At 43.7% G+C, this 288,358-nt stretch overlaps 1 protein-coding gene across 1 annotated transcript; it reads right to left on the reverse strand.

The window, feature by feature from the left end:
- Positions 1 to 8,019: 8,019 nt before the first annotated feature.
- CNGB3 (cyclic nucleotide gated channel subunit beta 3) lies at positions 8,020 to 189,757 on the reverse strand. The gene is made up of 20 exons (XM_044295380.1): positions 189,681 to 189,757; positions 188,484 to 188,606; positions 180,211 to 180,235; positions 163,735 to 163,867; positions 162,738 to 162,965; positions 152,074 to 152,282; positions 146,361 to 146,411; positions 144,216 to 144,305; positions 130,316 to 130,380; positions 127,974 to 128,096; positions 112,102 to 112,243; positions 98,245 to 98,404; positions 95,264 to 95,361; positions 81,496 to 81,579; positions 43,100 to 43,218; positions 40,672 to 40,818; positions 28,428 to 28,608; positions 18,660 to 18,698; positions 18,236 to 18,245; positions 8,020 to 8,219 (listed from the first exon to the last, which is right to left on the reverse strand). The coding sequence occupies exons 1-20, from the start codon at positions 189,755 to 189,757 to the stop codon at positions 8,020 to 8,022; spliced, it is 2,304 nt and encodes a 767-aa protein (XP_044151315.1).
- Between the last annotated feature and the right edge of the window lie 98,601 nt (positions 189,758 to 288,358).

Consider the following 288,358-nt stretch of genomic DNA (forward strand, 5'->3'; position numbering starts at 1 on the left):
TCCCTCTAGGGTTGACCTGCCTTGGTAGAATTGATAATTGTTTTCTCTCTGGTAGAAAGGTTTGTTACAATTTAAATCATTCTGTCCTGGTACTTTTTTGATGAGCTTGCCTGCTTAGACAGCAGGGAATGTGAACAAGCAGAGCTGCAGTTTAAAGTATGAGGGACTGACAGGGCACATGAACGTTTGATGATGCAGGAAATGGATTTCAGTTTACTTCTAATGCTTTACATCATGGATGCCCAACCTGCGACTCTCCTGCTGTTGCAAAACTACAATTCTCAGCAAGCCTGATCAGCTTACAGCTATAAGGACATGCTGGGAGTTATAGTTTTGCAACAGCTGGAGGGCCGCAGGTTGAGCATCCCTGCTTTATATAATGTGACTGAGCTGGAGTGAAGCAGAAATACAAAGCGGACAGCAGTGAAGGCCATAACTAGTAGACCAGCATCATGCATTGGTAGAACTTGTAATATAACGTGTAGGACCATGTCCGGACGTCTGCTTTTATTTTCTCTATTAACAGCCAGATGCCATCATTTATTCTATATTTCCCTCCATGATTGTTTCCTCAGACCTTTAGTCTCGGTCACCGCCGTCTATCATTCTTTATTGACCTGATTCATATTGCCGGCTGTCGCCAGCCAGTTCGCGGTTACAGCTTCACTTTTCTACATGTTGCATTTTGATTAAAATATGAATGTAGCTCATAATGTGTCCTATGGAATATAATGAAGACTAATGTCAGATAGAAATCCATGGACAGGTCATTAGTAAGCTGCGTCACACATAAGTTTTATCTGGTCTTGCCGTCAGAAATGACCTTGTGGAAGTCACCGCATTACATGGATCCCACTGATATCTCATTTCTGCAAAAATAACACCTAGGAGACAAAAAAACTAAAATGTACATTCACTAATACAAGCGTTTACCTCTGGCATATTTAATCTAATTGTTCACAAGTTTAGACCTATTGGGGGTCGTTTACCAAACTGGTGTAAAGTAGAACAGGCTTAGTTGCCCATAGCAACCAATCAGATTCCACCTTTCATTTTTCACAGCTCCAAAAGAAAATGAAAGGTGGAATCTGATTGGTTGCTATGGGCAACTAAGCCAGTTCTACTTTACACCAGAAATCAGGACCAGGCACGGTGTTCTGTCACTTTTTTAAGACTTTCCTCCCCCTTTTTTTTTTTTCCTTTGGCGTTTTTTTTTTTTTTTTTGGGGTCACACCTACATCATTCAGCATTTTGGGGAAAAAAGCCACTGACCCAAAAAGTATACCAAAAGTGAAGAAAAACACTATGGAGGGACACTGGCTTAGTTTCCCAGAGCAACCAATCAGATTCCTCCTTTCATTTTCCAAAGGAACTCTGAAAAATGAAAGATGGAATCTGATTGGTTGCTATGGGAAACTAAGCCAGTTCTACTTTACACTGGTTTTGATAACGCTCCCCTTATATTTTATACATTTCAATGTACGTATGCTATAAAACTAAATATACAAATTAAAGGAATTGTCTACAGTAACAAAAACATGACTGCATTTTCCCCCAAAACAGCACGTCAAACAGGTTGTGCGTGGGGTTGTAACTCAGCTCTTCTCTTTCTTCAAATGTAATTCCGCACGCAACCTATAGACAGGTGTGGTGCTCTTTTACTAAGAAAGCAGCTGTGTTTTTCTTATCCTCGACATCCACTTTAATCTCTGCCTGCAACCACCACCAGGGGGAGCTCAGTACATATGGATTTATACAGCTTCTATAGGACTCAGTTGGAGCTGTATAAATCTCTATGCAATGGGCTCCCTCTAGTGACAGCTACTGGAAATTCACTTGACTAAGTTGAGAAGCTGTGAAAGTAGTTCAGGGCTGGGCCCCCCTTTGGCCACAGGCCATGACAGTTGTGTGGCCTGCCTGCGTGCATGGTAGGCCACTGAAGGAGGAGGATGCAGCTGCAGTTTTCTATGAAGGTAGATCTAGCAACAGGTAGGTGACACAGCACATCTCTTACATCATACCAGCACCTACATATTAAGCATGCAGAAAGAAAATGTACATTTAGAAATATTACACACAGAATTTCTGGTTGCTCTGCATTTATTTTTATTTTACAGAATAAAACAGTGGGTTCAAACGTGGTCAGGCTCAAACAGCTATCTGTAGAAATCAGGTGGAAAGCCTGGATGCAGAAGGATTAGTGTAATAGCCTGCAGCTTCCGGCCACCATACAGGTCCAGGATTGGTGGTGGTCCTTCCATCAAAGCAGTACGACCAGGTCACAGAGAGTCTGCAATAGGACTCATACTACAATGTATGACCATTCCTTTTGCCAGAGTGTTTTATATAGGCCCCAAGGGCGCAGAGACAGTCTCCTCTTCACAGCGACATAATGTGTATGAGGAGGAGGCAGAATCTTCTTCCAAGCAAGTCACAGGAGAAGCCAGGAGAAGAAGCTAGCACTAACCCCTAATCTAATCCAAATTTCACTAAATAAATTTAAAGCACTAAAGAAATTGATAGTTTGAAATAAAGTAATAATTTGTGCCAAAAATACTATTTTGTCACAAAAAACTGTCCTTAAAGGGATTCTGTCATCTCTTTTTACCCTATAGAGATGGGGACATGCACGGCTAGATCGCCGCTAGCATGTCCGCAATATACCTGTCCTATATCTCTGAGTGGTTTATTGAGTGTAAAACATGATTTTATATATATATGTAAATCAGCCTGGTAAGGAGCCCAAGGGGCTGCACTAACCGTTCTGGAGCCCAGCCATGCTCCCCTGTGAAGGAGCCCAGCACCGCCTGTATCCACAAATCTCCTTCTTGCTCACGAAGTCAGATCGCCGTGATCTCGCGCATGGACAGTGCTGGCATAGTGTTCCTTCCCTGTGCTAGTATCAGCCTCAGGGAAGGAACTGCGCATGTGCGAGCTCACGCATCACAGGATTACGGTGATCTGACTTCGTGAGCAAGGAGGAGATTCGTGGATACAGGCGGTGCTGGGCTCCTTCACAGGAGGGCATGGCTGGGCTCCAGAACGGTTAGTGCAGCCCCTTGGGCTCCTTACCAGGCTGATTTACATATCTATAAAATCATGTTTTACACTCAATAAAACCACTCAGATATAGGACAGGTATATTGCGGACATGCTAGCGGCGATCTAACCAGTGCATGTCCGCATCTCTATAGGGTAAAAAGAGGCGACAGAATCCCTTTAACCACAGAATACAGTTCAGAGGCATCGAATATTCATTTATGACACAGTAAAGGCGTGTGAGATGACCTAAGAGACCTAACGTATTGCTCCTCATAGACCATATGATCAAAGGTGAGCATAGGTAACTGAACCATCATATGATGAACATCATAGGTAACCTAACCTAATGATCATCACAGGCCTAGATGTATAGCTTTTAAAACAAAGTTTCCTTAATTAAAGGATATGTACACCTTTGGGGACATTTTTTCAAATTATTGCATTACATCTGTAATGGGTTAAAAATAGCTTTCCTAATAGGCTTTTATTACAATTTTTGCTCCCTTTGTCTTCTATAACTGCTCGTTTTCACACCCACACTGCAGGCTGGTCTGTCCCCTGCGCAGAGAAATCCTTCAGAGACGGTATCTGACGGCCCATCCTGTAGCTCTTATCTCTGTTCTTCAAAGTAGTTAGAAACACTCATTTAAGCTGCTCAAACTGACCATAATGCGGCTTAAATGAGTGTTCATAACCACTTAGAGAACATAGATCAAATCTATTGAGCAATCGTTGTCTGAACAGGGGACAGGCAAGCCTGCAGTGTGTGTGTAAACTAGCAGCTATAGAAGACAAACCGGACACAATATTTAATGAACACCTATTAGGAAAATGATTTCCAACCCTTTGTAGGTGCAATACCAAAATACTAAGAAAATACCCCCAAAGGCATACATACCCTTTAAGTGCTCCCTATACCATAATATAACTCCGTGGCACTTTTCCTCCTTTGCTGCTTCCAGGAAGGTGCCGCTGTCACATCTTTTACTTCTTGACTTGTTCGGCACGCTGAACGCTCATTATAATGTATCCTATGGTATATATTGAAAAATCATGACACAGTTTAAAATCCATGAACAAAGCATAACAAAGATCAATCACGCGTAATCTTTTATCTACGTCTGCGAGGAGAAATGACCTTGTATAAGCAAATGCATTGCTGTGGGACAGAAACCTAATTGTATTTTATACAAAGACACTTAAGCTTCTGAAAATGTCTCAGGGACAGTAGAAAATATAAGTCTATAGTCTATTAAACTTCCATCCATCTTGCTGCAATATTTACATGAATTCACATTATATGGCTATTTATAAGGGTAATACGTTTAATATGGATGTTAGAAGTCTCATCTCACTAATTAAGATAAATGACATATAGGACTGAAATATACACAGAATGGTAATATAAACTTGAGATGTGAACCTGTATATAACTTGTTTATCTTTTTTGGTAGGACATCTTCATATATTGTAGGTGGCACTGTGGGTCCCCTCCACACAAGTAAGGCTACTTTCACACTAGCGTTCGATCGGATCCGTTCTGAACGGATCCGATCATAATAATGCAGACGGAGGCTCCGTTCAGAACGGATCCGTCTGCATTATTTTAGCATATAACAGCTAAGTGTGAAAATAGCCTCGTACGGATCCGTCCAGACTTTCAATGTAAAGTCAATGGGGGACGGATCCGCCTGAAGATTGAGCCATATTGTGGCATCTTCAAACGGATCCGTCCCCATTGACTTACATTGTAAGTCTGGACGGATCCGCACGCCTCCGCACGGCCAGGCGGACACCCGAACGCTGCAAGCAGCGTTCAGCTGTCCGCCTGTCCGTGCGGAGGCGAGCGGAGCGGAGGCTGAACGCCGCCAGACTGATGCAGTCTGAGCGGATACTCTCCATTCAGACTGCATCAGGGCTGGACGGCTGCGTTCGGGTCCGCTCGTGAGCCCCTTCAAACGGAGCTCACGAGCGGACCGACGAACGCTAGTGTGAAAGTAGCCTAAGCATATACCCCAATAATTTTTTTATATCTTTGGTAGACCGGTTCTTCTACAACATGCAGCATGCAGAAAAACTATATAAATAAACAAGCCGCTAGTAGACAAAGGAGGAATCGGCAAACCAGGACTACCACCCGCCGTGCCCGTGACTACCAGATAAGCCATCCAGATAATCCAAAATATATGAACGGATTACAACATTGCAGGTTTCAAAACCATTTAATACAACAGGTACACCAGGTACCGTGGCTTGCAATGTAGCAGAAGATGACACAGAAGTTTGCTAGCGGACAATGTCTCTCTCCTGATTCCCTTCCCTATGGCTGTACTCTGACACCTGTGGCTATAGTTGTCCACTGTATGATGCAGGCTTCTAGCTATGCCTATCCTGAACTGAGGTGGGGGTGGTGTCTCAATGTGTTTCCACTCACGTTGATACGGAGTCTGTATGCTTAATTGCTAGATCACTCTGCTGACACAAATACTCCATAGTTTACAGATCTTTTGTAGCCTGGGACCCTGCAGGCTGTCTGGAGTAGTGGTCATCACAAATGAGCTGACTCTATGGTCCTCATGGCCCAAAGGAGCGGGAGCTGGATCACAGGCTCCCTCACTCCTCACTTTCTACTTTCTAACTCCCTTACTAGCTTTCCCCCTCCCTTGGCAGGAAGACAGACAAGTCCACTCCTAGCAAAAGGGAAGGACAGAGATGGTAAGTTCCATTCCTGTTGCCAACAACTGCCAGGCGTAACCCATTTGCTGGTGTACAAGGTGTACAGCAGGACATTACATTACAATACTCTGCAAACCATTTACCATAGTAGTACCCCCAGATCTACCTGCTGTAATAAAGGGAGCAAGATTTGTAGCCTGCTATGCAGTGATCTGCTCATAATTTTATATTACAAAAATAATAGAAACCAAAGAGCGTAGATACAGCTAGGGGCCTAACTGGAAATTGCTGTGCCACATTTTTGAATCCACCTTCCCCCGGAGTATCAACTACCTCCATATAAAAGTAATTGTGTAGGCACACCTTCTGACCAAGTAGTAGTGGTAAAAAAGTACAAATCCCAGCATAGTCTGCACAATTGATCAACATTAGACAACTCCTTCCCATAGAAATCCTGTGGTGGACACTTACCCCTAGAAATACTCCACCATTTATCCTTTCCGTTGCAGATGTCAAAAGTTAAAGGGGTTGTGCCATAAACTCATTTTCACTCTAAAGTTAATTTTCATCAAGTACTCTAGCTCCCATTTCTCCTTGGATTGTTCTTTTCAAATTGACCTTATTTGCAGTCTTATCTTATTCCGTGTGCTTTAAAGGGGTTGTCTCATCATAGACAATGGGGGCATATCGCTAGGATATGCCCCCATTGTCTTATAGGTGCGGGTCCCATCGATGGAACCCGCACCTTTATCAAGAACGGAGCCCCGCAAGGTGGTGGCTGGAGGACTCTGGTCCGGCCACCACCAAGCCGGCTCCCCATAGAAGCGAATGGGAGCGTACCACGCATGCACGGCCCCCGCTCCCATTCATTTCTATGGGGCTGACGGAAATAGCCGAGCCAGAGCTTTCCACCCTTGGCTTGGGATGTGACATCCAATTTCACTTGCAATAAAGAATGGATCACTGCGTGCCATTCTTCTAATCATATGATCCATCCATACAGAGATTTGCCACTGTGCACTTCTTGATGTCATTCCAGTTCATCATTGTTCTCCCAATCACTAGAACACACAACGTTGACCAGTGCTGACATCTTGGCCTAGGCGCATTGTCATCTGCGGGAATGATAAACTAAGGTTTTCAGTTCAAGGATTCTGTCCTTCTCCGTTTGCGACAAGTGGTGAGAACTGACATATTGATGAACATGAGCCATCACACAATCATCCCACACAACTTTATTTTGGAGGTTTCATGTGGTTATAAACTGTGCTTTTACTCTGGATTTTATGCCCCTCCCACATGCCACAAATTGGAGCTAGGTGCTAAAAAATGGATCACTTGCAGATCATAGTAACACCAGCCATCTTCCCGATTTGCATAACCTTATGGCTTGTCCTTCTTGGTGTTGCAATTTCAAGTTAAGGAGTGTAAACAACACAGGATCCACCATTCACAATAGAAAATATCACAGCGTATCTACTCCCTCCTGACCTCTACACAGATCATGCCTAGAAAACTTTCCCATGGAAGTCAATGAGGTTCCCTACTGTAAAAACAGCAAGTTAGGACCCTGAAGCTGCTTACAGTGTCCAGTCTGTGCTGTGTCTCCCCCTCCTCTGCCGGATTTCTGCAGCTAGTTCTCAGCTACATTCTCACTTGTACTCTTGACCCCCTCCATGACTGCCCCGATATCCAAGAGGGATGTCTAACACGATCTGCCAAATGAGGGGACTACCTGCAAGACAGCTCCTGAACATAGAAGGTTTGTGTTGCATTAGTGGCAGCAGGGGTGATTAGTAATGGCTCATTTTTTAATCACATTTCTTATAGTCATGCTACGTATTTAAAACTCCTTTTACAGATGAAGGCCTCATACACACATCAGTGTGTAATATTTATGCACATTCATGGGGGGTCCATTTAAAAATATGCCATGGGGCCCAGTCTTTCCTAGTTATGTCCCTGTCTCTAAATGCTGTTAAAAGGGTTTTATGAGACTTTATAGCTGCTGCCCTATCCCCTGGATAGGTCATCAGTACCCCCGCCTTTTAGCTGTTGGAGGAGGCAGCGGCGCTCGCACTAGTACTGCAGCCTTCTAGCAGCATTTCCTAGAGCAGTGACGACACGTTCCCTTTAAGAGGTGCGTAATGGCTATTTTAAACATTTCAGCTTATTCCCTGCTGTCATTTTTTTTATAATCCTGGAGAACCCCCTTCAATGTAAAGAATATCCTCAGATAAAGGATAAAACTACCGTAAATGATGATAAGAAGAGTCCTTCACGCAGAAACTAAGCTTTCCTTTACGATTCTCTCACTTCCACAGTGAGAACTTCTCCTTCTCCCACCTTAGCTGAAGGAGACATACTTATAATGTAGGATCTGTTCTTTGCTTCCGCCGGTACATCTGTTTTGGATGAGATGACTTTATCCGTCTTCTCCTCACGTTGCGCTTGCTCGCCAGGTTCTCGTTCTTTCAAATTCTCACTTTTCTCCGGTTTCCCTTGATTTAAGGGCACAGCACTCTTGTCAGTAGCCACGTTTGCCATATTATCTGCTAATTTTTCCTTTTAAAGAGAGAAGAAACATTGTTAGTATTGAAATCTGCAGTAAATAATAAAGTAGTGCCACACTAGAAGCTATGTATGCTGCGGCTGCCACCCATTATCCTGAATGGTCACGTGTATGGTCAGTACATCAGGGCAGAGGGCAAACTGTAGTAGTCACTGTGAGAGTGATACCCTTCTCCTCCTTCTGCCGCATCAACGTCAGATTCTGACTCCTACCTCAGATATAGCCCAGCCATCATGGTGAAATATGTCCTGAGAATGGAAAGTAAGCCGACGTTGTACTACAAAGAAATATGGGAACGGTTTTCTCAGTGAGATTGTGGGATTCTCAATGCTAACATTTAGTTTTACAACATTTGTTTGGTTCGGAGCTTTAGTGCTAAAGGAAAAAACTTAAATACTGATGATGCAGAAAACATGATGAGGACTCAGGATGGGGGGCAGGGTCAGGGGTATACTAAATAGGGTCCTACTGCAAAAACTCACCCTACTGGCACTATGTCCCACGAGAGTTGTAAACAAGTGCACTAATTTATATCTTCACAGGGTTGAAACTCCCCAGCTTTTCTGCTTCCCTTTAGAGCTTCATATACTTAAAGGGCTTGTTCACATTCTGGCTATTGTTGACCAATGTGTATGTAAGATGATTATATGGTATTTACTAATATAGTCTTTGTTGACATTCTGCTTCATTTTCTATATTTTATTAGGTAAGCGGCTTAACATAGAAACATAGAATGTGTCGGCAGATAAGAACCATTTGGCCCATCTAGTCTGCCCAATATATCTGAATCCTATGAATAGTCCCTGGCCCTATCTTATATGAAGGATAGCCTTATGCCTATCCCATGCATGCTTAAACTCCTTCTCTGTATTTGCAGCTACCACTTCTGCAGGAAGGCTATTCCATGCATCCACTACTCTCTCAGTAAAGTAATACTTCCTGATATTACTTTTAAACCTTTGCCCCTCTAATTTAAAACTGTGTCCTCTTGTGGTAGTTTTTCTTCTTTTAAATATTCTCTCCTCCTTTACCGAGTTGATTCCCTTTATGTATTTAAAAGTTTCTATCATATCCCCTCTGTCTCTTCTTTTTTCCAAGCTATACATATTAAGGTCCTTTAACCTTTCCTGGTAAGTTTTATCCTGCAATCCATGGACCAGTTTAGTAGCTCTTCTCTGAACTCTCTCTAGAGTATCTATATCCTTCTGGAGATATGGTCTCCAGTACTGCGCACAATACTCCAAGTGAGGTCTCACCAGTGTTCTGTACAGCGGCATAAGCACTTCACTCTTTCTACTGCTTATACCTCTCCCTATACATCCAAGCATTCTGCTGGCATTTCGTGCTGCTTTATTACATTGTCTTCCCACCTTTAAGTCTTCTGAAATAATTACTCCAAATCCCTTTCCTCAGATACTGAGGTCAGGACTGTGTCAAATATTCTATATTCTGCCCTTGGGTTTTTACGCCCCAGGTGCATTATCTTGCACTTATCCACATTAAATTTCAGTTGCCAGAGTTCTGACCATTCTTCTAGTTTTCCTAAATCCTTTTCCATTTGGCGTTTCCCTCCAGGAACATCAACCCTGTTACATATCTTTGTGTCATCAGCAAAAAGACAAACCTTACCATCGAGGCCTTTTGCAATATCACTTATGAAGATATTAAACAAAATTGGTCCCAGTATAGATCCCTGTGGAACCCCACTGGTAACATGACCTTGTTTTGAATGTTCTCCATTGACTACAACCCTCTGTTGTCTGTCACTCAGCCACTGCCTAATCCACTCAACAATATGGGAGTCCATGCTCAATGACTGCAGTTTATTGATAAGTCTTCTGTGTGAGACAGTGTCAAAAGCCTTACTAAAATCTAGATATGCGATGTCTACTGCACCTCCACCAACTATTATTTTAGTCACCCAGTCAAAAAAATCTATAAGATTTGTTTGACATGATCTCCCTGAAGTAAACCCATGTTGTTTTTCATCTTGCAATCCATGGGATTTTAGATGTTCCACAATCCTATCCTTTAATAGGGTTTCCATTAATTTGCCTACTATTGATGTCAGACTCACTGGTCTATAGTTGCTCGATTCCTCCCTACTACCTTTCTTGTGAATGGGCACGACATTTGCCAATTTCCAATCTTCCGGGACGACTCCTGTTACTAATGATTGGTTGGACAAATCCTTGTGCTGTCCACACGGAGGTGCTACATACTTACCAATGTTTAAGTAGGTAAATTTGAGGCATCTAAAACCCATCCCCAAGAATACCCTGACTCCACACAGCAATGCACACTTATGCATTAGGTTAATGTTAGTCATGCCCATTTAGCCTGGGACAGCCCAAATTTGTCAGGACTGTAATTAGAAACCAGGACAGTCCCAGAAAATTCAGGACAGTTGGCAACTATGGGTTGTGCCCATAAAATGCCCACTGATGGAAGGTGATGTGACCTGGAAAATTACTCAGTCTCTTCCATTCAAAAATACAACATCTTCCATCTTAACTGTTGGGAGCTTAGCGCAGTGTGTTAGAATGGAGGAGGCTGAGTATTGTGTCTGGTCACATCACCCTCCATCAGTGATCATCTTCTGGACAGGACCTCTATGCAAATAGCACAGAATATCTGCCCAGTGAGAGGGCATGACTTAGGAAATGCAGCAAACAGCACATAAGCAAAAGCCATATAGTCCTCTTACATACACAACAGTAGCCAGAAAGTGGACAAGCCCTTTAGATGATAAACCTCAGGCTGCCGGCAGTCACCAGGGGGTCTCACTACATATGGATTTATATAGTCGGTAGGTGAGCGCGATAGGGACTGTCTGGGCAGTGAGCACCACCTAGTGGTAGCTGAAGAAAAACACTATAGAGACAGGTTTACTAAGGCCAATGCGCCCAAATTCTGGATCATAATGTGGCAAAAAACGCATGGCGCAAATGCCATATTTTTTTGAGCACTGCCCGCCTCCTTTGTACATATCTCCAGCCTTTTTGTGGAGCTTTACTAGATAATCAGATATTCTAAAATTAGATTATCCTTTAGATTCCACACTGCTAGTCTAGCCCTAAACACACACTAGTGCTGCCTTCTAAACATTGATACCACGCAGTGTCTTGCAGCGTCCATTGGATTAGTGAAAGTTTCTGACATAAGTCTGGTGGAGTTTAGCATCATGGCCAGTTGCGTACCTTCAATGAAAACAGACACAACTACTAAAGAGTCCTGAGGAGGTGGGAAATCCTTCTGTTCCCTACACTAGGGGGAGTTCAGTGCGAAAGAGATATTTACAACTTCCATTGCTGTCATTGTTAACTGTATAAATTCCTATGCACCGAGCTCCCCCTAGTGGTGGCTGCAGGCAACCAGTTTAGTAATATGTTATATAAAGGGAAACATGATTTAGAACTGTATGGAGTAAGGGGAGGTTATCATTGTTTTTTATGCCAGTTGTCTGTTCTGCATTGTGAAATATGGTGTTCGGAATGAGCACCATATCTTTGAAACACTTGTTCCACTTTTTCTGAGTTAGAAGTCAGAAAAAGTAGGTAAGGCAGAGGACGACTTTTTATTAAATTTTTTTTGGAATTAAAACTTCTTGGCCCAGATTTATCATTAGCTCAAGTCAGAATAATGGAGTGAAAAAGTAGCAAATTTTAGCGCAATCACTAAAACTGCGCAAAAATTAGCGACTTTTTTCTGCTCTTGACTATGCTCGCCAGTTTTCTGAAAGTGGGCGTGTTTTCTAATGTAAATGAATCTCTAGACAGATTTACTATTGGGACTATTTAAAAAGTCGCAAAAAAATGCGCAATTTCACTCCAGTGAGGACCATGCTTATCTTATGAGACTTTTTAATAGAACATGCGACTTTTTCGTAAAGACGTGCGACTTTTTCGTAAAGATGTGCGACTTTTGTAAAGCCGCTTACTGACGTATAAACTGCTACCGTCAAACCACATTTATTACAGTCTTAAAGGGCCAATCATAAATCTGACTTGGCTAAAACTGACTTTAGCCGTATGTGAAAGTGGAGTCAGCTGTCAGAGCCATGATAAATCTGGCCCCTTCTGTTTAATTTTAAAAAAAATCTTAAATTTGTCAGGAATCTGGGGCGTCACACATTCTGTTCTGTGTTGCCTGGGAGTGACCATAATAAGTCTTGTAATGGGGCCCTATGAGATCTGTGTACGCCCCTAATTATAACTCCACATCCACAAACTATACTTGTATAAAACATTATGAAATACTTTCAGACAAAAACAAATTCGGATCCAGCTTAAAAGGAAAAAAATAAAAAAATGATTATGGTGTCAAAGTGACTTGAATTAGCAATGCTGTCATATTGCAGATGCTTCAGTCTCTGGCCATAATCTAATTTATGTGCCAGGTTCCATTGAACACTCCGGCTCTTGGTTCCATATTATAATGTCTCTGCTTATGCAATCAGTCTTTTCTCCTGCTGTATTTGTGAATGGCTATCCATCATCTTTACAGTGTGATGCATCTATCGACCTTTGTGTAGAAATGTATCACCAACAGCAGAATTATAATTTTCTCTCTGTGGAAACTCTGCCTATACGACCTTGTGCGCAGGTTCTCTGACCTTGGAAACTTATGCTCTAAAATGGAAAAATTAAGATATATTTTACTTAAAAGTGGTCTTCCAGAATTTGGCATTGATGAGCTATTCATAGGATTCATATAGGTGGAGGTCAGACGCCCGGAAACCCTGCCGATTGGCTGTTGGAAGGTACATAGCTGTGCGGAGGAACCAGCCACCGGAACAACACAGCTCTGTGCACTGTGCACCGGCCTTACCTGGTTACAGCAGCATTGTTCCCATTTCAGTTGAATGGAGGAAAGGGTCCCCAGGCAATATCCTCAGTAGGGGACATTCTAATAAGTAAGGATTTCCAAAGTGTGCAAATTCTTACACCCTTTAATAGCGGATGTGTTTGGGCATCAAATGGAACCTGTCAGGCTTTTTCAGCCTCCTAATCTGCCATCATGTTGTAATACATGATGTTCCTATGTCTATAAAGATTCCCTTGTATATATTCGCAGCACAACCTAGAAAATTATCTATTTAAGAAGTTGCGTGCAGTAAGCAAATTACCAGTCATCTGGGTGTGGTCACTATCCAGAAAGAGTCAGGCAGTCCAACCCAGAATAATCCCCTGGAGGAAGCTATTGGCAAAATGCGTGTTGGGGTTGGAGTGGCCTGTGGTCTGAATTGATATATCTACATTTTGGCAGATTGGTACTGTTTTTCAAACTTGCGTACTTTTAGATAGTTTATCTATCTGTGTTTCATATCTCTTGATGTGTATTGCTTGAACAGTTCAAGCTATGTATGTATTATTTTTATGTCATTTTCAGGTTGTTGGGCTTCTCCTTTCCTATAAGTAACTGCCACCATTTAATATCTAGTTATTGTCTTTATTTTATATAGACTCTAATAAAATATTATATTTATTTATTTATTTGTGATGTGTATTTTTGATAAGTAGTTAGGTTCCTCTAAATAACAAGTGCTTTTGTTTTTAATTTTTGCCTCTTTTTTTTTTTTCAGTAGCTGTGACAGGGATGGCCCACCTGCGGCCCTCCAGCTGTTGTAAAACTACGATTCCCACCACGCCCTGCTGTAAGCTGATAGCTGTAGGCAGTCTGGGCATGCTGGGAATTGTAGTTGGCCATCCCTGAGCTATGAGCTTTATATATACACTCATTGACCAAAAAAATTGTGCACCTACGTAGAAATGTCGGATTGCGGCAAAATTCGGCATGCAGTTTATGTCTCAGGCAGATATGTAAATGATAACATGTGTAGTCTGATTACACAATAGGTCTTGCCACAAGATGGCATAAAACTGCTTCCCCCGCTGTCCTATAAAAAGGCTCACAGGCTACTTTTGGGTAGTGTACGTCTTGGTGAAAGATCATCAACTGCTAGACATGCCTCTACGATGCACAAAAAGACACTCTGCCCAGTTGACAGATGTTGAGAGGGGGTGCATCATTGGACTAAAAGAAGCAGGATGCTTGTTTCGTTGAATTGCCTGCTATATAGGCCATTCTGATCTAGATGTAAGAATGTGCCAGGAGCAGTGGTTACATGAGGGCATGCACACATGATGAATAAGCTTCGGATGGCTGAGACACACTACCAGTAGAGTGGTAAGTTTGGTCTACCAACAAGCACGAGCAGCACCCACAATTTCGTTGTCCACCACCTAGACACAGGTAGCACTTTCATTACACACTTTTATAAGAAGATAAAAATGGAGTAAGTGAGAGGAAGTGGGGGAGAACAGGAAAGCGAAATGAGTGCCAAGGGAGAACTAGATGATCCTAGGAAAGAACAAAGTGTTGGGAAACCAGTGACAGCAGTAGACCCCTACCCACTAAAAAGACAAGGAACATAGACACTTAAAAAGTGTACTGCACATGTGAGAAAAATAGAGTAGGTAGGGCGCCAAAGCTGATAATAGATGGATAAGGAAGAAAGGATGAGTGATGGTATAAATCTATAGTGGGAAGTGGCTGAAATGGCAAATATGCCAGGGTCTTAGTGGAAAAAGTAACACCGTGAATGATTAACGAGGCGTATGGGACAAACCATAAAACTAAGCAATAATCACTGATAGTGGTGGAAGTGAATATATAGAAAATTAAAATATATTACAGGGTGCGCCAATGCAAGGCCAAATTGCCCGAACACCGCTGGTTAAACTTGCCCCTTCCATGCCTGCCCCAGTAGGATACATCCCCATGCGTCATCTGCCAAAATTTGACTGTAAAAACATGACGTTGCAGGACTGGACTGAAAGGGTGGGGGGGGGGCATATTAAAGTAGTGCAGTTGCGGAGCCACTTCTTCAACCGACCACAGTGAGAGGGCGAGACCCTGATGCAATACTCCAATGCCCTACAGGAGACATTAAATGAAATACAGGGGCGAGACCCAGGGGTCATGGGAGCCTTCCGGGAGGTGGACCGGCTACTACAAGACCAGTTCATAGTGGGGCTCTCAAACAAGTTCTTACAGGACAAACTGCAAGAGATGACCCGGACGCCGCCCGACATGACATTCTATAGCGTCTACCTAGCCTAGAGAGAGGAAGAGCAAATGCCTGTGGCGGCAAGAGTAGTGAGTAGCACCCATGCTACAGGAGGTCAGTAAGGAGTTCTTCGAAAGACACTTTGGACATATGATGGAGCTGGAAGATGGGAGCGTCCTCAGGCTGACAGCTGCCAATAACAGTAGAAGAAATACTCCAGTAATATGATTGCAAGATTGTTAGCGTTTATTAAAGGATGCAACTGTACCAATCATAAGACGTTTCGGTCTCACTTGGCCTTTATCAAACTGGTGCCGCTAGAGATAAAGATTTCTGGAAGCGTGTGCTCTGGAGATGTGCCTCAGCACTATAGGACATGCGCTGACAATAACCGAGAGATGGATGTCCGAGGGATAATCTGGATGCGGGTCCGACTGTTTTGGCAAGACATCGGCAAGAAGGGGGTCGTGCTGGTGGACCATTCGTCCCGGAGAGGGATGGAAATGACGCTAGGTATGAACGTGCTGAGAGACCTAGACCATCAACTCTATGCCAAAGAAGGGCCGAAGTATTGGCAAAGCCATCGCTATTGTGAAGGATGGATGTGTGTCTGTACGCTGCCTCAATGTTGAAGACTGCCTCAATGTTAAAGAGTTAACCGTTCCTGGGAATGCCTTGCTGGCCAAAGTTTGTGTCCAAAGGGGATATCCCTCAATGAAGGAGCTTCAATCTACAGACAGATAGGAGATCAGCCTGGACCTATGCTGTAGAGGTCTATTAAAGGGAGACCCCGGCAGCGGAATAGAACATTCGAGTGATCATGGCCCGGATGGGGGTGGACTGCAAGACCCTGACTCCAGAAGTTGCTGGAAGACACCCTTTGGAAATTTCAGGAGGCATTCTCGAGACAAGACGAGGACTTCGGGTGTGCTTCCGCCATTGAACACGAAATCCACACTGGCGATGCTGCACTAATCAGAGAACGTTATCAGCAAATCCCACCTAAAATTTACCAGAAAGTGAAGGATATGGTTGCCAGCATGTTGGAAAACCGGGTGATCCAGGAGAGTCAAAGTCCTTGGGCTGCTCCAGTAGTCTTGGTGCGGTAGAAAGATGGGAGTCTCCGGTTCTGCGTGGATTATCAGAAGCTGAATGCCTAGACGATCGAGGATGCCTACCCCTTCCGCAGATTGAGGAGTCGTTGTCCTCCCTGAGTCATGCAAAGTTCTTCTCGACTCTTGACCTGGCCAGTGGCTATTGGCAGGTACCGATGGCCAAGAAGGACAAAGCAAAGACGGCCTTCATCCTACCTATGGGACTACGAGTTCAACTGGATGCTGTTTGGCCTGTCCAATGCCCCGGGAACATTCCAACGGTTGATGGAGCACTGTGTGGGGGATGTCAACTTTGAGTCGGTATTAATATACCAGCACAAAATAGTAGTGTTTGGGGCCACCTTTGAGGATCATCTCCAGAAGCTGCGACAGGTCCTAGGATGGCTGCGAGACCATGAGCCAACTGCAGATAGAGTATTTGGGACATTTGGTCACCCAGGAGGGGGTAAAGCTGGCCCCCAGCAAGTTGGAGACCGTCCAGAAGTGGTCCCAGCCGTGTACACTACGAGAGGTGCGGGCATTTGTGGGACTGGCCGGCTACTACTGGAGGTTTATACCCAAATTTGCTCATTTGGTGGGCCCGTTAAACAAGTTAACAAGGGGCACTGCGGGGGGCCCAAAGAATAGTCCCATCGAGTAGGGACTCCGGCAACAAGAGGCCTTTGAAGCAGTGAAGGAGGCGCTGACCAGTGCCCCGATTCTAGCTTATGTGCGGTTCGACACCCCATTCCTGCTGTACACTGACGGAAATCTACATGGTCTGGGGGCCGTGTTATTCCAAGTCTAGGATGGACGTGAGAGTATCATTGCCTATTGTAGCCGGTCTCTAGGGGAGTCAGAGCGCAACACTGACAACTATAGCTCCTTTAAATTGATTCTGATTTTGATTAAATTGTAACTACTAGCACTGGTGTGGGCCATGACCGAAAGGTTCGTGGAGTACCTGACAGGTACAGAGGTGACCGTGATGACGGACAACAACCCGTTAGCACAGCTGGAGAATGCCAAGCTCGGTGCGCTTGAGCAGATGTGGTTGTCTCGCCTTTCTAAGTACAAACCGGATTCCAAAAAAGTTGGGACACTATACAAATCGTGAATAAAAACTGAATGCAATGATGTGGAGGTGCCAACTTCTAATATTTTATTCAGAATAGAACATAAATCACGGAACAAAAGTTTAAATTGAGAAAATGTACAATTTTAAGGAAAAAATATGTTGAATCAGAATTTCATGGTGTCAACAAATCCCCAAAAAGTTGAGACAAGGCCATTTTCACCACTGTGTGGCATCTCCCCTTCTTCTTACAACACTCAACAGACGTCTGGGGACCGAGGAGACCAGTTTCTCAAGTTTATAAATAGGAATGCTCTCCCATTCTTGTCTAATACAGGCCTCTAACTGTTCAATCGTCTTGGGCCTTCTTTGTTGCACCTTCCTCTTTATGATGCGCCAAATGTTCTCTATAGGTGAAAGATCTGGACTGCAGACTGGCCATTTCAGTACCCGGATCCTTCTCCTACGCAGCCATGATGTTGTGATTGATGCAGAATGTGGTCTGGCATTATCTTGTTGAAAAATGCAGGGTCTTCCCTGAAAGAGATGACGTCTGGATGGGAGCATATGTTGTTCTAGAACCTGAATATTTTTTTCTGCATTGATGGTGCCTTTCCAGACATGCAGGCTGCCCATGCCACACGCACTCATGCAACCCCATACCATCAGAGATGCAGGATTCTGAACTGAGCGTTGATAACAACTTGGGTTGTCCTTGTCCTCTTTGGTCCGGATGACATGGTGTCCCATATTTCCAAAAAGAACTTCGAATCGTGACTCGTCTGACCACAGAACAGTCTTCCATTTTGCCACACTCCATTTTAAATGATCCCTGGCCCAGTGAAAACGCCTGAGCTTGTGGATCTTGCTTAGAAATGGCTTCTTCTTTGCACTGTAGAGTTTCAGCTGGCAACGGCGGATGGCACGGTGGATTGTGTTCACTGACAATGGTTTCTGGAAGTATTCCTGAGCCCATTCTGTGATTTCCTTTACAGTAGCATTCCTGTTTGTGGTGCAGTGTCGTTTAAGGGCCCGGAGATCACAGGCATCCAGTATGGTTTTACGGCCTTGACCCTTACACACAGAGATTGTTCCAGATTCTCTGAATCTTCGGATGATGTTATGCACAGTTGATGATGATAGATGCAAAGTCTTTGCAATTTTTCGCTGGGTAACACTGTGGGAATTGGTGATCCTCTACCCATCTTAGCTTCTGAGAGACACTGCCACTCTGAGAAGCTATTTTTATACCCAATCATGTTGCCAATTGACCTAATTAGTGCTAATTGGTCTTCCAGCTCTTCGTTATGCTCAAATTTACTTTTTACAGCCTCTTATTGCTACTTGTCCCAAATTATTTGGGATTTGTTGACACAGTGAAAATTTGAATCAACGTATTTTTCCTTTAAAATGATACATTTACTCGGATTAAACTTTTGATCTGTCATCTACGTTCTATTACAAATAAAATATTGACATTTGCCATCTCCACATCATTGCATTCAGTTTTTATTCACAATTTGTTTAGTGTCCCAACTTTTTTGGAATCCGGTTTGTACCAATACTGCCTCAAGTTCTGGTCAGGTAGGGAGAACGGTGTCATGGAACCATGAACCAGACGTACAACAGAGATGAGTGGAAATAAGAAGGCATTATTGGAAATCAAGCCGTAGCAAAAGTCCAAACGGATGGCTAAACCGAAGCAGGGTCTTGCGTAGACAGAGGTCAGGAACCAGGAGGGTGGTCAGACGAAGCCAGGATCAGGAACCAACGGGGTAGTCAGACGAAGCCAGGATCAGGAACCAACGGGGTAGTCAGACGAAGCCAGGATCAGGAACCAACGGGGTAGTCAGACGAGGCCAGGATCAGGAACCAGAAGCAGCAGCAGTCTTAGAAGCATGTGAACACAGGAGGACCAAGCAAGGAACTGAAGCCACAGACCTTCTATATATATGAGCTAGGCATCCAGCTCCTCCCAGTGGGAAGGAGGAGCCGCAGGGTGGGAGGCTACAAGAAACCCAGAAACCAAGATGGCCGCCAGCACATGTCAAACGAAGGTAAGACCATGACAAACGGCAACGCCGATGCACTCTCCCTAGTCCTTGTAGGGTTGTCGACTCAGAGTGCCGATGAGGAGCTAGAGGATACTGAAACTTTGTCGATTACTCATGTTCCAGGACGTGGCACATTCAAGTGGGGCGGCGTCCGGGAAGCCCATGGTGCTGGGAAAGATGTTGGTGGATTGGAAGAGAGTCCAGAACGGCTGCCTGGACCTGTGGAAAGTGAAAGATTGGGTCCGGACCAAGATCTGGCCTCAGCCAGAAGAGTGGGCCCGTCTGACTCCAGAGGGCCAAAAGTTGTTGAGGCAGTGGGATAAGCTGACTGTTACCCAGGGCCTCCTGTGTCGGATCATATACTTACAGTCAGAGCTGCAGTATCGGCAACAGGTTGTCATCCCCATGTCATTGCTACCGGAGGCCTCCCGGAAAGCCCATGAGAGGGGTGCCCATTTCGGGAGCGACAAAACATTCAAGTGGCTCCAACGGATGGTATACAGGAAGTGCAGAATTATTAGGCAAGTTGTATTTTTGAGGATTAATTTTATTATTGAACAACAACCATGTTCTCAATTAACCCAAAAAACTCATTAATATCAAAGCTGAATATTTTTGGAAGTAGCTTTTAGTTTGTTTTTAGTTTTAGCTATTTTAGGGGGATATCTGTGTGTGCAGGTGACTATTACTGTGCATAATTATTAGGCAACTTAACAAAAAACAAATATATACCCATTTCAATTATTTATTTTTACCAGTGAAACCAATATAACATCTCAACATTCACAAATATACATTTCTGACATTCAAAAACAAAACAGAAACAAATCAGTGACCAATATAGCCACCTTTCTTTGCAAGGACACTCAAAAGCCTGCCATCCATGGATTCTGTCAGTGTTTTGATCTGTTCACCATCAACATTGCGTGCAGCAGCAACCACAGCCTCCCAGACACTGTTCAGAGAGGTGTACTGTTTTCCCTCCTTGTAAATCTCACAAGGAGGGACCACAGGTTCTCAATGGGGTTCAGATCAGGTGAACAAGGAGGCCATGTCATTAGTTTTTCTTCTTTTATACCCTTTCTTGCCAGCCACGCTGTGGAGTACTTGGACGTGTGTGATGGAGCATTGTCCTGCATGAAAATCATGTTTTTCTTGAAGGATGCAGACTTCTTCCTATACCACTGCTTGAAGAAGGTGTCTTCCAGAAACTGGCAGTAGGACTGGGAGTTGAGCTTGACTCCATCCTCAACCCGAAAAGGCCCCACAAGCTCATCTTTGATGATACCAGCCCAAACCAGTACTCCACCTCCACCTTGCTGGCGTCTGAGTCGGACTGGAGCTCTCTGCCCTTTACCAATCCAGCCACGGGCCCATCCATCTGGCCCATCAAGACTCACTCTCATTTCATCAGTCCATAAAACCTTAGAAAAATCAGTCTTGAGATATTTCTTGGCCCAGTCTTGACGTTTCAGCTTGTGTGTCTTGTTCAGTGGTGGTCGTCTTTCAGCCTTTCTTACCTTGGCCATGTCTCTGAGTATTGCACACCTTGTGCTTTTGGGCACTCCAGTGATGTTGCAGCTCTGAAATATGGCCAAACTGGTGGCAAGTGGCATCTTGGCAGCTGCACGCTTGACTTTTCTCAGTTCATGGGCAGTTATTTTGCGCCTTGGTTTTTCCACACGCTTCTTGCGACCCTGTTGACTATTTTGAATGTAACGCTTGATTGTTCAATGATTACACTTCAGAAGCTTTGCAATTTTAAGAGTGCTGCATCCCTCTGCAAGATATCTCACTATTTTTGACTTTTCTGAGCCTGTCAAGTCCTTCTTTTGACCCATTTTGCCAAAGGAAAGGAAGTTGCCTAATAATTATGCACACCTGATATAGGGTGTTGATGTCATTAGACCACACCCCTTCTCATTACAGAGATGCACATCACCTAATATGCTTAATTGGTAGTAGGCTTTCGAGCCTATACAGCTTGGAGTAAGACAACATGCATAAAGAGGATGATGTGGTCAAAATACTCATTTGCCTAATAATTCTGCACTCCCTGTACTGTCCAGATCTGGCAGATATGGTGGCCAAGACATGTCTTAAAGGGCAACTGACATTTTTCTTTTCTTTGCTAGTTTATTAGAGCTAGGCATCTATATCTGAGTTAGTCTGTCAATGATTGTCAAAAGATCTGTAATTGCCTTATAATAACAGCTTTCATTAATGTCCTCTGTCTCTTTCCACTGCTCCCTTAAATTAGAGTTGCTATGATATGTCTGTCTCTGGCTAAGAAGACAGGAAGATGGAGGGGCGGTCCTTCGCACTGCATGCCTGCATTAGGCTTCAGAGTGAGGAGGCATGTCTCTCAGTAATCCAATCTGGCTGGCAGGGAGCTGCTGGCTACAGCAAGTGTATATGGGAAGTGAGGGAAAGCAGTTTTGGCCTCAGACAACTGGCAGAGGAGCCATTTTAAGAGAGTCCTCATATTGTAAATCTTTAAACAGCCGTAACTAAGAGAAAAACGCAAGTAAAACAGTGGTATGTGAAGAAACTAAAGATTCTTTATGCATAATGCTGCTGCAGCAGTAACATATTCTAAAATAGATTTTTTTATATAAACATGACAGTTACCCTTTAAGTGTCGACCCTGCGGGCTGAGTAAGAGTACTGAACAGCAGGCTCCTGTCCAGGCCATCCAGACCTTAACGCCCCTAGGGCTTCTTATGATCGATTATGTACAGATTGGGTACGCTACCTCAGGAAACTTATACTGTCAAGTCATGACGGATCATTTCACAAAATATGCGGTGGCTGTACCCACCAGAGACCAGACGGCAGAGTCAGTCTCTGAAGTGGTCTGCAAATACTTTAAACAGGTGTTCGGGTGTCCATGGAGGATACATTCAGACCAGGGGGCATGTTTTCAGGGTACTCTAATGAATGAGCTATAATAACTATATGGGATCGAACGTTCACGCACCACCCCGTCTCACCCCCAGGGAAACGGGGCATGCGAGCGGTTCAACCGCACCTTGCTCCAGATGCTGCGGACTCTGGAGGACATCCAAAAGGCTCGGTGGCCCAAGTACCTACCTGAACTGATGTGGGCCTATAACAGGGTACACAGTACTACCAATTACTCCCAACATATGCTCATGTTTGGGAGAGCCGGATGGGAGATTGAAGACCTCCACATGCCTGATCAGATGGAGCCACCACAGAGAAGTACCACTGCATGGGTGCAAGAGCACCACTACTGGCAGAGAGCGATCCACAAGGTTGTGGGGGAGCGCCTGGGACAAATGGTATACCCTAACCCAAGAGCAGTGTCCTCTAGGTATGCCCTGGGTGATCAAGTCATGGTCAAAGCCAGACGGCCATTTGGGAATTTGGATGGGCGGTGGGAGGTGGTCTCATACACAGTGAAGAGGAGGGTAGACCCTGACATTCTGGTCTATGAGGTAGAGCCAATAGGGACTGCGGGGCACTCACAAAACTTGCACCGTAACATGTTGAGGTGGTGTAATTTTGATTAGTCCATGTGCGTGGAGGAGATGCCTCCTCCTGCTCAGAGTACAGAGGAAATCCCCTTAGAGGAGGAGGAGGAATGTTGTGTTGTCCCTGCCCTGGTACCAACAGAGACTTCGGCCGTGGCAAGTTTGCCACCCAGGGAAAGAGCATTCAGCAGCTCCTCTTCTATTAGATGTGCCTGATGTCCCCAGTGTTTCTGAGGCTATCACTCTGCGAAGGTCAACCAGGCCCAATGATGGTTTGCCCCCACAGCACTATGCCCAGGATTAAGAAACTTCTAGTGGGGTGGCATGTGAGATGGGGAAAGAGCTCTCTTTGTCTGAACACTGTTTGTGTAGATTAAATTAAAAGATCTGGACTGATATTTTGCTGTTTGGCCACAAGATGCTGCTGTTTCCTAAACATAGCTACAGATTGCATATATTTCCATATTCATGAGAGGTGGAGTTGCACAGAGCCTGGAGAGGAAGAGAAAGGAAGCAGCCATCTTAGAGGGAGCTGAGACTGAGGAACTGTGTCAGCAGAGGATCCGACGGAATCCAGGTGTGAGTATTCCTCAGTGACCAGAGCTGCAGCTAAGTGAAGCTGATCGTGTCCAAGACCCTGATCCTGACCAGAGGAATGAGGATTGCTTCCAGGAACGCTGATGAGAGCGTAAGAGCAAAGCTACATACACTGCAGAACCGCATGCTTGTTGGAGAGGCATTTGTTCTGTTCAGAGTCACCAGCGGAGGCAGAGCAGACCCGAGTAAGTAATATTGTGCACGCATCTCATTACAGTGTTGGCGCTTAGAGACCAGGCCTGTAGTTAGTTAGATAGGGTCTCTGTCTGTGTCAGGCCACAAGTGTTGCTATTGTTCATTGCAAGGACTCCATAATTTAAACGGACATTTCACACTGGAGAGCTGATAAACTTCCCACAAACTCAAGCCAGGCTGATGTTTTGCTCAGGAGGAATACTCAGGCACGTGCTACTAGACCAGTTATGGGAGGGAGAATCCTGTAGAGCTGTTGTGCTGCACCGCAGGCCAGCCCCTACCACACACCCATACAGTTATTCTTGTTTTTTTAGGGTAATAACAGGTAAGGTGTGACAGTTTAGTTGTGCCCGCCAGTAGGTAAATTACCACGCTTTCCTCCTGCATCCATTGGAAGGTGCCACGCTGTGCAGAACAAGGGTCTCAGCCTTCGGGCTGGGTGTATGTAAATTTATTGTATGTTTCCAGCATTTGTGATTGTGTTCATTACCACGATTAAGTAAAATTCTGTTTTGGCAAAAGCTGGTGGTGGAGTTGTTTTCCTTGTTCGTGACTTCGCTGTATCCTGGGGAGCCCACCCCAGTAAACGTCTTACAACAGCACCAATTAAGTGTCCTTCCATTACCAGCCACTGTGACTTTTATTTGCAGTGATGCCATGCCACTGTGACTTTCATATGCAGTGATGCCATGATCGAGAAGCCTGGACTGGAATCCTATCACCTTTAGTGACAAATTCAGATTCTGCTTGGAATCCCACGACTGTCAGATTTCAGTATGGAGTCCTAATGGCAAGTACCTCAATCCAGTCTTTTGCTGAGGAACAACACATTGTCCCAACTGCTGATATGATGATCTGAGGAGCCATTGTAGACAACAGTTGTCCCCCTAGTAGTGATACAAGGGACAGTAACAGCTCAGCAATAAGTGCAGAACATCCTGCAGTCACGTGCCACCTCTCATGGTATCACGTCTGATATGGCAAGTAACAGACATGCGGTACAGAGAGGAGGTAAGGAAGGTACCCTTTCACTAGGGAGAGGGAGGAGTGGTGACCTCTAACTCACCTAGCACTGGCACCTCGCTGCCCTGACGTCCCTAGACGGGCTGCTCACCCATACGCCGATTACGTGCCTCATCCCTGGCTTACCCTGAAAGAATCCCTAGGTAGTGAGTAGGGCTATGGGAGCACTAGTCCTCACCACTGACACCTAGGGTAACAACACGGAAAGGACAAACAACACTAACACCACATACAATCACCGTAGGGAGACAACAAACAGGAGAGAACCAGAAATCCGACAGCACCAGTTCCAACTGTTCCAACAGCTCCACAGCAACTCCAACTCCACCAGAGGTCAGAATACAAAATCTGTCTGGAAGGTTTATATCTGGGAACAATGGAAGTAGAAAGGGAGAATATATAATAGCTGGGAGTGGCTGACAACGAAAAGTTGAAAGGAATAGCTACCGATTCCTAAATGGGACAAAAAGAATCGCAAATCAAAGCAGGAAAACCTGGACCGGAATCCATTCCCACAACCAGGTCATAGAGAAATCCCTTGAAACTAAGCGAGTGGCCACCCTCTGTGACCTTCTGACCCCAGGCACAACAGGGTCAGCAATAGGTCATGACACCCTCGTGACACATGGCAGGGCTTCCAGGTGGCATTTTTCAGCAGGATAATGCTTGCCCACACACACCAAGGGCTTCTTAAGAATGTCTTCTACAGATTGCAACACTTCATTGGCCTGCCCAGTCTCCAGAATTATTACTATTGTATTTATTGGACCAGCTGGGTAAGCAGTTTAAGCAACCTACAGGTGTATAGGATCTACAGGCTCAGCTACACCATATGTGGACAAATGTGCTGGAGGATACTATAAGGAACCTGTATGCCTCCATGCCCAACCGTATCTCGTTTTGCATCCAGACTAGAGGTGGCCCAACAGGGTCTTAGAGCCTCCTTTCAATTATCAGTTTCGCCCAATAAACTTATCCTTTCGCTCTAATAAGTAATCACAGACATACATCATCATTACATTCACACATTTTAACAATAAGGACCTAGACCTGAGTGAATGTTCATTAACTGCATAATTTATTAAAGCTAAAGGGAGGCTATCAACCTAACTTGACCCAGGTTTAGAGTGAAATTAAAATATCTCTTTTATTAATACAGTTTAAAATGGCTGTGAGACCTTTTTAAATCTATGTCCAGGCTCACAGCCGTTTTAACCTGTATTAATAAAAGTGATATTTTAATTTCCCTCCAGACCTGGGTCAAGTTAGGTTGATAACCTCCCTTTGGCTTTAATAAATTATACATTCACACATAGAACTTTTTGTTTGATTCCAACAACTCCTTGACGGTGAGGGATTCTTTTGTTGATGAGTATACATTATGTCTATGTCTCTATGACCCAGGCTGCTGCTAGGGTTGTACTTGTACTTTGTGTACAGACAGGCCTGGAGTCCAGGGCCAACCTGAAAGCAATGCTTGGTTCCCCGACAGGGTTATCAGGAACCTGATAACCCTGTTGTAGCGAGAGAGCCTTCTTTGATCATGCTGTGGTCTGTTTTGAACACAAAAATCGAGGACTTAAACAGCCTGAATGGGAAGTTCCTTTTTCTGCCCTTTGGTTGGGAGGATAGCTGCCGTTAGATAGAAGAACATGTGCTCCAGCATGGAATGAAAGACCTGTGTATTTCAAATTGTACAGAGTTGAAAAATACAGTGTTGTAAAATAAGGCGCTAAAATGGTATACACGTCTTGAGGTTTATGGCGTGCCGCGCATGATCATCTCTTTCCATTCACTTTTATCTGAAGAGTTCTGAAGCAAGCATTACGAAAATAACCTGGTGGGGATCATGTCGTGAAATGGAAAAGGGGACTTGGGATACTTTGCTATAGATCGTGGGGGTCCCTGTGATCATACACCTACAAGTATTTTGTGTATAATGGTAGATGTCTTTCGTGGGATGACTCCTTTAAGTATATGACTCTAAATGCCACAAATTGTAGGTTAACTATTTTGCCCTGTTTTGCATGTTGAAATTGTATTCAGCAGTTTTTTTTTGTTTGTTTCTTATATCTCTTTTAGGGGAAACGGGTTAGTAACCTAAGAAAACTAGTATAACTAGCCATAATTAACATTATTTTCAATTCAAAATCTGCAACAAGGCCCCCAATTACCATGTGTCATTTATAATACTGAATAGTTTTCTTATATGGCAGAGGTAGGTAAGCCCCCCCGTCTCCAGGGTATGGGTAAACCTGCTACCTGTACACCCCATATAGCTAATCCTGCTTCCATCCGAGTGCCAACTGCTGCTGCAGCTGAAATTTGGCCAGGTTGGTGGTTAGAGAAGTTTCTGAAATATAGGTAATGCTGAGAAATGGCTGCAGAGACTTTTAAAAAAATTTACAGAAGAGAATAATGTAAAGAAGTTATCCCATGATTAATGTAAAAAATCAGACATCATATAGTACATGACAATCTCTTTCTAGCAAAGCTAGAACCATGGATGGCTCCAGAGATCTCACAATTCATTGCTCCAATTACTCTGCTAGATTGTCTTCAAGCTGGCATTTCAGGGAGCGTGTCCATTCTCAGGGTGGTGTGTCCTTTCTCAGGTACATGTCCTTTCTATAGCACCTCTCTCCTTGTCACAGCTCTTAGGTTGTATCCTTTCTGCTGCAGTCTTTTCCCTATCACAGTTCAGGGGGATGTCATTTTTGCTGAAGCTCTTTCCCTATTATGGCTCAGGGGCTGGGTCCTTTCTGCTGCAGCTCTCCCCCCCCCCCCATCACAGCTAAGGTGTTTCTATTATGCTGCAGCTCTCTCCCTATCAAAGCTCAGGGGCTGCGTTCTTTCTGCAGCAGCTCTCTCCCTATCAAAGCTCAGGGGCTAAGTTCTTTTCTGCTGCAGCTCTCTCTCTAACAAAGCTCAGGGGCTGCGTTCTTTTCTGCTGCAGCTCTCTCTCTATCAAAGCTCAGGGGCTGCGTTCTTTCTGCAGCAGCTCTCTCCCTATCAAAGCTCAGAGGCTGCATTCTTTTCTGCTGCATCTCTCTCCCTATCAAAGCTGAGAGGCTGCGTTCTTTTCTGCTGCATCTCTCTCCCTAACAAAGCTCAGAGGCTGGGTTCTTTTTGCTGCAGTTCTTTCTCTATCACAGGTCAGTGGGTGCGTAATTTCTGTTACAGATCTCTCTCTATCACAGCTCAGGGTGTGTTACTTTCTCTCTGTACCTGTCACAGATAGGGCTTGTGGCAGCTGAAGGATGGAACTGAGCATGTGCAACCATGTTAGCAAGGTGGAAAGAGAATTAAGGAAAAGAACAAACAGCAGGTGGCGCTATACAGATACATTTTATTGAATAGCTCAGTGGCTTTTGTGGGACAACCCTTTAACTGTATATTCAGTGGTTGCTCTCTAGCTGATCATTAATAAATGTAGACTTAGTTATATATGAGCATATGCATTTGGTACATCTTGATTCTGGCGCATCCCACCTCGTCATTTTAACCCTCATATGCCTGATTGTTCTTACCTGTTCGTTCTGCTGCTGCTGCTTCACCTTGTGTAATAAGCGGAATCCGGGCTTGTTAGCGGCAGCTGCCATTAAAGTTTTGAGAAGACGAGGAGTTTCCTGTTTATTGGGTATCAGGTGGGCAAAGCCTTTCCTAACAGCAGTGGGTGCTGTGGGCTTTCCTTTATCCTTCAGCAATTTCCTGTAATGTTAAAAGGAAGTGTTCACATATTCACATATTTATACATGTAAGCAGGGCATTCATTGTCTGTCCTTTGGCCATTGATGGGGGTCTTATCCCTGGTACCTCCACAATCAACACAAAACAAGGACCACATTGTTTGCAGGACTGACACAGCACCTTCTCTATACAGGGTGTGCCATTTATATGGATACACCTTAATAAAATGGGATTGGTTGGTGATATTAACTTCCTGTTTGTGGCACATTAGTATATGTGAGGTGGGAAAATTTTCAAGATGGGTGGTGACCATGGCGGCCATTTTGAAGTTGGCCATTTTGAATCCAACTTTTGTTTTTAAATAGGAAGAGGGTCATGTAACTTTATTCTTTCATTAGTTATTTACAAGTTTCTGACCACTTATAAAATGTGTTCAATGTGCTGCCCATTGTGTTGGATTGTCAATGCAACCCTCTTCTCCCACTCTTTGTCATGGTCTTACCTCCTTGCTGTCTCCTTCGTTTGACATGTGCTGGCGGCCATCTTGGTTTCTGGGTTTCTTGTAGCCTCCCACCCTGCGGCTCCTCCTTCCCACTGGGAGGAGCTGGATGCCTAGCTCATATATATAGGAGGTCTGTGGCTTCAGTTCCTTGCTTGGTCCTCCTGTGCTCACATGCTTCTAAGACTGCTGCTGCTTCTGGTTCCTGATCCTGGCTTCGTCTGACTACCCTGCTGATTCCTGATCCTGGCTTCGTCTGACTACCCTGCTGGTTCCTGATCCTGGCTTCGTCTGACTACCCTTCTGGTTCCTGATCCCTGGTTTCGCAAGACCCTGCTTCGGTTTTGCCATCCGTTTGGACTTTTGCCTTACAGCTTTATTTTCAATAAAGCCTTCTTATTTCCACTCATCTCTTGTTGTACGTCTGGTTCATGGTTCCATGACATTAGGACCAAGCCATGAATTCTGACGGTACAGGGCCATCCTCGCTACCTACGCTGGTTGCCAGACTTGATCAGCAGGATCACCTGTTGGGTCGGTTCGCTGTGGCGTTGCAAACCCTGCTTGAACGCACGGCTCATTTAGCTTCCGTTGCCGATGGGTCGGTTGTCGCTCCTGGGCCCGCTCCTACTGCCGCTCCGGTTGTTGCGCCAGAGTCTACCCCGACACCTGTTGCTGCGCCTGCGGTGTTTCGGGGTATGACCGGTTCTGCCCCCCTTCCACAGCGCTTTGGGGGAGAGCCAACTCAGTGCCGAGGTTTCCTTAACCAGGTGGGCTTTTACTTCGAGTTGCTGCCACATGCCTTTCCTACTGAGAGATCAAAGGTGGGCTTCTTGATCTCGCTGCTCTCGGACAAGGCCTTGGCCTGGGCCAGCCCTTTATGGGAGAACAACAATCCGGTGGTTGCCGAGTTTTCTGGTTTTGTTGCTTCTCTTCGGAAGGTATTCGATGTGCCGGCTCGTGCTGCCTCTGCTGCGAAGCTCCTTATGTCCATCAGACAGGGTTCACGATCCGTAGCTGAATACGCCATTGAGTTTCGTACCCTGGCAGCAGAGGTGGGCTGGAATAATGAGGCTCTGGTCGCTGCTTTCTCTCATGGTCTCTCGGATGCCTTGAAGGATGAGGTTGCAGCTAAGGACCTACCTGTGGAGCTCGAGTCTCTTATTTCTTTCCTGATTTTGATTGACACCAGACTCAGGGAGAGACCTTCCTTTAAGGAGAGCCTGCGGAGGCCTTCTAACAGATTGGCGCCTACGTTTGCTGTCCCACCCGTGCCTCCCTCTCCTCCCACGCCTCCTGGGGATGACTTGTCTGGGGGTGAACCCATGCAGCTGGGGTTTGCTCGCCTGTCCGAGGGGGAGAGGGTACTCCGGAGACGCGAGGGCCGATGCATGTACTGTGGTCTCGGTGGGCATTTTCGGTTGGCATGCCCGAACCGTCCGGGAAACGCTCGCACCTGAGATTCTGTCGGGGGCAGATCTTGGGTGGAGTCTCCTCGTCCCCGGTTTCCCGTGTTGACAAACCACTGATTACTGTTGTCCTCTCCTGGGTCGGGGGCTCGGTGACGACCCAGGCGTTGGTGGACTCTGGTGCTGGTGGTTTGTTCATTGATAGTGTGTTCGCTGCCGCCAATTCCATTCCTCTGCAGCCTCGAGGTTCCCCACTGGCTCTTGAGGCGATAGACGGCAGACCCCTTCTGCCGCCACACGTGACTCATGAGACCCTTCCAGTGGGGATGGCCATTGGTGCCGTTCACAGAGAGTCGGTCTGTCTCCAGGTTATTTCGTCTCCACACTACTCGGTGGTCTTGGGGTACCCCTGGCTCCAGAAGCATAATCCGACTTTCGATTGGAAATCGGCCGAGATCCTCTCGTGGTCACCGCAGTGTGGGGCTAGTTGCATCCATGGGCCTGTCAAGTTGCTGTGTACTTCCTCGGACTCTCTGTTGCCTCCTGAATACGAGGAGTACCGGGATGTATTCGATAAGGTGCGTGCGGTTGCCCTACCTCCGCACCGCCCATACGATTGTGCCATAGAGTTACAATCTGGTGCCGTTCCTCCTCGTGGCAAAGTCTATCCACTGTCGGTAGCGGAGAATGAGGCCATGGAGGAGTACGTGAGGGAGGCGCTTTCACGCGGACACATTCGCAAATCCTTGTCCCCGGCAGGGGCTGGATTTTTCTTTGTGAAAAAGAAGGGCGGTGAGTGGAGGCCTTGCATCGATTACAGGGGTCTCAATCGCATCACGATCAAGAACGCTTACCCGATACCCTTGATTTCCGAGCTGTTCGATCGCCTCAAAGGGGCCACGGTCTTTACCAAACTCGACCTGAGGGCGGCATATAACCTGGTAAGGATCAAGGCGGGCGATGAGTGGAAGACCGCGTTTAACACCAGGACCGGTCATTATGAATCCTTGGTTATGCCCTTTGGGTTGTGCAATGCGCCCGCAGTCTTCCAGGAATTCATCAACGATGTTTTCCGTGACCTGTTGCAGCAGTGTGTGGTGGTCTATTTGGATGACATCTTGGTATATTCTGAATCCATGGAGGCCCACATTCTGGATGTCAGACGAGTGTTGCAACGGTTACGAGAGAACAAGCTGTTCGGTAAGCTTGAGAAATGCGAATTTCACCGATCCCAGGTAACCTTCTTAGGTTACATCATTTCCGCTGAGGGGTTCTCCATGGATCCTGAGAAGGTTTCGGCTGTCTTACAGTGGCCCCAGCCCAGTGGTCTTCGTGCCCTGCAGCGCTTTTTGGGCTTCGCCAATTATTATCGGAAGTTCATCAGGGACTTTTCCATGCTAGCCAAGCCTCTCACGGATCTGACCAGGAAGGGCAGTAATCCCCAGGTCTGGCCGCCCGAGGCCATCCGAGCTTTTGAGGCTCTAAAGTCCGCCTTTGTGTCGGCTCCGATTCTGTCGCATCCCAACCCTGGGTTGCCGTTTGTCCTCGAGGTGGACGCGTCTGAGACGGGAGTAGGCGCCCTCCTGTCTCAGCGTAGAACACCAGAGGGTCCTCTGCTTCCTTGTGGGTTTTACTCCCGGAAACTGTCTTCCGCGGAGTGCAACTACCAGATTGGTGACAGGGAGTTATTGGCCATCGTGCAGGCCCTTAAAGAATGGAGGCACTTGCTCGAGGGCTCGGTGGTTCCGGTTCTCATCCTGACGGACCACAAGAATCTGACCTACCTCTCTGAGGCCAAGAGATTGACACCACGTCAGGCCAGATGGGCTCTGTTCTTGTCACGTTTTAATTACGTGGTCTCCTACCTACCCGGTTCCAAGAACATCAGAGCGGATGCCTTATCACGGCAGTACTCCGAGCTGTCCGGGGAGGAGTCGATTCCGACTTCGGTCATACCTCCGAATCAGATCCTGGCCGCCATTCGCACCAGCCTGACCTCTCCCCTGGGTGAGCAGATTTTGGCGGCTCAATCTGGTGCTCCCTCTGGGAGACCCAACGGCAGGTGTTTTGTGCCTGAGGAGTTGCGCACTCGGTTGTTGCGAACCTACCATAACTCCAAGGCCGCGGGGCATCCTGGAAAGAATCAGCTGTCCTGGGCTGTTTCACGTCTGTTCTGGTGGCCTTCTCTACGTTCCGACATCGCCGCATATGTAGCGGCATGCTCCGTTTGTGCCCAGAGTAAGTCCCCTCGGCACCTTCCGTTGGGCCTTTTGCAACCCATAGCCACCGGGGAGCGTCCATGGTCACACCTGGGGATGGATTTCATTGTGGACCTCCCTGCATCCCGAGGCCATACGGTCATTCTCATGATAGTGGATCGGTTTTCCAAAATGTGCCACTGTGTTCCTCTCAAGAAGTTACCCTCTGCACAAGAGTTGGCCTCGATTTTTGCCAGGGAGGTCTTCCGGTTGCACGGTTTGCCCAAGGAGATTGTGTCGGATCGGGGGAGTCAGTTTGTGTCCAGGTTCTGGCGCGCCTTTTGCTCCCAGTTGGGGATTCATCTCTCTTTCTCCTCGGCCTACCACCCTCAGTCCAATGGGGCCGCAGAACGATCCAATCAGGCCTTGGAGCAATTCCTTCGTTGCTATGTCTCCGATCACCAAGACAATTGGGTTGACCTCCTGCCTTGGGCTGAGTTTGCCAGGAACACGGCGGTGAACTCTTCCTCTGGGACGTCTCCCTTCATGGCCAATTATGGGTTCCAACCTGCCGTGTTACCGGAGGTATTCTCTCCCCAGGATATTCCGGCTGTGGAGGATCACCTTTCCGTCCTACGTGCTTCTTGGGTACAGATCCAGAGGTCCCTTGAGGTCTCTGCGCAGTGCCAGAGACTCCAGGCTGATCGCAGACGAGCGCCCGCTCCTTCCTACCAGGTCGGAGACCGCGTATGGTTGTCCACCCGCAACCTCAACCTTCGAGTGCCCACTCCCAAGCTGGCGCCTCGCTTTGTTGGTCCCTTCCGAGTGCTTCGCAGGGTAAACCCGGTAGCCTATGCCCTTGCGCTTCCTCCTGGCATGCGGATCTCCAACGTGTTTAATGTCTCCCTGTTGAAGCCACTGGTGTGTAATCGTTTCACTTCCTCGATTCCTCGGCCTCGTCCGGTCCAAGTGGGCAATCGTGAGGAGTATGAGGTGAGCAATATCCTGGACTCACGCCTGGTCCGCGGCCGGGTGCAGTTTTTGGTCCATTGGCGTGGTTATGGTCCAGAGGAGCGTTCCTGGGTTCCCTCCGCAGATGTCCATGCTCCTGCCTTGCTCCGAGCCTTCCACGCACGCTTCCCTCAGAAACCGTTCCTTACTCCGCGGAGGAGGGGCCCTTGAGGGGGAGGTACTGTCATGGTCTTACCTCCTTGCTGTCTCCTTCGTTTGACATGTGCTGGCGGCCATCTTGGTTTCTGGGTTTCTTGTAGCCTCCCACCCTGCGGCTCCTCCTTCCCACTGGGAGGAGCTGGATGCCTAGCTCATATATATAGGAGGTCTGTGGCTTCAGTTCCTTGCTTGGTCCTCCTGTGCTCACATGCTTCTAAGACTGCTGCTGCTTCTGGTTCCTGATCCTGGCTTCGTCTGACTACCCTGCTGATTCCTGATCCTGGCTTCGTCTGACTACCCTGCTGGTTCCTGATCCTGGCTTCGTCTGACTACCCTTCTGGTTCCTGATCCCTGGTTTCGCAAGACCCTGCTTCGGTTTTGCCATCCGTTTGGACTTTTGCCTTACAGCTTTATTTTCAATAAAGCCTTCTTATTTCCACTCATCTCTTGTTGTACGTCTGGTTCATGGTTCCATGACACTCTTCAGACACTGATAGCAACACCGCAGGAGAAATGCTACCACAGGCTTCCAGTACGGATACTGGAAGCCTGTGCTAACATTTCTCCTGCGCTATCTACTGATGGCTCATGATCTATGAGGAACCAAAACAAAAAGCAATACAGTTCCACTGGAATTGTAAAAAAAATCTCCTTCTTTATTTAGAAGAGTTAAAAAGTCACAGGTAACGGTAGTGAGTATAAATGATCACTTAGTCAACTGAAAAGCGTCATTTGTACTCACGGCCATTACCTGTGGCTTTTTAATGTTCTAAATTGAGGAGATTTTAATTTTCATTCTTTTGGAGCTGGATTGCTTTCTGTTTTGGTTATTTTACCTGCACTTCCTGGAGTGGAGTTTGTGCAACTGGAACATTCCTTGGCTGGATAGCTGGTGAACTACTCCATCTATGAGGAACTAAGAGATTTTGCTTCCACCTCTAGGTTCCCATGGAATTTATAGACTGGTGGATGCCATACATGTCTCAGGCCTAACGTGTGGCAAACCACTCTTTGTCCTGTCAGTACCTCACCAATCCATGTGCAGATTTTCTCTCTGCTTTCAATTTAAAAGAACTACTTTGATTGTAAGAACTGAATCTGATATTGTGATTCAGAGAACTCCTTCACAAATTGGGCCACCTCAAGGATTATGAGTGAATTCTGCTGCCAAAGACCCTTGCAAGCAACACTTATCGCCTGAAGGCCATATTGTTCTGTGCATGCTGTAGGGTAAATGAAGTATTACATGGATCTAGTAGGCATTTGCTTATTTTAATGGACCTCTACAGCCAGATCAATGCAGGATTTGGCTTTTACCTCTAGGTCATTACCAAGTTCAGAAGAGTTTAAGTGTCCCAATAAAAGTGCTTTGTTGAAGACACTTTTGAAGGGAACAGTCCAAGAGGACAACCATTGTTTGTATGTCAAATTAGGGTAATAGACATCATAAAGATGTCTTCTTCATTAGGCGTCCAGTGCAGCTTTCACTATGGAGGACTCCAAGTGATATAGTGAATGGTAATGGGTACCATGTAATTAGGGCGTAACTACTATAGTGGCAGACCATGTGACTGCTATGGAGCCTAGGGCAAGAGGGGGCCCAGTCTTAGTTGGGATTATCTCCTCTTCTACTGGAGGTAAAAACTTGGTCAGGACTCTACCCTCTAAAGAAACGACATTGAGCATATGAGGCAGTGGAAAAAAGGCCCAAGGGTCATTAAAAGGGGTTTAGGTGGAAACCCTTCTGTCCTGCGTGGGGGGCCTAGTTTGACCCTTGCTATGGGGCCCTTGTCTATGTATGCCATTGCATGTAATACCGCATTTTTACCCTGTAGTGTGCTCCTTTGACTACAGATGATTTCCAGGGGAACTATCTGGTCATTGTCGAGAGGGCAAGAAAACAAAGGATAAAAGGTTGTCCAAATAGGACAATCCCTTTAATTATTTTTATAGTAGATACATTTTGCATTTATAGACTGAATACATTAGGACTTGTTTTTAAAACTTTTGCTGTATGTTATATTTTTGTGCTATGATTCCTAACAGAATTGGCATCCAAGGTGCAGCGAGATTGAAGGTGAGATTACAAGTATTGATCTGAGCTTACTAGAAGAGCTGCTTTGTGAAAGACTCAATCCATTCCCTTTCTTCCAGAGTGAGCAATTTGTGCGAGATGATTGCACGTGTTTTCTTCCAAACATAACACCTATATCTTCTTACAGTCACAATACATATAAATAGCATTCTGTGAATTGCACAAACATTATATAGAATGTGTACGTTAATGGAGGACTGAGACGTGAAAAGTGCTTGGTGCTCTGTGCATCATGATACGCTGACCATCAAAATACAGAAGTCAGGCCTCATTTCTAGGGTGAGGAGGTCAGAGGAAGGGGATATTAAGGGGCTGCTCTATTGTTGGGCCAAGTTTAATATGAGTTTTAAGGTAAGAATTTTCATTTTGTGGGTTTAGGTATACTTTAGTACATTTGTTGCACTGTATGAGATCAATACTTAAGTCAGTTCTTTATATCATCAAAGAAAATATGAGAACTATTGATCTAGGCTCTGGAGATAAGATGGGGAAAGAAAACTGAGCTTTAGAGCTCAAATGAACTTTTACTTTACAGTTTAATTCTTGTGCTCCAAAACTATAGAAATGATATACAAAAAAATACATAGAAAACTATTATTCGAATATGTCCTGGATGGGACAACCCCTTTAACTGTATACAGGTTGGTAGCAGCAGAAAACAAAGCAATCAGGGCAGTAGAAAACTGGTGACAGGTTCCCTTTAAGGGGCCGTACATAGAAGAGCAGCTCTGAAGCAAAAACTGCTGCTTTATTTATTATATAGGTAAAAGAAGAAGTTCTGTTATTACACAGAAGATTTTTTATTATACAAACCCAAAGGCCTTATATGGATTATTGTACTGAGGGGCCCCGGGGGTTCTTATAAGGACTCATGCATACGACCGTATGTATTTTGCAGTCCGCAAAAAAAAACGGATAACATCTGTGTGTCGTCCTTGTTACATAAGTTATTTTGCGGATCCATTTTTAGAGTGCCTGTCCTTGTCCACAAAACGGACAAGAATAGGACATGTTCTATTTTTTTGTGGAACAGACTTGTGGACATATGGATACGAAACACACATAGAGTCATTTCCATTTTTTTGCTACCCCATTAAACTCACACGGCCAAAAAATACGTTTGTGTGCATGAGCCCTAAGACAGACAACAACTTTAAGACTATGACAGTATCATTTCATGAGAAGAATGAGAAGCGCTATGAAAGTGACCTTTTAATAGTTTTATCTGAAGCATCTCTCTTAGGCATCGATCGCATCTATGTTTTGGAGATCCATCTGCCAGACCCGGCGCAAATGCCAGCTGTTGGCTGTACATAAATCCATTGCAGGCAATGGTTTTTGTCCAGCCGAAACCTGGTATTTATGCTGGAAATCGCCCGAATCACCGTCGGATCCCCATTGCAGCAAATGAGGATCCGGCGATGAAGAGGATCCGGCAAATCTGGATCCTGTGAGATCAGTCAGGCTGCTCTGTGCCGGAACAGCCTGCTGGATCTGAAAACGGAGATGTGAACGAGGCCTTACTTTTCATGACTATACGCAGTGTTTGTGCAGGATGTTGTGCTCATTTTACAATGCTTCATAATTAACTGCTTGAAGACCCCCAATAGGCCACGGCTGAGAATTTCCTTAGTCATGAACTGGTAAATTGAAATAATTGAATGGCTGAGTAATTAATGATGTGACATGTTCTAATGAAACCATTACATGGCCTGTTGTGAAATTATACGCTAGCACAGTACAGGATTAATCAATTCATCATTCACAATACGGCATTACTCTGCTCTGTACAATAGCTGGAAATGCCTTCTAATATGCTTTAATACTGTAAAGGTCATGGCCCCTGTTCATATCCCGGTTGCTTGAGAGGAAACCAATCCTAGTGTTTTTATCACGAATATCGGCACTTTGAGAATTCGCAAAGATGCAGAAAATAGTGCTGTGGCGAAACCAACCTTGCCACTGGGTGGTGGAGAGGCCTGGTTGCCAGCCTCTTGCCCCAGGATTATGGGCCCTCTCATCAGCCATGCTTCCTTTGTTCACAAAGGACTTTTACTAACGTTTGAACCCCTGGTCTAATTCGTGACATTTTTGGATCTGTTAAATGTCTATGTGCACTGTAAAGGGTGGGACATTGTATATTTGAGTAGTGATGTCCTATTGTCCCCACGTGTGTATTGGCGATTCCCCTTTGTTCTGAGAGATAATTGACTTACTCCTCGGTTGTCTCCAGGACAGAAGACACTGTGTAGTCTCCTGCCTGTGTTACAATTGCATCAACCCATTGTGTGGGGTAATTGTATCACAGGCAGAGGGGAGGATTTTGTGTGGGAGTGTCTGAGTAGTATTGTACGTGTTTATTGTTTGTTTTTACAAAACCCTGTGGGTGGTAACCCTGTTGGAAAATGTGTATAAGTCAATGCTTGTGAGTTCAATAAAGAGTTCCTGTTGTACCCTTCATCATGTTGAGGCTGGTGTTTGGGTAACTGATCGACACTGGGGATTGCTATACGCTGAAGATTTGCTATACTCCCCTGGCTATACTATTAGCTCTTGTAAGAGCTGTTCCTGCTCTCTGGATTTAGGAGAGGTTCACCCACTGGAGCATCCATCGACAAAGGTACCCGGTCGGGGTGCCAGGAGATCCGTTACAAGTGCTATATCTTCATAATCGCAAATATTCTAGACTTTAGAATTACCCTCCTGCTTCTTGCTTGTGGGCTAATGAGAAGGCTGCAATATATTTTTCAAAGCTTAGCAACACCCCTAGCAACCAATAGGAAAGTTGCCTACCCCTTACTATATAGGAAACTCCCCAGCAGCCATTTCCTGCAGTTTTTTTGCAGTTCTGAGAGAGAGAGCAGTGTCATTGCTGTGCTCTGTGCTTTCATCTGGATCCTATTCCTTATCCAATTACATTAGATAGTTAGTTAGCTCATATATATAATACAGATAGTTAGTGGGAAATAGTGTAGGTTAGATAGTGATATAGTGTAGCTGATAGGTTCCAGTGCAGGGTGTTAGGTAGTGTGATAGGAATTACTGTGCTGTGATAGGGATTAGATTCCTTCAGTCTCAGGAAACTTCTAGCAGCTTGAAAAATGTAGCAAAAGTGAGCCACGCCTGTATTGCGCGCGCAATACGCGCATATTACATTGCCGATTTTCACAATCAAGAAAATAATGACTGGAGATCTCGAATTCTAGAATTTGCAAATTTATGTTGAATATTAGGCCAAAAGTTTGCGAAATATCGCGAAAACGAATATTGCCTATGCTGCTCATCACTAGAAACCACTGAAGGGACTGCAGACCATTTACTGGATTTATGAAGCACCCCTTTGCTGGGCATTGCTATATTTTAAAGGGTGTCACTGCAGGGAGCCTCAGGAATCATCCCATTTGCCACTGCCATACATGTAACCATAAAAAGGTAAAGGAGGTTAGACTATGGTAATGCAAAGAAAAAAAATTCCCCAAACTATATAAATGTGGTAACTACATAAATGCTGTAATTGTACTGACCGGGAGATACAGGACAGTTTTACAGCATAGGAAACGCTGCAAAAACAAAACCCATAAAACTGTGGTGGATTTATGGAGAGTAAGACCTACTTCACACTTCAGTGTTTGGTCAGTGATTTCCATTAGAGGTTGTGAGCCAAAACAAAGTGTCGGTCAAAAACACAGAACAGGTGCAAATCTTTCCATTATAGTTTATCTCTATGTAGGCTCCACAATCACTGATGACCAGATCCCTGACGTGTGAATAAGGCCTCATGCACATGAATGTATTTTGTTTCTGTGTCTGTTCTGTTTGTTTTTGCGGATAGGATGCAGACCCATAAATTTCAATGGGTCCGCAAAAAATGTGGAGAGCACATCGTGTGCTATCCGTATCCGTATGTCCGTTCAGTAGCCCCGCAAAAAAAATATAACATGTCACAATGGATCCGCCCAAAAAAAAATGGATGCCATACGGACGTCAATTTACGGACTGCAAAACACATGCGGTCGTGTGCATGTAGCCTTAGGTCTAACTCTAGGTCACCTACACTGTGTGAGTCAGAATTGTATTTCCTGGCTCATTCTTAGGCCCCTTGCGTGTCCAGATTAGGTCCGGATGCGTTCAGTGAAAACTGCACGATTTCGCAGGCAAAGTTATCCAGTTTTGTCTGCGATTGCGTTCAGTTGTTTAGTTTTTATCGTGCGGGTGAAATGTGTTTTGATGCATTTTGCATCTCTTAGCAACCATCCGTGAAAAACACATCGCATCCGCACTTGCTTGCGGATGCGATTTTCATGCAGCTCCATTCACTTCTATGGGGCCAGCATTGCGTGAAAATCGCAGAATAAAGAACATGCTGCGATTTTCACGCAACGCATAAGTGATGCGTGAAAACCAACGCACATGTACACAGCCCCATTGAAATGAATTGGTCCGGATTCCATGCGAGCACAATGCGTTCGCATCACACATTGCACCCGCGCGGAATACTTGCTCATGTGAAAGGGGACTTAATGAAGTCAGAGCTAAAGACTGATGATCTTCCCCCATACTTTACTCTGCAGCTGTGTTTAATCACATCAGTGAGAAATGATACAAGCTCACTAGAAAGCTTCAACACAAGCAACTGACTTCAAACTTACTATTACAATTTTGATGAATATGCACTATATAGCATTATTATTATTATATTATACTATAACATACTTGGCTTTCTTTGTAAGCAGCTTCTTGGAATCTGGATAGTAAACCAAAATTTCACTAAGACTCTTCTTATCCAGAATGAAAAGGTTTGCAAATCCATGGGCCACCACATTAGCAGTTCTGCGGTTTCCTCCTCGAGCAGCTAGGAGACTGAAAGAGATTTCAGAACTTGATGTAAAGAAAAATAACAGTAGGAGTTAAAGCACTTGCACTTGTAGGCCCCTTCTCAACTCCGATTCATGAGCTTTGTCAGAAAGAGATATCCGAATGTGTACTATGACATTTCTTTACAATGAATGTGACTTTCGATATGCAGTGGTTGCATACATTACAGTTAAATGTTTTAATTAAAAAAACTAAATCCTACAGATATGCCCACCCTTCAAGTCTACAAGTGTGTCCACCCTTCAAGTCTACAAGTGTGTCCACCCTTCAAGTCTACAAGTGTGTCCACCCTTCAAGTCTACAAGTGTGTCCACCCTTCAAGTCTACAAGTGTGTCCACACTCATACTCTAATTTGGTAAAGAATTCCAATTTGTCATGAAACCAATTCACAATCACAGAGTGTCATATAGTAGTGTGAAAAGCTACCATCAAAATGTATCACAGAAATATTAGCTATTCAATTAAAATTTAACTTTTACTAGATAATAATTAAGAGAGATATTAATTCCAAATATTTCTTGATGTATTATCAAATGCCAGACTGAAGGTAGAATCAAGACCCACCGTGGACATCAAGGCAGTAGGTCATTCAATATTGAAGGTAAGAGATATAGCACTTACAGTTGGATGATTCATATATAGCTGGATCAGATCTGGTGAGGTCAGGAGGAATTATTATTCCTAATGATGCCCTGAGGTGTCTACCCCTGCCTACAGGCAGAGCACCTGCCCCGAAAGGGGCAACCCCACCTCCCGGTGGCTAAACCCTTTCCTTACCCTCACGTGACCCTAAGGTGTTACCTCACGGTGGGTTTCATTGGTTCTCCCTCTGTTTTGAAGGACAAAGATATCAGTCCTAGATGGTATAAGTTTTTGTTGTCCCGACGCGTTTCCCCAAGTAATAAATCCTTGGTTCCTCAGGGGACTTTACTGGTTACATTCCCATAGCCAAAGGATGGTGGCTATATGCTGGCGATGATAGTGGCTGATGATACGCAATATTTCTGTGATACATGAAACTAATTCAACACAATATTACAACATTCAAAAGGCTGCAGTCCACAACGCAACCACAGGGTGTCCACACAGACACATATAGAATAGGCATCTCATGACACAATATCAGGAAATCATGTTGTTTAGAAAAGCTGGACATTTACGAGAATATGTTCAGCCAAGAGGAGAGGTAATGAAGGACACACCTGTATACCTCAACTTTATGCCCCAAATGTCATGTGAATGGGCCCCTATCTTCGACTGTGGCCCTTACTATTTTGTTACAGGTACAATCAATATAATTCAAATGTTTATAATATTTTTGGGAAAAGAGTTACTAGATATCTGACACACCCTATCAAGTATTTAGGGCATATCCTGTTTACATTCCGTATATGCCCAAGATGGTGCAACCCTTTGGAGAAGTGTCCACTATGCCTCAAACAATTGTTGGGAAAGGGACACAGTTAAAGAGATATTCTCCATGATGTGATCATATGTCTCATGGGAAATATAATTCATTACACTTTATTTTTCTCTGCAGATAGTGAATAAGGTGTATTATTTTCTAAGGGAATGCATTAACAGCCTGGTTCACACATGGCCGCATTTTCTGGCAAGTTTGGCAACAACATTTGGAGCCCTGCAGTTGAGCTGAACATATGTCCTTATCGTAATAATAATTCCCACACTTAAGTGGCAAATCGCATGCTGTACTTTGTCATGTACTCAAGACAATACCCTATTTTTCACCTTTGTAAAGCTGGATAATATTTTTTGAGGAAAAAGTTTTTAACCCTACCCTTCTCCTCCTTATGGTGCCCATAGAACTGGCGCAAAAGTCCAAAACATGACTACTTCAGTGTAGTGCTGCCTTCAGGCTGGTGAGCCACCAAGTTACCTAGTATTTTGACTGGAAAGATAGTGGCACTATTTTTGCAAGATCGCAGTAAAAAACACTGCAAAATTGCAACAAGTAAATCACAATCAAAGGGGTTGTCCTATCTTAACCTTCTTACAAAAAGCAATGGAAATAGTGTTTGTGCAGCTCCCGTTCACTGCTACGAGAGTTACAGTTATTGTTTTCTTTGCCATGAAAGACTGAGATGGGACAACCCCTTTAAGGCTGGAGGAAATCCTCCTCCAGCCCAAGATTAAAGGATTTCGCTGCCCAGTCAGACATGATCCCACACTGGTGTGTTGCAGAGCAATGCTGTCACTAACATTTTTTATGTATTTTTTTTTCTTGAAAAATAACATTAAATTAACCTGATTTCTCCAAATACAGCTCCAGCCTTCAGTGTAACAAGGACCTTCGTATCATCTGGTCCACCGAGAACCTGTACAGCACCTTGCTTGATGATGTACATCTCTCTTCCAATCTCCCCCTGTATTATGTTGGAGATAGGCAAGTGTTATTGTTATACTTACTTGCAAATTGTGATACAGAATATATATATATATATATATATACGCTTATGGTTTCATTCAATAAATGTTGTTCTTTGATAATAAAAAGTTATACCATTCTCCAATATACCCTCTGGTTGGTTTTCAAGATCTCTGCTGAGCCCCTGTATGTCCATCAGGAATAGTGTTGATCACGAATATTCGAACTTCGAATTTTTATCGTGAATATAGGTACTTCGAAAATTCGCGAATATTTAGAATATAGTTATATATATTCGTATTCAATGTTTTTTTTTCCTTTTTTTTTTTTTTTTTTTAATCAGTACACATGATCCCTTCCTGCTTCTAGCTTGTGGGCCAATAAGAAGGCTGCAATATACTTGACTTTAGGAGTAGTAGTGTTTGCGAATTTTGCTCTATATTCATTTTTTCGAATATTCGCTATATTGCTATATATTCTTGTTTTAGAATATTACGAATATTCGAAAAAACAAAGTTATAGCAATATAGCGAATATTCAAAAAAAATGAATATAGACAATTTAGCTAATATAGTGCTATAATCTGTTTTTTTTATAGTTCTAATTTTTTTCCAATCTGAACTTCAGATGAGAAAAAAATTACAACTATTAGAGAAAGAAGATTATAGCACTATATTAGCTAAATTACTCTATATTCGTTTTTTTTCGAATATTCACTATATTGCTATATATTCTTGTCTTAGAATATTACAAATATTCGAAAAAACATAGCAATATAGCGAATATTCGAAAAAACGAATATAGAGCAATTTAGCTAATATAGTGCTATAATCTTCTTTGTCTAATAGTTGTAATTTTTTTAACAACTATAAAAAAAAAGATTATAGCACTATATTAGCTAAATTGCTCTATATTCGTTTTTTTTTCGAATATTCGCCATATTGCTATATATTCTTGTTTTAGAATATTACGAATATTTGAAAATAAGTTATAGCAATATAGCAAATATTAAAAAAAAATCGAATATAGAGCAATTTAGCTAATATAGTGCTATAATCTTCTTTGTCTAATAGTTGTAAGTTGAAAAATTTGCAATAAAAATTAGAATCCGAAAATTCGAATTACGAAAATTCGCATATTACACAATCATTACCTTGCCGATTTTTTTTAGAAAAAAATCGTGAAATTTCGAATATTCGACGAATATTCTAAAAAATATTCGCGAAATATTGCGAATTCGAATATGACCCTTGCCGCTCATCACTAATGAGGAATAGTTGATTCATGTTTTTGAAATAAAGCTTTTGTATTGTATGTGGCTGCAGCCACAGGGTAGGACTGGCCCACCAGAAGATCCTTCTGTGATCCCATGCTCTGAAACAATAATGGACCCCCTAATAGAAAAGCATCTCAAATCTCCAGGAAAAGACAACCCTGTATGGAACTGACTTTAAAGCCGATCACATGAGTCTATTTTTAATGAGTTGATTTTAAAATAGAAAAGTAATGGATGAGGTGGCTCTACCTATAAGTAAGATGGAGTGGTGCTCAAACACTCCAAATACCATAGAACAATAAATACAGTGGGATGCGAAAGTTTGGGCAACCTTGTTAATGGTCATGATTTTCCTGTATAAATCGTTGGTTGTTACGATAAAAAATGTCAGTTAAATATATCATATAGGAGACACACACAGTGATATTTGAGAAGTGAAATGAAGTTTATTGGATTTACAGAAAATGTGCTATATTTGTTTAAACAAAATTAGGCAGGTGCATAAATTTGGGCACTGTTGTCATTTTATCGATTCAAAAACCTTTAGAACTAATTATTGGAACTCAGATTGGCTTGGTAAGCTCAGTGACCCCTGACCTACATACACAGGTGAATCCAATTATGAGAAAGAGTTTTTAAGGGGGTTGTGGCGAAACCAACCTCGCCACAGTGTTTTGGAGGGGGCTGTTTGAAGGCCTCTTGCCTCAGGATTATGGCCCATGCTAACTTTTAAACCCCTGAACCCATTCAAGTGAATTTTGGATAGGTTTGTCCCCCAAGTTATACTGTTTAAATTGATGTAAGTTATATGTACGGACAATGTAACCTCACAAAGTTGTAACAATTTATAATAAGTGTATCTTGTCAGCTTGGGAGGAATATGCTGGGTGTGGTTCTATTGTCCCATTGTCCCATTGTGTGTTTAAATGGTGATGTCTGTCCTGTTGTCTCCACATGTGTATTGGCGATCTCCCCTTTGTCCTGAGAGATAATTGGATTGCCCTTGGTTGTCTCTGGGACAGAGAGGAGTAAACCATGATGCATTGTGGGAATGTGTTGCATCTGTTCTGTGTCGCAGTCTCCCTTCTGGTCCTCTAGGAGGGCGGGAACGATTGGTTGCTGTACTTGCATTGTGTGTGTTGTAAGATACTGATTGGTTGGATTTCAAAACCCTGTGGGCAGTACTATGTTTGTTTTTTATGAATAAAAGAGGCTGTATCTGAAGTACAGTCAGACCACTGCTGACCCTCAACACGGAGCCTTGTCTCGTTATTGGGGGGATTCCCTGTATGCTGTTAGAGACTGATTGCCAGGAGTGTAAGCCGATTGTATGCTTTTCCTGTTCGTCTGCCGGCAGCTATTCGTGAGGTTCCAGTTTGGAGTGCTATTTTGTATCCAGTTCGGGAGTTTGGTGTTCTGCAGTAGCTGTGCCTGTCTCTCAGAAAGGGGCATATCGCCTAAACAGATTTTAACCCCCTTGTCTGCTGAAACAGTCCGTTACATTGGTGGCAAGCAGCGGGATCTTTCCTACAGCCAGAAGGACAGCTACAGGAGACACCATTTCTGTGGATTCTACAATTTAAGGGCAACGCATGTCCCAGTACAGCAACCCTAAAAGCAACAGGATGGAACCAGCAGTGTTATACGAGGAGGAGGACCTGGATGGCCGGGATGCATTAAGGAAAGGCATCTGGTACCAGGCCCTGGTGTCATGGAACCATGAACCAGACGTACAACAAGAGATGAGTGGAAATAAGAAGGCTTTATTGAAAATAAAGCTGTAAGGCAAAAGTCCAAACGGATGGCTAAACCGAAGCAGGGTCTTGCGAAACCAGAGATCAGGAACCAGAAGGGTAGTCAGATGAAGCCAGGATCAGGAACCAACAGGGTAGTCAGACGAAGCCAGGATCAGGAATCAGCAGGGTAGTCAGACGAAGCCAGGATCAGGAACCAGAAGCAGCAGCAGTCTTAGAAGCATGTGAGCACAGGAGGACCAAGCAGGGAACTGAAGCCACAGACCTCCTATATATATGAGCTAGGCATCCAGCTCCTCCCAGTGGGAAGGAGGAGCCGCAGGGTGGGAGGCTACAAGAAACCCAGAAACCAAGATGGCCGCCAGCACATGTCAAACGAAGGAGAACAGCAAGGAGGTAAGACCATGACAGTACCTCCCCCTCAAGGGCCCCTCCTCCGCGGAGTAAGGAACGGTTTCTGAGGGAAGCGTGCGTGGAAGGCTCGGAGCAAGGCAGGAGCATGGACATCTGCGGAGGGAACCCAGGAACGCTCCTCTGGACCATAACCACGCCAATGGACCAAAAACTGCACCCGGCCGCGGACCAGGCGTGAGTCCAGGATATTGCTCACCTCATACTCCTCACGATTGCCCACTTGGACCGGACGAGGCCGAGGAATCGAGGAAGTGAAACGATTACACACCAGTGGCTTCAAGAGGGAGACATGAAACACGTTGGAGATCCGCATGCCAGGAGGAAGCGCAAGGGCATAGGCTACCGGGTTTACCCTGCGAAGCACTCGGAAGGGACCAACAAAGCGAGGCGCCAGCTTGGGAGTGGGCACTCGAAGGTTGAGGTTGCGGGTGGACAACCATACGCGGTCTCCGACCTGGTAGGAAGGAGCGGGCGCTCGTCTGCGATCAGCCTGGAGTCTCTGGCGCTGCGCAGAGACCTCAAGGGACCTCTGGATCTGTACCCAAGAAGCACGTAGGACGGAAAGGTGATCCTCCACAGCCGGAATATCCTGGGGAGAGAATACCTCCGGTAACACGGCAGGTTGGAACCCATAATTGGCCATGAAGGGAGACGTCCCAGAGGAAGAGTTCACCGCCGTGTTCCTGGCAAACTCAGCCCAAGGCAGGAGGTCAACCCAATTGTCTTGGTGATCGGAGACATAGCAACGAAGGAATTGCTCCAAGGCCTGATTGGATCGTTCTGCGGCCCCATTGGACTGAGGGTGGTAGGCCGATGAGAAAGAGAGATGAATCCCCAACTGGGAGCAAAAGGCGCGCCAGAACCTGGACACAAACTGACTCCCCCGATCCGACACAATCTCCTTGGGCAAACCGTGCAACCGGAAGACCTCCCTGGCAAAAATCGAGGCCAACTCTTGTGCAGAGGGTAACTTCTTGAGAGGTACACAGTGGCACATTTTGGAAAACCGATCCACTATCATGAGAATGACCGTATGGCCTCGGGATGCAGGGAGGTCCACAATGAAATCCATCCCCAGGTGTGACCATGGACGCTCCCCGGTGGCTATGGGTTGCAAAAGGCCCAACGGAAGGTGCCGAGGGGACTTACTCTGGGCACAAACGGAGCATGCCGCTACATATGCGGCGATGTCGGAACGTAGAGAAGGCCACCAGAACAGACGTGAAACAGCCCAGGACAGCTGATTCATTCCAGGATGCCCCGCGGCCTTGGAGTTATGGTAGGTTCGCAACAACCGAGTGCGCAACTCCTCAGGCACAAAACACCTGCCGTTGGGTCTCCCAGAGGGAGCACCAGATTGAGCCACCAAAATCTGCTCACCCAGGGGAGAGGTCAGGCTGGTGCGAATGGCGGCCAGGATCTGATTCGGAGGTATGACCGAAGTCGGAATCGACTCCTCCCCGGACAGCTCGGAGTACTGCCGTGATAAGGCATCCGCTCTGATGTTCTTGGAACCGGGTAGGTAGGAGACCACGTAATTAAAACGTGACAAGAACAGAGCCCATCTGGCCTGACGTGGTGTCAATCTCTTGGCCTCAGAGAGGTAGGTCAGATTCTTGTGGTCCGTCAGGATGAGAACCGGAACCACCGAGCCCTCGAGCAAGTGCCTCCATTCTTTAAGGGCCTGCACGATGGCCAATAACTCCCTGTCACCAATCTGATAGTTGCACTCCGCGGAAGACAGTTTCCGGGAGTAAAACCCACAAGGAAGCAGAGGACCCTCTGGTGTTCTACACTGAGGCAGGAGGGCGCCTACTCCCGTCTCAGACGCGTCCACCTCGAGGACAAACGGCAACCCAGGGTTAGGATGCGACAGAATCGGAGCCGACACAAAGGCGGACTTTAGAGCCTCAAAAGCTCGGATGGCCTCGGGCGCCCAGACCTGGGGATTACTGCCCTTCCTGGTCAGATCCGTGAGAGGCTTGGCTAGCATGGAAAAGTCCCTGATGAACTTCCGATAATAATTGGCGAAGCCCAAAAAGCGCTGCAGGGCACGAAGACCACTGGGCTGGGGCCACTGTAAGACAGCCGAAACCTTCTCAGGATCCATGGAGAACCCCTCAGCGGAAATGATGTAACCTAAGAAGGTTACCTGGGATCGGTGAAATTCGCATTTCTCAAGCTTACCGAACAGCTTGTTCTCTCGTAACCGTTGCAACACTCGTCTGACATCCAGAATGTGGGCCTCCATCGATTCAGAATATACCAAGATGTCATCCAAATAGACCACCACACACTGCTGCAACAGGTCACGGAAAACATCGTTGATGAATTCCTGGAAGACTGCGGGCGCATTGCACAACCCAAAGGGCATAACCAAGGATTCATAATGACCGGTCCTGGTGTTAAACGCGGTCTTCCACTCATCGCCCGCCTTGATCCTTACCAGGTTATATGCCGCCCTCAGGTCGAGTTTGGTAAAGACCGTGGCCCTTTTGAGGCGATCGAACAGCTCGGAAATCAAGGGTATCGGGTAAGCGTTCTTGATCGTGATGCGATTGAGACCTCTGTAATCGATGCAAGGCCTCAACTCACCGCCCTTCTTTTTCACAAAGAAAAATCCAGCCCCTGCCGGGGACGAGGATTTGCGAATGTGTCCGCGTGAAAGCGCCTCCCTCACGCACTCCTCCATGGCCTCATTCTCCGCTACCGACAGTGGATAGACTTTGCCACGAGGAGGAACGGCACCAGATTGTAACTCTATGGCACAATCGTATGGGCGGTGCGGAGGTAGGGCAACCGCACGCACCTTATCGAATACATCCCGGTACTCCTCGTATTCAGGAGGCAACAGAGAGTCCGAGGAAGTACACAGCAACTTGACAGGCCCATGGATGCAACTAGCCCCACACTGCGGTGACCACGAGAGGATCTCGGCCAATTTCCAATCGAAAGTCGGATTATGCTTCTGGAGCCAGGGGTACCCCAAGACCACCGAGTAGTGTGGAGACGAAATAACCTGGAGACAGACCGACTCTCTGTGAACGGCACCAATGGCCATCCCCACTGGAAGGGTCTCATGAGTCACGTGTGGCGGCAGAAGGGGTCTGCCGTCTATCGCCTCAAGAGCCAGTGGGGAACCTCGAGGCTGCAGAGGAATGGAATTGGCGGCAGCGAACACACTATCAATGAACAAACCACCAGCACCAGAGTCCACCAACGCCTGGGTCGTCACCGAGCCCCCGACCCAGGAGAGGACAACAGTAATCAGTGGTTTGTCAACACGGGAAACCAGGGACGAGGAGACTCCACCCAAGATCTGCCCCCGACAGGATCTCAGGTGCGAGCGTTTCCCGGACGGTTCGGGCATGCCAACCGAAAATGCCCACCGAGACCACAGTACATGCATCGGCCCTCGGGTCTCCGGAGTACCCTCTCCCCCTCGGACAGGCGAGCAAACCCCAGCTGCATGGGTTCACCCCCAGACAAGTCATCCCCAGGAGGCATGGGAGGAGAGGGAGGCACGGGTGGGACAGCAAACGTAGGCGCCAATCTGTTAGAAGGCCTCCGCAGGCTCTCCTGAAAGGAAGGTCTCTCCCTGAGTCTGGTGTCAATCAAAATCAGGAAAGAAATAAGAGACTCGAGCTCCACAGGTAGGTCCTTAGCTGCAACCTCATCCTTCAAGGCATCCGAGAGACCATGAGAGAAAGCAGCGACCAGAGCCTCATTATTCCAGCCCACCTCTGCTGCCAGGGTACGAAACTCAATGGCGTATTCAGCTACGGATCGTGAACCCTGTCTGATGGACATAAGGAGCTTCGCAGCAGAGGCAGCACGAGCCGGCACATCGAATACCTTCCGAAGAGAAGCAACAAAACCGGAAAACTCGGCAACCACCGGATTGTTGTTCTCCCATAAAGGGCTGGCCCAGGCCAAGGCCTTGTCCGAGAGCAGCGAGATCAAGAAGCCCACCTTTGATCTCTCAGTAGGAAAGGCATGTGGCAGCAACTCGAAGTAAAAGCCCACCTGGTTAAGGAAACCTCGGCACTGAGTTGGCTCTCCCCCAAAGCGCTGTGGAAGGGGGGCAGAACCGGTCATACCCCGAAACACCGCAGGCGCAGCAACAGGTGTCGGGGTAGACTCTGGCGCAACAACCGGAGCGGCAGTAGGAGCGGGCCCAGGAGCGACAACCGACCCATCGGCAACGGAAGCTAAATGAGCCGTGCGTTCAAGCAGGGTTTGCAACGCCACAGCGAACCGACCCAACAGGTGATCCTGCTGATCAAGTCTGGCAACCAGCGTAGGTAGCGAGGATGGCCCTGTACCGTCAGAATTCATGGCTTGGTCCTAATGTCATGGAACCATGAACCAGACGTACAACAAGAGATGAGTGGAAATAAGAAGGCTTTATTGAAAATAAAGCTGTAAGGCAAAAGTCCAAACGGATGGCTAAACCGAAGCAGGGTCTTGCGAAACCAGAGATCAGGAACCAGAAGGGTAGTCAGATGAAGCCAGGATCAGGAACCAACAGGGTAGTCAGACGAAGCCAGGATCAGGAATCAGCAGGGTAGTCAGACGAAGCCAGGATCAGGAACCAGAAGCAGCAGCAGTCTTAGAAGCATGTGAGCACAGGAGGACCAAGCAGGGAACTGAAGCCACAGACCTCCTATATATATGAGCTAGGCATCCAGCTCCTCCCAGTGGGAAGGAGGAGCCGCAGGGTGGGAGGCTACAAGAAACCCAGAAACCAAGATGGCTGCCAGCACATGTCAAACGAAGGAGAACAGCAAGGAGGTAAGACCATGACACCTGGATAATGTACAATACCAGCGAGGTGAGAGTCTCCCCAGTGAAGAGCAGCGGTTGCAGAAGCAAGTGGCCCTGCGGATGCCCTTCCTGGGAGAGCAGCCCTTGGAGGAATGGGTGAAGGAACTAGAGCACCGGGTATGGCAGGAGCTATGGCTGGAGGATGCCTACCAGGCGCTTTGGTGGTATGTGGCACAGTTTATACCCTGGACAGCTGAGCATGACAAGCCAGAGGGAGAGGAGTTTGATGGTCCTGGCTTGTTTTGGGAGTCCTTTGCAGAACCTGACTTCGGGAGCCCTGCACAGTCCAGACTTCAGGACATTTTCTACGAGAGGGAGGCTAGGCAGAATTGGGATGACCCCCATGAGGTAGAGAAAGACCTGGCTCACCTAGCAACCCTGGAGTGGAAACTGGAGCAGGACTACCAAGATCTCTTCCACTCCATTGGGAAGGCTCAGCAGGACAGCAAGAAGTCAGACCCAGGTCCAGAGCCCTTCAGCTGGGAGGATATTGTGGATGTTTACTGGGAAGAACCCCAGGTGGCCGGTGGAGATGGGACCGAGGTCTCTCCACCGGTCCTGCAGGGAATTGGGAGCCTAGTCTCCATTCCCCAGCGGCAGGCTGAGTTACAGGGGGCAGAGGTAGTTGTTCCTGCCCCCCAGCAGCAGCATGATTTTTTGGGAATTGGGAGCCCAGTCTCCATTCCCCAGCGGCCGTGTGATGTACAGGGAATAGGGAGCCCAGTCTCCATTCCCCTGCGGCAGGTGGAGTTACAGGGGGCAGAGACAGTCGGTCCTGTCCCCGAGCGGCAGAGTGTCCTACAGGGAATAGAGAGCCCAGTCTCCTTTCCCCAGCAGCAGGACACTGTATTGGGAGCGGAGGCGGTCGGTCGCCCTCCCCAGCGGCTGGAAGTATGTATGGGAGAGGAGCTTGTTACTCCCTCTCCCCAGCGGCAGCTTAACGCACCAGGGGGAGACAGTAAGCCCCACAACAGTGCAGATGGGACCGTGGTCTCTGCACTTACAGCACAGGGGGTAGGGACAGTTGTTCCTGTCCCCCAGCAACAGGGCTGTCTAGCCAAAGGGGACACAGTCGGTTTCCCCCTCCAACAACCAGACTCCAACCAGGATTCTTCCATGGTAGCGCTGGTACCAGGGCAGAGGCCCGCTGATCCCTGCCCACAAAGCAACCTCCACTCCAAGCCAGGGAGCAACTCAGAGACTGGGAGTACCAGCTACCAATATAACCTTGGTGGATGCACTGGACAGAGACAGGCTACTAAATTCAACAGGTCCAGTATTTGGTTGTGGGTGGGCTGCCAAACTAACTCAGGTACCGACCGGCGTGAGGTCAGGTATCTGGTTAGTCTTCCCTGGGGGGGGGGGGGGGGAGAGATGTGTGGCGAAACCAACCTCGCCACAGTGTTTTGGAGGGGGCTGTTTGAAGGCCTCTTGCCTCAGGATTATGGCCCATGCTAACTTTTGAACCCCTGAACCCATTCAAGTGAATTTTGGATAGGTTTGTCCCCCAAGTTATACTGTTTAAATTGATGTAAGTTATATGTACGGACAATGTAACCTCACAAAGTTGTAACAATTTATAATAAGTGTAACTTGTCAGCTTGGGAGGAATATGCTGGGTGTGGTTCTATTGTCCCATTGTCCCATTGTGTGTTTAAATGGTGATGTCTGTCCTGTTGTCTCCACATGTGTATTGGCGATCTCGCCTTTGTCCTGAGAGATAATTGGATTGCCCTTGGTTGTCTCTGGGACAGAGAGGAGGAAACCATGATGCATTGTGGGGATGTGTTGTATCTGTTCTGTCACATCTATGGTCTATTCAGACCCTAAATTCCCTGTAGGGGTCCCTAACTGAAAATAAAAATATTTTTTTATTAGTTATTATTTTAAAATAAATGAACCAAACAACTATAGAAAACTATTAAAATTATCAGTGTCTGATGGAGGGTACAATTGGAGTGTATGAATGTATTTGCCTTTGTCACATGTAGCCACTGTGGAGTGCAGTGCCTCCCATTCATTTGTATGGGGTATAGCTGCACTTGCAAGCCTCTGCTAATACTTTGTTTGTGCATTCATACAATGTGATGGCAGATTGGGCGCTCCTATTAAGATCCTTTTATCGTTCGGCCTTTGTATTCAGGCTGGACAACAGTGAAACAATGTTGCTAGGTTTATGTGTACTTTTGAAGCTGCCACTAGTCTGCTCAATTCACTTGTCTCTATGCTACACTCTACACTTTTGTGCTACTGACTGCTCTATTTCATCCATAGAAGTCACTGTTCACGCTAAACCGCTCATGTGGCATGTTCAATTCCACTCCTCAATGTCTGGTGCTGTCTCTGCAGCGTACTCTTTTTATACTAGTCCCTAACATTTCAGGCACTGTTTAAAATACAGGACGTCATACCACCCCTCCCGACATGTTTCGCCACGCTCGGTGGCTTCGTCAGGGGATGTGGGGTATGTGTCCACATTCCTGGGGGGCAGGAATCTGGACTTTGCAACACCATTGTCTTTGCGTATACTGGAGAATACTTACCTCTTTACCGTCTGCCAATTGGGAAACCGATCCGTCCCCCTACAAACAACTGCTCCATAGAATCGCTTGGAGTTTGGTCGATCTACTCCCACTTGACTGGAACGAACCAGGATTGGAGCACAAGGGACGCTGATGCAGTGGAGACCAGAAGAGTAAGCCACACATTGATTTGGATCAATATAGCTCTAAATAGGTGGGACGCCACCTAGAGCTGAATTCCCCCACAGCTAAACATCGCAATGAATCTGTGAACTATACTCTACACAGAGATGATAATGATACAATGACAATATGAATTACTAAAACGTATGGTGCGACTACATCCAATACTTACCATTCATACTGACTATTCGAACTTAGCCATATGTGAAGTTGACCTTTGGATGGAGATATAATGGTATGCAACAATAATAGTATGCAACGATTATAATTGAAAAATCCGGTCCATTTGATTGTGGTGGATATTATCTGGTGCTGCTAATCCTATGTGATCATATACTGTTCTCTTAATTACGTTATTTTAGTGGTGTTATAATACATTATATTGTTTTAGTGGTGGTATAATACATTATTTTATTTACTGTATGTTTTATATGAAATGTATGACTTATTAATTCTCTGATATATGAAATATTAATAAATTACAAGTGTTGACGCAAACTCTCCAGATATATCAGTGCCATATCACAAACTGCTATCTATTGATTTTAAAATAACCTACTAGACTTCTTTGATTGTTCTATACCAGGTATGCTCAACCTGCGGCCCTCCAGCTGTTGTAAAACTACAACTCCGACAATGCCCTGCTGTAGGCTGTTCAGGCATGCTGGGAGTTGTAGTTTTGCAACAGCTGGAGGAACGCAGGTTGAGCATGCCTGTTCTATACTGTATGTCTGATAACAGCAACAAAGTTTATGATATAATTAAAAAATGAATGCTAGTGTGGCCATCCGAATCACTGTCTCTGGTCCGAAGTGTCCGACAATGTTTAGGATACTTGTTTCCTATATACTGGACGATGTCCGTCTTATCAATTTGCGCCTGCTAGATTACTGAGAGTATTGGGAATTGCATGACAAATCAAGCTTACTTGAAAAAGACAACCGTACAAATACTGTAGAAAAAGCAGGAAAGAATGATGATTTAACAAGGGAGCTATGTGAAAGGCAAGTAATCAGTTAGGGCAAGAACGTCATAGCCCCTTCTGTGCGAGCCCTCTAGATGTCAGATAATCATTTCATACTCTTTCATTGCTCAAATAATGATCGAATTGCTGCCTTGGCCTTCAGTTGGTAAATTGTGTTTACTCATTGTTAGATAATTTATACTGTTAGAATTCCAGAGTGGTTTTGCTCTGTACGACTAAATCATAGCTGCTCTGCCTCCCTAATGATTATATCTCGTGTCTTAAATGAAGACATTTGCAGTTGGTATTCACAACGTTTTGAAGGTTACATCTTTCATTTATTATATACACTTTGCAAAGCTGTCAAAGCAAAAAAACATGTCCGCATAAAAGCTTTCATTATACTGAGTTTCCTGGATTTGTGGAGTCATGTTTAATAACTCTTATAAAGTGTACCTGTCGATTTCAAGCAGTGGAAGCAGCAATTCAGAGAACGGAACTAATATTTGTAACAATGCCGCTGATTGTCTGCCATCATGGTAGAATGAGCACTGGTGCTTCTGCTGCCCATAGCCAATGTGACATAAAACATACCTAACCTTTCAAAAAACCTGATAGTACAGTGTGTGTACATTAGAAATTACACTATTTCTGGGCACTATTTGACTTGTATCTAGCTTTTCTTTTTTAGCCCTTTTCCCTGTGCATGCTGAATGTCTAGCTTTCAATTCTCTCAGAGATGGTAGGTGAAGGTTAGCTCCCATTCACTGCACACAGAAAGTAGAGGAGAATCTGCATCCTAACCTTCTCTTACTCAGAAGGATCCCCAGGATCATGGAGGACATTACAGAGAAGTACTGAGCTATATGGTTGTGAATAAAGCAGTTGGGCTGAAATGCATAGCTTTGCATTCTCTTTGTCTGTGTGGTTGTCTCCTCAGCTCCTGCTCATTCCTCCCACCTCTGCTGTCCATAGACATGTGTTAAAGAGGACCTTTCACCGATTATTACATTGTGAACTAAGAATACAGACATGTAGAGCGGCGCCCGGGGACCTCACTGCACTTACTATTATCCCTGGGCACCGCTCCGTTCTCCTGCTATGCCCTCCGGTATCTCCGGTCACAAAGTTATGGTAGGCGGAGTCTGCCCTTGTTCTTCTGTAGCGCTGTCCAATCGCATTGCAGAGCTCACAGCCTGGGAGAAAATAACCTCCCAGGCTGTGAGCTCTGCGCTGCGATTGGCCAGCGCTAGAGCAGAACAAGGGCAGACTCCGCCTACCATAACTTTGTGACTGAAATCTCCACCTACTATAACTTAGTGGCCAGAGATACCGGAGGGCATAGCAGGAGAACAGAGCGGCGCCCAGGGATAATAGTAAGTGCAGTGAGATCCCCGGGCGCCGCTCTACATGTCTGTATACTTAGTTCACAGTGTAATAATCGGTGAACGGTCCTCTTTAACATGTGTAATATGATCCTTCTGTGAGCTGCCCACATTCAAAGCATATTTCAAACAGAAAAAGCATGGGCAGCTAAACATGAGAACTGGACATTTCCCTCTGATACGACATATTACAGTTTCTTATGGTCACTTGTATAATTCATTTGTGCAAAGTTGTGTGAAAAGTTAGTGACCATTTAAAGGATCCCCAGGATAGGTCATCAATTTCAGAAAGATGGGGGTCTGACACCGTGCATCCTGACCAGCTGTTTTTGGAAGCCACCAGCACTGGAAACAGCATAGTGGACAGAGCCAGAAACCAAACTTTCTGTTCACTGTGTAGTGGCCATGCCGGCATAGTGCAGCTCAGCTCCCATCCAAGTGAACAGGGGGCTCAGTTACAATACACTGGCATGACCCCTTCACAGTGGACGGAGCTTTCTGCTCCGTCCACTGCTCTATGTTGAGTTATTTAAAAACAAGGGGCACATATAGAGATCTTGCACAAGGGTCTTCTACTCTCTGTGGCTGCCCTTGTCCACAGGCTCAGTATAGTAGGGGAATGCAGGGCTAAAATCATTACACTAATTAAACTTAGACAGACCCGACATATATGGTGGATCTCTATGCATCAGGTTATCAGAAATCATGCCATCATGTGATTTCTAGGACTCTAGCATATTGATAGTAGAACTACTGGGCTTATATCAACTTAGCAGAGCAGTTTTACCTGCAAATGGAGTCATCCCCAGCTACAACTGTAGCATTAATATAGTAAAACATACTTGTAAAGTTTATTGTAACCTTAATGGAAAAATTGAGTTAAACAGCGTATGTGAAAACTTAAAATAATGCACTAAGACTGTCCATAGCCTTACCCCTTGAGTTCACCCCAAAACAATAACCTACTCATAATATAGAACAGAATCAGGTGATCAGATTCCAATAGTGGAGCTGTGCTCTGAACCAATCAGATGTCCTACAGCATGGATGTCAAACTCATGGCCCTCCAGATGTTGCAAAACTACAACTCCCATCATTCCCTGATAGCTGTAGTATGCCCAGGCATGATGGGAGTTGTAGTTTTGCAACAGCTGGAGGGCCACGAGTTTGACATCCCTGTCCTACAGTCTCATAGACAGAGGGAGAGATCCTGCAGCTACACCTCCCTCCTCCCTGTCTTACTGTATATTTATTGTTTTACACTAGATAGATTTTCTGCACATTGATATGGTATCTGAACATTTACAGAAACCCTGCAGGCATCCAACTATAATGTATATGCCTTATAAAGAAAAAGGCTACACACATCAGGTTTTCCGTCTTTTGGATTTTTCTTTCCAGTTTGACTTGGTACAATTGGATGTTGGGGAAAAATCTAAATAGAATAACAGAATAAAGTGGTCTTAAAAGGCAGAAAATGCTCAAAACTCCATATGCTCTTGCGCATTTCTAACCGGGGGAGCAACTCCTGCACATGTGGTCCATTGCTAACAGCAATCCCCAGGGAAAATACATACAATGGAGGATGCCCGCAGCGGGCCACATGTACCACAAAGACATCCTACACAGGATAGTCAAATGTGCGGATGTGATATATAAAACAGAAATTTGCATAAAAGGGTGCACTTCACTGGTAAATGCAATTGACAATATATGGCTAAACACCCTCACACCGATATTAAAATGAGACTTTCGCCAATATATTCTTATATCAAGAACATAACGGAGCCCGCGCACCCTGTCAAGGTCTCTCAAAGTGGCACGGGACCTAACGCTAATCTACCTTTGCCGTATGGGCAATTACAGATAGGTGCATAAAGTCTGACACACAGCCAGCAGCTCCCAGTTACCTCCAGCGTGAAATCACACATACAATGGAGGAGGGAGGAGGCTGTGAGTCGCACCTATCACTGACTCATGTGACGCAGGCTACCCAGGTGCACCTGAATGTTACCCATAGATCAGAATCAAGGCACATTCAAACCTGGAGTTGCCCCACCTCTAGGCGTGTATGTACAAACAGAATAACAGAATAAAGTGGTCTTAAAAGGCAGAAAATGTAGATTTTGGAAAAATTCAAATCTAGCCTTAAAGGGGTTATCTGAGATTTTGATGACATGTCCTAAGGATAAGTTAATATCAGATTGATGGGGGTCTGACTCCCTGGCATCCCCGCCAATCAACTGTTTGAAGAGGCCGTGGTTCTCTGGTGGTGCAACTGTTTGAAGAGGCCGTGGTTCTCTGGTGGTGCAACTGTTTGAAGAGGCCGTGGTGCTCCTACTAAAGTCAATGAGGATGAGCTGCAATACCAAGCACAGCTGCTATCCAATGGACGGCACTTTTCTTTGTAAGCTGCAAGGAGGCCGCCGTGCAACACAGCCTCCTCAAATGGCAGATTGGTGTGGGTCCCAGGTATCTGACTCCCTGCCAATCTGATATGGATAACCTTTTCTGAGGATATCTCAGAATCTAAGAAAACGGCTTTAACCCCTTAATGACCGGGCCATTTTGCACCTTCATGACCAGACAGATTTTTTTCAAATCACTTTAAGTGTCACTTTATGTGGTAATAACTTTGGAATGCTTTTACTTATTAAAGCTATTCTGAGATTGTTTTCTTGTGACAAATTGTACTTCATGTTAGTGGTAAATTTGAGTCAATATGTTTCACCTTTATTTATAAAAAAAAAAATATCCAAAATTTAAGGAAAATTTAGAAAAACTTGAAATTTTTTAAAATTTGAATTTATCTGCTTTTAAGGCAGATAGTGATACCTCACAAAATAGTTATTACTTTACATTTCCCATACGCCTACTTTATGCTGGCATCATTTTGAAAATGTCATTTTAATTTTTTAGGACATCAGAAGGCTTAGAATTTAAGAAGCAATTCTTAAATTTTTTCAGAAAATTTCCAAAACCCACTTTTTAAAGGACCAGTTCAGTTATGAAGTCACTTTTTGGGCCTTACATAGTAGAAACCACCCAAAAATTACCCCATTTTAGAAACTACACCCCTCAAGCTATTCAAAACTGATTTTGCTAACTTTGTTAACCCTTTAGGTGTTCCACAAGAATAAAAAGGAAAATGGAGATGAAATTTTTGGCAGATTTTACATTTTAATACATTTTTCCTGTAACACAGCAAGGGTTAATAGCCAAACTAAACTCAATATCTATCACCATGATTCTACAGTGTACAGAACCACCACATATGTGGTTGTCGACTGCTATATGGGCATAAGGCACAACTTAGAGCACAGTATGAATTTTAGAGGGTAAATTTCACTGTAATAATTTTCAGGTGCCATGTAGCAATTGAGAACACCCTGACATACCCCTACAGTGGAAACCCCCAAGAAGTGACCCGATTTTGGAAACTATACCCCCAAAGGAATTTTTCAAGGAGTGTAGTGAGCACTTTGACTCAATAAGCAATTCATAGAATTTAGAAATATTTGGCTGTGAAAATGAAAAATTTAATTTTTTACAAGAACATGTCGCTTTAAAACCCACATTATTCATTTTAACAAGGGGTAACAGTAAATTACATCCACAATTTGTTACCCATTTTCTCCTGAATATAACAACACTTCATATGTGTTTGTGAACTGCTGTATGGGCACACTGTAAAGTTCATTGTACTGATAAGCAACAGCTTGTGTATTCGGTATCCTACAAATTATATATATATATATATATACTAGACATTATGCCCAGCGTAATCATCACACCGCACTCCGGCCTATCAATGCCGCCCCCCACTGCACACCGTCCGCACAGACCACACCCCGTGCGGCGAAGGCGGCGGGGGAGCGGTGGCAGGAGCGGACGGTGGCGGGGGAGCTGTGGCAGGAGCGGACGGCAGCGGGGGAACTGTGGCAGTAGCGGACGGCAGTGGGGGAGCTGTGGCAGTAGCGGACGGCAGCGGGGGAGCTGTGGCCTACCTATAGGGTGACACCTTGCAGGGAAACTTGTGTGTAGCGCTGTGTCCTTGTGGAGCGCTGTGTCCTAATTGGATACCGCACCACGCATGCCCAGTGCAAAACTGGTGACATGGACACAGCATACTCACACAGGGATTTTATTATTTTTATATATATATATATATATATATATATATTGATGTAAAAGCTTTATATGGTAGGACATAGTCGCTAAATACAGCAGCTAAAAGAAGCAAGGGTCTCAAATTATATCAAAGAAATATGCTGCATAATACAGTATGTGTCATCACATTGCAGAGACTCTGAGCTACCAGAACATACAAAGATCTAGTCCCCTTTAATAAAACAACTCCCGTCAAGGTATTCATTTAGGGGTGTAATGAGAGTTTTATTAGAATGCCAATTGAAATGTGGAGAAAAGGGGAATTAGAATTTTTTTTTTTACCAGCATACAGTTTCAAGGGGGTACTTGATAAAATGATCAAAGGGGGTTTAGGTAAAAGTCAACAGAGGTGTGGTAGATTCTGAAACAATCTTTTATGCAAAGACCCCGCTTTGAGGGGCACGTCTCACAATGGTGAATTGTGTCTTTCCTGATTCCATTTCTGGAGCATACCCGACACCTTTTTTGTGGCCTTCTCCGTGTCTCTGTGGGGGGAACTACCCCAGGGAAATGCTGTCCTCGTATTATTCTGCTCTCACTTCCTGTGGCCCTGCTCCCTTCTCCTTCCTGTTCCCCAAATAAAAATGTCTTTATTACTTTTTCTTGAAAGTGCAGGAATTTTCCTCTGTTTTCTGCACTTCTGTATATTACAGAAGCATTATAGAGGGCTATTTGCATCAGGTGCAATGCCAATTTTTTATACCATGCCCGAGTTTTGCGGAGGGCACTGTATGGTTGCAGTACCTGGTCTGACAGATCCACCCCTCCCATAAACTTATCATAGTCCTGGATGCACACAGGTTTGGGCACTGATTCTGTGGATCAACGAACTGGGACAGGTGTGGATCTGTCAGCATGTATGGCAGTAAATACAAAGACGTCACGCTTGTCTTTGTACTTAACAAGCATCATGTTATCATTGCAAACTGCCCTGCTTTCCCTCGTTTTTATTCTTTGGTCTATAACATTTTTAGGCAGTTGTTTTTGGTTTCGTCTAATAGTTCCGCATGCAACAGTGTCTCTGGAAAACAGGCAGTTCAGTAGTGGGACACTTGTGAGAAGTTGTCAAGGTACAAGTTGTACCCTTGACCTAGCAGAGGGTGAATCAAGCCCCATACTATTTTGCCTGCTCTTCCAAGAACAGGGGGGAACTCTGGGGGTTTCATTTTTGAATCTTTTCCCTTGTAAACTCAGAATTTATGTATATAGCTACTTTGGCTTTCACATAGTTTGTAGAGTTTGATGCCATATCTGGCCCGTTTGTTGGGCAGGTATTGGTCAAAATGCAGTCTGCCCTTGAAGTGCACTAGGGATTTATCAATGGACAGATGCTTTTGGGGGGTGTATACCTGGCCAAACTTGAGATTATAATAATCTATAATGGGCAGAATTTTGTATAATCGATCATATCCAGGATCATTAAAGGGATTCTGTCACCTCCCCTAACCCAAAATCGGATTTTAAAGCAGTCATGCAGCACAGCTTACCTTGAATAGGCTGTGCTCTTCTATCTTGTAATCCGTCCAGTAGTTTATGAGAAAAACGACTTTCATGATTATGCAAATTAGCCCTGAAGGTGCCCAGAGGGGCGTTTTGTTCCCCTTAGTGTGCCCAGTAACGCCCCTCTTACAGTGCCCAAAACGCCTTCCTTCCGACTGCCTAACCGCCCACAGCCTCTCATCCCTCTCCTCCACCTCCCTCACTGCCGAACGAACTCTCGCGCAGGCGCAGTACCCACTGAGGGCTGCGCCAGTGCGATCTGCAGGAGACTGAGGGCAGGAGCTTCATCGTCGTCACTGGGCTCGGCGCATGCCCATGGCAAACTTGACTTAGATTTTTTTTTACTTTCCTTCATGTCTGGTGATCCTCCAAAAATAAAGGAAGACACACGGAAACAAAAACGGATCACGGAACAACGGAACCCCATTTTGCGGAACGGAACACAACAACAGTCGTGTGCATGAGGCCTAACCCTAATGAATTCCTAATGCTAAGACAAAAAGCTTTCTGACCAGAACAAGTCATTGATATGGATGACAGGGACTGGGGGGTTTATTGAAGGGTAATTGGGGCTGATGTACTGTCACTATTGGTAAATCACTGACAGAACACAGTGACAGGTCATATACTGTAGTAGGGACAAATGAGGAGTGATGATGGGGCACTTTTAGTTTTTTGTTTGACAGGTCTCTGGCCCTGCTCCGATCAATCCCCTCACAGAAATGAGAGGATGGAAGCTGAGAGATAGCTTTCTGTTACATAATTCATTGTGACTGGTCCGTTCCTGACAGTGGACCAATCACAATGATAGCTGGATAGGACTACAGGAGGAGATGTGTGCACATGCGCATGATCGCTGACAGGGAGGAAGAGACCAATCACGGTGATCTGCAGCAGGTACCACAGCTGATTGGTCCCCAGCCGGCAAGCGGGAGATGTTCGGTCATGGACACAGCGGGTAAGTGGAGTTTCGGGTACACAATCGCTTAAATACAACTTAAATGGGGGTAAGTTGAGCTTCAGGCGCATGATCTCGCACTATCTCGGCCGGGAGCATTCAAATGAATGCCGTGCATGTACGGCGGAATGCGGTCTGACACAGCATTCCCTGCTGTACATGCACGGCATCAAGGGGTTAAGCATGCATAAGCGTATATAGCACCATCTACCACTCACAATGATATATATACAGGTCCTTCTCAAAAAATTTGCATATTGTGATAAAGTTCATTATTTTCTGTAATGTACTGATAAACATTAGACTTTCATATATTTTAGATTCATTACACACCAACTGAAGTAGTTCAAGCCTTTTATTGTTTTAATATTGATGATTTTGGCATACAGCTCATGAAAACCCAAATTTCCTATCTAAAAAAATTAGCATATTTCATCCGACCAATAAAAGAAAAGTGTTTTTTAATACAAAAAAAGTCAACCTTCAAATAATTATGTTCAGTTATGCACTCAATACTTGGTCGGGAATCCTTTTGCAGAAATGACTGCATCAATGCGGCGTGGCATGGAGGCAATCAGCCTGTGGCACTGCTGAGGTGTTATGGAGGTCCAGGATGCTTCGATAGCGGCCTTAAGCTCATCCAGAGTGTTGGGTCTTGCGTCTCTCCACTTTCTCTTCCCAATATCCCACAGATTCTCTATGGGGTTCAGGTCAGGAGAGTTGGCAGGCCAATTGAGCACAGTAATACCATGGTCAGTAAACCATTTACCAGTGGTTTTGGCACTGTGAGCAGGTGCCAGGTCGTGCTGAAAAATGAAATCTTCATCTCCATAAAGCTTTTCAGCAGATGGAAGCATGAAGTGCTCCAAAATCTCCTGATAGCTAGCTGCATTGACCCTGCCCTTGATAAAACACAGTGGACCAACACCAGCAGCTGACATGGCACCCCAGACCATCACTGACTGTGGATACTTGACACTGGACTTCAGGCATTTTGGCATTTCCCTCTCCCCAGTCTTCCTCCAGACTCTGGCACCTTGATTTCCGAATGACATGCAAAATTTGCTTTCATCCGAAAAAAGTACTTTGGACCACTGAGCAACAGTCCAGTGCTGCTTCTCTGTAGCCCAGGTCAGGCGCTTCTGCCGCTGTTTCTGGTTCAAAAGTGGCTTGACCTGGGGAATGCGGCACCTGTAGCCCATTTCCTGCACACGCCTGTACACGGTGGCTCTGGATGTTTCTACTCCAGACTCAGTCCACTGCTTCTGCAGGTCCCCCAAGGTCTGGAATCGGTCCTTCTCCACAATCTTCCTCAGGGTCTGGTCACCTCTTCTCGTTGTGCAGCGTTTTCTGCCACACTTTTTCCTTCCCACAGACTTCCTACTGAGGTGCCTTGATACAGCACTCTGGGAACAGCCTAATCCTTCAGAAATTTCTTTCTGTGTCTTACCCTCTTGCTTGAGGGTGTCAATGATGGCCTTCTGGACAGCAGTCAGGTCGGCAGTCTTACCCATGATTGCGGTTTTGAGTAATGAACCAGGCTGGGAGTTTTTAAAAGCCTCAGGAATCTTTTGCAGGTGTTTAGAGTTAATTAGTTGATTCTGATGATTAGGTTAATAGCTCATTTAGAGAACCTTTTCATGATATGCTAATTTTTTGAGATAGGAATTTTGGGTTTTCATGAGCTGTATGCCAAAATCATCAATATTAAAACAATAAAAGGCTTGAACTACTTCAGTTGGTGTGTAATGAATCTAAAATATATGAAAGTCTAATGTTTATCAGTACATTACAGAAAATAATGAACTTTATCACAATATGCTAATTTTTTGATAAGGACCTGTATATATAGTCATTTACTAATCTGAAATACGCCTAAATTAGTTGCGCCTCTAGCTGTGACTTCTCCCCGCTCACGCCAGGTCTAAAATTGTGGGCGTAGTGTGGGCAGGCCCCTCTCGTTCATCATTTTCTACACCTGTTTTAGGCATAGAAAATTGTCTAAATGTAAGACAGCTCGGAAGGTGTCCTACAGTTAGACTGGTTCTTCATAACTTTGGCGGATCCACCGCCAGCTATAGGGCTTTATTAAGACCAGCTTCTAAAACGCCAGTCTCAATAAATGTGCCCCATAGTTTATTATAATGGAGGATCAGGACTAAAGGAGCTGGCACATCCTCATGACAAATGATATATGAGATACAAAGTCCACAGCGCACAGGAATTCCCAATTCAAGAATGAAGATGATGGCTGCGGGTAAACGGCAAAAAGTGTCCCTCATTTTGCAATGTTTTAGAAGTTTATCAGCTTACCGCTGCAGAAAAATGACCACAGGAAATTCCTAGCGCCCAAGTGATTTTTCAGAAGTACAGGTTCTGGCTCACAGCAGACAAACGGCTTAACAGATGAAATGAATCTTTAATGAAGTAGCATAAAACATCAGCTCTGCTGCAGCCTGCGAGCGTCCTGAATATTTTACTAAAATCAACATTTTTAAATCATTTAGATGTACAAAAGAGAGCTGCAATGGGCAAGATCACCCATTACGACAGCACTGATACCAGTGTGATGTGTAATGAGTGCACTGCGAGCGTCATAAGCTGCTCTGCAAAACACATTGTACTTCCTAGTCCAAGTTATTGAGTTTTACAAAGTTTTAGCAGTAGCTTTTACTGAGCAAAATCCTTCCAATGGAGCTGTTTAGTGGTATTAAAGGGGTTATCCGAGCCAGGAAATGCCCCCCATATGCCTGGGCCCCTCACACTGATTCTACTTACCTGGCTCCCTGCTCCCCGTGCCGCTCCTAGTCCCTGCACGCCACTGCTTCTCCCCATGCGCATTGTTCCCATCAATGCCTGCCATTGGCTGCCCCAGGGGCCATGCAGCGGGGGCCATGCAGAAACCAGGAGCAGCGTGGGGAGCCAGGTAATTAGAATCAGTGTGAGGGGCCCGGGCATATTGATTACTCAAAGTTGCATAAAACCTCATAGAGGTCAGACATCCATGCCCACTCGTTGCATGTGAAGCTACAGCCACTTGTTTGTGAATGGTTCGGTTGGTAAATGTCCTTGTAGGCTCCTACTGTAGGGTCCCACTCATGGTTGGTGTCAGCTCCACTGAGGGCAGAGTCCTTTTATTGTTGACATCTTCATCAATCAGAACTTGGAGAGAGCCGACAGTGGAGGAAACCTCTAGGGAACCTTGGCTGAAGAACTACCAAGGAGGCAACATAGAAGCGCTACAGGTCTCACCATGGCATGAAATGTCTCATCATGGCATTGGTAGGATCTTTAATGACTTCATCTGCTTCAGAGGGACCAATACTTGGCACAGTACAAAAAGATAAAGGCATTATATCTTTTCTGCTCTGGTGCTCAAGTAGAACACTTTGGGAGGCTCGGGTTCTCTACAGAGCACCAGAGAACAATGGAAGTCATCGGAAGAACCCAAGCATTAAACCAGGCACCCCCTGTTCTGAAGAGGGGTGTCACGAGGGTATCGAGAACCACGCCTGACTCCGTTATACCCAGGGTCAGGAAGTCGCAGCGGTTGGCTGCACGCTCTATTTAAGATAGGGCTGTTTTCCTTATGGTAGCTTTCTGGGTTTGCTTTGCAAACCCTTTTGGCTCACTCAGGGATCCGTAGCTCCTTCTCCTCAGCTGTTCCTTGTCCAGCACTCCCAAACCTCCTTATATTCCTCTCTCACACTTCTCTGGTTGCCAGAGATAGAGCTTCCTGCCTGGACATCTATCCTGACCCACTGGAGCTGTGTTGCTGCGTTCTCTGACTGTTGATTCAGAACGCCACCCTCCGGATCCCTGTTGGACCTTTGTGGACAGTTGTTGTCGTCCACCTGGGTGTTTGTGTTTGTCTGTGTTTGTCTGTCCTCTCCCTGGTGTTTCCCTCTTAGTGCAGTGGTGAGGACTAGCGATCCCACCGGCCCGTTCACTATCTAGGGCTCATTTCAGGGAAAGCCAGGGTTTAGGCACGTGATCGCCGCACGGGTGAGGAACCCGTCTAGGGACGTCAGGGCAGTCAGGTGCCAGCCGCAAGGTGAGTTAGGGGTCACCACCTTTCCCTCTCCCTTAGGCAGGGCTTTCCCTGTTTTCCTCCCTGTGCGTGACGCCGGTCATTACATTATCTCTGGCCCTTATTTTGTGTAGGTAAAAAAAAATAAAAAATTTTTTTTTTTACCTACTTAGAATCCAGTATGGATCAAATTGCTGCTCTGTCCAAACAATTTCATGGCCTGTCTTTGGAGGTGGTAGGATTGAAGGCGTCGGTCCTCCAGCAACAGCAGCAATTACAACTGACCGCAAGCCCAGCGGTTGCTACTGGTAACCAGGTTGTTGCGGAACCCAAGGTCCCTCTCCCTGACAGATTTTCTGGGGGAAGGGACAAGTTTTTGACTTTCCGTGAGGCCTGTAAGTTATATTTTAAACTGCGCCCTCACTCCTCTGGTAATGAAGATCAGCGGGTGGGGGTTGTTATTTCCCTGCTGCAGGGGGACCCGCAGTCCTGGGCGTTCTCTTTACCTACTAATTCCCAGGCTCTTCGGTCAGTGGATGAGTTTTTCGGGGCCTTGGGTCTCATATATGACGACCCTGACCGAGTAGCACTGGCTGAATCAAGATTACGGAGACTCTTACAAGGAGAACGGCCGGTAGAGGAGTATTGCTCTGAATTCCGTAGGTGGGCTACGGATACCCAATGGAACGACCCGGCTCTCAGGAGTCAGTTCTGCTCTGGGTTATCCGAAAGGGTTAAGGATGCGCTTGCATTATATGAGACCCCCTTTTCCCTTGATGCGGTTATGTCCCTTTCTATCCGTATAGAGAGACGCCTTAGGGACAGGTTGAAAGAACCGGAGAAATTGGTAACTCCTCTCAAGCAGCAGTTAGTCTGTACGGACTTAGACGAGCCTATGCAGCTAGGAAGAACTACTCGTCACGTCCGTCCTCCTGAGGCTCGCCTGTGGGGAGAGGGGTCATTTCATTAATGTCTGTCCTTCTTTCCTCAGAAACAAAAGACCGTCGGAAAAACTACTAACCCCAGGCTGTGTGGAGGATGTCAGCCGGGGGGTATACGTCTCCTCCATACGTACATCGCAATTTGTGTTGCCAGCGGTTATTGTTTTTGGTGATAAGACGGAGACTATTTCTTTCTTTTTAGACAGTGGAGCAGGGGTAAATTTGATAGATGCCCATTTTGCCCGCACTTTGGGTTTGTCTCTCTGTACGTTACAGAGACCCATTCCCATATTCGCTATTGATTCTGCTCCCCTGTCTCAGAGAAACCTCACCCACATTGTTCATAATATACACCTTTGGGTAGGGGACCACCATAACGAGATGCTTTCAGGTTATGTTCTGGAGGGGCTTCCCACTCCGGTGGTGCTGGGTCTTCCCTGGTTGGTAGCGCACAATCCAGTAGTGGATTGGCAGGCCAGGGAGATATTGGAGTGGAGTGAGCAGTGCAGAGAAAATTGCTTAAATAGCAATTGCTTAGTCGCCTCCATAACTACCCTACCTACATTTAGTTCAGATTTTGAGGATGTTTTTTCTGAAAAGGGTTGTCAGAAGTTACCACCTCATCGTCCTTATGATTGCCCGGTTAACCTTATTCCCGGCGCAAAATTACCCAAGACCAGGTTATACAATCTTTCGGGTCCAGAGAGACAAGCCATGAAAGATTATATCTCCGAGAGCTTGGCTAAGGGACACATCAGGCCCTCTTCTTCACCCGTGGCTGCAGGGTTTTTCTTCGTTAAAAAGAAAGATGGGGGCCTGCGTCCTTGCTTAGATTTTCGCGAATTAAATCCGAGACCCATACCCTCTTCCTCTCATTCCTGACCTGTTTAATCAGATTGCGGGTGCTAGGTGGTTCTCCAAACTTGATCTTAGGGGGGCCTACAATCTGATTCGTATTAAGGAGGGGGATGAGTGGAAGACAGCGTTTAACACCCCTGAGGGGCATTATGAAAATCTAGTTATGCCTTTCGGTCTGACCAATGCTCCTGCCGTCTTTCAACATTTCGTTAATGACATTTTTAGTCATCTAATCGGCAGGTTTGTGGTAATATACCTAGATGATATTTTAATTTATTTGTTTGATCTGAGAACACATGAGGAGCATGTCAGACAAGTACTGCAGGTCCTACGGACGAATGAATTATATGCTAAGATTGAAAAATGTGTCTTTGCCGTTCAGGAAATACAATTCCTGGGTTATTGTTTATCTGCTTCAGGTTTCCATATGGATCCTAGGAAGGTCCAGGCAATTTTAGATTGGGATCTTCCTGAGAACCTCAAAGCACTACAACGGTTCTTGGGCTTCGCGAATTTCTATAGGAAATTCATTAAAAATTATTCACTTATTGTAAAACCGCTTACTGACATGACTAGGAAGGGGACTGATTTTTCAAAATGGTCTGACGCCGCTAAAGTTGCTTTTTCCTCTATAAAAGAGAGGTTTACCTCAGCACCTGTACTAGTCCAACCTGATGTCTCTCAGCCTTTTATTGTTGAAGTCGATGCGTCAGAGGTGGGAGTGGGGGCGGTGCTGTCTCAGGGTCCGTCTCCTGGCAAATGGCGTCCTTGTGCTTTCTTTTCGAAAAAACTATCTGCAGCAGAAAAGAACTACGATATTGGCAATAGGGAACTGTTAGCTATTAAACTTGCGTTTGAGGAGTGGCGCCACTTCTTAGAGGGGGCAGTCCACCCCGTCACTGTGATTACGGACCACAAAAATCTCCTGTACCTCGAATCAGCTAAGCGTCTCACCCCTAGACAGGCTAGGTGGTCGCTATTTTTTACCAGGTTTAACTTTGTTATTATCTATCGTCCTGGGGCAAAGAACACCAAGGCTGATGCACTATCTCGTTGTTTCCCTGGAGGGGGTAATGTGAGTGATCCGGTGCCCATTCTACAAAGAGGAGTGGTTGTCTCTGCGGTACACTCTGTTTTGGAGGGGAAGGTGTTAGAGGCCCAGGGGGACGCCCCGGTCTCTTGCCCCTCAGAGAAATTGTTTGTACCGTTGAACCTACGTTTCGAATTATTAAAGGAACATCATAATTCGGCACTTGCTGGGCACCCGGGTAGTAAAGCAACCTTGGAGCTATTGTCTCGTCGTTTTTGGTGGCCAAGGTTGCATCAGGATGTATTGGATTTTGTGTCTTCTTGTTCTACCTGTGCGCGCGCAAAAGTTTCACATACACGTCCTGCAGGGTCTCTATTACCACTTGTCATTCCCAATAGACCGTGGACACATCTGTCAATGGATTTTATCACTGACTTACCTTTGTCTGCGGGTAAGACAGTGATTCTGGTAGTAGTGGACAGGTTTAGCAAAATGGTACACTTCATTGCGTTACCCGCACTACCTAATGCTAAGACTCTTGCTCAGGTATTCGTCAGTGAAATCGTGAAGCTTCACGGGTCCCCTCCGATGTTGTTTCGGATCGGGGTACCCAGTTTATTTCTAAATTTTGGAAAGCTTTTTGTTCCCGTTTGGGGGTACACTTGTCCTTTTCCTCAGCTATTCATCCTCAGTCGAATGGACAGACTGAGCGAACCAACCAAAACCTTGAGACATATCTAAGATGTTTTGTGTCTGAAAACCAAGAGTTGTGGTCATCATATTTACCGTTAGCTGAGTTTGCCATAAATAATCGTCGTCAGGAATCCACTGGCAAGTCACCATTTCTTGGTGCATATGGTTTTCATCCCCAATTCTGTACTTTCAAAGAGGGGGGGGGTCTTCTGGGGTTCCCGAAGAGGAACGTTTTTCGTCATCTCTTTCATCGGTATGGCAGAAGGTGCAAGCTAACTTGAAAAATATGGGAGGTAAATACAAATGCATGGCTGATAAGAGACGGTCGCCAGGTCCGGACCTAGGAGTGAATGACTATGTGTGGTTGTCTACTAGGAATATTAAATTGAAGGTTCCCTCTTGGAAACTGGGTCCTAGGTTTATTGGCCCTTACAAAATTGTAGCCATCATCAACCCCGTGGCTTTTCGCCTGGAGTTACCTCAGACTTTTAAAATTCATAATGTTTTTCATAAGTCGTTACTCAAAAAATATGTTCCACCTCTAGAACCATCACCGCTGCCACCCCCTCCTGTTGTCGTGGATGGTAATCTAGAATTTCAGATATCCAAAATTGTTAATTCTCGTCGGGTCCGCCGCTCTCTTCAATATCTGGTGCATTGGAGAGGTTACGGTCCCGAGGAAAGAATGTGGGTTCCTGCGTCTGAGGTAAACGCCGACAGGTTAGTTCGGGTTTTTCATGCCTCTCATCCTGAGAGACCTGGTCCTGAGTGTCCGGAGGCCCCTCGTAGAGAGGGGGGTACTGTCACGAGGGTATCGAGAACCACGCCTGACTCCGTTATACCCAGGGTCAGGAAGTCGCAGCGGTTGGCTGCACGCTCTATTTAAGATAGGGCTGTTTTCCTTATGGTAGCTTTCTGGGTTTGCTTTGCAAACCCTTTTGGCTCACTCAGGGATCCGTAGCTCCTTCTCCTCAGCTGTTCCTTGTCCAGCACTCCCAAACCTCCTTATATTCCTCTCTCACACTTCTCTGGTTGCCAGAGATAGAGCTTCCTGCCTGGACATCTATCCTGACCCACTGGAGCTGTGTTGCTGCGTTCTCTGACTGTTGATTCAGAACGCTACCCTCCGGATCCCTGTTGGACCTTTGTGGACAGTTGTTGTCGTCCACCTGGGTGTTTGTGTTTGTCTGTGTTTGTCTGTCCTCTCCCTGGTGTTTCCCTCTTAGTGCAGTGGTGAGGACTAGCGATCCCACCGGCCCGTTCACTATCTAGGGCTCATTTCAGGGAAAGCCAGGGTTTAGGCACGTGATCACCGCACGGGTGAGGAACCCGTCTAGGGACGTCAGGGCAGTCAGGTGCCAGCCGCAAGGTGAGTTAGGGGTCACCACCTTTCCCTCTCCCTGAGGCAGGGCTTTCCCTGTTTTCCTCCCTGTGCGTGACGCCGGTCATTACAAGGGGAGGGTGTCTGGTTCATAGGAAAAGGTCAGAAATTGATGGAAACACCACTGAAATGGTTTGGGAACAGCATGAGGAGGATGATGCACTCAGAGGTTATAAGAGACTGCAGTCTGCACATGTCCAAAATGGCTCCACATTAGGACAAGGTAAGACTTTGACGCTGCTGCTGATCTGACCATATAAAACATTAGGGGCGAGGGCCTGCTGCTGATCTGACCATCTAAAACATTATGGGCGAGGGCCTGCTGGTGACCCTCTAAAACATTAGAGATGAGGGTCTTCTGCTGAGCTGACCCTTTAATACATTAGGAGCGATGGCAGCCTAATAAGCATGTTCATATGATGGAGGAGGACGAGAAAAGGAAGATTGAACCATATACCCTTTTGTGTGGTGGAAGGGGTGCATGGGAATACAGTGTATTCAATACACCATAAAAGCCACATTTAAAGTGTCTTTATGTTCAGCCGCTTTCCTCTAGTGGAGTAGAGAAGTTAGGGGCCATCTAGGCCTTGTTCATTTTTATAAGAGTCAACCTGTCAGTATTTTCAGTTGACAGGCGGATGCGCTTATCAGTTATTATGCCCCCAGCAGCACATACCTGCTCTGACAAAACGCTTGCGGCAGGGAAGGCCAGCACCTCCAAGGCATAGAGCGCCAGTTAGTGCCATGTGTCCAGCTTGGACACCCAATAGTTTTAAGGCACAGAGGGAACACTGAGGACGCTGACACGGTCTGCTACGTACTCCTTCACCATCTTCCAAAACGTTTCCCTTCTTGTGACACTAGGCCGCGCATCAGGGTGAGGGTGCTGGTGGGGTGTCATGAAACTGTCCCAGACCTTGGAGAGTGTTGCCCTGCCTCTGTTGGAACTGTTGTGTGTTTCCCTCGTCTCCCCTCCTCGGTTGCCCAAGGAACTACGTACTCTGCCGCCAGAGTTTTTTCAGCTGGAAATTTTTGGAGCAATTTTTCCACAAGGACCTTCTGGTATTGCACCATTTTGCTCGTCCTCTTCACCACAGGAATGAGAGATGAGAAGTTCTCTTTGTAGCGAGGGTCGAGAAGGGTGAACAACCAGTAATCAGTGTTTGCCAAAATGCGTATAACGCGAGGGTCACGGGAAAGGCAGCATAACATAAAGTCAGCCATGTGTGCCAGAGTCCCAACAGACAAGACTTCACTGTCCTCATCAGGAGGATGACTCTCAATCTCCTCATCCTCTTCCTCCTCTTCAGCCCATCCACGCTGAACAGATGGAATAAACCTGCTATGGGTACTACCCTCTGTAGCGGGTAGTACTCAACCTCTTCCACATGCAAAGCGTCCGCCTTCATTGTGAGCAGTAAGCGTTTCATTAGACACAGAAGTGGGATAGTTACGCTGATAATAGAGGCATCGCCGCTCACCATCTGTGATAATTCCTCAAAGCTGTGTAAAACCTCATAGAGGTCAGACATCCATGCCCACTCGTTGCTTGTGAAGAGCGGAAGCTGACTGGAAAGGCGATGACCATGTTGCAGCTGGTATTCCACTACTGCCCTCTGCTGCTCACAAAGTCTGGCCAACATGTGGAATGTGGAGTTCCAGCACGTGCTCAAGTCGCGCAACAGTCGGTGAGCTGGCAATTACAAGCTCTGCTGCAGCGTTGCCAGACCTGCGGCAGCTGTAGATGACTTTCAGAAATGGGCACACACGCAACGCACCTTCACCAGTAGCTCAGGCAAATTGGGGTAGGTTTTGAGAAACCGCTGATCCACTAAGTTGAACACGTTGGCTAGGTATGGTATGTGTGTGTTGCCAAGCTCCAAAGCCGCCACCAAGTTACAACCATTATCAGAGACAATCATGCCTGGTTGTAGGTTGAGTAGCAAGAGCCACAGCTCAGTCTGGTCCCTTATCCCCTGCCACATCTCTGCAGCGGTGTGCTATTTTTCACCTAAGCAAACTAGATTCAGCTTGGCCTGTTGCCGCTTCCCCACTGTAGTGGTACACCACTTCCAGCTACTGACTGATGGCTGACTGGTGCTGCAAGATGAGAATTCAGAGGTGGAAGTGGAGGAGGAGGTGGAGGAGGAGAAGGGGGGTTGCAGCCACTAATGTAGGTGGTGGCAGAAATCCTGATAGAAGTAGGGCCCGTAATCCTTGGCATCAGTAGCAGCTGTGCCATCCCAGGGCATGACTCGCTCCCGGCCTCCACAACGTTCACCTAGTGTGCCAAAAGCACTTGTCCATGTGTCATTTGTTAAGTGGATCTTTACAATAACTGAGTTGGTCATGGCATGGGTGATGTTACGGGACACATGCTGGTGTAAGGCGGGGACGGCACACTGGGAAAAAAAAGTGACGGCTGAGGATTAAGTAATAAAGGACGGTCACTGCCATCAGGCTGCGGAAAGCCTCAGTGTCCAAAAGCCAAAATGGCAACATTTCCAGGGCCAGCAATTTGGAAAGGTGCGCATTCAGTGCTATAGCCTGTGACTGGGTGGCTGGGTATTTGTGCTTTCGTTCAAAGGCCTGGGATATGGACATCTGTACACCACGCTGGGACACAGAAGTGGATGTGCTAGCCAATGGTGCTTGCGATGGTCCAGGTGCAGGGCGGGAGGCATCCGGGCCTGAGTCTTGGACAGGGGATTGGCCAGCACATACAGAGGGGAAGCGGAGGCAGTGGTGTGACCTGCAGACACTGATTGTGGACCCAGGCGTTCGGCCCACCTATTAGGGTGCTTTGATGCCATGTGGCGGATCATGCTGCTGGTGGTGAGGTTGCAAATGACAATTCTTTTATCGTCCGCACTTTCCTCAAAAAAGTGCCAGACTGTGGAACACCTACCCCTTGGCAAGAAAGATTGCCACAAGAGGGTGCTCCGGGGAACAGTTGCGGGCCTGTTTGGTGTGGCCCGCCTTCTCCCTTTTGCCACCCCACTGCCTCTTCCAGCCAGTTGCGGTGCTGCGGATTCCTCCCCCTCTGTACTGCTGTCCTCACTCGGCTTGCCACCTTCCCAGATTGGGTCAGTGATTTCATTGTCCACCACCTCCTCTTCCACTTCCTCACTCTGGTCATCCTCCTGACTTGTTCACCGAACAACAACCTCACTTATTGCCAACTGTGTCTCATCTTCATCATCAATATCTTGAGACACTAATTGCCGTTGACTTATTGGCAACTGCGTCTCATCATCATCATCCACCTTGTAAAACACTAATTGCCATTCCCCCATCTTCTTCTGACTGTGGATGCTCAAGAGTTTGGGAATCAGTGCACAAGATCATGTCCCTGATGGCTTAGTGAGAGGCCCAAATCAATAAATGGCACTGAAAAGAGCTCCTCGGAATATCCGAGTGTGGGATCACTTGTTTGCCAAGACTCTCCATGGTGGGAGGAAGGAGGATTCTGTTGACCAGACTCTTGGCTGCTGAGACTGGACTTTGTGGAAGACAGGGTGGTGCTTAACCAACTGGAAGCATTATTTACTGCAATCCAACCGACCACCTGGTCGCACTGGTGTGACTACGAGAGTGGTGTCCTGTGGCGTCACCCTGCAAACTAAGACATGAAGCTGGGTTTGGTGGATGAGTGTGTTTCTTGTGCTCTTGTAAGATGGAGAAACAGCCACTGTTTCTTGAATGCTGTTTCTGAAACTGTCATTTGGCATTTTGGGCACTAGAGGCCACTGTTTTGCAGCTACAGCCAGCACACTCTGGGATTTAAATATGCAAAACAGATGATGACTCATGTTGATAACTCATGCTGTTGTGTGAGCTAGAGAGAGAGAGCAGGAAAGGGTGACCTGAGCAGAAATGTTTGTACAGAGGCTGGAAGACAGGATCCAGTGCCATCCTCGGGTCTGTGAGACTTGGAGCTGTAAAAGTCACTGTCAGAAGTGACTGATGCCTGTCAGCAATGCAGATGTTGTCAAGGAAGAAAGGATCGGTTCCCAGGAGGTCAATTGGACCATGGAATGTGGTTACAGACCCTGTGAGGCCTCATGGTGGATGGAAGGACTTGCGAGTTGGTGTAAGTCGCCATTGGATAAAGGGCCAGGGTCAGCGATCCAGAAGGCTTCCCAGAGAGAGAGGATCGGGTCCCGGAAGACTGAAAGAGCCATGGAACGGTTTGGAGCTACCATAAGAGGTGGTGTTGCTCAGCTTGGAGAAGAAGCAGTCTGCCATTTTGTGAGCTGCATGAGAGAACCGTGTGGATCCGGATTCTGTTCGCAGGAATGAGTATCGGCGTCAGGAAGCTGATCGGAACAGAGGGTCAGAGTTACAGGTTCTGCAGGGTCACATGTTGTGGCAGGGACTTGCTGTCGGTTTGGAGCAACCAGTGAATACAGGACATACCCAGATCAGTGACTCAGCGGCACGGGTTTTGACTTGTAAGCTCTGCCGTGTGCGCCATCGGTCAGGTCCTTTACCCTGCGGCACAGTATCGACTTGTGGGCTCTGCTGTGTACGCCACCTTGGGAACGGTTGTTCAGTTGGGCTGGTACCGTGACTCTGAGCCTGGAGTATCGGGTATTCTGGACATTACAAGGCTACTCCAGCATCTAGGCTGAGAGTATTGAGGGCACGTGAAACAGTGTCATTTGGGGGTTAAGGGATGGGAGTGTAACCTTGTGGTATTCATTGTATTTTGAATTGTAAGTGATATACTCTCTATAACTACTGTTATTATTACTGTTAATACTACTGTTCAGTAAAGTTACTGTTTTTGCATCAAGACTTGGTGTTCGTGTCGCTTTCCTTATTCCATGACTTCGCTGTATCCTGGGGGTCCCTCCCCGGTTCACGGTCTTACACTCTGGCAGCAGGCACAGTTTCACCGCGCCCAGGGCCACCTTCAGCAGCACGGCCACTTCCCCATCCCTTACTGCTCGTCTTCAGCATATTAAATGGTATATATGCTTGCAAGTATGTCACACGTACAGTAGCGCAGGTTTTGTAAGTGTATGAGCAAATACATTACACTGAACGTCACAGATATTTAGGATGCGCAAACGTTATACAGCAGATAAAGCGTAGGAAATGTCGCTGTCAGCAGCGGCCAAACAATTGCGCTGAATGTCACAGATTTTTAGGATGCACAAATGTAACACAACAGATGTAGCAGAGGTTGTGTCACTGTCAGCAGCGGCCAAACAATTGCACGCAATTTAGCGTAGGTTGTGCTAATAATATACATGGCAGCCAGATAAAACAATAGTCCTTAAATGGACTTTTGGGTCTTTAAAAGCTTTCAACAGTAAACCCTGCCTGAAAAAAAAAAACACTTCCTGTCCCTACACTATCTGTCCCTTCTGCTGCAGCTCGCCCTGACTAAGACTGAGCCGAACCATGTGTCATCGGGTGCTATGCATTCCGGCCAGCCAATCACTGTAATGCCAGTAACCAACATGGCTACGGCATTGCAGTGAGTGCCAGTATTTCCGCGCACATTTATTGGCTGTGTAGCTTGCTCGCCCAACACTACTACTTAGGCTACTTTCACACTTGCGGCAGTGTGATCCGCTGATCTGGATGTGACTGAAAGCATTTGTGAGACTCATACGGATGCGGATCCGTCTCACAAATGCATTGCAAGAAGGGATCCGTCTCTCCGCTTGTCATGTGGACAGACGGATCCGTCTTGTATTTTTTTTTTAATTTTTACCGGTCTGCGCATATGCAGACCGGAAGGACGGATCCGACATTCCGGTACCTTGAAAATCCTATGGGGAAAAATGCCGGCATTCAGGCAAGTTTTCAGTTTTTTTCGCCGGAGATAAAACCGTAGCATGCTACGGTTTTCTCTTTTGCCTGATCAGTCAAAATGACTGAACGGAAGAGATCCTGATGCATCCTGAACAGATTACTCTCCATTTAGAATACATGGGGATATACCTGATCCGTTCTTTTCCGGTATTGAGCCCTTTTTGACGGAACTCAGTGCCGGAAAAGAAAAGCGCTAGTGTGAAAGTACCCTTACTTCTGCAGTCCCCTGCCAATCTAGTTTAAATACTCTGAAGGTCTCTGCCTGTTCTTGTCTACAAGCTGCCATCCTATGATGCTGCACGTGATTGCTGATACCAGTGATTGGCTGCAGCAGACACGTGCTCGTAGAGGATGTCTCTGCTGACAGGAAGTAACAAGGATAGTCATAGAAACATAGAAACATAGAATGTGTCGGCAGATAAGAACCATTTGGCCCATCTAGTCTGCCCAATATATCTGAATCCTATGAATAGTCCCTGGCCCTATCTTATATGAAGGATAGCCTTATGCTTATCCCATGCATGCTTAAACTCCTTCACTGTATTTGCAGCTACCACTTCTGCAGGAAAGCTATTCCATGCATCCACTACTCTCTCAGTAAAGTAATACTTCCTTATATTACTTTTAAACCTTTGCCCCTCTAATTTAAAACTGTGTCCTCTTGTGGTAGTTTTTCTTCTTTTAAATATGCTCTCCTCCTTTACCGAGTTGATTCCCTTTATGTATTTAAAAGTTTCTATCATATCCCCTCTGTCTCTTCTTTCTTCCAAGCTATACATATTAAGGTCCTTTAACCTTTCCTGGTAAGTTTTATCCTGCAATCCATGTACTGGTTTAGTAGCTCTTCTCTGAACTCTCTCTAGAGTATCTATATCCTTCTGGAGATATGGCCTCCAGTACTGCGCACAATACTCCAAGTGAGGTCTCACTAGTGCTCTGTACAGCGGCATGAGCACCTCCCTCTTTCTACTGCTTATACCTCTCCCTATACATCCAAGCATTCTGCTGGCATTTCGTGCTGCTCTATTACATTGTCTTCCCACCTTTAAGTCTTCTGAAATAATTACTCCTAAATCCCTTTCCTCAGATACTGAGGTCAGGACTGTGTCAAATATTCTATATTCTGCCCTTGGGTTTTTACGCCCCAGGTGCATTATCTTGCACTTATCCACATTAAATTTCAGTTGCCAGAGTTCTGACCATTCTTCTAGTTTTCCTAAATCCTTTTCCATTTGGCGTTTCCCTCCAGGAACATCAACCCTGTTATATATCTTTGTGTCATCAGCAAAAAGACACACCTTACCATCGAGGCCTTTTGCAATATCACTTATGAAGATATTAAACAAAATTGGTCCCAGTACAGATCCCTGTGGAATCCCACTGGTAACATGACCTTGTTTTGAATGTTCTCCATTGACTACAACCCTCTGTTGTCTGTCACTCAGCCACTGCCTAATCCACTCAACAATATGGGAGTCCATGCTCAATGACTGCAGTTTATTGATAAGTCTTCTATGTGGGACAGTGTCAAAAGCCTTACTAAAATCTAGATATGCGATGTCTACTGCACCTCCACCGTCTATTATTTTAGTCACCCAGTCAAAAAAATCTATAAGATTTGTTTGACATGATCTCCCTGAAGTAAACCCATGCTGTTTTTCATCTTGCAATCCATGGAATTTTAGATGTTCCACAATCCTATCCTTTAATAGGGTTTCCATTAATTTGCCTACTATTGATGTCAGACTCACTGGTCTATAGTTGCTCGATTCCTCCCTACTACCTTTCTTGTGAATGGGCACGACATTTGCCAATTTCCAATCTTCCGGGACGACTCCTGTTACTAATGATTGGTTAAATAAATCTGTTAACGGTTTTGCCAGCTCACCACTAAGCTCTTTTAATAATTTTGGGTGTATCTCATCAGGCCCCTGTGACTTATTTGTCTTCACTTTAGACAGCAAACTTAGAACATCTTCCTCTGTAAAGACACATGCATCAAACGATTTATTAGTCATCCTTTCTAGTGGAGGTCCTTCTCCTTTTTCTTTTGTAAAAACTGAACTGAAGTATTCATTAAGGCAGTCGGCTAGCCCTTTATTCTCTTCTACATACCTTCCGTCCTTTGTTTTTAATTTAGTTATTCCTTGTTTTAATTTCCTTTTTTCATTTATATATCTGAAGAATGTCTTTTCCCCTTTTTTCATAGACTGAGCTAGTTTTTCTTCTGCCTGAGCTTTTGAAGTTCTTATAACTTGCTTGGCCTCTTTCTGCCTAATCTTGTAGATTTCCTTATCTTCATTGCTCTGGCTTTTTTATAATTACAAAATGCTAGCTTTTTATTTTTAATGATTTGGGCCACTTCTGCTGAGTACCACAGTGGTCTCTTCCTTTTTTTGCTTTTACTGACAAGTCTAATGCAATTTTCTGTTGCCTTCAATAATGCACCTTTTAAGTAGTCCCATTTCTCCTGGACTCCATGTAATCCGTTCCAGTCTGATAAGGACTCATTTATGACTAATTTCATTTTTGAAAAGTCTGTTTTTCTAAAATCTAAAACTTTTGTTTTTGTGTGGTGGGACTCTTTCACAGTTCTTATATTAAACCACACTGACTGGTGATCACTAGATCCCAAGGTTTCGCCTACAATGACATCATATACCGAATCCCCATTTGTGAATATCAAATCCAAAATGGCCTCCCTCCGGGTTGGCTCCTCAACCAATTGTTGTAGGGATAACCCCAGTAGGGAATTTAGAATATCTGTACTCCTGGTAGAACTTGCTATTTTGGTTTTCAAGTTTATATCTGGAAGATTGAAATCTCCCATAATGATAACTTCTCCTTTCATTGTCATTTTAGCTATTTCTTCAACTAGTAGATCATCTAGTTCTTTAACTTGATCAGGTGGTCTATATATCACACCTACACGAGTTACTGCATGATTAGCAAACTGCAACGTAACCCAAACTGACTCTATGTTGGCCTCACCAACTTGTATTAGGTTAGATTTAATGCTATCTTTCACATACAGAGCCACTCCTCCTCCTTTCTTGCCTTCTCTGTCTCTTCTGTATAAAGAGTACCCTGGTATGGTTATGTCCCAGTCATTTCTTTCATTAAACCATGTCTCCGTAACAGCCACTAAATCTACATTCTCAGATGCCATTATTGACCCAAGTTCATTGATTTTTTTTACCTAAACTGCGAGCATTTGTAGACAGGACTCTGAGCTTATCATTTCTTAACCTCTGTGCTTCTGACCTGTTCTGGCATTGTTTCGGGGGGCAATTGGACTCTTTTATTTTCACTCTTTTGCCCCCCTTCCTAGTTTAAATACTCTTTCGCAAATTCTTGGAGTTGTTCACTAAGTACATTTGTTCCTTTGAGAGTCATGGCAGCACCTGAGCCTGTGCTCGGGATTGGCAGTGGTGGGGAGAGTTGAGCTGTATCTGTTTTTTGTTTATGTTTTTTAAACCAAATAATCCTTTTAATGCATTTGTAACTTTCAATCATTTTGAATAATACAGCTTAAGATAATAAGTGGCAAATTAATTTACCTTTTTGCAAACAAAATCTCCCGGTAAATAGACAATGGATTTCAGTTTTAACAGCAAGTCTTGAATCATCTGGTTATCACAGCCCTGAGTAAAAAGAATAATATTAATATAAACTTCATGCCGTAATAAGTCTTCTTTTTCATCCTGGTGTAACTACTCTCTTCTGCTGGGGTGTCCTGCTTCTTTTACTATATTACAGAGCTTTTTGTCTTTAAAACAAGTACAACAAATGAACATAATAGTGGAAAAGGAAGTGCAGTCTTTCACAGTAAAATTGTATCAGTTCAGAATAAACAGGTTCCATTAGATGCCAGATATATGTGGTGGGCATATCTGTGACACCACCCTGTTTTCCACCATTTCCAGGAGATACTGATGTTGTTACAGTTTGCTGGTTTGTCCAAACATACAGGTGAAATTCGAGAAATTAGAATATCGTGCAAAGTTCATTTATTTCAGTAATGCAACTTAAAAGGTGAAACTAACATATGAAACTCATTACATGCAAAGCGAGATATTTCAAGCCTTTATTTGTTATAATTTGGATGATTATGGCTTACAGTTTATGAAAACCCCAAGGTCAAATCTCAGGTCCCCTTTGCTCAGGGGGTATTTGAGCCTAGAATATTGAACCTTTTCACAATATTCTAATTTTAAGTTGCATTACTGAAATAAATGAACTTTTGCACGATATCCTAATTTTTAGAGTTACACCTGTATATCAATTGGATCTGGTAATTTCTAATAATGCAGAGCTTGTTGGTAATGTTACTGTTCGAGAAACACTAGGGAATAGTGACCACAATATAATTATATTCCCTCTAAACTATAAGAAGCAAACTCTGCCAGGCAGAGCAAAGACACTGAATTTCAAAAAGGCTAATTTCCCTGGGTTGAGGGCAGCATTTCAGGGCATAGACTGGGAGCAGCTACTGTCACATAGTAATACTGAGGATAAATGGGAGAGCTTCAAATCCACATTGAGTAATTGCGCTAAAAAAATTATTACTTTAGGTAACAAGCATAAACGGCTAAAATTAAACCCCCATGACTTACAGCTACTGTAAAAAGGGCAATAAAAGACAAAAAATCTGAGGGGTCAGTTGGAGCGTTTGAAGATTACAAAGGGGTTGATAAAATCTGTAAAAAGGAGATAAAATTAGCAAAAATACAAAACGAACAGCAGGTGGCAAAAGAGAGCAAAACAAATCCCCAAATATTCTTTAAATATATAAATGCTAAAAAACCTAGGTCTGAGCAGGTAGGTGTCCTAAATAATGAAAATTGGGTAGTCACTGAAGATAAGGAAAAGGCAGAGTTACTAAAAAATTTTTAGCTCTGTATATACAAAAGAAGAGAAAGGAGCTGATATCTGTGGTGCTGGGGCTGATATAGTGATATACTCACTTGGCTAACTATAGATATGGTCCAAGATAAGTTAAATAGGATAAATGGGAACAAGGCTCTGGGTCCAGATGGATCACACCCAAGAGCAGTGATGGTCAGTTTGCAGTGTTCGCCAGAGAACACATGCGGGCTGCAATCTTTAGTAAGGTAGACTCACCCAGTCCGGCGATGCACAGGTAAGCCCTTATCTATGCCTGTGCCGCGAGCCAGTCTGAAATCAAATGCAGTCACCGGGAGCAGGCAGTTCCGAGAACAGCCCAATGAAGGCCCCGGCGGCTGTTCTCGGAACTGCCTGCTCCCGGTGACTGCATTTGATTTCAGACTGGCTCCTGGCACAGGCACAGGTAAGGGCTTACCTGTGCATCGCCGGACGGGTGAGTCTACCTTACTAAAGATGGCAGCCCGCATGTGTTCGCTGGCGAACACTGCGAACTGTCCATCACTGCCCAAGAGTGCTTAAAGAGCTCAGTTCAGTCATTGCTGTGCCCCTGTTTATATTTTTTAAAGATTCTCTAGGTACTGGTACAGTGCCAAGTGATTGGTGCACGGCAAACGTGGTGCCCATATTCAAAAAAGGATCAAGGTCCTTCATAGGTAATTATTGACCAGTTAGTTTAACTTCTGTTGTGGTAAAAATGTTTGAAGGACTCTTAAGGGACTATATACAGGAGTATGTGACTGTAAATAATATTATAAGTGATAACCAGCATGGGTTTACCAGGACAGAAGTTGTCAGACTAACCTGATTTGTTTTTATGAGGAGGTGAGTAGAAGCCTGGACAGAGGGGCGGCTGTGGATGCAGTGTTTCTGGATTTTGCAAAGGCTTTCGATACTGTCCCTCATAGACGTTTAATAGGTAAAGTAAGGTCTATAGGGTTCATGTACGAAACAAAACTAACTGGCTAATATGCAACTAAAACACTAGGAGTCAGGGCTCTGCTCGCAAGAGCTTACAATCTATGAGGAACGTTTGGCCCGGCGCATGCGCGGTGCAGAGAGGGGGACGCCAACACTGGCTGGCTCGGCGGTTCCATGGATGGTAGGCTCTACTATTTTAACTTTGATATGATGCAGCTGTATATTTAGTAAGAAATTTTAACCCTTGATGCACTGAGTACTTTTGCACTTCAAATAAGACCCCTGACGTCGTACTGTTTGGAGTCAAGGGTTACTAATTTTTGTACATTAATCTGATTTTGTACTGTATAATACTGATAGGATGAACACTGATAGTATGGGTTTTACAGTTTTCATATTTGACATGTAATGATGTAAATGTTGTTGAGGATCATGTGACTTTATTGATAACATGTGTATTCTCTAATTGCACTGAGTGTATATTGATTTGTGGGTATATATACCCAGTAGTAAGCACTGTTGTATAGCTTGACAAAGGCCTCATTGAGTAGGCCGAAACGTTGCTGGGAATAAAGTTTTGGGGTCTTTACCCTGTCACCGAAGTCTGGAAGTGCTGCCTCGTTATTTGGAAAGTACGTATCGTGGAGGAGAAACCGACCTCTGTGAGGAATTGCACCCAGTGCACGCGGTCTGAATGTGCTGCTGTGGTATTTGTGATTTTATATATATATATATATATATATATATATACATACAGTTGCAAGAAAAAGTATGTGAACCCTTTGGAATGATATGGATTTCTTCACAACTTGGTCATAAAATGTGATCTGATCTTCATCTAAGTCACAACAATAGACAATCACAGTCTGCTTAAACTAATAACACACAAAGAATTACACTCACCTAAAGAATTATTAGGAACACCTGTTCTATTTCTCATTAATGCAATTATCTAGTCAACCAATCACATGGCAGTTGCTTCAATGCATGTAGGGTTGTGGTCCTGGTCAAGACAATCTCCTGAACTCCAAACTGAATGTCAGAATGGGAAAGAAAGGTGATTTAAGCAATTTTGAGCGTGGCATGGTTGTTGGTGCCAGACGGGCCGGTCTGAGTATTTCACAATCTGCTCAGTTACTGGGATTTTCACGCACAACCATTTCTAGGGTTTACAAAGAATGGTATGAAAAGGGAAAAACATCCAGTATGCGGCAGTCCTGTGGGCAAAAATGCCTTGTGGATGCTAGAGGTCAGAGGAGAATGGGCCGACTGATTGAAGCTGATAGAAGAGCAACGTTGACTGAAATATCCACTCGTTACAACCGAGGTATGCAGCAAAGCATTTGTGAAGCCACAACACGCACAACCTTGAGGCGGATGGGCTACAACAGCAGAAGACCCCACCGGGTACCACTCATCTCCACTACAAATAGGAAAAAGAGGCTACAATTTGCACGAGCTCACCAAAATTGGACTGTAGAAGACTGAAAAAATGTTGCCTGGTCTGATGAGTCTCGATTTCTGTTGAGACATTCAAATGGTAGAGTCCGAATTTGGCGTAAACAGAATGAGAACATGTATCCATCCTCTGATGGCTACTTCCAGCAGGATAATGCACCATGTCACAAAGCTCGAATCATTTCAAATTGGTTTCTTGAACATGACAATGAGTTCACTGTACTAAAATGGCCCCCACAGTCACCAGATTCCAACCCAATAGAGCATCTTTGGGATGTGGTGGAACGGGAGCTTCGTGCCCTGGATGTGCATCCCTCAAATCTCCATCAACTGCAAGATGCTATCCTATCAATATGGGCCAACATTTCTAAAGAATGCTATCAGCACCTTGTTGAATCAATGCCACGTAGAATTAAGGCAGTTCTGAAGGCAAAAGGGGGTCCAACACCGTATTAGTATGGTGTTCCTAATAATTCTTTAGGTGAGTGTAAATGTTACCATGTTTTATTGAACACACCATGTAAACATTCACAGTGCAGGTGGAAAAAGTATGTGAACCCCTAGACTAATGACATCTCCAAGAGCTAATTGGAGTAAGGTGGCAGCCAACTAGAGTCCAATCAATGAGATGAGATTGGAGGTGTTTGTTACAGCTGCCCTGCCCTATAAAAACACACACACACCAGTTCTGGGTTTGCTTTTCACAAGAAGCATTGCCTGATGTGAATGATGCCTCGCACAAAAGAGCTCTCAGAAGACCTATGATTAAGAATTGTTGACTTGCATAAAGCTGGAAATAGACAAATTGTCTATAAATGGAGAAAGTTCAGCACTGCTGCTACTCTCCCTAGGAGTGGCCGTCCTGTAAATATGACTGCAAGAGCAAAGCGCAGACTGCTAGAGTGTCAGCTAAAGACTTACAAAAGTCTCTGGCATATGCTAACATCCCTGTTAGCGAATCTACGATACTTTAAACACTAAACAAGAATGGATTTCATGGGAGGATATCACAGAAGAAGTCACTGCTGTCCAAAAAAAACATTGCTGCACGTTTACAGTTTGCACAAGAGCACCTGGATGTTCCACAGCAGTACTGGCAAAATATTCTGTGGACAGATGAAACCAAAGTTGAGTTGTTTGGAAGAAACACACAACACTATGTGTGGAGAAAAAGAGGCACAGCACACCAACATCAAAACCTCATCCCAACTGTGAAGTATGGTGGTGGGGGCATCATGGTTTGGGGCTGGTTGCTTTGCTGCGTCAGGGCCTGGACGGATTGCTATCATCGAAGGAAAAATGAATTCCCAAGTTTATCAAGACATTTTGCAAGGGAACTTAAGGCCATCTGTCCACTAGCTGAAGCTCTACAGAAGATGAGTGTTGCAACAGGACAACGACCCAAAGCATAGAAGTAAATCAACAACAGAATGGCTTAAACAGAAGAAAATACGTCTTCTGGAGTGGCCCAGTCAGAGTCCTGACCTCAACCCGATTGAGATGCTGTGACATGACCTCAAGAAAGCGATTCACACCAGACATCCTAAGAATATTGCTGGACTGAAAGCTCCAGGGGCGTAGCTAAAGGCTCATGGGCCCTGGTGCCAGAGTTCAGCTTGGGCCCCAATCCCTTAGTGCTTATTGGTAAGGAGCAGGGGAGCACATAGCCTTCCTGCTGCCAGAGGCAAACATTGAAAGGGCACCCCCTCAATCTTAATTCTTGACCTAACCCCTTCCCTCCAGCCAGAGGTGTAAATTGACCAGCATGCACTTTCTATAATACCGGTGTCTTGTGTGGCACAAGGGCTTTTGGGCCCCCTCAGGCTCCTGTGCCCGGTAGTGACTGCTACCTCTGCACCCCCTATAGCTACGCCCCTGACTGAAACAGTTCTTCAAAGAGGAATGATCAAGAATTACTCCTGACCGTTGTACACGTCTGATCTGCAACTACAGGAAACATTTGGTTGAAGTTATTGCTGCCAAAGGAGGTTCAACCAGTTATTAAATCCAAGGGTTCATATACTTTTTCCACCTGCACTGTGAATGTTTACAAAACCCAGAACTGATGTGTGTTTTTTATAGGGCAGGGCAGCTGTAACAAACACCATCAATCTCATCTTCTCATCTCATTGATTGGACTCCAGTTGGCTGACACCTCACTCCAATTAGCTCTTGGAGATGTCATTAGTCTAGGGGTTCACATACTTTTTCCACCTGCACTGTGAATGTTTACATGTTGTGTTTAGGGATGAGCGAACTCGAACTGTATAGTTCGGGTTCGTACCGAATTTTGGGGTGTCCGTGACACGGACCCGAACCCGGACATTTTCGTAAAAGTCCGGGTTCGGGTTCGGTGTTCGTCGCTTTCTTCGCGCTTTTGTGACGCTTTCTTGGCGCTTTTTGAAAGGCTGCAAAGCAGCCAATCAACAAGCGTCATACTACTTGCCCCAAGAGGCCATCACAGCCATGCCTACTATTGGCATGGCTGTGATTGGCCAGAGCACCATGTGACCCAGCCTCTATTTAAGCTGGAGTCACATAGCGCCGCCCGTCACTCTGCTCTGATTAGCGTAGGGAGAGGTTGCGGCTGCGACAGTAGGGCGAGATTAGGCAGATTAACTCCTCCAAAGGACTTGATTAACTGATCGATCTGCAGCTGTGGATCATTGAGCTGCTGATCCTCAATTGCTCACTGTTTTTAGGCTGCACAGACCGTTTGTCAGTCTCATTTTTCTGGGGTGATCGGCGGCCATTTTGTGTCTTGTGGTGCGCCAGCACAAGCTGCGACCAAGTGCATTTAACCCTCAATGGTGTGGTTGTTTTTTGGCTAAAGCCTACATCAGGGTGAAGCTGTCACACCAAGTGCATTTAACCAGCAATAGTCTGTTCATTTTTTGGCCATATCCCAGTCTAATTCTGTCACTAAATCCATACCGGTCACCCAGCGCCTAAATACTAGGCCTCAAATTTATATCCCGCTGAATTTGAATACAATACATTGGGCCAAATAATATATTTGTTGTTGTGGTGAACCATAACAATGAGAAAAACATCTAGTAAGGGACGCGGACGTGGACATGGTCGTGGTGGTGTTAGTGGACCCTCTGGTGCTGGGAGAGGACGTGGCCGTTCTGCCACATCCACACGTCCTAGTGTACCAACTACCTCAGGTCCCAGTAGCCGCCAGAATTTACAGCGATATATGGTGGGGCCCAATGCCGTTCTAAGGATGGTAAGGCCTGAGCAGGTACAGGCATTAGTCAATTGGGTGGCCGACAGTGGATCCAGCACGTTCACATTATCTCCCACCCAGTCTTCTGCAGAAAGCGCACAGATGGCGCCTGAAAACCAACCCCATCAGTCTGTCACATCACCCCCATGCATACCAGGGAAACTGTCTCAGCCTCAAGTTATGCAGCAGTCTCTTATGCTGTTTGAAGACTCCGCTGGCAGGGTTTCCCAAGGGCATCCACCTAGCCCTTCCCCAGCGGTGAAAGACATAGAATGCACTGACGCACAACCACTTATGTTTCCTGATGATGAGGACATGGGAATACCACCTCAGCATGTCTCTGATGATGACGAAACACAGGTGCCAACTGCTGCGTCTTTCTGCAGTGTGCAGACTGAACAGGAGGTCAGGGATCAAGACTGGGTGGAAGACGATGCAGGGGACGATGAGGTCCTAGACCCCACATGGAATGAAGGTCGTGCCACTGACTTTCACAGTTCGGAGGAAGAGGCAGTGGTGAGACCGAGCCAACAGCGTAGCAAAAGAGGGAGCAGTGGGCAAAAGCAGAACACCCGCCGCCAAGAGACTCCGCCTGCTACTGACCGCCGCCATCTGGGACCGAGCACCCCAAAGGCAGCTTCAAGGAGTTCCCTGGCATGGCACTTCTTCAAACAATGTGCTGACGACAAGACCCGAGTGGTTTGCACGCTGTGCCATCAGAGCCTGAAGCGAGGCATTAACGTTCTGAACCTGAGCACAACCTGCATGACCAGGCACCTGCATGCAAAGCATGAACTGCAGTGGAGTAAACACCTTAAAACCAAGGAAGTCACTCAGGCTCCCCCTGCTACCTCTTCTGCTGCTGCCGCCTCGGCCTATTCTGCTGCTGCCGCCTCGGCCTCTTCCTCCGCCTCTGGAGGAACGTTGGCACCTGCCGCCCAGCAAACAGGGGATGTACCACCAACACCACCACCACCACCTCCGTCACCAAGCGTCTCAACCATGTCACACGCCAGCGTTCAGCTCTCCATCTCACAAACATTTGATAGAAAGCGTAAATTCCCACCTAGCCACCCTCGATCCCTGGCCCTGAATGCCAGCATTTCTAAACTACTGGCCTATGAAATGCTGTCATTTAGGCTGGTGGACACAGACAGCTTCAAACAGCTCATGTCGCTTGCTGTCCCACAGTATGTTGTTCCCAGCCGGCACTACTTCTCCAAGAGAGCCGTGCCTTCCCTGCACAACCAAGTATCCGATAAAATCAAGTGTGCACTGCGCAACGCCATCTGTAGCAAGGTCCACCTAACCACAGATACGTGGACCAGTAAGCACGGCCAGGGACGCTATATCTCCCTAACTGCACACTGGGTAAATGTAGTGGCAGCTGGGCCCCAGGCGGAGAGCTGTTTGGCGCACGTCCTGCCGCCGCCAAGGATCGCAGGGCAACATTCTTTGCCTCCTGTTGCCACCTCCTCCTTCTCGGCTTCCTCCTCCTCTTCTTCCACCTGCTCATCCAGTCAGCCACACACCTTCACCACCAACTTCAGCACAGCCCGGGGTAAACGTCAGCAGGCCATTCTGAAACTCATATGTTTGGGGGACAGGCCCCACACCGCACAGGAGTTGTGGCGGGGTATTGAACAACAGACCGACGAGTGGTTGCTGCCGGTGAGCCTCAAGCCCGGCCTGGTGGTGTGTGATAATGGGCGAAATCTCGTTGCAGCTCTGGGACTAGCCAATTTGACGCACATCCCTTGCTTGGCGCATGTGCTGAATTTGGTGGTGCAGAAGTTCATTCACAACTACCCCGACATGTCAGAGCTGCTGCATAAAGTGCGGGCCGTCTGTTCGCGCTTCCGGCGTTCACATCCTGCCGCTGCTCGCCTGTCTGCGCTACAGCGTAACTTCGGCCTTCCCGCTCACCGCCTCATATGCGACGTGCCCACCAGGTGGAACTCCACCTTGCACATGCTGGACAGACTGTGCGAGCAGCAGCAGGCCATAGTGGAGTTTCAGCTGCAGCACGCACGGGTCAGTCGCACTACAGAACAGCACCACTTCACCACCAATGACTGGGCCTCCATGCGAGACCTGTGTGCCCTGTTGCGCTGTTTCGAGTACTCCACCAACATGGCCAGTGGCGATGACACCGTTATCAGCGTTACAATACCACTTCTATGTCTCCTTGAGAAAACACTTAGGGCGATGATGGAAGAGGAGGTGGCCCAGGAGGAGGAGGAGGAGGAGGAAGAGGGGTCATTTTTAGCACTTTCAGGCCAGTCTCTTCGAAGTGACTCAGAGGGAGGTTTTTGGCAACAGCAGAGGCCAGGTACAAATGTGGCCAGCCAGGGCCCACTACTGGAGGACGAGGAGGACGAGGATGAGGAGGAGGTGGAGGAGGATGAGGATGAAGCATGGTCACAGCGGGGTGGCACCCAACGCAGCTCGGGTCCATCACTGGTGCGTGGCTGGGGGGAAAGGCAGGACGATGACGATACGCCTCCCACAGAGGACAGCTTGTCCTTACCCCTGGGCAGCCTGGCACACATGAGCGACTACATGCTGCAGTGCCTGCGCAACGACAGCAGAGTTGCCCACATTTTAACCTGTGCGGACTACTGGGTTGCCACCCTGCTGGATCCACGCTACAAAGACAATGTGCCCACCTTACTTCCTGCACTGGAGCGTGATAGGAAGATGCGCGAGTACAAGCGCACGTTGGTAGACGCGCTACTGAGAGCATTCCCAAATGTCACAGGGGAACAAGTGGAAGCCCAAGGCCAAGGCAGAGGAGGAGCAAGAGGTCGCCAAGGCAGCTGTGTCACGGCCAGCTCCTCTGAGGGCAGGGTTAGCATGGCAGAGATGTGGAAAACTTTTGTCAACACGCCACAGCTAACTGCACCACCACCTGATACGCAACGTGTTAGCAGGAGGCAACATTTCACTAACATGGTGGAACAGTACGTGTGCACACCCCTCCACGTACTGACTGATGGTTCGGCCCCATTCAACTTCTGGGTCTCTAAATTGTCCACGTGGCCAGAGCTAGCCTTTTATGCCTTGGAGGTGCTGGCCTGCCCGGCAGCCAGCGTTTTGTCTGAACGTGTATTCAGCACGGCAGGGGGCGTCATTACAGACAAACGCAGCCGCCTGTCTACAGCCAATGTGGACAAGCTGACGTTCATAAAAATGAACCAGGCATGGATCCCACAGGACCTGTCCGTCCCTTGTCCAGATTAGACATTAACTACCTCCCCATAACCATATATTATTGGACTCCAGGGCACTTCCTCATTCAATCCTATTTTTATTTTCATTTTACCATTATATTGCAAGGCTACCCAAAGTTGAATGAACCTCTCCTCTGCCTGTGTGCTAGGCCTAAATATATGCCAATGGATTGTTGCAGTGGTGGCTGACGTGAAGCCTCATTCTCTGCTATGACATGCAGACTGATTCTCTGGTGACATGAAGCCAGATTGTCTGTTACGGGACCTCTCTCCTCTGCCTGGGTGCTGGGCCTGAATTTATGACAATGGACTGTTGCAGTGGTGGCTGACGTGAAGCCTGATTCTCTGCTATGACATGCAGACTGATTCTCTGCTGACATGAAGCCAGATCCTCTGTTACGGGACCTCTCTCCTCTGCCTGGGTGCTGGGCCTAAATTTATGAAAATGGACTGTTGCAGTGGTGGGTGACGTGAAGCCTCATTCTCTGCTATGACATGCAGACTGATTCTCTGCTGACATGAAGCCAGATTGTCTGTTACGGGACCTCTCTCCTCTGCCTGGGTGCTGGGCCTAAATATCTGACAATGGACTGTTGCATTGGTGGCTGACGTGAAGCCTGATTCTCTGCTATGATATGAAGACTGATTCTCTGCTGACATGAAGCCAGATTGTCTGTTACGGGACCTCTCTCCTCTGCCTGTGTGCTAGGCCTAAATATATGCCAATGGATTGTTGCAGTGGTGGCTGACGTGAAGCCTGATTCTCTGCTATGACATGCAGACTGATTCTCTGGTGACATGAAGCCAGATCCTCTGTTACGGGACCTCTCTCCTCTGCCTGGGTGCTGGGCCTAAATTTATGAAAATGGACTGTTGCAGTGGTGGGTGACGTGAAGCCTGATTCTCTGCTATGACATGCAGACTGATTCTCTGGTGACATGAAGCCAGATCCTCTGTTACGGGACCTCTCTCCTCTGCCTGGGTGCTGGGCCTAAATTTATGAAAATGGACTGTTGCAGTGGTGGGTGACGTGAAGCCTCATTCTCTGCTATGACATGCAGACTGATTCTCTGCTGACATGAAGCCAGATCGTCTGTTACGGGACCTCTCTCCTCTGCCTGGGTGCTGGGCCTAAATTTATGAAAATGGACTCTTACAGTGGTGGGTGACGTGAAGCCTGATTCTCTGCTATGACATGAAGACTGATTCTCTGCTGACATGAAGCCAGATCCTCTGTTACGGGACCTCTCTCCTCTGCCTGGGTGCTGGGCCTAAATATCTGACAATGGACTGTTGCATTGGTGGCTGACGTGAAGCCTGATTCTCTGCTATGATATGAAGACTGATTCTCTGCTGACATGAAGCCAGATTGTCTGTTACGGGACCTCTCTCCTCTGCCTGTGTGCTAGGCCTAAATATATGCCAATGGATTGTTGCAGTGGTGGCTGACGTGAAGCCTGATTCTCTGCTATGACATGCAGACTGATTCTCTGGTGACATGAAGCCAGATCCTCTGTTACGGGACCTCTCTCCTCTGCCTGGGTGCTGGGCCTAAATTTATGAAAATGGACTGTTGCAGTGGTGGGTGACGTGAAGCCTGATTCTCTGCTATGACATGCAGACTGATTCTCTGGTGACATGAAGCCAGATCCTCTGTTACGGGACCTCTCTCCTCTGCCTGGGTGCTGGGCCTAAATTTATGAAAATGGACTGTTGCAGTGGTGGGTGACGTGAAGCCTCATTCTCTGCTATGACATGCAGACTGATTCTCTGCTGACATGAAGCCAGATTGTCTGTTACGGGACCTCTCTCCTCTGCCTGGGTGCTGGGCCTGAATTTATGACAATGGACTGTTGCAGTGGTGGCTGACGTGAAGCCTGATTCTCTGCTATGATATGAAGACTGATTCTCTGCTGACATGAAGCCAGATTGTCTGTTACGGGACCTCTCTCCTCTGCCTGGGTGCCGGGGCCTAAATATCTGAGAATGGACTGTTCCAGTGGTGGGTAACGGGAAGCCAGATTCTCTGCTATGATATGAAGACTGATTCTCTGCTGACATGAAGCCAGATTGTCTGTTACGGGACCTCTCTCCTCTGCCTGGGTGCTGGGCCTAAATTTATGAAAATGGACTCTTACAGTGGTGGGTGACGTGAAGCCTGATTCTCTGCTATGACATGAAGACTGATTCTCTGCTGACATGAAGCCAGATTGTCTGTTACGGGACCTCTCTCCTCTGCCTGGGTGCCGGGGCCTAAATATCTGAGAATGGACTGTTCCAGTGGTGGGTGACGGGAAGCCAGATTCTCTGCTATGGAACCTCTCTCCAATTGATTTTGGTTAATTTTTATTTATTTAATTTTTATTTTAATTAATTTCCCTATCCACATTTGTTTGCAGGGGATTTACCTACATGTTGCTGCCTTTTGCAGCCCTCTAGCCCTTTCCTGGGCTGTTTTACAGCCGTTTTAGTGCCGAAAAGTTCGGGTCCCCATTGACTTCAATGGGGTTCGGGTTCGGGACGAAGTTCGGATCGGGTTCGGATCCCGAACCCGAACATTTCCGGGATGTTCGGCCGAACTTCTCGAACCCGAACATCCAGGTGTTCGCTCAACTCTAGTTGTGTTCAATAAATACATGGTAACATTTAATTCTTTGTGTGTTATTAGTTTAAGCAGACTGTGATTGTCTATTGTTGTGACTTAGATGAAGATCAGATCACATTTTATTACCAATTTGTGCAGAAATCCATATCATTCCATAGGGTTCACATACTTTTTCTCGCAACTGTATATATATATATATAAACAAACACTGCATATATTACACATTATTATAGATGCAATATGTACGATATATAGTATATACAGCATTGTACTGATATGTTAGGTGCAAGGTATAATAGATAAAGTAATTTATACCTCATACCTCATGTCAATACACTGCTGTATTTACTATATACCTGCACATACTGCATCTATTATACCTTGTACCTCACATGTCAGTACCTGCTGTATATACAATATATCTGTACACACTGCATATATATTATACCCTGTACCTCACATATCAGTACGCTACGGTATATACTATATACCTGTACACACTGCACATATAATACCTCGTACCTCACATAACAGTACACTGCTGTATATACTATACATCGGTACACACTGCATATATTATACCTCTTTTGTGTGCCAGGGCTGTTTTGTAATCCCAATCCGGGCCCTGTGGAATGGGGGCCAGATTTAGATTCTTGCTATGGGGCCCAGTGATTTCTATGTACGGCCCTGACTCCAGCTGTAGTGAAACTACGACTCCCAGCATGCACACTTGCTCAACTGTTCTCAGAACTTCCATAGAACTGAATGGAACCTGCTGGGGGTTGTAGTTTCACAACAGCTGGAGTTCCAGAAGTTGCTGACCCCTAATATAGTCACTTGCAAACAACTATAATGCATTCGGAAACCCTTTAACTTTTTGCACATTTTGTTATGTTGCGGCCTTGTGCTAAAATAATCCAAGTTTTTCCCCTCCATTCAGCACTTAATATCCCATATAAAGCCACACCACTTACTTTGAACAATTCCACATTGTTGACAATCGCCAAATTTACATCCACTGCTATAGCCAGTTGCATTTTTGTTGGCATTTCCTCGAGGAGCTCAGATTCATCTATAAAGATATAAATATATATATAGTCACATACAATCACGAAAAGTATGTGAGGTTATGAGGTTATGTAGAATAGAAACCCATAAGCTCTTTAACTGTACAACTACAAAAGTAACCGTGGTCTTCGTAAACATAAGTCATTTTCATTTTATACACACACACACTCATTGACAAAAAAAACATAACAAGACGGATTACTGAAAAACCCGGCATGCAGACATGTAAATGATTACAGGTGTGGTCTGATTAGACACTGGGTCTTGCCACAAGAGGTCGTAAAAGTGCTTTTCTTGCTACCATATAAAAAGGCTTTCATAGGCTACTTTTGGGTATTGTATCTCTTGGTGAGAAATCGGATGGTCCAGATAGACCATCAGTAGAGAGGATTGTTTGATCTGCCGAGAAGCACAAGTCGTTCCCACAGTTTAGTTGTCCACTATCCAGACTCATGTGGTTCCTTCATTACACACCTCTGTCTCAGTGGCAGTGTCCTGCCACTGATAGCTAGCCACCACCACCTTCATTTGCAGTGGGGTCATGAACAAGAAACCTGGACTACTGTGGACTGGAACCATAGGACTCCAGGTTCTGTTTGGGATCCATTGCATATGACAGTTGCCCCCCTGATAGTTATCCCCTATCATGTCTGTCGTTATTTAGAAAGATTGCGTAGTGTACCTATAGAGAGACTTAGGAAGGGTTAGTACCATCATTGCTACTGCCTATACGCAACTATTGGGACAAGCCTACTTTGTAATATACCTCTGAACTGTGTCTATTGCTGCTATGTGTACTACAACTCCCATCATCTATTCAGTAAAAAAATACTTTATTTATTGCAATCAAGTGGGCCTGGTCATTGACTCCGCCATCTGCCAGGCCCTAATTGTGCCCTACTTCCTTGCGCCTACCTAATATCTAGCTAACATCGAAGACACCCCAATCATGACCAGGCAGGTGCCCCCAGAAAGACCAGGATGTGCCTTGAGGGAAGAAAGGGTACGCCCTCCTGTCACTGCACGACCCAGGGAGTGCCAGGTTGAGGATGCCCCCGTGAGCACCACTTCACCACAGTCACCACTGCCATAGTCTCTGCCCTGTACCTTCCCTGTAGCTTGCTGCACAGTGGTGGCCTTTAAGTACAAGGGTATGTTCCCACAAGACAGAGTTGATACGGCTAATCTGTAGATTTCACAGCAGAATACAGTAGCAGTAAAGTGGATGAGATTTGAACAAATCCCATAATACAAATACTGGGCAGGTTTAACCCGATGACTTCGATCAGAATCTGCCTTGTTACAGGCAGTGGCTATGGACCCACTGTGCCAACCAACTAGTTTGGCTTAGCGCTAACTCTATGGGGGCATTATACTAGCAGGTCTTCCATATTCACCCTTTAGACCCCTATACAGGGATCTGGACTTTGCTGCGGAGGAGTCACTGTGCCACTCCCTTTTGAGATAGCCCCGTTGTGGTTGTCTGTTGACCAAAAAAGGTCAGAGTCAGAGACACTGGTGAAAAGCACAGTAGGATCAGGCAATATGCGTAGTCTGAAGATTGTCTAAGGTCAGTTCAGACAGTGTACTAGCATATCTGAGAGACAAGTGCAAGGTCGGGGCAGGCGGCAATGGACCAATATGAGGAACAGGCAAAGTTCAGGGCAGCTAGCAGAGAGTCAGAGTTGTTAATCAGACAGATAATCTCACCTTCACTAGTAACTAGAGACTAGGAACCTAAAGCTCAGACACCCTCCCCTTGGGGAAGGTGCCTTATATACCATAGGGCAGCCAGCTGTAGGGTGGAGAAGAATTTGGACGGGAGTACTGGCTCTTAAAAAGGCTGAGAGTGAGCGCACGTGCTCCCTATAGTAGGCCAGGACACCTTTGCATAAGGCAAGGCACGCAAGCGGCAGTTTGCAGAAGACACTACACATGCTGGTGGCCGAAGACACTGCTGGCTAGCAGGGGAGTGGGACAATGTGGTGCCTATGCACAAAAAGAGTGGGGAGTGTGGGCACAGGACAACAGCGCAAGATACCCAGTGTTTGTTGTTTTTCATCAGACTTTTTCCATTTAGTTCATTAATTGATTGGTACAAACACAGCATTTTGTGAGGACATTCAGCCTTCCTCTATGTGATGACATGCACCCTCTAAGGCATTTTAGAGCTCACAAACCATTTTTATGATAATAGACATGTCATAAATGAATTGTGGTGGCAGATGCTATAGACACAAAAAGGAGTTTACAGCAATGGAAATTTAGTTTTAGAAACCTTGCAACCGAAAGGCTTAAATGAAACATGCAGCTTCAGCGTATTCTCTGTGATCTCTGAATCTTTGTAAATAGAATGTTGAAACTTATGCATTAAAGGGGTTGTCTGGTTTCATGATATTGATGACCGGTCCTCAGGATAGGTTGGTGAGGGTTTGACTCCGGCACCCTTGTTGATCAGCTGTTTGGAAGGGTTGCAGCACCATATAGTGGTTGTGCTTAGTTTTGCAGCTCAAGCCCATGCCTATAGGCCATGTGACCACTGATTGTAACATCACTGGCCTAGGAAGAGGCAGCAACACCTATTGGAGTGCTGCAGCCTCTTCAAACAGCTGATCAGTAGGGCTGCTGGGAGTTCGAAAGTCACAGATTTTATATTGTTGACCTATCCTTATGAAGGCTTACCATTCCCATGCACGGCTTGATTTTTTTTTGTGTGGTACTTGCTTTGAAAGTTCTTTGAATCCAGCCTAACCTTGCCAATTGACCACTAGTATCAGCTTTCGAATTGGAGGTTATTTGTCATTTTCCGGATAAACCTCAAAAATCTATCAGATTTTAGTGCCAACTGAAATTTTTCTCTTAAAAGTAGTTAAAGATGAACTCATACCCAACATTCCTTGTGAATCCCATGTGTACTCATACCAGGTTCGTACACGCTTCTGAACATGTCTGGGGATTTTGTTTGTGTTCATATAGCCTACAGTTTTATCCAGACTGGCACGGTAATGGCTTTGTCCTGCAGTTGCGGCTCCAATCACATCACGCATCTATAAAACACATGGATAAATAACATTTTATGACTATTTTTTATATAGTACATATAACATAAACCTAGCTGCTGAATATTTATTTTAATTTTTTTAAACTCGTTTTATTGAAGAGTAATATGACAAGTATGGCACATAGAATATCACAGTGACCCTCGCAATTTTAGAGTAAAATTTATATAATATCACAGGAGGTGGTAGCTCTAAACTGTTCAATCTGTGCATGTTTATGATAAGATTTTTACCTATTGCTGTGCTTGCATCTCCACATAATATTTCTGTGGAAAAGAGACATGCAAGCTACTCCACATTCCAAAGGGAAAGAAAAGCTGCCTCATACTATGAGTCCAGCTCTTTCTGGGTAAGTACTCCTTAACACAGCTAAGCAAACAAACTTTGCTTGGCTGCCTGAGAGGCCTTGGTTGGGGTACTATTTCTTCTTATCGAGGACACCAAGTAAGCATGAGGTGTATAGTAAGCCAGTCAATGTTCCCCTGGGTTTCTGGAAAAAATATATGAAAATTAGCACATCTTACTTCTGCTGGCATAAGATTGGCTTAAGGAAGGTAATTTAAATATCTTTCCCAAAAACCCAGATGGGCATTGCCTGACCTAAAATACTCCACACACATACTACACATACTAGGTGCTCTGGATAATGAGAAAGATTACCAACCAAACAACCCATATTATTTCCAAAAAACCCAGAGTAGCATATTGGTCTCTCTCTCTTCCTCTCTCTCTCTTTCAAAATTTGTTAGATTGAATACTTTTAGTTGATTTCTGAACCAGTAGAATTGATTCCCTCATCCTTGCCCTTTAGTCACCACCCTGTTTCGGGCTTTAATGACCACATATTTTTTTTATAGTCGCATTCCAAGAGCTATAACTATTTCCATCATAGTTTTTTGCGTGCCATTTTGGGGTACAAATAACTTACTGATTAGCTTTTATTAACTCTTTTTCGGGAATAGTAAAAACAGCAATACTGCCACTGAGTTTTTACAAGCACTACCTCTGATGGATGAAATGTCTGTGATCGGCGTTATCGCCCATAGAGGCATTATCCCTGGGTGCCTGCTGTCTACATTTTAAAGACTTGACCAGCACAGTACATGTGCACTGCTAGTTATGAATGGTTTGGAAGATATAATTTACAGTGGACACATGGATCGTAGGAACCTGTAGACTGTAGAAGACTCTTTGACTTATATGGGAGAGTGTTGTGGTCAGGCTCTGAGATCTGTGCGGAAATCATTATGTAGGGAGAAGGAGGAGGTGAGCTGTGACCATCATCTATTATGAATGGTGGATGTTATTCATTGCAATCCTGTATGTAATAATAATGTGATGTACTGCTTAAAAAATTGATCTCTACAAAACAGGAAGTATGAACCTATTATGTGGATCAGAGGCAAGAGTTAAAACTGCAAGAATTCAGGATTTTTATAAATATTGATACAGACAAGAAAAAGAAACGAAAAGTTTGCCAAAATTCTTTAATTTCCTTTAATTATTGTGTCTTAAAGGCTATGTACACCTTTGGAGGCAATTTTTTTTTATGATGGCATTTTACTCATGTTGGGCTAAAACTATTTTTTTCAATTGGTCTTTATTAAAAATATTGAGCTGTTCTGTCACAAATGGTTAACTGTTTGTCTAGCTGTGTGAATGGTACTTTTTACTTTCACTTTGTGCCAGTCATCTAATAAAATTTATTTCTAATTTATTAATAGGTCATAAACACTTATTTAAGCCACATTCTTATGAGTAAGTGTATAATGTCAGCTCCCCAACTGACGGAAAAGAGAACAAATCCAGAGGCTGCTTTTAGAGCATCTAAGCTCTGTACAGAAAAAGGGTTCCATATGTGTACTAAAGACCAATATAAAAAATGATTTTTAGCTGAAAATTAGTACAATTCAATAATAAAAAAAATTGCCCCCAAAGGTGTACATAGACTTTAATTCTTATAAGTGTAAATACATAAACTGTTCTTTAATAAAGAAAAATCTGATACATCATACTAATCCTCATATTACATTCCATTTTCAACTCTCTTGTATAATTCGTTTTTATGTAAAATATCAGGCTCATTGCAGGGTCCCTGGTAAACTTTTTTGGCACAATACATAATTTTGTGCTGATGTTTTAATCTGAACCTTTAATAAATGCAATGTACTTTGTTATCTATTACAGAACTCAATCTTCATGTCTGAAATGGATGTCTCATATTGATTTATTTAAATGGGAACTCAAGTGTCTACATACATCCAGCTAATTTAACAAACTGGCAAAGGCTCAATTGTTTATGGGTAAGATTATTATTTTTTTTATTAAGCAATTTCTCCAAGGATGGACATGGACATAAATAATTATATCAACATTAATATGTTCAGCCTTTCAGGAAATGTCCTGGAGCTCTGTTATAAACAGCATTATTTTTGAAGCTATGGAGGCTTTGTCACAAGTCTTTTATACTATACTGTAGCTAGCCAAATCTCCCTTTTTGTGTGTGTGTGTGTGTCCACTTATATACAGGTGATGAGAAAAGGACAGACATTTTTCATATACGCTTTTAAAATTACTAGATACAATGAAAATGCATGTTTTCATATCTTACTTCTAAAATGACCAGGCACCATATCAAGACTATGGTTTCCTTTATTATTTTATTTGTGTAAACGGTATACGTAGTCTGTTTTCCAATAAACTTTATGTGAAGAAGGAAGAAAGGAAAACCATTAAATTGCTTGTTTTCTATTCTGTTGGGTGAAAAGCCGCACCTACAGTCAGGTCCATAAATATTGGGACTTCAACACAATTCTAACATTTTTGGCTCTATACACCACCACAATGGATTTGAAATGAAACGAACAAGATGTCCTTTAACTGCAGACTGTCAGCTTTAATTTGAGGGTATTTACATCCAAATCAGGTGAACGGTGCAGGAATTACAACAGGTTGCATATGTGCCTCCCACTTGTTAAGGGACCAAAAGTAATGGGACAGAATAATAATCATAAATCAAACTTTCACTTTTTAATACTTGGTTGCAAATCCTTTGCGGTCAATTACAGCATGAAGTCTGGAACGCATAGACATCACCAGACGCTGGGTTTCATCCCTGGTGATGCTCTGCCAGGCCTCTACTGCAACTGTCTTCAGTTCCAGCTTGTTCTTAGGGCATTTTCCCTTCAGTTTTGTCTTCAGCAAGTGAAATGCATGCTCAATCGGATTCAGGTCAGGTGATTGACTTGTCTATTGCATAACATTCCACTTCTTTCCTTAAAAAACTCTTTGGTTGATTTTGCAGTATGCTTTGGGTCATTGTCCATCTGCACTGTGAAGCGCCATCCAATGAGTTCTGAAGTATTTGGCTGAATATAAGCAGATATTTTCCGAAACACTTCAGAATTCATCCTGCTGCTTTTGTCAGCAGTCACATCATCAATAAATACAAGAGAACCAGTTCCATTGGCAGCCATACATGCCCACGCCATGACACTACCACCACCATGCTTCACTGATGAGGTGGTATGATTAGGATCAGGAGTAGTTCCTTCTCCATACTCTTCTCTTCCCATCACTCTGGTACAAGTTGATCTTGGTCTCATCTGTCCATAGGATGTTTTTCCAGAACTGTGAAGGCTTTTTTAGATGTCGTTTGGCAAACTCCAATCTGGCCTTCCTGTTTTTGAGGCTCACCAATGGTTTACATCTTGTGGTGAACCCTCTGTATTAACTCTGGTGAAGTCTTCTCTTGATTATTAACTTTGACACACATACACCTACCTCCTGGAGAGTGTTCTTGATCTGGCCAACTGTTGTGAAGGGTGTTTTCTTCACCAGGGAAAGAATTCTTCGGTCATCCACCACGGTTGTTTTCTGTGGTCTTCAGGGTCTTTTGGTGTTGCTGAGCTCACTGGTGCGTTCCTTCTTTTTAAGAATGTTCCAAACTGTTGTTTTGGCCACGCCTAATGTTTGTGCTATCTCTCTGATGGGTTTGTTATGTTTTTTCAGCCTAATGATAGCTTGCTTCACCGATAGTAACTTTGTTCTTTGGATCTCATCTTGAGAGTTGACAGCAACAGATTCCAAATGCAAAAAGCACACTGGAAATTAACTCTGGACCTTTTTTCTGCTCATTGTAATTGGGATAATGAGGGAATAACACACACCTGGCCATGGAACAGCTGAGAAGCCAATTGTCCCATTACTTTTGGTCCCTTAACAAGTGGGAGGCACATATACAAACTGTTAAAATTCCTACACCGTTCACCTGATTTGGATGTAAATACCCTCAAATTAAAGCTGACAGTCTGCAGTTAAAGCACATCTTGTTAGTTTCATTTAAAATCTATTGTGGTGGTGTATAGAGCCAAAAAATTTGAATTGTTTCGATGTCCCAGTATTTATGGACCTGACTGTATATTGGGAATGGAGCCCCCCAAAGTGGAATGAATAGGTTTTTGATACCCATTAACTGAATTAAATGGGAACAGACACCTGATCTCTCAGTCCTTAATCCAATACTATTAGTCTTAGACCCTTTTCACACAAATATGTACTGTACACATTCTAGAGATGAGCGACTCTATTCTATCAATTCAGAATTTGACCTGTATTCGTCTGAATCTGATTTATTTGTTATTCAGTAATGGAGAATCACAGAGAGAGAATAAATAGGTGAGCCACCGTACAACACAACTCTGGAGAAAGAAATGTGCAAATCGGTTTTCTTTTCAAAAGGAAAAGAAAACTTAGCATCTCATACCACCAGATGTAATGTAGCTAACACAAGCTCAATGTTCAGCCTTTTATAATGGGCTTAAAGCATAACTTTGATAATAGCTAAACCATCATCTCATCTGCAAACAGCTCTTTTAGGGTGATTGCCCTATATCAGAACAGAGAGAAAAAAAAATAATGGCGCAACATAGGGTGTTACCCCATATAGTTTGTGGGACAATGCACAATGATATGTGCTCTCCTTGTGGGGTTGTGCTAGGAGCAAAGCATCCCTGTAGGTATGACTACAGTCAGACATAAAACCAGGGATCGTGCGGTTCCGGTATATAAGAATCAGTAATGTCAAACAAGAAGGTCAAAGGCGGCTTCTTCTTGAGTGATTTATTACAGTATAATAATAATAATCAGGACTGGACTGATCTATTCCTCCTCATTGTTATACAGTAAAACAATGTAGCTAGCACTAAGTATTTATGCACACAAAACAGGAAGGAAGCACCTCAAAGGTCACAGGTGAAAAGCAAAAAAATACACATAGCCGTCATACTGTTCTTAAAGGTACATATATCTCATGATTCTATACAGACAACTAAAAATAAAAAATTAATTGCCAGCTAAAAAATCACCAGTTATGATAACTGAAAAATATTAAAAATATATTAAAACTAAAAAGATACTATAACTTAGTATCTATGGTCCGGGTTTCGAACCAGTTGCCAATTTATGTTGTTTTTAACTGGTATTTTATAGTAACACTGTTCTTTATCTATTTTTTAACAGGTTATACACATATGGTATTCAGTACCCTCTGACCACGTATACGTTTTAGGTTGTCTGGAAGGTGCACGTATACCCGTATTTTGGAAGGGTCACAGGAGTATGGACAAGCGCTTATTGTTGGAGATACCCGTAGTTATTTAGGGAGTTTTCTCTTTGGATATTTACTTAGGGGACTTTCTATTTTTCAGTTATCATAACTTGTGATTTTTTAGCTGGCAATTAATTTGTTTATTTTATTTGTCTGTATAGAATCATGAGATATATGTACCTTTAAGAACAGTATGACGATTATGTGTTTTTATATTGTAATATATTAACTTTAGTCACTGCATGACACTTTATTTTGCACTTGCACTTTATCACTCTTTTTTTTCTTTTTCTTGGTTTTTCACCATCAATTTTTTGTTCATTTACTATAGGAAGTGTTTAAACGATTTTTTTAGGTTATTATCATCTAAATATCTCTTATTTTATATATTTATTGAGTTTGATCACATTCAATATGGAGGGCAAATATTCTGTACTTATCATGTATTCAGCACTTTTATTGCGCTTTCTATGCGTTATATGTATATTTATGGGTACAATATCACAGCCATACGGTTATGTGGCTATGCTGCTTAGTATGTTCGATCATATTTAGGATAATTAGTATGTATTTATCATGCACTCAGCACTTTTTATTGCGCTTATTTAGCGCCATATTTATTATTTTATATTATTAATATAATCATATCGTCATGTGATTTTGCTGTTTGTCTTATGGATCCGTTGTAATATCGCCTAAACTCTGTTATGGAGTATTCTGCCTCCCCTTTCTACTGATAAATAGTTGGGGATAGTATTAGGTGCGGATGGTATGGCTTTTGGGTTGCCGTGGTGAGATGGTAGGCTTGTGGCATTGCCGGTCATCATGGTGAGATAGTAATCCTCACATTAGGAAATGGCGTGTGATCATGTGATCGCAATGTGATCTGCAATCTCGTTTTCTTTGCCTCGCGCGATTTGTGTCGACTCGCGCAACTTTCTCTGTAACCCGGCTCTAATGGGTCATGTGACGGCTGATGTCATCTTCGCGTTATCTCGCGGGATGACGCGACCATCGCTGATTCTCCCAGGCTCTGCCATGTTCTGCCCAGTGTACAACTATTGGTCCGCGCACAGGTGAAGTGCATTTTATCTCCATTACCTAGGGTATATGCAAGATGGTCTGTGGGTACAGCTATATACGCCCCTTGAAAAAGGAAAAGAAAGATAAGCCTCTCTGATGCCTCCAGCTGTAAGATATGCTTATTTGCATATATTTTTCCCAGAAACCCAGAGTAGAGTTGCCTAGTGTACAATACTCTTCACACATACTAGGTACTCTTCATAAGGAGAAAGAGTGCCCCTCCCCAGACTCCAAGAAAGGTCTTTCAGCTAACTAAGCCAATTTGTTTCTGCTCAACTAAAGGGCATACACTCTGAAAGAGCTGTTTATATCTAGTAGAGTGATGTGCTCAACTTTCTTTTATTTTGGAAGGAAAACTGATTTGCACATGATTTGCTCCCTCTCAGAGGAGTGTTATGCTTTGGCTGTCTTGCTCTTACAGAGAATTAATTTGCTGATCTGTATCTAATGTTATCACGTGAGCTACAATCTAATGTTAACTAATAAAATCTTTCTGGATATTGTCTGGTGAGACGAGTATTTAAGCCTACCTTGTGCGATACAGTATACTGTACTACAGATGGCATTTTTTACTGTGTGTATATATATATATATATATATATATATATACACACACTGTATACAAACTAAGGATAAGAAAAGTTCTTGGTCAGCCAACATATAATACTAATCTGGAAAATATCCAAACCTGTTTGCCTTCCAAAAGGAAAAGAAAACAGAGCTTCTCACTCCACCGGATGTAAAGTGTGTAGTGTAATGCAGTGTGTACAGATATATATATTATACAATAGTGTACTGATATGTAAGGTATAAGGTATTATACATGCAGTGTGTACCAGGGCCGGACTGGCCATAGGGCAGACCGGGCATTTGCCCGGTGGGCCGGGCCGCCTCAGGGCTCGAGTGGGTGTGCCGTGACTGCCGGCCGGGTATGGCCTAATCACACCCCTGTCACTGTGACTGCTCCGCCTCCTGCCAGCCCCGGCCGCCCACTGTGACACAAAGAAGACAGACACATAGAGATACTGACTGTGTGAGACTGAGTCCGCCTCCTGTGCTCCGCCTCCTGTGCTCCGCCTCTGTGCTCTGCCTCCCATCTTCCGGCGGCCGGCAGCGTAACGTCGCTCACTCCGACGTCACGCGACTGCTCCGCCTTCATTAATAAAGTGGGAGGAGCATGCGCGTGCGGCGTTACGTAGTGAGTGACGTCACGTCACGTTACGCTGCCGCCGGCCGCCTAGTTTGAACTTGAAGAGCGGGACTGGAGCCACCCACCAGCTGCCGCCTGCCCACTGACTGTCCAAGGCAGTAAGTTAGTGATGATAGTGATAGATTATTAGATAGTAACTTATGTAAGTGAGCTACTGATGCCCATAACACTTGAGTGTTGAGTGCGTCATCCACTGATGCCCCCATAATAGTGTCATTCACAGATCCCCCATAACAGTACGTCATCCACAGATGCCCCCATAACAGTGTGTCATCCACAGGTCCCCATAACAGTGTGTCATCCACAGGTCCCCCATAACAGTGTGTCATCCACAGGTCCCCCATAACAGTGTGTTATCCACAGGTCCCCCATAACAGTGTGTCATCCACAGGTCCCCCATAACAGTGCCATCCACAGGTCCCCCATAACAGTGTGCCATCCACAGGTCCCCCATTACAGTGTGTCATCCACAGGTCCCCCATAACAGTGCCATCCACAGGTCCCCCATAACAGTGTGCCATCCACAGGTCCCCCATTACAGTGTGTCATCCACAGATCCCCCATAACAGTGTGTCATCCACAGATCCCCCATAACAGTGTGTCATCCACAGATCCCCCCCATAACAGTGTGTCATCCACAGATCCCCCATAACAGTGTGTCATCCACAGGTCCCCCATAACAGTGTGTCATACTGTCATCCACAGATCCCCCATAACAGTGTGTCATCCACAGATCCCCCATAACAGTGCGCCTGCGCACTGAGGAGAGACAGAAAGGAGGGCACATAATCAGTGGAAGCAAGCAGAGGACAGCACAGCAGACGACTGAATAGCTTCTTTTGTAAGTAAATTGTTTTATTATAAATGTAGTTTAATGTTTTTGTCTTTTATTATATTCTGGCTTTTGCTTGGTTATGTATGATGCTTTTTGATAATAAGTAAATGTAGTGGTGCTATAATGTGGACCCCAGGCCTCTCTGATGTCCTGCAGGCTGACGCTGTGGCAGCATACGGTTGGTCAGGCAGCAGAAAGGCTCTGGGGCTGTCATTGTGCTCTGGAACTTTTCCCTTCACAGCCACTGCTCTCTCTCTCTCGTACAGTGCAGACTCTGCAAGAGGCATTCCGTTTGCTCTCCGTCCTCTTAAAAGTCTATGGGAATCAAAACGGATACATCTGGTTCCTGTTATGCAAGACGGAAAACAAAGACAGGACTTTGTTTTCCGTCTTGCATAAGGGGACCCAGACTGATCCGTTATGCTTTCTCATAAACTTCTATTAGGACAGAGCAAAACGGAATGTCTCTTAGGGTCCATTCACACGTCCGTTGTTTCTTTCCTGATCTGTTAAGTTTTTTGCGGAACAGATCTGGACCCATTCATTTTCAATGGGTCCTGAAAAAAATCGGACAGCTCAATGTCTGATTTTTTTTTTCAGGACCCATTGAAAATGAATGGGTACAGAACTGGTCCAGATCTGTTCCGCAAAAAACGGAACAGATCAGGAAAGAAGCAACGGACGTTTTGCATTCCATCTGGCCATTCCGTTATATTCAGTTTGAAACGGAACCTATAACGGAATGGCATAACGCAGATGTAAACCCACCCTGTACGGAATAGGTGGTATTTGCCAGAGTTGCTGGAGAACTGTGAGTGCAATTTCGGGGGCACTGACCTGTACAGGGTGTGGAGGATGGGGAGGTTGAGATCCACTGAGGATATTATAAGACTTTTCTGTAGCTTCCTATATTGTTGCAAAGCTTGTGTGTTGGCTGAAGCCTTCCTATCTTACTGGTGGCTGGCCCTGCCCCTCAATTGTGCTTCCGGGTTTGGGTCTGCCCCTAGACCGCAAGGGGGTGGCGCCTGTTGGGGGTCATGTGATTGGGCTGCTCAGTCAAAAATGCCCGGGCCTATTTTTTGTCCCAGTCCGGCCCTGGTGTGTACAGGTATATAGAATATACAGCAGTGTACTGATATGTGAGGTACAAGCCATAATTTATACCTCATACCTCACATATCAGTACACTGCTATATATACTGGCCAGGAATAGGTAGTGGTAGGGGCTATGAATGGGGCATAGGGGCCCAATTAAGATTTTGCTATGTGGCCCAGTGATTTCTATGTATGCCCCTAGTGAGGAGTATTATAGGCTAGGCAATGCTCCTCTGGGTTTCTGGTAAAAATATATGGAAATCAGCATATCAGCATCTGGTTGCATCAGGGAGGCTTAGCTTTCTTTTCAGTTTGGAAAGAAAGCTAATTTTCATATCTCTCAGAGAAACCCACAGATATGCATGCTAATTAGCTTTCCTTCTAAAAAGAAAAGAAATCAGGTTAATCAGAATTTGATATTTCCCTTGTACCAATAAGAAAATTTCAACAATTACAGCCCCTGCTGTATCTGCCAGCATCTGTGAAAACACTAATGCTGGCGGATTAACCCCCTGTACGCCACGGTTACGCTGACCGCGGCATACAGAGGGTTTGCAGCAGCTTGTACATCCCTATCGGGTCCCCGTGCTGCGGTGACGGGGACCTGATGGTTTCTATGACAGCCCCGTTGCCTTGAACAGGCATCGGGATTGCCAGCTACGGAAGCCCAGCAGATCCAGCCCCAGGGCTGGGTCTCCTAGGCAACTGTTAGCGTCTTACAATGTAAGATACTGACAGTTCTATACAGCACAATACAAACTGTGATGAGCAGCAGGGGCAACATTCGAATTTGCAATGTGTCACGAATATTTGGGAGAATATTTGTCATATATTTGCGAATTCGAGAATTTGTGATCTCCAGTCATTATTTTCTTGATAGCAAAAATTGGTAATCGGAAAATTCGTGATCAACACTACTCCTAAAGTCAAAGATATTGCAGCGTTCTCATTGGCCCACTACCAAGAAGCAGTGAGGAATCATGAGTACTGATGGGAAAAAAAATCTAGAATATTCACGATTACGAAGATATAGCACTATATTCTAGATAATTGCGAATTCTCAAAGTGTCAATATTCACAATAAAAATTTGCGATTAGAATGTTCGCGATCAACACTAAATACAAATGTATTGTGCTGTATTGAAACAGGGATCAGACCCTTAAATGTTGAAGTCCCATAGTGGGACAAAAAATAAAGTGAAAAAAGAAGTTAAGATAAAGGTTCAAGTAAAAAAAAGCGCCCTTTCCCAAAATAAAGTAAAAAAATACAAATTTGGAAAAAATAGGGAAAAAAAGAAAAGTACTCATATTATGTATCGCCACGTCCGTATCTACCGGCTCTATAAAAACATCACATGACCTAGCCTCTCAGTGAACACTGTAAAAAAAAAAAAAGAACTGTGCTAAACAAAATCACTAAAAGTGCAACACCAAGTGATCAAAAAGTCATATACACCCCAAAATAGTACCAATCTAACGGGCACCTCATCCCCCAAATAATGAGCTGCGACCTAAGACAATCGCCCCAAAAAATTATAAACTCTCAGAATATGGAGACACTAAAACATGTGTTTTTTGTTTTACAAATATTTTTATTGTGTTAAATGCAAAAAAAAATATTAGGTATTGCGGCGTCCATAACAACCTGCTCTTTTAAAATACCACATGACCTAAGCCCTCAGGACAACACTGTAAAAAATATAAAATGAAAACGAGGTCAAAAAAGCAATTTTTTGTCACCTTACATCATAAAAGTGTAATAGCCAGCGATAAAAAAGTCATACACACCCCAAAGTATTTTCCAATCAAACCGTCATCTTATCCCGCAAAAATGATACCCTACCTAAGACAATCACCCAAAAAATAAAAAAACTATGGCTCTCAGACTATGGGGCACTAAAACATGATTTTTTTGTTTCAAAAATGATATTATTGAATAAAACTGAAATAAATAAATAAAAAGTATATATATTAGGTATTGCCACGTCCGTAAAGACCTGCTCTTTAAAAATATTACATGACCTAACGCCTCAGATGAACACTGTAAAAAAAAATAAGACAAAAACTGTGTCGAAAAAGCTATTTTTTTGTCACCTTACAACACAAAAAGTGCAATAGCAAGCGATAAAAAAGTCATAAGCACCCCAAAATTGTACCAATTAAACAGTCATCTCATTACGCAAAAAATTTGACCCTAAGGCCTCTTTCAGACGAGCATCCTGGATTTTCTCCGGATGTGTCCTGGTGCATTGTGGGAAACCCGCGTCAGTGCGCACATAATTTCAGTCAGTTTTTACTGCAATTGCGTTGCAGTAAAAGTTTTTATCGTGCGGGTGCAATGCGTTTTGCACGCGCGTGATAAAAAACTGAATGTGGTACCCAGACCCGAACTTCTTCACAGAAGTTTGGGTTTGGGTTCGGTGTTGTGCAGATGGTATTATTTTCCCTTTTAACATAAATGTTGCTTTTAACTCACCTTATCCACTTGATCTCAGGATTATAGAACTGAATTTTTACAAAAAAAGGGTTAGGGGTTAGGGACACCTACCCTATATGGTAGTATGTTTACTTTAAAATACATTTTTGAGGTGACAGACTACCTTTAAGCCTCCTCATTTATTAGACATGTCAGAGAGCAGATAGAAAGGACGTGTTGCAAGTAAGTTTACCCACAGATACAGTTGATCACCCCACAGATACAGTTGATCACCGACAATCCCAAAAGAAAACGGCCTTTGACCTTCTTAAATACTCACAAAAAATACAAAAAAATACTATAAAATAACAGACAGCCTCTTTTAGTCAGTGTGTAACCAAGTCTGCCCTAAAAAAAAAAAAAAGACCATTCCCATAAAGGGGTTTTCCGGGAATGATTTAAAATGGCAAAGTCCTGCTCACATTCTAGGGCAGGTTGTTTGCACCCATTTTAAATAATTCCTTGAGAACCCCTGTAAGTTTATATATGTGGTTTAATAAGTGCCATTATGTCAATAACTAGCACATGTTTTTCTGTAGGAAATCCTGAAGACAAAGTAACATGATTTATAAGGCTTCGTAATGCACTGTTTATTCTCCCTTACTTTGAAAACAATAAACAGATTTTAAAAAGAAAAAACAGACATGGTCTATCCAGTCCAGCCTGTTATCCTGCAGCGTTGATCCAGAGAAAGGCAAAAAACCCTATGAGGTGGAAGCCAAATTTCCTCATCTTAGGGTACTTTCACACTAGCGTTATTCTTTTCCAGCATTGAGTTCCATCCTAGGGGCTTAATACCGGAAAAGAACGGATCAGTTTTATCCCCATGCCTTCTGAATGGAGAGCAATCTGTTCAGGATGCATCATGATGTCTTCAGGTCAGTCTTTTTGGCTTTCCAGGCATGCTGCAGTTTTATCTCCGTCCAAAAAGACTGAACACTTGCCGGAATGCCGGATCCAGCATTAATTTACATTGAAGTTTTTAGTTCCGGATCCAGCATTAAGTGTTCCAGCAAAACGTATTCGGCTTTGCAATTTTTTTTTTTATACCAGATCCGTTTTTCCGGATGACACTGGAGAGACGGATCCGGCATTTTAATGCATTTGTCAGACGGATCCGCATCTGGAACTCCCTGCTGGGATCCTCTGCCGCAAGTGTGAAAGTACCACCGGGGAAAACAAATTCCTTTCAAGCAAATCCAAATAACTCTCTTGATCAATGACTGATCTCCAGAGGTTCCAGAGCTTCTTCGAGGCCAGGATTGGGCTGCACTGCTTCAAGCTAATTATTTTTACATGAATTAATTTCCATAGATTATATATTCATCGGGACTTACATGTTGGCTACAATGCTAGTAGTATTTATCAATTTTTTTACCTGTCCAATTAAACTTGAAAAGACGAAGACCCCAGAAAAATAATTTAAGAGCTGGAAAAGTATTTCAAATAATGTTTGAGGTTCTGCAAGGCCACCTATTGTGATCAAAGTCCGTACTGCAAAGTAGTAACATCTCAGATACCTGTGGATAAACAAGCACACAGACATTTATTCAATTTTTTTGGTGTTTCCTCTAAAAGGATGCTAATAATAGAAGTATAAAGTAAATTCTGTAGTCTTTCAGAAAGTATATGTACTCTGTGTGTTGTGATTCAAAAATCTTAAGACATCAGAATAATAAAGGTTAAATTAAATCAACTCCATGAGCTTGGGCGTAGCTAAAGGCTCCTGGGCCCTCGTGCAAGAGTTCAGCTTGGACTCCCCTTTCCTCAGTACCTAAACTTTGTGCTGCCTGAGGCAACAATTGAAACGGCAAATTCTTGACCTAATCCCTTCCCTTCAGCCAGAGGTGTAACTTGACTAGCATGCACTTTCTATAATACCAGTGTCTTCTTATGTGGCACAAGGGTCTTTGGACCCTTCAGCAACTGCTACCTCTGCCCCCCCCTTATAGATATGCCCCTGTCCATAAGAATTGAAAACACTGCTTCAAATTGGTTTGTCTTCTGGGTCAGTGCTGATCACTGCAGCCTACACCCCTCTGTCAGATGAGTGTTTGTTAATTAACCTGGGATTTGCTTGTTAACTAACCTGGGAGTAGTATTCATGTGCACATTTGCCCCACCGATCTAATAGGCGACCTTGATTAGGAGGTACACATAGCTGTGCGTGCTCCTCCTCTCTTTGGTTGCTGGATGCACACAGAGGTAACTAGGAGCAGCACACTATATGTGCAGGGTCTGCTCTCCTGAATGTAGATGCACAACTGCATAGGTAGGTATAGAGTAGGACCTACCTGACCTAAGACCACCGTGGCGCTGGGTAGGTGGGCCAAGATGTGTTTTGATCAAAATATACAGTCAGGTCCATAAATACCCTCAAATTAAAGCTGACAGTCTGCAGTTAAAGCAGATCTTGTTTGTTTCATTTCAAATCCATTGTGGTGGTGTATAGAGCCAAAAATGTTAGAATTGTGTCGCTGTCCCAATATTTATGGACCTGACTGTATTGGCTGAGAGTCTCAGATTTTATCATTACAGTGAGGGCTTAGTACATATATTCATTTGCATCTACTGTTTTAGTGCATTATTTTCTGTGATTTTAACCTGGGACTTTCCAGGCATACAGAGGAGAATGGGGCTGCAGCGCTCAGTGCTGACAGTAAGTGTACTGTGTTCGTGTGTACTTACTGCCAGTGCTGATCGCTACAGCCACAATCTCCTCTATCTTCTTGGCAAGTCCCTGTTAGTTATAAAGCGCTGGGCAGACAGAGCAGAATGGAGCGACAGCGATCAGCGCTGACACAGATGCACAAGGTACACTTACTGTCAGCACTGATCGCTGCAGACCTGTTCTCATTTATCTGCCTAGAGCTTACTAACTAAGCAGGGATGTGATAGACAGGTGGAGACAGATGAGGCTGTCATCAATCAGCACTAGCATAAAGTTATATAGGCAGGAAGCTTGTTAAAATCATAGGTGTAAAGTTTGTTTATAATTTTACCAGGTTTTCACATTCATGCTGTTTTTTAGTGAGTGTGGTCTTTTGCGTGTGATGCGTATTGACTGCTAGTCTGCCACAGCTTGGACAGTAACCCAGTGGGGGGAGACTATTGATTCAGCTTGGCTAGCTTGTCTACACTCTAGCGATCTAGGACCTCTTAATGACCTCCCGTGGAAACTGGACAATGGAGACACTGTACACCTTCTGGGCTGCACATCTATTCTCTGGATGCTGGAGAGGCTCCCTGTGGTGCCCTGAATAATGAATGTAGTCTTCTCTGCTTGTAACTGCCTAAAATGCACCCACTCAGGTATTTAAGGAAATTGGTTGTCTGGAGAGTGAGACACTTACACATGGATCCCAGTGAAGAGAGGCGTTAACACTGAGGCCAACACCCCCGAGGGAGAATCATAAGGAGAAACATCTGGAACTTTACTGCTTCTTGTGACCAGTATAGTTCTGCAGACTATATCCTCTTTGCTGTATATCTACTGGATTATACCCATGACCTCTTTTATTTCCTGTGGGGCAAAGGGTTGTTTGATCATTTTGTTTTAAGAACGATAAAAGTTGTTGAGGTTTTTCCCCTTTTGACAATAGGTCTTTAGTAAATTATATTATAGACATTTATAGAGGTAAGGAGAGCAGAGGCAGGCTGAGAAGCTGTCTTCAGTTTTAAATAAAGTGTATTACAAAAACACTTAAAATCACTGCGCCAGTAAATTCTGAAATTTATACAAGTAATATCATTTTGAAAACTGCTTATAAATATATCCATCAGCCAAAAAGAGAAGCCAAATAATGACGCTATCATACATGTGCGTGCAGTTACCGTGTATGTTTACAGCAGCTGGGGCAAACCTAAATGTGTGATTTGCTTTGGGACTGAATTCTTTGCGCAAGGTGATAAACACTCTGAGCTAAGATAATATACCATAATATATTTACTTGCAGTTCTATATAAAAGCAGACACTTCTTTATTGGGCTAGTAAGTGTTATTAGAAATATTTCCCTTTAAATTTCTTTTTTTTTTTTTGTAATTTGAGGTTTTTAATTTCAAGCCTTAGTGGCTTGCTCATCTTATGCGGAAATGGAAATTTGCCCCCTTTAGCATTCAAGACTGTTGATTTGCCTTTATAGAGTTTGTATATAAAGCTGCAGTTAGAAATATGGAAATAACAAGAGAGAAAGCTATGCGAAACGGAGCAGCATATGTGAAAAGTGTGCAAAATGATTGACAAAGCATAACAGTCCTGTAATAACAGACAAGAACTGTTCAGCATTGACAGCACAGAACGCTTGCATTTTATTCACAAAATGGAGCTAAGCTAACAACGCTTTGGGCAATAGTATGGCAGGTTGCTCTGCAACACATCGATACTCATTCCAGGGCCTCTGGCACTGAATTAAACAAATACTATTATAGACTGGCATGCTAATGTGTAAACAGCTAGAGCAGAATGTAACAGACTGAGCATAAATGATGAGCGAGACAGAGGCTAGATCTCGGTCTAAGGTGGGTGCGACCTCTTAAATTTGACCAGATTAGCTGAGAAGAATGTTAAGAAGGTCGCTAGGGCCATTTATCATGTTTTATGTTACTATTGTGGAGTGAAAAAGTCGCAAATTATAATGCATGTCACATTTGTGGCATGAGTTGTAACTTTTTACTTCTCTTGCCACTTTTCAGAAGTGGTAAGAAAAGGGCTCGGGGCTTAGCAGGAGGACTCTTAATAAATGCGCCCCATTCTGTGCCAATGGACTTTATACTAAGAATGGTCTTTGTAATCAGTGTTGGGCGCGAATATTCAAATAGAAAATATTAATCGTGAATATCGGCACTTTGAGAATTCGCAAATATTTAGAATATAGTGATATACAGTCAGGTCCATAAATATTGGGACATCGACACAATTCTAACATTTTTGGCTCTATACACCACCACAATGGATTTAAAATGAAACTAACAAAATGTGCTTTAACTGCAGACTGTCAGATTTAATTTGAGGGTATTTACATCCAAATCAGGTGAACGGTGCAGGAATTACAACAGATTACATATGTGCCTCCCACTTGTTAAGGGATCAAAAGTAATGGGACATAATAATAATAATCATAGATCAAACTTTCAATTTTTAATACTTGGTTGCAAATCCTTTGCAGTCAATTACAGCCTGAAGTCTGGAGCGCATAGACATCACCAGACGCTGGGTTTCATCCCTGGTGATGTTCTGCCAGGCCTCTACTGCAACTGTCTTCAGTTCCTGCTTGTTCTTGGGGCATTTTCCCTTCAGTTTTGTCTTCAGCAAGTGAAATGCATGCTCAATCGGATTCAGGTCAGGTGATTGACTTGGCCATTGCATAACATTCCACTTCTTTCCCTTAAAAAAACTCTTTGGTTGCTTTTGCAGTATGCTTTGGGTCATTGTCCATCTGCACTGTGAAGCGCCTTCCAGTGAGTTCTGAAGCATTTGGCTGAATATGAGCAGATAATATTGCCCGAAGCTTTTATCAGCAGTCACATCATCAATAAATACAAAAGAACCAGTTCCATTGGCAGCCATACATGGCCACGCCATGACACCACCACCACCATGCTTCACTGATGAGGTGGTATACTTAGGATCATGAGCAGTTCTTTTACTTCTCCATACTCTTCTCTTCTCATCACTCTGGTACAAGTTGATCTTGGTCTCACCTGTCCATAGGATGCTGTTCCAGAACTGTGAAGGCTTTTTTAGATGTCATTTGGCAAACTCTAATCTGGCCTTCCTGTTTTTGAGGCTCACCAATGGTTTACATATTGTGGTGAACCCTCTGTATTCACTCTGGTGAAGTCTTCTCTTGATTGTTGACTTTGACACACATACACCTACCTCCTGGAGAGTGTTCTTGATCTGGCCAACTGTAGTGAAGGGTATTTTCTTCACCAGGGAAAAAATTCTTCGGTCATCCACCACAGTTGTTTTCCCTAGTCTTCTGGGTCTTTTGGTGTTGCTGAGCTCACCGGTGCGTTTTGCTATCTCTCTGATGGGTTTGTTTTGTTTTTTCAGCCTAATGATGGCTTGCTTTACTGATAGTGACAGCTCTTTGGATCTCATCTTGAGAGTTGACAGCAACAGATTCCAAATGCAAATAGCACACTTGAAATTAACTCTGGACCTTTTATCTGCTCATTGTAATTGGGATAATGTGGGAATAACACACACCTGGCCATGGAACAGCTTGAAGCCAATTGTCCCATTACTTTTGGTCCCTTAACAAGTGGGAGGCACATATGCAAACTGTTGTACTTCCTGCACCGTTCACCTGATTTGGATGTAAATACCCTCAAATTAAAGCTGACAGTCTGCAGTTAAAGCACATCTTGTTCATTTCATTTCAAATCCATTGTGGTGGTGTACAGAGCCAAAAATGTTAGAATTGTGTTGATATCCCAATATTTATGGACCTGACTGTATATTCGTAATTTTGCATTTTCTAGATTTTTTTCATCAGTAACCTCCCATCTTGCTTGTGGGCCAATGAGAAGGCTGCAATGTCTCTGTCATAGCTTAGCAACATCCCTAGCAACCAATAGGAAAGTTGCCTACCCCTTACTATATAAGAACCTCCCCAGCAGCCCTTGTGTGCAGTATTTTGCAGATCTGAGAGAGACAGCAGTGTCATTGCTGTGCTCTCTGCTTTCCTGTGTCATTACATTAGATAGTTAGTTACTTAGTTTATATATATAATACAGATAGTTAGAGGGAGATAGTCAGTGTAAGTTAGATAGTGATATAGTGTAGCTGATAGGTTTCGCTGTCCATACATACATACAAACATACATAGTGCTGTGATGTCACAAGCAGTGATGGTCAGTTCGCAGTGTTCGCCAGTGAACACATGCGGGATGCCATCTTTAGTAAGGTAGACTCACCCCGTCCGGTGATGCACAGGTAAGCCCTTGCAACTAAGCGAGTCCTACTTTACACCAAGTTTGATAAATCTCCCCCAATGTCCTTTCTGAAGATAGCATGTTACAGAGCAGGATAAGCTGAACAAACTTATATACCATATACACTAATCTGACATAACATTAACCCCTAAAACATAAGAAAACAATACAAATTGGGTAGGTATTGGCCCAGGGCCTGCGTCAGCACCCGGCATACCCGGGAGGAGCACTGCTCTGCTCCCAGACCATTCCCTGCAGTCCTTTCACTTAGGCAGCTTCAGACTGGAGCAAGGGGGCATCCTCTGGTGGGCCCTCTGATAGTCACATGAGGCCGGCTGCTGCTGACCTCTTCACAAGCTCCTGTGGTGCAGGGCTTCAGACATGCCCCCTCTTCACTCCAGTAGAGAAGACATGTTGCTTCACCAGCTTCAGACATGCCCCCTCTACACAGGACGTGCTGCCTGAGGGGGAGAGAGACCCTAGCGCTGGAGCAGAAGTGTGAGTGAGTTTGTACTGTGACTGTCTCTTCTCTGTGGGACAGTAGGGTGTGGGGGTCAGGGAACTCTTTAAGCTGCTGCTGGATGCTGTAGTAGACCAGCAGCTTCAATGCTACTTAGTTGTTTTACTGCCTCATTAAGCAGTTTGCCTCTGTGACACCTGCTCCTGACACCCATTTCCTGCCCTATCTCATCCTCTTGGAGGCCCTGCTGTCTCCTTTCCATCCTCATGTATCCAGAGATCCTGTTCCACCCTTCTATCTCCTGTTGCTGCCCTGCACAGACCTCCTGCCACTTCTTATATAAATCACCCTCAGAACCCTTTCCACCCACTTGCTGTATTTACCCCTCTTGTCCATACAGGGCCCCAGTCCCCTGTCTCACTCCTCTGCCCCTCATTATGGTGGTGTCTAAACCGTATTTACCATAAGGACCTTCTAACATCACAGGGTCACGTGACTGTGCCCCCACCCCGTACTGTGCCACCTTATACCCTGCGTTGTGCCCTCTTACCATACCCTGTACAGTGCCGCTAGGTATTCCCTGTCCTGTGCCCTCTTATAGCCTTTTATCCGGTCACTATATAATGGTGCTATCCAGTTACTGCATAGCAGTGTTATCCAGTTACTGTATGGCAGTTTTATCCGGTCATTGTATGATGGTGGTATCCGGTCACTGTACGGCGATGGTATCCAGTTACTGTATGGTGATGTTATCCTCTTCCCTGCCCACACCACCTTTTTTAGACCTGGCATGAGTGGGGAAAAGTTGAAGATTGCGGTGTTAAGGACCTTTGCGTCACAATCTGTGTCAGAAATATGCCTAATATAAGTGTATTTCTGTTTAATAAATGACCCCCTAATTGTATTATTATTCCAGGGCAGGGCTAATATCTTTATAGTATATAGATTCTTGTATATTATACTGTGCCCTGTATTTCCCAATAGATAAATGATCCTTGGGAAACTCAGTCCTCACCCCTGACCACCAGGCACAGGTTGTGCGCTCTGTCAGTTTTGACACAGTGAGGGGAATGGTCTGAGAAAACAGGTATTTTCCTCCCAGCGTGTGCTGCTGGGCTGATTTTCAGCCAGGTGGGGTCAAATACCGGACTGGATTTGAATTGCCGGTCCTGGTTTTTGGCAGCACCTGTCTGTCCTTAAATATGCAGCTGGGCTCAGCAGCAGGATCTCTGTGTTGGGATCTGATGCTTGGTGCCAGGTTGGAAGGCTGAGACCCATGGGCCGAGGAAACAGGGCCCCTAAAGCCTGCCATGGACTACTGGAGGCAGAACGGACATCAAGATGACTTGTCTTATATGAACTTTCCAATTTGTGCAAAGTAACACCAAGATGTACTTTCCATTGTGTGTGAAGTAAACACCAAGACTGCAAAGTAACGGATTGTTTTGTGCATTTGCCTCAAGTGTGAATAAACACTGAAGTTTTGCGTTAAGAACTTGTCTTTTGCCTCTGTACTGTGTCCACTTACCCTATCTACCAGAGCGAAACCGTACAATTGGTGGAGGATGCGGGAAAGCGCAGTGAGGCAGGAGTGATCACCGAAGCATTGTTGTTTTTCATATTTGCTCCGGGCACTGTTGTATGTCTTGCATTAAACCAGCTAAATTTCAACCCGAGACCCTCGACAAAATGGAGGCCATAATGAAGGCTCTTGTGGAGGCTAACCAGCAGCAGTGAGAAACCAACCTGCAACAACAGGAGGCCAACAGGCAGCTATTACAACACGTGATGGCTATAAACACGGCAGGAACATCCCAAAGCGTCCATGATGTCCAGAAAGCGGTCCGTGCAGCGATTCCCAAGATGACACCCTCAGATGACGGCGAAACCTACCTGGCGATGTACGAGAAGGTGGCCACAAGGGAGAAACTACCCTGAGACCAGTGGGCTGAGGTCGTCGCTCCGTTCCTAGCATCCGATTGTCAGTGGGTGTATTTCGACTTGCTGGACGATCAAGCGGCCGACTACCAGAAAGTAAAGGGTGAGATTCTGGCAAGACTGGGGGTGAATGTGTTAGTCCGGGCCCAGCGGGTACACCAGTGGGGGTTTATCCTGGCTGAGCCCTCGAGACCCCAGTATTATGACTTATTTCACCTCTTGCAAAAGTGGCTACAGCCTGATGTGCTAAGTCCCACGGCTATGCTTGATCGACTATTAGCTGATATGTTCTGGAGGGCTTTGCCACCCCCTCTCCAGCTCGGCCAGGTGTCTCCTGGCAATAGCCTGGAGATGGTACACCTGGTGGAACTCTATAAGGCTACTAAGACTCTACAGGGTTTCTTTTTTGGGAGGGGGCAGTCAAACACCGGAAATCTCCACCCCAGGCCCGGAGATTTGAGCCAATTAAACTTATCCGGGATGTACCCACTATGGGCCCGGCTCCGTTAGTCTGCTGCCAGTGTCAGGAGCTTGGCCATATAAGGGCTGACTGTCCTCATTGGGTTGAGCCCATGGACACTAAGGCCCCTTTCACACGGGCGAGATTTCCGCGCGGGTGCAATGCGTGAGGTGAACGCATTGCACCCGCACTGAATCCGGACTTATTAATTTCTATGGGGCTGTGCACATGAGCGGTGATTTTCACGCATCACTTGTGCGTGAAAATCGCCATAGAAATAAATGGGGTTGTGTGAAAATCACAAGCATCCGTAAGCAAGTGTGGATGCGGAATACAGAATGCATAGTACAATAGAGCTGGAGGGGTTAAAAAAAAAAAATATTAATTAAACTCACTTTAATCCACTTGTTCGCGCAGCAGGCATCTCTTCTGTCTTGTTGTGTGAGGAATAGGACCTTTGATGACGTCCCTACGTTCATCACATGGTCCGTCACATGATCCATCACCATGGTAAAAGATCATGTGACAGACCATCTGATGAGCATAGTGACGTCATCAAAGGTCCTATTCCTCACACAACAAGACATATGAGATGCCAGCTGCGCGAACAAGTGGATTAAGGTGAGTTCAAAAATTTTTTTTTAACCCCTCCAGCCCTATTGTACTATGCATTCTGTATTCAGAATGCTATTATTTTCCCTTATAACCATGTTATAAGGGAAAATAATACAATCTACACAACCTTGAACCCAAACCTGAACTTCTGTGAAGAAGTTCAGGTCTGGGTACCACATTCAGTTTTTTATCACGCGCGTGCAAAACGCAATGCACCGGGATGCATCCGGACCTAATCCGGACACGTTCGTCTGCAAGGGGCCTAATTGTGGTTACCGTCAGTCGCTATATGCCAGGGAAATGTGTGCAACAGGTACCCCGGAATCTCTAGACCACTTGTGCCAGATGGAAGTGGGAGACACTCAAGCCGAGGTGCTGCTGGATTCAGGGAGCCGGGTGACCCTAGTAAGGGCTACCCTAGTGCGGTCCACTGAGTATACTGGCTGGAAAGTTGGGGTCATGTGCATCCATGGAGACTTAAAAGACTACCCCACCGCGCTGGTGTTTTTAACCACGGTAGCCTGCAGGTGGACCCACGAGGTGGCAGTCGCCACAAATCTACACTACGAACTCATAATAGGGAGAGACTTTCTTGGCTTCCCAGCCCTACGGCCAGTTGTGAGAGTTACTGATATCAGTGAGTCAGGGGTAAACTCCGGAGATTGGCCTTGTTCAGGAGGAAGGCCAGAACCCTGTAAACCTGAGGCTGAAGCGCCAGCAGTAGGGGGTGACCACCACTTCGGTGGAAGAGGGGGAGACAACCCCGCTCAGTGTAATGGTGGGAGACGTGGAGGACTTGCCACAGGGTCCTGAGTTGGCAGACCTTAACGTCTCCGGGGAAAATTTCGGTACAGCACAACACCAGGACCCAACCCTATCCCGAGCCTGGGAGAATGTGGTAATAATTGATGGTGAACCACAACAACCTGGGGTTTAGTCGATGTTTACCCGTTTTGTGGTTCATCAGAATATGCTATATCCGGTAAACCAGCTGTGGAGTGAACATATTGAACAGTTGGTGGTGCCCCAGGCTTATCGCAAACTCGTGTTAGAGTTAGCCCACCAACATGTTCTCGGGGGTCATTTGGGAATGCAGAAATACAGGACCGGATATTACAATGGTTTTACTGGCCCAGTGTGTTTAGAGAGATGGACAAATTTTCCACAATACCTCTCCCGATCATCGAGATACCGTTTGAGCAAATCGCTATGGACCTCATAGGCCCAGTACCGAAGTCCGCTAGAGGATACCAACACATCTTGGTCGTCCTAGATTACGCCACTCGGTATCTGGAGGCGATGCCACTGCGACATATATCAACCAAACTTATAGCTAAAGAGTAAATAGAGATGTTTTCCCGAGTGGGGCTACCTAAAGAGGTTCTGACTGACCAGGGGACCCCTTTTATGTCCAAGATCATGAGGGAACTCTGTAAGTTGCTGCACATCAAACAGCTACGGACGTCCGTTTATCATCCGCAAACTGACGGCCTGGTAGAAAGGTTTAACCAAACATTAAAAAATATGTTAAAAAGAGTGGTGTCTAAGGATGGGAAGGACTGGGACCTAATTCTGCCCTTTCTTATGTTCATAGTGCGAGAGGTGCCCCAGGCCTCTACTGGGTTCTTGCCCTTCGAACTGCTATATGACAGACATCCGTGTGGTCTGCTGGACATAGCCAAAGAGGTGTGGGAGCAACAACCCACCCCGTATAAAAGTATTATAGAATACGTCACCCAGATGCAGGAACGTATAGAAACAGTGTTGCCTCTTGTAAGAGAGCATATGAAGGCAGCTCAGCAAGCTCATAGTCGGGTCGATAATCGTCAGACTTAGGTCCAGATCTGTAACCCGGGAGATTGGGTTTTAGTTCTGGTACAGACTGTGGACAGTAAGTTCCTGGCTAGGTGGCCAGGACCCTACGAAGTAATCGAAAAAGTTGGAGAGGTAAACTACAAGGTACACCAGCCAGGGTGGTGAAAGCCAGAGCAGGTGTACCATGTGAATTTACTCAAACTATAGAAAGATAGGGAAACCTGTAAAGAAGAAAGCCTGCGGTCGGGTTTTCAAGTAGAATAGGTACCGGCCCCTCTGTATGATGCAAGAGAGGCAGCTGCCACAGTAAAAATTGCTGACTGCCTCTCCTCTAAACAGACTCAGGAGGCCAGGAAGTTCGTTAGTTGGAACACGGATGTGTTCTTGGACCTCCCTGGACGCACTTCCATAATCCAGCTTGACATTGCCACTGAGCCTCAGACAAAAGTCTGATTAAAACCATACCGGGTATCCGAGGTTCGGCGACAAGCCATATCGGAGGAGATGCAGCTAATGTTGCAGCTAGACGTCATTGAGGAGTCAAAAAGTGAGTGGGCCAGTCCTATAGTATTGATACCTAAGACGGACGGGATGTTGCTCTTGAAGGGACGCAAGTCGGTTATGGTTCGCTGAGATGATCAGGCGGAAGAGGCTTTTTCCACTTTTAAGTCGGCCATGTGCAGGTCCCCGGTTTTGGTGACTCCCGACTTCAAAAAGGAATTTATAGTACAGACCGATGCCTCCGAAGTAGGCCTCAGTGCAGTACTCTCTTAGGAAGTCAACGGGGAGGAGCATCCCATTGTCTTCCTCAGCCGTAAGCTCACCCCAGCCGAGACCAGGTACAGTATAATGGAGAGAAAGTGCCTGGCTATCAAGTGGGCAATCGAGTCTCTCCATTATTATTTGTTGGGGAGAAAATTCCGCCTGGTGACTGACCACTCCCCTCTCAAGTGGATGAGCCAGGCCAAACACAGAAATACTAGGGTCACCAGATGGTTCCTTTCCCTACAGAACTTTAAATTTACAATGGAACACAGGGCAGGCCGGTTGCAGGGAAACGCGGATGCCCTGTCCCGAGTACATTGTCTGGTGAGTGTTCACCCCCTCAGGGTTGAACAAGGGGGGGGGGGGGTATGTGACGCAGTGAGGGGAATGATCTGAAAAAACAGGTATTTTCCTCCCAGTGTGTGCTGTTGGGCTGATTTGCAGCCAGATGGGGTCAAATACCGGACTGGATTTGAATTGCCGGTCCTGGTTTTTGGCAGCACCTGGCTGTCCTTAAATAGCCAGCTAGGCTCAGCAGCAGGATTTCTGTGTTGGGATCTGAAGCTTGGTGCCAGGTTGGAGGGCTAGAACCCATGGGCGGAGAAAACAGGCCCCCTAAAGCCTGCCATGGACTGCTGGAGGCAGAACTGACATCAAGGTGACTTGTCTTATATGAACTTTCCAATTTGTGTAAAGTAACACCAGGCATTTGCCTCAAGTGTGAATAAAAACACTACAGTTCCATTGTAAAAAAAACATATATGTTAACGTATGCATTTTTTATTGTTCTCTACAGTATACAAAAACCTCCCTCCATTCAGTATAATGACCCCCAGAGCCCACATTCAATATAATGACCCCCAGTGCAATCTCCATACAGTATACAGTGGGGGTCACTGGGGGGGGGGTCATTATTCTGAATGGGGGGCGACTGGGGGTAATTATTCTGAACGGAGGGCCACTGTGGGGTCATTATACTGAAGGGCCACTGGGGGTCATTATACAGTGTGGGAGCCACAGGGGGACATATAAATGTAAAAAAATGCCTCAAGGGGACCCACTGGGATTTATTGCCCAACCTGGAGCCGTCCGCTATAATTGCCCTAAAAACAAAACCCCCCGAAAAACGAAGCCCAATTTTTTTTTTAAAGTATTATACAGTATAAGATCAGATGACATTATATGACCAATTTGTGCAGAAATCCATATCATTCCAAAGGGTTCACATTCTTTTTCTTGCAACTGTATGTACCCTGAAATAATGGCATTATTAAAAAAATCTACTTGTCCTGGCTTATTCTGAGCTTAGGTGGTCATTGGGTAGCCCCTCCTATTTTACTCCTATGCCCAAAGTGAACATAGATTTAAATCAATAAATTACAGATAATATTAAATCTATTCCTGCTAAACTATATATTAAAGGGGTTATGAAGGTTTCAAAAATGTATGGCTGTGAATTAGTAGGACTCTTGGGACTCCCACCAGTCAGCTGATAGAAGGAGCCATAGGGCTACCAATCTAATATTGATGGCCTAAGGATAATTCATCAACATAGATCAGCTGTCACCGAGTTGGCTTCATTACAAAAAGTGGTTTTCATCACAAACGTTATTCTTCCTTATTTCTGTTGCCAATGGGCTTGCAATGTAATGTATTCCCAACCAATAGAGAAAAACATTCTCCAAGTTTTGAATACTGCCATAGCTGATAGGTTCAACCATGACTTGTTAACAAAAAAAGTTAGGGTAAAAACAATGGGGCACATTTATTAAGACCGGCGTTTTAGCCGCCAGTCTTAATAAAGCCCTGCACTGGCAGTGGATCCACCGAAGCCACCGGCCTCTTCATAACTTCGGCAGATCCTCCGCCACTTGCAAATGTAAGACAGCTTCTGAGTGGTCTTACATTTAGACCATTCTCTACGCCTAAAACAAATGGTAACGGTCATGGGCCAGCTGGCCAGTCTACTTGCCCGCGGTAATTTTCACGCACCGCTTGTGCGATGCGTGAAAATCACAGCAAGCTCTATATTGTGCGTTTTTCACGCAATTGAAGTGAATAGGGCTGCGTGAAAATCGCAAGTATCCGCAAGCAAGTGCGGATGCGGTGCGATTTTCACGCATGGTTGCTAGAAGACGATCGGGATGGGGCCCCGATCTTCATTATTTTCCCTTATAACATGGTTCTAAGGGAAAATAGTAGCATTCTTAATACAGAACGCTTAGTAAATTAGGGATGGAGGGGTTAAAAAATAAAATAAAAATTAAACTCATCTCATCCACTTGTTCGTGCTGCCCAGCTCGTCTTCTTTCTTCTTCTTTGAGGACCTGGGAGGGAAAGGACCTTTGGTGACATCACTGCCCTCATCACATGGTCCATCACCATTCTTCAGTGAAGAAGTTCGGGTTCGGGACTGGGTACCACATTCAGTTTTTTTTCACGCGCCTGCAAAATGCATTGCACTCGCGTGGAAAAAACTGAAGACCACAACGCAATCGCATACAAAACTCACCCCACTCGCAGGCAAACTCTCACGATTTCCTGCGACGCACCGCATCCTATCCGGCCCTCACACGTGACTCCTATATGAAAGAGGCCTTACAGGGAGAAACTCTGGGTGGGTACCATTTCTATTATGGAGACCAGTTTATATCAGTCAGAAGGTATAGGTATTGTATTTTTACTCCACAATATTTCTGGACTATATTGGAGGTCATTTACAAAGATTGGCTGGAGTAGTTTTTCACCAACATTTACGCCTGTTTCCAGCCTTAAATGTTGGTAAATTTGTTGGGTCCGAAGTTCCTGACCCAGCCCGGCTCCTGGCACCTACCCACCACACCCTCAACATTCCTCAGTGTCAAAAGTGGTGTAAAAATTACCATGCAACAAAATATTGTTGCACAGGGGTTTAAAAAATTGCATAAAGGCAGTCGGGCAAAACTTTACCTCAAAAACTGACGTAAAAATGTTTGTAAATTACCCCATTGATCGTTTGTTGGGGAGGCAGGTTTGTTGACAGCCTGGTACATTGTAACCCATCTTAGATTCTCTGGTTATTACCTCATATGATGACTGTAGTGCACCTTTTATACCTTATTTATCTCCTGCTGGCTACCTGGACATATTTTTTGGTATGTCTAGGTGTGGATTCTTTTATTTATATATTTTTTAATATGAGTATTAATAAAATTAGGTTTCATATTTCTTTCTAACTGGTTTCTAACTCTTTTTGGAGTAATTTTTTATATTTGCATTTAAGGAAGTGATATTGCTGGCCTTCTTTTGTGTGTTTTTATGTATCAATCTGCTCAGCTCCTCCTGCTCTATAACATACTATCTGCAGATTACACAGCCCTTTTCATGCTGATAGATCCCTTTTTCATGGTGATCCCCTTTCTCATGGTGACAGATCCCCTGTATAGATGCACCACTGCATATGGGGTTGAGCACTTCCTGCTTTTTAATACACCGCCAATATGTAGTTTGTATATTTAATTTTTGTATAGTCTGAATGTGCCTTTATTTCCATCCACGGGCAGCATTCTGGTGCACATGTGAGGCCCGGGCTATATCAGCCAGTCTTGGGTGGGGCTCAGAGCTCTCTACCTCCTACCATTGTATGCATTGTCACATGCTGGAGGTTACTGGGAGATTGCTGTGAGTCCGACCTTGCGCTCCTGTAATTCGCCCACTGGCTCCTGGTATTGCCCATACGGCCCAAGTAGGTTTAGCGTTAGGTCCCGAGCTACTTAAGAAACCTTGGCTCGGGGCTCGGGCTCATGTCCTCCAAGTAGGATATGTTGGCTAATTCTGAATTTTAAACCAGTATGAGGGTTAGTAAGACCGCAGTGTACACCTGTCTTTGTTTTTGTTATATTATGGTGACCAATTCCCTTTAAAACTATTTTAAATTCCATTGTAAGCCTCATGGTGCATGTCACATGGATCTACTTTCTAAAATTCCCATGATACCTTGTGTTTATAAATAATACACCTCATCGTGGATCATTCCATCATTTCTATTGTCTTTGTGTCATTTGTAGAGCTAATGAAATAACAAACTGTCAGCTCTGGTAAATGACAAGCAGTTATATGGGTGGCTGCTGAATATGACCTTTTGTGATAACATATTAGCATCGACTGTTCCTTGTGCCAAGCACATCACCCTACTAAAGATAGCCTCTAAAAGGTTATTTGAACCATTCCATACATCAATCTGAACATTGGCCAAGTATAAGGATAAACAGAACGTACATGTTGCCGTTTCCATCGTATACCCATTTGGTGCTGCCAATGCCTTCGTAAGTGGAAGCCCAGTAGTAAATGCAGGCATTAATATGAAGGATGAACAGTAGGTAACCGGTTGTTCTGATAACTCTGTGAAGGAAATAACATGATACTTGATTGGGGTAATAATATGTTTAATAAGTAATAATAATAAAATTTGCAAAAGGTTAAGGCATTAGTATTAAAAAGAAAACATGTGATATAATATTTTATTTTGTAATTTTTATTTTGTCAGGATCGGCTGACTATGTATTAAGGGTACTTTCACACTCGCGGTTTTCTTTTCTGGTATTGAGTTCCATCCTAGGGGCCCAATACCGGAAAAAAACTGATCAGTTTTATCCTAATGCATTCTGAATGGAGAGCATTCCATTCAGTATGCATTAGGATGTCTTCAGTTCAGTCCGTCTTACGTTTTTTTGGGCGGAGAAAATACCGCAGCATGCTGCATTTTTCTCTCCGGCCAAAAATCCTGAACACTTGCTGGAATGCTGTATCATTAATTTCAATTGAAATGTATTAGTGCCGCATTGACGAATCCGTTCTTCCGGTCCGCGCATGCGCAGACCTTTAAATCTGTGAAAATAAATAAATACCGGATCCGCTTTTCTGGATGACAGCTGAGAGACGGATCCGTCTGACAAATGCATCCATTTGCGTCCAGCTTGCCTGCCGGAATCCTCTGACGCGATTGTAGCCCTAAGGGTTGACCAGGCTGTGCTTCATTACAACGCATCTCCAGAGGTTTGAACAGAGTATGTGGGAGCAGGAACTGGAGCTGAAGGCGTGTAACAAATCGGTGCTCCAAGGGTTCTGGCCGGCCCCTCGGTGCTCCAGTTAAGTAACTTGCATATAAATAAACATTAATTTTTCTCAGCAGCAGCACCACAGAAAAGGTATTGTTTTTATTAGCAGGCTATATTCATGGTTTAATAGGGTTGATCATGCTGATAGATGCTCTTTAATAGGCTATACATCACGGTAACTAGGGTTTAGTTTGGCTGGCACGTCCAACATTTCTTCAATAATATTTGAACAACCATGTATAGGTAGAGATTTAGCTATGCCATCGAGCCCCTGAGAAGTCCTTGCAGATGATGGGAGTAGTAGTGGTCCTGGTGAGATGATGCGTCATTGTGTACTCCCCCCAAGCCATTGCTCCATGGGGATTGGTGCAGTGGAAAGGTGGTATAAGGAATAAGGCCAGAAGAAGAATAATAAAATTATCTCTTTAGAAGTCGTAGTACATCCAGCAGTAGTTTGTACACAGTGTAATTTCTCTTCCTGGGTGATCAGGTATGGTGGCTGGCAAAGTGGCAGATAATAGCACCTCTGATGTGCTATCTTGCTGATGCCTCTCTCCTAAACTTCTGGCTAACAGCTGAAAGCTTACACTTGTAGCTGTAGGTGTCCACTGTGTAATGCATGTTTTTTTGAGTTAGCCTGGCCTGGACGTGATCTAAGCTGATAGGTGTCTGAGCTGTAGTCCCTCACCTGCAGCAAAGTCTGGATAGCTACGGTTGCTGATCACTCTGATGACTGTAATGCTGTAGCCATTGCAGAATATCTGTAGTTTTGTCTTTGAAGTTTCTCTGGAGTAATGGTCTCACAGATTGGTTCTCTGGTCCCTAAGACCATTGGAGCAGGAGCAATAGGGCTTGCTTCCTCACTGCTCACAGTCCTAGCTAAAACTCCCCCTGGTGTCCACCATTTAGCCAAAATAAATTATCTCTATTTTTCCCTTAAAATCTGACAAGGGTACTGACGGAGTTTACTGACTGTGAATTTATCATTGTAGGTGTACGTATTTCAGGTTAGTTTTTAGACTGGAGTTGTCATGAGCACTTGGGCTATTCTACAACTTTTTAAAAAGTTGCACTTCATAAAAGTGACACAAAAGTGTTCTGTAGGTGGCATTGGAAGGTTCAATGTCTAAAAGGTCGCAACATTTATGTGCAAGTGAACCCAAAAAGTTGCAAAGCCCTTATTTGCAACTTTTGGAAGCCAGAATTCTGGCATTCAGTGCTTGATAAATTCCCCCCCAGAGTTTTTAGTTTTGAATGGAGATAACATATATAATGCATCATACATATAATACATTTATCAATATTATAAATTCATGCATTTATAAACTGGTGTCTGTGTTGCTTTTGTTCTTTTTTGCTTTTATATATTTCTTTTCATTTCTTTGAGATGAAAATTAAAAAGACTAAAGTTGATTATCGGAAAAGGTAATGCAGCTGCTGATTTTTATTTCATTGTGTAATAAATTATCCTTTTCTGGCAAGTTTTCACAGTTTGTGTCTCACCTGTAAATATATGCTCTCTTGAGGACAGCTTCTAGACGATCATTAAATTCAAAGAATGTGCTGTACTGAAAACAATGAGATATGAAACAATTAGACCCACACAAATAATAACACACCGCAAACAAAACCCTAGTCATGTATAGCAGGAAACTGGGACAAATCCATGCAACCTTCAGTAACACATTGAAGCCATAAATGTGATCTATTGTTGCTGAGCATTAAATAAAAAGCATACATTTTTTCACATTTGAAGAAAACATTTATACTGCCTTTTCTTTAGAGATAATTACAATGTAAGACATTTAACCTCTTCCCATTGTAAAGTTTTAATTTTTTGCTCCCTGCCTTTCAAAAACCATAACTTATAAAAAAAAAATCTGTTCAAATAGCCTTATGACGGAATGTTTTATCAGGACAACTAATAACTTATAATAGCGCTGTTTAATATTCCATACATTGTATTAGGAAGCTGGAAATAAATTATCAATGGGAATAACACAATTGCAACAATATTTAGCAGGTTTTGTTTTTAAGAAGTTCACTGTGTGGTAAAAAATGACGCAAAGAAAAAAAGTTGGGAGTCAGTCAGCATATCCCAGTGCGCGGGTGCATGTCGCCATGGCTGGAAGCACAAAACCAAAAACAAACACAATGCAACAGCGCTCTGCAAACACAAATAATTAAGTAAATACAATAGTGCCATACTCACTATAGAAAATGTACTAATGCTAAAGCTGTGTTATAAGTGTAAGATTCTTGGCATATTACATTTTGTACAGTATTATTTGTGCTTGTCTGCCATCGGCAAGGTGATCTGTTTAGGACAGGGGCCTCACACTAAATACTACCTCCACTGGTGCTATGCTGGCCTCCATAAAATTCTGGGAATCCATGCATGCTGGGTCCACATTATATTATACCTCTTATGGTACCACAATGGCCTCCATTAAATTCAGGGAATGCAGGTTCCACATGCATGCTGAGCTCATTAGCACATTTCCTATAGTGAGTATGGCACTATTGTATTTACTTTATTATATGTGTTTGCAGAATGCTGTTGCATTGTTTGTTTTTTGCTTTTGTGGTAAAAAATAAATAAATAATCTTTATAATGTGGGTCCATTCAATTACAAAGATGCCAAATTTATATAGCTTTTGTTGTTTTAATACTTTTATAAAAAAAAAAAAAGATACTATGCATGGATTTTGGAAAGACCAGCCGACCCACTAATGTGTATGGGGGCCCCCTGACTTGATTGCAGATGTTGAAGGAGGAAAGGATCAGATGATTGGATTTCAGCCGCCCAATCCTTTTGGTCTCAGGGAAGATAAGTCACAACCATAGGTGTTTGGCAAAGGCCAAGCCGAACTTGCATGGTCAAGGAGGATTGAGGAGAAATAGCTGTTGCCTGAATGAGTTTGTATGGCCGGTCTTAGTCTTTCCTGTGTTGGAATGTATTTTCATTTGTCTGCAGCACCGCATTGTACTTTGAGCTAGAGAGTATGAGTCCAGTGTATTCATGTGATGGATTGATTAATCCAAGCGGTAGTGTGTGGGAGGCGTAACCAATGCAGATTAATGAAACTGTGTTCTGAATTGGGAAACGCTAAAATGATTAAATAACTAAATCCCTACACTTAGCATCTCAAGAGTAGAGTTGAGCGAACCCGAACTGTAAAGTTCGGGTTCATACCGAACTTTAGGTTTTTCGGCACCCGGACCCGAACATTTACGTAAAAGTTCGGGTTCAGGGTTTGGCGATTTCTATGGCGCTTTTTGAAAGGCTGCAAAGAAGCGTCATACTACTTGCCCCAAGAGGCCAGCACAGCCATGCCTACTATTGGCATGGCTGTGATTGGCCAACTACAGCATGTGACCCAGCCTCTATTTAAGCTGGAGTCACGTAGCGCCTCCCGTCACTCTGCTCGGATTAGTGTAGGGATAGGCTGCAGCTGCTGTGAGGGAGAGATCAGGGGGGAATCTTATGAAGAACTGCTTCTTTACTCAGCGATCTACAGCAAATGTGTTTTGTGGGTGCAGTGCACAATTGTTTTAAGCCTGCCCTGAGCCAACTACTGCTGAAAACGAACTTTTTTTACTTCAGTTAGTCAACACATAATCGGCAGCCATTTTATGCAACGATAGTGCACCAGCACAGGATATCTGCATGTCTGCAAGTCCAGAAATACTGCTTTGAGACACTGGGGTTAAAAAAATCCTCTGTTTCATATAGTGCACATCTATGATTATCGCTGCTTAAGTGACTGTTCAATTTAGGCCAGAAATATGGCTTTCTCATACTGGGGCATACTGGGGTGAAAAAAAACCCCTCTGTTTCATATAGTGCACATCTGTTATTATAGGTGCATAAGTGAGTGTCACTTTTAGGCCAGAAATACTGCTTTGGCATACTGGGGCATACTGGGTGAAAAACAAACAAAAAACTCTGTTTCATATAGTGCACATCTGTGATTATAGGTGCATAAGTGAGTGTCACATTTAGGCCAGAAATACGGCTTTGGCATACTGAGTGAAAAAAACAACTCTGTTTCATATAGTGCACATCTGTGATTATAGGTGCATAAGTGAGTGTTACATTTAGGCCAGAAATACTGCTTTGGCATACTGGGGCATACTGGGTGAAAAAAATAAATAAATCTGATTCATATAGTGCGCAGCTGTGATTTTAGGTGCATAAGTGAGTGTCACATTTAGGCCAGAAATACGGCTTTGGCATACTGGGTGAGAAGAAAACCTCTTTTTCATATAGTGCACATCTGTGATTATAGGTGCATAAGTGAGTGTCACATTTAGGCCAGAAATACAGCTTTGGCATACTGGGGCATACTGGGTGAAAAAAAATTATCTGTTTCATATAGTGCATGTAACAGATCTCCTGGCACCCCGACCGGGTACCTCCGTCGAATGATCCTCCTAGTGCTTCCCGAGGACTCCAAGCACTCCACTTGACAACGTAAGCGCTGCAGACCCCACGAATCGCCGAAGCTTGGTTGAGGTCTCACCGTCTCCTACCCACCCTGGACCTACGACAAGGCTCCAGTGGGTGAACCTCTCCTAAATCCAGAGAGCAGGAACAGCTCTTACAAGAGCAAGGAGTTATAGCCAGGGGAGTATACAGCATATAGCAATCCTCACATGAGACAAGGCTCTATGTTGAATGTAAAACAGGAACTCTTTATTGAACACACAAGCATTGACTTATACACATTTTCCAACAAGGTTACCACCCACAGGGTTTTGTAAAAACAACCAATAAACACGTACAATACAGTAAAACACTCCCACACAAAATCCTCCCCTCTGCCTGTGATACAATTACCTTACACAATGGGTTAATGTAATCATCACAGGCAGGAAAATACACAATGTCTTTTGTCCTGGAGACAACCGAGGAGTAATTCAATTATCTCTCAGGACAAAGGGAAATCGCCAATACACACGTGGGGACAATAGGACAGAAATCACTACTCAAATATACAATGTCCCTACCATTACAGTAAACATAGACATTTAACATATCCCCAGATGGTTTGGATCTGAGCGCTCAATATATTCAAACAGCGCTCAGATGCCACAAACACAGTCAAATCGCCATGGGGTTTAAGTTTAGCATGGGCTGATCAGAGGGCCCATAATCCTGGGGCAAGAGGCTGGCAACCAGGCTTCTCCACCACCCAGTGGCGAGGTTGGTTTCACCACAGTGCACATCTAGGATTATAGGTGCATTAGGGACTGTTCATTTTAGGCCAGAAATATGGCTTTCGCATACCGGGGTGGAAAAAACACTGTTTTATATACTGCACATCTGGGATTAGAGGTGCATAAGTTACTGTGAAATTTAGGCCACAAATACCGCTGTCATATAGAGTTTAAAAAATAATAATTTGTGCAATACCCTACATCAGGGTTTTTATTGGCAGATAATTATTTTTAACAGACTCAACCACTTTTTACTTTGCTTGGTGAACGCTAACTATGAGGCAAACATCTAATAAGGGACGCAGTCATGGTCGTGGTGGTGGTGTTGGTGGAGCCTCTGGTGCAGGGAGAGGACGTGGCCGTTCTGCCACAGCTACACGTCCTACTGAACCTACTACCTCAGGTCCCAGTAGCCGCCAGAATCTACAGCGATATTTGGTCAGGCCTAATACCGTTGTAAGGATGGTAAGGCCTGAGCATGTACAGGCGCTAGTCGATTGGGTGGCCGACAGTGAATCCAGCATGTTCACATAATCTCCCACCCAGTCTTCTGCAGAAAGCACACAGGTGGCACCTGCAACCCATGCCCATCAGTCTGTCACATCACCCCCGTGCATATAACCTGTCTGAGCCTCAAGTCATGCAGCAGTCTCTTATGCTGTTTGAAGACTCTGCTGGCAGGGTTTCCCAAGGGCATCCACCTAGCCCTTCCCCAGGGGTGGAAGACATAGAATGCAATGACGCACAACCACTTATGTTTCCTGATGAGGGCATGGAAATACCACCTCAGGACATCTTTGATGATGACGAAACACGTGCCAACTGCTGGGTTTTTCTGCAATGTGTGGACCGAAAAGGAGGTCAGGGAGGAAGACTGGGTGGAAGATGATGCAGGGGACGATGAGGTCCTAGACCCCACATGGAATGAAGGTCGTGCCACTGACTTTCAGAGTTCAGAGGAAGAGGCAGTGGTGAGACCGAGCCAACAGAGTAGCAAAAGAGGGAGCAGGGTGCAAAAGCAGAGCAGCCATCACCAAAACAGTTTGCCTGCTACTGGCCACCGCCACCAGGGACCAAGCACACGAAAGGTTGCTAAAGGAGTTCCCTGGCTTGGTGCTTCTTCACACAATGTGTTGACGACAAGACCCGAGTGGTTTGCACGCTGTGCCATCAGAGCCTGAAGCGAGGCATTAACGTTCTGAACCTTAGCACAACCTGCATGACCAGGCATCTACATGCGAGGCATAGGCTGCAGTGGAGAAAGCACATTCAAAACCAAGAAAGGGCTCAGGCCCCTCCTGCTCCCTCTTCTGCTGCTGCCTCGGCCTCTTCCTCCACCTCTGGAGGAACGTTGGCACCTGCCGCCCAGCAAACAGAGGATGTGCCACCAATACCACCACCTCTGTCACCAAGCATCTCCACCATGTCACACAGAAGCGTTCAGCTCTCCATCTCACAAACCTTGGAGAGAAAGCGTAAATTCCCACCTAGCCACCCTCGATCCCTGGCCCTGAATGCCAGCATTTCTAAACTACTGGCCTTTGAAATGCTGTCATTCAGGCTGGTGGAGACAGACAGCTTCAAACAGCTCATGTCGTTTGCTGTCCCACAGTACGTCGTTCCCAACCGCCACTACTTCTCCAGGAGAGCCGTGCCCTCTCTACACAACCAAGTATCGGATAAAATCAAGTGTGCACTGCGCAACGCCATCTGTGGCAATGTCCACCTAACCACAGATACATGGACCAGTAAGCATGGCCAGGGACGCTATATCTCCCTAACTGCACACTGGGTAAATGTAGCGGCGGCTGGGCCCCAGGCGGAGAGCTGTTTGGCGCACATCCTTCCGCCGCCAAGGATCGCAGGGCATCATTCTTTGCCTCCTGTTGCCTCCTCTTCCTACTCGGCTTCCTCTTCCTCTTCTACCACCTCCTCATCCGGTCAGCGACAGACCTTCACCACCAACTTCAGCACAGCCAGGGGTAAACATCAGCAGGCCATTCTGAAACTGATGTGTCTGGGGGACAGGCCCCACACCGCGCAGGAGTTGTGGCGGCGTATAGAACAACAGACCGACGAGTGGTTGCTGCCAGTGAGCCTCAAGCCCGGCCAGGTGGTGTGCGATTATGGGCAAAATCTCGTTGCAGCTCTGGGACTAGATGGTTTGATGCGCATCCCTTGCCTGGAGCAAGTGCTGAATTTGGTGGTACAGAAATTCATTCACAACTACCCCGACATGTCAGAGCTGCTGCATAAAGTGCGGGCCGTTTGTGCGTGCTTCCAGCGTTCTCATCCGGCCGCCGCTCAGCTGCTCTACAGCGTAACTTCGGCCTTCCCGCTCACCGCCTCATATGCGGTGTGCCCACCAGGTGGAACTCCACCTTGCACATGCTGAAGAGACTGTGCAAACAGCAGCAGGCCATAGTGGAGTTTCAGCTGCAGCACGCATGGGTCAGTCGCACTGCGGAACAGCACCACTTCACCACCAATGACTGGGCCTCCATGCGAGACCTGTGTGCCCTGTTGCACTGTTTCGAATACTCCACCAACATGGTGTCACGACTGTGACTGATTCAGACAGGTCTGGGAGGAGAAGGTCGCAGCGACTTGCTACTCGCGATAGCTTGTGAGTTTGCTCCGTGGTTCAGGGTATGTCATCCGGGTTTTGCCTTGTGAACCTTTTTGCCCTGACTGGGAGTTTGTAGGCATCCTTCTCAGGTGAGTCCTGTCTGCCACTGCCAGCTACTATATTAGTTTCAGTTTCATTTGCAGTCATTGCCAGATAGTCCTTATTTCCAGTGCTATTCTGACCTTTGAAGGAGATCGTTTGACGGTAGTGCTGCGGAGCTCTTGTCTGGCGTGGACTGTCGTTATTGGGATCACCTTCTCTGCTCGTGACTAGATAAGTCTATCTCTGCTGGAGATTGTTTGTTTGTTGCTGTCTTCCCCTGTTGTTCTCCTAGACATGAGTGATGGTGACTAGTGCTCCCATCTGCCTTTCCCCAGTCTAGTCTTCTTAGGGTGACTGAGGGTTTAGGCATCCTGCTCGCCGCACGGGTTCACACTCCGTCTAGGGTATCAGGGCAGACAGGTGCCAGCTTAGGGTTAGTCAGGGGTGGCCGTTCTATTTCTCATCCGTAGATAAGGGTCCCCCTTCCCCTCTGTCTGGTGTGACACGACTGCTGCTGGGATAGCGGTCGTGACACATGGCCAGTGGCAATGACTCCGTTATCAGCGTTACAATACAACTTCTATGTCTCCTTGAGAAAACACTTAGGGCGATGATGGAAGAGGATGTGGCCCAGGACGAGGAGGAAGAGGGGTCATCTCTAACACTTTCAGGCTAGTCTTTTAGAAGTGGCTCAGAGGGAGGTTTTTTGCAACAGCAGAGGCCAGGTACAAATTTGGCCAGCCAGGGCCCACTACTGGAGGACGAGGAGGAGAAGGATGAGGAGGAGGATAAGGATGAAGAATGTTCACAGCGGGGTGGCACCCAACGCAGTTCGGGCCCATCACTGGTACTAATGGTTCTGCCCCATTCAACTTCTGGGTCTCCAAATTGTCCACATGGCCAGAGCTTGCTCTGTATGCCTTGGAGCTGCTGGCCTGCCCTGCAGCCAGTGTACTCTCTGAAAGTGTATTTAGCACGGCAGAAGGCGTCATTACAGACAGGCGCAGCCGTCTGGCCACAGCCAACGTGGACAAGCTCACGTTCATTAAAATGAACCAGGCCTGGATCCCACAATACTTGTCTGTGCCTTGTGCAGAATAGACAGTTCTAACAGCCTCAAACATCCATCCTTCTCCTACTCAAGTGCACTTATTCCTTTCTTTTTTTTTTTTATATGTCCCAATATTTTGGGGGATACCACTGTGTAAAAATGCAAAATAACACACTTGTGTTGGATACCTATTTCTCCTTCGCCGTCGCTTCCACCTAGACCGCCACGTGAGCCTACACTGCCACATCCACCCATTCACCGCCTCCTCCACTTACTCTTACATCATTCCCAATTTTTATTTTTAAGGTCTTTTATGTTTTTTTTTTATTCATTTCCCAATCCACATTTGTTTTAGAGCATTTGCCATGCTCTTAAGCACATTTTGCTGCCTTTTTCAGCCCTCTAGCTCTTTCCAGGGCTATTTTAGAGCCAGTTTAGTGGCCAAAAGTTCGGGTCCCCATTGACTTCAATGGGGTTCGGGTTCAAGTTCGGGTCAAGTTCGGGTCCCGAACCCAAACTTTTTTTTCAGGTTCGGCCGAACCTGCCGAACCCTAACATCCAGGTGTCCGCTCAACTCTACTCAATAGCTATTAGATAGTGTCTTCAGATCAGGCACCATTTTCCTGCTGACTAGTTGTAGGGATTTTCTGGTATGCACTGGACACATACTTACTCAAATCCACTACTAGAGAATTACAAGTCAATAGATAGGGGTTCCTGTTTAAAGCTCTGGTGAATAAGCCGTTGGAGACATGAAAAACAAAGAGTATCTCATGCTCTGGAGGACCAAGGACATCCATGTGTTATACAAACTGCTCATTGTTTCCAAAAGGAAATATGTGATGCTATAATGCAAACAGGGTGTGCCCAAGGGGAAACAACTACTACTCCTAACATTCTGTAACCATCTTGCCTGGGAGTAGGGAGCACTTTCCACTGGGTTGCTGCATTATGTCCTCCTTTGAGTCCTATTCATAAGTTTGACATGATTCAGTTAGGGGGAGAACTTTATTGTTTCATTGGGTGTAAAGAAAACACCCAGGGTTTGGTGCATTAAGCTGGCCATACACATTAGATCTATGTTGGCCAAACCCACCGAAACCTGACCATCTAATGTGTATTGGGCTTCCTGACTCTCTAAGGATCTGGCACAGTGAACTTCAACTGTCCAATCCTTTTGTTCTCAGGAGATAAGCTGATGTCAGAGGTGTCTGGCAGTGGCTTTCTCCCCACTCCCCATTCACTACATACGTGTGCACACTTAGCCAAGCTAAACATGCATGTGCATCGGGGAAGTGGGAGAACGATCATTTGGTTGATCATCTTGTCCATATAAACTACTGTCTACTCCTGTCCAGATGAGATAGATCTTGTTTAATTAGTTAGAAGAAGTTAGAAAGTAGCACTTAAACATCAAATTACTAGCTTCACAAATCAGTGGTAAAATTTACTAGCTATCTGTATTTATTTGTATACATTTTAGTCTAATTGAATTGCACACAATGGGGCAGATTTACTAATAGTGTCTAAGGCCAGATTTACCACATTGACTGATTTTGCATGATAAATCTGGTGCTCCTTTGGACTGTCACATTTATTATGTATTTTAGACATTTGGACCTCACTCAACAAGGGTTGAATCTTAGAGGGAAAGTGTGTGGTTTCATTTGAAGGGTGTTGCTTAACATGCATTTATGTGCACCAAAATTATGTAAAAAATTATGGTGCAAAATCTGGGGCAAATTAAGGTTGGTCTACACACGAGATTTATCTTGACCAAAATGAGTGATTGCAGATGACTATCGTTTAAACAAAATTATGCTTTGCAATGGCAGAATTCTGTGTGCTAAAAATGTGATTGGCCAAGTTGGAAAATTTGGCTGTCAGCCAAAATTAAATGTACAGTATTTTACAAAAGTGAGTACACCCCTCACACTTTTATAACTATTTTATTATATCTTTTCATGGGACAATACTGAAGATATGACACTTTGATACAATGTAAAGTGGTCAGTGTACAGCTTGTATAACGTCAAAATTTGGTGTGTTCTCAAAATAACTCAACACACTGCCATTAATGTCTAAACCGCTGGCAACAAAAGTGAGTACACCCCTAAGTGAAAATGGCTAAATTGTGCCCAAAATGTCAATATTTTGTGTGGTCACCATTATTTTCCAGCACTGCCTTAATTCTCTTGGGCATGGAGTTTACTAGAGCTTCACAGGTTGTCACTGGAATCGTCTTCCACTCCTCCTGACGAAATCACGGAGCTGGTGGATGTTAGAGACCTTGTGCTTCTCCACCTTCATTTTGAGGATGTCCCACAGATGCTCAATAGGGTTTAGGTCTGGAGACATGCCAGTCCAGCATCTTTACCCTCAGTTTCTTTAGCAAGGCAGTGGTAGTTTTGGAGGTGTGTTTGGTGTCGTTATCACGTTGGAATACTGCCCTGCGGCCTAGTTTCCAAAGGGAGGCGATTGTGCTATGCTTCAGTATGTCACAGTACATGTTGGCATTCATGGTTCCCCTTAATGAACTGTAGCTCCCCACAGCCAGCAGCACTAATGCAGCCCTAAACCATGACACTCCCACCACCATGCTTGACAGTTGGCAAGACACACTTATCTTTGCACTGCTCACCCGGTTGCCTGCGCTACATGCTTGACACCATCTGAACCCAATAAGTTTATCTTGGTCTCATCAGAACACAGGACATGGTTCCCATAATCCATGTTCTTAGTATGCTTGTCTTCAGCAAACTGGCAGCACTCATACGTCTATTTTTAAAAGACAACCTCTGGATATGACGCTGAGCTTGTGAACACAACTTCATTGGTTGACCATGGGGAGGCCTGTTCTTAGTTGAAACTGTCTTGTTAAACCGCTGTATGGTCTTGGCCACCGTGCTGCAGCTGAGTTTGAGGGTGTTGGCAATCTTCCTATAGCCTAGGCCATCTTTATGTAGAGCAAAAATTCTTTTTTTCAGATCCTCAGAGAGTTCTTTGCCATCCGGTGCTATGTTGAACTTCCAGTGACCAATATGAGAGAGAGTGAGAGCAATAACACCAAATTTGACACACCTGCTCCCCATTCACATCTGAGACCTTGTAACAAGAGTCACGTGACACCAGGGAGGGAAAATGGCTAATTTGGCACACTTGTACTCACTTTTGTTGAGACATTGTTTAGACATTAATGGCTGTATGGTGAGTTATTGTGAGGGCACACCAAATTTACACCAAATAATACAAGCTGTACACTGACTACTTTACATCGTAACAGAGTGTCAGATCCTCTGTGTTGTCCCATGAAAAGATGTAATAAAATATTTATAAAAATGTGAGGGGTGTACTCACTTTTGTGAGATACTGTACATGGCTTGACTGGTCAAATTCGAATGATCATTGCCATTGCACTAAAGAAGCAGGAAATCATTAAAAAAAAAAAAAAAAACGGCCTCCCTGTTTGGCTCTTTTATTCTGGTGTGTTGCTAGGGGGATTATTTGCACAAATGGTCCCACCGACTACTAATCAATGTTTTATGTGTTTGGCAGGCTTAAAGGGGTTGTCAGGGAATACATAAATTTGAAGTTGAACAATTCCTCCATGCTGCCTTCCTTGTGTACTGAAGGGATCATACTTCCCGGCTCGTCACCACTCCAGTCCTCCATGCTGGCTGCCACATCTCCATATTCTGGTATTTGTTTTCTTTCTACCTGGTATGGGCATAATCATCTAATGCCACTACACTTTGAACTTACTTCCTATTCCATTCAAAGTGCTAGTTCCAGCACCAGAGGCTGCAGGGAACAGCTGATCGGTGGGGGTGAAAGGGGTCAGAGCCTCACCGATCAGACCTATCCTGAGGTCATCAACATCAGAAGCCTGGAAATTTCCTCTAACATTGCAAAGCCAAATTCAGACATCAACTGGATGTCCATATAGCCTCTGGGTGTACTGTTCTTATCTGTTTTCTGTTCAAGACTCATTCATGCAAATGAATGAGTCTTGGACAGAAAACAGATAAGAACGGTGCATGCTGCAAGTTTCTTATCACAGAAAGGGTTTTTTACAGTAAGAGTAGTCAAACTATGGAATGTTCTACCCCAAGAGGTAGCAATGGCAGATGCTCTTGCAGTGTTCTGAAATACACTGCATGTACTAAAAATCCCATCAGGTTGTATAGGGAGTGGAGGTCCCATGTGGCTAGTGAGGGCTGGCTCCACCCTTCCTCTCTAGTAGGAAGCTTCTGGAGTCTATGGCTGCCTGCTGAGAAGAAAACATTTTAGGCCTCTTTCACACGAGCGTGTCCGGATAAGGTCCGGATGCGTTGCGGCAAACACGCGTTGCAATGCGGTTTGCACGCGCGTGATAAAAAACTGAATGTGGCACCCAGACCGGGACTTCTTCACAGAAGTTCAGGTTTGAGTTCAAGGTTGTGTAGATTGTATTATTTTCCCTGATAACATGGTTATCAGGGAAAATAATAGCATTCTGAATACAGAATGCTAAGTAAAATAGAGCTGGAGGGGTTAAAAATAAAACATTTAACTCACCTTAATCCACTTGTTCGCGCAGCCGCCATCTCTTCTGTCTTCATCTGGGAGGAATAGGAGCTTTGATGACGTCACTGCGTGAAAATCGCACTTGCTTGCGGATGCTTGCGATTTTCATGCAACCCTATTCATTTCTATGGGGCCCGCGGTGCTGTGAAAAACGCACAAAATAGAGCTTGCTGCAATTTTCACGCAACGCACAAGTGATGCGTGAAAATCACCGCTCATGTGCACAGCCCCATAGAAATGAATGGGTCTGGATTCAGTGCGGGTGCAATGCATTCAACTCACGCATTGCACCTGTGTGGAAAACTCGCCCGTGTGAAAGAGGCCTTAGAGTAGCAAGGAGCAGATCCTGTAGGGAGATTCAGTTCCCATACAGATTACAGCAGTTGATGTGCCAACCCTTACAAGGGAAAAATCGACAGAAGGTTTAACCTTCACAAAGGGATTGCGGACTACTTTGGCAAAGAAGGTAACTGCCGCCAATCTGGCTATAGCCTCCTCTGCATGTGGTGGGAACACTATAAGCTACACGGTGCCCACCATAACCAAAGGACCGGAAGGCACCCCTGTTCAGAAACTGTATTCCTTTGAGGATACTGCGGATATCATATGCTTCTATATATCTGATGATAGAGAAAGTACATCCCTTTAGGTCGGGAAAAGTAGAGATTGATCAGTCTGATTGTAAGAGAGAAGCTAACCTCCTGACCCAACATTTGGGAATTACTTGAGTTTCATATGTATAGTGCTTGTGTGGATTACCTGTGGACTAGCCTCGGTAAAGTACTGTGAATCTGTGATACCAGAACTGGTCTTGTCATTATACCTCACCACATTACAGTTTACTCCATCATTTTTGTGGCACAGACTCATGAAGCGCTGGGAGGACAACCAGTGACTACTACTCCCATCTGTACTACCACTCCTATTCTCTTCACTTCCATACCAGGCTTGCTGCACTATGTCAGCATGTAAAAAACAAGAGCTACATGCTTATCTAATAGCAGATGGCCTAATGCCCACGGCCGTTTTTCACAGCCGTGAGCGGTCCGTGGAACCGCGGCCTGTATTCCTGCTGAGAGCAGGAGTGCACGGCGTCATTGGTTGCTATGACGCTGTGCGCTCCCTGCTGCCACCGCAATACAGTAATACACTGGTATAGATCATACCAGTGTATTACTGTACTGTGCCGGCAGCAGGGAACGCACGGCGTCATAGCAACCAATGACGCCGTGCGCTCCTGCTCTCAGCAGGAATCCAGGCCGCGGTTCCACGGACCGCTCACGGCCATGAAAAACGTCCGTGGGCATTCGGCCTTAGGGTGGGTTCACATCACATTTTTAAGCCTCTGTTTGACATATACGGTAGAAAGAAAAAGGATACAAAAATGCCACACACCACATTTTTGTATCCTGAAGAGTCCGGTAAAAAAAAAAAAAAAAGTTATAGGTTTTTTTACAATGGTAAAATAGTATGCGTTTTTTTTTTTTTTTTTTTACAATGGAACTGTATGGTGAACGGATGCTACTGTATGGCGCCAGTCTGAGGCATCCGTTAACATATACTTTTTTTTGTATACGTTAAATGGATTGGAAAAACATGATGTGAACCCAGCCTTATAAGTGAAAGGTTGAACTTGATGGACCTGTGTCTTTTCAACCCAGGTAACTATGACCAACAGACGGTGCCAAAGAATCAAGAGCAAAATGCACCATTTACTTTAATAGGTCCGTGTGCCGTGTGGAAATTACTGTCATCTGAATCAGGCCTTAATTACGTAGAATTTTGCCCTTGGTAACTGAATTCTACGGCTACAAAATGTTTCTGTTCCTTCCAAAAATACATTTAAGGACAAAAGGGAATAGGCAGAATCTAAGCGTTCACAATGGATTACCTTTAACATTCTGTTTAATCTGAACAATGGTTTATATCCAAAGACGACGTACAGAAGAAGATCAAATGGTATCACAGATGCTGCATCAAGCTGCGAAACAACACAACAAGGTTTAGTGCGCCAATTACACCGAGCAGATGACATGATGTGGATGCATTTCTGATCTTCACACCAGGAGCTCAGTTCAATTAACCTATGATCATCTGGAAAGGCTGGGATGATTTACTGTAACTCCCATATCATTTTCATTAGTATTATCCCTTTAAGGCTACATGCACACGACCGTTGTGTGTTTTGCGGTCCGCAAATTGCGGCTAGACAAAACACGGATGGCGTCCGTGTGCGTTCCGCAATTTGCGGAAAGGCACAGACAGCCATTAATATAACTGCCACATTTTTTTTTTGCGGACCACGGAACGGAGCAACGGATGCGGACAGCACAGCATCTTTTGCGGCCCCAATGAAGTGAATGGGTCCGCATCCAAGCCGCAAAAACTGCGGCTCGGATATGCGGACCACAACAACGGTCGTGTGTATGAGGCCTAATTATGACCATTAGGTCACTTGTAGACGACGATAATCTGGACACATTTTAGCATCTGTCCAGCAGTTCTACAGAACATGGATGGATCTTATAGTGATCTAAGCCTGATTCAGTAGAACCACCGGGGGTCTCGGGATTGCCGCCATAATACAGGGGCTAAAATCGGTCCATTAGTTGGGAATCATTTAAGACCAATTTTCCACATGTAAGTTTAGGTATTGAGACAGTAGAGATATATAGTTATAATCACTACAGTCATTTCTTAGAAGGATTTTCTGGGACTACAGTATTGATGACCTGTCCTCAGGATGGGTCATCAATATCTGATCAATGGGGGTCCAACTCGCCGCTCCTTGCCAATCAGCTGTCTGAAGAAGCTGTGGCACTGCGGCCACCTCACAGCATGACAAGCACAGCGCCATACATTGTATAGTGGCTGTGCTTGGTATTGCACTTGAATGGTACCAAACTGCAAATGGACTATATGTGATGGATGAACATGACGTCACTGGCCTCTTCAAACACCTGTTCAGCTGGGGTGGTGATTGTTGGACCCTCACCAATCATATACTGATGACCAGTCCTGAGGGTAGGCCATCAATATCAAACTAACTTTTACTGCGTCAGTGCATCACTGAGATTTTAGAACCAGGCAATGGACCAGTGATGAAGCCTGGCCCTTTCAGTCTCACTGGGATGGGGAGTAGCAACAGCGGGAGGTGGAGGTAAAGAGGTGCCCTGAGCAGCTAGGCCAGCCCTTCGGTTCTCCGAGCACCTCACTTACATAGAACTAAAAATAATTTCCCTACATGCCAAGTGCAGAGAGAAAGGGCTCATTTTAGTCACCATAATCATCGCTTCCAGGCAGTATGCTTGGTTTAAAGGGGTTGTGTCCACTCAGACAATGGGGGGCATATTGCAAGGATATGCCCCCATTGTCTGATAGGTGCGCTGGCTTGGCTTTTTCCATCGGCACCAAAGAAAACAATGGGAGTAGTGGACCTGCACCTATCAGACAATGGCAGCATATGCTAATGATGAGATGGGAATATCCCTTTAAGGCTGGTTTCACACGGGCGTTGCAGATTGGGGCTGGATGCGTTCAGGGTGCGTTCAGTGAAACTCGCACTATTTTGCAAGCAAGTTCAGTCAGTTTTGTCTGCGAATGCGTTTAGTTGTTCAGTTTTTTCTGCGAGGGTGCAATGCGTTTTGATGCGTTTTTCACACGCGTGATAAAAAACTGAAGGTTTACAAACAACATCTCCTAGCAACCATCAGTGAAAGACGCATCGCACCCGCACTTGCTGGCGGATGCAATGCGTTTTTCACGCAGCCCCATTCACTTCTATGGGGCCAGGGCTGCGTGAAAAACGCAGAATATAGAACATGCTGCGATTTTCACGCAACGAACTGATGAAAAACAACACTCAGGATTCAGTGCGGGTGCTATGCGTTCACGTCATGCATTGCACCCTCGCGGGAAACTCGCTCGTGTGAAAGGGGCCTAATAGGGTTGATCAGGGTGACAGAGGCCCTTTAACTATAACCTTGACTGTAAATTATGAACAGGAAATTTACCGGTATTGTATTCACTCACTCACCCGGAACTTTGTAGATTCCCAGTAGTTTTTCCTTGTTTGTTTTCTTTCTGTCTAATTAGAAAAAACATGTTTTCAATACATCAGACCCATAGCATGAAATAATATTTTAGTAATTAATGGTGCTGCTATTTATTCATGTTTTCTTTTTTGGTCTGCGTTTGAAGTCAAAATTAGGAGTAAATCATAAAAAGAGAGAAGGTATGAAGGATTGAGGCACTTCTTTTTTTAATCCATTCTTACTTTCGGCTTCAAAAACTGCATCAGAAAACCTGATGAAAACCTAAACATGTACAGGCAGTCTAAGGCCTCATGCACACGGATGTTTTTTTTTGCGTGATCCGTGACCGTTTTTTCGTCCGTGGGTCTTCCTTGATTTTTGGAAGATCCACGGACATGAAAAAAAAGTCGTTTAGGTGTCTGCCTGGCCGTGCGGAGCCAAACGGATTCGTCCTGAATTACAATGCAAGTCAATAGGGACGGATCCGTTTGACGTTGACACAATATGGTGCAATTGCAAACGGATCCGTCCCCCATTGACTTTTAATGTAAAGTCAGGAGTCCCTTTTATACCATGGGATCAGAGTTTTCTCCAATCCAATGGTATAGTTTAACTTGAAGCGTCCCCATCACCATAGGAATGCCTCTATGTTAGAATATACTGTCGGATATGAGTTACATCATGAAACTCAGATCCGACAGTATATTCTAACACAGAGGCGTTCCATGGTGATGGGGACGCTTCAGGTTAGAATATACTAAAAAACTGTGTACATGACTGCCCCCTGCTGCCTGGCAGGTGCTGCCAGGCAGCAGGGGGCAGACCCCCCCCCTGTTTTTAACTCCTTGGTGGCCAGTGCGGCCGCCCCCCCCCTCCCCTGTAGTTAACTAGTTGGTAGCTAGTGGGCCCCCCCTCCCTCCCCTGTAGTTAACTCATTGGTGGCCAGTGGGCACCCCTCCCTCCCCTGTAGTTAACTCGTTGGTGGCCAGTGGGCCCCCCCTCCCTCCCCTGTAGTTAACTCGTTGGTGGCCAGTGGGCCCTCTCCCCTCCCTCCCCCTCCTAATTAAAATCTCCCCCCTATCATTGGTGGCAGTGGAGAATACCGATCGAAGTCCCAGTTTAATCGCTGGGGCTCCGATCGGTAACCATGGCAACCGGGACGCTACTGCAGTCCCGGTTGCCATGGTTACTTAGCAATTTGTAGAAGCATCATACTTACCTGCGAGCTGCGATGTCTGTGACCGGCCGGGAGCTCCTCCTACTGGTAAGTTACAGGTCTGTGCGGTGCATTGCCTAATGATCTGTCACTTACCAGTAGGAGGAGCTCCCGGCCGGACACAGACATCGCAGCTCGCAGGTAAGTATGATGCTTCTACAAATTGCTAAGTAACCATGGCAACCGGGACTGCAGTAGCATCCCGGTTGCCATGGTTACCGATCGGAGCCCCAGCGATTAAACTGGGACTCCGATCGGTACTCTCCACTGCCACCAATGATAGGGGGGGAGATTTTAATTAGGAGGGGTAGGGAGGGGGGAGGGCCCACTGACCACTATCGAGTTAACTACAGGGGAGGGAGGGGGGGCACTGGCTACCAACGAGTTAACTACAGGGGAGGGAGGGGGGGGCCCACTGGCTACCAACGAGTTAACTACAGGGGAGGGAGGGGGGGGGGGCCCACTGGCCACCAACGAGTTAACTACAGGGGAGGGAGGGGGGGGCCCACTGGCTACCAACGAGTTAACTACAGGGGAGGGAGGGGGGGCTGGCTACCAATGAGTTAACTACAGGGGAGGGGGGGGGCACTGGCTACCAACGAGTTAACTACAGGGGAGGGAGGGGGGGCTGGCTACCAATGAGTTAACTACAGGGGAGGGAGGGGGGGGCCCACTGGCTACCAATGAGTTAACTACAGGGGAGGGAGGGGGGGGGGCGGCCGCACTGGCCACCAATGTGTTTACTACAGGGGGGGAGGGGGGTCTGCCCCCTGCTGCCTGGCAGCAACTGCCAGGCAGCAGGGGGCAGTCATGTACACAGTTGTTTTAGTATATTCTAACTAGAAGCGTCCCCATCACCATGGGAATGCCTCTGTGTTAGAATATACTGTCGGATCTGAGTTTTCACGAAGTGAAAACTCAGCTCTGAAAAAGCTTTTATGCAGACGGTTTTCGGATCCGTCTGTATGAAAGTAACCTACGGCCACGGATCACGGACACAGATGCCAATCTTGTGTGCATCCGTGTTCTTTCACGGACCCATTGACTTGAATGGGTCCGTGAACCGTTGTCCGTCAAAAAAATAGGACAGGTTTTTGACGGACAGGATACACGGATCACGGTCTCGGCTGCAAAACGGTGCATTTTCCGATTTTTCCACTGACCCATTGAAAGTCACAACGGTCGTGTGCATGAGGCCTAAGGATACTACCACACTACGCAGTTGTTCACTTACACATCAGTGATTTTCCACTGACTGTGGGTCAGTAGAAAAACCATGGAGACTTGCACTACTTTGGTCCATGATGTGGACCAAACATGCCCATTTAACTCTATGACACAAAACAGATGACATCCATATTCTGTCACTGATATTCACAGACGGTTGGTAGAAGGTGCTCTGGAAACTACACTTAAAGGGATTGTCCGAGTTGTATTTTTTGTTCTTTGTATGTTTCAAACTAATCAAATGTAACAGCTTACCATGCACTTATTGCATCTCCAGTTGCTGCTTTCTCAGATTTCACTGAGGGTCACATGACCTGTGATGTCAGCTTCTCTCCCTGCTCTGATGATGTTTGGTGCACAAGCCTAAGAGAGCAGATATGTGTCTGTACAAGAGAAGTCATTGTGCTGGCCACGCCCACTGCACTGGGAGCTGCTGCTGTCTGCCCTGTGTCTCCCTCCCACTGGATTATTCAGGAAAGATTAACCCCTTCAGCAACACAGACTCAGGGCTAAAGGCTTTACTGATTAGCTGCAGGCAGTGAGGAGACAAATGCTGGGCACAGGAGCTGACAGATTAGAGGAGTTCTGCAGAGCATTGCCCAAGAACAGGTAGGGGAAGATACTGTGTGTATCAGCAGTGTCATTGTACAGCTGGGACTTGTAGTCCTACACATACAACATGCTGCTGACTTGCTGAGTATCCCAGCAGGCAGACATGTCACTCAGGGCAAGTATTCACTCCCTTTGCAGAGCAGGGGGAGGGGCAGAGATTGTTGTTATTGCAGGTAAACGAAGGGCCAGAAGAGAACCAGGGAGATGAGAAAATATAATTTTTTTTGCCTAAAACTTGCTTAGCTTAGTTGTATATTGCTGCCCATCAGATTTACAGTGCTATATTTTTTTTTTTTTCAAAGCTCGGACAACCCCTTTAAGCCCAGCAGTGTATGTGGAATACAGATGACACAGATACAGATGACACATGGAGGGCAAAAACATGGATCCTCCACCGACACCTTCACAGATGAACTACTGACCATCTTCTCACAGATGTCATCATGGACATCATGGTAAAAGAGGCCTAAGGCTACTAAACTGGATAAACTCTTTAATTTGTGAATTCATGTTTGTTGATGTAGTAAACGCACGCAGTTTTCAAACACATCACAACTGTGCTGTGTGGCAGCACCCGGCCGCACGGTCAGGTTTCCCTATGCAGTTTTGAAAGCCAAGAATAAAAAAAAAAAGAGGAGAAGATGTATCTGTCCTGTATACCTTCTCTTCTTTTATGGTCCACACCTGATTTTGGCTTCCAAAAGTTTCCTCAGGATGGTTTTGAATGAAGGTAATATAAGTGTGCCTGCACACAGAAGTATGGTTTAGGTGGATTTTACATGCAGATTTTCGTACATTTCCACAACAAAATCTGAATGTCTTACTTGGTGGGGATTTGGCATTGCACTGAAAATGTGCACAATTGACAAGCTGCAGATTTCAAAATTCACACTGCAGGTCAATTTCCTGGGAAAATTCCTAAGTTGTGTACCTAAGATCTTGAATATCTTATCTCCTTAGCTGGTATTGTATTACACTGTAGATTCATTACATTGCCGATTTTTCGAGTAAAAAATAAATCGTAGAATATAACGAATATTCGAATTTGCGAATATTCGACGAATATTCTACAAAATATTCGTGAAATATCGCAAATTCGAATATTACCCCTGCCGCTCATCACTAATATTGACATGCGGTGGATTTGGAAATCTGCACAGCAGGTCAATCTCTGTACAGAAAAAAAAATCCACACAGCGTACTCAGCTGTTTTTGGAAGACGCATATTGGAGAATGGAGAGTGCACCAAGCAGTCCATAGTACATAGTACATAAGGCCGAAAAAAGACATTTGTCCATCCAGTTCGGCCTGTCATCCTGCAAGTTGATCCAGAGGAAGGCAAAAAACCCCTGTGAGGTAGAAGCCAATTTTCCTCACTTTAGGGGAATAAAAATTCCTTCCCGACTCACCGTTCAATTCACCGCTATAGGACTGCCAGAAATAGCCGAGCTGGCACTTGGCTATTTTCAGAACTCCCATCTTCCCATAGTGGTGAACGGGGTTGGTCGTGCATGTGCGGCTGCTCTCCATTCACTTTGGGGGCCCTTTTCCGGATGTTACCAGACATCTATGGGAAATAATAAATGCGCACATAAGCATTTATTTGTGTTTTTTTGACCTGAGGTGCATTTTGGGTCAATGCAATTCATTGAAATCTCAGCTTGTTTTGGGCTGGCATTTTGTTTCCTAGTTTTTTGGTGTTTTTGTCCCTTTTTTTTTTTCTCTGCTTGAAAAAACATGCCATTTTTTGGGAACCATTAATTACTCTCAATACAGTTCTACGGAGGAAGTGACATTACAGAGGGTACATACATTTCTATACAACAAAAAAACACAATGAAAAAATGCCATGGGCTAGAACATAGCCCCTGAGGAGCCAGTGCAGAGGATGGGAGTAGAAGTTGCCCTGATAAAGTTTTTTGTCATGGTGTACTCCCGTAAGCTGTTGCTCCCTGGGGATTGGTGCAGTGGAAATACAGATTGAAGAATGAGGCCAGAAACTAACGTTTTTCTGGGATTCGCGTCCCCACCTATCCCTTGGTTGAACTTGATGGATTTGTGTATTTTCTCAACCGTATTAACTATGTAACTATGTAACAGTCTCTTTTCATTACGTAAAAAATGTTACTTCTGGTACATTCAATAGCAGCTTTTTTGGATGAAATAGTCTAACTGGTGAAAATCTTAAGATGGCCATACACAATGTAGGCCAAACCCGGCTGACCATTTAATGTGATGTTCCAAGTCTACCCTGACTGAAAATGTAGGGGAAAGAACTATTAAGCTTTTGGATTTCAACATGCCTGATCCTTTTGTTCTTAAGGTAGATAAGCTCCCGCCAGAGGCACCTTCTTCTTCTCTCCCTGCTTATAATTCATGCTGAGTACAGTTGAGCGAATTTCCCAATTTTTTTTGGTTGAATCAGTAGTCAAATTCTATTCTGTCCAAATAAATTCTACCCTAATGGAATCTTTCCCAATTCTCCTGTAAAGTCATCTATGACATTCTGAGGTCTCCTAGGATGGTATCCAACCCATTTCAAGGTCCTCAACTTCAAGACATCATTATTAGTAATGTCAAAGTCATAGTGACATATATGGCTATGGGTAAAAGGATGGTCTGTAGGCCATAGCTGTAGACTGACGGTATGCTGTACTTACCACTATGTCACCTCCTTTTACAAACTGGAGACGTGGCTGGAACACAAACATATCCAAAAGATAGCAAGTATCACAGGTATAATCAATGATCATCCAGTACAAGAGGTTGTCGGCGTTCTGAAATGGAAATACGATTCGCAGTGGAATAAACCAGCAGTTCCAGTTGAATGTCAATGCGACAATAAGCAGCCAGAACAGATATAATGGATCTAGGAAAGAATACAAAGCACAAGTGTCTGGATTACCGGGTAACAGTTATGTCACTTTCTGACCTTGCTAGTCATCACAGAGAACAATACATTTCACAGGCGGCTATTTTAGAAGAAGATATTTATCGCTGAGAACTGTTAAAAGCATATTTTATTTATTTTTTGCAATTTCACACATTCCTGTGAATGGCCATTGTTCTCAGCCATTAACTTGTGAGCTTTGTCTATTCTATATTAAAAATTCAGACATTTGTGTCCATCCTCAGTGTACAGAACACTATGTGCTGAGGCCCCTCTCATAGAGACCTGATGTCAGTCAGTCAAGGACTGGTCATAGAACTTACAGGGAAATTTACCAGTGGGCAGATGCCCCGGTTGGCGCCTGAGCCCTCCTCATGGCCGTAGGCAGGGTACAGAATGATCTGATGCTCTCAGGAGCATCGGGTACTTACATACTTGGTCGGCGGCCACAGGTACCCTCCTCAATTCAATTGTATAGTCCTCAGGATACTGATACAGTTGAATACTGTGGCGAGGGCGGCAATATTTTGTGCTGGGGTATTGCTCTCCCCACCCACTTCTGTTGATCTCTACCTACTTGTGTTGCCCCACCTCTGTCAGTCTGAATTTGCCTGCAACATGGGGCCACTTTTTTATTTATTTTTTCAGGGCTACTTAAGTTTTCCAGGCCGCCCCTGGTGTCAGAAGTGCTGCCGAAATTTCTGCAACTGTTTCACTCCTCTGAATGGGGCTTGCAGAAATCCATGGTGGGCATGCTGCAGAAACAACCCCATTCAAAGGTACTCAAGAGAATTTCAGTTGCAGAAACTTCTGCCACCGGTGATCGGGTACGACCACACATGGTGGACATGCTGTGGAATCTTCACAGTGCAGCAGATACAGCAGCAGCAAAGTTAATGAGATTTTAAAAATATCTCACCCAAGCACTGTGGAATGGAGTCTGCGCCTACTGTAACTTTACCTGCAGGGCAGACTTTACAGCTGCATCATGGAAATTTATGTTGTGGATTTCCATGGCAGATTTCATCCATTGTGATGCAGAGGGTCGGACAATCTGTGGCGAACCCCGCAGCATTGACCCTATGTAAACTGCAACAAAATATGCAGCTTTACTGAGGCCTTGTGGACTGAACCTTAAAGGGGTTTTCTGGAAGTTTAGTATTGATGACTTATCCTCAGGATAGGTTATCCATATCTTATTGGTGGGGTTCCGACTCCCTTCCACCCTGCCGATCAGCCGTCCGTTGTATAGTGGCTGTGCTTGGTCTAGCAGCTCAGGCCCATTCACTGAATGGCAAATAGGCTATGTGACCAATAAATGTGATGGCACCGGCCTAGGAAGAGGCTGCAGCGATCACCGGAGCACCATGGCCTCATCAAACAGCTGATTGGCAGGGGTTCCTGGAGGTGGACCACCACCGATCAGATATTGATGACTTATCCTGAGGACAGGCCATTTTTATTAAAAACCAGGAAATCCCCTTTAAGAATACGTCCACATGTTGTGGAATTGGTGCAGATATTTTCCTTAGGCAAATCCACAACACATCAATCACATCCCCCGGATCTGTCTGTGGATTTCAACTATGGACAAAAGGTAAGCTGAGGGGGGGGGGGGGGGGGAACTCCCTTGCTCCCATGCCATTCTAATTCTGTCCTTCTGTGACTGGAATTATGGAGGTCGGCATGAGAGCAGACAAGAGAGGCAGAGGATTCAAGGGCTTGTCCAGGTTCAGAGCTGAACCCGGACATATCTCCTTCTCCCCCACCCCCCCCCTCTGATATGAGCATCAGAGCATTTCATGCTTTGATGCTCTCCCTTGCCCTGCGCTGTATCCTGCAGGGTAAGGACTTTTTTACTTCCACCTAGCAGAGTCCCCGGTGACGTCACCGGCTATATCCGTTTTACAGGCTAGGGCAGCCCTAAAGCCGGCCCATTAGTGCCGGTGATATCAGTGGCCTCACTGCTAGGCGGAAGACTCCAAGTTTACCCATGTAGAGCCTGGTACATCACCGGATCTACAGAAAAAGCCCTTGCCCTAGGTCAGTGATGGCTAACCTTGGCACTCCAGCTGTGGTAAAACTACAACTCCCAAGATGCCCCGCTTGCTTGGCTGCTCTCAGAACTCTATAGAAATAAATGGAGCATGCTGGGAGTCGTAGTTTCACCACAGCTGGAGTGCCAAGGTTAGCCATCACTGCCCTAGGTGATTCAGGGCAGGGCAAGTGTCACAACCAGAAAGCTGAGAAGCTCTGACAGAGGCCTTTCAGAACCTCCTCCTTGAGTTTCTGTGTTGTGGTATTCAGCTCCTCCTCTCGTTAGCCTCTCTCAGCTGTCATGTGTTGGACTAATTGCTTCCCTTTAAATTCTTCCCCAGAAGGCTTTTCTGGGCGGCTTATACTACTTCCTGGAGTGTGTGTGCACGCTGACTCTGTCCTCCTGTTTGCTTCAAAGATAAGTGTTGTACTTTTATCTGTTATTTTCTGTTTGCTGGATCCCAGGTGACCCTGACTCCCTCCGTATCTTGTGTAGGGAGCCGGTGGTCGTGTCCCCTCACTACTGTAGGGTGCTCAGGGCTTTATAGTCAAGGTTCGTGGATATGCAAACCTCCACTATTCGGATCTTTGCATAGGCTGAGCAGCCAGGGAAAGTGCCAGGTCTTCTGCAGGGGTCTCCCTTGGTTCCTTAGTTTTTGGATCCAGCGAGTCGTTTATACATGTTGCTTTGCCTTGTTTCCTGTACACCGTCCGTGACATTATAAGCCGCCATAACCGTCTCAAGCATGGATACGGTTTCACTTTTGGCTGAACGCCTTCAGGGACTTTCATTGGAGGTAGCTGATCTCCGTAAGACTTTTTCTCAGCTTCAAGTGACCGTTTCAGCTTGCGTTCATGGAGTTTGTTCTGAGCCTAAGATCTCGCTCCGGGATACGTTCTCCGGGGGTAGTGAGAATTTTGTGCGTTTTAGAGAGGCTTGCAAACTCCATTTTCGCCTTCTTCCCCACTCCTCTGGTGATGAGGAACGGAGGGTGGGGATCATTATATCGCTGCTCAGAGGTAACGCTCAGTCCTGGGCCTTTTCGCTGCCGGAGGGGGCACGGCCTCTCCGTTCAGTGGATGAATTATTTTTAGCCCTGGGTCAGATATATGATGATCCAGATCGTATTGCTCTGGCTGAGTCTAAACTACGTCTATTATGCCAGGGTAAACAATCCGCAGAAATATACTGCTCAGAATTTCGGAGATGGGCAGTTGATACTGGTTGGAATGATGCTGCGCTCCGAAGTCAATTTTGCCATGGTCTTTCAGAGGGATTGAAAGATGCATTTGCCTTTCATGAGAGGCCTAGTTCTTTGGACTCTGCTATGTCTCAGGCCGTTCGTATTGACAGGCGTCTTAGAGAGAAAGGAGAGATGTCCCCTTCCTGTCATACTCAGTCCCAGGACAGTGCAGCGGTCCCGTTCTGTGCGCAGGGGTCTCAGTCGCCGTCAGCCCCTTCTGAGCAGGAGCCCATGCAGCTGGGGTTGATTGCTTCTGACAATAGAAGATTCAGCCCGCATGGGAGGGTTTGTTTTTGTTGTGGAGGTATAAATCATTTGGCAAATATTTGTCCCTCTAGGAGATTCAGGCAGTTTTCTGGGAGTAATAAAGAAACAAACAGGAAAAAATCTTTTAAAAATGTTCCGTCTGTTACTATTGGCAGGGTTGAGGCGGAAATTGAAGGTTTTCCATTTGCTTGTAGTTCCCGTTTTGTCCTGCCGACTAGGGTGGCGCTAGAGAGCAAGAACATTTTTTGTGAGATTTTTGTGGATAGTGGAGCAGCGGTTAATCTCATTGATAATCAATTTGCGATAACTCATGGTTTCCAGGTGCGCACTTTGGGAAAGGATATTCCTGTTTTTGCTATCGATTCCGCTCCACTTTCTCAAAAATCATTAAAGGGCATAGTTCACAATATCCGTTTAATTGTGAGTGATGCTCATGTTGAGGATGTGTCATGTTTCGTCCATAGCGGTTTACCCACCCCTCTGGTGTTGGGGCTGCCCTGGCTCACTAAGCATAACCCCACCATTGATTGGCAAGCGAGGCAAATAAATGGTTGGAGTGACTTTTGCAGAGAGAATTGCCTCATGACATCTGTTTCTGAGGTTGCTACTAAGACTGTACCATCTTTTCTCTCTGAATTTTCGGATGTCTTCTCTGAGAGTGGAGTTCAGGATTTGCCCCCGCACAGGGAGTACGATTGCCCTATTAATCTCATCCCAGACGCCAAGCTGCCTAAATCTCGTTTATACAATCTTTCCCAACCTGAGAGGATCGCTATGCGTGCTTATATCTCTGAGAGTCTGAGAAAGGGACACATACGACCCTCGAAGTCACCTGTTGCCGCTGGTTTTTTCTTTGTTAAGAAAAAAGATGGTTCTTTAAGACCTTGTCTGGATTTCAGGGAGCTGAACAATATCACAATTCGTGACCCTTATCCGCTTCCTCTGATCCCGGACCTATTTAACCAGGTTGTTGGGGCTAAAGTCTTTTCCAAATTAGATTTAAGAGGGGCATACAACCTGGTCAGGGTCAGAGAAGGGGACGAATGGAAGACGGCCTTCAATACCCCTGAGGGCCATTTTGAAAATTTGGTTATGCCTTTTGGTTTGATGAATGCCCCAGCCGTTTTTCAGCATTTCGTGAACAGCATTTTTTATCATTTGATGGGAAAATTTGTATTGGTGTATTTGGATGACATTTTGATTTTTTCTCCCGATTTCAAAACTCATAAGGAACATTTACGTCAGGTCTTGCTCATCCTGCGGGAGAATAAATTATATGCGAAACTGGAAAAATGTGTGTTTGCGGTTCCAGAAATTCAATTTCTGGGGTTTCTTCTCTCCGCTTCTGGTTTTCGCATGGACCCCGAGAAGGTCCGCGCTGTGCTTGAGTGGGAGCTTCCTGAGAATCAAAAGGCGCTGATGCGTTTTTTGGGCTTTGCCAATTATTACAGGAAGTTCATTTTGAATTATTCTTCTATTGTTAAACCACTCACTGATATGACCAGAAAGGGGGTAGATTTTTCTTCTTGGTCAGTAGAGGCGCGTAAGGCTTTTTCTGATATCAAGGAGAGTTTTGCTTCCGCTCCCATCTTGGTGCAACCTGATGTTTCTTTACCCTTCATAGTTGAGGTTGATGCTTCTGAGGTGGGTGTGGGGGCGGTCTTGTCTCAGGGTTCCTCTCCTGCCAATTGGCGACCGTGTGCCTTTTTCTCAAGAAAACTCTCCTCCGCAGAGAGAAATTACGATGTGGGAGATAGGGAATTGTTGGCCATCAAGTTGGCTTTTGAGGAATGGCGCCATTGGCTAGAGGGAGCCAGACACCCTATTACCGTATTTACTGACCATAAAAATCTGGCCTACTTGGAGTCAGCCAAGCGTCTGAACCTGAGACAGGCCAGATGGTCGTTGTTCTTTTCTAGGTTTAATTTTGTTGTCACGTTCCGCCCTGGAGTTAAGAATGTGAAGGCAGATGCCCTGTCACGTTGTTTTCCGGGAGGCGGGAATTTTGAAGACCCGGGTCCCATTTTGGCTGAAGGTGTGGTGGTCTCTGCTCTTTTTCCTGAATTGGAGGCAGAGGTGCAGGCAGCCCAGTCAGAGGCTCCTGATCTTTGTCCTCCTGGGAGGTTGTTTGTGCCTCTCGCTTTAAGACACAAGATTTTTAAAGAACACCACGATACGGTCCTTGCTGGGCACCCGGGGGTAAGAGCCACACTGGATCTCATCGCTCGGAGATTCTGGTGGCCTGCGCTTCGTAAGTCGGTTGAGGGTTTTGTGGCAGCCTGCGAGACTTGCGCTCGTGCCAAAGTCCCTCATTCACGGCCATCAGGTCCTCTCCTTCCCTTACCCATTCCTTCCCGTCCTTGGACACATCTGTCCATGGACTTCATAACGGACCTGCCTCGTTCCTCGGGGAAGACTGTGATTCTGGTGGTGGTGGACCGTTTTAGCAAAATGGTGCATTTCATCCCTTTTCCTGGTTTGCCCAATGCTAAGACGCTGGCGCAGGCATTTGTTGATCACATTGTCAAATTGCACGGTATTCCTTCAGACATAGTCTCTGATAGGGGCACGCAGTTTGTTTCCAGATTCTGGAAGGCTTTCTGTTCTCGCTTGGGGGTTCGGTTGTCATTCTCTTCTGCTTTCCACCCGCAGTCGAATGGCCAGACAGAGCGCGTCAATCAGAATCTGGAGACATATCTGCGTTGTTTTGTGGCGGAGAATCAAGAGGATTGGTGTTCTTTTTTGTCCCTTGCTGAGTTTGCTTTAAATAACCGTCGTCAGGAGTCCTCTGATAAGTCACCATTTTTTGGTGCATATGGGTTTCATCCACAGTTTGGGACTTTCTCGGGAGAGGGGTCTTCTGGTTTACCTGATGAGGACAGATTCTCCTCGTCTTTGTCATCTATTTGGCAAAAGATTCAAGATAATCTAAAGAGCATGAGTGAGAGATATAAGCGTGTGGCTGATAAGAGACGTGTGCTTGGTCCGGACCTGAATGTTGGTGATCTGGTGTGGTTGTCTACCAAGAATATCAAATTGAAGGTTCCCTCCTGGAAGTTGGGTCCTAGGTTTATTGGGCCTTACAAAATCCTGTCTGTCATCAATCCTGTTGCATACCGTCTTGATCTTCCTCAGACTTGGAAGATCCATAATGTTTTTCATAAGTCCTTATTGAAACCTTATGTTCAACCCATTGTACCCTCGCCTTTGCCTCCTCCTCCGATTATGGTTGATGGGAATCTTGAATTTCAGGTCTCTAGGATTGTGGATTCTCGTCTTGTCCGCGGTTCTCTTCAGTACCTTGTTCAGTGGGAGGGGTATGGTCCTGAGGAGAGGATGTGGGTCCCAGTGACGGACATTAAGGCCTCTCGTCTCATCAGGGCTTTCCATAGGTCCCATCCTGAGAAGGTGGGTTCTGAGTGTCCGGAGTCCACTCGTAGAGGGAGGGGTACTGTCACAACCAGACAGCTGAGAAGCTCTGACAGAGGCCTTTCAGAACCTCCTCCTTGAGTTTCTGTGTTGTGGTATTCAGCTCCTCCTCTCGTTAGCCTCTCTCAGCTGTCATGTGTTGGACTAATTGCTTCCCTTTAAATTCTTCCCCAGAAGGCTTTTCTGGGCGGCTTATACTACTTCCTGGAGTGTGTGTGCACGCTGACTCTGTCCTCCTGTTTGCTTCAAAGCTAAGTGTTGTACCTTTATCTGTTATTTTCTGTTTGCTGGATCCCAGGTGACCCTGACTCCCTCCGTATCTTGTGTAGGGAGCCGGTGGTCGTGTCCCCTCACTATTGTAGGGTGCTCAGGGCTTTATAGTCAAGGTTCGTGGATATGCAAACCTCCACCATTCAGATCTTTGCATAGGCTGAGCAGCCAGGGAAAGTGCCAGGTCTTCTGCAGGGGTCTCCCTTGGTTCCTTAGTTTTTGGATCCAGCGAGTCGTTTATACATGTTGCTTTGCCTTGTTTCCTGTACACCGTCCGTGACAGCAAGGGAGAGAGCGTCGGAGCATGAAATACTCCGATGCTCATGTCAGAGGGGCTGTGTGGAGGAAGAAGGGGATATGTCCGGGTTCAGCTCTGAAACCTGACAACCCCTTTAACTTGGAATTCTTTAAAAAGTGTTTGTTTTTGTGTGGATTTTAGTGCAGATCCACAGCAAATCCACATCAAAATCTGCATTAGCATTTATTCCTGGTGATAAATTCCCCATAGATTTTCTGTATGATATCGGTTTCCTATCTGCAGTATAAATTGACATGCTAGGGATGTAATAATCCTCTCGGCAGATCAATTTACAAAAGAAAATTTCCATGCCGTGATAAGATTTTAAAAAATTGCATCGATGCAGCTGGCACTTTATTATTATGCTGCAGATTTACTGCACAAAAATCAGCGTAATAATTAACACACTGTGCGCAGGTGGCCTTATGAGGTTGTTCGGTTAGGAAGCAATTTATTATATTCAGAGTTCCCCCAGTACTAGCCTAGTTAAAGTAAGGGTACTTTCACACTAGTGGCAAGGAACTCCTTGAACAGCCTGTCGGATCCATGCTGCCGCAAGTGCACGTGTGCCCCAGACTACTGCTCCGGCCCCATTGACTATAATGGGGGCGGCCTGGAGTTCCGGCGGCAGCACGGCAAACATGCCGAGAGACGGCCGGGATAAAAGTATGACAGCCTGCCGGAGTTCCTTGCCGCTAGTGTGAAACTAGCCTAAAGAGCTGTGCCCAGTTCATGCCTCATTCACGTCAGTGTTCGGTCAGTGATTTCCATCAGTGTTTTTGAGCCAAAACCAGGTGCGGCTCTAAACACAGAAAAGGTGCAGATCTTTCCCTTATACCTTATGTCTGTGGAGGCTCCAATCCTGGTTTTGGCTCGATATCACTGACCAAACACTGATGTGTGAATGAGGCTTTAGCCGGTTTTTACTTCTTGAAAAAGTAGCCATTAATAAAAACAGTGGACAAAATACCTGATGAATGATGATGTAGCAGCCTAGGAGGAGCGAGCGAAGGATGGGAGTAGTGGGTATGGCTCCCTAGGGCCATGCAGCAAAGGGAGGGCACACCCTTTCTTCCCTCAGGGCACACGGTATAACCAGGCTAGTTGATATGAATAAATGAGTCTCTCTTTACTAAAGTACAGAGTAGGAGTAGTAGTACATCTGACATTACCAAGGCACAGTTCATAGGCATGTAACAGTGCAATTCTTCACCAATAGTAGTGTATGGACAACAGCAATAATGGGGGTTGTAGTACTCCTTCTCTCCGTCTCTCTAAAGTCTCTTAAAAGAATGTAGGCAGGCAATGAGGTGCTTGTTAACTGTTTCTGCAGAATACCCCTTGAATTTTTCCCCATTTTTTCACGTTACACCCACAAACTTAAATGGGTTGTCTCACCTCAGATATTGGGGGCATATTGCTAGGATATGCCCCCAATGTATGATAGGTGCGAGTCCCATCTCTGGGACCTTCACTTGTCTTTAGAACGGAGGCTTCAAAGTGAAGGAGGGAGCACCATACATGCGCAGCCTTCCTCCATTTATCCCTATGGGAATGCAAACAATAGCCGAGTGCTGACTCGGCTATTTCCATAGGCACCATAGAATTGAACGGAGTGGTGGTCTTGTTTGCGTGGTGCGCTTTCCATTCATTTCATTGACTGCCGAAAATAGCCGAGTCCGCAGCTCAGTTATTTTCAGCGCTGCCATAGGAATTAATGGAAGGGAGCTGCGGATGCGCAGTGCACTCTCCTTCACTTTGTGAGCTCCATTCTAAATATAGAACTCTGATAGAGGTATTTCAATGACCAAAATATGGTGTTGGCCATCTAAGAAGCACCTGGACCTTCAAATTGTTAGGCGTGTTCTACCAGGTTTGCACCACCAATGAGGCAAGGTGAGGCGATTGCCTCAGGCACCACCAGGTAGGGGCAAGAAGAGGGCAGCAGAAGGGGTTGTATCTGTTTCTGCAGAATAGTATTGTGAAGCACAGTGGGCACAGTATGTGGCGCTGTATTATCCTGTATGTTTTGTAGCTCTGTATGTAATAATGTTTTCCAAGTATGTCTTTAACAATAGCCTTGAAGGGAAGTGGTTAGGTTACAAAATTGGCATTGGGGGTTGAGACGCCATTTGCGTTTTCTGATCAGGCAGCAGAAAGGCTAGGTGCACACCTGGGTTCTACTGGGTGTTCTACTGGGTACTGAAATGCCATATATGATGACGTAAACAGCTTTTTGGGTATACTGCAGGATTCAGAAGGTAAAGAAAAGTAGCCTATTTTTATGGACTGTTCAGAAATTTCTGAAAATTGTGAGCGCTGCTTCCTCTTCCTAGGCCATATGATGTCTTCGTACTTTGGTCACATAGCCTGGTTGCAGCTGAGCCCCATAAAAGTGAATGGGGCTGAGCTGCAATATCAAGCACGGCCACTGTACTATGTACAGCACTGTGCTTGGAGAGATGCAGGGAGCCGGCTGCACTCACTAGAGCTCCGGTGAGAGCGGCAGCTCCCTGGAACCGCTGATTGGTGGGGGTGCCAGGACTGTCCTCAGGATAGGTCATCATTATTTTTCCCCGGATAACCCCTTTAAGAAAAAATATCATCACTTGGGAAAAGAGCCTCAGATGAACAAAAGAAAAACAGCATTTTAATCAGGTGAACCACAACTATATGTCTATGCCAACAATTGAATACGGAAGTGACAGATTCCTATTATCAACGCACCATTGCTCCATTAGAGGAATGGGGTTTTCAGGAAACAAATTATACGTCTCTTTTCAAATGTAGAAGCCTTGGTGCAAACTTGTGGTAATTCCAATATGGCAATTTCTACTACTCGAACTTGTACAGTGTTAATAGTTTTTTTAATTCTCAAAATAGACCTACTTGTATAACCATCAATGGAGTCGGGTATCTTGAACTTGTTAAAGTACTTATGAAATGGGCGTCTCTTGAACTTGCAGCAGAGCATATCACAATAATGTTCTTCTTCTGCTTCTGGTTGTGGTTGCTTGTCAACATCCTTTTCTTTTTCAGTCTTTGCTTCTTCTTCTTTAGGAGGTGGCGGCTGTGGTGGAGGTGGCAGGGGTATTGGAGGTTTCTTTTTAGCTGGAGCTGAAATGGGAACATCAACTGCAACATCATACACAAGTCTTACACCCTACATAGTATGGTGTTGTTGCCTTCTTCCCTTTGACTGCTTATAGAGAGAGGGCAGCTACTGTAGTAAATTTAGGTTTTCAGAAAGTTGTTGGTCTTTGACTATTATGTATGACGAATGGAAAAAGTGCGAATGATGAATTACAGAATATAATAACAGAAAGAGCAACTTTGGCCCACATGTATCAATATTGGCATATTCTGTGTCAGTCTTAAATTCTTTAGTTTTCTTTTTGGAGTCTATTTTGTAACTGTGTTTTATGGATTGCATCCTATGGCAGCCTGCTGGTAGCAGCCCCACTTGGCTAGCCATGACCACTTGGGTAACAGGAATGACAAACTGGTTTACAATGGACAAATATTAATTCCTATTGCCACAAATATTTAACAGATCACGTGCACACAGTATAGGCCATTATGTCCACCAGAAATATGCCAAAGAAGTGCACAAGCGCATTGAACTTAATAAATGTGGGCCATGAGGTTTTGAGCTTAATGGTTGTCAGAAACTAGTTAAGAGGTTCTAATTGGTTCAACGAAATATCAATGTTATGTTTAAGGAGGGAGGGGGGGGGGGAAGAGGAAAAAAAGAGGATTGCCTTAAAAGATTATATACTGCATGGGGATCATGATGGAATCTGCTGACAAATCTCATATGTAGGAGCTTTAACCTGTCATGGGGACAATTTCATCACACTTTAAACCTAAAAACCTATGAAATTACTTGCTGTAGGGCTTGTCTCTGCCGATGAAACATTCACATCAGCCAATTTATCCTTGTAATGGCTGGTTCTTTCCCGCATGCGTTTAATGAGGTCAAGAATTTGGACTTCTGCATACTCGCTGGTGATATTTGGCTCATCTTCTCTGTTTCTTCTGTAAAACCAAAAAAAGAAAGCTCAAAGTATTCACATTAATACATAAATCACTGCAAAAGGTGCACCACAATGATATGCAACTGACAATACTAATCCCTCAGGCTGATGTTAAAAACTGAGACTTTAGCCAATGTATTCCAGTCAGGAACACAACGGAGCCCTTTTGCACCACCGTCAAGGTATCTCAGTGTGGCATGGGTCCTAACACTAGACTACATATGATGTCTGAACACGGTCTGAAAGGTGCTAAGATCCAACTCACAGCCAAGCTTCCACATACCTCCATAGTGAGATCACTCAGGTAGTGGGAGAAGGGAGAAGGCTTCGAGCCCCACCTATAACAGGCCATGTGACACAGGCTACCAGGTGCACTAGAATGTTACCAGCATTGCACAATGGCACATTCTATACAAATAAAGAAAAATCACTAAAATAAAGTGGCCTGAATGGGAGGAAATGCTCAAAAACCCAAACACCGTAGCCTGTTTATAACTGGGGGAGCAATCCGTTACTAATGGCAATTTATGTATTTTCTACTTTCAGAACGTTCCGGGTCTGAAAGGGATTCTACTACTTTTCAAGTACATTATCACGGCGGAGGAGAATGATGGCGATCGTCCAAGGAGGCTAAATAGGAGAATGGGGTTGGAGCTATGGCTTTACATCTAAAGAAAAAAACGGATAAGTCGTGAATGGAGGAATTCATGAATAGAGGGGATGTATGGGGGGTGGATGTAGGCTATAAGGATGCAGGGTGTGAAAACGCTCTGTGCCCTATAGTCCTGCAGGTCTGCATGGATGATCACTTTGTGATGTGTCCAGGTATACCACACACCCTATTCTCCAATAAAAACATGTAATGTCCCGTATTAGGATTGCATACTCCGATATTTACAGGCTTGATATCCTCATATATTTATAATAATTATTTGCTACAAACGAACTAGGATTAACTGACAACCCGATCATTCCCTATGTGTTTCCTTTTTCCCCTATACAAGCCTCACCGCTCTGCTCTCTCCAACTCTGGAGGTTGCGGTGCGTAGGGGGTGAACGCTTCCTTGTTGCCAGGCTACGGTTCCCATGACGAGTCATGTGACCTGGGGGCCGGACATGGTGGTGTCGCCTCCTGCATCGTTCGGCTTCAGGGGCGGGGCCTGGCGGCTGGTGTGTACGTCACGGCTGATGTCATTGTAGAGCGCGGTCTGTGAGTGTGGACACCAGTTGCTAGGACACGGAGCATGCGCGGTGGAGGTCCGGGGACGCCGGGACGGCTGCCATCATGTTGCTCCACGCTGTAAGTTTTTAAATCACGCAGCCTTTTGACCGCCTAATTAGCACACGCAGGTGATCATGTTAACTGAAAGCACAAGGCACTTTATGAATATGGTAATGTTTGCTTATGATCTATGAAGTTTCACTATGTATATCAAATCGTGGCTTTATTGTATGATACATGTAAGGATTTCACAGATAACTTTGAAATAATTTTTATGTAATTCATGTTTTTTATATATTATTGATCATGTTATTGTTAATCACTTTGTCAATTAACTCACTAAGCATTGTGGGTATAAATATATGCTGTGACACCAATTGTTATGCTTGAGAAAGACTGCAAAGAGCAGTTGAAACGTTGCACAGGGGAAATAAAGCGGGTCGCTTCTTCATTGTTTATCCTGGAGTGCTGCCTCTTCTTTGAAATATATATATATATATATATATATATATATTTATATATATATATATATATATATATATATAAAGAAAAAAGTGGCAGCACCGTCCCTGATGCAAACAAAAGGGTGCAACAGGCCCAATGTGGATATAAGCAAATCCAATGGATAGAGATAAAAAAAATGGGCAGCACTCCACAAAGTAATAAATACAAAATTACTTTATTTACCCAAACAGGACATGCAACGTTTAGGCTCTATGCTGGAGCCTTTCTCAAGCCTTGAGAAAGGCTCCAGCATATAGCCGAAACGTTGCATGTCCTGTTTGGGTAAATAAAGTATTTTTGTATTTTTTACAAAAGTTTTCTTTATTTTCACACTAAAGGCATAAAAAATATTAATTAACACATGTGGAATTATATACATAACAAAAAAGTGTGAAACAACTGAAAATATGTCATATTCTAAGTTCTTCAAAGTAGCCACCTTTTGCTTTGATTACTGCTTTGCACACTCTTGGCATTCTCTTGATGAGCTTTAAGAGGTAGTCACCTGAAATGGTTTTCACTTAACACACTTAACAGGTGTGCCCTGTCAGGTTTAATAAGTGGAATTTCTTGCCTTATAAATGGGGTTGGGACCATCAGTTGCGTTGTGGAGAAGTCAGGTGGATACACAGCTGATAGTCCTGCTGAATAGACTGTTAGAATTTGTATTATGGCAAGAAAAAAGCAGCTAAGTAAAGAAAAATGAGTGGCCATCATTACTTTAAGAAATGAAGGTCAGTCAGTCCGAAAAATTGGGAAAACTTTGAAAGTGTCCCCAAGTGCAGTCACAAAAACCATCAAGCGCTACAAAGAAACTGGCTCACATGCGGACCGCCCCAGGAAAGGAAGTCACCTCTGCTGCGGAGGATAAGTTCATCCGAGTCACCAGCCTCAGAAATCGCAGGTTAACAGCAGCTCAGATTAGAGACCAGGTCAATGCCACACAGAGTGCTAGCAGCAGACACATCTCTAGAACAACTGTTAAGAGGAGACTGTGTGAATCAGGCCTTCATGGTAGAATATCTGCTAGGAAACCACTGCTAAGGACAGGCAACAAGAGCCTCAGATAAGTGTCCAAAATGTAGGGGTGAGATGGCGGATCTTATGCACTGTTTTTGGAGATGTCCCAAATTGTTAAGGTATTGGAAAGAGATTGCAGAGATTACATCCCTATTCTTGGGTATTCAAGTTTTGGAAGACCCTGTTGTCTGTATTTTGGGGGCCATTGCACATCTTAAAATAAAAAGAGAGATACAATCGGTGTTGTGTAAAGTACTATTTCAGGCTAGATTGCTTATACTCCGGAAATGGGTAAATAAAGATCCCCCTACAGTGGGACAGTGGCAGGAAGCAGTGCTAAATCTGATTAAACTGGAACAGGCGTCTGAGAGATATAGGGATAGAGACGAAAAAACAGATAAAATATGGAAGAATTGGTTGAACCAGGGCCATGGTGTTTAATTTTTTTGTTTTCCTTTCTCTCTCTATCTCTCTCTCTTCAATTAGGTGGGGGGTCAGTATATATGGATGATTATTGTAATATGGACCTTTTGGACGGTTCGATATTGTATATATTTGTATAACAGATAATAAAAGATAAAAAAAAAAAAAAAAAAAAGGACAGGCAACAAGCAGATAAGACTTGTTTGAGCTAAAGAACACAAGGAATGGACATTAGACCAGTGGAAATCTGTGCTTTGGTCTGATGAGTCCAAATTTGAAATCTTTGGTTCCAACCACCGTGTCTTTGTGCGACACAGAAAAGGTGAACGGATGGACTCTACATGCCTGGTTCCCACCGTGAAGCATGGAGGAGGAGATGTGAGGGTGTGGGGGTGCTTTGCTGGTGACACTGTTGGGGATTTATTCAAAATTAAAGGCATTCTGAACCAGCATGGCTACCACAGCATCTTGCAGCGGCATGCTATTCCATCCAGTTTGCGTTTAGTTGGACCATCATTTATTTTTCAACAGGACAATGACCCCAAACACACCTCCAGGCTGTGTAAGGGCTATTTGACCATGAAGGAGAGTGATGGGGTGCTGCGCCAGATGACCTGGTCTCCACAGTCACTGGACCTGAACCCAATCGAGATGCTTTGGGGTGAGCTGGACCGCAGAGTGAAGGCAAAAGGGCCAACAAGTGCTAAGCATCTCTGGGAACTCATTCAAGACTGTTGGAAGACCATTTCAGAAGACTACCTCTTGAAGCTCATCAAGAGAATGCCAAGAGTGTGCAAAGCAGTAATCAAAGCAAACGGTGGCTACTTTGAAGAACCTAGAATATGACATATTTTCAGTTGTTTCACACTTTTTTGTTATGTATATAATTCCACATGTGTTAATACATATTTTTTATGCCTTCAGTGTGAATCTACAATTTTCATAGTCATGAAAATAAAGAAAACTCTTTGAATGAGAAGATGTGTCCAAACTTTTGGTCTGTACTGTATATAAAAATAAAACTTTTTAAAGAGGTTTTCTGGTAACATTTACACTAATGCCTGCAGCCTTGAAGACTGAAACTGGAGATTAATACTTACCTGCTCTCCGCTGCTCTGGTCCTCTGTGCTGCCTTCGCTATCTCTATATTCCGGTCCCGACACTGTTTACATCCGGCTGTGCATGGGCATTCATTGGCTTCAGTGGTGACATGGTACTTTTGACCACATCACCACTGAAGCCAGTTATCAGGCCTTGTTATATAGGAGCAGAACAGCGAAAGTTACAGAAGTACCGGATTTGGCACATAACTGACCACAGCAGAGACAAAAAAAATCATGTTGAATATAATAGGTTCAGTTCAATTTCCAGGACGTCCCTCCATGACAGCACCCATGGAGGTTGTCTTATTAGTCTCTGTAGGGACAGGAAGCGAGAGAGATTAACAGGCACCTCCCCACCCCACTCTCCGGTGTTCTTCCTGTCCCTACAGGGATAGGAGCAGATAGATTTTTGTTCCCTGCTCTAGGGAAAAGGACGTAAGCCGAATCTGGTCGGGGGGGTTCTGCCTCTCCTCTTCGGGTTCTGGTGGCCTAGTGGCTAGTTCCTCTCTGGGTAGGGGTCCCCTAGCTTGCCCTGATACCCCTGTACCTTCTGCCGCAGTATCGGGGGAGGGGGGCCGAGGCCGCTTCTCCGGATCGGGAGCTCTGGGCTCACCTGCGGCTCCTGTGCTCCTCCTGACGGCGTGCGGGCGGAAGACCATGTGACCGGAAGGAGGATCACATGGTCGGAAGAAGATGGCGGTGCCCATGTAACGTTGGAGACCGGGACAGCGGTCTCGTATTGGGAGGGGGTTGACTCTTCTTCGGAATGAGTTCCCCCAGAAAGGTGGGAGGCGGAGCTGCGTGGCGACAGGGACGGACCAGGTAAGATAAAAGGTGATGTCAGCTAGTGTCAGTCTGAGTCATGGAGGTCCAGATGTCGTCTATGCAGGAGGCTAGTACAGACATCCCTGTCCAGTGTCATGTAAGTTCCCTTGTGGGTCTCGCAAATCACCCTTATTCAGTCCAGTTAGACGCTAATGAGGGCCTCTCTCCTCTTCCTTGTAGGAAGAGAGAGACTCGATAGCTAACTCTCAGGGAGACTCAAAAAAGAAAGCAAGAAGGTGCGCTATCTGTTCAAAGAAGATGCCAGAGTCCTATAAGAAATCTTTATGTAGTGACTGTCTGGCGACAATTCTCAGAGAAGAGTAGTCATCCCTTTTATCAGATTTTAGAGTGATTGTGAAGGAGGAAATCCAGGCGGCAAGTTCCAGTCTGGTTCAGAAGCTGTGCCCCGGTTCCCCTCCCGCAAAAAGACCCAGAGTACTGTTGGAGTCAGAGTCCAAAGGAAGAGGGGTTATGTCTTTCAGAAGATATCGAGGAAGATCAGGGTTCAACATATATGGCGGATGATCAAAAAAGATTTAGACCCCCTTCTTTCTGCAGTAAGACAGACAATGGCTATTGAGGAAGAAGAGCAGACTCGCTCAGTTCAAGATGAAATGTTTGGGGGTTTAAAAGCAAAGAAAAAGAAGTTGTTCCCTGTAAATAAAAATGAGAAGGACTTAGTAATTGACGAGTGGGCAGATGCAGAAAGAAAGCTATATGTACCACGTGAATTTAAAAACAGATTGCTATTCAACCCTGAGAATACAAAACTGTGGGATGTTGTCCCTAAAGTTGATATCCAGGGGCAAAAGTGGTTAAAAGAACCACAATACCATTTGACGATTCGGCTCAACTAAAGGATCCGATGGATCGGAAGATTGATGGTTTACTCAAGAAAGCGTGGGAGGTATCCGCAAACACGATCAATACGAACATCGCAGCTACCTCGGTAGCTAGATCTATGTGTTTGTGGGTAAATCAGCTGGAGGATCATCTTAAGCAGGACACCTCTAGGGAAGAGATCCTGGGTTCTCTACCTTTATTTAGGCTGGCCGTATCCTTTATAGCAGACGCTTCAGCTGAATCCATAAGATTCGCGGCAAAGACAGATTCCTTGACTAATACAGCTAGGAGAGCGTTGTGGCTAAAATCCTGGTCAGGGGATATAGCCTCTAAAAATAAACTTTGTGCAATACCTCTTGAAGGGTCCCACCTCTTCGGCCCGGTATTAGATGAGATTCTGGAGAATACAGCAGATAAAAAGAAGGGATTCCCCGAGGAGAAAAGTAAGAAGCCATTGCCCTTTTTCGTAAACCGGTCAGCAGTCTCCAAAACGCTTCCAAGAGTAAAGGAAAAACGGGAAGATGGAGCTACCCGAAAGGGGGAAAAGGCAGAGGGTGCCTCTTTAATCCCAATTCCAAAACAGAAAAACAATGACGCCAGGCCAGTAGGGGGCAGACTTCAAATCTTCTGGGAAAAATGGATCCAGATAACCAAAAATCTGTGGATTCTGGAATCTATCCAGAAGGGGTTCAGAATAGAGTTTCGCTTCCCTCCACCGCAGATGTTTCAGATCACAGATTTCCAGTCAGTTTCTCTTCAAGATCAACTTTACGCAGATGTCCTGAAGTTGTTAAAATTGGGGGCAATAGTGCAGGTCCCTCCTATACAGGAATTCAAGGGTTGTTATTCAAAACTATTTTTCATAACAAAACCAGATGGATCATTAACCCTTTCAGGACCAAGCCATTTTTCACCTTAAGTACCAGGCTATTTTTTGCAAATCTGACCAGTGTCAGTTTATGTGTGAATAACTTTAAAATGCTTTTACTTATCCAGGCCGTTCTGAGATTGTTTTTTCGTCCCATATTGTACTTCATGACACTGGTAAAATGTAGTCCCCAAATTTTTTTTTTTGCACAAAAAAATACCTAATTTACCAAAAATTGGGAAAAATTAGCAAATTTCAAAGTTTGTTTCTCTACTCCTATAATACATAGTAATACCCCACAAAATTGTGATTTTTAAATTCCCCATATTTCTACTTCATGTTTGGATCATTTTGGGAATTACATTTTATTTTTTGGGGACGTTACAAGGCTTAGAAGTTTAGAAGCATTTTTCGGAAAATTTCCATAACCCATTTTTTAAGGACCAGTTCAGGTCTGAAGTCACTTTGTGAGGCTTACATAATTGAAACCACCCAAAAATGACCCCATTTTGGAAACTACACCCTTCAAGGTATTCAAAACTGATTTTACAAACTTTGTTAACCCTTTAGGTGTTCCACAAGAGTTATTGGCAAATGGAGATGAAATTTCAGAATTTCAAATCTTTTGCAAATTTTCAATTTTAATCTATTTTTTCCAGTAACAAAGCAAGGGTTAACAGCCAAAAAAAACTCATTATTTATGGCCCTGATTCTGTAGTTTACAGAAACACCCCATATGTGGTTGTAAACTACTGTACGGGCACACAGTAGGGCGTAGAGGGAAAGGTGCGCCATATGGTTTCTGAAAGGCAGATTTTGCTGGACTGGTTTTTAGACACCATGTCCCATTTGAAGCCCCCTGATGCACCCCTAGAGTAGAAACTCCATAAAAGTGACCCCATCTAAGAAACTACACCCTTCAAGGTATTCAAAACTGATTTTACAAATGGCGTTAACCCTTTAGGTGTTCCACAAGAGTTATTGGCAAATGGAGATGAAATTACAGAATTTAAATTTTTTTGCAAATTTTCAATTTTAATCCATTTTTTCCAGTAACAAAGCAAGGGTTAACAGCCAAACAAAACTCATTATTTATGGCCCTGATTCTGTAGTTTACAGAAACACCCCATATGTGGTCACAAACTGCTGTACGGGCACAGGGCAGGGCCCAGAAGGAAAGGAATGCCATACGGTTTTTAGAAGGCAGATTTTGCTAGACAGTTTTTTTTGGACATCATGTCCCATTTGAAGCCCCCCTGATGCACCCCTAGGTTATAAACTCCAAAAGAGTGACCCCATTTTGGAAACTACGGGATAAGGTGGCAGTTTTGTTGGTACTATTTTAGGGTACATATGATTTTTGGTTGCTCTATATTACACTTTTTGTGAGGCAAAGTAACAAAAAATAGAAATTCTGAAATTTCATCTCCATTTGCCACTAACTCTTGTGGAACACTTAAAAGGTTAACAAAGTTTGTAAAATCAGTTTTGAATACCTTGAGGGGTGTAGTTTCCAAAATGGGGTAACTTTTTGGAGTTTCTACTCTAGGGGTGCATCAGGGGGGGCTTCAAATGGGACATGGTGTCAAAAATACCAGTCCAGCAAAAACTGCCTTCCAAAAACCATATGGCATTCCTTTCCTTCTGCGCCCTGCCGTGTGGCCATACAGCAGTTTACGACCAAATATGTGGCATTTATATAAACTACAGAATCAGGCCAATAAACATTGAGTTTTATTTGGCTGTTAACCCTTGCTTTGTTACGGGAAAAAATGGATTAAAATTGAAAATTTCCCAAAAAATAGCTGTTTTGGCACAGTTTTTATTTTTTATTATTTGCAACGTTCATCTGACAGGTACGATCATGTGCTATTTTTATAGAGCAGGTTCCTACGGACGTGGCAATACCTAATATGTCTACCTTTTTTTAATTTATCTAGGTTTTACACAATAATATCATTTTTGAAACAAAAAAAATCATGTTTTAGTGTCTCCATAGTCTGAGAGCCATAGTTTTTTCAGTTTTTAGGTGATTGTCTCAGGTTGGGTATCATTTTTGCAGGATGAGATGATGGTTAGATTGGTACTATTTTGGAGTGCATATGACTTTTTGATCGCTTGCTATTACACTTTTTGTGATGTAAGGTAACAAAAAAATAGCTTTTTTGACACCGTTTTTATTTAATTTTTTTTTACATAGTCTGAGAGCCATAGTTTTTTCAGTTTTTAGGCGATTGTCTCATGTAGGGGCTCATTTTTTGCGGGATGAGGTGACAGTTTGATTGGTACTATTTTGGCGTACATGCGACTTTTTTTATCACTTTTATTACCTTTTTTGGGAAGTAAGGTGGGCACAATTTCTATTTCCTCATAGTTTTTATTTTTTTTATTTTAATGGCGTTCACCGTGCGGGGAAAGTAACATGATTGTTTTATAGATCAGGTCGTTACGGACGCGGCGATACCTAATATGTGTAGTGTATTTTATTATTTTTATTTTTATTCAGTGATAAATGTGTTTTTTTTATCTTTACTTTTTTCACTTTTTTTTTTTTTTTTTTTTGACCCAGACCCACTTGGTTCTTGAAAATCCAGTGGGTCTGATGTCTGTATAATACAGTGCAGTACAATATACTATACAGTACTGCACTGTATTTTACTTACACTTTGAACAGTTCTATGCCTTCAGCACAGATCTGTTCAGCACCATGGACAGCAGGATGCCTGAGAAGGCATCCTGTTGCCATGGGAACCTTCCCCGTCTGTCACAACTGCGCAGACGGGGAAGGGTGAGGACTGGGGTGTCGGGGGGCTGTCTGGGGGCTCTCTCCCTCTCCCATCGGGGGGCTGCAAAGGCACAGCAGCCCCCCGATGAGGGAGGGAGCTCCCTGACTGTTAACCTTTTCCATACAGCAGTCCGTACGGACCGCGGTATGGAAAGGGTTAAACGGCTGACATCGCAGCAGCGATGTCAGCCGTTTATACCAGGGTGCCAGCAACGTGCTGGCACCCTGGTATACCCACTAGACGCCAACGATTATTCAAGGGGAGGCGGGCGGGGGATCGCGATCCCGCCTGCCGCACCGCCCGCCTCCAGCACAGCCCGCACCACCCGCAACACCCCCCCTGCACCTCCCACCGCCATGAAATCATTCAGGGGTGCAGGGGGGGGGTAAAAAAAACTTGATTTTGGTAATTTTAAAGTTTTTGATCCCTGCGGTCATGACCTGCGGTTTGCAGCGATCGCCGATACGGGGGGGTCACAGGACCCCCCTCGGCATTGACCCTGGGTGCCTGGCTGTGTGTAACAGCCGGCACTCAGGGCTGTCACCATGTCTGCAGACATGGTGACAGTTTAATGCCATGACGTGTATACTCGTCATGGAGCACTAAGTAGCAGTGCTCCATGACGAGTATACTCGTCATAGGTCGGGAAGGGGTTAAGGACCATCATCAACCTAAAATTTCTAAACAGATGGATAACACATTATCATTTCAAGATGGAGTCAATAAGATCTACGATTCCACTGATAAATACAGGGGCCTTCCTGTGCACCCTGGATCTAAAGGATGCCTATTACCACATCTCCATTCACCATCAGTTTCAGCAGTATTTGAGATTCGCTATCAAGAAAGGAGGGATGATAGTGCATTATCAATTTCAGTGCCTACCGTTTGGGATGTCGTCAGCCCCCCCGTATCTTCACAAAAGTAGTGACAGAGATAGTGGCCTATCTAAGACAGAGGCGGGTAATTTATAATACCATATCTAGACGACTTTCTACTTGTAGCAGATTCAGAGCAGGAGTTGGAGAATCACAAGAGAAAGACTCTGTCTTTGCTCACAGAGCTGGGATGGAAGATAAATCACAGAAAATCTGTCAAAAAGTGTCTCCTGTAATATGATGCCTCTCAAAATAATAACTACAGACGCAAGCAGCCGGGGTTGGGGGGCTCATTTAAAGGACCAATTCTTTCAGGGCAGATGGTCCAGTACAGACGCCCTAAAATCCTCAAACTACAGGGAGCTGAAAGTAGTTTGGGAATCTTTAAAAAGCCGCACAACATCTCCTCAGAGGTCATCATGTCAGAGTCTTGTCAGACAATATGATGACAGTCTGCTACATAAAACGGCAGGGAGGGACAAAGAACCCTCAACTCCAGAGTCTGGCGGATCTGATCTTCGAGTGGGCAGAAGAGAGGGTCTTATCCATTACAGCTACGCACCTGAAAGGAACCCTTAACTCCACAGCAGACTTCCTCAGCCGGCACAGAGTCGAACCCGGGAAGTGGAAATTAAACAAGGAGGTGTTTCAAAAGATTTGTCAGGAATGGGGGAATCCGCAGGTGGATCTGTTTGCGTCAAGCCAAAATACCCAGCTGGACTGTTTCTTCTCGCTAGACCCAGGAGGGAAATCAATGACAGTAGATGCTCTCCCAAAAATGGGACACGAGTCTAGCTTATGCATTTCCTCAAATTCCCCTCATCCCGATAATTCTGAAGAAGTTGAGATCAAGTACAACTACGCTGATTTTGGTGGCACCAGCCTGGCCCCTAAGAGCCTGGTTTTCGGTTTTGAAGAAAATGTCTATCAAGGAACCGATGCCCCTTCCAAAAAGACAGGATCTCCTGTTGCAGGGGCCGCTTTTACATCCCAATCTGGACAGACTGAATTTAACAGCCTGGATCCTGAGAGGCAAACCTTAAGAAACAGAGGTCTTTCGGATAAGGTAATCTCAACTACTACAGGGGTACCGCAAACCTGTCACAAAAGCAATATATAATAAGATATGGAAGACATTTTCTGCCTGGGTATCGCAAAATCAGCCGAATACCAGGTCTCCTTCGGTGGGTTGAATATTAGAATTCCTTCAGGAGGGGTTTGATGCAGGGCTAAAAGCTAGCACGCTTAGAGTCCAGGTCTCTCAGGCACTCAGCTGTGTTTTAGATACACCCTTAGCGGAGCATAGGTGGATTAGGAGTTTCCTAAATGCAGTATCTAGAATGAGACCCACCTTGATATAATCTATTCGTCCTTGGAGTCTAAATATAGACTTGGAAAGTATATGTGATCCCCCATTTGAGCCAATCGAACATATATCTGAAAAAATTCTCTCCTTCAAGGCAGTATTCCTCTTGGCTATAACCACAGCTCGCAGGATAGAAGAAATTCAGGCTTTATCTATTAAAAAACCATACTTGAGGATTTTGGATGATCGCATAATCCTGAAGTTAGATCCAGCCTTCTTACCTAAGGTGCTAACAATCCCTTCATTTTGTGCCTCTCCCAAAAATATACAGGAGGAAAGATTCCAGTGCCTGGATGTTAGAAGAACGATTTTAGCCTATCTTGACAGAACAAGTACCTGGAGAAAATCAAATAATCTATTCATCCAGTTTGGTGGGAAAAATAAAGGCATGAAAGCTTCAAAACAAACGTTGGCACGGTGGATTAAAGAAACTATTAAAGAAGCATACAGACTTCAGGAGAAGACCTGTCCTCTAATTCTGAAGGCGCATTCTACTAGAGCTGTGGCAACTTCCTGGGGCAGAGAAGGCAGATGCCACGGTTGATCAGATTTGTAAGGCTCCAACCTGGTCTAGCTTCCTGACTTTTGCAAGACATTACAGACTAGATATGATGGCCAGCCAGGACTTGGCCTTTAGGCGGAAAGTCCTGCAGGCAGTGGTCCCCCCCCAAAAAAATTAAGTTGTTAGTTCTGTCGGGCATATTTATATCTGCACATTAAGGTCTAACAATATTAGAACCAAAATAGAGATTTAAATTACCTTTAAGAGGCCAAACTCTCTGTTGGAATAAGCCAGAGGAATTCATGATGGCCACTGGCCTACAATGTATGTTGTTTTTAAAGTTATTGCCAACAGATGTGATATCTTAGAGAATGTGATGGGTCTCACATAAACTGTCTCAACTACTGGGGTCAAGAGAGGTTATTGTTTAAAACACTAGTTTCTCTAAACATGTCTGTCTGAGGAACAATGGGTGTTTCATGGGTAAACCATGATCTGATAAGAGACGTCCATAAAACACATCTGGTGTGGAATAGATATCTATTCATATATTCATATACACTCCTAAAGAATTATTAGGAACACCATACTAATATGGTTTTGGACCCCCTTTTGCCTTCAGAACTGCCTTAATTCTATGTGGCATTGATTCAACAAGGTGCTGACAGCATTCTTTAGAAATGTTGGCCCATATTGATAGGATAGCATCTTGCAGTTGATGTAGATTTGAGGGATGCACATCCAGGGCACGAAGCTCCTGTTCCACCACATCCCAAAGATGCTCTATTGGGTTGAGATCTGGTGACTGTGGGGGCCATTTTAGTACAGTGAACTCATTGTCATGTTCAAGAAACGAATTTGAAATGATTCGAGCTTTGTGACATGGTGCATTATCCTGCTGGAAGTAGCCATCAGAGGATGGGTACATGGTGGTCATGAAGGGATGGACATGGTCAGAAACAATGCTCAGGTAGCCGTGGCATTTAATCGATGGCCAATTGGCACTAAGGGGCCTAAAGTGTGCCCAGAAAACATCCCCCACACCATTTCACCACGACCACCAGCCTGCACAGTGGTAACAAGTCATGATGGATACATGTTATCATTCTGTTTACGCCAAATTTGGACTCTACCATTTGAATGTCTCAACAGAAATCGAGACTCATCAGACCAGGCAACATTTTTCCAGTCTTCAACAGTCCAATTTTGGTGAGCTCGTGCAAATTGTAGCCTCTTTTTCCTATTTGTAGTGGAGATAAGTGGTACCCGGTGGGGTCTTCTGCTGTTGTAGCCCACCTTTCTTTCCCATTCTGACATTCAGTTTGGAGTTCAGGAGATTGTCTTGACCAGGACCACAACCCTACATGCATTGAAGCAACTGCCATGTGATTGGTTGACTAGATAATCGCATTAATGAGAAATAGAACAGGTGTTCCTAATAATTCTTTAGGTGAGTGTGTATATATATATATATATATATATATATATTCCTGTGTGCATTTATTTAGCGTTTGAACTTGTTAATGATTCATATGTACTATGCAATATTGATGTATTATAACCAAATATTATTAATGTATATGTATCAATGAGAATATATTCTATAGAAGCATATAAGCTGATTTTCTACTAAGAGGATTTTGTTTTAGAGAAGAACTTCGTTATCTTAGATGGCAATTAATCAGTCATTTGGATGGCTAAGATACACAAGCCAGGAGAAAACTTTCTAAAAACCATTCTGCTCTTATCTGCCCCATAAATTCAAGGATTAGGGAAACTTCTAATACCGCCAGTCAGTCTGAGCAAAGTGTCAGAAAGAGTCCCTCCTAATTGATTTAGGGTGGACAAGGTCAAAGTTTAAGAGGTATAATAAAGCCATATATATATATGTTAATTCTTAAAATTGCTATATGATACAACAGTGCCATCAAGTGGTAGATGGGCGGAAGTTTTTCAGGAATGCCAATAAAATGACATCATCCCCATGATTACCATACGTCACACCCACCTTATCTAATTGGAAATCCCTAATCCAAGAGGGGATGGGCATAGATAAGGATTAGGATATCTGATCCAGTTTTGGGGAAGAGAGGGATCACTTGAGACAAAGGGAACTTGAGAAAACATCACTTGGGAGTTCTTCAGATTCATCAGCATCACTTCACACATCAGGAACATACCACAGGACGGGATAGATCTGAATCTTGGAAAGCTGGGTCCCTTCTAAAAGTTCTTTATCCCAAAGCAAGGGGTAATGTATAATCTATTTTATTTGCAGTAATTATAAATCGCTCCAATTGGCATATAGTTGAGACCCCATTATTAGTGGGTCAATAGTGTTAAAACAATAATTTTATGGGAAATTTTAATGAACGTGCACATCATTAGAATTCCTGTAATATTGCTATCAGAGTGGAATCTCTGATCGGATTTTATTATCCATAGTTAGGTCAACGGGCGTATTTATAAGGTGTCTCTTACTGCCATATTCTCTGATGGAGCATAAGGGATTTTCCACAGATTCATTTCTATTGTTTTTTTTTTTTGTTGTTGCATTATAATATTTTGATTACCAGTATATTAATCGGTAATAATTTGATAAAAGGAAAAAGTAGTATTGTATTGTACTTAAGTCAGCCTGTAAACGGTGGAGCACCATCTTATGGTCAATTTTGATATTATCTTTGCATTCATTTGTATGCCATTTTTTTTTACTGCTTGTATTTATAATAAATTATATTTTGTATAATTAATTGCACCCTGTTTCATTAGCTGCACAAATTAACTTTAGATCTCACCAATAAAAGAACTGGCGTTTATATGTCCGCCAATTAAATTTTTCATTTTTCATTTTCCATATTTCATAAAAATATGAAATCATAATTTTTATGATTTCATATCTTATATGAAATAAATACCCGACAGTTCTCAATGGGTGCTGTCATGGAGGGACGTCCTGGAAATACTGGTTTAGTTTACCGGTAAATCCTTTTCCAGGAGTCCGACATGACAGCACCCCATATTACCATCCCTGGTATATTGGTTCCAACCTTTGATGGCAGTGTGACTGTAACATTGTTATTAATAAAAAGAGTTGGATCCTATCCGGTGTAGTAATTTGAAAAACACTGGAGAGTGGGGTGGGGAGGTGCCTTTTAATCTCTCTCGCTTCCTGTCCCCACAGAGACAAATAGGACAACCTCCATGGGTGCTGTCATGTAGGACTCCTGGAAAAGGATTTACCGTTAAACTAAACCAGTATTTCCATTCGGAAGTCTGCTTTTTTAACAAAGAAAAGTCCATGAATGCAGCACTTCTGTCCACATTTTTTTTTTTTTTTACAGAATTTGAGATGGAGGCCCTGAACTGAGCCTCCTACACAGATGTGTGCAAGCCCAAATTTAAAAGAGTTTTTTAGTATTGGTGGCCTATCCTTAGGGTAGGCCATCAATAATAGGTCAACCATCTTAACTAAGTTATGCAGTGCTAAAGTAAGCAGCTATGGCCACTGTACTATGGATAGAGCTATTTAGTTCCAGTGCCTACTTTTGGTGCTGGAGCTATTCCCATATATGGAAGGTTGCGGGTTGTCAAAACTATAATGATCTCACATTGATCATATAATATTTGAAAAAATAAATAAATAAATAAATAAATATATATATATAAATATATATATACACACAGTGCATTTGGGGACTGTTCTGATCCTTTCCCTTTTTCACACTTATGTTGTGGCCTTGCGCTAAAATATAAAAAAGTTAAAAATCTTTCCCCATGATTCTGCACTCAATACCCCATAATGTGGGAGTGAAAACAGAATGTTTGTTTGAAATCTTTGCTAATTTATTGAAAAGAAAAACAAAAATCTTGCATTGACATAAGTAGTCGGACTCTTTATTCAGTACTGAGTTGTAGCACCTCCAGTCTTCTTGGGTATGATGCCACAAGGCTTACACACCTGGATTTGGGGATTTAGCGTTACTAACCTTTGCAAATTCTCTGAAGCTCTGTCAGGTTAGATGGGGACCATTTCTCTCCAGAAATGTTTAATTGGTTTCAAGTCAGGGCTCTAGCTGGGCCACTCAAAGACATTCACAGAGTTATCCCCATGCCAATTTTGTGTTGTCTTGGTTGTTTGCGTAGGGTCAATGTAGACAGAAACAGCATTACATACAAAGTATTTTTAACAAATCGACTTCGGATCTCTGATCTTGCTTGATTCGCTCAACCCTAGTTGCAGCATCCGCGTGCAGCCGAACTGTCATGGTAGGTAAGTTTAGGGAAGGAAACAGAACACGATAAGGCAAACAAAACAACTGACTAGGCCCAAAATGCTAGGGGACAAAGGGGTCACCTCCTAGCAATCCCTAAAACACTTTCCCTAAGCTGCTATGCCAATGTGCATATCTAAATGGTAGATATGCACATGCCCATGTACCTAAGACTATAACACACTGAACCAAACCCTCAGCTGTAGGGAAGAAGGAAAGAGACACCCAACTCCTTCAACAACCAAAGGATCTAGGGTCACCCTAGAGGCCTAGTAAAATAGACACAGAAGGAAAAAGGGAAAAGGACTTATTTAGAGATGTGTTGGAGAAAACGATCCACCAAACTTCCAGAGCTCACACAAGGCAGAACTATAACCCGCAAAAAAGGCTATATGGAGAGGGAGGAATAAATAGCCTCACCAATTACCTAAAGAACAACACCTAGGAGGAGGTGGGATTCAGTTCAAACCCATAACAAAACAAACTGTCAGATCGAGTCACATGCAGCAACTCTGACAGATCTCCTCAGAACACCCACAGGGCAGGGCGTGACATGAACATGTTGTGTCCAGTGGTCCTATGATTTTTTAGGTGATACTTCAGTCATTGGCAACCACATGTTCGGCTGTGTACAGACACTACAAGATGTGCCTGTATCCTATTACTTAGAAAGACATTGCATTTGTTTATGATTTATTTTATGTGTAAGGCCACTAAAAATGTCCCTGCTGTTAAATTTACAAGTTTCTTTGACAAGACATCCTTAGGATTAATTCTTTAGACCAACATGCAGCCCTCCAGTTGTTGCAAAACTACAACTCCCAGTATGCCTGGACAGCCTACAGCTATTAAAACATGCTGTAAATTGTAGTTTTTCAACAGCTGGAGGTCTGCAGGTTGAGCATGCCTGCTTTAGATGAACCATAGTTTGAGAAGACTTTTGTAATGTCTGTGTCCACCTGATGCCAGAGGATTGAGCTGTCAAATGCTTCTCTACTGGAAATGATAATTGTCTGTTCAGATCATATTTGCTTATAGCCTGAAACTCAATTAGCCGCTCTCTTCATTTCTCCTAAGCACTTCCATAGCGCATCTATCCTTTACTGGAAATTGTTCATAAACCACAGCTTTATGTTGACTGTAAGCCTTGAAACTTTATTTATCATACACTTAAGACTACGCTGGGTGAACAAACTGTATTAAATGCAGTTGTAAATGCCCTAACATGCTCTTAAGTGGCGGCATAAAAATATATAAAAACACCATATGTCATGTATTGAAGATTAAATGCACAATTGCTCTCAATCTAGGACAAGATCCTCCTTTAGGAAAATGTTTGGAGTACATGATGGCATGGGAATAATTTTCTAATAAAACTCTCAGGCACTTGTATGATCAGAAAAGACACTTGTTATAATCTCATACATAATTCAGCGATCAGTAGAAAATAGAACAATACTCTAAGGTTCCTGGCACATATTCATAGCTATCCACTCGCTCAGTGTTTTACTCCAAACAGACAACAGAAGAATAGGAAGTCTCTTGTGAGAAGAGCCGAGATTTTGTTTTCGCTGCCATAACTGGTAAATGGATTAAACACATCCATCAGACGAGAAGGATGGGAATTTCATTGCTGCAAAGTTCAATTTCAAATGAAAACTTTGTCTACTTTATTATAGAAACAAAGGAAGGGTTAAATGGGCGGAATGCAGAAAACAAAGCAAAAGATTGCTGCTAAAATAATGAAGCCGTGTACATGATAAGATGTAGACAGCAGGGAGAATGTAATATCTTTTTCAGTAGAATCCTAGTTGCACAATGAAGCAGATGATATTTAGGGACGTGAAAACAAAGTAGCGGATTCTGCACTGGGGTCTTAAAGTGTAACTGTCATGTTTCCATCCAAAAATGTATTTTAGTATACGTTACTGCTGCTGCAGCATTATGCATAAAGCAATGTTTAGTTTCGTCACATACCACTGTTTTCCTTGAGTTTTAACCTCTACAATATGAGGATCTTCTCAAGATGGCGCCTCCTTTTTTTACATACACACTTGCTGTAGCCAGAAGCTTCCTGCCAGCCAATCATACTGAGAGACACGCCTCCTCACTCTGAAGCCTAATGCAGGCATGCAGTGTAAAGGCCCACCCCTCTGTCTTCTGTTTGCAATGAGCTGGAGACAGACACGCCATAGCAACGGTCTTTTAAGGGACCAGTGAAAAGGGACAATGAAAGTTATTATAAGACAAATTACAGATCTTTTTACAATCACTGACAGACTAACTCAGGTATACATGCCTAGCTATAATAAACTAGCAAATAAAATACACTTTAACCGCCTCCGGACCGCCTAACGCAGGATCGCGGTCCGGAGGCGGCTGTCTCAGGCAGAGTCACGCATTGGCGCGTCATCTCGCGAGACGCGAGACTTCCTGTGAACTAGCGCACACAGGCGCGCACGTTCACAGGATCGGCAGGTAAGCGAGTGGATCTACAGCCTGCCAGCGGCGATCGTTCGCTGGCAGGCTGTAGATGCGATTTTTTTTAACCCCTAACAGGTATGTTAGACACTAATATACCTGCTACCTGGTCCTCTGGTGGTCCCTTTTCCTTGGATCGTCCACCAGAGGACACAGGCAGCTCTGTAATAAGTAGCACCAAGCACCACACTACACTACACCCCCCCTGTCACTTATTAACCCCTTATTAACCCCTGATCACCCCATATAGACTCCCTGATCACCCCCTGTCATTGATCACCCCCCTGTAAGGCTCCATTTAGACATTTTTTTAGCACAAGTTAGCAGAAATTTATTTTTTTCTTGCTTTTTCTTACAAAGTCTTATATTCCTCTAACTTGTGTCAAAAAATAAAATCTAACATGAACTCACCATACCCCTCATGGAATCCAAATGCGTAAAATTTTTTAGACATTTAGATTCCAGACTTCTTCTCACGCTTTAGGGCCCCTAAAATGCCAGAGCAGTATAAATACCCCACATGTGACCCCATTTCGGAAAGAAGACACCCCAAGGTATTTGCTGAGGGGCATATTGAGTCCATGAAAGATTGAACTTTTTGTCCCAAGTTAGCGGAAAGGGAGACTTTGTGAGAAAAAAAATAATAATCAATTTCCGCTAATTCGTGCCCCAAAAAAAAAATCTATGAACTCGCCAAGCTCCTCTTGGGGTGTCTTCTTTCCAAAATGGGGTCACATGTGGGGTATTTATACTGCCCTGGCATTTTAGGGCCCCTAAAGTGTGAGAAGAAGTCTGGGATCCAAATGTCTAAAAATGCCCTCCTAAAAGGAATTTGGGCCCCTTTGCGCATCTAGGCTGCAAAAAAGTGTCACACATGTGGTATTGCCGTACTCAGGAGAAGTAGGGCAATGTGTTTTGGGGTTTATTTTTACATATACCCATGCTGGGTGAGAGAAATATCTCTCTATAATGACAACTTTGTATAAAAAAATGGGAAAAGTTGACTTTTAGAGAGATATTTCTCTCACCCAGCATGGGTATATGTAAAAATACACACCAAAACACATTGCCCTACTTCTTCCGAGTACGGTGATACCACATGTGTGACACTTTTTTGCAGCCTAGGTGGGCAAAGGGGCCCACATTCCAAAGAGCACCTTTTAGGATTTCACAGGGCATGTTTAACACATTTGGATTTCAAACTACTTCTCACGCATTAGGGCCCCTAAAATGCCAGGGCAGTGTAACTACCCCACAAGTGACCCCATTTTTGAAAGAAGACACCTCAAGTTATTCCGTGAAGGGCATGGAGAGTTTTTTACATTTTACATATACCCATGCTGGGTAAGAGAAATATCTCAGCAAAAGACAACTTTTCCCATTTTTTTATACAAAGTTGGCATTTGATTGAGATATTTATCTTATTCAGCATGGGTATATGTAAAATGACACCCCAAAACACATTGCCCAACTTCTCCTGAGTACGGCAATACCACATGTCTGACACTTTTTTGCAGCCTAGGTGGGCAAAGGGGCCCACATTCCAAAGAGCACCTTTAGGATTTCACAGGGCATTTTTTGCACATTTTGATTTCAAACTACTTCTCACACATTAGGGTCCCTAAAATGCCAGGGCAGTATAACTACCCCACCAGTGACCCCATTTTGGAAAGAAGACACCCCAAGGTATTTCATGATGGGCATAGTGAGTTCATGGACGTTTTTATTTTTTGTCACAAGTTAGTGGAATATGAGACTTTGTAAGAAAAAAATAAATAAATAAATAAATCATCATTTTCCGCTAACTTGTGACAAAAAATAAAAAGTTCTATGAACTCACTATGCCCATCAGCGAATACCTTAGGGTGTCTACTTTCCGAAATGGGGTCATTCGTGGGGTTTTTCTACTGTCTGGGCATTGTAGAACCTCAGGAAACATGACAGGTGCTCAGAAAGTCAGAGCTGCTTCAAAGATGTCAGTTTTATTATATATATATATTTTACAACTGAAAGTGAAATGTCATTTAAAAAAAAAAAAATCAGTAAATTTCGATTAATAACAAAAAAAGTAAAAATGTCAGCAGCAATGAAATACCACCAAATGAAAGCTCTATTAGTGAGAAGAAAAGGAGGTAAAATTCATTTGGGTGGTAAGTTGCATGACCGAGCAATAAACAGTGAAAGTAGTGTAGTGCAGAATTATAAAAAGTGGTCTGGTCATTAAGGGTGTTTAAGCTAGGGGGGCTGAGGTGGTTAAATAAACCCATGAATCTTTTATTTCAAATTTTTTTTTTTTTAAAGCCCAGCAGGACATCTCCCCACACCAGTCAATGCGTTTCGGACTGTGCTCAGTCCTTGACTGGTGTGGAGAGATGTCCTGCTGTATGCCACTTTGGACTTTTTTTTTAAATATTTGAAATAAAGGATTCATGGTTTTATTTAAGACCTGAGAGCTGGACCCTCTACTTTGTTTCTACAGGAGATTTGCTTCTCCTAAGGATCTGTGCCCCAAGGACTAACAAAGGCGGTGAGCTAATTGCATTTATTTATTTGTATGTTTAGGGGCGTGCACCATTTTTAGCACCTGGGCCACTACATGGAAAATAAAGTATATCGATCAGGGGCATAACTAGTGAAGGAGGCCATGGGATTTGCCTCAGATGCCAAGATTTCAAGGTTGTTAGAGTGAGGGTTAAAGAGTTCATCTCACAAAAAACTATTCTACAGTTTTCTAAGCAGCATCTGGATCTGAATACTTTTGTAATTACGTGTCATTAAATATATAGTATAGACACTGAGTTATTCAATTAAATCTATCTGTATAGCACCACCTGCTATTCCCTTTCTAATTTCTCTGTCCTGCTTACTGAGGTGGACACACATGCTCAGTTCTACCATTCAACTGCCACCAGTTGTAGCAGAAAGGACATGCACCCTGAGAAAAGACTTAACCCTTAAGCTTTCACGTTGAAATTAATCTAGAAGAGCAACTGGGGCAATGAATAGGGAGATTTCTGGTTCCATGGGAGGTACAGGGCTGGATCTAGCTTTGTTAAAAAGAGATTGTCATGTACGATATGATGTCTGCTTTTCTTTTTCTACATTAATCATGGGATAACCCCGTTTATAAAATTTTACCAGGAATAAACACTATTTTAACAACAGATTCACTTTTTGTAGTGGTAGAAAGTAGGGCTACCATCTCGAAACAGGGTAGCTGATGGCTGGGTGCACTAACTTAGATGGATGTGTAAAGTAATTCCAGTATGACTTTTTGGGGGAAAGGCACCAAAACTGATTCTTTGCCCCAGGTGAAAGACAGTCTAGCTTCATCTCTGGTTTGTCACCAGTCAACACTTAATGGTGGCAGAATTTATGAATTATATAATTGCTTAAAGCATATATTCCCACATGAACACCAATATAAGTTTTAGATACAGCCAATAATCATGTGACACAGCCAGTGGTCTCCAGGAGCATGAAGAACTGGTCATCATCCAGTGGCAGCCAAAGACAAAGAAGATTGTTGTCTGAAGGGCTTCATGTTTGATGACACCAGTGTCTTCAGGCTGGCGGCTCAGCTTCTAACCGAACATATGGCTGGTGGTATTTACATAGCTACTAGATTAGCGAATTTCTTGAAAATTCGATTTGGCTGTGTTGACGAATTTCACAAAAAAATTTGCTTTGTGTGTACCATCAGATGTCGCGTTCATACATGATCGCGGCATCTGAGTGTAAAATGACAGCATCACGCCAGCAAGATGGAGGCTGGTGGCCCGTCGCGAACAAATGGAGGAGGCAAGTTAGAATTTTAGTTTTTTATACTATGTCAGGTTAAATCGATTCGCTGATACGAAGCACAAGGAAATTTGGCTTCTAGGCGAATTGTGGGATTCTATTCGCTGATCTCTAATAGTTACATATTTAATAAACTTGAAAAAAGACATAAGTCCATCAAGTTCAACCAAGGCATAAGTGGGGACGCGAATCCCAGAAGGAAGTTCAAGATTTAAACTGAGCATGTGCGACCAGCTCAGTGAGACAGAGAAAAAATAAAGAAAAGAACAAACAGCAGATGGCGCTATACTGATACATTTTATTAAATAGCTCAGTGGCTATTCAAAATTTTTAACTACATGTAATTACACAAGTATTCACATCCAGGTGCTGCTTTGAAAAATGTAGAATATGTTTTGTGACAAAACCCCTTTAAGACTGAGAACTACGACACTTTGCATGTGCCAACTATATCCCTAAGAACATAACATTTCCCACTAGGAACTACATACTATTCACTGGATTATCATGGGCTGAACTTACAAAATCTGAATATTTGCTGACTCTGTGTTACCTGTGACAATGACACTTACTACATCACTCTGTTGCTCCACTGAATCCTGGAATGCATTGTCTTCAGGATTCATATAGTCACTCGTATTTTGGATAATAGCAGACATGATATTTTTGTATTTGGATAAAGATTTCTATTATACATATTTTCTGATAATTGTATGCGCGCTGTACTAAAATTTGCTTTCATTTGAGCTTTTAATCATATTTTGTATTAAGAAGAAATAAAAAAAATTGAGAAAATAGCACAAAAAACCAAGAGCAATTATTTCTCTCAAGTGCCTAAAGTCAATTCTGTTCATCGAGATGGTCACATTACAAAGGAATTCTCTATTTATATTAAATTCTTTGTAGGACGTGAAATGGCGGCTTAGTGCAAGGAATCAGTCAGTCACTACAGGATGAATCCTCTAATCTCCTTCCCTCAACTCTCTTAGGAAAAATATAGCTCTATTTTCGGCACATTAAATGCTATTCCAGGTACCAGAATAAATGAGAAAATGATTGAAAAGTTAATTACAAATTTTACACTAGACACATTGAAAGAGAAAAGAGAGCGCGACTAAAGTACCAATTAATTTTTCATTTCAAACACTCTTTCTTTTAATGTCTGATGGACAGCAAAATGTATTTTATTGCTTCAGCCTCTTGCCTCTTAATATCCCATGGCTTTTCTCCCTTTAAACAATAGTGGCCACAATTTATGTTACTAATTTTAATAGTTATGGGTAACTGATGCAAGTTGAGTTAGTGTATAATTTAGTTAAGCTGGGATACAGTATGTTTTTGTCATTCTAATTGATCAGACCACTTAGTATATGAGTATCTGTATTTTTTACATAATCCTCCTAGATTCGGAATAGATTTACAGTAGGATTATTGTATTGCTACTTTAATATACAGTATCAAGAAATTGCATTGTAAAAAGGACTGGTCTGCTTTAGTAAATATCTAGTGTAAAGTCTCAGTGAAATACCAATGTTGGAATTCCTTTTCTTGCTCCGTGGTTATTCCTCCTGAAAATGAATTACTACATTGACAACTGGGTGTTGCCATTGCCCTTTTTAATAGGGTAGGACCGTGATTGGGCAGTGTAGCCAATCAGTAGACAATGGCTAACAATGAGATATAATATCATAAAGTATCTTACCTACGTCCAGAGGAGCTGCCTATATTAAGTTTTCTTTGTGCTTGTAATAGCCCCTTCATGCAGTTAATCACCAATGGAGCCCTGAAGAGGACACCTAGTCTTGTTTTAGTGGCCACCGTCTTGCTGAAATATAAAAAAGTGAGAGGTAACTAACATGGCATTCGCAAACAAGACCTAGTTCAAAGATTATCAAGATCCAGCACTTCCATAAAATTAATTCTTTATTCAAAAATCAACAAGACATGTTGAATATGCAGCAAACCCCTGAGGAGCTGATGCAGAGGATGAGAGTGGTAGCAGCCCTGATGAGATGTTATGTCACAGTCTACTCCCCCAGGTCATAGCTCCCTGGAGATTGGTGCAATGAAAAGGTGGTGTGAAGGAATCAGGCAGACATAGTAGAACATCAAATGTCATCAAATGTGCAAAGAATAACTGGGTACAAGGTGCAGTTGCGTATATTGGCTGGTTAGATGGCAATTGATGGCACTCAGAACTATGCTAGCTGGTAAAGTCTCCCTCTCTCTTTATTCCCCTTCTCTAACAGCAATAATCTGGCACTCATGGATATAGGTGTCCACTTTTGTAATGCAAGCGTTTGCATGTGCTTGTCCTGAACTGTGGTGAAGGGTGTCTTAACTTGTTACCCCCTACTGCAGCAGACTCTGTATAGCTGTAGTGCTGATCACTCTACTGTCTGTAAATGCTAAAAATTGCTTACCTTCTGCGGCCTGGGACCCCATAGTCTCCCTGGAGTAGTGGTCCTCACAGACAAGCTATATCACTGGTCCCAAAGGCCCATGAAGTAGGAGCAGATGGACATGCTCCCTCTCTCCAGGGTTGCTAAGCTAACTCTCCCAAGAGGAGGGGGGGGGGGGGGAAGAGAATGGAATGAAATGTTCCATTCCTAATGTCAACCATGCCTTATCATTCCTGAAGCATACATCAGATACATTACATATATGAGATTACTACAAAATATTACCTACAACTGCAGATACCCTATCTGGGGCATTGCACATACAACAATTAAGAGAGCTCAGTCTTACTTCCCTACCTGTTGGTAATTAGAAGCTTCTTACTCAGTAATAATCTTTCAGTTCGGAACACGTAGAAACGCAAGACTGAGCGCACTTAATTTTTGCATCCGATATGCTTTATGGATTCGTGAATAAAGATGTAATTTTATGGAAGTACTGGATCTTGAGAATTGTTATCACATACTCATCTGAAAGCCGGCAGGTTCCAGGCTTTTCTGGATTGCAGGGATCCATTGATACACTAGTGGGATTCGTTAAGTGCTTTTTATGAAGTGTGTAATACAAGCTAAGCCATAAGCAGCATGTTCTTCTCCCACGTGAAATATATTTGTGCATTTGTTACAATTCAGTAAAAAAAAAGTATTCAGTAAAGTGACATTGCTCTTTACCAGCAGGACCCATTCTTACAATGAAGCAGAACACTTGGGAGAAAGCAAATTCCTAGCAGAATAAAATTTAGAGAATTAAATTTGCAGGATCTGGCAACAGAATACTAGCTGCAGTTTTCAGTCTGCATTCTGTCAATTAAAGGTCTTTGTAGGAACTGTCAACAGAATACTGACTGCAGTTATAGCATTCTGTATTCTGTGAATTATAGGGATTGTTTTGATATTAGAAATTTTTTTTCCCAGATAAAATGAGTCAGGCTGAGCTCCAATACAAGGCACAACCCATAGAGTAGTGCTCTTTCTGGAGTGAAGCAGACCCTGTGAGTCTTTAAAGGCGTTGTCCAGTATTGGGGGCGGTGGAAGTGGGGGAACTCTACCAAAATCAAGATCTACTCTAAGCCATCAATATCTGATCAGTAGGGGTCCAACACACTGCACCCCAACCAATCAGCTGTCCTGGAGTGGCTCTAGTGCTAGAAGTTGGGGCCAGAACTACACAACTTTGTCCATTGTGTAGTGGACAGGGATGGTTAATACAGCACTTCTCCCGTTGAGGTGAATGGGAACAGTGCTGCAGTAACCAGCTCCGTCTACTACACAATGGACAGAGTTGTATAGTTCAGACACCTACTTACGTGCTAGAGCTACTCCAGAAGAGTTGATCGGTGGGAGTGTTGCGTGTTGGACCTGATCAGATATTGATGACCTATGTTAGACCTTCATTTTAAGTAATAGCTCTAGTACAGATTTGAGCCACCCACTCGTCTCCATAAAGATGGTAACATCTATCTAACGTCAAAGACTTATTTATTTAACACAATACTAATCTTTTCTGTTTTAGACTGTAGGAAGCACAATGGGGAATAAAGACACCCACTGGCTGGAATGAACCATAGGGTCCCCGAGCAATGAGACAACATCACTCTCTACTGTGCCACCACACTGTCTAATTTCTAAACCAAGATAACCATCACTATAGATCAAGTAATTTTTTTCTTAAAGGAATCATTTGCAAACTTAATATGTTTCTGAAGTGCCACTATCTGATTTACCTATTATAAGGAGCTAATTTAATTTACAGCATGAGTCCATATCTAAAAGCTGGGAAAATATGATTATGTGGTTAAGTGACTGAACACATAGCTAAACTCTTTGTGACAAACATTTTCATGCACAGCATCAATTAATATAATCCCACGGGTCTGCTTAGCCATTACTATGCTACAAATTAGATACCTAACTCAATTTGCAATATGTTATAGAAGGGGTCAGTTTGCACCTTTTTACAAAGTCTATTTAGTTTTCACGCTGTCATTATACCTGTTTATTATGCCGTCCATTACCCTAATGCCATTTGATTACATTACTATTATCTGAGCAGCGATAATAAAAAGATAAATGGAATCAGCAGGTGCACAAGACATCGGCTTATTATGTGTCATTAGTCATTATTTAAGAAACATACCGTTAACGTACAAAAGAAGATTAACACTATTGTTTAGCTACAATCATGGGAGAGCAGTAGGGGTTTTACTATGAATTGGAAAAGGCGGAAGGAGAATGGCAGAAAAAAATCTGCATGAAAAGAAATAGATGCACATTGGTGGAAATGATTCCAGGGATTAAGCCCTTAATAGCTATGTACACCTTTTGGAGGCAATTTTTGTTTATGACTGCATTTTACTCATTTTTGGCTAACAAGTAATCTAATAAACCTTATGTCCAAACTACTGAGAGGTCAAAAACGCTTATTTAATCCACATTCTTATCAGTAAGATAAGAGCTGAGCTATAATGAGTGTTTGTAATGTCAGAGAGCGGAGATAAGGAGTCTGCCTGCTCCTGGTCTGACGGAAAAGAGAAAATCCATAGGCAGATAGGAGAGCATGTCAGCTCTGTACATAAAAAAAGATTCCATATTGTTAATAAAGACCAATGGAAAACATTATTTTTAGCTCATAAGTGCAATGCAGTAATAAAAAAAATGCCCCCAAAGGTGTACATAGCCTTTAATGACAAGACCTGAAAAGGCCTTAAAGGCTATGAACATCTTTCGGGGCCATATTTTATTGCATTGTATTCATTTTGGGCTAAAAAATTTTTTCAACTGGTCCTCATTAAAGATTTTCAGCAGTTTTTCTTCCACAAGGTTACATTTCAGTTTATCTGCAGAGTATCTTGTTTTCAGTTTCACACTGATCCCATATTCTGATGGCTTGACTCTACATATAGGTCTTATCTCTTAATTACTGACAGCTCATAAACACTGGCTTAAATGAGTGTTTATGAGTGGTAAGGAGTTCAGAGATAAAGGCTATACATCAGAGCAGCAACATTGTGGCTTAGTGTGAAACTGAAAGCAAAGTTCTCCGCAGATAGGCTGAAACCTAACCCTGTAGAACAAAACTGCTTTCTAAGTACAACGCCATACATTGTATAGTGGCAGTGCTTGGTATATTAGCTGAGCCCCATTGACTTGGGGCTGTAACTAGGCCTTATGACTGATGTATGGTGATGTCACATGGCCCAGGAAGAGGCAGCTGCGCTCACAGACCCCCACTGAGCATGGATAAGTCATCAACATAAATTCCTGGATAACCACTATAATTCTTACTAAAAGATTGTTGATGTATTGATGTATGATTGTGGGTATCCTCTCTCCCCTAATCCTCCTTCCACACTTGAACAATCTCTTTGGTGCAATCTCATCCTTAAAGAGAATCTGTCACAACAAAATCTTCAGGCAGCATATTATAGAGCAGGAGGAGTTGAGCAGGTTGCTATGTATTTTGTGGGAACATATTTAGTAAAACTTGTAATATATACATTTATATCCCTGCTTTTTGTGATTTCACTGTACACATGGACGGTGTTATCAGTGACTGACAGCTATCTCTCTATACACAGTTACACAGAGAATACTATCAATCACTGATAACACCTCCCTGTGTACAGCTATTAGTGACTGACAGCTATCTCTGTATACACACTAACACAGAGAATACAATCAATCACTGATAACACCTCCCAGTGTTCAGCTATCAGTGACTGACAGCTATCTATGTATACACACTTACACAAAGAATACTATCAATCACTGATAATACCTCCCTGTGTACAGCTATCAGTGACTGACAGCTATATATGTATACACACTTACACAAAGAATACTTTCAGTCACTGATAACACCTCCCCGTGTACAGCTATCAGTGACTGCCAGCTATCTCTGTATATACACGTACACAGAGAATGCTATTAATCACTGATAACAACTCCCCGTGCAAAGCTATCAGTGACGGACAGCTATCTCTGTATACACACTTACACAGAGAATGCTATCAATCACTGACACCTCCCACGTGAACACATTTTTTTTGTTACCACAGATACAAGATTGTTGCCAAAAGTGATTGCTAGTTTCAACATGAGGCCATATGTTTACGGTTCAATGATTGTGGACCCATAGTTCCAACTAATTGGTTTGACTAAATCCTAAGGGCATTATTCTCTTGGCATTCACCCTTTAACCCCTGTACAGTGATCTGTACTTTGCTACTTCTTGGATTGTGCCAGTATAGTTGGCAATTAACCCACTGCTGTCAGGGACACTGGAACAAGCACCAGAGGCTCTATGCACAGAAAATGCACCAACAATGCACCAAAACCACAGGTGCAGTCTGAACAGTCACCTATTATGTGGTTTTTGGTAGAAATTGACTGTAAGAAACTTCGCTGGATATCCAAGATGCAAAGATACTGCACCACAATCGCAGAAGCAGTTTGGACAGTCGCTAATACTAGAACTGCAGATATTTTGCTATACTGAAGAGGAGAATGTAGCACAGACAGGGTTCACAGACTAGGAGAATTAAACCAGGACTAAAACCACTGGTGTACTGCCCATAAAGGCTGAATGGCCCTACCCCCTTTCCAACTTAAATGCATAGCTCACTTCCTCCTTGCCCGTGCAGCTGCTGTCATCTGTTTAATTCCTCAGTTAGATACCGAGCTGATCAATAAGCAGGGAGATGCTGTGTTCCCTGCTCTGCTTACTGACCAGCTGAATTTTCGGCACCAAGACCTGATCTGTCCTCCAGTCTTCACTCTGGTGCTTCATCTGCCTGATGTGTCTAGCATCGTTAGAGAGGACTTACTGACTACACCATCAACCCCTCACAGACACATGCTGGAAATTCTGAATGTGGTAATTCAGTCTTTGCCCCTCATTGCCCTCTTATGAATAGCCTATTTCTAATAGGGCACTAAAAGACAGGGACTGAATATATATGGAGAGAGAGAGAGAGAGAGAGAGAGAATGAGATCTCTCTCTTTCTCTCTGTGTGTGTGTATATATATATATATATATATATATATATATGTCCACTACAACCATATCCCCTCCGCTCGAGTCAGAGGTATTATTTTCCCATCCATTCCAAGACCTTACCGATGCGCAGCCATTCTGAAAGAGGATCGGATCAGAAAGAGGAGGTATCAACATTCGCCACCCAGCAGTCTGACGACAGTACCCAGATCAGCCCAAGGAGGGTTGTACCCGCTGTTGCTGCCTAGTCTGAGATCTCTAATGTCAGTGGTGCTGAAGGTGACGATGATGACGTGTCGATGGACGTCACGTGGGTGCCCACAACAGAGGAAGAGGAGGGGAGTTTAGAGGGAGAGATGGAGCAGCAGATAGGGAGGAGAAGGAGGAGAAACATGCAGAACTTACAGTGCACAGGAGGCAAAAAGCAGACTGCTAATGCTACTGGAACGAGCCATCCACCATGCACGGTCACATCTGGCACTCCCAGGACACCGGCACATGGCTCTGCAGTGTGGTCTTTGTTTAGCATGTCCGCTGCTGACAATAGTGTTGCCATCTGCAGCCTGTGCTGTCAACGCATTAGTCACGTTAAGCCCAACACTCACCTAGGGACGACCGCCTTATGAAGGATCCTTGCCTCCCATCCCCGAGCCCAGTGGGAGCAACACCGTCAGAACCCACAAAGCCACACTCCCGGCGCTCCACGTCCTGCCTCTTCTCCTTCTTCTCCCCTCCACCTTCCACTGTGCCGTCGTCGCGTTCATCTGGAAAAAGGCAGGCTTCCGTGGCCCAAATGTTCGAGCGTAAAAAGATGATAATGCCGGATAACCCTCTTGTCCAACGGCTGACCGCTGGCTTGTTGGAACTGCTAGCCCGCCAACCACTGCCATTGAAACTGGTGGACTTGGAGGTCTTTAGAAAATTTGTGACCATTGGCACACCACAATGGAAGGACCCAGGAATTAAATATTTCTACCAGAAGGGCATCCCAGAGCTATATGGCCACGTTCAGCGGCAAGTGAATGTATCTCTGGCACATGGTGTCAGTGCCAAGATACATCTGACCACAGACATGTGGCCTAGCAAACACGGGCAGGGAAGGTACATAACTTTTACTGCCCACTGGGTGAACCTTCTGACGGCCGTCAAGCATGCAACCCGTGGCACCCGTGTGGATTTGGTGTTACAATATAATAATCTAATGATTTAATATGCAAATTTAAAGTAATCTATCCACCTATTTATTTATTCATGTATTTATTTATTTATTTACCCTTCCCTTTATGGTCTTATCTATCGGAGTTTGCATCTATTCACATATTCATTTATTTACTTATTTATTAATTTAGGGGGTACATCCTTTAATTTAAAAAAGTTACATTTTTAGAAAAATATATACCAGATTTATTGCCCCATAAGATGCATTTTTTCCCCCAAAAGTGGGGAAAAAATGCCCCTGTGTCTTATGGGGTGAATACTAATAAGCGCTTCCATTATTGAAACGCTCTTTAGTGTCGGAGGACCAGGAAGCGGTGAAGGCTCTGTACTCACCGCTTCCTGGTCCTCGGCTGTTGGCTATGCAGTGACTGCGCACAGTGTGAGGGTGCTCTGTGACCTGCGCCAGTTCACAGCACAGCCAAAAGCAGGAGGAAGCAGATCGTGGGCAGTGAGGAGTGGCAGCGTTCAGGAGTAGGAAAGGTAAGTTTTTTTTTTTTTTTTTTATAAAACATGAGGCTGCTTGGGGCTATTAAGAGGCCCTAATGCTGATAATGGGGGCTAATAAGAGACCTAATGCTGATAATGGGGGCTAATAAGAGGCATTAGGACTGATATGGGGGCTGATGAGAGGCATAGGGGATGATATGGAGGCTGATGAGAATCATAGGGGCTTATATTGGGGTGATGAGAGTTATAGGGGCTGATATGGGGGCTGATGAGAGGCATGGAGGCTGATGAAAGGGATGGGGCTCTTATTTAAGGTCTAATTGGGGTCTTATTAACATTGGGGGTCTGATTGGGGCTGTCAGCTTAGGTCTGATTAACATTGGGTGTCTGATTGGTGAGGTGTCATTACATTTTTTTTTTCTTATTGTCCTCCTCTAAAATCTAGGTGTGTCTTATGGGCTGGTGCGTCTTATAGAGCAAAAAATATGGTAATATAAATTTTTGAAAAAACCCAAAACCCCTTAATTTATTACGTGCTCTTTTTCATTTATGGATGGATCTTCCTCTTGAGCCCCAATTCTATGTGCACAAATCCCAATTTGTTCTGTACACATGTTTTTACATAATATATATGTTTGTGCATATAGACATATTTTTATATGTATACGTATGACTTTGTGGAAAGTCCCCTATTTGTACTATTCTTCTCCTCCTTTCTATCTCCTTCTCCATTTAACAGTCAATAGAATAAATGAATCATAGGATGTGTATATACACACATTTCATTTTATTATTTGTACAAATTAAATGTTTCCGATTCTCCAGGTGGTACCATTATAAGGCCTATGTTGTACCAGAGGCATTGCGCCGTGGTGTTCCTTTATCTCTGGAATGCATTCCTGCCCGTGATGCATTCCATAGGCCTCTATATCGTGGTGCGTCCCGCTGGTTTTAGAAGTCAACGCTTTTAATGCGAGGCGCACTTCAGGTTCCGGGTACCAGGACCGGAGGTAAACCCTCCACTGCCCAAAATTAACTTCTTATGTACTTTCGCAGAATTTCTACAGTACTTTTAATTTTTATGCCATATCTTTTATATTAGTTACATGTACTATATCCTATCATTACAGCCATACATAGGCTAATGCTAAATGTGTCATACTGATTGTGTTACACTGAATGGAGCTCACTTCCGGTTTCGGGTTCCAGGACAGGAAGTGAACCCTCCCACCATGTGGAACAAACTTAAACATGTGTCCTTTGACTATAAAACACTGTAATTTTGTATATACCCTTTGATGCTCCTGAAGAAGGGGTTTTTAATTACCCTGAAACGTGTCGAGTTGTTTAAAATAATAAAGAAAGTTACCTCGTACCTTGGAAGGCCGTTGGGTCATCTATCAATAGGAAGACGAAGGAACTACCAACCTATAGGCGATCTCGGAGAGGGGGGGTCTGGTGTCAAGTGTTATGTGCTTATCTTGCACCACCCTCCCTGGTGACATGAGTACTAAACAAGATTGTTAGCATTTTCTTTTAATGAAGACTCAAGTAGTCGCTCCGGATTGATTTTAAGGCTACAGCCTCATGTTAGTTTTTTTCTCTTTCTCTATATATAAATATCCTTTTATATGGTTTTACCCTCCGGATATATGGGTTCACGAACATAGTGTTCTTCCAAAGGTATATAGGGTGGTTTATTAGAGTTACAAGAGGTGTTCACTCCTCCTCACTTTTTTTATCCTGCCACCCTTTCACTGGACCCTAATCACTAGGCGCTCCACCAACTATTCCCCTTTTTTTCTTGTCTTTTGATCATGTATGAACTCGGCATCTCAGGGGTACAATGACGGGGGTGGCGCTATCGCAGCTCCCTGCCATTGCTTAAAACAAAATGTTCTTCGTGAAGAAGTAATTCGTCAAATGCAAATTTTTTTGTGAAATTTGGCGAATCAGCCGAATTGAATTATCAATAAATTTGCTCATCTCTACCTGGGAGCCCCAAGTGGATAGGGGGTAATTTTACAAAATTGGAATTGGACCTTCATCAACTTTGATCTGTCACTAAGGGACCACATTTTTAACAGACCAGTGTATACTGCCCCATTTTTAATAATGTCCCAATTTAAGCTTCTATATACCTGGGCTGTCTTGGTAAAATAATTTGGATCTGAACAGTATTTTGACACAGGAGTTCTATTCTGCCGCTCTAATGAAAGCCAGGTTTATTCCAGTTCAGTCATAGCATTGCTATAGTTTTAACTACAAGATATTGTTTTAGAAAATCAGGATATTTTATTCAATACAAATGTGGTATTTAGTACAGGCATTGGCTAATTATACTCCATCAAGCCAATTTTCCCAGAATACATTTGGTGTCATAATAGTCTCATTCAAATCCTGAAATGAGCCTTCATTTTATGTTCTTTTTTATGTAATTGCTACTTGGATGACATTGACTACTCACCGTGTGCGTGTCAATGGAAGATTATTAGTAATTTACATGATTTTAGGTTTTTCATTTAGGATTTTGTTTTGCATTTCATGTTAACAGCAGTGGTGCAAACACTTCCTCGGGTGCACATGGCAGGCTGCGGGAACATGTCACAATCATGTTGCTGCCTACACTTTTTTCTGTCCACTAGTAGAACAGGGCGTCCATTAATTTGTCCAGACAACACTCGGGTGTAGCCTAAAATACAATAAAAAAAAATAAAAAATTGACCAATACATTCCTAGCAGATCCCACACAGCCTCTCTGGTTCTAATGCTGGCCACTTGCCCTGTTTGCAGTTATGTGCAACTGGGTCAACAGAGCCTGGCTAGGAGAAGAGGAGTGGTGGTCTGGGATCTGCTAAGAAAGTATTGGTCTGTTTTTTTTGTTATTATTCCAGGCACTCCAAGAGTGTTGTCTGGTTTCTTCCTGAAACTGGACCAACCCTTTAACATCTACACCAGGAAGCAATACAATTTGGTACATATCCTCCATCTACACCAGGGAGCAATACAATTGAGTACATATCCTCCATCTACACCAGGGAGCAATAAAGAACCTCCGGCCACTGATACTCCCATGATGGACAAGGCCAATGATAAGCTCTTCTGTCATCTCATGTAGTCTCATTGCAGTTCTCTGCTGGAGCAGCTTGCTGGAACAAATTACTTAAAGGGGTTCTCCGGGATTTAAGAAAATGAAAATAGTTATAATGGATTGTTGTGCCTGGGGAGCAATCATTAGAAGAAGGAAAATGGCCGCTATCCTATTAGTACACACAAAACCTGTCCTAATCACACAGGAGGACAAGTTATTTCACAACACTGAGATAAAGAACTGCCTCATCGTCCTCTCTGCTTGTCAGAAGATCTTTAGCTGAATCTCTGTTGGAATTGAGTTCATAAGCAGATGCGGCTAATGAGCAGCAGCACTTCTATGCAGTCTCCATTACCACAGCTCCACATTACAACAGTCTGCCCTGTCTGTCCTCTCTGTACTTCATGTCTCCTCATGAACTCCATTCCCACAAAGATTCAGCTAAATATCATATTAAACTGTATTCTGGATCATAATCCCTGACAAACAGAGAGGAGGATGAGGCAGCTCTTTATCTTAATGTTGTGAGTAACTTGTAGACCTGTGTGATTGGGACAGGTTTTGTGTGTACTAATAGGACAGCGGCCATTTTGTTTCTCCAAATGATTGTTCCCGTAGACAAAACGAGCCATTATAATTAATGAAAGCTATTTGGGAATATACTTGTAATAAAGTAATATTTACATATTTTCATTTTCTTAATTCCTGGAGAACCCCTTTAAGTGTAAAAGACATCTAAGTCATAAAATGACTCATTGACTTCAATGACATAGGCATACATTTATCAAGCGTTTTGTGCCACATTTGTTGCAGATTGTTACGCATGGCTTATTTGCGCCATAATTTGCCACTTTTTATTTCTATCAGCACTTTTCAGAAGTGGGTGGGACCTAGTGAGAGGAGCATGGCCTCCCGCAGCCCACTGAATTTACTATCATTTATGTTAGAAGCTGGCTCACAGCTGGTGTTAGTTATGAAAATCTGGTACGCGGACTTCTTGGAAACTAATCCAATTCTGAATTCTGCACCGACAGACTTTATGCTAAGACTGGTGTTTAGGAATGTGTGTGGAATCTGTGGATGTATACATTGTCAAAGTAATGGCAATCTATACAATTCCCTTGAGATATGACTATTGACAATGCTAATGAAGGGAATATATTGTAAATAAAACTTAACTTTTAATGTATTGGATCTAAAAAAAAGTCTGCAAACTTCAAATAAACAAAAAAGAGCAATCTTGCCAGTATGGCAAAGATATCAGTATGTCGCCTAACCAGTCTGGGTTGAACAGCGAAGTCTGGGTCACAATGCTGTTCCGGGTCAACAAGGAAAACAGACGGAGCCCAAAAAATAGGAGATAGGAAAAAGCATTAGTGATGCAGTAGTGTGTATCCTGTCCCTATCTCACCCTATTCAGAGCTATTGAGCCCTAATTAACCAACCTCCTATTACGGAGTCATCGCCCTGAAATAAGCAGCCCCATCCGGAACCTCACCCTATTATACAGTCCCTATAAAACCCTATCAGGGAAAAGGAGGTGATCTAACTTGACCCTTCCTAACAAAAGACTAAAGCTAGTCTAAAGCCGGGGACAGATGTCTAGAGAAAAAAAAGTCCCTCCTAACAAAAGACTTAAAGCTGGTCAAAAGCCGGGGTCAGATGTCTAAAAATAGAGAATGGTTCCAACGCGTTTTATCATAGCAAGTTACCCCAGAAACATCAGGGGACCGGGGATCTACAAAAGAGAAATAAATATATACATATATTAAAGTGATCACCAAAGGTACTGGTGTCACTGAAAAACATACTGGGGTGGGCTAATGATTCTATTCCCTCCCCCTAGGCAACCAAGCAGACGCTGGTGCCCGCAGCAGGAGACGCCACTCCGCGCATCAGTAAAGAGTAGGGGAGCGGTATGCGCCAGCCTAGGTATATTCAAAACATAAAAATACACATTTAAAGGAGATTTATTGGGAGAACTTCTCATGGTGGGCATAATATAGAGACGCCTAGGGATGAGGCAAGGTGATTACAATATAAATATGGGGCATGATCTCATATAATGATTGTACTTTATGTTTGGTAATACACACAAACACAGGAAGTATATTTTGTATAGTAGGATCACAAAAAGCAGTCGCAATTAAGCTGCCCATTTAGTCCTTGGGAAAACTTCCCATGGTGGACATAGTATAGAGTCGCCTAAGGACGAGGCAAGGTGATTACAGTATGAGTGTGGGACATAACCTCATACAAGGATTGTACTTTATATGTGATGTACCACACAAAAACAGGGAGTAAATATTAGATAGTAGGATCACAAAAAGCAGCCAAAATTAAGCTGCTCATTTAGTCCACATGGGTTCACAGTCTGCAATTTAAAGATCCACCAGGCTTCCCTTTGCAGGATCTTTTTATCCCAATCCCCCCCTCTCATTGGGCGGGGGATTTTTTCAACACCAACAAAGTAAATCGCTTTCGTGTTGCCCCCATGTGATTTCACTACATGTCTGTAAACTGTGGTGTCCCTTTTATTACGGATGTCCCCAATATGTTCTCCAATATGTCATTGCAGTTCTCTGCGTGTCTTGCCACGTATTTGAGACCAAAACAGAATGTAATCAAGTAAATGACTCCCTTTGTACGACAATTTAAAAAAAACGAATAGAAGTTTTGCTTTTTTCAATGTAGTCACAGGATGCACATTTGCCACACCGATAGCATAGTGTAGGGCTACTTAACCAGCTATTTAGATCTTTTTTTTTTATCCTGCTTCAAAGTGGCTGTGTACCAATTGGTCCCTCAAACTTCTCCCCCTTCTGTATGTAATCGAGGGTTGACGGCATATAACATCACACAGGTCAGGGTCCATCAGAAGGATGCCCCAGTGTTTGGCAATAGTTTCCTTCAACCGTCTATAAGTAGTATCAAACATCCCTATAAGCCTAATCAGCTTTTGAGATTCCTCTTTTCCTTAATTTACTTTCAACAGTTTTGTACGTTCCTGACCCCTTGCTCTACAGTAGGCCGGACGCAGGACCTTATCAGGATATCCTCTCTCTCGGAAGCTGGTTCATTGAGACTAGTACCTTTGGTGATCACTTTAATATATGTATATATTTCTTTCTCTTTTGTAGATCCCCGGTCCCCTGATGTTTCTGGGGTAACTTGCTATGATGAAACGTGTTGGGACCACTCTCTTTTTTTTAGACATCTGACCCCGGCTTTTGACCAGCTTTAAGTCTTTTGTTAGGAGGGACTTTTTTTTCTCTAGACATCTGTCCCCGGCTTTAGACTAGCTTTAGTCTTTTGTTAGGAAGGGTCAAGTTAGATCACCCCTTTTTCTCCTGATAGGGTTTTATAGGGACTGTATAATAGGGTGAGGTTCTGGACATGGCTGCTCTTTTCAGGGTGATGACTCCGTAATAGGAGGTTAATTAGGGCTCAATAGCCCTGAATAGGGTGAGATAGGGACAGGATACACACTACTGCATCACTAATGCTTTTTACTATCTCCTATTGTTTGGGCTCCGTCTGTTATTCTTGTTGACCCGGAAAAGCATTGTGACCCAGATTTCGCTGTTCAACCCCGACTGGTTAGGCGACATACTGATTTATATCTTCGCCATACTGGTAAGATTTCTCTTTTTTGTTTATTTGAAGTGTGCTGACTTTTTTTTTTATCCAATACATTAAAAGTTAAGTTTTATTTACTATATAAGACTGGTGTTTGTTAAAAACTGGGTGATCACCCCTCACATAAGAATGGAGACAACCATTTTGCGCACACCAAATGCTTCGCCCAGGCCTGATGGGAGGAAGTGATGTCACACTTCTAACCCCCACCCCTGTCAATCCTCCAGACAGCAGCTTGGTAAACACCATAGATACGAGCATATAACAAATCATAAAACCAACAATACACAATAGAAAGGAGGAACGATAATTTTTCTCATTCAGACTTTTCCAAGTCTAGGTGGTGCAAACAATTATCTCTACAGTCTCTGCAGCTTTCAGAAGCCTTGCCCTGCCATTTACCAAAGGGTAAGACAGGCTAAATGACCAGAGGGAAGAAACAATTTTTTTCTGCTAATTGAAGCAATGGTTTACCATAAGAAAGGTAAGATTTAGTATATCCTGACACTAGACTTATCTTAGAAAAACAAGGTAACAGACTTTTAATATAAAAACACAAAAAAAAATGGTTATTTTATGAGTCCATTGAGTTTAATTGCCTTAAAAAGTTCAAATAATTCAATCACAGTAGACAAAGCAACTTAGTGGTAGAATACAAGAATGAGAGGAAGTGCATCATCATATCTTACAAGACGTAAACACTAGTGCCGTACAATTCACCAACATTAAAAGTGGAAATGGTTTGAGAGATCAGCTGTAAATAGAACAAGGGCTCGTTCATAGAGAGGAAATGCAGAAATAGTTCCTGGCCTATGACAAATGGTATACAGTTTCCAAAATAATTGGTATTGTTTTCTAGATGAAAGCATGTTTAGGCTAGTCTAATGGGAACGTCCTGAAGAAATAACATTGTCTGGAGACCCTTAGCTGTTCAGAATGAACTTAGTGTCTATCTCCATTTACTAATAATGTTGACTGTAGGTCATGGCACTACTTCATATAATTACTAATAGAGAGGTAATTATCACTTCTCTTAAGAACTCCCCAAATCAATATATGCTACCAAAACCCCCAAGGGGGCAATAGTGGAGATAAAACTTAACTTTTATTTGTTACTATAATAAAATAGATACACTACACCAAAGAGACATACATAAAATGAAGTGCATAATATACTATATGGTCCCCTAGATCGGAACCATGAGGCAATACAAGGCCCTTTGAAGAGAAAAGTAGAGTAGAGAAAAAATTGAATAATCTCACCAATCAAGACGCCTTGGTGTACTTCATTAGATGTAATCCGACACCAATCCTAAATGGCTATTGGAGAGTTTCTGAAAGTTCTTCTAGTACCTTGATGCACTTCAATGGATGCGATGTGGGCATGCAGACGGGTGGCTCTTATCCTCTTGTATAGTTAGGACATCAGGAACAACTGACACTCAGAATACTCTGTTTGTGTGGCACTACTCCACTTTTATATGCCAAGTAGATAGTAACTGAGTAGTATAGTAACAGAAGGTGCAGAAGGTACATCTGTAAGTGCTTCTACATGTAATAGTACAGCAATTCCTTATGGAGCCATTCACACAGCCCCTTTTGCTGCCAAAATTTGGTGCAGATTCCACGCAAACAAAATCGTCGGTGATCATGCAAAATCTGTCATGAACAGAAGCACAGCCTTCCATTAAATGCAATGGAAAACATAATCGGACCTCCAGACTTCCAAGTATGATGCAAGGGGAGAGGGTCATCAATGCAGGCTATGATTGGCTACAGCAGTCGTGTGTCCCCCTGTCGACGGATATTGATATCAGCACAGAAGGGGTGGAAACACCGGTCTGGGAACCACACAGTCCGAATCCAATGGAGCGGACCAGGTGAGTATCATCACCACCATGGGTCGGCCACTTCTGAAGGTCTGATTTAGTCTCAGATAACTCCTTTAAGGGAACCTGTCATATACTTTGTGCAGAATAAAGTGCTGACAGACACACTGGCCCTCATTTACTAATGTTACTGCATCTAGACACTGTCATAAACTGCACCAAAATTCGGTGAAATTTGATGCAGATTGGCACAATCTGGTGTATTTTTGGCACAACTTAGCTCATCTAGCTCTTAAGAAAAGCCTTGCATTTAGCTCACTAATGGCATGGCTTACCAAGAAAAGGTTTAGTTTCACTGGAAAGTAGGCATAGCATATTATTCTGTATTTATTACCTTAATTGTGCCAAAACTATTTTTGTTTCATACTAAGCCAACTACCAAAGTAAAACGACAAAAGTGTCTATTTCTGCACCAAACTTATCATTTACCCTGAGCCCCTGTGATAAATCTGGTGCAGATCTACACAGCCAGTCTAAGCTTATACCATCTATGGGATTTGTAAATCTGTTCCACTTAATTCACAGGCCTGTCACTCAATTTCTAATTTACAGAGTTTGCCAAGAATTCAAAGCTTAATGTTGGCAGCATAAATCAAGAGTCAAGATTATTCATGAATCATACCCCAATTTGAATTTGTACATCAAGCCCTGCCCTTTGGATCTCCTGGCGACAACCCAAAATGCCATAGAATGCCTACAAAAATCACCAATTCTCAATGCCCCGTCCCTTTTACTGCCCAATTAATGGGACTGTTAGAAAGTATGGGTCAGCAGTTCTATCTTTAGTTTTCTCCCTCTAGGAGAAAACTGTAAATCGTCAGTGAGTGGGTGGGAATCATAAAGCACATGACTCTTCTTTGGCATCCCATAAATCTTCTTGGGCATTTACTGCCAGCATTAATCTGTAACTTCTTGGCAACCACTGTACGTTAGAAGATAAATGAATACCGCGTGTCTGGCACCACCTAATGTTGTCCTGTCTACATCTTAAGGATGTGACAGGTTCTCTTTATGTGTCGATGTGCGATAACACATCATGTTTGTACCAGAAGGATGTAGTCACAATTTACAGAGCTATATCAATATACAAATTAATGCTTACATTATATGTTGTGTATACATCCTAAACAACAGGACATGACATGGAAAGTGGACATACCGCTAGAAGTATAGTGGTTCTATGTAGTTTTAGGCTATACCACAAGAATGGATATAGACTGCATTGGATTGCCTTTTAATACTGGTCAATATAATTTCTGTCTTACATTTACATACCATCAAACTGGAGCTTATGTTCAGTTATTTATGTACAGTATATATGCTTTGCCAATGTCATGGTGGGAACAGGATATCAGAGTCTAGAAAAGTGTTGGAATACAGTGCTGGATGAATATATCCGTCTTTGCACTAGATGATAATTCTCCTAGAGTCATATTTTGCAGAGCAGAATATAGAAACTGGCAGCTGCTATAGCGAACAACTCTGCGCCTAGAGAACATCTCTCCCATTAGAGGACCCAAAAAGTCAAAGTGCACACATAAAAAGCCCAATTTTGAGAAAATTGTGTAATGCTTATTTCTCCTGTGGTGAAGTTGCATGGGAAAAGAGTGTTTAGTCTTCATAGCTAGAGGCAAAATGTGTATATGTGAGCTCCTACTGACTAGCCCAAAGTAAAGCCTTGTCCATGAAAACCACCATTCCTGAGACTGAAAAGGTGAAGACTTAAAACCAGAGAGACAGAACAGACATCTTAGAAAGTCAAGAACCATAAAGGCCTTGCAGATTAAAGTCAGTAAGGTAATTCTCGTTTATGGCAAAATACTTTACTGCTTTGGAAAATACATATTGTTTTGCCTCCCACCACACTTTTAGATGGACTGGCCACCTGGATCTTAGATCTATACCCCTCAACCCAGAATCTACAGAAAGAGTTAATGAGAACATGATTGCATGCCTATAGTTATTTAGAGAGACTGAAAGTGAATTTAGCAAGGGAGAGGGATAGTACTTCTACCACCATCCTTGGGAAAATCCTACTTTGTAAGGTACCTCAGAATGAACCTTTTGCTGCTGTATGAACTACCATTCCCATCATCAATTCAATAAAGAGAAACTTTATTTATTGTGACCAAGCGGGCCTGGATATTGACTCAATCATCTGTCCACCTCCCCTTCTACCCTCTTGCCTTGCACTCAGCCATCTATTCATCATCAAGGGTTTCCCAACTACCACCATGCAGTAACTCCCAATAACAGGTTGTGTCCTGAGGGAAGAAATGGCGCACCATCCATTTACTGCATAACCCCAGGGAGTCTTGGAGCAAGGACAGCCACTGTGAGCCACTACAGCTCCTATCAGCACCAAAATTACCACTCCCATCCTCCTAGCCTCCATCCGAGTCATTGCACTATTCGCAGCTCAGTCCCATTCAAGTGAATGGGCCTGGGCTGAAATACCATGTATAGCCACTATACATTGTACAGTGCTGTTCTTGGTAAGCTGTGAGGAGTCTGTGGTGCCCCCGTGTGGTGTCCGATGGTCAGACAATAACCAGTCAGATATTGATCACCTATCCTGAGGTTAGGCCTTAAATACAGAACTCTTGGAAAACCCCTTTAAAGTCACAGAGAACCCCTTTGCCTCATTGTTATAGGAAAGTAAATTGACTGAATTATCTTCATATCAAACATTAATTTTACAAAAGTTTAAAATGTACAATTACCACTTATTTTTTACTCCTTCATCACAGATTTGGTTTTCATTTCTTGCTGTCGACTTCTCCGTTTCTGTACAGGACAGGAGTTTGTCCTTGGCCTGGGATGAGCCTGGTTTGTTCTCATTTGTTGATTTGTCACCATCTAAGAGTATAGAAAAACAAACTGTATAATATTGTAGATGGAATTGTGTCAACATGTATCAAATTTGCTAACTGTCTATATAGTGTATAGTGTTAGACAATTGAATCCTGTAAGCAGGTCATAGCAGTGGCATTCTGCTGCTGCTCTGGTTCCTGTTGCTGTGCACTTTCTGGTCTTGACTCAATGCAATGGAAGTGCCAGACAATGTATGTGCAGCCAATCCCTGGCTCAGGCGGGTCCCCTGGGCCCAGAAAGAGAAGAGCAGCAGGAACTGCAGCAGTGTCTGAACAGCAGCGGCAGGAGATCAGTATATTGTCAGCTTCCAGAGGTGGATGGAGACTGATTCTGTACAGAGCCCGATTACTATAGCAACAGCAAGTAAGCAAAATATAAGAAAGGTATTTTTTTTTGTAGCATCAGTGTAAGGGCTCATGCACACAAACGTATTTTCTTTCCGTGTCCATTCTGTTTTTTTTGCAGAATGTATGCGGATCCATTCACTTCAATGGGTCCGCAAAAAAAAACAGAATTTACTCCGTGTGCATTCTGTTTCCGTATGTCCGTATTTCCGTTCTGCAAAAAAATAGAGCATGTCCTATTATTGTCCGCATTACGGACAAGGATAGTACTGTTCTATGACGGGCCAGCTGTTCCGTTCCGCAAAATTCGGAATGCACACGGATGTCACCTGTATTTTTTGAGGATCCGTTTTTTGCGGACCGCAAAATACATATGGTCGTGTACATGAGCCCTAAGTGGGTAGTTAGTTAGTCTTAAAGGGGTTGTGTCACTTCAGCAATGTGTTTTTTTTACTCTTGAAATCTGAACAGCAAACAGCCCAAAAATTTCATCCCAATAAGTTCAGTCAACCTTAGATTTTTAGCACAGATTTCTTAGCAGACTTTTTCAACAGAAATATTCACCCTATGAACTGGATTTTTCCAATGAAACAAAAAAAACATGTACAGATAAGCGAACCAGTCAAGATTCGTTTCGGGTCCGGTTTGCCGAATTTTTTAAAAAGTTTGGTTTGGACCCAAATCAATTGGGGCCAAACTGAAGTTGCTCCAATTGCCCTGAACGTTGGTATATAATCCCCTCTAGCCTCCTAGGACTCATCATTTTTAGTAAAACTTGTTTCAGATTTTTGTTTCCCTTCCCCCTCCCCAAGCTCTGGAATACGACGACAGCAATAGTAATTGATGTCTGAGTGACACTGACATAAATAGCTGTGGGTAAATGCTCATTTGACAGAGTTAACATACAGCGTGTTTATTATCACACCACGCCGGCACATGTGTGAAGCTTTTTCAGCTTCCAAAGCCTCCAAAAATTGTCCCCTTTTCAGGGCCAGATGATGTTTAAATACACACACTGTTATGGGCTAAAAAAAAAAAAAAAAAAATTGGCTTGGGGGACCAAGCGTTCAAAAATTATGCCTTGACAGGGTTGAAGTGCCTGCCCACACGGCACGCACAAGTTCTAATAGTCAGAAGAAAAAAACAGAACAGAACAAAGTCTTGATGTGAATGAGCCTAAAAAAATTATCCCTTTTATTTGGGAGCAGCAGTGCAGTGTGGATGTGGAAAGGATACGGTATGGATATAGTGGCATGAGGCAGCATAGCATGGAACATACAAGGCTGTCTATGGGTAGTATTAGTAATAGTAGTAATAATGATAGTGGTAGGGGTGGCAGATGTTTGCATTAATAGTGGTGATAGTAGGGGATAAAAAGCTAGAAGCTGCAGCAGCTGCTGAGGCAACAGCGACTGTAGCTGCAGCCCAATGGTACATGTTGGCAGAAAGATAGCAGCATGATGGAGGCAGCAGCAGCCTTACGGAAGATGATGGTCCGCAGGTTGAAGCAGTGGCATGATGGCGGCGGTGGCATGATGGAGGTGGCGACAGCAGCCGTACAAAACATGATGGTTGGAAAGTGACATAAGTGGCATAAGGCAGCAGCAGTCATACAGAATGTGACAGTTGGCAAATGGCATTAGTGGCATGATGCAGGAGACAGCAGCAGCCGTACAGAACGTAATGTTTGGAAAGTGGCATTAGTGACATGATGCAAGCCGCAGTAACAGACGTACAGAATGCGATAGTTGTAAAGTGTCATTAGTGGCATGATGAAGGCCAAGTCAAAGTAAACAGACAGACAGCAGTGGCATGAAGGAGGCTCCATCAGGATTTGTACAGAGCATGATAATTGGCAAGTGGCATTAGTGGCATAATGCAGGCCACATCATCAGCCGTACAGAACGTGATGGTTGGAAAGCGGCAATAAGGGCATGATGTAGACCACAGCAGCAGCCATACCGAATGTGATAGTAGGACACCTGGATGTTCCGGTTCGACGGGTTCAGGCGAACTTCACAAAAAAGTTCGAGTTCGGGACCCGAACTTGACCCCGAACCCGAACCCCATTAAAGTCAATGGGTACCCGAACTTTTAAGCACTAAAACGGCTGTAAAAAAGTCATGGAAAGGGCTAGAGGTCTGCAAATGGCAGCAAAATGTGGTTAAGAGCAGTAATGGTCAGTTTGCAGTGTTCGCCAGCGAACACCTGCGGGCTGCCATCTTGAATAGCCCGTCCAGCGATGCACAGGTAAGCCCTTAAAGCCATCAAATGCGGTCACCGGGCGTAGGCAGTTCGAGAACAGCCCGATGAAGGCCCCCGGCGGCTGTTTTCGGAACTGCCTGCTCCCGGTGACCGCATTTGATTTCAGACCGGCTCCCGGCACAGGCACAGGTAAGGGCTTACCTGTGCATTGCAAGACGGGTGAGTCAAGATGGCAGCCCGCATGTGTTCGCTGGCGGAAATGACTTAAAATAACATAAAATACATAAAAATAAAAAATAATAATCTTGATCTAGGAGAAGGAGGTCCATATGGAGTAGGAGGTTGAGGAGGCGGTGGATGTGGCGGTGTGGGTGGAAGCGGCGGTGGAGGAGAAGGAGGTAGACTACACTGGTTTTTGTTTTTGTTTTTTATTTTTTTTATTTAATTTTATTTGGGTAGACTCGAAAACATTGGGAAATATTAAAAATAAAACAAAGAGAAAGTGCGCTGTAGTACAACAATGGCTGGGTGAGGCCGGTATACTGTACATGTCTATTCTGCACAAGGTACGGACAAGTCCTGTGGGATCCATGCCTGGTTCATTTTAATGAACGTCAGCTTGTCCACATTGGCTGTGGACAGGCAGCTGCGCTTGTCTGTGATGATGCCCCCTGCCGTGCTAAACACACGTTCAGAAAATAGACTGGCTGCAGGACAGGCCAGCCCCTCAAGGCGTAAAGGGCAAGCTCCAGCCATGTGCCCAATATGGAGACCCAGAAGTTGAAGGGGGCAGACCAATCAGTCAGTACGTGTAGGCATGTGCACACATACTGCTCAACCATATTGCACGTCCCCGTGATGGCCTTGATCCAATTGGATGTCTTCCCTATCAACTTTCGATGTTCTTTTATGAGCCTACCATGGTGATCACGGGTAACGGGGAATCAGGGTTCCATGCCGGAGATGGAGCCTTGGAAAGGGATACCACATCCAAGGGAGGTCAGTGGATGAAATGAAATGTGATTGAGTGGAAATGTAGGACAAATTATTGAAGCAGAAGCATCAAAGTAAAGGAGGAGGCACGTGGCAATTACCCTTTCCCGGCTCGGGGAGGTAGTGACAATAAATAATAATACAGGACTCTTAAGATGCCCTGTTATTGTAATGATTAATAAAAAATTACAGGGAATATCACTGGGATATTCTGGATTTGGAAACATTAGACAGGAGAGGCCCTGCTGCCACTTTGTTGATTCTAGATAACTTCTGCCTAATCGCACATCCCTGTGACGTCCACAATCCAATTGGATATCTTCTCTACTTATGATGTTGGCAATAGGTATAAGTTAGGAGAGGCTAGGGCACTTGAATAGGTGCTGTGGATAACTCTCTCCCTGTACCAGCCCTAGTGTTAGCCTTTGCCCAGGGATAATCCCTAATGGTGGGATTTCCCTGTCCCCATACCTGCACTGTCTAAGGCCTCATGCACACGGACGTTTTTTTTTTGCAGTCCGCAAAAACGGTTTCCGTTGTTCCGTGATCCGTTTTTTCTTCCGTGGGTCTTCCTTGATTTTTTGAGGATCCACGGACATGAAAAATGAAAAAAAATATCTAAGTCAAGTTTGCCTTTGAAATGATAGGAAAAAACAGACACGGATCACGGACACGGATCACGGACGCGGATGACAATCTTGTGTGCATCCGTGATTTTTCACGGACCCATTGACTTGAATGGGTCTGTGAACCGTTGTCCGTGAAAAAAATAGGACAGGTCATATTTTTTTCACGGACTGGAAACACGGATCACGGACGCGGATGCGAAACGGTGCATTTTCCCATTTTTCCACGGACCCATTGAAAGTCAATGGGTCCGTGGAAAAAAATGGAAAACGGAACAACGGCCGCGGATGCACACAACGGTCGTGTGCATGAGGCCTAACCCTGTAAAACCCTGTATATTGGGAATGATGTCTATAGTATTTTTAATCCTGACTCGTTTCCCCACTAGGGTTCATCAGGGGTCAGTTTGAAATAGATAATTCAGAAAAATAGCATCTTAAATCAAAATCAGATAAAAAGATAAAGGCTGTACTATGTCCTGGATGAGACAATGAGGCAGACCATGCTTGGGGCTGGATGTATCACACAGGCTCTCCTGTTGTTAGAGAGAGATGTCACCTAGAAATAAATCACAAAGATGTGTATTTACTTACTGGATCGCAAATGTCTTAGTGCCCCAGAGGTGATAAAAACTTACTGGTGATGTTATCCCCAGCACCTATTCAAGTGCCCTAGCCTCCCCTAACTTATATCACCAACGTCATAAGTGCCCTTGTGGAATCTGTACTATTCATATGGCATCAAACTCACCATTTCACGGTCGTAGCTGGGCAACATCCTGTCCTTATATATTTGAGGTCACCCAGATATCACAGGGTGATTTACTCTCTTTTTAATAAGAATTAATAAAAGCTATATTTTAAAGGGCCCAATACTCTAAGATAATACTCACTCTGCGGACACCTATATGACTGTTATCTAACTTTTTCTATGATTTATTTGTTAAATTGAACCCCACAAAAATTGCAACCATGTGTAAACTGAATAAACATAAACAGACGATTGAGGCTTGATGCTCAATCGCACGTTAACATACACAAGTAGATTTCTACTACATCTTGGGTATTGATGCAGTAATCATATATATATTCTGCATAATTAAATTGAACCCCACAAAAAGGATCTCTGTGAAAATGGGGGGGGGGGGGAATTTAACTATTGGCTTGCAGGTGGATGCTTTTGAGGGCTGAACTGCAGCACTTCTATTTCTGTCTGTCCCTGTTCTACACAACACACACAATTCTTCTTTGGAATCTTAGCCTTTCCCTTTACTCTCCCTGGCAATAAGCTTGATTGATTTCTGAACGTTTCTGATTGATTTCTGACTATTCATGACTCCCCTGATTGTTTTCCTGCAGACTCTGTAACACCCAAGCACCCTCATTCACAGTCCAGCACAAAATGGCCTTCTGCTCGCTCTGCTAGGGCACCTCTATGCCTGCTGCAGCATCGATTGGCTTATCCAGGCTGCTTGTCAGTCTGGAAGCCAATCGGGGCATGCTCCCTCACCCCTACTTCCTGTCAGGGTCATGCAAGACCCCTTCTTCCTCCCTATTTCTTTTTTCCCACCAAAAAGGTCCGATTTGGGTACAGTTCACCAAACTGACTCTTATTTCATCTTATGTAGGATGTTTTTGTGGTGCATTTGGTCCACTGCTGGCATCCTCCATTGTATGTTCTGATATGTTCCTGACTGGAAGATATTGGCTAAAGTCTCAACTTTTAACATCAGCGTGAGGGTCTAGCCAGTATGGTCTGTCGCATATTATTGTGGTGCACTTTTTTTTCAGTGATTTATGTATTTTTATATTTTCATCCACACATTATTTCATCTTGTGTAGGATGTTTTTTGTGGCGCATGTGGTCCGGTGCCGGCATACTCCATTGTATGCATTTTTGCTGGGGATTGCAGTTATGTCACGAGGGTGTCAAGAGCCACGTCTGACTCCGTTATACCCGGGGTCAGGAAGTCGCAGCGGGTGGCTGCGCGCTCTATGTCTAAAGATCACGCTGTTTCTTAATGATAGTTTTCTGTGTTTGCCTTGCAATCCTTTTTGTCTTACTCAGGGATCCGTAGCTTCTTCTCCTCAGCTGTTTCTTGTCTGTCACTCCCAACCTCCTTATAGTCTCCTCTCCCACTTCTCTGGTTGCCAGATATAGAGCTTCCTGCCTGGACTTCTATACTGACCCACTGGAGCTGTGATCCCTGGTTGTTGTTCCAGAGTGTTACCCTCCGGATCCCTGTTGGGCTTTTGTTGTCCGCTGTTGTCACCCACCTGGGATTATATGTTTTGTCTGTATTGTCTGTCCTCTCCTTGGTGTTTTCCTTTAGTGTTAGTGGTGCGGACTAGTGCTCCCACCGCCCTATTCACTACCTAGGGCTCATCTTAGGGAAAGCCAGGGTTTTAGGCACGTGATCGGCGTACGGGTGAGAAACCCGTCTAGGGACGTCAGGGCAGTTAGGTGCAAGCCTCAAGGTGATTTAGGGGTCACCACCTTTCCCTCTCCCTTGGACAGGGCCTTCCCTTTTCCCTCCCTTTGTGTCACGTATGTGATCGGCACGCTGGTCATGACATTTACTGTTATGAGGGTGTCAAGAGCCACGTCTGACTCCGTTATACCCGGGGTCAGGAAGTCGCAGTGGGTGGCTGCGCGCTCTATGTCTAAAGATCACGCTGTTTCTTAATAATAGTTTTCTGTGTTTGCCTTGCAATCCTTTTTGTCTCAATCAGGGATCGTTAGCTTCTTCTCCTCAGCTGTTTCTTGTCTGTCACTCCCAACCGGAGTGCCGATCACATACGTGACACAAAGGGAGGGAAAAGTGAAGGCCCTGTCCAAGGGAGAGGGAAAGGTGGTGACCCCTAACTCACCTTGAGGCTGGCACCTAACTGCCCTGACGTCCCTAGGCGGGTTCCTCACCCGTACGCCAATCACGTGCCTAAAACCCTGGCTTTCCCTAAGATGAGCCCTAGGTAGTGAATAGGGTGGTGGGAACACTAGTCCGCACCACTAACACTAAAGGAAAACACCAAGGGGAGGACAGACAAAACAGACAAAACATATAATCCCAGGTGACAACAGCGGACAACAAAAGCCCAACAGGGATCCGGAGGGTAACACTCTGGAACAACAACCAGGGATCACAGCTCCAGTGGGTCAGTATAGAAGTCCAGGCAGGAAGCTCTATATCTGGAAACCAGAGAAGTGGGAGAGGAGAATATAAGGAGGTTGGGAGTGACAGACAAGAAACAGCTGAGGAGAAGAAGCTACGGATCCCTGAGTGAGACAAAAAAAACACAGAAAACTATCATTAAGAAACAGCATGATCTTTAGACATAGAGCGCGCAGCCACCCGCTGCGACTTCCTGACCCCGGGTATAACGGAGTCAGACGTGGCTCTTGACACCCTCGTGACAAGTTAGCAACGGGTCACTTGCTGAGGAATTGCTCCCCCGATTATAAACACACTACAATGTTTGGGGTTGAGCATTTCCTCCCATTTCGGCCACTTTATTCAGTGATTTTTCTTTCCATGTATTGAATGTGCTAATGCTTGTCATTGGTAACATTCTGGTGCACCTGGTAGCCCGTGTCACATGGCCTGTTATAGGTGGGGCTCGCAGCCTCCTACTCCCTCCCATTGCATTAGGGATCTTACTATGGAGGTATGTAGGAGCTTGGCTGTGAGTCGGTCCTTAGCACCTATCAGAAAATGTTCACACACGATAGGTAGTTTAGCGGTAGGACCCACGCCACACTGAGATACCTTGACAAGGTGTGCAGGGCTCCGATATGTTCCTGACTGGAATATATTGGCTAAAGTCTCAGCTTTTAACATCAGCGTGAGGGTCTAGCCAGTATGGTCAGTCGCATATTATTGTGGTGCACCTTCTTTCAGTGATTTATGTCTTCTCAGGTAGATTTAACTATGCTGCTTAATAAAATTGAACACCCCCCCCAAAAAAAAAAATATTCCATGTGTAGAAACTTAAAATACATCAACAGATGACAGAGGTGTGACTCTCAATTTCAACTCAACACACACAGTTAGATTGTAGCCACACCATGGGTATTGCTGCAGTAATCACGTATATGTACTGCTTAATTAAATTGAAAGACCCCCCCCAAAAAAACTTAAATTGTGACCGTGTGGAAAACTGAATATATGTAAATGGCGATTGAGGCATGACGCTCAATATTTAACTTAACACACAGTTAAATTGAGTTAGATTGCTGCCACGCCGTGGGTATTGCTGCAGTAATCATGTATGTATGCTGCTTAATTAAATTGAAAGAAATGAAATTGCAAGCATGTGGAAACACACAAAAATGGACGATTGAGGCTTAATGCTGCCGTGGATATTGCTGCAATAATCACATATACACTCACCTAAAGAATTATTAGGAACACCATGCTAATACGGTGTTGGACCCCCTTTTGCCTTCAGAACTGCCTTAATTCTACATGGCATTGATTCAACAAGGTGCTGATAGCATTCTTTAGAAATGTTGGCCCATATTGATAGGATAGCATCTTGCAGTTGATGGAGATTTAAGGGAGGCACATCCAGGGCACGAAGCTCCCATTCCACCACATCCCAAAGATGCTCTATTGGGTTGAGATCTGAGATCTGGTGACTGTGGGGGCCATTTTAGTACAGTGAACTCATTGTCATGTTCAAGAAACCAATTTGAAATGATTCGAGCTTTGTGACATGGTGCATTATCCTGCTGGAAGTAGCCATCAGAGGATGGGTACATGGTGGTCATGAAGAGATGGACATGGTCAGAAACAATGCTCAGGTAGCCCGTGGCATTTAAACGATGGCCAATTGGCACTAAGGGGCCTAAAGTGTGCCCAGAAAACATCCCCCACACCATTACACCACCAGCCTGCACAGTGGTAACAAGGCATGATAGATACATGTTCTCATTCTGTTTACGCCAAATTCGGACTCTACCATTTGAATATCTCAACAGAAATCGAGACTCATCAGACCAGGCAACATTTTTCCAGTCTTGAACAATCCAATTTTGATGAGCTCGTGCAAATCGTAGCCTCTTTTTCCTATTTGTAGTGGAGATGAGTGGTACCCGGTGGGGTCTACTGCTGTTGTAGCCCATCCGTCTCAAGGTTGTGCGTGTTGTGGCTTCACAAATGCTGTACTGCATACCTTGGTTGGAACGAGTGGTTATTTCAGTCAACGTTGCTCTTCTATCAGCTTGAATCAGTCGGCCCATTCTCCTCTGATCTCTAGCATCAACAGGGCATTTTCGCCCACAGGACTGCAGCATACTGGATGTTTTTCCCTCTTCACACCATTCTTTGTAAACCCTAGATATAGTTGTGTGTGAAAATCCCAGTAACTGAGCAGATTGTGAAATACTCAGACCGGCCCGTCTGGCACCAATAACCATGCCACGCTCAAAATTGCTTAAATCACTTTTCTTTCCCATTCTGACATTCAGTTTGGAGTTCGGGAGATTGTCTTGACCAGGACCACAACCCTACATGCATTGAAGCAACTGCCATGTGATTGGTTGACTAGATAATCGCATTAATGAGAAATAGAACAGGTGTTCCTAATAATTCTTTAGGTGAGTGTATATGCTGCTTAATTAAATTGAAAGCACCCCTGCCCCCCCAAAAAAATTAGTTGAGATCGTGTGGATACTGAAAATACATAAACGACGACTGAGATTTGATGCTTAATTTCAACTTAACACACAGTTAGATTGCTACCACCTGCCATTCTGGTAGGTCTGCTTCTAGAAAGCTTGCCCCAGTTTTCTCTTACCATACTATGGAGACTTAACCTATGTCCCTATCGGCTAAATCCATCCTGTCTTGTGGCAAACACTAGTGAAGAACCTATGTGTAGCCTTACCTTCCTTACAAGCATCGTAATTAAGAAAGACTATTAGCAGTTTCTGAGTTTGCAGGCTGTGGGTCCAGACAGTAAACCTAATATTTCCTTATAGTTTCTCAGGGCTTATCCCATCTGTCACACTGTTGACTCTGCAGTAGTCATGGCCCCTAAACCACCCCTCTCCATGTTTGTTAGGCAGAGTAAACCCTGTGAAACATTACAGAGCAAAACATGCTGGGTGTGGTTAGAAAATCTAGAAGAAAGCTGATGAAAACAGGAAGTAAATTATGTAAACATCCTGCCAGGATGCAGTGATGCTGAGGAAAGGGGGATAGAAAGTGCTGACATGTGCGCTGCTGGTTCATTCAACTGTATGGAACTCATGGAGATAGTTGAGCGCTTGTTCTCATTGATCAGACACTTATCCTCTATCCTGTGGACTGGGGATGTCTTTGTTTTAAGTATGTCAAATGTTTAAAAGTGGACTACATCAGGAAGAAGACAATTTTTAGTATTGGCATCTTCTGCCTTGATGGACTTAGAGTTAGAGTTACTATTCTTACCACTAGTTTAAGAAAAATACTGATAAAATGTATATGCCTAAGGCTACTTTCACACTGGCGTTTTGGCTTTCCGGTTGTGAGATCCATTCAGGGCTCTCACAAGCGGTCCAAAACGGATCAGTTTGGCACTAATGCATTCTGAATGGGAAAGGATCAGCTCAGAATGCATCAGTTTGCCTCCATTCCGTCTCCATTCCACTTTGGAGGCGGATACCAAAATGCTGCTTAAATTTTTTGCTGATTCTATATATTTTTAACTTCGAACGCTCAAGCAGTATTGCTGGACCGTTAGCACTTGATGTTATTTTTTTTACAGTTTAGGTAAAATAATGATTTCACAGACATGAGGGATGAAAGTGATTCACATTTCTTGGCCAGTGTGCTATGACAAACATCATCATAGCATATCAGAGTGAGCATGTTCCCTTGGGCAATTCAACATGTTTTCCCTGTGCCAGCGAGCAGAATAATCTTTTTTAAGCAATGTAGAAATATTCAGTATGAAATTCTTATCTGATGTGTTTAATATTAAACTTCATACGTTGCTCTTGAAATATCTATGATGAACTAAATAACTGACAAATCTGATTACATTGAAGCTCATCATTGAAATGAGACATACTGAAACAGAAATAAAAATGGAGAAACTGAGCTGAATAAAGTAATACCTGATAACTGACCCATAGAAATGTAATAAAATCTGAGGCTGGTAATTTAGATCTATTTACAATATTTTGTCAGTAATATTTCAATTCTTTGAAGCCAATCACCAGACCTATTTTTTTTAAAACTAAGGGTGGGTTCACACTAGGGTTAGGTATTACATTATGGCTTTCCGTTATAACAGAATGAAAAACGTAAGCCTTTAAAAGGCATTCCGCTTGTTTTCCATCCTAATAGAAGTCTATGGGAAAGCATAACGGATCCGTCTGGGTCCCGTTATGCAAGACGGAAAACAACGTCCTGTCGACAGTACTTTGTTTTCCGTCTTGCATAACGGGACCCAGACGTATCCGTTTTGATTCCCATAGACTTCTATAAGGACGCAGAGCAAACGGAATGCCTTTTAAAGGCTTCTGTTTTGCATTCCGTCAAAATACAAGTCTATGGGCAGAAGAACGGATCTGTCCTTTCTTATGGATGTCGTTATTTTCCGTTATAACGGAAATCCATAACAGAATCCCTAATGTGGAGTGCTATTGTCTCTTTTCTGCTATACTGCGGGTTGGCATGCAAGTCGAACTCCACTGAGGAAGCTCTTTTGCGAAACACATTGGGTGAGTGAGGAATACTGGTGTGGTTAAAGTTCCATTTGGCAAAGTTACTTGTCTTATGTCTTGCAATATTGCAATATTGTGTTCATACTGCCTTTCAGAGTTGTGTTTAGTGATTCGTTCAAGGTTTTCTGGATTGGAGGTGTGGTACACTTAAAAAAACAACAACTGCGAGATGTTTGTACAAGTGCCAATAAAGAATCATTTTTTTTTTTTGCTGGTGTATTGTTCATTTTATTTAGAGGCTTCAAAATCCCCATCACTTTTGGTGGTAAGCACAACATATTATATACAGTGCTATACTTCTCAGCAAAATAATGTAAACCTTCAGGAAATCCAATTACAAGTCAATAGGGACTGTCACATAGTGGCTTCCATGGTAACCATTATATATACATATACTACAAAACATTAAAGTGTAACTGCCATTTCAAAAATGTTTGGCTTGTCATAGAGGCTTATCAAGAGTTTTGATTGGTGGGGTCCAGGTATTGAGACCCTCTCTAATTGCAAAAAGAAGGAGGCAGAAGTGCTTGCTATCTCACCTTGTTGGATGAATATAGGCTGAATTGAAAGTCTTTGAGCCTAGCTTCTGCAGGTGAGGAGAGACATGCTCAACGGAACCCACTTGCCTCTTCATTTTAGCAATTGTAGTACCCCAGAGGGGGCACTACCATTCTTACATCTAGCTACTGTCTCTAATGCTAAGAAAGAAAGTCATCTATGTATTTAATTCCAGTTCCTCTGATACTGTGCCTTACTAATATTGTTATGCAACTGTTATTACATGTATTGTGCCTGGTTGCATTGGATCTGGCAGAGAGATTTTTATATAGAATGGAACTTACCATTCCATATTAAAGGAGGATATAGTGGAGTTGAGAGTGGAGAAGTTGATAAGTGGAGTTGAGAGTTGGATCAAGAGAGTGAAGCAGCATGGTGTGATGAGGGAGCGTTTCCCCTCACTGCTGCAGGAGCTTTTTGGGAAAGTAGCTTAGAGAGCAGCGCACTCCTGATATACAGGTGAAACTCGAAAAATTAGAATATTGTGCAAAGTTCATTTATTTCAGTAATGCAACTTAAAAGGTGAAAATAATATATGAGATAGACTCATTACATACAAAGCGAGATATTCCAAGCCTTTATTTGTTATAATTTGGATGATTATGGCTTACAGCTTATGAAACCCCAAAGTCACAATTTTGAGGTACCCTTTGCTCAGGGGGTATGGATTAATTAGACTACAGTGTGACACTTTGAGCCTAGAATATTGAACCTTTTCACAAAATTCTAATTTTAAGCTGCATTAATGTAAAGTCCAAGACGCCCTACTCTTCAAAATGGGTCGCAGGATACCTCACTCTCATAAGAAACAATAACTGAAGCTGAGAGGAAACACACTGAAGCCAGAGATTAGCACAGCAGCAGAGAGGCAAAGCAAAGTATTCAAGATTACCTGCCAGTTTACCCTTAGCCCGCTGGGGCCAAGAGAAAGATCAAGTATTGTTTAGATGACACAAGTTTATTGCAAGTTTATACAAGCAAAAACCATTAAACTATTAGGGCCACCATATACCACTCAGCATTTCTTAACACTGGGACCCCGATCGGCCCTTGGGGTGGCATGCTGCACAATTGGTGGCACCCAGATCCCCACTGAAGATATTTTTGACATGTCCCACTGTATAGAATATTACTTTATACCAATACAGTAATTTACAGAAAATAGCTGATCTTAGATTCATCTTAAAAGGAGAATATCTTTGGTGTTATTGGTGTTTCCTGTAGAACTCTTTAATTTCTTGGTATGTTATTACAGTGATTTTATAAAAAGTTATTCCAATAGCCTGGTCTTTTAACTCTTTGATGGTTGTTATTACCATTCATTCAGGTTGGTCTCATCCCCACTTTAATGAGAAGGCAGAACCTGCACACTTATTTGGTCTCTACCGATGCTGGAATGTTAGAAAACAAGGAAGTAAAAAATATACTCATCATGAAAATTAGATGGGACCATCGTCAAGAAAACTCTGGTATGACTTTACAGTTGTATAAATCTTTACATTCTTTATGTAGTACTATCATTATCATTCTGTTGGTAACACCAAATGAGTTTTGAAACTTACCTTGTTTTTGAGGTTCACGGAATTTTGCTATGAAGTTAAATTTTTTCATTGCTGTGTGGTCTCTTCCCCTTTCTGTAGAAACATGTTTACGTAAGTAAGAATACACACACACTTTGATGCTCTACGTATCATTAGGATATGCAATTATACGCTTTTATTATAATATTAAATATTACATATTGCTTTGTTAAGAATATAGCTGCAGTGATTTTGATCTTTCACATGTAGTCACATGATACATTTTTGTGGCTGTAAATGAGCCTATAGAAGCAACAGGGGCCATTGTCATTACACCTTTCTCTGCTCAGTCTGGATCAGTCTGTTATTGGAAAATGTGCATAAATTCTTTGTGGGATTAAATTGAAAAAACAAAAAACAAAACAAACAAAAAAACTATTCCACCAAAGATTTTTTTTTTTACATCACAGCATTAACTGTGAGCAGAAAATGGCATAATGTTCTTATTCTGTGTCTGAATACGAATATGGCGATACCAAACTTGTATATATATAGTTTTTTGTTTTACTACTTAAAAAAAATATAACCTTTGAAAAAAATCTAAATTTTCTTTGCATCACCATTTTCTGACGGACATAATTTTTTATATTTTAATCTACAGAGCTGTCTGAGGGCTTGTTTTTTTACGGGATGAAAGATTAGATTTTATTGGTACTATTTTTGTGGCATGTATGACCTTTTGATAACTGGTATTATATTCTTGGGGTGTAAAGGTGACTAAAAAAGTCGTATCATGTATTTTCGTTTCCATTATTGCGATCAGCGCACAGGAAATCTTTAATAATATTTTAATAGATCAGACATTTTCAGATGAGGCGATACCTAATATGTTTTTTTTGTTTATATATATTTTTGTATGTAAAATAGAGGAAGGAGGATGATTTAAACTTTTTTTTTTTTTTTCTTTTACAGTGACAACTTTTAACCATCTTAGCGGCTAGAACCTTGCTCCAGGGTTGGGATAAAAAAAATTAACAACAGGATTCCTACTCAATGGCGGACTCGCGGTGTCACGACGCATGTTTACATATACATACACCATATATATGCAACACATATAAATACACCATATATACACTACACACACATACCACCCAACTAAGGAGCTAAACTATCAACGGTGCGCAAAGCAATGGAAGTGAACATCTCCAGCTGCCCTGCTGCCGCCAGAGCCCCGGATGAGGTCTCAGCCTGTAACACGGTTCTCTGATCCAGTTGTAATTTTAACAACCAGATCTGGAGAACTGGAGTGAACTGGCTGAATCCCATGCCTGCGCTTGCCCTATTCACCCTAATAAAGATCTATTTGGATGAATAGGATTTTGACATTCTCCTTGCTGAGCTGTGCCTCATGCACAGTCCAGCAGCAAGGTCACCATGCCAGCCATGGAAAGCTTCTAAAGTGCCCAGGCTGCCATGGTTACCAGATTGGAGCCCCACGATTTCACCACGGGGGTTCCAATCAAAATGCAGAGGGCGCTGCATCCTTATCTCACAGATGCTACGATCGGTGTTGATTGCAGAATCTGAGGGGTTAAAGGATAGGGTTCAACAGGATCGCCGTTCCCCATCATTGTGGCCTGGCTTCTGTTGTATGATACAGCTGGCACCTCCCGCGTAGAGAGCAGGCTCACTGCAGCAGTTCACTCCATGCATTCCCTCAGCCACCATGATGTATGCCTGATTTATTGGGATTCGTGACAAATTAATTCTTAATGAATCTCATTTCTTGTCGACTGAATCTAATTTTGCAAAACTTCATTCCTCTCTACCTCTAGTAACTGAGATAGACATATGTTTGTAATGGGAACCTTGCTGAGCAGATTGATATACTGAATAAGGACTGTTGTTCGGCTTTTCCGCGCATTGGAGGCCGCAATTTGCGGCCCACAATGCACGGGCGCCATCCGTGCGACTGCTGTGATGGATCCAGACCCATTAAACTTGAATGGGTCCGTGATCCGTCCACACCGCAAAAAAATAAAACATGTTCTAACAGAGTGCTTCCGTGGGGTTCCATGCCTCCTTTCCACACTGACCTTCCGGATTGCGGACCCATTCATATTTCTCCTTTTCTACACTATGCTGCTTGTCGATCACACTGGTTTTGCAATATGACAGATTCCCTTTAATACCGGCATACAATCAGCATATTTTCCCTTAGAAAAGCTAATTCATATCATGAGTCATATAGAATCACATACAGCAGAACCGGTATATTAGTCAAATAGGGTTTGAGTGATTCATTGAAAAACCTGGCTCATTAATACCCTTGTAAAATACTAATCCATATCTGAGATTCCCAGTATCTCCCATACGTTCTACGTGCGGTATAAATGTTCATGATTTGTGGTAATCATGCTGCTATGGTCACGTCTGTACGTTGTGCAATGGCACATGATCTGTTAATAGAAGTGCTCATATTTTCTATACTAACACTTCACACGAGCTCTGGCCAGGCCTTAAATGCGGCGTTTTGGATTGGAATTGATTTTCACTAATCCCCATTAATCCAGGACTATCAAGAATCTGAATAGTGGAAAATAAGCATTCCAGGCTGCACGTTCCCATCAGAGCTGCCGACATATGGAAGCCTTAATAATACAAAGATACCAGATTTTCTCCATCATATTAATGACTATGTAAATGCAGTGTGAACTAGGTTGAGACAAGCATAAGAATGTCCCTTTACAGTACCTTGAGCTACTGTATCATTCCTTGAGTACTAAGCATTTATTTACATGTCCACCACGATCTCAGTCCTTTTAAATGTGTTGCCGCATCTCAATCTAATATTGGATACAGGATAAAGAGACCTCCTGGACCACCAGTGCAAAATCTGGGGCCAACAATCACACGTCAATTATAGTACAGCCTCAGACTCCTGTCGGGCTCCTGGACCAGGTGGGACCATGACCTTTGCACCCCTTATAGCTATGCTCCTGCATTAACAGTTACAAGATTTTCCTAAGATTCTCATGTATTAGCAGAATTCTCAATTTTACCTCCCGAGAGCAGCTTATGTGACAACTTGTCCTTTTCCATCAAAATGAATAATGTAAGAGGACTTTGCTTGGAGAGCGGCCATATTCTGATGAGCCATTATAGATGTAAATAAATGTATACATTACCTTCTCTGCAGGCTAATCTTAGGAAAGAAGCGCTCTTGGCTTACATGCCGTCCTGTGATGTGCTCCCAACTGACAGCCCACGTCAACTGCTTATGTCGGCTGTTTGACTTCTTTCTTAGCTTTGACCTGGCAAGCTAATCAGTCTTTTAAGTACTTTAGGGTTTAGCTTAATTAAATTCCATAATGTAAGACTCTGACCAGATAAGGAAGCCCAGTGGTGGCTTTATGCAGTGTCATTAGGCTGCACGGTTAGGAATGGAAATCTTTTTTTTTTTTTTGCTGTTAAATATTCATGGAAAGAGCCATTTCACCAGAAATATTGAATTTTACCCCTAGGCGGAACTTATCCTTACAGAATTACTAACAGATTGCTGAACGTGGCAAAACCACCACCTGTTATTGCTGAAGTTAAAGTGCCCTTCTATCCATTCACTTTATGGCCTGATGCTCATGGCTTCATGCATCTCACAGGTTGTAGAAGACTGTAATACTGTGCCCTCAAAGGTGTATGATGCCTTAGTGTACCTCTAAATGGCTCAGATGGTATGCAGTGAATTGTATATGACTATGACAAAAAAAACTGCCGCAAATTCTATTATATGGTTCATTATCAAAGTTACTGCTTTTAAAGGGAATCTGTCATCAACTTTATACTAACCTCACTGACGGCAGCATAAAATAGTGACAGACGCACTGATTTCAGCAGTGTGTCACTCATGAGTTAATAGTAAGTGGTTGCCGAGAACCAGCAGCATAATCCCTGCAGCCCAGACCTGGAAAAGAGTCAAATCTACCTGAGAAGAGTCCTGGTTATTCATAGTCTCCTGCTCTCACCCATCTGCTGATGGTTGGCAGTTCTCTCCTATATAGAAAAGGAGAAAACTCGGTAGAAGACGTTCAGTCATCAGCAGGTGGGCAGGAGAGCAGGAATCCATGAATAACCAGGACTCTTCTCAGGGGGCCGGGACTTTTTTTCCAGGTCTAGTCTGCAATGATTGTGATGTTGGTTCTCAGCAACCACTTACTTTTAACTTTTAAATTACATACCTGCTGAAATCAACTCACCGGTCTCTACTGCATGGGCAGCATAAAGGTGATGACAGGTTCCCTTGAATGCATAATAAGAGAACTGAAATGTGGTCTCATTACAGACATGCAAAATTATTCAAGTTTGGAAAAATGTCAAAAAATTATTGATTCACCCAGAAATAACATTTCAACACATAACAGTGTTGGACTTTAGCACCACACACACCAAGCAAATGCAGAGATTGAGGTTCCCCTGCTGGCCACAAGTGATGAAAAGTGTCTGAAAAGAAAAACAACTAAAAGGGTGGACATACCGCCTGTAACTATACTTTTTCAACTACACAAGGTGGGGGCTTCCCAGCTGTAGAGTAGAAGTACCCAGCAGGCTACACTGCTAAGCTGAGAGTGAGGCTTAATGGGCTGAAGGTGTGGAGCTTAGTGGTGTGATAGGTGGAGCTTAGCCTGTGATGGGATGAAGCTTATCAATGTGATGGGGCCTCCAGAAACCAAAACCTTTTTTGGGAGCTTGAGAAAGGCTAAGTCTGCCCCTGGATCAGAATTATGACCCAGTAAAAATGTGTTTACCTACAAAAAAGCCATGAAAATAGTGAGAGGCAATTGGGACAAGTCCACTCTGAAGGTTCTTGTTCTGCTAAATCCTGCAGAATACCACCTTGTTGGCTAAATGAAACCTACATCTTAGTGATGATGATACGAAGATTTCCTGATTTGTACAGGTGATGACATTACTACAGTCAAGTGCCAAATCTACTATATGTTACCTAGAAAGTTCCATTCTACACCCTGGGTTAATGATTTAGTGATAGACCTGTAGTGCTGAAGTGATATATACTGTGAGGAAGGTCAAGTAAAAAAATATATATATAATTTAGTGGGAATATAATTTGGAACACTCAGAATAGCATCTCTAGAAGATGCCAAGACACCAGATGTCACAGGCAATAACATTACTTCCACAGCTGGGCCTGCTGAGCACTGTGACAGAACCCTATAATAAAACTGTTTTAATCTTCTTTTTCAGAATTTCAATTTTTTTTCCTGTATTTAACTTGTTATACTGTTAATTCATGATACATTGTGTTAAGAGTCTCTTTTCTGAGGTGAGCAAGGTTGATCTTTGTAATGACCATCTATGTACAGTATACTGTACCAGTCATTCTACTTATAAATGGCCTCCTCATCTTTACCCCTCTATAAAAGACCTTACCCCCAATTTCAAACTTGAACCCTTAGTGGATCCTGCCATTTTCTTTTTTTGTTGTTGTATTTTTGTTTTTTACTCCCAGCCTTCCCAGAGCTATAACTTTTTTATTTCACATTGCCGTATGAGTGCCTCTTTTTTGCGGGACAGGTTGAACTTTCTAATGGTACCTTTTAATATTGAATATGATAATATTGAATATGGGAGCTGGACAAAAATGTCAAATGCAGTGAAACTGGAAAAGAAAAACTATTTTATGGGTCTTACTGCATTCCTTATGCAGTAAAATTTACCTGTTACCTTCATTCTCCGGGTCAGGATGATTAAAATGATACCACACTTGTATAATTTTTCTTGTGTTTTAATACTAAAAATAAAAAACTTGAAAAAACTTTTTTTTTTTTCATCCCCATATTCTGACCCCTATAACTTTTTTGTAGTTGAAAGGGTTGTCCGGGTTCAGAGCTGAACCCGGACATACCTAGAATTTCACCCAGGCAGACTCCCGACAAGAGCATAGGAGCAGTTCATGCTCCGATGTTCTCCTTTGCCCTGCGCTGAATCGCACAGGGTAAAGGCATTTTGTGGAGTTCCAATGACGTACCGGGCTCTCATTTGGGCTGCCAGGCAGAGGCTTTCGCCCAGCAGAGAGCCCAATGATGTCACCGGCACTGATAGGCGGGTTTTAGCGCTGCTCTAGCCTGTAAAATGGCTAGTGTAGCGCTAAAGCCTGCCCATAAGAGCCGATGACGTCACCTAACACACTGCCGGGCGGAAGCCTCCACTCGGCAGTGCGTTATTGTAAATAAAAGAGCCCTTGCCCTACACGATCCTGCCCAGGGCAAGGGAGAACATCGGAGCATGAACTGCCTGGGTGAAATTATGGGTATGTCCCCTTTAAGGGTACTTAGCTGTCTGTGGGCATTTTTTTTTTTTGTGGGGCAATTTGTACTTTTCAGTGATACCATTTTGAAGTGTCTTTGAATTTTTTGATCACTTTTTATTTCATTTTTTGGGGGGACGTGAAGTGATTTAAAAAAAATTGGCAAACTGCCCATTTTGAATTTTAGTTTTCCGTAATGCCATTCTCCATATACAATAAATATTGTATTTTAATAGCATGGGCATTTGTGGATTCTGCGATGCCTATGATGGTTTTTTACGTTGTTTATTCATTTTGAATTTGATTTTGGGGAAAGGGGGGGGTGATTTGAACTTATATATATATATTTTTTTTTTTTAAGTCATCCAAGTGACTATAACTAGCAATCATGAGATTACCAATTGTATTCTGTGATGGGTATTTATCAATCACAGAAAACACCATTTACTGTATACCAATACAGTGCTGCCACCTGCAGTAACATAGTAGCATAGTAACATAGTACATAAGGCCGAAAAAAGACATTTGTCCATCCAGTTCGGCCTGTTATCCTGCAAGTTGATCCAGAGGAAGGCAAAAAAAAAACCTGTGAGGTAGAAGCCAATTTTCTCCACTTTAGGGGAATAAAAAATTCCTTCCCGACTCCAATCAGGCAATAAGAATAACTCCCTGGATCAACGACCTACAGTACCCCTCTGTTGATAATCTTTCAGGGTACTGTAGTTGCCCCATTCCAGTTATTACTTTAGATGCCCTCCTCTGGACCCTCTCCAGCTCTGCTATGTCTATCTTGTTTACAGGAGCCCAGAACTGTACACAGTACTCCATGTGTGGTCTGACTAGTGATGTATAAAGTGGTAGGACTATGTGAATGCAGTTATGGGTGCGGGAGGTCGTGACTTCCGCTTCATTATCTTTCAGACGCTGTGGTCACATGTGTACCGAAGCCGACTTCGGATCCCTGCTTAAAATGGTTTTAAAGTTGAAAAATCCTGTCGACAACGAATTTTCATCAGAGCCCATACATTTGAATGCTGTTCAGAGACAAATCTCCGTACAGCATTTAAGCAAAGTTTTGGGCAAGTCACCTTTGGATCTTGGATCCGAAGCTCAATTCGCTTGACACACAGTGTACAAAAAAACCTATCACCCACAGTATCTGATTAGAATCACTACACAATAATGACTGAACATTATGACCATACAGTGACCCCAGGACCAGCCTTAGGAGCGTTCGACCGATGCCTCTCGTCACTATTAAAAGGGGTGCCACAGGTATAAGGCCTGGGCATTCAGAGCTTGCATTCCCTATCATTGCATCCGCTACTTACAAAGGAATGCACTTCATGACAAAGTAATTAGAAATTACATTTTTTTGCGAAATTCAGCAAAACAGCCATATCAAATTTTTATAACTTCTCTCATCTCTACTTATGACAAAAGCTACTGAAAAAGTCAATCAATATTTTCTTGCCAATTTTTGCTTAACCCATTGAGTTCTTTTTAGCTCTTTACTTCTTGTACACATCCATGTTGATACAAACCAAAGTGCAAGCAAGCTGACATGGCCTCCATACAGCCACCCTAGCGTTAACCTGTCTGTACAGCTTTATAGACCTCAGAGCTACATAACCTCAGGCAGAAGTCGTAGTCATGCTTCTAAATGTTAGCAAGCATATCCTTTACAAGAAAAAGTTTCTGCATCCATGGCCAGCTTTCGAGTGTGCATGCAGCGTGTATATTTCCCCGCTACGCATCTTGTATATCCTACTGTGTGCTGTGGTGATGATGGTCCCAATTTCCAGGGCTATTGAAGGGCAGGATATGCTCGACCTTTAGTCCACCAACACCACCTAAGAACAGGACTTTTCTCCATTCACCACATAAGACGCTGGAGGGACTGAATGGGCCACAGCAGTCTCTATATTAAATAATACCGTATAAAACCCACAAAACAGTAGCTAAACACTGGTGGCAACCTATTTCACCCTTGATGGAGGAATGTAAGGAGTGTTAAATTCCGTAATACTGTTTTAGAGAGGTGTGTACCTGAAGAGGGGTGCACTAACACAATAAAAAAAAAAAAAATGAGAATCATGGACAAGACAATAGAATTACACAAGGATTTGTTATTAACCCCATAGTGACCAGCCTGTTTTGGGACTTACTGACCAAGCGTTTTTCTTCAATTTTTCATCTTGTCTTCCAAGTTTTGTGCAATAAAAAAATCCATTTTGAAAAAAGACGAAAATCTGTTTGCATCACCACATCACAAAATCCATAAATTTTTTATTTTTCTTTCTATGGAATTGTGTGAGGGCTTAAATTTAGCGGGACGACTTGTTGTTTTCATTGGTATCATTTTGCGGAAAATAACACTTTTTGATCGCTTGTTATTAAGTTTTTGTTCTGTAGCGACTAAGAATAAATTATCAGTTCTGGCATGCTTTGTATTTCTTTTTTTTACAGTGTACAGTTTACATGATATGTATGTGGTGCGGGTCATTATGGACGTGGCAATACCAAACATGTGGGGGACGTGGGGGAGATTTTATTTTTGCAATTTTTTTCAAAGAAAAGCATTTTCAATGGATAAAAGCATATTTTTTTATTAGATTTTTATACAATTTAATAATTAAAAAAAAAACTTTTTAACCACTTATTAGTCCCACAAGGGACACCTGCCGGTCTGGAGTGTTAGATCAGGAGTGTGGCTCTCATGTGGGAGCCCAGCTCCCGCTCTCCGCTGCACAGGAGACCTTGAAGAGGCGGTGGCCCAGCTTAAAGTCCCTTAGTGACCGCCCTAAAAAGGTATATTGGTGGTCAGTTCACTAAAGGGTTAAGGAACTTAATTGCACACTGTACATATAATAACTGATGGTAATACAACACTTACTATGCTATGTTGTAAAATCAGACATGCAATATATGGCCTACAGGGCAATTTGGAAGAGGTACTGATTCTATTAGGAGTCAGTGTTGTTTTCTATGAACCTTTTTTGTGTCTATATGAAAACGCAATAAAACTCTGTGCTTCTATGGAAGTTCTTGAAAATAGCTCACTACTACTTATCAATGTGCTCCGTTCCCCTTGAGTGCTCAACTATGGGGAAAGACCCTAATGTCTCCAATGCCGTATAACATTGTGCCTTAAACTACTGATATCTCAGCCATCCTTACAGCCTGTCATGTATGGGAATCATTAGCTACGAACGCGGAGACTGAAATCTGCTCATATTATTTTCTTCTGCTTTATAAAATTTAGCAATGTCAAGAAACATTAATTTACAGAAGGCATGTTAATCTCAAATGACACTGGGGAATGTAAGTAAGAAAAGTTGATTGACTGCCCCAGTTGTGTCCTCTGACTATGGGCTGACAGACATTTGACAATATATATTTTAATGACTTAAAGGGAACGTGTCATCAGAAAATTACCTATTGTTTAAATCACATTTTTATGTTTAACATATTTTTTACATTTTTTATGATATTATTTTTAATTTTCCATGTCAATATCTATATTTAAACAAAGACCATGACATCTTTTCCCAGTGGCCACTAAGCCTAATAATAGGAGCCACCTCTTTGTCTGTACAGATCACTTTACTGCAGTTACCTGCTTATCTGTTATTCTAATCCTGCCTGTAATGATATCACCTCTGTGTATAGATAATACAGGATCCACAATTCACAATAGGTCATTGTCAAAACTTGTCTATTCTGTCAACTGATCAGAGAGCATGCCTAAAAAACTCCCATAGAAGTCAATGAGGTCCCCTCCTGACCATTCTGTCTATGGACCATAGGGCTAAAGCAATTTTCTTAATGCTGTATAAACACTGTTAAGAACAGCTCAGGCAAGATGGCCTCCCCATAATCATGTTCAGGAAATAGAATAAAAAAATCGGTAATCAGAAAATAAAGACAGATTAGAAAAAAGGATATGTGTGGCTATCTGGTTTTAACTGGCAGATAAAGGGGGACATTTATGAAGCCCGGCGATTTAGACACTGGCGCTGGTGTTTCATCCACCTGAGTCACGTAGAGTTTTCCAGCCCACCCCTTTCCCCGCCCACACCACGCCCCCTTTTTTAGACCTGACATGAGCAGCGGAAAAGGGAAAAAAGTTGCAGATTGCGGTGCAAGTTATCTTTATGAAGCAATCTGCGACAGATGTACGCCAAAAAGTGGTGTACATCTGTTTGTAAATGACCCCCAAAATTTTGGGTCACACATTTTCTCAAGTTCTTAGACAGGATATAGTCTGGGGAAGACTACAGTGAAAATAAAACAAATCTTTTTGAACCTTTAGTGTACCTCGGATACTGTGGGCACACCGGTTTTGATTTTCCTCAACATAAAAGCTGTAGCCCTTGTGAAGTTGAACTGTATCTTGTCTGTCCTTGAGAAATGAGTTTTTGAGACCCTATTTAATGTTCTCAGGGTTAGGATTGTTGTTAACAGCTCAGTCTATTCTACTTTTAATTTATATAGGGGTACCCGTCAAGGTTTTTTTTGGGGAGTTCTATTCACCTTTGCTAAATTATGGTACAAATCTCACAGATCACTTAGTAGGGTAATTTCCATCTCTTTTACATTCACAATAGTTCACTGCCTAATAGAGCGGTTAAAATAAAATAATAACGAAACTTTATTCGAGATAATTATATAAAATACAGCTAGTCCTTCTCTTATTGTTCAGAGATAGGCAGATAGGGCCAAAAGTCAGGGGTACAATGTATATTTGGCTGTATCCCGGACTTACGCCACAGATATGATTGACACTGTTTATGGATACACACAGCAATGGACCTAGTCTCTTTTTTTGTATTCACTAGAGGCTCTGGTCCAGCTATCCAACATTAATCAGGGGTTTGTTTGGTTCCCCAGAGCTGCCCAGGAGTGTCTGTGTGGCTAACACCAGGGCAGATTACTGGAGGACCCCTGCTGTCACTTGGGTAAGGCTACCTAATAAGAACAAGCCCTGCTCGACGTGTTTCTGTTAACCCTATAGCGGGCACTTCTTCAGGAGCAAGGGATAAGTGGGTACTGGTTCCATGAGTGATTGCCTAATATTGGGGACAAGCAGGGAACGCTGCACGTGGGATGTGCAGCAGCATCGGCGCTGGTATGGCCGCGCGCGCCCACCCATTCCTGCTCTTGCACGGTCATGATAATCTTGCGCATGCTGCATTGCCATTACTGCGAGTAAACTAAAATTCTTTTAGCAGTGTATGCAAATTCGTTAATGGCAATTTGTTTAAATATCATAGCGCATGAGCCGATGCTCACAGTACTGTGCATGTACGAGATTAACAAGGCCATATGAGATGTGTGCACATATAAATCTGGCAGAAGAGTGAGCGTCCTGAGCTCTAGGGACGCTCCGTAAAAAGTCAGGCCACATTCACATCACTGTTTTGTTTTCTGTTCTTCTAATCGCTTTAGTTCCCTTCCCCTGAACAAAATCAATAACAACTAAGTCTAAGAAAGAACTTTTTGGGTGCTATTTACCACGTACAAAATTTGGGGTCAATTTATTTTATGTAATTCTAATTCTAGTTTGGCATCTTACTCCAGACTATGGCCCTTTCTTTACATTTTTATTAAAGAGGAGATTTCATTTATATTATATAAAACCTTCATAGAAAGTATCCCACATATTTTAATGATGCAGAATTAGGTAAATAGAAAAAGAAAAAGGAAGTTTAGTTGATTCATCCCAATTAGAGATGCAGCAAATTAGAGCAAATCTCTTAAAATTGATTTAGGTTTGATTTGGCTGAATTGGTTCAAATCAATTCTAGCTGAATTGAAAGTGCTTAGTGCCTTTAAACATTAAACATTTGTGTATGACACTCCTGGGACTCCAATTTTTTTTTTTTCTTTCTCCCAAATAAACTCAAATCACCCAAAATTCAGATACAGCTCAAATTTTGATATCCTTTTGTTGAATTCAATTTGCTCAGAGGTGATTCGCTCATCTTTAGCGTCAATTTTGACCCCAGATTATCTTCCAACTCTGTCAATAATTTCCAATACTTTAACATCTTCCAGTGAAAGCCAGCATGGAGCAAATGCTAAAGCCCCATTTTTTTAATCTGACATGTGTCAGTTTATCTGTTAATAACTTTAGAATGCTTTTACTTATCCAAGCGATTCTAAGAATGTTTTTTTGTGGTACATCGTACTTCATGTTAAATGGTAAATTTGAGTCAATATGTTTTACCTTTTATGTTTAAAAAATATCCCAAATTTACAGAAAATTTGGAAAATGTTGCAATTTTCTAATTTAGAATTTACCTGCTTTTAAGACAAATAGTGATTCCTTGCAAAATAGTTGTTAATTAACATTCCCCATATCTCTACTTTATGTTTGCATAATTTTGTGAATGTCATCTTAGTTTTTAGGATGTTAGAAGGCTTAGGGTACTCTAAAAAGGCTTAGAGTTGTTTGGATCCGGCAAGCAGTTCCGTCAACGGAACTGCCTGCCGGATCCGGCACACCGTATGCAAATGGAAATATGTTTTTTCCGGATTCAGGTATTTAATTTTTTTCCGAGATCAAAAGCAAAAATAGCTCCTCCTATGACCCGGCGCAAGCGCAGATTGTATAACCGGATTCGGTAACGCGGCAATTTCTGGAACACTTAGTACCGGATCCGGCATTAATACATCTCTATGGAAATTAATGCCGGATCAGGCAAGTTCAGTAGTGTTCCGGGATTTTGGCCGCAAAAAATACCGCAGCAAGCAAGTGGGCATCATGGGCAGCGTGGGCATACCTGATTTCAGGCTCTGATTTCCACAGTCACAGTCAAAAAGAAAAATTGTCGATAGTTTAGCACTACATATGCAGTTTTATCGATAATTTTCCAAGAATTTTTTCGATAGTCACCAATTCTTCGATAAATAAAATCGTCAATTCTTATTTTTATAACACAATTGTAGACTTTTCGATTTATTATGGACTCTTTTTTCGAATCTTTGGAAGAGTCACAGTAATTCTTATATCACAGTTCTTTGAACTTATCGAATTGCTAAAATTCGGGAGTTGTTAGCTCTAGGTGGCGTCCCACTTAAGTTGGCATCCCATTTAAGTTGGAGGTGGAGCTGTATCACTCCAGGAAGGCTTCTAAGGATACTAAGGATAAGTCGAGCACGTGGGACGCTGAGAAAAACGGCGATTAAGCATGCCGGATTCAGAGGTCAGAGGTAAGGGAATAAGACAGCTCGAAAATAGGTGGGACGCCACCTAGAGCTAACAACTCCCGAACTGTGATATAAGAATTACTGTGACTCTTCCAAAGATTCGAAAAGAGTCCATAATTAAATCGAAAAGTCTACAATTGTGTTATAGTAATAAGAATTGACGATTTTATTTATCGAAGAATTGGCGACTATCGAAAAAATTCTTAGAAAATGATCGATAAAACTGCATATGTAGTGCTAAACTATCGACAATTTTTCTTTTTGTGGTGTACCAATCGACAATTTAGAATGCACCTATATGCTGTCTGACGTATATACTTATACCTCGAGTGATTTTTACCTTATCGTCATTTGTGACGTTTTACCCTTTGTTATTTAATTTCTGTACAATTTACGTAACTTGTATGACATTTTACTTTTTTAACATTATAATTGCATCAATAAAGTAATTTGTTTTGAGCAGTCCTCCAGATATTGAGTGTAACTGCTCCTTCCCATTGAACTGATCGGGGATGGAGGAGCTGTAATTACACTGCTTGTCACTGCGATGTTGACAGCCAGCAGCTAAACAGTGAAGAGAAGGGAGCGCTCGTACAAGCACTGCTTTCTATTCAAACAGCAGGTCGACGTAGGGTACCTGTAGTTGTACCAAGGGGCGTAGCGTGGGGGGCCAGGCAGCTGAAATTCAATGAGGGCCACGGGAGCCTATGGCTCCTGTCCCCTCCGTTATGCCTCAGACCACTAGGCCTGAAGTCTATAAGGCAGTAGAGCGATGTAGGACCCGGTCACTAATCGATTACCTCACTGTGACCTCCTGCGTCGGATCTCGCGAGACGACGCGGCGCGGAAAGGTACAGTGAGGCGTTCATGACCGCCTGCGCCGGGCCGCCACAAGCTGTGATGGAGAGAGGTAAGTATTAATTATTATTTTTTAAATGTACCCTACCCTAATTGAAGAGGCACTAGGGGCACTATGGGGGTGGGGGAGGATCAGAAAGAGGAGGACCACTGACTGGACATCATAGTAATAAGAGTGGAGAGGCGGCCATTACATTAATAACAAAGAGGGGGCCATTATATTAATAACAAAGAGGGGGCCATTATATTAATAATAAAGAGGGGGCCATTATATTAATAATAAAGAGGGGGCCATTATATTAATAATAAAGAGGGGGCCAATACATTATTATTAATATAATGGCCCCCTCTTTATTATTAATATAATGGCCCCCTCTTTATTATTAATATAATGGCCCCCTCTTTGTTATTAAAGAGGGGCTATTATATTAATAATAAAGAGGGGGCTATTATATTAATAATAAAGAGGCGGCCATTATAATAATAATAATAAAGAGGGGGCCATTATATTAATAATAAAGAGGGGGCCATTACATTAATAATAAAGAGGGGGTTGTTATAATATACAGGGGGAATAATATTATGGGGTACTATCTGTATGGCTCTAGCACAGTATTGGGGACAGCAGGATGACAGTGTTGAGACACCAGGAAGGAGAGGATGATAGTAAAGTGAGGAACCTAAAAAAAATTCTGTGAAACTCTGCAGAGACGAGAAGCGGCTGAAAGAAGGTATCATGGCGGTCTTATCTCCGAATGAAGACGTTGAGGAAAGTCTACATCACTGGATGTAACAGGTATGGTGCTGTAGTCTACTGTATATAATAATGTCCATGCACATGTCTGTTTCACGGTAGGGTTGGAGGAGGAGATTGAGAATATGGCCCACCCTGCTGCATCCTGCCCCCAGACTTCAGGTCACACTGTGCGTGTTCTGAATTCTGGGGGCTCACACCCATCTACTACATTATCTGTACTCAGGGAGTTATCACTGTGATATCTGAGGTGTTACATAGGACTGCAGGGAACATCTATTACATTATCTGTACTCAGAGAGGTATCACTGTGTTATCTGTGGTGTTACATAGGACTGCAGGTGAATCTACTACATTATTTGTACACGGAGAGTTATCACTGTTATCTGTGGTGTTACATAGGACTGCTAGTGATCTACTACAGTATCCCTTAAAAGGGGCGTGCCCGGGGTAGGGGGGGGGGGCGCAATTATTGGCTTGCCCCGGGTGCTGGCTGTCATGGTCTTACCTTCTTGCCGTTCTCCTTCGTTTGACATGTGCTGGCGGCCATCTTGGTTTCTGGGTTTCTTGTAGCCTCCCACCCTGCAGCTTCTCCTTCCCACTGGGAGGAGCTGGATGCCTAGCTCATATATATATATTCCTGATCCTGGCCTCGTCTGACTACCCCGCTGGTTCCTGATCCTGGCTTCGTCTGACTACCCCGCTGGTTCCTGATCCTGGCTTCGTCTGACTACCCTGCTGGTTCCTGATCCAGGCTTCGTCTGACTACCCCTCTGGTTCCTGACCTCTGGCTATGCAAGACCCTGCTTCGGTTTAGCCATCCGTTTGGACTTTTGCTTACAGCTTGATTTTCAATAAAGCCTTCTTATTTCCACTTATCTCTTGTTGTACGTCTGGTTCATGGTTCCATGACACTGGCAACCCACACTACGCCACTGGTTGTACCCCCACCAATCATATATTGATGACCTCTCCTGAGGATAGGTCATCAATCTAGAAAACTGGCCAACCCCTTTAAACTTTTTATTAATCAGGGGCAGAGTCAAATCTGAATCCAAATTTTTGATAATTCAATTCTAACGAATTTGTAAAAACAGAATCCGACTTTTTTTCAGGTCAGAATGGAGGAAAGATGAAGAAAGAGGATCACATGACCCGGCAGGTATTTGCTGCCAAAAAGCAAAAAATATTTTGGACCTTTTTTTTTTTTAATGTAAAAAAATCTTATTATATAGTTTGTTTGTTACCAGCAGCAGGCATGTGTTTAACTATAGCCATATATGTTGCTGTCACTTTATGATTACTGATGCTGGCTTGGTGTTAAAGAGCTTGAAATGAGTTTCATGAAGTCCTAGGAGAGATTAATCCACAACTTTTAGGACAATTGGAGTTCTTCCAATTTGGGTGAAATGTATTAGGCCCAAATTGAATTGCCTGATCAATTCAGCCAATATCATATCTGTATCGAATTTCAAGAAATTCACTCATCACTATAAATAATATAAAAAAAAACTAATATGCATACATTTTACACTCTGATTATATTAGAATGCATTTTGGGGGAAAAAAATAGGAAACCAGTCAATTAAAGGATTTTTTTAAAATGTATTTGGGGGTATAACTGGTTAGAACTAAAAAATATTGAAAGCAGTATTGGTGGAAATAATAGCTTACTTTTATTTCACAGGTTATGAAGGGTAAACTAATTAAGTCCTTTGAGTATCTAAAGGTAGAATTGGGTATAGATAATATATATGCCTCAGACCACTAGGCAATATTATTCCCTCCTGACCTCAGTATCAGTCCTGACCTCAGTATCTGAAGAAAGGGATTTAGGAGTAATTATTTCAGAAGACTTAAAGGTGGGAAGACAATGTAATAAAGCAGCACGAAATGCCAGCAGAATGCTTGGATGTATAGGGAGAGGTATAAGCAGTAGAAAGAGTGAAGTGCTTATGCCGCTGTACAGATCACTAGTGAGACCTCACTTGGAGTATTGTGCGCAGTACTGGAGGCCATATCTCCAGAAGGATATAGATACTCTAGAGAGAGTTCAGAGAAGAGCTACTAAACTGGTACATGGATTGCAGGATAAAACTTACCAGGAAAGGTTAAAAGACCTTAATATGTATAGCTTGGAAGAAAGAAGAGACCGAGGGGATATGATAGAAACTTTTAAATACATAAAGGGAATCAACTCGGTAAAGGAGGAGAGAATATTTAAAAGAAGAAAAACTACCACAAGAGGACACAGTTTTAAATTAGAGGGGCAAAGATTTAAAAGTAATATAAGGAAGTATTACTTTACTGAGAGAGTAGTGGATGCATGGAATAGCCTTCCTGCAGAAGTGGTAGCGGCAAATACAGTGAAGGAGTTTAAGCATGCATGGGATAGGCATAAGGCCATCCTTCATATAAGATAGGGCCAGGGACAATTCATAGGATTCAGATATATTGGGCAGACTAGATGGGCCAAATGGTTCTTATCTGCCGACACATTCTATGTTTGTTTCTATGTCTATATATATATATATATATATATATATATATTTATTTATTTTTAAACACGTATTTGAAAGACAACTGGAAAAGCTGGATGTTAAGGAAGACAAATCCCTATATATTGATCAGTTGTTTTCAGTTGAAGTCAAGAAAGTAATGTCTAACGTACAGTATATAAGTTACTGTTAAATACTAAATGGCAATAACACCAACAATTCTTATTCCTTGGGACAAATGGTGGCACACACTTGATGCACCAAATATATGAAGTGAATGCCCCAAATTTTGCTTCATTTAAGACATACTAGACATGATTTTTTTTTTATAGGCAGCTTTTGCAACAACTTTTTGTCTAATCCTATTTTGTGCCCGATACCATTTTCACGGTGGTATGAAAAATGTGATATAACATTCTGATAGTATAAAGCCCTATAGCTCATTGTGTTGGATTTTTGTGGTACATTGTGTTGCATCATCCTTTCACCACTTTCTAAAACAACATCACAGATTTAGAATACTTACCATAAATCTGGCACAAACTAAAAAAAGTGCAGACACAATATTCTGCCACAAAAATAAACCTGTTAATACATCTCCCCCACTAAATCTAATTTACTGAATTAACACCCCATGGGAGTTTATATGCTGAATATTAAGGAGTGATGAAAATATTTTAGCTACAACACTTATCTGACTGAATTAAAAGTTTAGTTTTTGGCAGGGATGATAATTGCACAGGAAATCAATGGGTACCCTGTCAGTATCTATTCCTGATACAGTAGACATACAGTGGTGCTGGAAAGTTTTTGAAGTGAACCCTTCAGAATTTTCTATATTTCTGTATAAATTCAGCAAATTGTAAAACTACAATATTTGGTGTAACCTTGTGCAGCAATAACTGCAACTAATTAGTCCTGCATGTCAGCTTGGAGGAATTTTAGCCAATTCCTCAGAATAAAACAGCTTCAATTCTGTTATGATGGTGGATTTCCTGCCATGAACCGTTCACTTCAGGTCCTTCCACAAGATTTCTCTTGGATTAAGGTCAGGGCTTGACTTGGCCATTCTAAAAATGTCACTTTATTCTTCTTTAAGGGTACTTTCACACTGGCATTAAAGTTTTCCGGTATTGAGTTCCATCACAGGGGCTGAATACTGGAAAAAAACACTTCAGTTTTATCCTAATACATTCTGAATGGAAAGCATACCCTCTTACGGTATTTGGCCGGAGAAAATACCGCAGCATGCTACAGTATTTTCTCCAGCCAAAATTCCGGAACACTTGCCGGAATGCCGGATCCAGCACTTATTTCCATTGAAATGTGTTATTGCTGGATCCGGTACAAAGTGTTTTGGATCCGTTTTTCCGGATGACAGCGGAGAGATGGATCCGGTATTTCAATGCATTTGTCATCCAGATCCGAATTGGAAACAAATGCTATCCGTTTACATACAGATTTCAGGATCCGGCAGGCTGGAATCCTCTAACGCAAGTATAAAAGTGCGCTTACTATTCTTTGGTTCTTTGGTAGTACTACTTGTGTGCTTAAAGTAATTGCCTTACTGCATTACCCACATTCTCTAGAGATTCACCTCATAGACCATAGTCCTGACACTTTCCTTTAGAATTTGCTATTATAATTCAGAATTCATTCTTCCACCAATGATGGCAAGCCGTCATGGCCTAAATGCAGCAAATATTGCCCAAAATATGATACTACTACCACCGTGTTTCACAGATGGGATGAAGTTTTTATGCTAGAATGTAGTGTTTTCCTTTCTCTAAACATAACTCTTCTTATTTAAACCAGAAAGTTCTAATTTGGTCTTATCAGTTCCAAAAACATTATTCCAGTAGCCTTCTGACTTGTTCAGGTGATCATTAGCAAACTGCATATGGGCAGGAATGTTCTTTTTTGAAAAAGCTCCTTGTAATCTTGCCATCCATGCGATTGTTCAGTGTCCTCCTGATGGGGGACTCAAGAACATTAACATTAGCTAATGGGAGTCCTTTAGTTGCTTATAGGTTACCTTGGGTTCCTTTGTGACCTATTACATGCCTTACATCAACCACCTTCTGTGGTCCTCAGAAATTTCCTTTGTTCATGTCACGACTTTGATAGCTCACTGTTCTCTAAACAAGTCACCCACTTACACCCGACTGTCATCTCATTAATCGAAAACACATGACTCTAATTTCACTTTCAAATCTGCTAATCCTATAGGTTCACATATTTTTGCCATTTACAGATACATTATATAGAATCATTTCTCTCAATAAATAAGTGACCAAGTCTAACATTTTTGACTGATTAGTTGAATTTGGCTATCTTTATCTACTTTTCGGACTAGGTCAAATATATGCAGAAATATCGAAAATTCTCCCAAACTTTCTAGCACCACTGTAGGTTTATGAGAGAATATTCTCAGTATCTGCAGCCTACATTAGGGCATGCTCAGGAGCTTACTGCATTCTGAGACTGTACTTTTTTTGTCACATTTGCCAACTGGTTTGCACACTTTTCCAGGCTTTTACAACAAGGGAGCATGGCTTCATGGGAAAGGAACGTGGCTTAAATGTGCTTCCATGCATCAAAAAATTATGCCAAGTTATAGGTGGGGTAAATTTATGCTAGACATTATTTTTTGGCGCATGGACTCATTTTTGGAGCATGGACAAAATTCGGGCACACAGACAGAATTGTAGCATAAATCTGGTGCAGGATTTAAGATATTCCAAATATCCATGTACCAAAATAGTAAATGTGTCTATATACTAAGGCCTCATGCACATGGCCGTTGTTTTGGTGTGCATACGAGCCGGCGGCTCGGATTGGGACCCATTCACTTCAATGGGGCCACAAAAGATGTGGACAGCACTCCGTGTGCTGTCCGCATCCGTTGCTGTGTTCCGTAGCCCCACCCAAAAAATAACTTGTCCTATTCTTGTCCGCGCTTTGCAGACAAGAATAGGCAGCTATATTAAAGGCTGTCTGTGCCGTTCCGCAAATTGCGGAATGCACACGGACGCCATCCGTATTTTGCAGATCCGCAATTTGCGGACCGCAAAGCACACAACGGTCGTGTACATGTGGGCTAAGATTGCGATTTGTTTTCTTAGACAGTGTAAAGTGCACCACTGTTAGTAAATCTGCCCTACTGCATTATTGTTGCAGTAAATGTGTGACTGTACGCGGTGAGCCTCTAAGCTCCCTCTAGTGGTGGCATCAGGTAGCAAGCATGTTATCTTTATAAATTAATATATAACTGTGTAGGTGATATAGGCTCTGTGTAAGAGAAAGGGAGACCTGATTGTTATAAGTTTGTATTTCAGTAAATGTCTTGCGATGCTTTAGAAACAATGTACAGAAGCAACTTTCAAAATGTACCTTACATTATTACACCTTGAAAAATATAAATTAAAAAATAAACCTTAATAGACTTGAATGAGCACTACAGATAGTGTTTAATAAAAGTGGAGAAAGTGTCTAATATAAAAATTCTTCCGAAGTAAAACATCACTGCATATTAATTAAACTATATCTCTATTATTGCAAGTCAATTGCAAGAAAGAATTGTGTGTCCTGATCTAGAACTGTGCCATCAGGCAAGCCTGACAAAAGGAAATTTCGATCTAAGTATTTTAATTATGATATCAGTTTAGATGTTCAATTGGGATGGACACTCTCTGAAAACTTCCATAGAAAAGGAAGATCCTCACAAGCCTTTACTAAAGAGTGACATCTTATTTTCTCAGTAGTTTACGTTACTTCAATGTATATATTGCATGGCCAAATGTATTTGTAAAAGTGCTGGCTTTCTCCCCATTTATGTCCAGATTTTCAAAATAAACATTGGTAGAGATTTACTAAGCCAAATGCAGTTGAATTCTGGCTCAAGACTGGCAAAAAAAACAACTGGCGTACATCTGTGGCAAAACATATTTTATATATTTTCTACCTTGCTTAGATAAAGTGATGAAGGTAGCCATTCTGTCTTCATAGTCACAGCATTAGGGGAGGTATGTACGATGAATCTGGCAAATATATAAACTTCCTGTCTGCGTTTAAGACAATTTTTAGTTGTCTTTCTTTCAGATTTTTAAAACAGGTAACTGAAATGCTTCCTGAATAAAAAGATGACATATTTTCCTAATTGTGCATAGAATGATTAGTAGAATGATTAGTGTGGGTGCCATGCCTGAGCCTCTTCCAGTGCTAGGTTGGGCAGCCAGCCACTTGTCTAATGAAGTGCATATTGTACAAAAATCATCTATACAAGAACCTGAAAAATCATCCCTAGAAATCTGAAGAGTGCTGTCCCAAACTGTCATGTCCTCTGTTTGGGTCTTGAAATTTCTGAAAGAAATGTTTTTGATTTCTGTTATTGTATCTAACAGTCTTGTTCTTGATTATCTTCATCTTTTCCTTTCAGTTCTTCAAACAAAATTGTATATATACAATTTTTTACATTTATTTCCAGTTCTTTGAGTTAAAGGGTTTCTACCACTTCAGTATGACCAAATTAGCTTTCAGACACTAGCGATCTGCTAGTGTCTGATCTCCATAACCATGCAATTCTTAGAGCTTTGTGTGGAGCCGTTTCATTAAAAAACTAACTTTTATTCCTATGCAAATGAGCCTCTAGGTGCTATGGGGGCGTCTTTTCAGCACCTAGAGGCTCGGTCTACTCACACTGTATGCCCTCCCATCTCGTCTTGAATGCCTGCCTCCTTCACAGCCATCGGACGAATTCACGCGCCTGCGCCGTTCACTTCTGTCTTCGGCGCAGGCGCAGTGAGTGAAGGCCGCTCTCCTGATGCCGGCTTCCTCACTGTGACGTAGTGAGGAATCCGGCACCAGGAGCGTATCATTTACTCACTGCGCCGAAGACTGAAGTGAACGGCGCAGGCGCGTGAATTCGTCCGATGGCTGTGATGGAGGCAGGCATTCAAGACGAGATGGGCGGGCATACAGTGTAAGTAGACCGAGCCTCTAGGTGCTGAAAAGACGCCCCCATAGCACCTAGAGGCTCATTTGCATAGGAATAAAAGTTAGTTTTCTAATGAAACGGCTCCACACAAAGCTCTAAGAATTGCATGGTTATGGAGATCAGACACTAGCAGATCGCTAGTGTCTGAAAGCTAATTTGGTCATACTGAAGTGGTAGAAACCCTTTAAAGGCTAAAGATAAATGTGTATCTGACCTAATTTGTCTTTTATTTTTGTCGCTGAACCAGACCAGGGTTGCTGGAAATAGTTAGCTTTTTGTGTCATGGCCAGATAGCCTCTGAAAGATTCTGTGGTCTTCTTCACGACTGACCATTTCACTGGAGATTGGATGTGGAGTTTGGAGTTTGGATTTGGCTTACAGTGTAGCTTCCAAGCAGCAAAGATTGTGGACAATTGAGGTAGGAATATGGGACCTGAGGTCACACCTCAGAATGCAGAATGGGGTGCTATGAAACAGTTTCACAGATGTATAGTTGGCGTGCAGAGCCAAAAAATTGGGCCAGCAGAGTGTGCAAAACTGAGGAGACAACCAAGCAAGTTAGGAACCAGAAATAATTCCAAAGGTCAGCAAAACTGAATAATGAATAAGGAACAATGACCAAGAACTGGCAATAATGACATTCTCTGGGGTTTAATCTGTGTTTGCAGTGTTTGCACCCAACTCCTGGATGTCTACACTCTAGCTCTGGTCTCCTCAGAGTGGCATCAATGTAAATGGCTGTACTTGCATTTATCACAATGGCTTCTTTTCCTCTTGGCGCAGTTCCACACAATCAATACAGTCTCTAAACGGTGCTTTTGGTGGTGGCATCTGACTGGACAACCACTGCGCAAACTCTTATCCATCGTAATATCTAATCCATGTGACACACAGTATTGCACACAGTATCTCACACAACGTTGCATACAGACTGCAGACTAGTCTCTGATACAGGCCTGTCACAGGCTGCTTTTGGTATGGACAAAGTAGGCACTTCTGTGTGCCAAAGCTCCAGCTCTAGACCCTCTGATATTTGACTTTAGATTCTATAGCTAATTCCTGATGTGTTGTAGTCCTATTTCCAGGGTCACCAACTCTGCTAGTTACACACAGGAATAAAATGTTGGATCTGTCTCTATCAGTAGCTACCAGCTCATTCTATTTCCTGCCTGCTACTAACATGTGGTCTGCAAAGCGCTGCTCTTTATCCTCTCATACATGTGCTTTCATAACATACCAAAGGACCTTTAGTCATGTGGTTACAACAGCTCTTTACAGCACAGGTCCTTATGGTAACTAAGTCAGATGACCACAAACTTCTTCCATCAACCCACAGTTGCTCAATGGATATCAGCATAATCTCAATGTTGTTCTAAAAGCACATACTTAAAGTGCTTATAGTACATCTGCGGTAAATTACACAATGCACACTTTTATACATCATACAGTGCAGTCTTTTCTTTATAAAGTCCATCACATCTTACCAAAGGTATATAACTACCCCAGAGTGTTACAGGAATATATGGCTCTCAGCCAGAACCTAAGTCTGATAACCACACAAATATGCCTAATAATTGGATATAGTGTATATTGATATCCAGTGGTATTATTCACCCAATCAGTGCATCTTACAGAAGTTTAAGAGAAGAGTACATGGTACATCACATATCAGAACATGGCATATCATCATGGGTGAAAGTTACATGACACACTTAAAGATACCTGTAACATTGAACATGGTGTCTGAACTGCAGGCAGCATGTTATCGAGCAGGGGGAGCTGAGCAAATTAATATATAGTTTTATGGGAAAGATTCAGTAAAACTTGTAATTTATTCATTTGAATTTTTGCTCATTCTGGGTTCTGAAATCAAGGAGGCGGTCCTATCAGTGATTGAAGTCCAGGAGGCGGTCCTATCAGTGACGGACAGCCTTCCATCTATGACTGTATAGCAGTCATATATATACAGATATAGCTGTCAATCACTGATAGGACCGTCTCCTGGACTTCAAAGCCCAGAATGAGCAGGAATTTAAATGAATGAATTGCAAAATACAGTACAGACCAAAAGTTTGGACACACCTTCTTATTCAAAGAGTTTTCTTTATTTTCATGACTATGAAAATTGTAGATTCACACTGAAGGCATCAAAACTATGAATTAACACATGTGGAATTCTATACATAACAAAAAAGTGTGAAACAACTGAAGATATGTCATATTCTAGGTTCTTCAAAGTAGCCACCTTTTGCTTTGATTACTGCTTTGCACACTCTTGGCATTCTCTTGATGAGCTTCAAGAGGTAGTCATCTGAAATGGTCTTCCAACAGTCTTGAAGGAGTTCCCAGAGATGCTTAGCACTTGTTGGCCCTTTTGCCTTCACTCTGCGGTCCAGCTCACCCCAAACCATCTTGATTGGGTTCAGGTCCGGTGACTGTGGAGGCCAGGTCATCTGGCGCAGCACCCCATAACTCTCCTTCATGGTCAAATAGCCCTTACACAGCCTGGATGTGTGTTTGGGGTCATTGTCCTGTTGAAAAATAAATGATGGTCCAACTAAACGCAAACCGGATGGAATAGCATGCCGCTGCAAGATGCTGTGGTAGCCATGCTGGTTCAGTATGCCTTCAATTTTGAATAAATCCCCAACAGTGTCACCAGCAAAGCACCCCCACACCATCACACCTCCTCCTCCATGCTTCACGGTGGGAACCAGGCATGTAGAGTCCATCCGTTCACCTTTTCTGCTTCGCACAAAGACACGGTGGTTAGAACCAAAGATCTCAAATTTGGACTCATCAGATCAAAGCACAGATTTCCACTGGTCTAATGTCCATTCCTTGTGTTCTTTAGCCCAAACAAGTCTCTTCTGCTTGTTGCCTGTCCTTAGCAGTGGTTTCCTAGCAGATATTCTACCATGAATGCCTGATTCAGACAGTCTCCTCTTAACAGTTGTTCTAGAGATGTGTCTGCTGCTAGAACTCTGTGTGGCATTGACCTGGTCTCTAATCTGAGCTGCTGTTAACCTGCGATTTCTGAGGCTGGTGACTCGGATGAACTTATCCTCCGCAGTAGAGGTGACTCTTGGTCTTCCTTTCCTGGGGCGGTCCGCATGTAAGACAGTTTCTTTGCAGCGCTTGATGGTTTTTGTGACTGCACTTGGGGACACTTTCAAAGTTTTCCCAATTTTTCGGACTGACTGACCTTCATTTCTTAAAGTAATGATGGCCACTCGTTTTTCTTTACTTAGCTGCTTTTTTCTTGCCATAATACAAATTCTAACAGTCTATTCAGTAGCACTATCAGTTGTGTATCCACCTGACTTCTCCACAACGCAACTGATGGTCCCAACCCCATTTATAAGGCAAGAAATCCCACTTATTAAACCTGACAGGGCACACCTGTGAAGTGAAAACCATTTCAGGTGACTACCTCTTGAAGCTCATCAAGAGAATGCCAAGAGTGTGCAAAGCAGTAATCAAAGCAAAAGGTGGCTACTTTGAAGAACCTAGAATATGACATATTTTCAGTTGTTTCACACTTTATTGTTATATACATAATTCCACATGTGTTAATTCATAGTTTTGATGCCTTCAGTGTGAATCTACAATTTTCATAGTAATGAAAATAAAGAAAACTCTTTGAATGAGAAGGTGTGTCCAAACTTTTGGTCTGTACTGTATATTGAATAATTTTCCATAAAATTATATATCAATCTACTCAGCTTCTCCTACTGTATAAAATGCTGCCTGTAGCTTACATTGCATTTTCATGTTGACAGGTTCCCTTTACGTGCTGTGGGATATGTACAACAGCATGCATTAACATAACATAACAGCAAAACAGCCATGTCCTAGAAACAGACATAGTTCAGTTTAACCCATAGCAACAATTACTGTAAATTACTGCAAATTCATCTGGTTTATGGTATATCAGTGGTAATAAGCCAGTGCAACTGGAATTGTATTTTCTCTTGAAGATGTTTTCCTAGTCATCCGACTATTTTTACACCTTGAATATGTAATACAGAACATATGGAAATGTTATAGGAAGTGCCCTGAAGAGATATAGTAATTTAGAGAGAATTGTCACATGGTGGTGCTTTTTTGTATAAGGGTCTAGAATTTAGGGCATCCCTATCAAGTATTAACATACTACATGGAAGATCATTAAATGGAATTTGTCTTCAGAAAATGAATTACTGTTTAAATCACATTTTTATGTTTAACATATTTTTTAAGTCTTTTTGATCGTTATTTTAGATTTTTCATATCAATATCTATATTTAAGCAAAAACCTAAAAATCCTGCATTTTTCACAGTGGCCACTAAGCCTAACAATAGGCACCACTTCATGGTCTGCAGGGAACTTTACTGCAGTTATCTGCTTATGTGTCATTCTAATCCTGCCTGTAATGATATCACCTCTATGTATAGATAGCACAAGATACACCATTCACAATAGTTGATTGTCAAAGCCTATCTATGTTTTCCTTGTACAATGACCTCTGCACAGGTCACAGAGCATGCCTAGAAAATTCTCCCATAGAAGACAATGAAGTCCCCTCCTGTCCATTGGGTCAAAAGCCCATGGTGGCTGCAGTAAAACAATTTTCTTAAAGGAGTTATCCGACCTCTAAAATGCCCCACCATATGCCCGGGCGCCGCACACATAACATACTTATCTTGCTCCCCGACACCCACAACGCTCCTGGTCTCTGCACGGTCACTGCTGCTCTCCCCATGCACGGATGGAAACATCCAGTGTTTTGGGGTGGGCAGCCAATGGCAGGCGGCCACAGGGACGAGCCTCCCTAGCGTCACCTGACAACATCAGAGGAGACTGATGGCATCAGAGGCAGCAATAAAGAACAGAGGCCACGTACCTCCCAAAGACCAGCCAGGTTAGGCCCAAAACGTGCCAGAGCTAAGCTGAGCTTGGCTGCCTCTACCTCTGTGCGAGTATTTCCGTCTGGCAGTTTTTCTCCATTCTGCTGGAAGACAGAAGCATTGCCCTGAACAAAATAAGATGTGAGTAGGAAAGCACATACGTAGGCACCACAGCTGTATTGAACCACATGAAGTTGAATCACCCCCTCCCGTTCGTAAGCAAAGGTAGCAGCCAGAAGTTCTCCTGCTCTCCTTCTCCTGGTCCCCCTTGCGGCAGCCAGGATGCATTCATGGGCAGTAGAGTTGAGCGAACACCTGGATGTTCGGGTTCGAGAAGTTCGGCCGAACATCCCGGAAATGTTCGGGTTCGGGATCCGAACCCGATCCGAACTTCGTCCCGAACCCGAACCCCATTGAAGTCAATGGGGACCCGAACTTTTCGGCACTAAAAAGGCTGTAAAACAGCCCAGGAAAGAGCTAGAGGGCTGCAAAAGGCAGCAACATGTAGGTAAATCCCCTGCAAACAAATGTGGATAGGGAAATGAATTAAATTAAAAATTAAATAAATAAAAATTAACCAAAATCAATTGGAGAGAGGTTCCATAGCAGAGAATCTGGCTTCCCGTCACCCACCACTGGAACAGTCCATTCTCAGATATTTAGGCCCCGGCACCCAGGCAGAGGAGAGAGGTCCCGTAACAGAGAATCTGTCTTCATGTCAGCAGAGAATTAGTCTGCATGTCATAGCAGAGAATGAGGCTTCACGTCAGCCACCACTGCAACAGTCCATTGGCATATATTTAGGCCCAGCACCCAGGCAGAGGAGGGAGGTCCCGTAACAGAGAATCTGTCTTCATGTCAGCAGAGAATTAGTCTGCATGTCATAGCAGAGAATGAGGCTTCACGTCAGCCACCACTGCAACAGTCCATTGGCATATATTTAGGCCCAGCACACACACAGGCAGAGGAGAGAGGTCCCGTAACAGAGAATCTGGCTTCATGTCAGCAGAGAATCAGTCTGCATGTCATAGCAGAGAATGAGGCTTCACGTCAGCCACCACTGCAACAGTCCATTGGCATATATTTAGGCCCAGCACACACACAGGCAGAGGAGAGAGGTCCCGTAACAGAGGATCTGGCTTCATGTCAGCAGAGAATCAGTCTGCATGTCATAGCAGAGAATCAGGCTTCACGTCAGCCACCACTGCAACAGTCCATTGTCATAAATTTAGGCCCAGCACCCAGGCAGAGGAGAGAGGTCCCGTAACAGACAATCTGGCTTCATGTCAGCAGAGAATTAGTCTGCATGTCATAGCAGAGAATGAGGCTTCACGTCAGCCACCACTGCAACAGTCCATTGGCATATATTTAGGCCTAGCACACAGGCAGAGGAGAGAGGTCCCGTAACAGACAATCTGGCTTCATGTCAGCAGAGAATCAGTCTGCATGTCATAGCAGAGAATGAGGCTTCACGTCACCCACCACTGCAACAGTCCATTGGCATATATTTAGGCCTAGCACACAGGCAGAGCAGAGAGGTCCCGTAACAGACAATCTGGCTTCATGACAGCAGAGAATCAGTCTGCATGTCATAGCAGAGAATGAGGCTTCACGTCACCCACCACTGCAACAGTCCATTGGCATATATTTAGGCCTAGAACACAGGCAGAGCAGAGAGGTCCCGTAACAGACAATCTGGCTTCATGACAGCAGAGAATCAGTCTGCATGTCATAGCAGAGAATGAGGCTTCACGTCACCCACCACTGCAACAGTCCATTGGCATATATTTAGGCCTAGCACACAGGCAGAGCAGAGAGGTCCCGTAACAGACGATCTGGCTTCATGTCAGCAGAGAATCAGTCTGCATGTCATAGCAGAGAATGAGGCTTCACGTCAGCCACCACTGCAACAGTCCATTGGCATATATTTAGGCCCAGCACCCAGGCAGAGGAGGGAGGTCCCGTAACAGAGAATCTGTCTTCATGTCAGCAGAGAATTAGTCTGCATGTCATAGCAGAGAATGAGGCTTCACGTCAGCCACCACTGCAACAGTCCATTGGCATATATTTAGGCCCAGCACACACACAGGCAGAGGAGAGAGGTCCCGTAACAGAGAATCTGTCTTCATGTCAGCAGAGAATTAGTCTGCATGTCATAGCAGAGAATCAGGCTTCACGTCACCCACCACTGCAACAGTCCATTGGCATATATTTAGGCCCAGCACCCAGGCAGAGGAGGGAGGTCCCGTAACAGAGAATCTGTCTTCATGTCAGCAGAGAATTAGTCTGCATGTCATAGCAGAGAATGAGGCTTCACGTCAGCCACCACTGCAACAGTCCATTGGCATATATTTAGGCCCAGCACACACACAGGCAGAGGAGAGAGGTCCCGTAACAGAGAATCTGTCTTCATGTCAGCAGAGAATTAGTCTGCATGTCATAGCAGAGAATGAGGCTTCACGTCAGCCACCACTGCAACAGTCCATTGGCATATATTTAGGCCCAGCACACACACAGGCAGAGGAGAGAGGTCCCGTAACAGACAATCTGGCTTCATGTCAGCAGAGAATTAGTCTGCATGTCATAGCAGAGAATGAGGCTTCACGTCACCCACCACTGCAACAGTCCATTGGCATATATTTAGGCCCAGCACCCAGGCAGAGGAGGGAGGTCCCGTAACAGAGAATCTGTCTTCATGTCAGCAGAGAATTAGTCTGCATGTCATAGCAGAGAATGAGGCTTCACGTCACCCACCACTGCAACAGTCCATTGGCATATATTTAGGCCTAGCACACAGGCAGAGCAGAGAGGTCCCGTAACAGACAATCTGGCTTCATGACAGCAGAGAATCAGTCTGCATGTCATAGCAGAGAATGAGGCTTCACGTCACCCACCACTGCAACAGTCCATTGGCATATATTTAGGCCTAGCACACAGGCAGAGCAGAGAGGTCCCGTAACAGACGATCTGGCTTCATGTCAGCAGAGAATCAGTCTGCATGTCATAGCAGAGAATGAGGCTTCACGTCAGCCACCACTGCAACAGTCCATTGGCATATATTTAGGCCCAGCACCCAGGCAGAGGAGGGAGGTCCCGTAACAGAGAATCTGTCTTCATGTCAGCAGAGAATTAGTCTGCATGTCATAGCAGAGAATGAGGCTTCACGTCAGCCACCACTGCAACAGTCCATTGGCATATATTTAGGCCCAGCACACACACAGGCAGAGGAGAGAGGTCCCGTAACAGACAATCTGGCTTCATGTCAGCAGAGAATTAGTCTGCATGTCATAGCAGAGAATGAGGCTTCACGTCACCCACCACTGCAACAGTCCATTGGCATATATTTAGGCCCAGCACCCAGGCAGAGGAGGGAGGTCCCGTAACAGAGAATCTGTCTTCATGTCAGCAGAGAATTAGTCTGCATGTCATAGCAGAGAATGAGGCTTCACGTCAGCCACCACTGCAACAGTCCATTGGCATATATTTAGGCCCAGCACACACACAGGCAGAGGAGAGAGGTCCCGTAACAGAGGATCTGGCTTCATGTCAGCAGAGAATCAGTCTGCATGTCATAGCAGAGAATCAGGCTTCACGTCAGCCACCACTGCAACAGTCCATTGGCATATATTTAGGCCTAGCACACAGGCAGAGGAGAGAGGTCCCGTAACAGACAATCTGGCTTCATGTCAGCAGAGAATCAGTCTGCATGTCATAGCAGAGAATGAGGCTTCACGTCAGCCACCACTGCAACAGTCCATTGTCATAAATTTAGGCCCAGCACCCAGGCAGAGGAGAGAGGTCCCGTAACAGAGAATCTGTCTTCATGTCAGCAGAGAATTAGTCTGCATGTCATAGCAGAGAATCAGGCTTCATGTCAGCCACCACTGCAACAGTCCATTGGCATATATTTAGGCCTAGCACACAGGCAGAGGAGAGGTTCATTCAACTTTGGGTAGCATCGCAATATAATGGTAAAATGAAAATAAAAATAGGATTGAATGAGGAAGTGCCCTGGAGTCCAATAATATATGGTTATGGGGAGGTAGTTAATGTCTAATCTGGACAAGGGACGGACAGGTCCTGTGGGATCCATGCCTGGTTCATTTTTATGAACGTCAGCTTGTCCACATTGGCTGTAGACAGGCGGCTGCGTTTGTCTGTAATGACGCCCCCTGCCGTGCTGAATACACGTTCAGACAAAACGCTGGCTGCCGGGCAGGCCAGCACCTCCAAGGCATAAAAGGCTAGCTCTGGCCACGTGGACAATTTAGAGACCCAGAAGTTGAATGGGGCCGAACCATCAGTCAGTACGTGGAGGGGTGTGCACACGTACTGTTCCACCATGTTAGTGAAATGTTGCCTCCTGCTAACACGTTGCGTATCAGGTGGTGGTGCAGTTAGCTGTGGCGTGTTGACAAAAGTTTTCCACATCTCTGCCATGCTAACCCTGCCCTCAGAGGAGCTGGCCGTGACACAGCTGCCTTGGCGACCTCTTGCTCCTCCTCTGCCTTGGCCTTGGGCTTCCACTTGTTCCCCTGTGACATTTGGGAATGCTCTCAGTAGCGCGTCTACCAACGTGCGCTTGTACTCGCGCATCTTCCTATCACGCTCCAGTGCAGGAAGTAAGGTGGGCACATTGTCTTTGTAGCGTGGATCCAGCAGGGTGGCAACCCAGTAGTCCGCACAGGTTAAAATGTGGGCAACTCTGCTGTCGTTGCGCAGGCACTGCAGCATGTAGTCGCTCATGTGTGCCAGGCTGCCCAGGGATAAGGACAAGCTGTCCTCTGTGGGAGGCGTATCGTCATCGTCCTGCCTTTCCCCCCAGCCACGCACCAGTGATGGACCCGAGCTGCGTTGGGTGCCACCCCGCTGTGACCATGCTTCATCCTCATCCTCCTCCACCTCCTCCTCATCCTCGTCCTCCTCGTCCTCCAGTAGTGGGCCCTGGCTGGCCACATTTGTACCTGGCCTCTGCTGTTGCCAAAAACCTCCCTCTGAGTCACTTCGAAGAGACTGGCCTGAAAGTGCTAAAAATGACCCCTCTTCCTCCTCCTCCTCCTCCTCCTCCTGGGCCACCTCCTCTTCCATCATCGCCCTAAGTGTTTTCTCAAGGAGACATAGAAGTGGTATTGTAACGCTGATAACGGTGTCATCGCCACTGGCCATGTTGGTGGAGTACTCGAAACAGCGCAACAGGGCACACAGGTCTCGCATGGAGGCCCAGTCATTGGTGGTGAAGTGGTGCTGTTCTGTAGTGCGACTGACCCGTGCGTGCTGCAGCTGAAACTCCACTATGGCCTGCTGCTGCTCGCACAGTCTGTCCAGCATGTGCAAGGTGGAGTTCCACCTGGTGGGCACGTCGCATATGAGGCGGTGAGCGGGAAGGCCGAAGTTACGCTGTAGCGCAGACAGGCGAGCAGCAGCAGGATGTGAACGCCGGAAGCGCGAACAGACGGCCCGCACTTTATGCAGCAGCTCTGACATGTCGGGGTAGTTGTGAATGAACTTCTGCACCACCAAATTCAGCACATGCGCCAAGCAAGGGATGTGCGTCAAATGGGCTAGTCCCAGAGCTGCAACGAGATTTCGCCCATTATCACACACCACCAGGCCGGGCTTGAGGCTCACCGGCAGCAACCACTCGTCGGTCTGTTGTTCTATACCCCGCCACAACTCCTGTGCGGTGTGGGGCCTGTCCCCCAAACATATGAGTTTCAGAATGGCCTGCTGACGTTTACCCCGGGCTGTGCTGAAGTTGGTGGTGAAGGTGTGTGGCTGACTGGATGAGCAGGTGGAAGAAGAGGAGGAGGAAGCCGAGAAGGAGGAGGTGGCAACAGGAGGCAAAGAATGTTGCCCTGCGATCCTTGGCGGCGGAAGGACGTGCGCCAAACAGCTCTCCGCCTGGGGCCCAGCTGCCACTACATTTACCCAGTGTGCAGTTAGGGAGATATAGCGTCCCTGGCCGTGCTTACTGGTCCACGTATCTGTGGTTAGGTGGACCTTGCCACAGATGGCGTTGCGCAGTGCACACTTGATTTTATCGGATACTTGGTTGTGCAGGGAAGGCACGGCTCTCTTGGAGAAGTAGTGCCGGCTGGGAACAACATACTGTGGGACAGCAAGCGACATGAGCTGTTTGAAGCTGTCTGTGTCCACCAGCCTAAATGACAGCATTTCATAGGCCAGTAGTTTAGAAATGCTGGCATTCAGGGCCAGGGATCGAGGGTGGCTAGGTGGGAATTTACGCTTTCTATCAAATGTTTGTGAGATGGAGAGCTGAACGCTGGCGTGTGACATGGTTGAGACGCTTGGTGACGGAGGTGGTGGTGGTGGTGTTGGTGGTACATCCCCTGTTTGCTGGGCGGCAGGTGCCAACGTTCCTCCAGAGGCGGAGGAAGAGGCCGAGGCGGCAGCAGCAGAATAGGCCGAGGCGGCAGCAGCAGAAGAGGTAGCAGGGGGAGCCTGAGTGACTTCCTTGGTTTTAAGGTGTTTACTCCACTGCAGTTCATGCTTTGCATGCAGGTGCCTGGTCATGCAGGTTGTGCTCAGGTTCAGAACGTTAATGCCTCGCTTCAGGCTCTGATGGCACAGCGTGCAAACCACTCGGGTCTTGTCGTCAGCACATTGTTTGAAGAAGTGCCATGCCAGGGAACTCCTTGAAGCTGCCTTTGGGGTGCTCGGTCCCAGATGGCGGCGGTCAGTAGCAGGCGGAGTCTCTTGGCGGCGGGTGTTCTGCTTTTGCCCACTGCTCCCTCTTTTGCTACGCTGTTGGCTCGGTCTCACCACTGCCTCTTCCTCCGAACTGTGAAAGTCAGTGGCACGACCTTCATTCCATGTGGGGTCTAGGACCTCATCGTCCCCTGCATCGTCTTCCACCCAGTCTTGATCCCTGACCTCCTGTTCAGTCTGCACACTGCAGAAAGACGCAGCAGTTGGCACCTGTGTTTCGTCATCATCAGAGACATGCTGAGGTGGTATTCCCATGTCCTCATCATCAGGAAACATAAGTGGTTGTGCGTCAGTGCATTCTATGTCTTTCACCGCTGGGGAAGGGCTAGGTGGATGCCCTTGGGAAACCCTGCCAGCGGAGTCTTCAAACAGCATAAGAGACTGCTGCATAACTTGAGGCTGAGACAGTTTCCCTGGTATGCATGGGGGTGATGTGACAGACTGATGGGGTTGGTTTTCAGGCGCCATCTGTGCGCTTTCTGCAGAAGACTGGGTGGGAGATAATGTGAACGTGCTGGATCCACTGTCGGCCACCCAATTGACTAATGCCTGTACCTGATCAGGCCTTACCATCCTTAGAACGGCATTGGGCCCCACCATATATCGCTGTAAATTCTGGCGGCTACTGGGACCTGAGGTAGTTGGTACACTAGGACGTGTGGATGTGGCAGAACGGCCACGTCCTCTCCCAGCACCAGAGGGTCCACTAACACCACCACGACCATGTCCACGTCCGCGTCCCTTACTAGATGTTTTTCTCATTGTTATGGTTCACCACAACAACAAATATATTATTTGGCCCAATGTATTGTATTCAAATTCAGCGGGATATAAATTTGAGGCCTAGTATTTAGGCGCTGGGTGACCGGTATGGATTTAGTGACAGAATTAGACTTGGAAATGCACAGAAGCGTGTGTGTGAAGTTATTCTGAATGACCCTATGTGCACCTTCAATATGATCTACCCTTTTAGGGATAGATTTCAAATAGCTCTGATATAGCAGAAACCACTAAATTATGAAATTGCTAAATTGGGAATTGTATTTCAACCCAGAACAAAAAATGTGCTTTGACGGACACTAAATAACTTTCCCAGCCACAACAGGACAGCGGTAACGAGAGATTTAGCGGGATATAAATTTGAGGCCTAGTATTTAGGCGCTGGGTGACAGGTATGGGTTTAGTGACAGAATTAGATTTGGAAATGCACAGTAGCGGGTGTGTGAAGTTATTCTGAATGACCCTATGTGCACCTTGAATATTATATACCCTTTTAGGGATAGATTTCAAATAGCTCTGATATAGCAGAAACCACTAAATTATGAAATTGCTAAATTGGGAATTGTATTTCAACCCAGAACAAGAAATGTGCTTGAACGGACACTAAATAACTCGCCCAGCTACAGCACTAGGGACAGATTTAGCTGGATATAAATTTGAGGCCTAGTATTTAGGCGCTGGGTGACCGGTATGGATTTAGTGACAGAATTAGACTTGGAAATGCACAGAAGCGTGTGTGTGAAGTTATTCTGAATGACCCTATGTGCACCTTGAATATTATATACCCTTTTAGGGATAGATTTCAAATAGCTCTGATATAGCAGAAACCACTAAATTATGAAATTGCTAAATTGGGAATTGTATTTCAACCCAGAACAAGAAATGTGCTTGAACGGACACTAAATAACTCGCCCAGCTACAGCACTAAGGACAGATTTAGCGGGATATAAATTTGAGGCCTAGTATTTAGGCGCTGGGTGACAGGTATGGGTTTAGTGCCAGAATTAGACTTGGAAATACACAGTAGCGGGTGTGTGTGAAGTTATTCTGAATGACCCAATGTGCACCTTGAATATTATATACCCTTTTAGGGATAGATTTCAAATAGCTCTGATATAGCAGAAACCACTAAATTATGAAATTGCTAAATTGGGAATTGTATTTCAACCCAGAACAAGAAATGTGCTTGAACGGACACTAAATAACTCGCCCAGCTACAGCACTAAGGACAGATTTAGCGGGATATAAATTTGAGGCCTAGTATTTAGGCGCTGGGTGACAGGTATGGGTTTAGTGCCAGAATTAGACTTGGAAATACACAGTAGCGGGTGTGTGTGAAGTTATTCTGAATGACCCAATGTGCACCTTGAATATTATATACCCTTTTAGGGATAGATTTCAAATAGCTCTGATATAGCAGAAACCACTAAATTATGAAATTGCTAAATTGGGAATTGTATTTCAACCCAGAACAAGAAATGTGCTTGAACGGACACTAAATAACTCGCCCAGCTACAGCACTAAGGACAGATTTAGCGGGATATAAATTTGAGGCCTAGTATTTAGGCGCTGGGTGACAGGTATGGGTTTAGTGCCAGAATTAGACTTGGAAATACACAGTAGCGGGTGTGTGTGAAGTTATTCTGAATGACCCAATGTGCACCTTGAATATTATATACCCTTTTAGGGATAGATTTCAAATAGCTCTGATATAGCAGAAACCACTAAATTATGAAATTGCTAAATTGGGAATTGTATTTCAACCCAGAACAAGAAATGTGCTTGAACGGACACTAAATAACTCGCCCAGCTACAGCACTAAGGACAGATTTAGCGGGATATAAATTTGAGGCCTAGTATTTAGGCGCTGGGTGACAGGTATGGGTTTAGTGCCAGAATTAGACTTGGAAATACACAGTAGCGGGTGTGTGTGAAGTTATTCTGAATGACCCAATGTGCACCTTGAATATTATATACCCTTTTAGGGATAGATTTCAAATAGCTCTGATATAGCAGAAACCACTAAATTATGAAATTGCTAAATTGGGAATTGTATTTCAACCCAGAACAAGAAATGTGCTTGAACGGACACTAAATAACTCGCCCAGCTACAGCACTAAGGACAGATTTAGCGGGATATAAATTTGAGGCCTAGTATTTAGGCGCTGGGTGACAGGTATGGGTTTAGTGCCAGAATTAGACTTGGAAATACACAGTAGCGGGTGTGTGTGAAGTTATTCTGAATGACCCAATGTGCACCTTGAATATTATATACCCTTTTAGGGATAGATTTCAAATAGCTCTGATATAGCAGAAACCACTAAATTATGAAATTGCTAAATTGGGAATTGTATTTCAACCCAGAACAAGAAATGTGCTTGAACGGACACTAAATAACTCGCCCAGCTACAGCACTAAGGACAGATTTAGCGGGATATAAATTTGAGGCCTAGTATTTAGGCGCTGGGTGACAGGTATGGGTTTAGTGCCAGAATTAGACTTGGAAATACACAGTAGCGGGTGTGTGTGAAGTTATTCTGAATGACCCAATGTGCACCTTGAATATTATATACCCTTTTAGGGATAGATTTCAAATAGCTCTGATATAGCAGAAACCACTAAATTATGAAATTGCTAAATTGGGAATTGTATTTCAACCCAGAACAAGAAATGTGCTTGAACGGACACTAAATAACTCGCCCAGCTACAGCACTAAGGACAGATTTAGCGGGATATAAATTTGAGGCCTAGTATTTAGGCGCTGGGTGACAGGTATGGGTTTAGTGCCAGAATTAGACTTGGAAATACACAGTAGCGGGTGTGTGTGAAGTTATTCTGAATGACCCAATGTGCACCTTGAATATTATATACCCTTTTAGGGATAGATTTCAAATAGCTCTGATATAGCAGAAACCACTAAATTATGAAATTGCTAAATTGGGAATTGTATTTCAACCCAGAACAAGAAATGTGCTTGAACGGACACTAAATAACTCGCCCAGCTACAGCACTAAGGACAGATTTAGCGGGATATAAATTTGAGGCCTAGTATTTAGGCGCTGGGTGACAGGTATGGGTTTAGTGCCAGAATTAGACTTGGAAATACACAGTAGCGGGTGTGTGTGAAGTTATTCTGAATGACCCAATGTGCACCTTGAATATTATATACCCTTTTAGGGATAGATTTCAAATAGCTCTGATATAGCAGAAACCACTAAATTATGAAATTGCTAAATTGGGAATTGTATTTCAACCCAGAACAAGAAATGTGCTTGAACGGACACTAAATAACTCGCCCAGCTACAGCACTAAGGACAGATTTAGCGGGATATAAATTTGAGGCCTAGTATTTAGGCGCTGGGTGACAGGTATGGGTTTAGTGCCAGAATTAGACTTGGAAATACACAGTAGCGGGTGTGTGTGAAGTTATTCTGAATGACCCAATGTGCACCTTGAATATTATATACCCTTTTAGGGATAGATTTCAAATAGCTCTGATATAGCAGAAACCACTAAATTATGAAATTGCTAAATTGGGAATTGTATTTCAACCCAGAACAAGAAATGTGCTTGAACGGACACTAAATAACTCGCCCAGCTACAGCACTAGGGACAGATTTAGCTGGATATAAATTTGAGGCCTAGTATTTAGGCGCTGCGTGACAGGTATGGGTTTAGTGACAGAATTAGACTTGGAAATACACAGTAGCGGGTGTGTGTGAAGTTATTCTGAATGACCCAATGTGCACCTTGAATATTATATACCCTTTTAGGGATAGATTTCAAATAGCTCTGATATAGCAGAAACCACTAAATTATGAAATTGCTAAATTGGGAATTGTATTTCAACCCAGAACAAGAAATGTGCTTGAACGGACACTAAATAACTCGCCCAGCTACAGCACTAGGGACAGATTTAGCTGGATATAAATTTGAGGCCTAGTATTTAGGCGCTGGGTGACCGGTATGGATTTAGTGACAGAATTAGACTGGGATATGGCCAAAAAATAAACAGACTATTGCTGGTTAAATGCACTTGGTGTGACAGCTTCACCCTGATGTAGGCTTTAGCCAAAAAACAACCACACCATTGAGGGTTAAATGCACTTGGTGACAGGCGCAGCTTGCCCCTGATTTAGTATATGGCCAAAAAATGAACAGACTATTGCTGGTTAAATGCACTTGGTGTGACAGCTTCACCCTGATGTAGGCTTTAGCCAAAAAACAACCACACCATTGAGGGTTAAATGCACTTGGTGACAGGCGCAGCTTGCCCCTGATTTTGTATATGGCCAAAAAATGAACAGACTATTGCTGGTTAAATGCACTTGGTGTGACAGCTTCAACCTGATGTAGGCTTTAGCCAAAAAACAACCACACCATTGAGGGTTAAATGCACTTGGTCGCAGCTTGTGCTGGCGCACCACAAGACACAAAATGGCCGCCGATCACCCCAGAAAAATGTGACTGACAAACGGTCTGTGCAGCCTAAAAACAGTGAGCAATTGAGGATCAGCAGCTCAATGATCCACAGCTGCAGATCGATCAGTTAATCAAGTCCTTTGGAGGAGTTAATCTGCCTAATCTCGCCCTACTGTCGCAGCCGCAACCTCTCCCTACGCTAATCAGAGCAGAGTGACGGGCGGCGCTATGTGACTCCAGCTTAAATAGAGGCTGGGTCACATGGTGCTCTGGCCAATCACAGCCATGCCAATAGTAGGCATGGCTGTGATGGCCTCTTGGGGCAAGTAGTATGACGCTTGTTGATTGGCTGCTTTGCAGCCTTTCAAAAAGCGCCAAGAAAGCGTCACAAAAGCGCGAAGAAAGCGACGAACACCGAACCCGAACCCGGACTTTTACGAAAATGTCCGGGTTCGGGTCCGTGTCACGGACACCCCAAAATTCGGTACGAACCCGAACTATACAGTTCGAGTTCGCTCATCCCTAATGGGCAGTTCAGTGTTTTTCACATCGTCATCATCCTTTTTTGCTTTTCCCACTCAGACTTCTCCCCCCCTCCCATCGTCAGCCATTGATAACGGAATGCTTGCACAGGAAACAACTCTACACTTCCAGCAATCCGATGGTACACAAGCTTAATTCCCACCTGGCCAAGTTCCTGGCGGTTCAGTTGCTTGTGTACCATTTAGTTGAATCTGCTGCCTTTAGGGAGCTTATGGAGTGGGCTCAGCCTCGCTGGAAGCTACATAGCCGCCATTATTTCTCCCAAAAGCCGTCCCTGCCTTTTACTCTCACGTGGCGGACAACATAGACTGCTCTCTGTGATTTTCGCTGTGCGGAAAGTTTCACGTCCACCATAAAGGGATTCTATGACGGCATGCACCACGAAAGCTTATAAAAGGCATTCCGTCATAATAGAAGTCTATAGCCATCCTCTACCAAATCGCAAGCTCGCTCAACTCTAGTTATAAATAAAAATATCCCAGAAAACCACTTTGATATACAGTATTTACTAAACTAAAGGCGTTGCCTCATCAAGACAACCACTTTCAGAAAACCCTTTGTAGGTCATATGGATGGCATAGAGTGCTGTCATAGTAACTCTCATTCTATCAGGCCCAGTGTAAATGGCTGGCAATAAAAGTCAGAGCTTTCCAGGTGGCAATGATCACCAGTGATCTTTGCAATTACCTTCAATGATGGAGCAACCTCTTTAAATGAATCATTAAATGAACATTTGTTTTCATGATACCAGGATTATCTAACAATTTATTTTTGACTAAATACCACTACCAGGAACTCCAGTGTTACAAAACATGTAAAGTTTAATACAATATTCATAAGATTGAAAACAAAGTGTTCTTGAGTCCTGCTTTGATTTAGGACTGGGGGCGACAGTTGCAGTGAACATAAATGATGGTATTGGCCAGTTGCCCAATGTGCTATCAGAAGCAACTAACATGAATTGAAAACATCTCTAATTACTTTCAATTGCTCCAGAGCTCCTGGCCGTCAGTAAAGTAGGCTGTTTTGTCAAAGACATATTGTGCGCCTGCCAAAAGTTGTTTTCTTTTTCTTTTTCGTTAAACTCCAGTATCTATGTTTCAGAACAAACAATTCACTTAAGCTGTGAGTGAAGGAAGGGAAGCACGCTAATTATATCTCTTATTGCCTACTGTTTTACTTGCTCTTGTCTATGTCGATATGTTTCAAAGTTAAAGGTGGTAAGGTTTTCTGCAAAGCTACACACTGTACAACTGCAGCCTTTTCTTCCATTCCTTCAGCACATTGCTGAGTAATGTAATAAAGCATAGGCACAGGACATGGTCTTTTAAGGTCATAGGAATGTCAATATTGGGGGCACTGCTGTGGGTGGACCAGAGCATTATATATATTACCACAATGTGGGGGGGGGGGGGTATTATACTACAGGGGGCACTACAGAGGGGAGAGCATTATACATAGTTCCATTACATGGGGGCATTATACTACAGGGGGCACTACAGGGGGAAAAGCATTATATAGATTTTCAATACAGGGGACATTAAACTACAGGGAGACTACAGAGGGGAGAGCATTATACATTGTCATTACAGTGGGGAATTATATTACAGGAGCACTAGAGGGAAAGAGTATTATATCTACTACCAGTACAGGGGCATTAAACTATGAGGGGAGAGCAATATATATACCACCACTACATGGGCATTATACTATAGGGGGACTGCATGCTGGGAAAGAGCATTACATATTACCACTACAGGGGAGCATTACACTACAGGGGAACTACACAAGGAGAAAGAATTACATATATATAGTATATACTACCACTACAGGGAGGCCTTATATTAGAGTTGAGGAGAGCATTATATATACTATCACTACGAGGATAATTAAATATATATATATATATATATATATATATATATATATATTACTATAGAGGGGCATTATACTACGGGGGGGGGGGAGCGTTAAATATACTAGCACTATAGGGGCATTATACTATACAGAGACTATGGAGAGGAGAGCAGTATATACTGCCAATACAGAGGCATTATAATACGGGGGGTGCATTATAATAGAGGCACAAGCACTACAGGGGGCTTTATACATACAGGCACTACAGGGGGTTAGAATATATGTTCTGGCACTACAGGGCCATTAACTACATGTGCAGTGTCCTGAAACACACTGCTTAATACTGTGATTGTGCTTGTGCCTGAGTTCCCATAAAGTTGCATAGGGAGGGGAAGGTTCTAACAAACCACTTGAAACCAAACCAGAGTTTTGGAAATTGTTTTTTACAGTAGAAATTGATTTATGAAGTTAATATGCAAAGTCTCATACAAGCCAATACATTCTAATACTGTACAGAGTGCTCGCTCTGTACAGTATTCAAACTAAGTATTATGTGAATCGACTTTGGATGTTTTATCCAAAGTAGATTCGTTCATCCCTAATTATAACTACTGGGGACACTATAGAGTTACCTTGTAGTATTTAGGGATAGCAGCATGATAACAATGATGTCTATGTCTATGATGTCTATGTGTCAAACTCTGTAGAGATGACATGTGGCTGAAAGTCGTCATGGAGGTCTGGTCCGAACAGAGAAGATGAAAGAGAATATCTACATCAGAGGAAACATCACTGGATATACTGTAACAGGTACACAATACTGTAATACCCTGTTTGCTTCATAGCACTGTAATATCCATCCACATATGACTTTAACAGTAGGGCTGGGGAGGGGGTTGGATTAAAAATTTGCCACTCGGCACTGGGTGGGTGGGGTGGAGTGGCGAGTTTGGTGTCATTTCAATTTTATCCTCATGCAACAAAAAGGTTAGGTGCGTCCCTGTGCACTTGATTTTGCTCACCTGGATGCCTTGACAACTGGCGCTCTTGTATCTGCTAGTTCTGAAATGTCTCCTGAAGAAACTCTAAGCGTCTGCTGGATTTTTTGCACCTGTTCTCACTTTGCTTGAACTGCTTTTCTAAGACCCCAGTACAGGAGTTAAAAGTTAAAAACCAGCGAGACTGCCAGGACAAACCCCCCAGGAATAGCTCTAAGTCAAACCAGTAAGTTGGCACAGTGGTTCTACAACCATTGCCCGTAACGGCTAATAACTAGTGTTGAGCGCGAATATTCGAATATCAAAATTTTTAAGCAAATATCGGCACTTCGCTAATTCGCGAATATTTTGAATATAGTGCTATATATTCGTTATTTCGAATATTATATATATATATTTTTATTGTTACCCTAGCTTTGTCCAAAAGCAGTATTTTTAAGAGAGGATTCCTTGCTCCCTGCCCGCTCAAGTCAGTGCCCGTTGCCGCCTCTATCTACTTCCCGTGTGCATGGAGCGTCCCCATCACCATGGGAACGGCTCCATGCTAGAATTTACTGTCGGGTGAGAGAATCAAGTTGCAATCGCAATGCGAATAATATAACTTGAATAAATCGTATAACGATTTTAACTTGTACCTGGTTTACAATGGTTGGCTTTCTTGAATTTGCGAAGATGGAGAATATTTCGTTTTGACTAATACATATATTCATCATCCTCGCTAATTTAAAGTAATTTAGTAAACTAGGTCTAAGTTGAAATCGCAATGCGATAAATTAAAGTTATATTAATCGCATTGGGATTTTAACTTGTAGCTGCTGCTGGGCCTCTAATGGAATGGGTTAGCTTGCTAGAATTAATGAAGTGGAAATGGAATCTAGCAGTGCTAATTTGTAATCACAATGCGATAATATTTGCTATTATTATTAACCGCTTTGCGAATCCAACTTTTATAATCCACTATTCTTAGATATAGTACTATATTCGTTATATCCGACCGTTAATTCTCCCAATACCACCATTATTAAAATCGCCTAAGTTGTGGAGGATTTCAATGCTGTATTGGGACAACATAGGAAGATATATCGCTTTACTCGATAATTACGTAGTTGTTATTATCGCGTAATGCGATGATAACTTAAATTGAGGAAGATGTAGAATACTCCGCTATCTTCGTTGATGCAGAATACTTTGCTATCTTCGTTGATGTAGAATACTTTGCTATCTTCGTTGATGTAGAATACTTTGCTATCTTCGCTGATGTAGAATACTTCGCTATCTTCGTTGATGCAGAATACTTCGCTATCTTCGTTGATGTAGAATACTTTGCTATCTTCGTTGATGTAGAATACTTCGCTATCTTCGTTGATGTAGAATACTTCGCTATCTTCGTTGATGCAGAATACTTCGCTATCTTCGTTGATGCAGAATACTTCGCTATCTTGATTCTTTTATTAACAAAGACATAGAATATAGCTCTATATTCGTGTTAAATCTAGATTTCCAAGATTAAAGAATAGGAAAGTTGCCTTATTATTAAGTTATAAGGCAATTAGAAGTTATAATTTATAACTTCTAATTCTAAGCTAAAAAATTGCAATATGCGAATTATTAAATCGCATATTAATCGCGATAAATACAATAATGACGAATATTAAATTTCGACGAATATAAGATTAATATTCAAGCGAATATTCGCGAAATATCGCGAAATCTAATATGGCACCTCCCGCTCAACACTACTAATTACCACAAAATGGTAAACCACCAAAAAGATTTTAATATAAATGGTGAAAAATATTAGTATTTGGTAAATTTAGGTCATCAACTATTTACATACATGGACAGTGATTCAGTGATTGATTACGCATAATATTAAAACTACTGACAGGTGAAGTACAGTAAATAACATTGAGTATCTTGCAACAATGGCACTCGCCATGGCATAGGTATCAAGTAAACATTGAGTTCTTAAATTTGATGTGTTGGAAGCAAGAAAAATTGAACATTGTGAGAATCTGAATGTCTGACAGGGCCAAATTGGGATGGCTAGACGATCGGGTCAAGGCATCTCCAAAACATCAGGTCTTGTGGTGTGTTCTCAGTATGCAGCTGAAAAAAACAACTTGTGTGCTACCCTGTTGGGCGTTGTGAGTAACACAAATGATATTTCTGGTGATTTTATGCCACTCATGTAGTGATATATCAAGCTGACAGGAGGGATAAGGAAGGATACATTGGTACTGAAAGAAAAAATTGTCCAAAGAATGACAATGGTGAACCAGTGACAGGATCCTGGGAACCCAAGGCTTACTGATGGACATTGCAAAACAAAGGCTAGCCCATCTGGTCTGATACTAGAAAATAGCTACAGCACAAATTGCTGAAAAATTAGCTATGGCAGAAAGATGTTAGAACACACAATGCATTGTAGCTTGCTATGTATGGGACTGTGTAGCCACAAAACAGTCAAAGTGCCCATGCTGATCCTTGTCCACCAGCAAAAGCACCTACAATAGATCTGAGAGTAAATAGTTAATCAGCTTGCCCTACTCTGCAGAGTTCCATGTCTGGTGCACAGAAGACTGAAGAGAATGTCTGTAATCAAGAATAACAATAGGCACGTAAGCATCAGAAGTAGATAATGAAGAAATGGAAGAAGGTGACCTAGTCTGATGAATCACACTTTCTCTTACATCATGTGGATAATTGTGCATCACTTACCTGGAGAACAGATGATACAACGATGCACTAGGGAGGCAACCAATTGAGGGATTGTGATGCTCTAGGCAACTTTCTGCAAGTCTTGGGTCCTCCTGGCATTCATATGGATGCTACATTAACATGTACCACATACCAAAACCTTGTATAGACAAAGTGTCACAGGCTTCGTGCTCCTTCTCTTTGGTGCCGCCAGCGCCCTGCGATAACTTCAGAGCAAGGACGTGCGCTGCGTCCTCATCTCCAGGGCAGGGCAACGGGGAGGGGGGGGCAGACAAGACCCGGCCGCGCATGCCTCCTTAGTGTGGTCGGCGTCCTCCGCTCCCACAGTTTCTGCGAAAAGTCTGAGCACCGAACTGGGCACTCGGCGCTCAGCAGGATGCAGGGGGATGAGACATGTGACGCTGGACACTTCACATGACTCCTTCTCTCCCCTATTTAACAGGAAGCCTGCTGGCCACAGGTTGCCTGTGATTAAGGTCCTATACTTTGTGAATATTCCGTTGGCAGTTAACTTGGTATTTGTATTTTGGCTTGTTACTTGACTTCGTCTCTTGCTTGCTCCTTTTGTACTGTTGCTTCTCCTGGTATTAGACTCTCAGTTTGTACATTGACGCTGCTTCTGCCTTTTCCATGGTACCGCCTTGACCTCCTGTTTTTGAACTTGCTTATTCGACCTCTCTTTGTTTGTCTGTTTGTTTTACTCTCCGCACTTAGGTTAGGGATCGCCGCCCAGTTGCGCTCCATTACCTAGGACGGGTAAGTGCAAGTAGGCAGGGACAGAGGAGTGGGTGGAGTCAGTTTGCACCTTCCCCATCCCCTTCTCGTGACACTAAGTACACCTATTCATGACAACAGCATTTAATAATTGTAGTGGCCTCTTCAGCAGAATAATGTGTCTTGGCACACCGCAGTTGGGTTTGAGGAACATGACAAAGAGTTTAACCTGTTGACTTTGTAACACCCCAAAGTTGTGTTACTACAAGTCTCTACCCCGCTACTATCTTTTAAGAGCCTTTACCTTGTCATCTTATATGATTTTGCTCATGTCTTCACAAATGTGCATCTAAAACTATGTTAAATGTAAATCTCCTGTTCCCAGATTTTACACCTTGGGAGGAGAAGGAAGTTAGGTTGCAGTGTGCTAGCCACCCCTGTTGGGGAAGGCTGTGTGATAGCCTTCAGGAGTCCCCCTGCATAGGAAGAAAGCCAGGATCTTGTCTCGGCTGAGACATTGATCACATACCCAGTCTGAGACCTGCAGCCTTAGCTGGATGACAAGAAAGCAGACAATCTCCAGAGTTCCAGGACAAAAGCATTCCCTGAGAGCCTATCTGTGAGTCAAGTCCAGAGACCTAGTAGAAGCCATATCCTCCTCATCTAGTCTGTCTCCACAAAGCAGAAGATATAGAGAAGTGCAGAAGTTAAATTCCTGCCACAGTTACAGAGCTACTAAGCAGACGTCTTATCCTGCAAGCTCCAGATTTATAGTGCAGAAGATTGATTCCTGCCAACCATTGCCAAAACCTGGGATCAAAGACCAAAGCTGTATTCTGTTTGGATTCACGTTATCTTTAGAAAAGAAAAGTTTGAATTTCACCTAAAGGTCTGGACATCAATTTCTGCTGCAAAATTCCTCTATTACTCCTACCATCACTACACTCATTTTATTGCAAGTAAGCCAGGAGTCCAGCCGTACCCAGGTAGGAGACACCGTTGACACAATTATCACCACCTATAGAGACATTATAGGCCATTTAACCACTCTGGCATTCCTAATCTGGGACGTGCGTTATAACACCTTAGGAGGGCCCTGTGATAGTAACCTGCGCACGCTGCAATTGGCGTCACAAACAAAACATAGACTATCATCTACACCTGACCCAGTCATTGAATAATTTGGCGTCAGCGCATACCCGTATTCTGCTCTATTGCAACTTGACCTCCAAATTCCCCAGATCTCAAACTTATCAAACATAATTTCAACTTTGTGTGGTCATTTCTACAATGCTCATGCACGATGATGTCTTACTGTTCCAACCAACTTTTGAGTTACAGTGCCTCCATATGCCTCCACTTCAATTGCTTTTCTCATCTGGAAGCATCAGGACAAAGCTTTGCATGATAGGTCTGTACTAAGAAGCTGTGCAGAATTCCTTGCGTTATACAGGCTCTCTGCCACATACATGAAGCCTATAACTATAAATTAGATAAGCAGATACAGATAGCTATATTTTGATTGGAATAATCTTTATGCTCTACCACTGCTATACAGTAGTACACTTAAATAATCTTTTTGTTACATCACCTGTAAGTATAATTTCAGCTAAAATTATCATTTTAAACTCAGACAGTATGGTGCACCTACAGAAGTACTCAAAATTGCTCATTAATCTAACCGGTGACAAACTCTCCAGACACTTCCCAAACAACTCACAGTTTAAGCACCTCTGCCAAGATATGATACAATGATTAATATGCTTTACACTGCCGAGTTTAAAGTCTTGTACAGTTCAGCTCTGCAAACATGCACCTGCAGGTGTGCTTACTACGTGATTTTAATTAACTTTTTTTTTTATCAAGAAACTAGCCTAATCAAAATAGTCTCTAATCAGCATGATAACATCAATATGCTTGGGCACGGTGCCCCTGTTTGTCTCTCTTTGGCTGGTTCATTTATATTCTAGAGTTACATACAGTCATGTGAAAAAATTAGGACACCCTTTGAAAGCATGTGGTTTTTTGTAACATTTTTAATAAAAGGTTATTTCATCTCCGTTTCAACAATACAGAGAGATTAAAGTAATCCAACTAAACAAAGAAAACTGAAGAAAAGTCTTTTCAAGATCTTCTGTAAATGTCATTCTACAAAAATGCCTATTCTAACTGAGGAAAAAGATAGGACACCCTTGCCCCTAATAGCGAGTGTTACCTCCTTTGGCTGAAATAACTGCAGTGAGACGGTTCTTGTAGCCATCTACCAGTCTTCGACATCGGTCTGAGGAAATTTTACCCCACTCCTCAATGCAGAACTTTTTCAGCTGTGAGATGTTTGAGGGGTTTCTTGCACGTACAGCCCTTTTCAAGTCACCCCACAGCATCTCAATGGGATTCAAATCTGGACTTTGACTTGGCCATTCCAGGACTCTCCATTTCTTCTTTTTCAGCCAATCTTTGGTTGATTTACTAGTATGTTTTGGGTCATTGTCATGTTGCATGGTCCAGTTCCGCTTCAGCTTTAATTTTCTAACTGATGGTCTCACATGTTCTTCAAGCACCTTCTGATACACAGTAGAATTCATCGTGGATTCTATGATGGTGAGCTGACCAGGTCCTGCTGCAGCAAAGCAGCCCCAAACCATGACACTTCCACCTCCATGCTTCACAGTTGGTATGAGGTTCTTTTCTTGGAATGCTGTGTTTGGTTTACGCCAAACATGTCCTCTGCTGTTGTGTCCAAATAATTCAATTTTGGACTCATCTGTCCAAAGAACATTATTCCAGAAGTCCTGGTCTTTGTCAACTTTATCTCTGGCAAATGTCAGTCTGGCCTCGATGTTTCTCTTGGAAAGCAAAGGTTTCCTCCTTGCACACCTCCCATGCAAGTTAAACTTGTACAGTCTCTTTCTGATTGTAGAGGCATGTACTTCTACATCAACAGTAGCCAGAGCCTGCTGTAGTTCTCGAGATGACACTTTAGGGTTTTTGGAGACCGCTTTTAGCATCTTGCGGTCTGCTCTTGGGGTGAACTTGCTGGGGCGACCAGTCCTGGGCATGTTGGCAGTTGTTTTGAAAGCCCTCCACTTGTAGACTATCTTCCGGACAGTGGAATGGCTGATTTCAAAATCTTTTGAGATCTTTTTAAATCCCTTCCCAGACTCATAGGCTGCTACAATCTTTTTTCTGAAGTCCTCTGACAGCTCTTTTGCTCTCACCATGGTGCTCACTCTCACTTCAACAGTCAGGAGCACACCAAACTAAATGTCTGAGGTTTAAATAGGGCAAGCCTCATTCAACATGCAGAGTAACGATCTACTAATTATGTGCACCTGGTGTGATATACCTGTGTGAGATCTGAGCCAATTTAAGAGGGAATACATGTGAGGGTGTCCTATCTTTTTCCTCAGTTAGAATAGGCATTTTTGTAGAATGACATTTACAGAAGATCTTGAAAAGACTTTTCTTCAGTTTTCTTTGTTTAGTTGGATTACTTTAATCTCTCTGTATTGTTGAAACGGAGATGAAATAACCTTTTATTAAAAATGTTACAAAAAACCACATGCTTTCAAAGGGTGTCCTAATTTTTTCACATGACTGTAGTTTTTGCTTTTTCTTGGTAGAGTTTACGTTGCATTGATGCTTTCCTATAGTTTATAAGCCAAGACATACTGTCACCAAAACTTTAGCACTATTCCTAGGCACCTATGTTCTGCAGCTCAAAGCAAAGTTGTAAAATGGTGGTGGTATCATTTTCTATATCTATTAAATGGACAGGCCACATTCACCCTTATAGGCTATGTACAAAATCAGGGACATTTTTATGATTGCATTTAATTCATTTTGTGCAAAAAGCATTTTTTCAATTGGACTTTAAAAAATTAACATTTCCAGCCAATTCTGAGAGAACAAGAATAAAAAAATCAGTCTGTTTGCAAGCTGTGTTTTCTTTTAATCCAGTTCATGTGTACTTTTTATCTCTGACCTCATAATTAGTTATTTATGCCTATTCTTATCAGTTTGTGAGTGCACGGTGGGCTGATGGGGTAGTAGTTGTACTCACGGTTTTGCAGCTTCCTGGGTCGGTGTGCAGTGATGAGGAAGACAGCACTAAATTCTCCGGGGCACTCTCTATTGCAGGGAACACCAGCCAGATGGAAGTTGAGGTGCCCTTGATGGTAATGGGTATGCTTAGGGTGCTTTGGTAGCTAGGGCCATGCGTTCGTGACGCCAGCACCGTGAGGTGCAATTAGGAGATGGTGTGAAATGAGGAGACCATGTTTATTAACAAACTCCCAGTACTTTACTGAAGTTGATCCAAAGGTTATCAATGTATGCATAAGTCATTTACAGCAAGGCAGCTTTTACAGTGATTTAGATTAGTTCCCAGAAGTTGCATAAGGGGAAGTTTTCTATGACAATCAATCTTTCTACTTTGTTTCTCCAGGCTGGAGGGGTGGACTATCTCTGCTGTACTGTTATATACTCTCTAGGAATACTATATTCTGACTGATGGCCTTTTGTCCTTGATTATAGTGGGCAGGTGGTAGCTTAGAATCTCTCCACCTAATGCAAAGGAGACTAGAGCCTGATAAACAACAGTTACCTTCCTTTTATATAAAAATTACAACTGGGCACTCACTGACAATGGGGTCAATTAAAAGCAATTTATTAATAGAAGTATAGTAAAATAAATGATAATAGTACAATTAAAAAACAGTAAAAATGATATATAGCAGTAATCCTATGTAATAAACCTCCAATGGTCAGGAGAAAAGGTCTTTAAAAACCATGTAGTGTATAGCTGAAAGCAAAATACAAAAAAATTGAATGTCCTATGTTAAATACATAAAATCGAATGTCCTATATAAAAATTCTTATGAAAAGGCAATTCGAAGATATGTGCAGTTCAAGGAGGTAATAGCAATCCAGTAGTGGTCAGGAACAACGGTCCCTCCAAACCATTACAATGTGCTACTAAGTGCATAAAATCGTATGTGCTATATTCAGATCCCTCCAAAGATACATAAAAAAAGTCTTCAAAGTTCGAGAGTGAACCAATGTTCGTATATGGCCATATATACAAATAATTTGTATAGTTATTGGTGTAGTGGAGATTATTCGTATGAGTGAGCGGTGTCCTATATAACAGCTCGCAGGGCTTCCTGTAAGGATAATGCAAAGTCTCTGAGTGACTCACCGGGCTGCTGTCTCTTGGTAAAGAACCTCATCTTGACCTCTGACATAGTGCTAGGTTCAAAAGTGGTGTAGAGTCGTTCAAATATCTGCTCCACTGTTCTGTTCTCTGAGCTTCACCAGGATTTTACTTCTCTGAGGGTGGCTCCTTCCAATTGCGCAATGAGGATTTCCATTTGCTGTTCTGCTGACATGGTACGATCTGAATATAGCCAAAAAAAAATCTTTAAATTCCCTTAAAGTATGAGCTTCCCCGACATATCGTGGAAACTAGGGTGCTCCTAGAAAAAAAGACATTGTTAAGGGCATCATGCTTGGTGCTGCAGCGGCTGGTGCTGTGCCGGAACTAGCTGCGGTTGCTGCAGGGAACCTGCTAAGGTCAGGCTGCTCACTATCTCCTTGTTCAGACATGGCAGTGACAGTCTTTCAATATAATGCAGGTTAAATACAGTTTTACACACTTTTTGCGTTGTGTTGCTTTGTGGGTGTCTGGCCCTTTAAGAGTCACTGTGACAGCTTAATATAGAGAAGTATGGTGCTCTCAAAACAACGGGCAGGGTCATATCTGCTTCTGTTGTGGTCAGCTCGGGAATTGGTGATGCTGCTGATACTATGGGTGCAAGCTCAAAACGTGCCAGTGCCGCAAGACCCGGAGGAGCAGAGTGGAGGATAGGAGTGAGAAAGGATATGGCTGATATAATTATTCACAGGCAGGCCTCACGCTGATGATCCCTAGGACCAGGACAGTGATAGGAGGGCTCGCCCTTTCTTCCCCCGGGGGCACATGCCAATGTTGGAGCTCCTGCCTGATGATAGTTGTGGTGCCCTGGGTGCTGAGTGTTTGGTATGAGTGCAAGAGATTGTACAAGTGTAGTGGCTGGTTACTGGTGCTGGAGTCCGTAACCAAGCCAGTTGTAGAAGATAAAATCTCTCTTTTTAAAAGTGCAGAATGGAAGTTGTAGTACAATGTTCCCAGATAGCAATGTATGGATATACACCATTTCCACATCCACAATGTACTGCTACTGCTCTCAAATAAAAAAGGAAAATATTTCCAGGCTTGTTCATCTTCAGAAAAGCCACTTTTTCTTCTGTTAATTACCATATGTGTGTACAAATACAGGCAGGTATTCTGCCCCAATAATGCATAATTTTTGGACTCTTGTACTACTCTATGTAGTTTATTGGTACCTAACTATTTTTAAAAGTAAAGATGAGGAAATAAAAACAAATCAAATTTGTCTTGAATTTCCCAAAAATTTGTAGTCCAGTTAAATCCAAATATTTAGCAATTCGGTTTACATGATCTCTCAAAATGGGAGGCCACATTTTACAGGTTAGAAGACATCTGCCATCAAAAAAGGATATTTTCAGTATTATTTGTTAATTTAAAAAAATCATTGTGTTATTAAACAGGCTGTTTAACACTGGCTACCACCCATTTACCCATAGCCATACTTGTGACTGTCACTTTGACATTTCTAATGCTTTCTTGGTGCTTAACAGCTTGGAAGGGGTAAGATACAGTCAGCGGACTCTCAAAAGTCTTTTCAAGGGCAATCAGGGCATTTTTGATTTGGACCAAATTTATTTGGATCTAATCGAATCTGACAACCTATTCAACCAATGAGACCAAATTGCAAATACCACACATGTAATACAAAAAGTTTTTTATTGTGTCACATTCAAAGACATACAATACATAATTATCAAAGAAAACAATTAAAAACCAATGCAGATAGGTGCTGAGAGAGTGATACCCCCACCAATCTCTAGGTCCCTATGTATTAGTCTCTCTTACTTATAAGTATATCATTACTATTATTAAATACTAAATCCCTAATACAAAGATATGAATTAAGTCACCCACCAATATCAGTGCCCTGTATATATCAATACATGGTGTTACAGTCCATTCCCCAATATTCTATCACATCATCATACATATCAATATGATAGGGAATCACCAGACCAAGCTATCACCACAATTGATCCAGAGAGGATCTAAGGTACCTCCCTGGCAGAGGCAAAAAGGCATACAAAAAATACATTAGTAGACAAGCGCTAGAATAGGTGAGATATACAGACAGAGAACAGGGGGACACAGGACAAACCCAGACGTACGTTTCGCCTCGCTTCCTCTGGGGGTGTGGCAATCTGAATTAAACCCATACTTATATACCCCATTGTATCCAATTAATCCCTCCTACTTCATTATCTATCAGGCCTTAACCTGTATTATGGAAACAATAGCTCCCGCATGGCGCATGTGGCATCTTGTGGAATGGTGGCGAAATCCTGCAAAACATTGCGAGATCGCCTTCAGGAGCCTAGTCTTGCAGCATCCACCCAAATAGTTCACTCCTGTCCTCGAAAACCCTGCACATGCGCATCGAGAGGGGAGGGAAACCAGCCACCGCGCCACATTGAGCATGCTATAATAGCGATGACCCGCCCCTCAGTCAGAACCAAACGCCATCTTTAAACAGGGCAGTATGCCCACATCAGGCTAAATCAAATGCCTAGTCTAATAGTGACATAGGGGTAAAGAAACAAACATATACCTGTAGATTAGATCCCCCAAAATCTGATTAATACAGAATGTGGCTCTCTTGTGTAATATAAAACATATAAAACATACTGCGCATGCGTGTCAGAGGGGGAGGAGATTACAATACACAGCAATAATTCCCACCCCCCATATATCAGATGCACGCCATCTTTAATGAGGGTACTATGCCCACATCAGATAAATAACATAGTAATAAAGAGACATAAGTTATACTGAAGTACAAAATTTGGCTCTATATATAAAGAAACTTATCCTTTCCCCAACAGTTGACACTTAAAATCATACAAATAAGTTCTACAAAAAGTCTATAATTAGTTCACGTATTATCTGGAATAAATAGACATTAATATTTCATACAAAGCTGTAAGATATCGACAAGTGGTACATGATCCTGAACAATATACCCATGATTATTGATGTGAAAAGGTGAGGGGAAAAAAAACAAACAAAAAAACATGATTAACAAAACAGTATCATATAAAATATCCATCCCTATAAAAATCATTCATCACTCTAAAAAAAAAAATTTTTTAAAGTGCATAGTGCTAAGGTGCAAGGGTGCTCAAGTGAAGATCGTGACCATGTGACTCAAACATGCAAAAGATAAGTTCATGTGAAAAAAATCCATCACTGATTGACATTAAAATAAACATACAATATTGCAACGTGCAACGTGCTCATTGGGAAAATAGTCTCCTTGTCTCTAATATCAACATCGTTGCAGATATATTTCTAAAATATCAATTATGTCCCCATCACTTGTCAACAATCACAATTCGATATATCAGCACATTGATGAAATAAAAATAAAATTTCATAGGAGTAAGACTAGGAACTACCAGTCTCTATTTGAACCTTTGACCTATACATCTATGTGTCTATCTCTTCCACCTACATCCCCTATAGTAATCTCCATTAGGTTAGTCCCCTTGTTCATAATAACAGCAACAATACAGATGTACTTCTAAAGTGCCAAATATTTTCCCATAGATTGTCAACTACCACAGTTAAATGCACTAACACATGATGGGATAGGGAAAGAGTTGCATAAGTCTGAGAATAGGTGCTGCCAAACGCTCTATAATCCTTTGGCCTGTACATCTATAGATCAATATCTTCCACGTTCAGCACATATAATAGTCTCCAGTGGATTCGGAGGGCTATTTATTCTAGAAATAATAAGATGGGTAAATCAGACAAACATAGATATTGGTGGGTGACTTAATTCATAACAGTTAAAACATAAATAATACCCAATTAAAATGACAAACAGTTAAAATTGTGCTATCAGATGATAGCGATCCCGGTCAGAGTAGCAAAATAGGGAGCTATAAAATTGAGGCAAAGCTATTACCTTCATTGAGTCCTAACAGTGTGATGGTGTCCAACAGAAGTATCCATCGTGTTTCTTTTGGCAGAGAAGTTTTTTCCAATTTCCACCTCTAGGGGAAATAATCACATGATCAATACTCCTAAAGCCAAGAAGAGAACCATCACAGTTGTGTTTCTCTTTAAAATGTTTTGGAATGGTTTGTAAATTCTCTGTAGCTTCCGAATCCTTGGCAGCTTGTATTGCCAGTACAGTGTTCTCTGATTCATCTTTTAAATTGGCGCAATGTCATCCCTATGTATATCATATCACATGGGCATATAGCCCAATAGATAACTCCAATGGTTGTACATGTTATTGAAAGTATTATTTTATATTGTTTCCTACATGAGCAAACCTAAAAATATTCAGCCCTATCCATATTGGTACATGCGACACATTTGCCGCATTCTTTGCTTCCCCAAGGGGGACCCTTTGTACCAAACATCCCAGGTTTCTTGACAGCTTAATGGCTTTTAGCTAGATGGGATGTTTGGTACTAAGGGTCCCCCTTGGGGAAGTAAAGAATGCGGCAAATGTGTCTCATGTACCAATATGGATAGGACTGAATATTTCTGGGATTCCTCACGTAGGAAACAATATAAATCATCAATGTGCTGATATATCGAATTGTGATTGTCGACAAGTGATGGGGACATAATTGATAATTTAGAAATATATGTCCCAATGATGTTGATATTAGGGACAAGGGGACTATTTTCCCATTGAGCACGTTGTTCACTGGAAATTAAAGATAAGCAAATTTTTCAAAAATTAGATTCGCTGGTTCGCCAATAAAATAATAATAATTGTTTCGATCCGAATTTTGTTATAAAAGGTATTTTTCCTGGCTGCAGAGAGTCTTTATAGTAGTGTAGAACACTGTGTCTTGCAGTGCCCAAACTGACCAAATAACTCAAGTATGAACTCAGCCTTACAGGTTAATGTTAGCGCCAAGAAGAAGCGCACTCCTTTTACACTGTTGTTAGCTGATTCCACATAGATGTCTACAGAACCTGTTCTATTAAACGCTTATACAAGTAGAGCCCCCCGACAGAGTGGAGAGGGTGTTAGCAGTAAGTTTGTGTTAACGTCATTGATTATTTTGCCCTTCCTCTGATCCCTCAGAACAATAACCCACAAAAAATGGATTATGTCTGTGGAGCATCCGCCTTTACTCGGTCAGCATTTGGTCAGTAATCCATCAGTATTGCAAATGCCAAAATAAACAGGAGTGGATCCAAAACAGAGATGATATGTGAACAGAATATTTGCATGTCGTCTGTATTTTGTACCCAGTCCTGCTTTTGTCTACCAAATCATAAGCCAATTCTGATGGGACCATACAGGCCTTACAGCTGCTACACAGAGAGGATCAGTTGTGCGTCAAATTTTTCCTTCCTTCTGACAGATCATAGGTGTCAAATAAATGATGATGTCAGCCAAGCCAAAAAAGTAGTGGCCCAGTCATGAGGTGGGGAGGGTGGGAACAGCATGAGAAGCCCACAGAGTGGACCTATGACATAGTGGTGAGGTGGAAGCAGCATGAGGAGAACACAGAGTGGCCCAATGACAGAGTGTGGAGGTGGTGGCAGCATCAGCAGGCTACAGAGTGGCACAATGACAGAGTGTGGAGATGGCGGCAGCATCAGGAGGCCACAGAGTGGCACAATGACAGAGTGTGGAGGTGGCGGCAGCATCAGGAGGCCACAGAGTGGCACAATGACAGAGTGTGGAGGTGGCAGCAGTATGAGGAGGCCACAGAGTGGCAAGGTGACATAGTGTAGAGGTGGCGGCAGCATCAGGAGACCACAAAGTGGAAAGGTGACATAGTGTGGAGGTAGCAGCAGCATCTCCTGTCTGCTTGGATCATCAAGAAATTGTTGATGGCCTTTCTCTGCTCGTATAGTCAGTCTAACATACAGAGGGTGGAATTCCAATGGGTGGAAACGTTGCATATCAGCCTATGTTGTGGGATGCCATTCTGCCACTGCAGCTCAAGGGGGCTTTGTTTTGCGGTGTACGAGTGGCTGAAATGCATGCAAAGTTTCCTGGCCATTTTTAGGATGTCTTGCAGATGGGTGGAAGACTTCAGGAACCGCTTGACAACCAGATTGAACATGCGTGCCATGCAGGGTGCATGACTCCGCCCTCCTTGACGCCGCGCCGACACCATGTTCTTCCCGTTGTCGGTCACCATAGTTTCGATTTTGAGTTGTCGCAGAGAAAGCCAGGATTTAATTTCTTGCTGAAGGACACGGTGCAGTTCCTCCCCTGTGTGACTCTGTTCACCCAGGCAAACCAGGTGCAGAACAGCGTGAGAGTGATGAGAGGGGTCGCACATGGCTTGCATACACTACATGCCTCCAACATAATTCTTGGATCTCTACATAAAAATAATGTATTTGCTGTAAATTACGAGAGGGGCATAGTTGGAGACATTGACTTCACAAGACATACAGAGCAGCGAAGTTCAGCCACCTCTGTTTGCTTCCCACTGTTTACTGCTTCTGAATTAAAATTGGGGCAACCAGCTTCAGAAACTGGACTTTGACTCCAAAGCAGAGGCTCTCCTGTCATGTCTTATGTGCTGTGGAGATCGAATTCAGATGGAGCAGATAAAAACACATGAATATTTTCAGCGTACTGAAGCTGCTTCATTTAAAGGGATTTTCCCATCTTGCGGATTCGTCTTCACCTGCAGCCAGCTCTGCTGTTCACTTCCTGGATTCATGCTTCTAAGGCTGGGCGGGCTTAGGCAGTTTGAGTGAAGCCCTACTACGCCTCTTTCTGACATCACACTCCTTGCGTGCTCGTTCATGTGTCTCCTATGGCCACCGCTTCTCTCCCGAATGCCAGGGCCTTGCTTGCGCAAAAGACATTTATTTTTTACTCAGCCGGCTGCTCATTGCAGTCCTGAGAGCTCACGCTGCCGCGCATACGCAAAGCTTATTTCTTTAGTGTCGCGTCTTATACAGAGCCGCGCTGCATACAGGGCATGCATTGCTCTGTATGAGATGCGTCACTGAAGAAATAAGCATCTTCATTGTGTTTATTGCAGGACCCACGATGATGTAATTCGGTCTATACAGCAAAAGGAGGTCTACAATCACCCAACAATTTCCTTTACCACATATAACTGCATCGCTGAACGGCAAATAGGCCCTTATTTTTTTCCACTTTTCCACTACACAAGGCTTTTCAACATATAAGTGCAACCCTTAAACGGCGTATATATTTTTCTTTTGCCACTAATACAGGGAAAAAAGGGCTTTAGAATATATCACTGCACCGCTGAACGACAATCAGGCCCGAATTATTTTCCACTTTTCCACTACACAAAAGACTTTTCAACATATAAGGGCAAAGCTGAACGGCGAATATATTTTTCTTTTGCCACTAATACAGGGCAAACAGGGCTTTAGAATATATAACTGCCCCGCTGAACAGCAATTAGGCCCTAATTTTTTTACACTACACAAAAGGCTTTTCAACATATAAGTGCAACACTGAACGGCAAATATATATTTTTCTTTTGCCACTTATACACGGCAAAAAGGGTTTTAGTATATATAACTGCACTGCTGAACGGCAATTAGGCCCTAATTTTTTTCCACTTTTCCACTACACAAAAGGCTTTTCAACATATAAATGCAATGCTGAACGGCAAATATATTTTTTCTTTTTCCACTAATACATGCCACAAAAGGCTTTACAACAGATAACTGCAGCACTGAGCGACAAATATATTTTTTCTTTTTCCACTAATACATGCCAAAAAGGGCTGTACTCACCACACAACGGCTAATAAGCCCTTTTTTTCCCACTAATACAAGCCAAAAAATGCTTTAGAACATACTGTATAACTGCACCACAGAAGGGCAAATAAGATGTAGAAACATTTCCTTGTAATAAACCCTGTTAATGCCTGTCTCAAACAGCACTTGCACCCTAATAAAAAAGGTTTTCTGGAATTACAGAGCTGTATAATGGCAATTTGGATCTCCAGTCAGTGCAGCAAGGTGTAATCAGATTGTTCCTATCACTCAGGCTGTAACCTCCCCTACTGAACCCTATTCTACATAAATGCTGTGGAATGATTCCTCCCTATCCTTTCCCTACACCTTGAATAATCTTTCCCTGCACTTGTAAATCTTTTTAGCACAATGAAGATTTTTCTAACACTGTCCCTAGTGCCTGCTGACGTCTCTCCCTGCACTAAGTACACTGGTAAACGGTAGAATCTAAGATGGCTGACGTTATTTATAGGGCTGTGACATCACAGGGCTGGCTGGGTGCTGATTAGCTGCATGCATGGCATTATGGGTGATCCCGCCTTCCCAGAGTTTCTTTCTCCATGTCCTCACATGTGCAGCAGCCATTTTAGGATGCGATTCGTTACTACAAAGCACGAGGAAATTCAGCTTCGAATCACTCATCTCTACTGCAAATCAATGAATATTTAGTATGTTTATTATAATCATTATTATAACCCTTGCATCTTGACACTATGCACTTTAACATAGAAACATAGAATGTGTCGGCAGATAAGAACCATTTGGCCCATGTAGTCTGCCCAATATACTGAATACTATGGATAGCCCCTGGCCCTATCTTATATGAAGGATAGCCTTATGCCTATCCCATGCATGCTTAAACTCCTTCTCTGTATTTGCAGCTACCACTTCTGCAGGAAGGCTATTCCATGCATCCACTCCTCTCTCAGTAAAGTAATACTTCCTGATATTACTTTTAAACCTTTGCCCCTCTAATTTAAAACGATGTCCTCTTGTAGCAGTTTTTCTTCTTTTAAATATTCTCTCCTCTTTTACCTTGTTGATTCCCTTTATGTATTTAAAAGTTTCTATCATATCCTCTGTCTCGTCTTTCTTCCAAGCTATACATGTTAAGGTCTTTTAATCTTTCCTGGTAAGTTTTATCCTGCAATCCATGTACTAGTTTAGTAGCTCTTCTCTGAACTCTCTCCAAAGTATCAATATCCTTCTGGAGATATGGTCTCCAGTACTGAGAACAATACTCCAAATGAGGTCTCACTAGTGCTCTGTAAAGCGGCATGAGCGCCTCCCTCTTTCTACTGGTAATGCCTCTCCCTATACACCCAAGCATTCTGCTAGCATTTCCTGCTGCTCTATGACATTGTCTGCCTACCTTTAAGTCTTCTGAAATAATGATCCCTAAATCCCTTTCCTCAGATACTGAGGTTAGGACTGTATCACTGATTTTATATTCTGCTCTTGGGTTTATATGTCCCAGGTGCATTATCTTGCACTTATCCACATTAAATTTTAGTTGCCAGATTTTTGACCATTTCTCTAGTTTTCCTAAGTCCTTTTCCATTTGGTGTATCCCTCCGGGAACATCAACCCTGTTACAAATCTTTGTGTCATCAGCAAAAAGACACACCTTACCACTGAGGCCTTCTGCAATTTCACTGATAAAGATATTAAACAATATGGGTCCCAGAACAGATCCCTGAGGTACCCCACTGGTAACAAGACCATGGTCTGAATATACTCCATTGACTACAACCCTCTGTTCTCTGTCCCTCAGCCACTGCCTAATCCATTCAACAACATTTTTTTCTATTTTTAGAGTGATGGATGATTTTTATAGGGATGGATATTTTATAAGATACTGTTTTGTTAATCATGTTGTTTTTTTTTTTATCTCACCTTTTCTCATCAATATTCATGGGTATATTGTTCAAGATCATGTACCCGTTGTCAAAATCTTTGTATGAAATATTTATGCGCATTTATTGCAGATAATATTTGAACTAATTATAGACTTTTTGCAGATCCATATTTTTATGATTTTGAGTGTCAACTGTTGGCGAAAGGATAACTTCCTTTATATATAGAGCCAAATTTTGTTCTTCGGTCTAATTTATGTCTCTTTTTTAGTGATGAGCGGGAGGGCAATATTAAAATTCTAACTTTAGAATATTCGTCATTTTTTCTATCTGATTGGCCCAAAAGCAATTTAAGCAGGGAGGAATCATGACTTCAGATGGAAAAAAAGACAAATATTCAAAAAAAATATAATATATAGCACTATATTGAATATAGTGCTATATATTTGTTTTTTAGAATGTTCGTCATTTTTTTCCACCTGAAGTCATGATTCCTCCCTGCTTAAATTGCTTTTGGGCCAATCAGATAGAAAAAATGACGAATATTCTAAAAATTAATATATAGCACTATATTCTATAGTGCTACTGTATATATTAGTTTTTAACACACGCCTGTATTGATCGCGTAATAATCGCATATTACACGATCATTACCTTGCCGATTTTTGAGTAAAAAAAAAAGAATGTAGCAGATAACGAATATTTGAATTCGGGAATATACACATGTATGTGCCTTTTTGTTTGTTTTGTTTTTGCAGACACAGTGCAGCACCAGAGGCCAGAAAAATGAGGCATGTACACATGCCTGAAAAATTTGGTATTTATGTTTTCCAGGCAGACTAAAACATTGCTGCTTGAACCGTAGTTGGTGGCGGAGAATTCACGAAAGTATGCAGACATTAAATACAGCAGCATGGGGACCATTTTGAGGCCAAGGCATGTCATCAGGCCTTTTGTTAGTCAAACATATCCCCCACTGTCAGTCCCTTCGGGATCCATGCCTCATTCATCTTAATGAAGGTGAGGTAATCAACACTTTTTTGACCGAGGCGACTTCTTTTGTCAGTGACAATGCCTCCTGCTGCACTGAAGGTCCTTTCTGACAGGACACTTGAAGCGGGGCAGGCCAGAAGTTCTATTGCAAACTGGCATAGCTCAGGCCACAGGTCAAGCCTGCACACCCAGTAGTCAAGGGGTTCATCGCTCCTCAGTGTCGATATCTGCAGTTAAGGCGAGGTAGTCTTCTACCTGTCAGTCGAGTCGTTCTCTAAGGCTGGATCTCGAAGGGCTGTGGCGATGTGTAGGACTGAAAAAGCTCTGCATGTCCTCCATCAACAACACATCTGTAAAGTGTCCTGTCCTTGCCACCGTGGTCTTGGTAGGAGGAGGATTACTTTTACCTCTTCCCCTGTTAGATTCCCGTTGTGCTGTGACATCCCCCTTATAAGCTGTGTAAAGCATATTTTTTAGTTTGGTTTTGAAATGCTGCATCCTTTCTGACTGTCGGTAATTTGGTAACATTTCCGCCACTTTCTGCTTATACCGGGGGTCTAGTAGCGTGGCCACCCAGTACAGGTCATTCTCCTTCATCCTTTTTATATGAGGCTCCCTCAACAGACATGACAGCATGAAAGACCCCATTTGCACAAGGTTGGATGCCGAGCTACTCATTTCCCGTTCCTCGTCCTCACTGATGTCATTGACGGTCTGTTCATCCCCCCATCCACGTACAACACCACGGGTCCCAGATAGGTGACAACAACGAGCACCCTGGGATGCCTGCTGTGGTTGGTCTCCTCAAAGCCATATTCCTCCTCTGACTCCTCTTCCTCATACTCCTCTTGCAGCGTTGCCACAGGTCTGGCAAGCGATGATGACAAGGCTGTTTCTGGTGGTGATGGTGACCACAACTTTTCCGCTTCACGCTCATCTACAGCCTGATCCAGCACTCTTCGCAGGGCACGCTCCAGCAAGAAAACAAATGGGATGAGGTCGCTGATGGTGCCTTCGGTGCGACTGACTAGGTTTGTCACCTCCTCAAAAGGACGCATGAGCCTACAGGCATTGCGCATGAGCGTCCAGTAACGTGCAAAAAAATTCCCAGCTCCGCAGAGGCTGTCCTAGCACCCCGGTCATACAAATTCTCGTTGACGGCTTTTTCTTGTTGGAGCAGGTGTTCGAACATTAGGAGTGTTGAATTCAAACGTGTCGGGCTGTCGCAAATCAAACGCCTCACTGGCATGTTGCTTCAGCGCCGAATGTCTGAAAAGTGCGCCATGGCCGTGTAGGAACGCCTGAAATGGCCACACACCATCCTGGCCTGCTTGAGGATGTCCTGTAAGCCTGGGTACTTAGACACAAAGCGTTGTACGATGAGATTCAACACATGTGCCATGCACGGCACATGTGACAACTTGCCCAAATTCAATGCCGCCAACAAATTGCTTCCATTGTCACACACTACTTTGCCGATCTCCAGTTGGTGCGGGGTCAGCCACTGATTCACCTGTGCGTTCAGGGCGGACTGGAGTGCTGGTCCGGTGTGGCTCTCTGCTTTCAGGCAAGTCAACCCCAAGACAGCGTGACACTGTCATATCCGGGATGTGGAATAGCCCATGGGGAGCTGGGGGGTTTCAGTTGATGTGCAGCCAGACGCCGCAGCAGAAGAGGACTCAGCCGAGGAGGTTATCGAAGAGGATGGAGTAGGAGGAGTAGAGGAGGTGGCAGTAGGCCTGCCTGCAAGTCGTGGCGGTGTCACCAACTCCGCTGCAGAGCCACGCATTCCATGCTTGGCAGCCGTCAGCAGGTTGACCCAATGCGCAGTGTACGTGATATACCTGCCCTGACCGTGCTTTGCAGACCAGGTATCAGTGGTCAGATGGACCCTTGCCCCAACACTGTATGCCAGAGATGCCATGACTTCTTTTTCAATTACTAAGTATAGGTTTGGGATTGCCTTTTTTGGAAAAAAAATTCATCCGGGTACCTTCCACTGTGGTGTTCCAATAGCGACAAATTTTTTGAAGGCCTCAGACTCCACCTGCTGGTATGGTAAAAGCTGGTGGGCTAAGAGCTCCGTCAAGCCAGCTGTCAGACGCCGGGCAAGGGGGTGACTCTGTGACATTGGCTTCTTACGCTCAAACATTTCCTTGACAGACAGTGGGCAGATGAGATGGAACTGCTGAGGGTGAGAGGCGGAGTGGCGGGTGGTTGAGAGGGGGCAAGGAGGACAGCAGTGGTTGACGTGGTTGAAGATGCTGGACCAGGAGGAGGATGGTGGCTTTGAGTTTGTGTGCTGCTTGTACTCATGTGTTGACCCCATTGGCGTTTGTGATGTGAGATCATGTGCCTTCGCAAAGCAGTTGTACCGAAGTGGGTGTTGGACTTCCCACGACTCAGTTTCTTTTGGCACAGGTTGCAAATGGCATTGCTGTTATCAGAGGCAGACACACTAAAAAATTCCACACTGCTGAGCTTTGCAATGACGGCATTCTGGTGGTGGCAACAGCATGCGTTGATTGGCGTGCTGTCTGGCTGACCCCGGGTGCCGATACATGCTGTCTGACTGTGCCACTAGCTCCTTGCGACGACCTCCCCCTGCTTCCAACTCGTCTCCTCCTTCTCTCTGTCTCCCCTTCTGAACTTTCCCCCTCTTCTTCTTCTCTTCGAGCAGGCACCCACGTGGCATCCACGGACACATCTTCATCATCAACCGCTTCACTTGTATCTGACACCTCAGCAAAGGAAGCAGCAGCGGGCACAACTCCTCTGACGGATCAAGTAAAGCGGCTGTGGTGGCTGTGGTGGTAGTGGTGGTGGTGGCGGTGGGTGGGAGAGTGGTAACTTGAGAGCAGGTGACCAAAGCTGAGCTGGAGGAGGATGGTGCGTCAAGGTTCTTAGCGGAAGCTGTTGAAGATTGAGTGTCCTGTGTAAGCCAGTCAACTATGATCTCAGAATTTTTCGGGTTCAGGGTACGTGGCCTCTGAACACTGGGCATTATTCCAGGGCCAGTGGGAATCACAGCACCATGACCACGACGGCCCCTGCGGGGTGGCCTGCCTCTGCCTGTCATTTTTTTTTTTATAAGTGGTAGGTACTATGCGTGCAAGGTACTGTGCCACCCTATATAAGTGGTGGGCAGTGGGCACAGTACAGTCTGTGTGGGCCTGACACACACTGGCTTGCAACTGCGATTATATCACAGTGAAAAAATAATTTTACTTTTTTTATCTGCAAGGTATTGTGACACCCTGTAACGGTATGAGTGGTGGCCTGGCCAGTGGGCACAGTACAGTCTGTGTGGGCCTGACACACACTGGCTTGCAACTGCGATTATATCACAGAGAAAAATTTTTTTTACTTTTTTTAATCTGCAAGGTATTGTGACACCCTGTAACGGTATGAGTGGTGGCCTGGCCAGTAGGCACAGTACAGTCTGTGGGCCAGACACTCACTGGCTTGCAACTGCGATTATATCACAGAGAAAAAATAAATTGAATTTACCTTGCAGATAATTTTTTTTATCTGCAAGGTATTGTCTATGACACCCTGTATGAATGGTGTGCACACAGTACAGTCTGTGGGCCAGACAGTCACTCACTGGCTTGCAACTGCGATTATATCACAGAGAAATAATACATTAAATTTTTTTTTATCTGCAAGATATGGTGATTTGTCAGTGTCACCCTGTAACGGTATGAGTGGTGGCCTAGCCAGTGGCCACAGTACAGTCTGTGGGCCAGACACTCACTGGTTTGCAACTGCGATTATATCACAGAGAAATAATAAATTGACTTTTTTTTTATCTGCAAGGTACTGTCTGTGACACCCTGTATGAATGGTGTGCACACAGTACTGTCTGTGAGCCTGCAGCCTCTCACACACAGACAGAAAACTGCAATATATATACAAACCGGATTCCCAAAAAGTTGGGACACTATAAAAATCGTGAATAAAAACTGAATGCAATGATGTGGAGGTGCCAACTTCTAATATTTTATTCAGAATAGAACATAAATCACGGAACAAAAGTTTAAACTGAGAAAATGTACCATTTTAAGGGAAAAATATGTTGAATCAGAATTTCATGGTGTCAACAAATCCCCAAAAAGTTGGGACAAGGCCATTTTCACCACTGTGTGGCATCTACCCTTCTTCTCACAACACTCAACAGACGTCTGGGGACCGAGGAGACCAGTTTCTCAAGTTTAGAAATAGGAATGCTCTCCCATTCTTGTCTAATACAGGCCTCTAACTGTTCAATCGTCTTGGGCCTTCTTTGTTGCACCTTCCTCTTTATGATGCGCCAAATGTTCTCTATAGGTGAAAGATCTGGACTGCAGACAGGCCATTTCAGTACCCGGATCCTTCTCCTACGCAGCCATGATGTTGTGATTGATGCAGAATGTGGTCTGGCATTATCTTGTTGAAAAATGCCACACTCCATTTTAAATGATCCCTGGCCCAGTGAAAACGCCTGAGCTTGTGGATCTTGCTTAGAAATAGCTTCTTCTTTGCACTGTAGAGTTTCAGCTGGCAACGGCGGATGGCACGGTGGATTGTGTTCACTGACAATGGTTTCTGGCAGTATTCCTCAGCCCATTCTGTGATTTCCTTTACAGTAGCATTTCTGTTTGTGGTGCAGTGTCGTTTAAGGGCCCGGAGATCACAGGCATCCAGTATGGTTTTACGGCCTTGACCCTTAGGCACAGAGATTGTTCCAGATTCTCTGAATCTTCGGATGATGTTATGCACAGTTGATGATGATAGATGCAAAGTCTTTGCAATTTTTCGCTGGGTAACACCTTTCTGATATTACTCCACTATCTTTCTGCGCAACATAGTGGGAATTGGTGATCCTCTACCCATCTTGGCTTCTGAGAGACACTGCTACTCTGAGAAGCTCTTTTTATAC

Source organism: Bufo gargarizans, chromosome 5 (genome assembly GCF_014858855.1).
Source record: "Bufo gargarizans isolate SCDJY-AF-19 chromosome 5, ASM1485885v1, whole genome shotgun sequence".
NCBI lineage: Eukaryota > Metazoa > Chordata > Amphibia > Anura > Bufonidae > Bufo > Bufo gargarizans.

Bases quoted from the DNA above. Each gene is read 5' to 3' on its own strand.
- CNGB3 (XM_044295380.1), bottom strand. From the start codon at position 189,757: ATGGATCCCTGCAATCCAGAAAAGCCTGGAACCTGCCGGCTTTCAGAT. The intron at 144,306-146,360 runs GTGAGTGAGTGA...GTTGTTTCGCAG, and splicing joins GGGAATCTACAAAGTTCCGG to CTTGATGCAGCATCTGTGAT. The intron at 128,097-130,315 runs GTGAGACACAAA...TTTCCTTCACAG, and splicing joins AAGAGAGCATATATTTACAG to AGTTATCAGAACAACCGGTT.